Source organism: Crinia signifera, chromosome 5, assembly GCF_055691185.1.
Source record: "Crinia signifera chromosome 5, ASM5569118v1, whole genome shotgun sequence".
In the NCBI taxonomy this organism is placed as follows: Eukaryota; Metazoa; Chordata; class Amphibia; order Anura; family Myobatrachidae; genus Crinia; species Crinia signifera.
The window spans coordinates 143682142-143970499 of NC_139221.1; the positions used below are offsets into that span (position 1 = coordinate 143682142).

At 40.9% G+C, this 288358-nt stretch overlaps 1 pseudogene; it reads left to right on the forward strand.

The window, feature by feature from the left end:
- Positions 1-250572: 250572 nt before the first annotated feature.
- LOC146006022 (5S ribosomal RNA) lies at positions 250573-250690 on the forward strand (annotated as a pseudogene).
- The last annotated feature ends 37668 nt before the right edge of the window (positions 250691-288358 follow it).

Here is a 288358-nt window from a genome sequence, read left to right on the forward strand (position 1 = left end):
GCAAACATAATTGTAGAGCTAAGAAAAATAACTCTAATCTGTTAACAAGTAGTCCTTTAGGTAATACTTGATTACGTTAATAAGTAAGCACCAAATATTGTCACAAATATCGTAGTCTAATTAAATGCACATGTTGGGTAGGTGTTTACCTTCACAACCTTGGTGGCCTTTCAACTATAAGTTGTCCTTCATTGGTAATCTCTAACCTTTTACTTATATTTACTTTCCAACTGTAATATTTACAATGCATAATAATGATTATTGCCCTAATTACTCCTATTCTTTTGATTAACTGCACTAGGTCAAGAAGATCAAGTTGATCTAACTATAACGGATTCTACTGTGAAGAGCTCATGCGATTTAGAGGATTTGAGCAAAGTTGTGGCAAAAGTTCAAAGTGGTCAAGACGAATTTAGAGAAATGCTCAGCGAAAGATTAATGTCAATGGATGACACTATGAAAGTATTAGGGCAAACACTGGGAAACTTTGTCCACCAAACAGATCTGGAAACACATTTCAAAACAATTAGTAAGGAACACATGCTAACAACACAAATCCACAATAATATTTATGTGGAATTAACCAAATTAAGTCACAATTGTGGCGCCATACATGCAGCACTTGAAATGCTATTACACATTCAACAAGAGGCAGCCAACGCACAAAAGCAACTTGCAGAATCCTTAAAACACATCTATAATCCAAACACCACTGATACCGATGCAAATGTGTCACCCATCCGAACGTCTGAAAATCTGTTATTTCCTGCTACACTACGCAGACCATTCACTCCACCAATGAGAAGGTATACAGTTGCAGAAAGACATGAAGGGCCAAAAAAAAGCGTCCCAACTTATGCAGCAAATCAATCACATACAGGTCTTCAAACAATGGAAGTGAATTTGGAGAATGCAGACCAGGATCGAGATGAAGATGAAGTTCTTGATTAGTAAGTTATCTTGACACATATTTAATTTCAATAATTGGTCTACATTCTACATTGGCAAAGGTGGATAAATTACCTACAATATATGTATTGGGCTTTACAGAGTTCAGCATAGTGATAACGGACATACTGTATGAAGCTCAAACATTTCCCCCCTAGAAAATGTATGTACATAAAAAATGTGTTTCAAACACATCTATGCATTCCATTACTCATTATATCATGTCTTATTTAACTGGCCAGCAATTAAAGGGCAATAGCATTAAAAACAGCAGGAAACTGGGCATATAATACACCTTATCTAACCATTACATATGACATTTTTTATAATCTAACGATTTTGGAAAGATGGCCACATGTGCTAACAGCAACTACATTGTTGCCTTAAACCACAACTCTACAACTCGAAATGTAAAAAAAGAAAGTGTTACTTACCAAATTACATGTATATACAAAGTTAGGAGTATGTTCAAATAGATATATATATCTCTCTATATATATATATATATATATATATATAGATACAACATTTCAAATTCATTCACATAAGCCAAAAGATCCAAATCCAATTTCAATTTGCAAACCCATTCAAAACAGGAACTGAAAATAGAAGGATACTTTTGTTACACATTGTAATTGGTTATGTTATCTAGGGGTTTTTTGGCCTTATTGCACTAATATTGTTGTGGCATAACTTCAGCTTGTATGGTCCATGGAATTATGTACTATTTAATTCATGACATTTAATTATTTCCAATTTCAACCAGGCAGAAATCATCTGGCAACAATGGAGATGTAATACTTCCTTCGACATTTTGTTCATTTTTGACGTTTGTGAAAGTTCCCACTTCTAGTCGATGGAAAAGAGAAATCGGTTTTGTTCATCATTAAGAAACATGTTTAGCAAACTCAAACACATTGTCAAAGTTGAAAGGAATCAATGTTGTGTCATGAGGTTTGCAAATGACACTTAAAAATAAGTTAGTATAGCAATTGGCACGTTATGTGCATGCGTTATGAATAAGCCTGTATGGCTTTGAAGATTCAGATTACTTTATTCTTAATAGATGTGATTTAAACATCCACTGTCAACACAATTGCATCCAATGCAATTGAGGCATTGGACCCATTTTGACAACAGGCAACAATGGTAAAATGTATTATGATAACAAACACCATGACATTGGACTACTATAGCAATACAAATGTTGATTAATAGAAAGTAGTGCAGAGCGTAACAAAACACCAAGGTTGATTAGTTAACAACTTCATTGCTGAGAAACTGTGGGAGGCCACAGCTTCGTGGCCTTGACATGTTTTGACCTCTGACGGGCCATACGCTCCTCACTGCTTTACATTGATCTGCATACGTCATTGTAGTTTTTGGCCTAGAGAATGATCTTTGTAACAGAAGTAAATGTTATTTTCAAGAGTTCCTGTCAACAATACCAATGATCACTATAGAATGTCAGCCTCAATCACATTACATGCAATTGGGTGTACAGGAGATTTGCCAATGCTGGTTCAGGGCAAATTTTTTATTTATAACTGAGATTGTATGAGCAAATACGGAGTAATATGTTTATGCTGATATACTTTGACAATTGTCTTGCTAACATTATCTTGGCATATCTTTCTAAACAATGTCATTGCACTAATAAACAATATTACTTGAACATTTTTCATTTTGTCCAAAAAATAAAAACACATGTGTTAAAATGATACAAAAATTCCCAACATTGTGTTTATTAGTACTTCATACTAGTTAAACTTACCTGTATTTTCAGTACCGCAGTTCCTATGAAACAAAGTTCTTGCCAGTTGATGTTGTGTTATAGTTCACTTTGTGTCCCAAAGAAGGAGTCCAGAGTGTGGGCAAAAAACAAAACAAAACCTTTACATTAGACTGATTACACCCTTACCAAAAACTAACCATTACAGTCACATATATATTTGTGGTTACAACATAATGTTGGGAAAAACTACACCAGGGGCCACAAATTGTATAGCCTACCATACTTACCACACAACATTGGAGTAGGGGAACTGTCCTTAATCACAAAATTAACACGATTGGACACATCATAAATACACACATAGAGAAGACCAACCTGAAAAACACAACAAACAACAAAAATACACGTTAATATTTAAAAATAGGCATATTCACACATAAATACGTTCTCCACACTGACAGAGAAACACTTACCCTGTGCTTAGGCCGGATATTGGTTTTGGCATAAACTTGCCATGTAATAAATTACAGGATCAACTTAATAAAATATTATGGTAAACATCAGAACTTCATAACTCATATACAACTCCTTTTGCATTAATTTCATGCAAAAGAGAAGGGAATCCAAATAGACTCTGTAAATACATGCAAAATATAACTATCAATATTACGTATTTGTAGCAATACCAAGATATGTTTGTGGTGCAAAAGTTACTTACAAGAGAAAAAGGTCCGGATGACATGGCTTCTACTTTCAACTCGTTCATCCATGCCCACAGGTAATGTAGAGAAAATGTCCCCATGCAGATTAATATCTGCATCTATATTTACCGGAAAATGGTTTGCCACACAAATATTATGCAATATACAGCAAGCATTAAATATGCTGCAAACCTTTTCCGGTGAATATAAAAGGGCCCCGCCGGAGATATCTAAACATCTAAAGCGGCTTTTAAGTGCACCAAAGGTTCGCTCAATTACACGCCTTGATGCTATATGGGCCGCCTGGTATTTCTTCTCTGCAACACTTATGGGATTAGGCAAGGGGGTCAGCAACCAGGACTTATTTGGGTATCCCGCATCACCTTTAAAGGGACAAATTACAACTCTCAAAATCTTTAATTGCTTTTAGGACTTTATCCTAGCAATATGGATATGGAAACACACTTACCTAACAGCCAGCCATCTGTAAAATTGCCGCTTTCAAAATCCTGGAATATAGATGACTGACTCAGGATGAAGGAGTCGTGGGTCGACCCAGGAAAACCCACTACAAAATCCATTATTTTCATGTCACTATCACAAACCACCTGCACATTCAAGGAATGGAAGTGTTTTCGGTTACGAAAACATTCTTCCGATTCCCTGGGTGGCGTGATGTGTATATGTGTGCAGTCAATCGCTCCCAGAACATTGGGGAACTGCCATTTTTGGAAAAAGCCAAATTTTAACTCTCGCCATTCACTGTCTGTAGCAGGAAAATTGATGTACTGGGTCGTTAATTTACGGAAGCATTTAAGGACCTGTGTTATACTCCTTGACAGAGTGGCCTGTGAAAAACCGCAGGTCTGAGACAAAGTGGGCTGGAATGTACCCGAAGCCAAAAAATGCAATGTACCCAGCAATTTCTGTAGGCCAGAAATTGCATGGTTTGACCGTACCCGAGGCTCCAGGTCTGCTTCCATCTGCTGATACAGTGAATAGATTGCCCCAGAGGATAAGCGATAGTTTGCTATCACTTCAGCCTCTGACAGAGAGTCCAGTTCACGCCTAATTCTATATTGGCGTGGACGTGGAATTGACACCCGCACAGACTCACCCAATGCAGCCAATCTCTGAGTATTAGATGTTGCAGAGGAATCCTGGTTTCCATGTCCCCTAACCCTTGCCTGCAAAAGCCTCACCAGCAAAGTGAGTATTACATCAGAGAAGGGCTCCATTCTTGTAGTCTATGTTGAAAAAATAAGGTATGTGACAAAACCGCAAATTGACCTACAAAAAAACGCTTCCAAAACAGCAGACTGCTTATGCTGTGTGCTCCCTACAGTCTCAGAACAGAGGAGTGAGAGCTGTGAGGTAAGCATGATGGATTGTGGGTTAAATAAGCAGGTGCAGGTGCAAAGTATCCAAGCATGCTGGGAACTTAATCAACACCATGTAGATGGATCCACATAGCATTCATAAGGATCATTCACAGGAGATTAACATCATAAAGCACCAAAACACAGCAAAAGACATATAACACTTATCACTAGATTGTAATATACTGTGGAGTTTGAGTTAGGGCATATAGACATTACAATGAGATTTCTGTAATTCGAATGCACTCTGCATTATTTACATCAAACAGTCCTTCTTCATAGAAATGGAAGGTCAGCTTTCACTACATTGCTAACATTCCAAACAAGATTGTCAGTAATCAGCCAGCAAGAATAAAGTTAGGACCCCTTCCTAAAATGATTTGAGACACTCTTAACAAGTAGTTAACAAAATAGATAACAATAGTAGTCTATTACATATAGGTATATATCACTAATGTGTTATAGGGAACAAAATTAATACATAATATTAAAATCACGCCACATAAGCCTGGCGAGACTTCCAAGACGAGAACTGTTGAAAATGTCGTCGAGAAAACCAAACACAGAAAAGATTGCATAGGTTACGAGAAAAGTCGAGGAAAATGTGTGGACAAAATGCTCGATAATGCGAGCTTTTGTGCCCTCGACAGTCGAACAGATCGAAAAAATAAGAAAAACGGGACAGTAAAAAAAACGAGATAAAATGCAGATTGAATTATCGAGGACGAGAAACCTAACGTTGCTTGGCGAGAAAACATAGAAACTCGCGATTTCACACAACTCGACAGACATTGAATACCCCCCTAAGTATCACATTGCATGCCATCATACAGTTTTCCACAAAATATAAATAGTATGTTATGTAGATTACTAATGTATCAAAAATACACTGCATTAGTTCCCTGGATATTTGCTGACATTACTGTACTGTACATGCAGCTGCTGCAGTGTGCTACTCAAAAGAGACTAGAGGTATTGAAGTATCTACAAAAATATCTCCACTTTTTTAGCAATAAATCCCCAGGACCGGACGGATTTACAGGAGAGAATTTCAAAGTCCAGAAGCCTCACACCATTCTTATTCACACATTCCTTTGCAGAGGGATTAACAAAGACCACATTCCATTCCCCAGTTTCAACAAAAAATCATACCATACTACTCCCAAAACCAGATAGAGACCAAGAGCTAATGTCTGCATAAATTTGATTAATCAGGATTTTAAATTATTATCGAAAATTATGGCAAACCATCTCCAATCCATATTACCAGCTATCCAGACCACACCAACTTAGATTCATCCATAAAAAAATATTCAGTGTAGGTATTCAAATATATTTAAAGAAATTACTTCTCTCAATTCACTCTATTCTTATATTTTACTTACTCTAAATCAATGATTATTAGGAGAACGTAGGCCTGCCATTGGTTTCTGGACAGTGACCACGCAAGGATGCCGCCTGTCACCATTACTATTTAATATTGCTCTTTATCATATTTAAGAATGATGCAATCGTAGATTATCTTTTGCGGTACAACAATGGGCATCCATGAGGTAAAGATAATGGTGATTGTAGATGACATATTACTATATGTTTTGTCTCCAGGAACCATATGGTTACCTATACTACACAAATTAAGGGAATATGGTATAGTCCCAGGATTTGTCATTTATCAGGACAAATCAAGAAATTTTGCTGGGTTTTACGGAAACTCCCTTCCTGGTCAATGGCTCACAGGTTTAATTGGGTCTTCAGCTCTCTGAAATTTATTGAGAATATTTCTTCCAAATAAAATCCATGACCTATACAGACTCAATGAAATATATTCAATTCACCAGGGGGGAAAAACAGCAAAGATTGGCCTTTCAGTATAAAATCATTGGAATTTTCACCCATGATTTAGCAAAAACCATGTGAATTTGCCGCAAGTTTACCGATACATGCAGTTTTTTCCAATGTTGGATTTTTCCTCAAGGTGAAAAATCGGCACTGGGATTGAATATTACAATCTTAATCCACCCAAAAAATGGGAGAAAAGTTTTTTCCGGGAGAAAATATCCGCAGGGATTGAATATGGGCAAATATATCTAATGGGATAAAATATGCATTGAGGGGATTGGGAAATTGTACCTACCTAATATTGTCATATCTAGGTCTTACTCATTTATTAAATATTATTAAATTTCTAAAGTTCTTTTATCCACTTCAAATGCTCCTGGTTTTAACTATATGTGGCTGATGAAAAGGATATATATATATATATACTATCCTTAGAAAATGTATCTGGCAGATCAAGAGACCACTGTTCACTTTTCTAAAAGTGCGCTAGCACTACAGCCATTGGTGGATGGAACATCACAAACCTAAAAGTGTACAGTGATAACAGAATATTACGCTACAGCCAAGAATAGATCCACAGAGCAGACCATTATATAATATTGGATCTTGACCAATCTTTATAGCCGGAAAACATCTATGACTTTCTTACATAAATATAGACAGGAAATTCCTGCTACTGTATTCCAGAATCCACTGTTGATGACTTCTTGGTCAGTTTAACATTATATTGGCCATAATAGGGCTCTCAAAAGTCAATGGTCACCATTCATTGTTTCAACACTACATTTCCAACCCTGAGTAGCCCTTTCTCTCCTGGCAATCCTAAGATAAATTCCATGCTAGGGCATTTATAGCCATAAAGACTAAGAGGGGTATTCAAACCCCCATCGCTATTTCCGACAGGGAGAATAGTGGCTCGTGCCTATTCGATGCTGTCTTTCCCGACAGCATGGTTAACAAGACAGCATTCAAGAGACATCTCGGCAGATTGAGCCTGACTTTATAAGCTGTCAGGCCCATCATGCGGAGAAGGGCCATGGATTGTCGAGCTCACGGCCAGCTCTCAATGATCCATGGCTGTTTCTCGCAGCCATGCCCCCTTTTCACCAATCAGCAGGCGGGGTATTGAATCCCATCTGCCGATTTGCTGTTGAGCAAAATGCAAGCAGGTCACGATCACGGCAGTCAGGACAGATTTACAGTTGTGATCAGGGATTGCATAATATCCTAGATCTTTTCTTTCAGTACAGACACCAGAAGAAAAACACAAAATTCTGCCTTCACACACTCTTGCCCCATATCAAGCTTAAAATTATGCCAATTTTGTAATCATGCAGTTTGCCTCTCGAGATTGGTCAAATCCTTTGGATGTAGTGTCTGGATACAGATTTTTTCCCCATATAAACATGGACAGTCTAATGAAAACTTTTTTCCTACTGTATACAAACAATGTCTTTATCAAAGTACATTTAGATGTTTTACAATATTTTCGAGAATATTTACCTTTCTCCACACCATAGATTTCTGATGTGAATATCCCACTCCGGATCATGTCTAAAATGCAATAGTCCAGATGCTACATACATGCATTGTATGTGGGACTGCCCATTTATATAATATTTTTGAAAGCAGGTTCTAAAGTTTGCAGTGACCTACCTTCTTAATTATTTACCCCTAAGTGCAGTGTGGTTTTTACAGTAGGTTTACTACCTCCACAGTCTAGATGATACAGTAGTAAAAATCTAATGCTAATAATATCAGCGGTAGTTCTGAATTCACTTCTACAGCAATAGATTTCTAAAGAACCTCTCATTATTTTGTGCTAAATTGTGTCATGTATTTCACATGGATTGGTTGGAATCTTTTCTTCACAAGGAAGAATGCATGAAGAAATGTTTATTTTTTTTTATTTTTTTTATTTAGGAGTAGGCACTAGGGAAGTGGGGGGGGGGGGGGGGGATGCGAGAAAAGAAGTAGGGAGGGCGGTTCCGAGGCTGGGAAATAGGCTTAGGATTAGGGAGTGTGGGGGTATGGGTAGGGAGGGTAGGGTAGGGTGGGAATAAGGAAGGGGGGAAAGTTAGGGTTAAAGAGGGTATGCGGGGTATGCTTAGAAGGGCACTGGGATTGAGGGTGGGAATGGAGGGGGAAGAAACCGAGAAGCAATTATCAATAGAATACAACAGGAAGATATAAATGCACTTTTGAATGATAAATGATAAAAGAAAAAAATAAAAGAATGATCACTTTCGTTATTAAGTAGTATTAAGACTGTATAATCCAAGGTGAAGTGAAGGGGTAGATGGAGGAGAAAGAGAAAAAGGAGAGAAGAATGGTTTCCGAACATGTTCTATAAAGTTATCGAAAATGTATATGCGACAGGAGAAGGAATAAATAATGGCTAATAGACAAAGGGAAAAAAAAGAAAAAGAAATAGGGGTATAATGATATCAGTACTGGACGCGTAGTGTTGTGTGTGTGTCTGATTTTATTGTGAAGCGCAGGATACAGAAATATTGTATGGATAAGAATTAAAATTTGGGGGAGCGGATACAGTAAATCATATCTGTTGAAAAAACGGTTAATATCCATCGTTACTCTTTGGGCTCACGGCTACTTCTGTATCAAATGTATGCGTAATTGTATGAATTGTATGTCTGCCTTGTACGTAAATGTTTATCTTTTGCAAAATTTAATAAAAAAAATATAGAAGTTAAAAAAAGAAATGTTTTGATATCTGGGAAGGTTTTTTGATTTATTGTCAGGGGACTTAAAAGCTCAAATAGACAAATGTCTTCATACCACTCAATGTTATGAGACATAGTTGCTACTGGGAAATGCACCAATTAAGTCACCCATATGTTTTTATTAATCAGAACCTTATACCAAAGAAATAATGACACAGACAACTGTATAGATTGGAATAATTGAGGTCACAGCCAGAGTTTATTGTAATCAAAATAGCTGAAATGTAAATGATTGGTCACGATGGCCAAGAAGCATCGCTCCTCGTCAGTAGCCCATTACTCATCTCAATGATAATTAAATAATTGGGCGCGGAGTCTCCACACCCTGCATAACATTACTGAGGAGCTCCATTTCCCTGTAATTGCCAAATTAATGAACCCTCCGTAATATAGCGACCTGGTCCTCCCCTAAGGTAGTGACCGACTCACCTCTCTCAAAGGGGAAATGCTGGTCAATCTCTGTCATGCTAAATTTTAGCCTCCAAGGAGCCATGCTCTCCACCTGCTGCGCCTCGCCTTGCAGGGTCCTAAACCTTTGCAACTTCTCCACAACACATTCAACTAAACTTCAAAATTCGGGTTGGTGGGTGGGATCCAAAACTTGGCAAGAGGAAGTAGTCACCTCAGCCAAGACCTCTATATGGTGATAGAGCCCTCCCCCAAATACACCCCCATTGTTCTAACTTATTTGACTGGCACTACCATTAACTAATCCAAAACCTACCCAGCTAAACCAACATCTATCACTGTTCTTCCTGCAAAAAACAGGGTGCTTATGACATCTTAAGCTTAAGGTAAGCTTTTGATTCTATTATTTTACCTTTGCATAGTCCTGGGATATAGCATCTTATTCTGGTTGACACACAAAGTGGCAAATTTTCCAGATTTGTATGTCATGTATGCACTGCAGGCATGAACGCCCACCCTCCTTGCATGCTGTCCCCGCATGCATGTGATGTTAGGTTTTTTTAATAGTAGGGGAGACAATAAATTCTTGATGGAAGAGGGGACAGTGTATAATGAAAGGGTGAGATTGAGGAGGTGGGCAAGAAGGGAACAGGTAGAAGGAGTGAGGTAGCGGAGGAGGTGGGAGGAGATAGCGTCAATTTGATGAAGGATGAGGAACAGATAAGGGAGGTGTGGTGTGAAGTTCTGATGTACAGTATGGAGTAAATTGTGGATGTGACGTAAAGGAGGAGAGGAGGGGAGATGAGTTGTGGGTGGTCAGAGGAGGTAGTTAACACTGACAAAGAGGCACCAGGGGTTCTGCAACTGGGAAGAGATGAGGATCTTAAAGTATTACTGTTTAGTGAATTAAAGGACAGTACTGGAGGATGAGAGCATACGTTTGAAAAGGAGAAAGCCAGATTACAGTGTACTTATTGCTTGTCAGTACTGGAGCATTTTTGCAGACATCTGGTGCATTAGGTGTGCCAGGGTTGATATGTTGATCTGTGAGGGTGAAAAGTAGCTTTGTGGAACAACACAGTCAAGAGCATAGGATGCATTATATAGGCAAGTGGCTTGTTCTGGACATAAGAGAGAGAATAAGAGAAGGAAGAACAGGGTGGATAGAGAAGTGGTGTTAACAGCCTCATATGTTACCTTTTGATTTTAGCCTTAGGTGGAAGAGTGTTGGTCAGAGAAGAAAAGGGGGGCTTGGAAAAATCATAAATATCAGCTTCAATTTACATGGAAGGGTGTAGAAATCCACTGGGAGAGACTAAGTGAAGATATGAGGTTAAGGAGTTTAGAGGCAAGGAATTTTGTGGGGAGATCAATAAGATATTAAAATAGAGTAATGGAGGGAATGTTAGAAGAGAGGAAGCCAGGAAGGAAAGTTGTCAAGGATTTTATAGGGAATGCCAGGGAGACAGTACATGAGAGCTACTTGAAGATGAATAGGTTAGAAGAGGTGTATACTGTAGCGTCGACCTTAAATGTAGAGAATGTACTTTACATATCACAATATACGGTATGGCACAAAAGCCATAGGTAAAGTTTGTGAGGATTTTACTGTTATATTTAAACATCAATAATTCTTGTTTTTAAATTGTATGCATACTGAACGAATATTTTTTTTATGATGTATGTTGATATTTTTTAACTAGAATCATACTAGGATTAATTAGAACATTTTTAACTCTGGACTTACTGCTTAATGAATTTTCCTGTGCAAGTCCAGTGGCTGTGCAGCATATTAAGTATCCCAGGTATTTACCATGGAGGTTCACCAGCAGATATCTCAATACAGATGTATCCTCATACTGGGCCTTATTTTGGTTCATTCTTTCTGACAAAATCCTTCTTAGATGGACAAAACCATGTGCACTGCAGGGGGGCAGATGTAACATGTGCAGAGAGAATTAGATTTGGGTGAGTAATTTTGTTTCTGTACAGGGTAAATACTGACTGCTTTATTTTTACACTGCAATATAGATCTCACTTTGAAGTAAAACCCCTCCCAAATCTAATTCTCTCTGCACATGTTACATCTGCCCCACCTGCAGTGCACATGGTTTTGCCCCTCTAAGAAGGATTTTGTCAGAAAGAATGAACCAAAATAAGGCCCATATTCTTGCTACTGTCATGTCAAACAGACCCTCATAGATTATGGTTAGTTCTCCCCTTGGAGAAGATGCCCGCATCCCCCCCCCCCCCCCCGCTTGAGCTGCCGGTCCTTTTGCATGCAATATATTGCATGCAATCTCAGGCAAGCCTCAGAAGCAATCAAAGAGATTGATGGAGTGACTCGCAGGCTCTGGTGCGGTACACATTGGACTGCGCTTCGCATCTTATCTTCTGTACTGTAATTAACCTGCAATTTGGGCCCTTTTCCTATAATTGATCTCTGCAATCACAGGATGAGAGCCCAGACTGAATGGTTTTTATCTGAAAATTTTATGTTGCAAGGAAACAACAGGAGACTGTGCTGATTAATGTGATACACGTGTATATCTCTGTGCAATTGAGTCTGCATCTGTATAAAAAAGTTATGGATTTTTCCATGGTGAGTTTGTAAACAGACTGAGTTGCATGCAGATGAAAAAATATGCCCGATGCCAGCAAAGATTCATGGGACCTGGCACTTCACTCAAGCCAAGTAATAGATTAGTAATAATGGTAGATGATACATCGATATCTACCACGGCCTCTGTATCTGTCAAAGCTGCTCCCACGGCATTCTATGGTGCTGTTATACAGTTGGGTTTACCAAGCTCTTCCTGCAGATTATTTCATAGACAGAACCAGAGAATCATGACCATCACTCTTCCACTGTTACATGAGCTGGTCAATTGTTGCACATACAATGCAGTATCACAACCAGGAAGATTGATAGTGTAAGCTATCACTTTGCTTTCAGATCTTCATGCATTTCACTGTGATTTATTGTGATTCAACGGTAATATTTGTGATTCACCGTGTAATCATACTAATATATTTTGTGTTAATGACTTGTAATTATTTACCCCTTACCCTGACGCACATATATTTTAAGTGTATATTATTAAAAGTTATGTATTAATCTAATCCTTGTATACTAATTTAAGAGTGCCCCAAAAACCTACACTGTTCTTCCTTTTTGTCCTCTCTTTGGACAACCCCTTCTCAATCAGCTTCACCGCTGAACCTTTTGGGAGCACCACCAACCCAGCACCACTGTCAATTACAGCCACTATTGGTCTAATGTTGGTACACCAGGGGCGAAATGTAATAGGGTGCGATTTTTAGACTAAAAAAAAATCGCACCAAATCGCACCTTTAAAAATCGCATTTTTTGCCGCGAATTCGCATATGTAATGAGATGCGAATTAGCGGCAAAAAATGCGATTTGCCGCGATTTCGGGCGATTTTTAGTCATGAAAATGTGCGCATTTTCAGTCATGAAAATGTGCGCATTTTCATAAATGCGATTTTGTGCAAAGAAAAAAAAAGTTTAAAAAAAAACGGCGTGGGGTCCCCCCTCCTAAGCATAACCAGCCCCGGGCTCATTGAGCTGGACCTGGTTCCAAAAATACGGGGGGACAAAAAGCATAGGGGTCCCCCGTATTTCTGAAACCAGCCCCAGACTCTTGGACCGGTCCTGGTTCCAAAAATACGGGGGACAAAAAATCTGGGGGTCCCCCGTATTTTGAAACCAGCACCGGGCTCCAACAGCCCACGGTGTCATGCCACAGCCGGGGGACACTTTTTATACAAGGTCCCCCGGCCAAAACATGAGCACCGTGGCTGGTCAGCCTTGGACGGGGTACCTGGAGGAGTGGGGACCCCCCCAATAAAGGGGTCCCCCCCCCAGGCTTCACCCGTCCAGGGCTGAAGCCCGGGGCTGTCACCGGCGTCCGTGGCCAGTGGACGCCGGCCTGATAGGGTTAAATCCATCATACATATCATTACATTGCTTTATACCGGAGAACTACAAGTGCCAGCAGACCTCCCCCGCATGCTGGGACTTGGAGAACCACAGGTCCCAGCATGCGGGGCATTAATGGGCCCGCTGGGACTTGTAGTCCACCTGTAAAAAGAATGTTTATAAAAAACACACACACAGAGAAGTACAAGTTTATTACACACACACACACCTCACTTTTACACCAGCGTTACTTACCATTCCTGGATCCAGCGCTGGTCTGGCTGCTTTACAGCTGGCTCCCCCCGCACTGACAGGCAGCGGGGAGAACCGGCTTTCTCCGTTGCCTGTCACCGGCTTTCTCCGTAGCTTCTGTAGCGCTGTCCGAGTGCTACAGAGGCTGAGAGCGCGATTGGCTGAGCTATGCGTCTCCATGGAGATGCATAGCTCAGCCAATCAGGACTGAGCTATGCATCTCCATGGAGACGTATCGGCCAATCGCGCTCTCAGCCTCTGTAGCACTTGGACAGCGCTACAGAAGCTACGGAGAAAGCCGGTGACAGGCAACGGAGAAAGCCGGTTCTCCCCGCTGCCTGTCAGTGCGGGGGGAGCCGGCTGTAAAGCAGCCAGACCAGCGCTGGATCCAGGAATGGTAAGTAACGCTGGTGTAAAAGTGAGGTGTGTGTGTGTGTAATAAACTTGTACTTCTCTGTGTGTGTGTTTTTTATAAACATTCTTTTTACAGGTGGACTACAAGTCCCAGCGGGCCCATTAATGCCCCGCATGCTGGGACCTGTGGTTCTCCAAGTCCCAGCATGCGGGGGAGGTCTGCTGGCACTTGTAGTTCTCCGGTATAAAGCAATGTAATGATATGTATGATGGATTTAACCCTATCAGGCCGGCGTCCACTGGCCACGGACGCCGGTGACAGCCCCGGGCTTCAGCCCTGGACGGGTGAAGCCTGGGGGGGGGACCCCTTTATTGGGGGGGTCCCCACTCCTCCAGGTACCCCGTCCAAGGCTGACCAGCCACGGTGCTCATGTTTTGGCCGGGGGACCTTGTATAAAAAGTGTCCCCCAGCTGTGGCATGACACCGTGGGCTGTTGGAGCCCGGTGCTGGTTTCAAAATACGGGGGACCCCCAGATTTTTTGTCCCCCGTATTTTTGGAACCAGGACCGGTCCAAGAGTCCGGGGCTGGTTTCAGAAATACGGGGGACCCCTATGCTTTTTGTCCCCCCGCATTTTTGGAACCAGGTCCGGCTCAATGAGCCCGGGGCTGGTTATGCTTAGGAGGGGGGACCCTACGCCGTTTTTTTTTATAAAAACACTTTTTCACATTTTTATTAACAGGACCATGCACAGATCTCAATGATCTGTGCATGGTTCTGTCAAATTCGCCTGTCAGAACCTGGTCTATTTTTTTTGCGATTTTTGGTAACATTTACCAAAAATCACACCCTATTACATTTGCGAGTTGTATACTTTATAATGGGAAAACATCTGGATGCGAATTGAAATGTGACTAAAAATCGCACTTCTAAAAGTGCGATTTCGCGGTAAAAATTGCGATTTTTTACCGCGATTTTCAACCTATTAAATGTGCGATTTTCGGAAAATGTGCGATTTCGGCCGTTTTTGACCAAAAATCGCACATGTCTAAAAAATCGCACCCTATTACATTTCGCCCCAGGGGCGAAATGTAATAGGGTGCGATTTTTAGACTAAAAAAAAATCGCACCAAATCGCACCTTTAAAAATCGCATTTTTTGCCGCGAATTCGCATATGTAATGAGATGCGAATTAGCGGCAAAAAATGCGATTTGCCGCGATTTCGGGCGATTTTTAGTCATGAAAATGTGCGCATTTTCAGTCATGAAAATGTGCGCATTTTCATAAATGCGATTTTGTGCAAAAAAAAGAAAGTTAAAAAAAAAACGGCGTGGGGTCCCCCCTCCTAAGCATAACCAGCCCCGGGCTCATTGAGCCGGACCTGGTTCCAAAAATACGGGGGGACAAAAAGCATAGGGGTCCCCCGTATTTCTGAAACCAGCCCCGGACTCTTGGACCGGTCCTGGTTCCAAAAATACGGGGGACAAAAAATCTGGGGGTCCCCCGTATTTTGAAACCAGCACCGGGCTCCAACAGCCCGCGGTGTCATGCCACAGCCGGGGGACACTTTTTATACAAGGTCCCCCGGCCAAAACATGAGCACCGTGGCTGGTCAGCCTTGGACGGGGTACCTGGAGGAGTGGGGACCCCCCCAATAAAGGGGTCCCCCCCCAGGCTTCACCCGTCCAGGGCTGAAGCCCGGGGCTGTCACCGGCGTCCGTGGCCAGTGGACGCCGGCCTGATAGGGTTAAATCCATCATACATATCATTACATTGCTTTTTACTGGCGAACTACAAGTGCCAGCAGACCTCCCCCGCATGCTGGGACTTGGAGAACCACAAGTCCCAGCATGCGGGGCATTAATGGGCCCGCTGGGACTTGTAGTCCACCTGTAAAAAGAATGTTTATAAAAAACACACACACAGAGAAGTACAAGTTTATTACACACACACACCTCACTTTTACACCAGCATACTTACCATTCCTGGATCCAGCGCTGGTCTGGCTGCTTCACAGCCGGCTCCCCCCGCACTGACAGGCAGCGGGGAGAACCGGCTGTCTCCGTTGCTTCTAACAGCTTCTGTAGCGCTGTCCGAGTGCTACAGAGGCTGAGAGCGTGATTGGCTGAGCTACAGTATGCGTCTCCATGGAGACGCATAGCTCAGTCCTGATTGGCTGAGCTATGCGTCTCCATGGAGACGCATACTGTAGCTCAGCCAATCACGCTCTCAGCCTCTGTAGCACTCGGACAGCGCTACAGAAGCTGTTAGAAGCAACGGAGACAGCAGGTTCTCCCAGCTGCCTGTCAGTGCGGGGGGAGCCGGCTGTGAAGCAGCCAGACCAGCGCTGGATCCAGGAATGGTAAGTATGCTGGTGTAAAAGTGAGGTGTGTGTGTGTAATAAACTTGTACTTCTCTGTGTGTGTGTTTTTTATAAACATTCTTTTTACAGGTGGACTACAAGTCCCAGCGGGCCCATTAATGCCCCGCATGCTGGGACTTGTGGTTCTCCAAGTCCCAGCATGCGGGGGAGGTCTGCTGGCACTTGTAGTTCGCCAGTAAAAAGCAATGTAATGATATGTATGATGGATTTAACCCTATCAGGCCGGCGTCCACTGGCCACGGACGCCGGTGACAGCCCCGGGCTTCAGCCCTGGACGGGTGAAGCCTGGGGGGGGACCCCTTTATTGGGGGGGTCCCCACTCCTCCAGGTACCCCGTCCAAGGCTGACCAGCCACGGTGCTCATGTTTTGGCCGGGGGACCTTGTATAAAAAGTGTCCCCCGGCTGTGGCATGACACCGCGGGCTGTTGGAGCCCGGTGCTGGTTTCAAAATACGGGGGACCCCCAGATTTTTTGTCCCCCGTATTTTTGGAACCAGGACCGGTCCAAGAGTCCGGGGCTGGTTTCAGAAATACGGGGGACCCCTATGCTTTTTGTCCCCCCGTATTTTTGGAACCAGGTCCGGCTCAATGAGCCCGGGGCTGGTTATGCTTAGGAGGGGGGACCCCACGCCGTTTTTTTTTTATAAAAACACTTTTACACATTTTTATTAACAGAACCATGCACAGATCTCAATGATCTGTGCATGGTTCTGTCAAATTCGCCTGTCAGAACCTGGTCTATTTTTTTTGCGATTTTTGGTAACATTTACCAAAAATCGCACCCTATTACATTTGCGAGTTGTATACTTTATAATGGGAAAACATCTGGATGCGAATTGAAATGTGACTAAAAATCGCACTTCTAAAAGTGCGATTTCGCGGTAAAAAGTGCGATTTTTTACCGCGATTTTCAACCTATTAAATGTGCGATTTTCGGAAAATGTGCGATTTCGGCCGTTTTTGACCAAAAATCGCACATGTCTAAAAAATCACACCCTATTACATTTCGCCCCACGTATCTTTCTATATGTTTCTTCTACAATTTTTTCAATAATACATGTGTTTGCTTGTGACGATCCACCCCTTTCATTTGAAGATCTTCATGCAGTCAGGCTCTTACCAGAGCCAATGTCCTGGTTATGGTATGAGTAAATTTGCATGAAAATATTAATTTTAATATCGTGATTTTAAGCAAAAATATTCATCACATATGCATTAACAATGCAAATTGATATAAATATGGTGCTCTTTCACATTACTATTACAATGCATGAAATCCACTATATTAGTGATATTTGACCAATATATCAGCTGTAAGACCTGCATCATAAATCCAGAATCTGTTTGACCTGACTTACTGTAGTTATTCCTGGACACTTAAAGATACTGTAATACATTATCGATTGGATAAACCTTGCTTATTAAATTCTACACACATGTTGGCAATTTCATTGTTAGGACTAACCAAGTGTGGCAGATATATTAAAGCAGTGGTTCCCAACCCTGGTCCTCAAGTACCCCAACAGTGCATGTTTTGCAGGTCTCCACACAGAATCACAAGTGCTAAAATTAGCTCCACCTGTGATCTTTTCAAATGTGCCTGAATAATGAGTGCACCTGCCGGGTGACCTGGAAAACGTGCACTGTTGGGGGTACTTGAGGACCAGGGTTGGGAACCACTGTATTAAAGGATTAAGCACTCTCACTTTTTTTACTTTACTTATAGCAGGTCAATTTTTAGAGATCCCCTTTACTAAGGGCATACATACTGCAGTCGATGAATGTTTCTCCATAGTATTCTGCTTCTGGCTCATTTTATTCTAATGAAGTTAACAGAAATGGTGGACAACCCTTATTTCAAGCTACTATCAATCTACAGTAAATTGTCTGCACCTTCTAAGCTGAACATCTCAATCTAGTGTAACCTTGCTCAGCAAAACACGGAGCAGGACAGGCTTGGCTTATATAAGCTGGTTTATTAATTAAATGGTCAGTGAAGGGTGTCTGCATTTTAAACCTTCCTGCAGTACTACGGGAATATTTTAAATAACTTCAAGTAATGACTCCACCACTACTAACACATATCTTCCTCCCAGTGAAGCAGGACAGCCTTCAGGGGGGCTGCAGGGACTCCATTCCCAGGTCCAGACCGAAAGGGAGCCCAGGACTACAGTTTAAATAGTATAATTTGTCACAAAGTTCACATTTCCATTGTAGCAATGTAGAGGTTGAGTAGTGGGAGAAGTGCTGCAGGCACAGGTTCAAAAAAGAGAAGGGGAGCCTGCCTTTCTTGTTAGTCCAGGGATTAGTCTCCACATATTCTGATGGCAGCCCTGCAGAGAAGTCATATCATAACTGATATGCACTCTGAATTCCCTTCTTATATCCTGCAGGCATACTGTATGCTGCACAATATTACCACTGGAAGCAAAAGAGACCTGTCTTTGAGTATTATTGTGCTCTTCTCCTCATATCAAGTCATGAAGATGATATCGGCCATATCCTAGTTACTATGGCAAATCTGGCCATTGAGACTACAAATGCCATCTCTTTTTTTATATAAATGATTTTTATTTGTAATGATATCTTATACTTCACTACAGTTCCTTATGATTGCTGAATCTAGAAACATGGTAATGGGTGGTCCCAGATTCAACTACTCCAGAAGTAGGGACCCTTGCGCGGAAACACCATGTGGCAAAAAGGGCATGTGACCTCACAAAAAGAGGGTGTGGCTTAGAAGGGATGAAACATTTTTTTCTCAAAATAATTTTTTTACTGTCAGAGCATTCAAACTGTGGAACTCTCTTCCTGGAGAGGTGGTGTCGGCAGACACAATAAATAAGTTTAAATTAAGGTTGGACAAACATTTATTTTATAAAAACATCCAAGGGTACTAATAAGAATCATATTCTGTCTTTATAAATGACTCGCACTCTGTCTTTTACAAGGGATAAGCTATTAAAACCCAGGTTGAACTCGATGGACACAAGTCTTTATTCATCCTTATCTACTATGTAACCAGGGGTGCTGGAACGTTTTTAGGTTGGGGGGGGCAAGATATAATCTCATTTTGGCGCCCCCTAAATTGCTATATGTTACCCCCTGATAGCAGCAGCCATCCATGTGGGCGGGCGGCAGGGGCTGGCTGGCAACTTTCAGCCTGGGGGGCAAGCCAAGTAATCGGCCCACCACCGCCACCACTCCCTCTCATGTACCCCCCCCCCCCCCCAAAAAAAAAAAAATAGTGGCCGGAAGCCTCCTCCAGTATCACAGAGGCAGTGACGCGATGCGGGTGAATTCATGACCCCGCCTCCCCACCCCCCATGAATCTAACTTGCCTAGTTACTAGAAAATAATGTCTAATTGGATGCAGTACCTTTAACAACAGGTGTACAATATAACTGTTATTACATACTATCCCCCCTCCAATACATTAGCAGATGAATCCCAACAAATGTTTACATCCCCAGTAGTTACACACAGTGCACATTTATTTGATCTAATGGGCACACTGTCAGATCATACACAAATTAAATATAATGCTGTGCTTGGCTCTCTTACCAGACACAGGACAGTCCCCTGGATTCCTACCCCGAGTCCACTTCAACCACACAGACTGCTGCGGCTCCCACCCACTTTCCTGCGCCACAGCTGCCAGCGCACAGGACCTCTGCCGTCCGGCTCTTCCATGTGACGTCAGACGCACGGGCAGGCGTCGTCATGATCATCCACTTGCCCGTGCTTCACTGCCCACTCTGTCTGAGACTGCAGGTGGGGTGGGGGACTCCCGGCAGGTACGCGCACGGGATGCTGCTTCCAGAGCATCCTAAGCACCTGACCCCCGCCCGCCATGATTCTTCTTGCTCGGTGCCGGCGGGCGGGAGGCTGCGATTAATCAGTAATATAGGCGGACGGGTGGGAGGCTGAATCAAGCTTAATCAGCCCACCGCCCGCCCGCCTATATTACTGATTAATCAGACGCCCGCCCGCCGGCGCCGAGCAGGAATCCGATAGCGCCGCCTCAGTAATTTTTGGGGGGGGGGGGGGCAAGCTGCCCCCTCGCCCCCCCCGTTCCGGCGCCACTGTATGTAACTACAGTATCTAACTATGTAACATTCCAGCAAGCCACCCCTTTGTATTTTCACTTCTGTGCAGGCATGCCCAGTGCTCTGTGAGATGACAGTGTCACCCTTGTGTGCAGGAATGTGTTTTACTGTGGCTCATGGTCAGAGAGTGGGTGGGTGGGTGTGTGACCTGCGTGGTGATCACTAGTCATAACACCACCCATGTCACACTCGTACAGAGCAGCAGGACACACACAGCTGCTGTGCTGCCCACAAAAACAAAGCCGCTATAGTGGATGCACCCACCACATGACATCATCACGCCAGGTTACACACATAACAATTTTCATTGGGAAAATGGCAGGGGAGGTGGAGCTAATCATTCTGGTTAGGCTAAGCTATTATGTTCCTGACTGGGTTGACATTAATTAACAGAAAATGACAGGGCCGTTTCTAGGCAATTTGGCTCCTAATGCAACAGTTAAAACTGTTGGCCCTTTCCAGATAACTTGGCACTGAATAATTTGAGCACACCGCAGACGCACATGAAAAAAATGGTCTAGCATGTAAAAAGGCATGCTATAGCTAGGAAAAACATTACCTTACATCCCACTATTACAATCATCATGTACAAACATTGCTTAACACAGGTTGCTGTCCTCCCATGCTTAAATTGGCTGGCTGAAGGCAAACAAACAAACTGATCCATTAGGCCACACATATCACCCCTACCCCCAAGCCTAAACAGTGGCAGGCTAAGTAAATCAATGCACATTGTTTAACCATAATACCTATTACACATTATGCCACACACCATAATGTCCATTACACATAAGGCCACACACCACAATACCCATTACACACAAGGCCATACACTGTAATGCCCATTGCACATTATACCACACACTGTAATGTCCATTACATATTAATTTACATGCCAATTACACATTATAATATGGGTGAGAAAGGTGTTGGCATGGTGGTGTCCTAGACTCCTTCTTATGGCAGCCTTAAACTTTGTCACTTTGTCACTTTAAGGCAGGAGTGTCCAAACTTTTTGCGACGAGGGCCAGATTTGGTGAAGTGTAAATGTGTGGGGCCGACCATTCAGCCTGACATTCTTTGAATCATTAATCACAACAGAATGATCCCCCACTCTGCCCCCATTCACTCTATGTCCCCCAGCCTGCCCCTTCACTGTATTTCCCCCAGCCTGCCCCATTCACTCTATGTCCCCCATCCTGCCCCCTTCTCTTAATGTCCATCAGTGCCTCCATTCATTGTATGTCCCCAAGCCTGACCCTCCTTCACTGTATGACTCCCATTCACTATGTACCCCACTCTGCCCCCATTCCCTGTATGTCCCCCAGCCTGCTCGTGCTCCCCCTTCTCTGAATGGCCATCACTGCCTCCATTCACTGTATGTCCCCCAGCCTGACCCTCCTTCACTGTATGTCCCCCACTCTGCCCCCTCCCTTCTCTTTATGTTTCCCAGCCCCTTGTGTGAGCCAGAGGAAGGAGAGGCAAAGCAGGCACTGCAAGGACAGGTGATGCTTGGGCTCCTGCTGCTGCCATCCTCTGCTCTGCATGTTACGGGAGCAAGCTTCCCCCTTGCTGCCCCCATTCCCAAACACTGCTGTCACTGTGATTGTGGAGTAGGGTGATACACGATTGCAGCAGCAGGGGTAGGATGCCAAACACATCTGAATGAGGCGGCCGGCACCTCCTCACTGCAGCAGACAGAAAGATAAAGGCGCGCTTGCCGGGGCCCCACCTTTAGTGTCCTGTGCTGTGCTTCCCACATCTATAGCTTTGCCCGCTTCCAGCTGGAGGCTGTGGGACGCTTGAAATGACAGCACAGGCCGCAATTGGCCCCCGGGCCTGACTTTGGACATGGACCTTTAAGGTCTCACTGCCTGGCAGTGACTGAGGACCTCTCTTTGGACCTACCCAGTGCTAAACTATTTGGAGCCTGGGCAGGGTGCACGTCCGAACTGCATCCCTGCCATTTACCATCCTTGCCAGCTCCGAATACCCTAATAGCCCACTCTACACATTATAATATGTCTGCCTACGCATTTTGAGATTACAATCTCTTTATAAAGAGATTGTGTTCTCGAAACGCATAGGAAGGAGGACTTGCTATTTTTAAACTCTCCATTTGCTGGAAGAACTTGGACCCGCGACGCACCCTTGGAAATAAGGTGGGATACCCCCCATTTTTTTTGAGGCTCAACCTGCAGAACCGGTCTGCATCTCTGAGCTTAGGACCCCACCAAAATTTTCAGGGAGTGCTAACCGACCCTCCGACAGCAAAGGAGATTTTTATCTTACAACATATTTTATGTTAAGAGAAAGAATTTTTTTATGCTGGAAATAAAAGTATTTTTTTAAAGGAAAGAAACCATGATGTGATTTCCCCTTCGATGACAATCGTGAGTACCGGTACGCCATTTAAAGATACCTAGATAGGAATGCTACAATTTGATTATGTATAAGTCTAGGTGCGTCGAAAGATAAAGAATCAAAAAGCAGATGCATTCCATATTTAAAAAGATAAGTAGCCAATCAAAATTGTCTGGTGACCAAGCAATTCAGATGTGTAGGTAACCCTCTAGGTTAGCAGGGTTTGTCGCATAGGTGCTTCAGGTGTATCAATAATCCTTTTGGGTAAAAGCTTAATATAAGCATATTAGATTTAACAGAATAAAAATACATGTGTTTAATACTTTAATGTAATATTAACAAAAAACTTTCTATTCACAAAGTTAAATAAAATGTATAAATTGGTAGATATATGGCATCTTAAGATACTTATATAAAAAAATACTTGATTTCTACTTGCAATTCCTATCTATAACAGTCAATTTGTCTCATAAACAAAATCAACAGAGGCCATGGCTCATCTGGATAAGAGCACAGCACCAACACAAGGACAGCCAGAATCAGATTGCCGATTTGATACTACCTCTGTACATTTTTTCATCAGATATTTTAATATTTCTAACTTTGGTTTTATATACTTTACAGTAATACATTTCTTTATATTCAAATTCTTTTCCTTTTAATTAACTCATTATGACCCAATATGGTTGTTCATTTTCTGATTCTTCAAACTACAAATTTTCACAAAGAGAGATACATTTATACACCCCATTCCAATATTTTGATAATACTGTGTTGTTTGACCGATTTCTATTACTCTTACTTTATATCCAAAGTTAGAACTTTTATCATGGTCCATATGTTTAGCTATGGTTCTAAAGAATCTAGCCAATCATAAATAAGAATTATTAATTTCCACCTGAAAATTTGCAATGAGAAATATATAAACATAAAGTGGAAGGTGGGGGATATGTGAGGAATGGGGAAAATTAATGATATATAGCTATAAATAGTGATATACAGTTATTATTACATTTGGGCTTTATATAAAGGAAAAACTGAGGAGGGAAGGAAGAAGGGAAAGAAAGAGGTATGTGAAAAACAACAAATACTGAAAAATTACTTATTTACATATTATTTAATTCTATTGATTCATTCAGACCAGCAGGGAACAAAATGTTTAATGTATAGATCCAATATGCTTCTCGTCTACACAAGGTATTGAGCGGTCGCCCCCTCAGCTTGTGGGGTTCACCATCTCAATTACCTGTATGTGCAAAACATCAGGCTTCCCCTTGTGTTGAACTTAACATGCCTTGAAAGACTATGGGTGACATTTAATAGAATGCGATTTTGGATTTTTGGCAATAATTAGGCAACAAAATGGCTTTATCGCATTTTTTGCTGATATCGCCAATTTAATAGTGTGAACTATGTTCCAAAAATCGCACATTTTGTGCGATAATTCGTACTCACTTGGCGGTAAAAATTCACATTTTTATCGCATACAGATGTTTTCCTATTCTAAAGTATTTAATGGCATGCGCAAACGGAATTTGCACGTTTAAGGTGTCTAAAAATCGCACATGTTTCAGACCAGGTTCTGATGGGCGAATATGTCAGAGATATGCACAGATCATTGCGATCTGTGCATGGTTCTGGTGTAAAACAAAGAGTTAAAACAATTGTTTTTCTTTTTTAAATGATGTGGGGTCCCCCCCCCCCCGAGCAAAACCACTCCTGGGCTCAAAGAGCCAGTCCTGGTTTCATAAAATCACGGGACAAAACAAATAGGGGTCCCCAGAAATTTATAAAACCAGCACCAGGCTCAAGGGCCGGTCCTGGTTTAAAAAATACAGGGTACAAAATGAGTAGGGGTCCCCCATATTTCAAGAACCAGAACCGGGTCCAGCCAGCCAGCAGGGTAATGCCACAGCCGGGTGGAGACAGTCTCCCGGGCAAAGCATTCAACTCTCTGGCCGGTCAGCATGGGCAGGGGTCCTGGGGAAGTGGGGATCACCCCAAAGAAGGGGTCATCTCCCTCCTGAACTTACCTACCCATGCTGAAGCCCGGGGCTGTCCTCGATGCCCCTGGGTGGTGGGCATTGAGCTGATTAAAAAAAATAAACCATTGTGTATTGCTGTGGCACTACAAGTCCCAGCAAGCCAGAACCGCATGCAGGGACTTGGAGAACCACAAGTCCCAGCATGTGGGGCAATAAAGGGCCGGCTAGGACTAGTAGTGTCCCAGCAGTACAAATAGTTAAAAAAACACACAGACACACTTACAGTATAACTTTAGTACACACGGAGCCCCTACATTCCAACTCACCTGACTTGATAGACGATTGGTCCCCTTCTCCAGTACAATCCATATTGGGGTACCTGTGGAGATAAAACATACTCACCGGACGTCTTCAGGGCTTCTCCGGGACCCCTGCACCGCTGTTACCAAACTCCGGTGTTCTGTTTACTTCTGGGGCTCCGCCCCTGACTGGCCAATCATGGTACGGCATTGGGAAATGTTTTGGCCAGGGGGACTTGTATAAAAAGTCCCCCCCCCCCAGCAGTGGCAATACCCTGCTGACTGGTTGGGCCCGGTGCTGGTTCTTGAAATACGGGGGACCCCTACTCATTTTTGTCCCCCATATTTTGGGAACCAGGACCGGCCCTTGAGCCTGGTGCTGGTTTTATAAAATCCTATTTGTTTTGCCCCGTGATTTTATGAAACCAGGACCGGCTCTTTGAGCCCGGGGCTGGTTATGCTCAGGAGGGGGAGGGGGGCCTAACCCGTTTTGTTTTTTTTACACAAAAATCACACGTCTGAAAATTCGCACTATATTGCACTTTATCACGCTTTTTTGCCGTGAATTTGCATCTCATTAAATATGCGGATTACAAGGGAAAATTTAGATTTTAAAAAGTCAGATGTGCGGCGATATGGTGCAATTTTGAAAAGTGACATACAATGGCGATAGCAATCATATGCATTCATTTTCAGAATCCGAATACATAAATTCGTATTCATATTCTTAGTAAATTAGTACATATCCCCCATTATCTATTATCTTCTAGAAGGTGCAAAATAAATAAGAAGTAGATTCTGATCGGTTGCCCATAGCAACATCTCAAGTGAAATAGAACTCCCATCGTATTAAATTTCCCCCAATGAATTTACCCAAGGTGTAATATATACATAGATAAAATTGGCAAAATTATCTTATTTAAAGATTTCTTTATTGGAAAGACTGTGGAACTTTGATGCTGCGAAGATACTGCACATTTATTTTATTTCTGATGACTCATCAGAGCTTGACTTTTGATTATGGAAGTTGCTATTTATATATTGGATTGCCTATATGAGTTTTACATATATTTTTAGTTGCCCTGGAGAACACCCGTAAAGGATCTTGTGCTTCTCAATACTTACCATTGTTCAGTTTTACATAAAGCTAGAAGTATGGATATGCAATTAAGGGGTTAAAATAATCATTGTCTGCATGCTCTGAAAGGAAGTCCATGCACCTATGCAAACTTGTACAACACTGCCAATTGCACCTTCTTGCATCTCGAATGGTACTGTGGGGTGAGAAGAGAGAATGATGTAATATAGATCCATTACAATGTTTATGAAAGTACAGCTCTTGTAGACCTGGAGAAAGACCCATACAGTGTAAGACTGCTAAGAGAGAGGGTATTTTATAACTGCTACAAGGCAGGTACTGTGCAAATACACATGATGAAGGATGATAACATGTTGTAAACCAGGCATTTGCTGCCAAATCAGTGGCATAGAAAACTCAAGTGTGTGTCTCCATAGTGATAGAAATATGTTATGTTTCTGAGCTCTTTTTTTTATGAGTAATGTAAACCCTCGTTGCCATCCCTCTGCATCAGCCTTTATGTCACTAGCCTCAATGGAAATTCTCTAGTCACACTGAGAATTCATAATGGGCAATCTGAATAACAGGAGTACTAAAGGAACACTAGCCAATTTTGCAATAAAGAAGAATGGAAAACAAAAGTAATACATTTTGAAACAATGCTAAGGCTGTAACAGGCTTAGCTTACTTTTAATAGCTTTTTTGTAATTAGTTATATAAGTACAGTAAATATGACTATTTTATTGCAGGATGCAACGCACATCACCTGAAGAACTTGTATATTTAGGCCAATTTTCTAACATAATTTAGAACTGTATTATTTTTATGTGGAATTTCCATTACAGCAATTGATGAACTGGAGCCTTTGTTGCACACTTCCCTTATTATTGCAGCAGTTTATTACAATAAAATGATATAAAATGCTATTATAAAGGAGGATGTAATCTGAAAGAAACAGCATTTTCTTCTATGAAAACAATCAAAATGTTGGCATAAAAATAAATCAATAGAATTGTGCAACTAAAATTCTTATAAAGTTAGTAATCCTCGTGTGTACTTTACAGTTGTAATGTAAGTTATTTGTTTGCACCTGAGATAATGTGTGGTTTGTATTGTGTCTAAACAATAAAGCTTGTTTTACCTATAACAAACCACTTTGCTTAGGGAAATGCTTGTAAACTTGTTCCTCCAGACTTTCCATTGGGGAATTTACAATGAATCTTTAAAAGATTGCTTTCTTTATTTTGTAATATTCAATGTAGTTACCAATCACAATTTCAGAGTATTTACACATGAAAATACCTGAAAACATTTATTTATTAAAATTGCATTTGGCCCTGATATATAATAGACATTTAGCATGATGTTTTACCTACATAATAAAATACAAGCACTGAAAGTAAGTGCCTTATTGGTTGGTTGCAGCAATAACTCAGTAAACATTTTTAATAAATAAAATGATAGTAAAATAGATGACTGCAGAAACAATAATATGTGGGATGCAGTTATAATCCCAGCTGCCAGAATCCTGGTACAGGAATACTGATTGACTTCAGAACACCAGCACCAGAACCCCTACATGGACTACTATGCCAATGCCAGAACCTCAACAGCCAGCATCCTGAACAGTATTCTTCGTCTAAAGCTGTGTACACACGGGGGCGATAGGGGCTGAAATAGCTGGAAATATGGTCGCTGGTGACCGTATTGCCAGTGATGGGAGTGTGCCCCGGCGATAAATCGCCGGGTGCGCGCTCCCGTTTTCAGCCCCATTCTAATCGCTCGTCGCAGGAGCTTGCTCCTGCGACCAGCTGATTACCACTGCGGCTCCCCCAGCAGAGGTTCCTTTTCATCAGCGACCATCTCTGGTCGCTGATAAAAAGGAGACACTGAGCAATATATTGCTCAGCAATGTATTGCTAGCAATATATTGCTGAGCAATGAATCTCCCCCTTGTGTACGGGGCTTTACAGTGTTAGGTTGAAGGGAGGGGTGTGAGCTTTAGGCACTAGGGGGTACTTAGGGTAAGGGTTGGGTTGAGTTTTTTTTTTCTGAGTAGTGTGATCAATTTAAAGATGATTATTTGCATACTGTAAGTGGAGCAGTTGTAAAACAATATAATTGTGATAGGAGTATATGTACTTAAGGTCAACCTGAAATCAATCAAAATTTACCAAGATCAACCTCTAATAAATTGTCTCCATAGATGTGTTCAGAACTGGTGTGGTGTGGATGAGGTACGGACAACTTTAGACCAGACCATTTCCATCGGTCCTACCCCTGGACGTCCTTCTCTGATCCGGAAGAGAGAGCTGTTTTTGGGTCAAAAGTTTTGAAGTTTTCCGTCCCTCTCCATACTGGCTTTTTATCAGTTTTTGGATTTTGGAGTTTTTATATACCATGTTTTAATAAACCATTCAACACTTGGAAATCTCTGACGTTTGGTGTTGGCTTCGAATCCTGGGACGTATTAAAGAAACCCTTATATGAACATAGGGCATTGGTGCCAGGTCAGTACGGTTTTTTCTAATTCATTGAGTGTGAATAGAGGAGCTGACAGAAGGTTTTGTAGCCATAAAAGATACCATGATGTGCATATAGGGAATAAATATCAGGTCAGTTATACTGGTTTACCACCTCTCTATCTCTACTATAAGACAGAAGGATCTGGTCTGAGGAGCGTTCTGAAAGAAACCTTGTTTTGCATATAGGGACCAACACCAAGGTCAGTGTGGTCCCATGAGCAACACACCCCAGAGGCAAATCCTGAATTTATGGGAGAATAATAACTAGAAGAATAGACCAGCACTGGGAAGCTACTCTATATTTTCTGCTTGCTTGTATCTATAGGAGTGGTGCTCCTGGCTAGCGACCCAGCAGCGGTCTTATTGTAGCGCTGTTAAATCGAGAAAAAATTCTTGTGGGGGTTATTCAGACCTGATCACATGGCTGCTACCTTGCAGAGCCCTGTAATCAGGTATATGCCACCCAGCCAGTGTGTGCAGTCTGTACATAGCCCAGAACGTACTACATGGCTGTGATATAAACAAGCTGTTCGGGGATGGAGCTGACTTCCACTCCCAGTAAATGTCCAGTTACTACCCATAAAACACTGTCATTCTATCAAACAGAGGATGGATTTTCAAATGCGGACTATGAGCTATACATATGCACAGTCTATTATCACCCTGCCTGCAAATTTGCAGCCGTGCAATCTGGTCCGAATAACCCCCATATATTGCAGGTGCCATTTCAGATTTTATTTATTTATTTATTAACAGTTTCTTATATAGCGCACACATATTCCGCAGTGCTTTACAGAGACTATTTGACCATTCACATCAGTTCCTGCCCAATTGTGGAGCTAATAATCTATATTCCCTACCACATATACACAAACACACAGACATTCTAGGGTTAATTTTGTTGAGAGCCAATTAACCTACCAGTATATTTTTGGATTGTGGGAGAAAACCAGAGTACCTGGAGGAAACCCACGCAAGTACGGGGAGAATATACAAACTCCGCACAGTTAGGGCCATACTGGTAATTGAACCCATGATCTCAGTGCTGTGAGGCAGCAATGCTAACCATTACACCATCAATACTGCTTTTAATTACGATTTATTGTTTTGATATATGCATACAATGCAAATACAAATGTGGTCACACGTAGAATATAGGCAAGCCACATATCATTTAAAATAGCAGAAGCTACATTGTCAATAAGATGCATTTTCTTAGACAAGGTTGTATGCTAAGACGCTCATTGCTACCATGTTACGCCATTGCATGGCAGGAGTGGTTTAACATGGAAGGAGGCTAGATGTACAGTATGTGGACACATCTGTATGTGTTGGAACTATTGCTCAGACTCTCACTTTGGCCTACAGTATCACCACCTTTAAGTTTCAATATTCCACTCAGAGGCAATGTCTGAAGAATGTCATTTATTATTTAGTAAAGTAATCATGAATATATGTGATAATTGATATGACAATGTAATATGCAATATGAAGTAATATGCTGTGATATGTTAAATTTAAGAAGAAGATGCAATTACCAGATGCATATAGAAAATAGCAAGGCAGCATTTGCAGTACATTTAAAATGAAGTACGCAAACACGGCATTATATTTTCAAAGGGTTTGCTACAGTGCAACTAAACAGGATTATGCAAGATATGTCCAAGTTGGGAATGGCAATGGCTGCTTACAGCTTATTTTGCCCAGCAGGGCTGCCACTACAAATTGTGGGGCCCGGGACTGATTTCTAGTCTGAGCCCCAACCCCCACCCCTCTTTTATTGCCATGGCTAGCTCTGCATACACACACACATACATATATATATATATATATATATATATATATATATATATATATAGAGAGAGAGAGAGAGAGAGAGAGAGAGAGATAAAGAGAGAGAGAGAGTTTAAATGAGTCGGAGGAGGGAGTTAGCGCTCCCCCGCTTCGGCTGACAAGATGTTAATACATCTTGTCGGCAGAGGCAGAACTCTGGGAGGCAATGGAGTCATCTGCCGCCGGGCTCCTGCTCTCAAGGGGGCACCTCACCACCACTTCCAGTTTAAATCCATTAATTAAAAGCCATCAAAATTGCTTCTGTGGCTGAGTTCTGAAATATATATGTGTTCTCCCTCTCTTTCTGTATATACATACAGTATATAATATATATTTCATAACAGACTATATATATTTTGAATAATGTTGTGTGTGTGGGGGGGCACCAATATTCATCTTGCCTCCGGGCAACTGGGACAAACTTACGCCACTGCTTGTCGGTCTTCCCTCCTGCTTCGCCTCGCTAATGAGGTGAAGCAGGAAGTATTATAGCGGCACCATAAGTGCCGCTATAATACATCTGCCCCTCTGTTTGGTATAGTGTGTATTTTGGCTCAATCCATGTGGCACAGTGTGAATTTTGATTGATAGTGCACCACTCATATCCTTTTTTTCCCTACAGTGTGAATTTTGCCTTCATCTGTGTGGCATAACGTGAATTTTGACGCAATCCGTGTGCCATAGTGTGAATTTTGACTCATTCCATGTGACATAATGTGTACGAGGCAAGTACAGTATAACGGGGTTACTAGTGTGTTGCATGATTTGTATAAGGGGTATACGGTGCGGTAAACTTAGGTGACCACATAAAAGGCGCTGAAATGTTGTCAACCCAGTTTCGGCTTTCAGTATTTTTTTTATAACTGGGGTGCCGTCTCCCCGCAAGTATCTTAGGACATCGGCATCCTGCGGGTGCCCCTTAGGAGGGCACCCGCCAATATATCTTCCTGCATTTTTCCTATGCTAGCCCCCTGTTTTTCCAGGCATATATAATTAGTTGAAAGTATTTACACAAATAAAGACACAGCCATGAGCAGACCACCCAACCAGAACACTGGTCACGCCCCCCAGATTATTAGGTGTTGGCCACAACCCTTATTATTGCGCATAATAGGCCCTTGATAATTTTCAGCTCCAGGCCCATTTAGAACTTAATCTGGCACTGCTTCTGACGTCTCCTTGGTAATGTCAGACAGCCCTCTGGGGTGTCTACCATACAACAAATCAAACTGAGAAAACCCTGTAGAGGACTGAGGAATTTCTCTGATGGCCATCAACAAGTAGGGCAACAAACAATCCCAGTTTTTCCCATCTCTGTCAATAACCTTTTTAACGTTTTATTAAATCTTTCCACCAACCCATCAGTTTGGGATGGTAGAGAGATGTCCTGAGGTGGGTGAGCTTAAACAATTTGCACAATTCTTTCATGACCCATGACATAAATGGAGTACCTGGTCAGTCAAAATTTATTTTGGTATTCCTACTCTACTGAAAGCCTGCACCAGTTCCCTAGCTACCGCCTTTGTGGTGATAGTGCATAAAGGGACAGCCTCAGGATATCCAATGGCATAGTCCATTATTACCAGGATATACTGATGGCCCCGAGCAGACTTTAACAAGGGCCCCATGAGATCCATGGCTATTCTGTCGAACGGGACCTCTATAATAGGCATGGGAACTAGTGGGCTCCTGACATGTCTAGGGGCATGATTCAGGACAGGAAGAACAATATTCAGACACTTCTTTATAAACCCATGGCCAAAATAACCTTTGTAAAACTCTTTGGTCTTTTCTGCCCCTAAATGTCCTGCTGTAACGTGACTATGAGCTAAATCTAGTACCGTTCTCCTATAAGGCTGGGGAACTACCAGCTGTTCCACCACATAGTCACCCTTTTTGACAATGTGGTACAAGAGCTCATTACAAATGGCCATGTGGGGATACGTAACCCTGTCATCTGGTACTACGGGTTCCCCATTAACAATCTTAACATTCTCTCTAGCCTTTATTAAGGTAGGATCCTTTAACTGTTCAGACGCAAACAGATCCTTCTTTACCTTCAGGTCAGGCACGCTTTCAGTTCTAACTACTACGTCTCCGTTCCCAGCAGGAGGGTGCTCACTGGACTCCCCATCTGTCCCCCCCCCAGCAAACTAGCAAAAGCTAAAGGTTTAGAAGGTTCAGAGGACACACATACATCCACAACATCACCGGTATTAATTACTGGCTTTTTACTTCTCCCATCTGTGGCTAAACGTGATTCCCACAGTTTCCAAAAATGAGGAAAATCTTTCCCTATTATGGCCTCATGCACCAAGAGGGGACCAGTCCTACTTTAACAATTGCTGACCCACAACAAGTTTATATTTGTACTTCAGCAGTGGCATAATGTTGGGTATCCCCATGTATGCAAGTAACCCCAATAGGTATTTGCGGGACCTTTAAGGGATTCACTAACCCAGCTTTCACAAGGGTAACTAAACTTCCTGAATCTAGCAAGGCCTCTACCTGGTTACCCTCTAAGAGCACATTTGTTTTTCCAGTTTAGGTGAAGGTACCACAGTACAGGCTAACCTAACAAAGAAAGACATTCTGCGACCATCAATGGCCGCATCACATTGCATGGGTTCCTGTGTGACTGAACAATTGGCAATAATATGACCAGGCATACCACACCTGAAACATTTATTCACACGACTATCAACCCGTTTGGGCAGCATAGACCTTTCTAGTCCCATTGGCCTGTCTCCAGGGCCACTGTTTACAGTCTCTCCAGCCTTGCTTTCTCTTAACCGGTCAGCAACATTTTCCCATGGAACAGTCTTACCAGTCTTTACTGAAGGGCGCTGTCGAGGAACTGTGGATTGCTGGGTGGTCATCAGTAATTCCTCGGCCGCCAGATACTTCTCTATCATGTCCACTAACCGGTCAGCAGTATCTGGATTTTCATGGCTCACCCACTTGTGCAGGACCATGGCAAAGTTCTCAAATAGCGGTCCATGGCGACTCTTTCAACCATTTGGGGACCAGTTAATGTCTCTGGCTGTAACCATTTTTTAGATAGCTGAATAAGGTCGTGCATCTGGGAGCGAGGAGGCTTCCCCAGGGCATATACCCAGCGGTGCACCCATTGGGCTTGTACGGACAGTGTGACTCCAAGGCGGGTCAGGATCTCAGTTTTCAATTTGACATAGTTCCGAGCATCAGCAAGGCTTAAATCAAAGTATGCTTTTTGGGGCTCACCCGAAAGAAAAGGTGCTAGCAGACTGGCCCACTGTGCTTTTGGCCAGTTCTTACACTTGGCAGTCCATTCAAACTTGGTCAGATAGGCCTCCACATCATCAGTCTGTTATTTTCTGCAGGAAGTGACTGACCTGTATAGAACTAGAGCTGGCCGGAGCATTGACGGCCACATTCCCAGTCCGTGTTGCAAAGCACTGCACCACTTCAGCTAAGGCCTCTCTATCCTGACGATGTTGCCTACAAAGTTTGTCCATTGCCACCTACTACAGCCTCCTATTTTCCTCGATTGGCACCTGCTGCAGCCTGGTGGCCTCCTGCTGCTGTCTCCTACTTTCCTTGATTGCCACCTGCTGGGCCGCTATAGCTTGCAGCAAGGCTTTAAGCAGTTCCTCCATGTTGACAGATTTTTCCGACGGCTTTGTAGCTGCTTTCACCCAGGACATATATCAAATACTCAGTTTTCAGCAACTTCACACTGGGCTGTATCTACATAAACCACAGTTTTCTGCAGGCCTCATAAAGCTGCTGCTCTCTCTTCTGCACAGAACAGGTTGCTTGCATCCTCCACCAAGTTGTAACACTGTAGGGGAACTGGATGCCTTTTCCTGGGGTAGAAGGCTGCAAGCAGCAGCTGAAAAAACACATACTGTAAGTCCAGTCTTTGGGGTGCAACTGGCTGCAACCAGTTTTATTTAGCAGAAAATAAAAATAAACTACAAAAAGAAAATAGACTGGAAAACAGGTACTTGTGTATCTGCTGGGGTGCCTGTATGTGTTGCTTTAACCAGCAGCAACCAAAAAGGGACTGTCAGTCCCTATATGGAAACACGTATATACAAAGTAAAGGTTGCACTGAATTGATGACAGAAAAAAGATTTAAAAATATAGTGTACATTTATTCATACATATAATGCAATAAAATGAATTTATATTTATAAAATAATAATAATTGTGATAAAAAAAAGAATTGAGAAAGCTGCGTCCAGTTTTTGATAACGTCACCTTAGTTTGAGTCCACAGTCCAACTATTTGGGCATAAAGCAAAGAGTTCACTTCTGGGTGGGTTTTGTGGTATCCCTCTAGAATGCTTTCTCCAAATTGGTGGTGGGGGTGGCATTCCTCCCAACCACTGGAATACCTAAAGCAGTGTAGGGTCCACTTGATCTCTGAGGCAGGTCTTTTAAAGAGGTGGCTTTCCTCAAATGTGCTGTGCCATGCCTGGATGGGGATGTTGGGCCAGGAAGGCTGTTGATGTCCCATCCCAATATTGATTTTTACTGTGTCATCCTTAAAAACTGTGTTTTATTAATTTCATATTACTGGCCAGTGTGTACTTTTTAGCTTAAAAGAATTGAGAGCTTGCATAAGCTTGAAAGAATATAAGCACCCTGTTTTATTGAGAACTTTCTGGAAGATAGCTGTGTAGTGGGGTCAGGTTAAGTTACTGGTCAGAGTAGTATGTTAATCTTGCACTTGTCCAATAGCTGTGATTTATAGGGAGGGATCCATAGGGAGGGATAAGCAGCAGCCTGAGGTGATCACTTCCTCTGAACTGTTTTCCAGTGGATCAGGAAGCAGGCTTGTATCACCTCAGTATCATTTGTCTCTTTATTCTATCTTCCTCACATCTTTATTCCTTATTTATTTCATTTATTTCTGTCACATTCACATTCTATTTCACCACTTCCATTTTTTCTCCTGCTTTTCAAGCTTTTCATATCTGTCACTGTGTCCATCCTTGGTTTCTTATATCATGCCCCATCCCCGGCGCTCAGCTCCCCCGCCCCGTCGCTTGGCTGAGGCGGCCAGACCGTTGCAGGTGGCATCCACTTCTCCAGCAGTTAGGGGTGCCCCCCCCCACCCTCGCGTGCAGCCTGCAGCTGGTGTCGCGAGACTGTTACCAGAACTCCCGGCGTATTGAGCTGGCTGAGGAGGGGAGTGGTGGTTTCCCAAGTTCCGCCTATGATGGCAGGTGTGCAGGCAGAGGCGTTGTGGTCAGTGACATGGAGGTCATAAGAAGCCCCGCCCCTCCCAACCAGGCAGCCATTTTGGGGCAAGCTACAGGCATAGCACAGCCCCCCCCATACCTCCCACAGCTTTAGGAGCTGGGGGGTCACGCATGTTCAATTGCAAGGGGGTTTGGTGACCTATGCACAGGCAGCAGGTGTTATTGGGCCCAGTTTATTCACTGCACTCTTCTGGTAGTTCTACTCCACCAACTCCGGGGGGCAGCATTGTGGGGCAGGTTAGGGTTTCTGACAGGGCTAATGTTCCTGTGCTTCAGCCCCCTTCTTTACAATTGCTACAGCAGCCTGGGCCTTTGCAGGTCCCTTTAGGTTGGTCTCCATATTTTAACATTCAGTTTAACCCCCAGTTTTTTTCAGGCTCAGCAGCAGGGTTTTTCACCTGATTTTTATGGTAATTTTGGTCAGCAGGCAGGTGTTTCACCTCCTGCTTTAGGTCATTTCATGCAACAGGGTGCAGTTGCAGTTAATCCTGCTGTTCAGCCAGCAATCATTAGCCAGCCTTCATTACCTATGGGTCCCCTCTTCTGTGCGCCCTCCTACCCCGCCCCCCAGGCCCACTTCCTTCAGCAGAGGGTAGGTCAGTTCAGGGAGAACTTCCAGTAATTCAGGAGGAGAGTAACATGCATCTTCACAGTTTACAGGCTTCTGTTCAAAGTGTCTTGGCTGAAGTTTCAACGGTGAAGGAGGATTTATCGGATCAAAAAAACGTGGTGGGCGCACCATGCAACGCAGAACATCCATCCACGTCTGGTCAACTGGCAACGCCGTCCGTTTTGGGATTAGGTGAGAACATTTTAAGTTTAACAGCAGGTGCACAAAATTTTTCTACTGAATCTTCTTCAGATTCATCTAGTTCAGGAGGTAAACCACGTAAACGTATGCATTATTTTGCGCAGCAAGTCAAAGGGAAAAAGAAGAGCATTAGGCATTCTAGTAGTGTAGTGAGCTCACTGCCAGATGCCACAATTCATTGTGCGAATACAGCTATATTAAGGGAAGTTAGGTCAAAGGCGAGGGAAAGGATTAGGACGGGTAAATTTGTGGATATGTTTGTTATCACAAATGAGGCTTAGAAGGCAATGGATAGGGCTAAGACTGCAGGGCCCATTGCAGAGGAGGCCCGGAGGAAATATCAAAATTGGCTTTCTGGTACTGTATATATGTATTTACAGCCTGCTGCCTTGAAATGAGAGTATTTGAACGTTCTAAAATATTTTCATATGGTCCATAACATGTACGTGTCAGGTAGGCAAAATGTTTGGAGGCAGTATGATGGTTTTCCGTAAGAAGTACGATGGGAAAAAAGTTTTTAACATCGGGTTTATGGATGTGGAGGTTTGGTTGGAGGTAACACATCAATCGAAGTTACCTGTGGAATCTCAACCACTTAGGAGACAGCCCTTTCAGGCTACAGCTGGGCCAGCCCCCAGGAGTAGAGGAAAGTGCTGTGCGTTCAATAATGCACAATGCCAGAGGGGTACTACTTGCAAATACAAACATGTCTGCATGGTCTGTGGGGGAGGGCTTCCAGCAAAGGATTGCAATCGTCCCGCAAGTCTGGCAGTTGGAAGAGGGGAGGTTAGACCTGCGGTTAGGCAAGGCGGAATCCCCAGTTAAATTGGAAGAATTAGATTGGTGGCTTGACCATAATCCTCTTAGGGACAAAGCTGTATTTTTAAAGAAAGGTTTTTGTGAGGGTTTCAGGTTACCGGTTATCCGTCTGGTTGATGTATTGGCTAGAAGAAATTTGAAGTCTGCTAAGGATTTCCCAGAGGTTGTTGGGGTAAGAAAGCGAGGTTAGGTTAGGTCGTATTTGTGGCGCTTTTGAGCAGTCTCCACTGCCTGAATTTTGTGTGTCCCCTTTAGGTGTGATGCCTAAGAAAGAGACGGAAAGTTTAGGATCATTTAGCACTTATTCTACCCTAAAGGGGGGTTGGTGAATGATGCCTTAGTAGATTGTAGTGTGAAGTACCAGTTGTTTGAGGAGGTGTTGGATTTAGTTCGGACTTTCAGTAAAGGTGCTTTGTTAGCAAAGGTGGACATTGAATCTACTTTTAGAATTCTGCCCTTGAACCCTAAATAATTTAAGTTTATGGGTTTTAAGTTAGAGGGAGATTTTTTTTATCATGTAACCATTTACTCCAAGCTGCTGAATATCCTCTCAATGAGCCAGTGCCTTCAGTGCGAGTCCCTTGATGCCGGATCGATAATCTGCCACATTTGAACCGGACATTGAATCCCTTGCAGACTTGAAAAAGGGGCTAATCTCCTGAATCTATCCCATTGAAAACCTTAGCGGGCATCTGCTATGCCATTCTCTACTCCCGGAACATGCTTCGCTATGAATAAGATATTCCTATGCAAGCACAACAAAATCAAATGTCTAATCAAACGCATTGTTCTACTGCATGAATTTCTCTGATTATTGATAGCCTGTACTACACCAAAATTATTTCACCAGAAAACAATCCCACAACCCTGCAACTTGCCAGACCATAATTTGACTGCAACCACAATAGGAATTAACTCTAGCAATAAAATGCTCTTAGTCAAACCTGCTACCACCCAGCAGCATAGGTATTACAGAGTTTGCTAAAATGTGTAATGGGCATTACGTTGTGCGGTATAATGTTTAATACCATGCCCCCTTTTTGTGATGCCACGCCTCCTTTCCATGTGACCACATCCCCTTTTGCAGTGCAATGGTCCCACCACGTGGGTAGTTGAGTCTGAGACCACCCATTACCATATTTCTAGATTCGCCAGTGTCTACTAAGTGAATAAGACAACCTAAACCCTTTGAATGCCAATTTTGCTGTGACAGATGTGCAAAAAATCAATTTGGACAATTTGGGAATTCTAAACTCTTAGCATCTCATTTTCTCACTTTTGTATTATCATTTGAACTCATTCAACAAACTCAAGGTACAGTAGTTCAACAATTCTTGGTGGTCACCAACTATTGCCAAAAAACTTGATATTAGGTTAGATGATCAGAGACTTCACCCATGTACCTCTATTTAGAAAATAAAATTATTCCTGACTAACCCGCTCAGGTTTTCAATGGGATAGATTCAGGAGATTAGCCCCTTTTTCAAGTCTGCAAGGGATTCAATGTCCGGTTCAAATGTGGCAGATTATCGATCCGGCATCAAGGGACTCGCACTGAAGGTACTGGCTCATTGAGAGGATATTCAGCAGCTTGGAGTATATGGTTGTCTTTCTCGTCAGGTGAAGGTATAAGTAAGTCACAGGAGGAAGCGATTTTGCAATATATTTGGTCAGCACATCAGAAAGGTAGGTCAAAGGCGTTGATGGCGGCAGCTTTAGCTGGGATTTCTTACCACTCTAGGGTGAATGGTATTAGGGACCTAACCAAGTCATTTTTAGTGAGTAAGGCATTGAAAGGTTGGCTAGGGAGCAACCATCATTTGCGGATTCCTGTAGGCCAATGGATTTGAAGCTGGTAGGTCATTTGGTCAAAGCGGTGTCTGGGAAAGCTATTAGAAGTTTTGAGGCTGAGCTGTTTAGTTTAGCTTTTGTATTAGCATATTTCGGAGCATTGAGGGTTAGTGAACTAACTGCCATGAACAGGACAGGATGGATAGTAATTCTGGTATTTCCATAAAAACATTGTTATAAAGCAGGAGTTAGATTTGATAAAAATACAAAAATCTAAAACAGACCAGGAGGGTAGGGGTAGATGGATTTCTTTGCACTCAAATGCCAAATATGTAATGGGCATTACGGTTTGTTATATAGTATGTAATGGGGATCATGATGTGTGGCACAATGTGTAATGGGCATTACTTGTGTGTGGACATGTGTAATTGGCACTATGGTGTGTAGCTTTATGTCTAATAGGTATTACAGAGTTTGCTAAAATGTGTAATGGGCATTACGTTGTGCGGTATAATGTTTAATACCATGCCCCCTTTTTGTGATGCCACGCCTCCTTTCCATGTGACCACATCCCCTTTTGCAGTGCAATGGTCCCACCACGTGGGTAGTTGAGTCTGAGACCACCCATTACCATATTTCTAGATTCGCCAGTGTCTACTAAGTGAATAAGACAACCTAAACCCTTTGAATGCCAATTTTGCTGTGACAGATATGCAAAATATCAATTTGGACAATTTGGGAATTCTAAACTCTTAGCATCTCATTTTCTCACTTTTGTATTATCATTTGGACTCATTCAACAAACTCAAGGTACAGTAGTTCAACAATTCTTGGTGGTCACCAACTATTGCCAAAAAACTTGATATTAGGTTAGATGATCAGAGACTTCACCCATGTACCTCTATTTAGAAAATAAAATTATTCCTACCTAGAGAAATTATGCTACTGAGGACAAGGGTCTTCTAACTAGAGAGCTTGCAATAGAGCAATGGTAGTATATTCTTGAGGGAGCCCAGTTCCCAGTTACCAACATATCTGTCCAACATGGATTGTATTAAAGCAGGACTGCTGCATACAGTAGATCTACTGTTTGGAGATTTCCCACAAAAGCCCAATACATTCATTGTTAAAACACTGCCTTCTTTTAATGTGTCCTTCCTGAAAAATATCAAATCTGTTCACTAAAAACCTAACCTAGGGAAAGAGGAAAGTATTTGTATAACACACCAGAAGTCTCCATTTACATAAATATACAATTCTAAATTATTACAAGTGGCATACTGTATAATGTAATACATTAATTCCATAACAATGTTTCTGGCATTAGTGCATACTATTCTACGATAAGCTGGGATAAATATGTATAATTTGTGTAAACTCTTTTTGAAGGAAATGTTAAGCAAGGAAAGAGACCATGTGCAATCACATTATAAGCAGAAAGATTACATTTAATTATATATGCCCCCCCCCCACCCTCGCGTGCAGCCTGCAGCTGGTGTCGCGAGACTGTTACCAGAACTCCCGGCGTATTGAGCTGGCTGAGGAGGGGAGTGGTGGTTTCCCAAGTTCCGCCTATGATGGCAGGTGTGCAGGCAGAGGCGTTGTGGTCAGTGACATGGAGGTCATAAGAAGCCCCGCCCCTCCCAACCAGGCAGCCATTTTGGGGCAAGCTACAGGCATAGCACAGCCCCCCCCCATACCTCCCACAGCTTTAGGAGCTGGGGGGTCACGCATGTTCAATTGCAAGGGGGTTTGGTGACCTATGCACAGGCAGCAGGTGTTATTGGGCCCAGTTTATTCACTGCACTCTTCTGGTAGTTCTACTCCACCAACTCCGGGGGGCAGCATTGTGGGGCAGGTTAGGGTTTCTGACAGGGCTAATGTTCCTGTGCTTCAGCCCCCTTCTTTACAATTGCTACAGCAGCCTGGGCCTTTGCAGGCCCCTTTAGGTTGGTCTCCATATTTTAACATTCAGTTTAACCCCCAGTTTTTTTCAGGCTCAGCAGCAGGGTTTTTCACCTGATTTTTATGGTAATTTTGGTCAGCAGGCAGGTGTTTCACCTCCTGCTTTAGGTCATTTCATGCAACAGGGTGCAGTTGCAGTTAATCCTGCTGTTCAGCCAGCAATCATTAGCCAGCCTTCATTACCTATGGGTCCCCTCTTCTGTGCGCCCTCCTACCCCGCCCCCCAGGCCCACTTCCTTCAGCAGAGGGTAGGTCAGTTCAGGGAGAACTTCCAGTAATTCAGGAGGAGAGTAACATGCATCTTCACAGTTTACAGGCTTCTGTTCAAAGTGTCTTGGCTGAAGTTTCAACGGTGAAGGAGGATTTATCGGATCAAAAAAACGTGGTGGGCGCACCATGCAACGCAGAACATCCATCCACGTCTGGTCAACTGGCAACGCCGTCCGTTTTGGGATTAGGTGAGAACATTTTAAGTTTAACAGCAGGTGCACAAAATTTTTCTACTGAATCTTCTTCAGATTCATCTAGTTCAGGAGGTAAACCACGTAAACGTATGCATTATTTTGCGCAGCAAGTCAAAGGGAAAAAGAAGAGCATTAGGCATTCTAGTAGTGTAGTGAGCTCACTGCCAGATGCCACAATTCATTGTGCGAATACAGCTATATTAAGGGAAGTTAGGTCAAAGGCGAGGGAAAGGATTAGGACGGGTAAATTTGTGGATATGTTTGTTATCACAAATGAGGCTTAGAAGGCAATGGATAGGGCTAAGACTGCAGGGCCCATTGCAGAGGAGGCCCGGAGGAAATATCAAAATTGGCTTTCTGGTATATATGTATTTACAGCCTGCTGCCTTGAAATGAGAGTATTTGAACGTTCTAAAATATTTTCATATGGTCCATAACATGTACGTGTCAGGTAGGCAAAATGTTTGGAGGCAGTATGATGGTTTTCCGTAAGAAGTACGATGGGAAAAAAGTTTTTAACATCGGGTTTATGGATGTGGAGGTTTGGTTGGAGGTAACACATCAATCGAAGTTACCTGTGGAATCTCAACCACTTAGGAGACAGCCCTTTCAGGCTACAGCTGGGCCAGCCCCCAGGAGTAGAGGAAAGTGCTGTGCGTTCAATAATGCACAATGCCAGAGGGGTACTACTTGCAAATACAAACATGTCTGCATGGTCTGTGGGGGAGGGCTTCCAGCAAAGGATTGCAATCGTCCCGCAAGTCTGGCAGTTGGAAGAGGGGAGGTTAGACCTGCGGTTAGGCAAGGCGGAATCCCCAGTTAAATTGGAAGAATTAGATTGGTGGCTTGACCATAATCCTCTTAGGGACAAAGCTGTATTTTTAAAGAAAGGTTTTTGTGAGGGTTTCAGGTTACCGGTTATCCGTCTGGTTGATGTATTGGCTAGAAGAAATTTGAAGTCTGCTAAGGATTTCCCAGAGGTTGTTGGGGTAAGAAAGCGAGGTTAGGTTAGGTCGTATTTGTGGCGCTTTTGAGCAGTCTCCACTGCCTGAATTTTGTGTGTCCCCTTTAGGTGTGATGCCTAAGAAAGAGACGGAAAGTTTAGGATCATTTAGCACTTATTCTACCCTAAAGGGGGGTTGGTGAATGATGCCTTAGTAGATTGTAGTGTGAAGTACCAGTTGTTTGAGGAGGTGTTGGATTTAGTTCGGACTTTCAGTAAAGGTGCTTTGTTAGCAAAGGTGGACATTGAATCTACTTTTAGAATTCTGCCCTTGAACCCTAAATAATTTAAGTTTATGGGTTTTAAGTTAGAGGGAGATTTTTTTTATCATGTAACCATTTACTCCAAGCTGCTGAATATCCTCTCAATGAGCCAGTGCCTTCAGTGCGAGTCCCTTGATGCCGGATCGATAATCTGCCACATTTGAACCGGACATTGAATCCCTTGCAGACTTGAAAAAGGGGCTAATCTCCTGAATCTATCCCATTGAAAACCTTAGCGGGCATCTGCTATGCCATTCTCTACTCCCGGAACATGCTTCGCTATGAATAAGATATTCCTATGCAAGCACAACAAAATCAAATGTCTAATCAAACGCATTGTTCTACTGCATGAATTTCTCTGATTATTGATAGCCTGTACTACACCAAAATTATTTCACCAGAAAACAATCCCACAACCCTGCAACTTGCCAGACCATAATTTGACTGCAACCACAATAGGAATTAACTCTAGCAATAAAATGCTCTTAGTCAAACCTGCTACCACCCAGCAGCATAGGTATTACAGAGTTTGCTAAAATGTGTAATGGGCATTACGTTGTGCGGTATAATGTTTAATACCATGCCCCCTTTTTGTGATGCCACGCCTCCTTTCCATGTGACCACATCCCCTTTTGCAGTGCAATGGTCCCACCACGTGGGTAGTTGAGTCTGAGACCACCCATTACCATATTTCTAGATTCGCCAGTGTCTACTAAGTGAATAAGACAACCTAAACCCTTTGAATGCCAATTTTGCTGTGACAGATGTGCAAAAAATCAATTTGGACAATTTGGGAATTCTAAACTCTTAGCATCTCATTTTCTCACTTTTGTATTATCATTTGAACTCATTCAACAAACTCAAGGTACAGTAGTTCAACAATTCTTGGTGGTCACCAACTATTGCCAAAAAACTTGATATTAGGTTAGATGATCAGAGACTTCACCCATGTACCTCTATTTAGAAAATAAAATTATTCCTGACTAACCCGCTCAGGTTTTCAATGGGATAGATTCAGGAGATTAGCCCCTTTTTCAAGTCTGCAAGGGATTCAATGTCCGGTTCAAATGTGGCAGATTATCGATCCGGCATCAAGGGACTCGCACTGAAGGTACTGGCTCATTGAGAGGATATTCAGCAGCTTGGAGTATATGGTTGTCTTTCTCGTCAGGTGAAGGTATAAGTAAGTCACAGGAGGAAGCGATTTTGCAATATATTTGGTCAGCACATCAGAAAGGTAGGTCAAAGGCGTTGATGGCGGCAGCTTTAGCTGGGATTTCTTACCACTCTAGGGTGAATGGTATTAGGGACCTAACCAAGTCATTTTTAGTGAGTAAGGCATTGAAAGGTTGGCTAGGGAGCAACCATCATTTGCGGATTCCTGTAGGCCAATGGATTTGAAGCTGGTAGGTCATTTGGTCAAAGCGGTGTCTGGGAAAGCTATTAGAAGTTTTGAGGCTGAGCTGTTTAGTTTAGCTTTTGTATTAGCATATTTCGGAGCATTGAGGGTTAGTGAACTAACTGCCATGAACAGGACAGGATGGATAGTAATTCTGGTATTTCCATAAAAACATTGTTATAAAGCAGGAGTTAGATTTGATAAAAATACAAAAATCTAAAACAGACCAGGAGGGTAGGGGTAGATGGATTTCTTTGCACTCAAATGCCAAATATGTAATGGGCATTACGGTTTGTTATATAGTATGTAATGGGGATCATGATGTGTGGCACAATGTGTAATGGGCATTACTTGTGTGTGGACATGTGTAATTGGCACTATGGTGTGTAGCTTTATGTCTAATAGGTATTACAGAGTTTGCTAAAATGTGTAATGGGCATTACGTTGTGCGGTATAATGTTTAATACCATGCCCCCTTTTTGTGATGCCACGCCTCCTTTCCATGTGACCACATCCCCTTTTGCAGTGCAATGGTCCCACCACGTGGGTAGTTGAGTCTGAGACCACCCATTACCATATTTCTAGATTCGCCAGTGTCTACTAAGTGAATAAGACAACCTAAACCCTTTGAATGCCAATTTTGCTGTGACAGATATGCAAAATATCAATTTGGACAATTTGGGAATTCTAAACTCTTAGCATCTCATTTTCTCACTTTTGTATTATCATTTGGACTCATTCAACAAACTCAAGGTACAGTAGTTCAACAATTCTTGGTGGTCACCAACTATTGCCAAAAAACTTGATATTAGGTTAGATGATCAGAGACTTCACCCATGTACCTCTATTTAGAAAATAAAATTATTCCTACCTAGAGAAATTATGCTACTGAGGACAAGGGTCTTCTAACTAGAGAGCTTGCAATAGAGCAATGGTAGTATATTCTTGAGGGAGCCCAGTTCCCAGTTACCAACATATCTGTCCAACATGGATTGTATTAAAGCAGGACTGCTGCATACAGTAGATCTACTGTTTGGAGATTTCCCACAAAAGCCCAATACATTCATTGTTAAAACACTGCCTTCTTTTAATGTGTCCTTCCTGAAAAATATCAAATCTGTTCACTAAAAACCTAACCTAGGGAAAGAGGAAAGTATTTGTATAACACACCAGAAGTCTCCATTTACATAAATATACAATTCTAAATTATTACAAGTGGCATACTGTATAATGTAATACATTAATTCCATAACAATGTTTCTGGCATTAGTGCATACTATTCTACGATAAGCTGGGATAAATATGTATAATTTGTGTAAACTCTTTTTGAAGGAAATGTTAAGCAAGGAAAGAGACCATGTGCAATCACATTATAAGCAGAAAGATTACATTTAATTATATATGCCCCCCCCCCCACCCTCGCGTGCAGCCTGCAGCTGGTGTCGCGAGACTGTTACCAGAACTCCCGGCGTATTGAGCTGGCTGAGGAGGGGAGTGGTGGTTTCCCAAGTTCCGCCTATGATGGCAGGTGTGCAGGCAGAGGCGTTGTGGTCAGTGACATGGAGGTCATAAGAAGCCCCGCCCCTCCCAACCAGGCAGCCATTTTGGGGCAAGCTACAGGCATAGCACAGCCCCCCCCCATACCTCCCACAGCTTTAGGAGCTGGGGGGTCACGCATGTTCAATTGCAAGGGGGTTTGGTGACCTATGCACAGGCAGCAGGTGTTATTGGGCCCAGTTTATTCACTGCACTCTTCTGGTAGTTCTACTCCACCAACTCCGGGGGGCAGCATTGTGGGGCAGGTTAGGGTTTCTGACAGGGCTAATGTTCCTGTGCTTCAGCCCCCTTCTTTACAATTGCTACAGCAGCCTGGGCCTTTGCAGGCCCCTTTAGGTTGGTCTCCATATTTTAACATTCAGTTTAACCCCCAGTTTTTTTCAGGCTCAGCAGCAGGGTTTTTCACCTAATTTTTATGGTAATTTTGGTCAGCAGGCAGGTGTTTCACCTCCTGCTTTAGGTCATTTCATGCAACAGGGTGCAGTTGCAGTTAATCCTGCTGTTCAGCCAGCAATCATTAGCCAGCCTTCATTACCTATGGGTCCCCTCTTCTGTGCGCCCTCCTACCCCGCCCCCCAGGCCCACTTCCTTCAGCAGAGGGTAGGTCAGTTCAGGGAGAACTTCCAGTAATTCAGGAGGAGAGTAACATGCATCTTCACAGTTTACAGGCTTCTGTTCAAAGTGTCTTGGCTGAAGTTTCAACGGTGAAGGAGGATTTATCGGATCAAAAAAACGTGGTGGGCGCACCATGCAACGCAGAACATCCATCCACGTCTGGTCAACTGGCAACGCCGTCCGTTTTGGGATTAGGTGAGAACATTTTAAGTTTAACAGCAGGTGCACAAAATTTTTCTACTGAATCTTCTTCAGATTCATCTAGTTCAGGAGGTAAACCACGTAAACGTATGCATTATTTTGCGCAGCAAGTCAAAGGGAAAAAGAAGAGCATTAGGCATTCTAGTAGTGTAGTGAGCTCACTGCCAGATGCCACAATTCATTGTGCGAATACAGCTATATTAAGGGAAGTTAGGTCAAAGGCGAGGGAAAGGATTAGGACGGGTAAATTTGTGGATATGTTTGTTATCACAAATGAGGCTTAGAAGGCAATGGATAGGGCTAAGACTGCAGGGCCCATTGCAGAGGAGGCCCGGAGGAAATATCAAAATTGGCTTTCTGGTATATATGTATTTACAGCCTGCTGCCTTGAAATGAGAGTATTTGAACGTTCTAAAATATTTTCATATGGTCCATAACATGTACGTGTCAGGTAGGCAAAATGTTTGGAGGCAGTATGATGGTTTTCCGTAAGAAGTACGATGGGAAAAAAGTTTTTAACATCGGGTTTATGGATGTGGAGGTTTGGTTGGAGGTAACACATCAATCGAAGTTACCTGTGGAATCTCAACCACTTAGGAGACAGCCCTTTCAGGCTACAGCTGGGCCAGCCCCCAGGAGTAGAGGAAAGTGCTGTGCGTTCAATAATGCACAATGCCAGAGGGGTACTACTTGCAAATACAAACATGTCTGCATGGTCTGTGGGGGAGGGCTTCCAGCAAAGGATTGCAATCGTCCCGCAAGTCTGGCAGTTGGAAGAGGGGAGGTTAGACCTGCGGTTAGGCAAGGCGGAATCCCCAGTTAAATTGGAAGAATTAGATTGGTGGCTTGACCATAATCCTCTTAGGGACAAAGCTGTATTTTTAAAGAAAGGTTTTTGTGAGGGTTTCAGGTTACCGGTTATCCGTCTGGTTGATGTATTGGCTAGAAGAAATTTGAAGTCTGCTAAGGATTTCCCAGAGGTTGTTGGGGTAAGAAAGCGAGGTTAGGTTAGGTCGTATTTGTGGCGCTTTTGAGCAGTCTCCACTGCCTGAATTTTGTGTGTCCCCTTTAGGTGTGATGCCTAAGAAAGAGACGGAAAGTTTAGGATCATTTAGCACTTATTCTACCCTAAAGGGGGGTTGGTGAATGATGCCTTAGTAGATTGTAGTGTGAAGTACCAGTTGTTTGAGGAGGTGTTGGATTTAGTTCGGACTTTCAGTAAAGGTGCTTTGTTAGCAAAGGTGGACATTGAATCTACTTTTAGAATTCTGCCCTTGAACCCTAAATAATTTAAGTTTATGGGTTTTAAGTTAGAGGGAGATTTTTTTTATCATGTAACCATTTACTCCAAGCTGCTGAATATCCTCTCAATGAGCCAGTGCCTTCAGTGCGAGTCCCTTGATGCCGGATCGATAATCTGCCACATTTGAACCGGACATTGAATCCCTTGCAGACTTGAAAAAGGGGCTAATCTCCTGAATCTATCCCATTGAAAACCTTAGCGGGCATCTGCTATGCCATTCTCTACTCCCGGAACATGCTTCGCTATGAATAAGATATTCCTATGCAAGCACAACAAAATCAAATGTCTAATCAAACGCATTGTTCTACTGCATGAATTTCTCTGATTATTGATAGCCTGTACTACACCAAAATTATTTCACCAGAAAACAATCCCACAACCCTGCAACTTGCCAGACCATAATTTGACTGCAACCACAATAGGAATTAACTCTAGCAATAAAATGCTCTTAGTCAAACCTGCTACCACCCAGCAGCATAGGTATTACAGAGTTTGCTAAAATGTGTAATGGGCATTACGTTGTGCGGTATAATGTTTAATACCATGCCCCCTTTTTGTGATGCCACGCCTCCTTTCCATGTGACCACATCCCCTTTTGCAGTGCAATGGTCCCACCACGTGGGTAGTTGAGTCTGAGACCACCCATTACCATATTTCTAGATTCGCCAGTGTCTACTAAGTGAATAAGACAACCTAAACCCTTTGAATGCCAATTTTGCTGTGACAGATGTGCAAAAAATCAATTTGGACAATTTGGGAATTCTAAACTCTTAGCATCTCATTTTCTCACTTTTGTATTATCATTTGAACTCATTCAACAAACTCAAGGTACAGTAGTTCAACAATTCTTGGTGGTCACCAACTATTGCCAAAAAACTTGATATTAGGTTAGATGATCAGAGACTTCACCCATGTACCTCTATTTAGAAAATAAAATTATTCCTGACTAACCCGCTCAGGTTTTCAATGGGATAGATTCAGGAGATTAGCCCCTTTTTCAAGTCTGCAAGGGATTCAATGTCCGGTTCAAATGTGGCAGATTATCGATCCGGCATCAAGGGACTCGCACTGAAGGTACTGGCTCATTGAGAGGATATTCAGCAGCTTGGAGTATATGGTTGTCTTTCTCGTCAGGTGAAGGTATAAGTAAGTCACAGGAGGAAGCGATTTTGCAATATATTTGGTCAGCACATCAGAAAGGTAGGTCAAAGGCGTTGATGGCGGCAGCTTTAGCTGGGATTTCTTACCACTCTAGGGTGAATGGTATTAGGGACCTAACCAAGTCATTTTTAGTGAGTAAGGCATTGAAAGGTTGGCTAGGGAGCAACCATCATTTGCGGATTCCTGTAGGCCAATGGATTTGAAGCTGGTAGGTCATTTGGTCAAAGCGGTGTCTGGGAAAGCTATTAGAAGTTTTGAGGCTGAGCTGTTTAGTTTAGCTTTTGTATTAGCATATTTCGGAGCATTGAGGGTTAGTGAACTAACTGCCATGAACAGGACAGGATGGATAGTAATTCTGGTATTTCCATAAAAACATTGTTATAAAGCAGGAGTTAGATTTGATAAAAATACAAAAATCTAAAACAGACCAGGAGGGTAGGGGTAGATGGATTTCTTTGCACTCAAATGCCAAATATGTAATGGGCATTACGGTTTGTTATATAGTATGTAATGGGGATCATGATGTGTGGCACAATGTGTAATGGGCATTACTTGTGTGTGGACATGTGTAATTGGCACTATGGTGTGTAGCTTTATGTCTAATAGGTATTACAGAGTTTGCTAAAATGTGTAATGGGCATTACGTTGTGCGGTATAATGTTTAATACCATGCCCCCTTTTTGTGATGCCACGCCTCCTTTCCATGTGACCACATCCCCTTTTGCAGTGCAATGGTCCCACCACGTGGGTAGTTGAGTCTGAGACCACCCATTACCATATTTCTAGATTCGCCAGTGTCTACTAAGTGAATAAGACAACCTAAACCCTTTGAATGCCAATTTTGCTGTGACAGATATGCAAAATATCAATTTGGACAATTTGGGAATTCTAAACTCTTAGCATCTCATTTTCTCACTTTTGTATTATCATTTGGACTCATTCAACAAACTCAAGGTACAGTAGTTCAACAATTCTTGGTGGTCACCAACTATTGCCAAAAAACTTGATATTAGGTTAGATGATCAGAGACTTCACCCATGTACCTCTATTTAGAAAATAAAATTATTCCTACCTAGAGAAATTATGCTACTGAGGACAAGGGTCTTCTAACTAGAGAGCTTGCAATAGAGCAATGGTAGTATATTCTTGAGGGAGCCCAGTTCCCAGTTACCAACATATCTGTCCAACATGGATTGTATTAAAGCAGGACTGCTGCATACAGTAGATCTACTGTTTGGAGATTTCCCACAAAAGCCCAATACATTCATTGTTAAAACACTGCCTTCTTTTAATGTGTCCTTCCTGAAAAATATCAAATCTGTTCACTAAAAACCTAACCTAGGGAAAGAGGAAAGTATTTGTATAACACACCAGAAGTCTCCATTTACATAAATATACAATTCTAAATTATTACAAGTGGCATACTGTATAATGTAATACATTAATTCCATAACAATGTTTCTGGCATTAGTGCATACTATTCTACGATAAGCTGGGATAAATATGTATAATTTGTGTAAACTCTTTTTGAAGGAAATGTTAAGCAAGGAAAGAGACCATGTGCAATCACATTATAAGCAGAAAGATTACATTTAATTATATATGCAATTGAAACAGTTATCGTGTAAGCCGCACTGCATAATGCAAAATAGGATAAGCATATTGCAAACCGTTTTTGATGTAATGATCCTCTGAAATATTTTCTGTATTTATGCTATCTTGTCCTCATTTGCATTCATTTAATAAGGAAAAGGCAGTTCTTTCCACACTTGTCAAGTATCCAGTGTTATCAAGAACAAAAAAAGGGAAACGTGGCAGAGTGATTAATGATCACGATTAACTTCCTGCAGATTGTAGTTTTATGCCCCTGTGATTCTCCTGTCATTATCCAGCCCAGGAAACAGCATTCCTTCAGACAGACATGCAGCTTTATAACACAAATCCTCAAGCTTATTATTATTTAATTAAGAGAAGCTGATACCATAAAGTATTCTAATAGCAAGGCATACAACAGTTCAAGAGATTGATTTTGAACTATAAAGTAATGCCGAAAGTGGCTCTACAGTATATCATATGTAATGTTTTGCTTGTCTAATTCTCACAATATGACATATTTCATAACTCCTAGTAATTTTGACATGTTTTTAATAGTGTACAAACAATAAAATAATAAAGATACATCTCCTCCATTAATAACTTTCAGTTATAGGACAATTTAACAGCATTATATATTTGCTATTGCAGTTTGTTAAATACAGTAGGCTAGGCTGGTCAGTAGATTTATGGATACTTATGTAAAATAAACCAAACGTATTCAACTGGAGAGCATATAAAATAAAAATATCAGATCACCTAAAAAAACTCCCCTGGTAATAGTATAAGCTATGGTGGAAAGGTTACATTATACTGAAGCAGTCATGCTCCTAAAATGAAACATTTTTGGAGTGTAATAGCTTTGGTGTCACTCCCACCAGATCAAAGTGTTAATGCCCCATACTGTACATCAGCATTCTGCAATACATGAATTGAAGATTTAGCAATTTCTCAATCTTGCAATCTGCACCTACAGTATGGTGATGATCAGTCTTTTTGTGCAAACATTTTGACAATCATATAGTTCTTTCACTGCTGTCAATAACTGCTACAAGGGTTACAATTAGGTGGTGTATGGGCATTTTCAGATTTAAAAATCCAATGTGAAGATCAAAAAAAATCTGCAAATCAATAGCAAAAATCTGCAGTTTATGTGCACAGCATTTAAGATTGGAAATTAATGCTATTTAAACATACTGTATGACATTTTTTATACACAATTATAACCACAGAACATGTTTGTGTAATATCCCTGTATTGCTAAAAAAGGATTGACATACGTTATATAAAAACCTTCACTTTTTTGCAAATAAGGTTTTATTAAAGAGTTTACTGACATACATAGCAATACACCTCCAGAAAGAATAAGGCAAGCAAAGAACATGTATACAGGTGTCAGCAGAAAATGTTACAGTGAAAGTAAACAATCTTAAAGCGAAGTCAGGCAGTACACATCTCTTCAAATATAGTGGATGTATTAATTAATAATAATTCCAATAACCCATAAAAATTGGACTTACCTAATAAAAGGTAGATAAATAAAGTTGCAAGATATGAGGGAAGAAAAAGTAAGAAACAAAGGGCCTTATTCTGGTGACTCTTTGGAAATGCGCGTTCGGAAATGACAGAATGCAACGCACAGCGGACATTGCAAGAACACACGCCCACAGGTCGTCCGCATCCGTTTGTGGGGACTTTCTAAGAAGAGGGAGTGTCTTCAGACTGCATTCACACATCCTTGTGCGGTCGGATCTCACAGAGTTTGCACGGTCCCTACTGCGTCCGAACGGACAAGAAGATGGTCGTATGCACCGAGTCGGTGTATTTGCGCAACCCTCAGTAATCTATTCGGAAATCATGCTTCAGCAACATGACACACTCCAATTAGGCTACCTCGTAACATATATATTATTTTTAAATCTAAGCAATTACTTCCTAATTGACACTTAAGCACACTACGTGCACTTTAGATTAACCCTTACATCATGTTAAGTTTGATTACTTCATTGTTGCCCCTTTACCTGTGTTTTATGTATGCATACTATATATTAATTGCAAGGCAAATGCAATCAATCCAAATGTTCAAATTGTGATTAACACATAATAAATATATTCACGTATTTTGTATTGGCCCATTTAGCCAGCAATGGGTCCAATTGAACCTGTGAAAAGTGTTTAATTAATCACTAATGACTAGAGGAGTGGATTGTAGTGTGCTCAGCTGCGAGTGTTTAAGGCGTGGGCGTACTAATTGGGTGATCCGAATGCCTAGTGCATGAACCAGTGCCCTCCGAGGAGTGAAAGCTGCTTGTTTTCACTGAAGATTTCTGCCGTGTTGGTTCGCTTGCGCTCGGTGTCCGGTCCGAATGCATGCCTACCAATGTTTGTACACTCCCACGTCTACGCCCAGATTTACGCCCAGTTTAGCCCACTTTGAAACCGCGCCCTTTTACACGCCCACATGACGCCCATATTATGCCCATATTTCCAGAGGGAGTTCGGTGGACATTTGTAGACGGTGTTGCTGAGAACGAGTGCGAAGACACTGCGTTACACATGCACATTGTGTTGCTTACGCATGCGCAGGTAGCTAAAAATCGCCATCCAAATGAATTCGGAACGGACCGCACCAACCAGAATAATGCCCAGAGAGAGAAAGGACAGAGAAAAAGACAGAGATGAAGCGTTAATCTACCCCCTAGAAGAGAGTCAAATAAAATGTGCTAAAAAAAGAAAAAAATAGGATGCACAGAGAAGGGAACCCTTCACTTTTTAACCAAAGAGTTGCAATGTTCCAGGTGGTGGTGAAAGCTATCTTTTGTGTTTTAGTGCGGAGTTAATATCTGCCGTAATCATATATTGATCAAAGCATGCACCCCACTTACTGCGGACCACCGTCAACCTCCATAAGACTTGTGTTTTCTGTATCAAATATTTGTCGATGAGGAAAAGACATTGTGAAAAATGTCTACAATCTCAGCACCAAACTCTAACTCCCAATCCCCAACAAATTTAGGTTTAGAGGAGAATCTGTGTTCAAGTAGAAGTTTGTAAATTGCAGACAGAAGATGACACAAGTAAGGTTGGGAGAGGCACACATTTTCAAATGCAGTAGCAGATCGTCTGCTTTCCATAGGAGAGTGCAAGCTCTTAAGGAAATGATCCAAATTTCTTTATTGCGTAAGTCCCATTTGGATGGTATCTCAGTGAAGCTCAATATGCCCGATGATTTAAACAATTCATTGATTCTTAGAACACAATTGTGTGGCCAGACCTAAAGGACTGTGACGAATTACCTGGTGGAAACAAGGGATTTACAAATAGTGGCATAGGCGGGGAAATTAAATAAGGGGCTGGGAATGAAGGCGACGCCAACCTGAAAACGTGGAGCCCGCAAGTTGATGTCATATAGAAGGGATGTTGCAAACCCAAGGTGAGCTAGAAGTTAAAATATGGAGTGAGGCCAATTTAATATCTACCCACTGTTTTCTATTGAATTCACGGATCCAATCAACAATTCTCATAAGGTGCACAGCATGATAGTATGATAGGAAAGGTGAGAGCTGAGTCCCCCCAGAGCTGAGCTGAGTCCCCCAGATGTTTTCTTCTGTATAGAATGTCTGTCAGCCCCCGAGAGCGGGGGTTGCGGCGGCGGGGGTCCGGTGCACGGAGGGTGCACGCGGCGCTTCCGCCCTGCGCCGCCGGTCCCCCACTGGTGGCGTCCACCCGGCAGGGGGACGCAGGTTCTGTTAGCTCCCAGGAGCGGGGGTCGCGGCGACGGAAGGCCGGTGCTCGGAGCATGCACACGGCACTTCCGCCCTGCACTGCCAAGCCCCCACTGACGACTTCCGCCCGGCAGGGTGATGCAGGCTTTGGGTCCCGGCGTTCCCCTGCAGCCGCAGGGAGGTTGCTAGGCAACAGGGGGCGCCGCGGAAGTCACGCTCGGCCACCAGATTCCACGCCGGAGCTGGGGGCGGGATTGAACAGCGGCGCCTGCTGATTGGCAGGTCTATCCCTCTTAAGGGATTCACACCAGCAAGATGGCGCCGGTTATAGATCTGCATGCTATTTCTGGTCCTGAGCCTGGTTCCTGTCGTCAGCCTGTTTTGCTGTCTGCGTCACCACTCGGTTCATCTGTCATTGCCTTCTTCGGTCCCCTCCTTAGGGTCACGTAAGTGCTCCACCTGGAGCCTGTCCTTTATCATCTTTATAATTGTTGTTACCCCAGCAGTTCGCTGTTATCTTCTTTTGTCTTTTGGGCAGCATTGCCTAATGTTTCAGTTGAATGGCGGTAGGTGCCCGTTTTCGTTTTAGGTCCGTTTTTGGGGTTCGCTGGTTGGTTCCCCAGTTTGGCGGTTGTTGGAGACCCCCAGTAGCTCTGTCGGATTGTGTCTGCGACTGGGTCGCATTCCCGTCGTGGCCTGGTGCCGGCAGTTAGGGTGTCTTTTCAGTTAGGCCCTTTTAGTTCAGACTATCCTCTTGGTTTTCCTCTGACGATCGCAAGCTCTTTGTCACCTCCCAAGACCTGGTTGCATCGGGGCTGGAGCGGGCTTAACACGCTCCTTCGGACGCGGTGACTACAGGTGAACACTAGCTTCCGCATGAGTTTGCCATCTGTCAGAGGTTGCCAACAGAGTCAGCGTAGGGTTTCGCTGTGGCCGTCCTAAACAGCGGTCACAGCTGCGGGCTCACGCCTGATTTGCTCTACCGTACCATTCCGCATAACAATGTCATGTTTGAACCTAGGTTTATGTCCTGCCCAAAAAAAACCCTCTAATTGTCATTTCCAGGATGTGGTATGGCAATAGGTAGAGTCTGCAGAAGGTACAAGACTCTGGGTAAAACATTCATCTGAATGACTCCTATCCTACCCAACCATGACATTGTCTTCCCACCCCAATGAAGACAGAGTGAGTAGAGGGAGGAAATTAGAATGGTAAATCTGACTAATATTTCAGTTAAGTGGGATGCCATTTAAAGGGGGAGATAGCCTGAAGGACCTGCAAACTGGTTGGATCTAATGTGAAGTTCAAAGCTATCGACTTATCCAAGTTAACCTTTAAAAATAGTCCTGAAACTACAGATTTCCACTAGAAAGTTTGATACAGAAGTCAAGGGATTAGAGATCATTGCAAGAACATTGTCAGCGAACAGAGCTAATTTGAATTCCTCGCCACCCACATACATCCCCTGTATATTCACATTCTGATGAATGGCCCTCGCCAGGACCCCCATGCACAGAACAAATATCAGTGGTGACAAAGGACAGCCCTGGCGCAAGCCATTCATGATCTGAAAGTGACAACTCTCAATTAACCCACACACAATCCAATGGGCTAAAGTATAACACTTGAATTCTTTGAAAACCTACTGCATCCAGGCCCATATGCTCCAGTAAACCAACTACAAAAAAATCACAATCCAACCTGTCAAATGCCTTTTCTGCATCCGTAGACAATAGAATGGAGGGAGATTTACATTGAGATGCTTGATAAATCAGATCAAGGATTTTAGTGGTGCTGTCCCTAGCCCCACAGCCAGGTAAAAAGCCTACTTGGTCCGTATGTATCAGAGTTGGGAGAAGTGTCTTTAACTGATTCTCTATCAACTATGCAAAAAGTTTTATGTCGACATTGAACAGGGAGATCAGTCTGGAGCTGGAGCACAGGTCCGGATCTTTCTCCTCTCTAGGAATAATGGATATATGTGCGAGAAGAGAACGAGGTCTAATCAGAAACCTGATTAAAAGCCTTAAGCATTAAGTGGGACAGAAATTCACGGAACATTTTATAGTATAGAATATGAAAACCATCGGGGCCTGGGCACTTACCATTCAGGGTAGATTTAATTGCTGTGTCCAGTTCAACAGAGGTGAGGGGAGCTTCCAAGGCAAGGGCTGCATCTCCCAACAAAATAATTTCATTTAGGTAGGCAGCTTTATATAGCTTATGAGAAGCAGGAGATTCTGCCCCGTTTGGGTCGCAAAGGTAATATATAGTTGTGAATAGTGCAGCTGAAATGCCTCAGCTATATATTTGGTAGTGTGGCAAGGGATTCCCTTGTGTGATTTTATTTGTGTTATGAATGAGGCTGCCCATTGGGATCACACGCAATGCTCTGGCCAATAGTTTCCCAGGTTTAGTAGCCCAGAGAATGTATCTCCTATCACATTTTTGGTCTTCCATTTTAGGTTTACTGAACAAAAAACACATTAAGGTCCTGTTGAGCCTTTAAGAGGGATCAGAGAGCTTCTTCTGATGATTTGTGAATTAGTTCAAGCTTGTGGATTTTTTTTAATAAGAGCATCTCTAGCCACTGTGCGCTGTTTTTTTCATGAGGGCACCCAACTGGATAAGTTTGGCTCTCAAAACGCATTTGTGCACCTCCCAAATCATTACCAATGATACCTCCACATTGTCATTATTTTGAATATAGCCAGGTATTGTCAGCCTAACCTGCTGTTGACACAATGGGTCCTGTAATAGCGATTCATTTAACCTCCAAATGTACTGGGAGGAAGGCAACAGCTTAAAACACAATTTCAAGGAAATTGTGGAATGATCTGACCAAGTAATATTACTTATGGTAGAGGCTTTTGCAAAATGAAGGAATCCATGCAAAATAAATAAGTAATCAAGCCTGCAATAAGAGTTGTGATGGTGTGAATACAAAGTGTAATCACATGGAGAGGGATGGTGGACACGCTAAGCGTCAATAAGTTGAATATTATGAAAGATTTTTCATACTCTTCTGTGCAACTTACTAGAATATCTGGGTGAAGGATAAGAGGAATCAAGGCATGGGTCTATAGATCAATTTAGGTCTCTGTCAAAGACCAAGACCCCAGTATATGAGATTGGGCCAGATTGAAAATGTTATAAAAAAATGATGGTTGAGCCTTATTAGGGGCATACATATTTATGAAGGTGAAAGCAGTGTCAGAGATTTTACAATTCAAACCTACAGCCCTGCTTGGCAACAAGTGATAACATTGCAAATAGGATCGCCACACCCAACGTTTTACCTTTATTGTTGTTAGAGACATAGCCTGTGGGGAAAACTTTATTCACAAGGGAGGGCACAGAGCCCTCTTTAAAGCACATTTCTTGCAGAAAGGCAACATCAGCCCATTCAACTTTTAATTCTTGTAAGACCTGCAACCTCCTCTCAGGGATATTGAGTTTCTTAACCTTGATTGAAACTACATTGATAACAGTCACGTCAAAAACACAAAGGGGGATTCAAGCACAATAATAGGATAGCTAAGTTTATAAAAGGGGCAAAAATACATACAACAGCCTGTTTTATCAAAATCAGCAGGGGACTAGCAGAAAGAAAAGAAAGAAAGAAAGTAGGAAAAGTCTTAGAGCAAACAGGCATATTAGAGAAACACACAATGTAAAGAAACAAGAGTACAGCACTGCTCTCAGGCATAATATCAGTGATAGTTCTAATCCTATCAGTAGACCTTAGAACAAACATTGCGGTGCATGTGGAGCATCAGAGGAGGTTCAGATCCATCCACCAACATAATATGTACCTGAGGTATAGAAACTAAACAATACCTCGAAGCATAACCTAAAAATCAGCTAAAGAGATCAATGGTCTGAAGAAAAAAAAATACATAAAGTTCATATTGAAAAAAAAAATTAACATTATTAAAACATTAATAAAGCAGTAACAACTCTACCCAAAGAGCAACCAAAAAAGTACCATACAGTAAGTGTAAACAGAAAAATTATCAACCCCAAAATCTGAAACCATATTAATCAGTTCCATTGAAGGAAAGGAATGCCACTGGTAATGTGCCACATACTGTACAAGGCATTGAGTAAATGAGGGAATCCATGATAATTGGCTAGATCAAATTCTTAAGGCCCCTCAAGTCAGTAGCATATGATGTGAGTTCAACAATCAAGTTCAGGGCAATTAGAGTTGTAACCAGTCAATGAAGGCATACTCACATGAACATATGGAAGTGGACAACAGTCATAGAAAAGCACAGGTCATGGGGCTTGAGTATCAGGGCTTTGAGTTAAGTGGAGAAGATGTTGAGGAGGAGTTGGTGCAATTGCGTTTCTGAGATGATTAAGGGTGGCTAAGAACTTAAAAGGGTGGTTCAGCCTGTGGGGCCTGAGAGGGGGATAGCCGTGAACGCAGGGAATGCCAATCAGGAATCTTGACCAAGCCAAGTGCCATAACAGAACAAAGGAAGAAACATCTTCAGGCTCATGGATGGTGGCAGATTTTCCACCATTAGTGGCAGTGAGGCTAAATGGAAACCCCCATCTGCACTTTGTTCAGAGCATCCATCAAAGGCCACAACTGGTGCATGGATTGTAAAGTATGCCACGCGAGATACTGGAAGATCTGAATGGGTTGACCATTAAATTCTATAACATCTGATTTTCTGAGTCGTCGCAATATTTCATCCTTTTTTTGAAATTATTGGAAGTGACAGATAATATTTTGTGGACAATTGAACTGAAGGTCTCTAGGCCTCAGTGCTCTATGCGCTCTGTTGAAGACAATGGAATAAGGGTAATTTTCCAATATGTCATTGAAGATTTTATTGAGGACATCAGGCAAAGCGTGTTGGAGGATATCCTCTGGAATGCCTCTCACCCTTAAATTATTTTGATACCCCCTGTTATCTACTGTATATAATCCAGGTGATCATGCAGATTATGAATTTCTTCTGCATCAAGTTTAATCATGTTCTCCAGGGATTGGTGGAAAGCATTCGTTTTCTCCTTATTAATTTCCAATGTATCTATACGAGAACCCAGTTGTGGCAAGTCACACTGTGTTGAAACCTCGGAGTAAATCGCCTCCCTCAACTTTGTTTCCAGAGAAGAAAAAATCTGTTTTAGTAGGGATGTATGATTTTGTGTTCAGCAATTGCAATAGAGTAAGAATTTCCTACATGTCATGCATGTCATCTGTGATCACGGTTGGTGGGTCAGCAGATGACTCCAAAGCCCCAAAGTGAGCTGGGGAGGTGAGCATTGAAGGTAGACATATCCAGACCCTGGGGATGGTTAAGATATCTTTGCAGGACAGAGCCAGAGGCCGCATCACTTGAGAAGGCCATGTTCATACCACTCGCACTTCTCCCACAAACCATGAAAAAGCTGTGCAGGTCTCAAGGGTGATAATAATGTTGTCAGGGCTTTAGCACATACGGTGTGCAGGAGGGCACTAAGGAGTTATTCAGAGATTGGGAAAGGTATTAATGGCACGACAAGAAGCCTAAATTGTCTATATCTGTCTTAGTAAAAGTGTTTCATCATGTAATGGTACGTAGTTCGCAGAAGGTCCAGGGTAGAGCTAAAAGACAGAGTAATGTTTTAGAAGTGTCAGGGGTTATCAGCCGCTACTCCTCAAGGAGGCCCTACATAGCCACAGCGTGTCATTGTAATAGAGTGCAAGCTGTAGGATGAGGGATTGCAGGGTGAGGGAGTGTGCCAGTGTGAGAACACAGGCCATAAGGTGAGGTATTGCATCAATGGGAATGTGACAGTCTAAGTGGCAATCAACCACAAAGTCTGCTAAGGGGCGCAGCTGTGCTCAATCATGCAAATACCAGTACAACTATAAAAGTTCATATAAACTTTTGAACATATGAACTTTTATAGTTGTACTGGTATTTGCATGATTGAGCACAGCTGCGCCCCTTAGCAGACTTTGTGGTTGATTGTCACTTAGACTGTCACATTCCCATTTTTGCATCCTAGAGGAACACACCCTCTCAGTAGGGGCTGCAGCACTGCCCAATCATTTAAGGGACTGTGCTATTACACATTGAAGTCTAATTTCTGAATATCATAGTGGAGTGCATTTATTGCCAGCGCTTTTGAGTGACTATTGTCACAATTGTCTAGCTTTTTCAGGTATTGCATCAGTGTGACATGATGCAGACCGCAGGGTGAGGGAGTGCATCAGTGTGATAGAGTGCAGGGCGAGGGATTGCGTCAGTGGGACATAATGCAAACCGCAGGGTGAGCCAGTCTGTCAGTGTGATAGAACACAGGCTGCAGGGTGAGGGAGTAGGTCAGTGTGACATAAGCAGGTCATAGGGTAAGGGAGTGCATCAGTGTGATAGAGTGCAGGGTGAGGGATTGCGTCAGTGTGACATAATGCAGGCTGCAGGGTGAGAGAGTCCATCAGTGTGGTAAAGCACAGGCCGCAGGGTGAGGGAATGTGTCAGTGTGACATAATGCAGGCCGCAGGGTGAGGTAGTCCATCAGTGTGCCTTAATACAGGCCGTGGGGTGAAGGATTTCATCAGGGTGATAGAGTGCAGGTCGCAGGGTAAGGGAGTGCATCAATGTGATGGAGCCCAGTCTGCAGGATGAGGGAATGTGTCAATGTGATAGAGTCCAGTCCGTGGGGTGAGGGAGGGCATCCGTGTGATAGAGTGAGGCCACGATTTCTGTTGCCAGCCCTGGGAGCAACCCCTATATCCTCCATGTTGCATTTCAGGGACCAGCAGGATCTCTAAGATCTCTGAACTAATTACTACCATTTTCAAAGCTGATTGTTAATGCCCCTTGGTGTGCTGTGAAAAACATGTTTTGTGTGTCTGTCACTTCAGTATTTATTCAATACACTTACAGTTCACTTGCTTTTATACCTGTATACACAGAAGCATTTTTCTTATTTTATAAATGAGGTTTATCCATCTGTAATGATAATTACAGATGTTGCACATGTAATTTGCAAAATATACAAGTGCAGCTGTCACATGAAACATATTTTTGAAGCAATTAGCATCAGCAAGGGATCAATAAAATCACCCACAGTCTGTGTATTTATATATTTCTTCATAATAAACAAGGGGAAAAAATGGACATGTAACACAAATTCTGTTTGCCCAACAAAAAAGTATGTGATTTTAAGAAGTGAAGACTTGTTTGACTACTACAAAAATAGAGAATAACCAAAGTATGATTCCAGTTTATATGTCTAGAGAAACTGTATATACCTCATTGTCTTTAATGTGGTCAAATAATAGCATAGGGCATGGGTCCTTAAACTGCGGCCCTCCAGATGTTGTGAAACTACACATCCCAGCATGCCTTGCCACAGTTTTGCTATAAGGGAGTGTTAAAACTGTGGCAAGGCATGCTGGGATTTGTAGTTTCACAACATCTGGAGGGCCGCAGTTTGAGGACCCATGGCATAGGGCAGGGCTGGGCAATTGCGGCCCTCCAGATGTTGATGAACTACACATCCCAGGATGCTTTGCATTAGTTTTGCTATGAGGCCATGCTGAACCTGATGCAAGGCATGCTGGGATGTGTAGTTCATCAACATCTGGAGGGCCGCAATTGCCCAGCCCTGGCATAGGGTGTGGTGGTGCCATTGTTATATGTTGTCTCTCCCAATGTTACCATGATTTTAATAAGGGATACTGTTTTTGACAATAACCAATCTTAGGAATAAAAATGTAATTGGTGTTGCTTATTTGTATTGACAGTTGTTCCATCTCTACTGCAATGGATGGTAATCACACTTTACAGTTGATTCAAGAGGGATGATGCTATGCCTCCAGTTTTGCCATCCACAACTATAATATTTAGTAACAACATTTAGACCTGACCAATGAAAGGTGCAAGAAATCCATTTAAAACAGGATTCTCTTCTCCATATGAGTAAGAGTAGTGCAAATTCAAGACACATGCTTACAACACTCCCATGACATGCCCGCAAAACCAAAGACCTTAGTGAGAGTGCATTATTACTGCCCAATTACCACACTATAATGCTTAATTCACAGAAAGAGAGATCCAGTAAAAGATCTGTACAGTACAGTAAAGCACAGGGATATGCAAAAATATGTAAATTTGCATTTCAAAAAGATCCATCTACTGGCACACCACTATTTATTTCCCCCGCTGGTCCACCCGGCTGCCCGAGAATGAACCTACACCCACCCCCATCCCCGCCGCTGGTCCACCCTGGCGGTCCACTCCACCAATCCTCTCCCAGCCACTGATCCACCCCCCGCCACTCAGAGAAGTTCGAGGCCACTCAGGAGTGCTCAGGCATTTGTGTGTTCCGAACACACGAATGCCTGAGCACCTGAGCTCACCCCAGCCCCCCCATGCTGTCCTGAAATTTCCTGATAGGCTGGTCCTACTTAGTGGGGTAGGCTGGCACTCCCAGCTGTAACTGTGTCATAAAATGTATATATATATATATATATATATATATATATATATATATGGAAAAGAAGGGGGGCGAGAAACAGCGCTCTCTAGTGTGATATCTGGGTCTCCAAGTTTTTGGTGAATAAATAATTATGCGTACCGTGAGGAAAGTAATAAAGTGCTCATCAATATGTGATGTTTAGGAACTCCTGTCCTTGGGATTACCAGGATATTTGCCTGGAAAACGATTCAGCCTTTCAGCAATATTGTCCCATGGGTTCATACAGGGTCCAAGACCATCAGTGCCACGTGATAGGTGTAAATATAAGGAAGAAACTCCAATTATAATTTAAAAGGAGTTTATTTTTTAAAAGTGAACAAAGTGAACATAAAACAAGAAAAATAGCTTACATGAAGGTACTGTAGTAGAACACAGACCGCTCTCAACGCGTTTCGTCGCTTACTGCCTGTCAAAACGGCTGGACTTCATCAGGAGAGTATAATAACCTATGCCAAAGAAGGTATATTTATAGTATGGCTAATTGTGGATCGCAAACAGCGGTGAAACTTCCGGGTTTGGAATTACGCAGTACTGCGCATGCGCGAGATTCTTATAATCTCGCGCAGCTTCCTTGCTAGTACTTGCAGTCATATAGACATTCTCTAAAAATAAAGAATGATCTTGTGTATCCCTGCGCACCCCTTGCTGCCTGGGTTATACTTCCCGGTGTCTTCCCGTAAGGCACCAAAAGAGCTAATTTGTAGAGAAAAAGGTGGAAGTGAACCTTTGGCGCACTGGCTGTTTTTAAGACTTTTCCTTCATCCAATAATGAACCAATAGATGTGGAATAAAGATTTAATTCATAGGCATGATATAATAACAAGGAAAGACAATACTGAGAATGGTATTAAGTTCTCTCACCCTTCAGGGGGGGTGGAGCCAGGATGGTGTAACAGAGTGTTCCAAAGATGAGGTGCACCCTGTAGGCTCCACTCACTTAATATTAAGTCCACATGGGATAAAAATACATCAAGAAAAACACATCAAAAAATACATCAATAAAAGGATAAAAGATGGAATGATAGGAATCCTTCTCACCCAGATGGAGAGGTGGAGCCTGGGATGGTAAATAACAGGGTGTCCAAGGAAAAGCTCACCCTGTTGGCTCCACAAGCTGACAACTGGGCAGAGGTCCTCTAAGGTAAATCTGCAATCCTCCTGGGGCCAACGCGTTTCGAGTCTTAGGAGACTCTTTTTCAAGGCTGAAGGATTGCTGTCTCTGTCTTCTATTTGTAAGGAAAAAGGCGGGAAACCGAGAGGGCGGGGAGTGGGCGTGTCCTCCAACGTCCTCCCCGGAAGGCAGATGTTCATCTGTACAGTACGTCCGGACTCCGGCGTCACTTCCGGTCCCGCTACCGGAAAGTGCGCGACTGATCCCCGGAAGACAAGTGTCCATCTGTACAGTTCGTCCGGACTCCAGCGTCACTTCCGGTCCCGCTACCGGAAGTGCGCGGCTGATACGAGAACGTGATGCCGGCTGATTCTAGAAGGCGCAGAATGTTTACTGTCGGGTGGGTAGATGGATAGTATTCTCCCACGTCTCGGCAGGGAGACATCTCGTGCACAGGAAGTGATGGTTCGTCAGTGATTCCTTCTTACATCAGCGGCCATTTTGGAAATGGGAAAGGAATGTATGTTGACAGGTCTAGCGCCATTTTGGAAAAGGGCTTGTTTGCTTGTGTGGCGGTGGCCATCTTAGATGTGGTCACCTCGGAATAAGACAAAATGAAATGATTAGAAGGGCAATCTGGTAGTAATTCCTAAATCCATTGCAATTAATAAGGAGTAAATTTAAAAAAGGAAATCTTTAAAAATAGCATAGAGAAATAGCAAAATATGTGGGAAAAGTTTCATTCTTCACTAAAATTCATAAACTTAGTGAAACTTTCTACATAAGGACCTTTAAGATGTGCAGGGAAGAATTTTGACTTTCCCCTGAAATTGGTCGTATTCTGGGGTTGCTGTTCCTCTTTGTCATGAAAGAATTTTTTCAAAGTGAGTTTCCTCACGTATTTTTGCACATCTATAAAGGATTGGAAATGATCCATTTGCCCTGTGGGGGCAAATTTAAGGCCTCTTTGTAGGACTGATTCTTCTTCCTTTGTCAGAACCCTAGAGCTGAGATTGAAAATATGACATGGTTGTTCTGGGACAGCATCTTTATCTGTTCCAATGGGGGGTTTCAACTTTTTTGTTTTTTTCTTCTTGATTTTATTCTTTTTGTGTCCCGCCCTCGTTCCCCTTTCGGTTTTCTTATGTTTTAGTATGTTCTCCTCCAGGGGCCTCTCTCCCCTAAAAAAGAAGAGGAAGAAAAGGGGGGGTAGGGTCCATTTAGTGGAACACGAGTGGGTTCCCTGTAATTATCATAGGGGTTCCTTCTTTCTCTTTCTCTATATGGTTCTCTTCTTTGTATGGGTGGGTGGTCATATAGTCTTGATCTTCCGAAATTATCCTGAGGTCGTCTCTGTGTTCTGTTGAAGTTTCGTTGTGGTCTTGATCTTTGATCCATCTGTGGTCTTCGATGTCTTCTTTCTTCTTCTTCTCTCCATTCAAGGATGTTTTCATATCTCTTTTCATTGCCATTTTCATTGTTTTTTCTTCTTCATACTCTTGTTGATGAATACTGCCAACTTTTTTCTCATTTTTTTCTCATTTTTTCTTATATCCTCTCCTGCTATGGAAGCTTATTACCTAATTTTATGAATTTTAATGAAGAATGAAACTTTTCCCACATATTTTGCTATTTCTCTATGCTATTTTTAAAGATATCCGTTTTTAAATTTACTCCTTATTAATTGCAATGGATTTAGGAATTACTACCAGATTGCCCTTCTAATCATTTCATTTTGTCTTATTCCGAGGTGACCACATCTAAGATGGCCACCGCCACACAAGCAAACAAGCCCTTTTCCAAAATGGCGCTAGACCTGTCAACATACATTCCTTTCCCATTTCCAAAATGGCCGCTGATGTAAGAAGGAATCACTGACGAACCATCACTTCCTGTGCACGAGATGTCTCCCTGCCGAGACGTGGGAGAATACTATCCATCTACCCACCCGACAGTAAACATTCTGCGCCTTCTAGAATCAGCCGGCATCACGTTCTCGTATCAGCCGCGCACTTCCGGTAGCGGGACCGGAAGTGACGCTGGAGTCCGGACGAACTGTACAGATGGACACTTGTCTTCCGGGGATCAGTCGCGCACTTTCCGGTAGCGGGACCGGAAGTGACGCCGGAGTCCGGACGTACTGTACAGATGAACATCTGCCTTCCGGGGAGGACGTTGGAGGACACGCCCACTCCCCGCCCTCTCGGTTTCCCGCCTTTTTCCTTACAAATAGAAGACAGAGACAGCAATCCTTCAGCCTTGAAAAAGAGTCTCCTAAGACTCGAAACGCGTTGGCCCCAGGAGGATTGCAGATTTACCTTAGAGGACCTCTGCCCAGTTGTCAGCTTGTGGAGCCAACAGGGTGAGCTTTTCCTTGGACACCCTGTTATTTACCATCCCAGGCTCCACCTCTCCATCTGGGTGAGAAGGATTTCTATCATTCCATCTTTTATCCTTTTATTGATGTATTTTTTGATGTGTTTTTCTTGATGTATTTTTATCCCATGTGGACTTAATATTAAGTGAGTGGAGCCTACAGGGTGCACCTCATCTTTGGAACACTCTGTTACACCATCCTGGCTCCACCCCCCCTGAAGGGTGAGAGAACTTAATACCATTCTCAGTACTGTCTTTCCTTGTTATTATATCATGCCTATGAATTAAATCTTTATTCCACATCTATTGGTTCATTATTGGATGAAGGAAAATTCTTAAAAACAGCCAGTGCGCCAAAGGTTCACTTCCACCTTTTTCTCTACATATAGACATTCTCGTATGAACGCAGTATCACGGCTATGGGAGTTACCTGCGCATGTGCGAGGTTCCCACTAGCCCGTAGTACCGCGGTAGTGGAGATGGGTGACGTAGGTGCAAGACTTCTCTAGATCTCGCGAATCTACTCATCGTCTTATCTGGGATTGAGTTTTTTCTTCATTAGTGTGTGTTGGTACGCATACGTAATCAGTTATCCCTATGCGAATTCTGCACTTGCGCAATGATTATGGCTGTCATTCCTCAATGAACAGCCAACAATACTAGATTCACGTAGCGCTCAAACTTATACCTAATACTGTATGGGATAAATCATACCCATTATCCTCTATTAGATACAATGTTGATTTAACAACTTGACACTCTCTTTTAACGTCTATATAAGTTGCATATTATAAATATTGAAAAAGTTTTAGCCAATAGGATTAGTGATTAATATATATACAATAAAATACAGTAAAAACATACCTACATATAATCGTAGGGAAATAACAGTTTTTAGAGATATAATAGAATAGAGTAAGTGAATTCCACAGCAATATTCATGTGTATATATATGCAAATACACATGTGGAGAATGAGATATTATAGAGCATTATTAAAAATTAGAAGGAAGATACATATCAAAAACGGGGGGGGGGGGGGGGGGGGTTGCATATCAAAAAAAGAAGAAGAAGAGAGAGGGGGGGGGGGTAAAAACTTATGCATATACACTGTGGTGATTGTTAAAAGGTATAAGGGGGATTGGATAAAATTCTACAGAAAAGCTGTTAATTCGAATGCCTCATTTAACCGATATATATATATATATATATATATATATATATATATATATATATATATATATATATATATATATATATATATGTAGTGGGGTAGTACTGGCACTCCAAGCTGAAACGCAATAGCAACAGCATCACTGACCACACAGATTTGGAGATAAAATGTTCAATAGATACATGAGTGCAACACTCAACTAATTAGCAAATAAACAACAGTACAGTGTCTTGATGGTGTCTTGATATCACCATCAAGACACTGTACTGTCATTTACAGTATTTGCTTTCTAAGTCGAGTGCCACACCCACACATCTATATATATCTCAGTGGATTAATGTGTTAGCAGAAAGATCGAGTGGCGGCTTTCCCAGTTGTGCATGTGTAGTGTTTCAAATTGTAATTTTAAGTAATAATTTTTGCCAATCCATTTAAATCACATGTCTTCAACCTGTGGCCCTCCAGATGTTGTAGAACTACATGTCCCAGCATGCCCTGACAGTTTTGGCATGCTCTCATAGGAAAAAATGTGGCAATGCATGTTGGAACATGTAGTTTACAACATCTGGAGGGCCACAGGTTGAAGACCCATGATTTAAATAGTAACCGTGGATCCATTTAGTTAGCACCAGTTATAGCTTTGTAGCAAACATTCAACCCTTTTGAGTGACAACATCTCTGTGAAAGGTGTTCAAAATATCTGCTAAAAGTTCCAGTGTCGCTAATTTTTTTTTGTATAAATTCAAATATTTCCTATACAACATTACAGGTCATTATCATAAATAAAAACATTCGCTTGCCAATTTTCACACCAATTTTAACAAATTCACTTGGCACTCAAAGGGGTAATCTAGGCGATTTAAAGGATTAATCAGGGTTATTTTACCTAGAAATAAAATAAATCATTTTTATATTATATTTTTATGTTATCATATCATTTTTACTATTCTTATATGTTATTTGAGCTAAAAGTACAAATAATGCTCTATTTTGTAGTAACACTGTGTTTTTGCTTTGTATGGTGTGACAGATTGCAATGATAGAATAATGAGCATGCATTTATTATTTTTCACATCTGCTGAGTTTGCTTTTCAGACAAAATGTACAGAACCAGTGGGGCATCCACTTTAAAAGAGAAACTGACTATGTTGTATTCAATTTTCTCTGCACTTTCTAAACTTTGTCTAATGACCCATCTAAGGTATTGACATCATATTTAATAGAGTGGCAGTGAAATGACACTATGCCAAATAGGATAAGCCAGACTACAAGGGATTTAAACTCTAGTGTTATGTATTTTGATTTCAATCTTTTTACAAGTTGAATTGCTTTCTGTTTCTCGCTCTTTCTCTCTCTCTCTCTCATTGCAGTTCTTTAATGCCTCTGTGAGTACGTCTCTCTATGCTGTGCAGTTATAGAATGGTGGCTGTATTCAAGTATTTCACTGAAATTATTGTCAGGAAAAACAATAATGTAAATCCAGTATATACAGTTAAATAGCTTTTATCAAGTCACCCTTAAAATAATCTTGAAGTGTAACAGCTGTGATGAAATAGCACTTTTGTTGTCAAAACATGAATCTCTTAAAAATGTTTGTTCTCTAGGGAAGAAAAAAAAACATATCAAGTACTGAACGCATTTTAATATGTTCATTAAAATACAATAATATAAACAGCAGAGAATAATACAAATGATTGTAAAAATGTATCCAAAAATTGTGTATTGCACTTAAAGCATAAACATATCTAGGCCTAAATGAAATGTTTATACTTGATATTTTTCTTTATATTCCATATAATATTTAAGTAGAAATGAAGTAGAAATTATAATATGAAATAAAATGTATTTCTAATGAAATCAAATTTACGTTGAATATAGTATTTGTTGAAATAAATATTGTGGAAGTGGCAATTTGTAGACTCTTTTTGGTCTGATATTGCATCCTAATATATGCCTTTTGAAATCTAATGTTTGGATCATGCATTCTGTTATAAAACAATGTACAGTCTCAACACTTGAAAATAGCCTATTTAGGTGTACATGAAAGGCAGATAATGTATGGTTTATCTTCCTCATTTGCTTATATATTCCCATATTATAATCATCATCATTTCTGTCTGTCTGTCCTCAAATGCAAAAATTAATTCCCAGAATCATTAGCATGTGTGGCCATGGGTACTTGGTTTTGAGGGGTTGGTGATATTGAGATAAGTATGCTTCTGATAAGAAAGGTTTTGGGGGTTGGTGATATTGAGATAAGTATGCTTCTGATAAGAAATGTTTCCTTTCATCAGTGCATTATTATGTTTTTTAACACATTCGGAATTTGTCATTTGTACAAAAAGAGACAGTGGATATAAACAATTATATACAGTGCTAGTAAGCCTGCTTGAAGCAAATGCTTTGAAAGCAAGTAGATGTAGTTTCACTTGCAGCCAACAGATGGCAGTGTAAGCCCGCTCAAAGTAAATGCTTCCAAAGCAAGTAGATGTAGTTTCACTTGCAGCCAACAGATGGCAGTGTAAGCCTACTCAAAGCAAATGCTTCCAAAGCTAGTAGATGTAGTTTCACTCACTGCCAACAGATGGCACTGTTTCAGCACTGCACGGACACTAGACAGGGCCCTCTTCCCTCCTGTCCTCATAGCACCCTTCTTGCATTTCAATTACAGCTCTCTTACCTACAATCTATAACTGCATCTCTTCTCACTCACGTCCCTATATCTCAGCTGTATGCTGTACTAAGATTTGTGCTGCTAAATGTTAATTGTGCTCTGTTTTTGATCTTGTCACTGTTATGTATAGTTCTGTTCACCCTGTACTGTTCTAATGTGTTCTATATGTATGGCGCTGCGTACCACTTGTGGCGCCTTATAACTAAAAATATAATAATTATATATATATATATATATATATATATATATATGGTACTTGTGACTTATCTGGGCGCCTGATTTTCTTCATCGCACCTAAAAATCGCGTCAAATCGCATCGCATACAATCAGATTGCATGCGATGCGATTTGCCGCGATTTGCCGCGATTTTAATATGTGAAGGCACCCAGATGCCTGTTTCATATGTGAAATGGCCCCCCAGACACCATTTTTAATTGTATACCCACCCTGATGGCTAAATGCCCCCCATTGTTAACGCCACCCCACTATCAACGCCAACCCGAAGCGTGGCGAGCGCAGCGAGCCTGCGAGGGGCGGCGGTACGCGTCCTCCGACCTTTTCATACCCCCACTATCCACGTCGGCGTGGAGTTGATTTTATATAGTGTGGCGAGCGCAGCGAGCCACCAAGCCCGAAGCGTGGCGAGTGGACGCGGATACCTGTGAAGCCCGCGAGGGGACGCGTATAGCTGTGAAGGTATCCACGTCGGCTCGCTGCGCTCGCCACACTATATAAAATCAACTCCACGCCGACGTGGATAGTGGGGGTATGTAAAGGTCGGAGGATGCGTACCGCCACCGATCGCGGGCTCGCTGCGCTCGCCACGCTTCGAGTTGGCGTTGATAGTGGGGTGGCTTTAACAATGGGGGTCATTTAGCCATCAGGGTGGGTATACAATTAAAAATGGGGTCTGGGGGGCCATTTCACATATGAAACAGGCATCTGGGTGCCTGTACATATTAAAATCGCATCAAATCGCATCGCATGCAATACAATAGCATACAATGCAACGCGATTTTCTCTTCAAGGGAATTTCAAGGGAAATTGCATCAAATCTCATCAAATCGCATCAAATCGCATGCTTAGGGTACTGGCATACAATTTCAACATCGGGCGCCCAGATAAGTCACAAGTACCATATATATATATATGTATAGAGAGAGATTGGGTTAGATGCACTGAACTTCAAAAGTGATAAAATGGGGAGTGTTAAACAACCAACCAATCAGCTCCTGCCAGACACAGTCTGTGACATGGCAGGTAGGAGCTGATTGGATGGCTGTTTATCACTCTCCATTTTTTCACTTTTGAAGCTTAGTGCATCAAGTACTCACAAGTACATGATTTTAAGCATTACTCACTACATAAGCACACCAGTATGCTGGTGTTTTTGCCAGTTTTTACATGTTAAACAATTGCAACTTACTGTACACTATAGATAAAGGCAAACACATGAATATAAAGTGAAAATGTACAGTACTTACCAAGTAGCCAACCCTCTGGCATGGTGTGCTGCTGGAATTAGTCCCAGAGGCCAAAGTGACCCCGGATATAGGCATCATTGCAGTTCCCAGGGTAGCCTGCAACCACACTAAGGGCCAGATGTATCAAGCTTCAAAAAATTATAAAATGGAGAGTGGTAAACAAACAGCCAATCAGCTCCCAATCGCCATGTTACAGGCTGGGTTTGAAAAATGACAGGTAGGGGCTGATTAGCTGGTGGTTTATCACTCTCCACTTTATCACTTTTTGAACCCTCACGTGTGGTGTCCGAATCTTAATGTGGGTGCAGTCTATGGCTCCCAGCACATTTGGGAATGTTGAGAGCCCATAGAATGCCACCTTCAGGTCCTGCCACTCGGACTCAGAACGTGAGAATGTGATATACTGTATGTTCGCCATAGCTTCTTCAAGGCATATACTGTAAGTCCTCAGAAAAATGCTTAGATAAAGTGGCTTGTGAAACTCCCAACAACCATAAGCTCACAGACTGAGTGGTGCCTGGAGGGCATACTTTCATTTTTGCAGTCCATACACCACATAGTTAGCAGCTCCAAAAGGCTAAAAATCATTTATCACCTGCTCATATAATTTCAAGAGGTTTGTGCGGTTCAGCCAAAACATCCCCACTACCTCTTGATTTGAGAGGGAGTCCAGGTACCGTACACTCTCATACAGTACCTACGTGAAGCACAAAGTGGTCTGGGGACCTGGATCTAGTGTGCAGCCTGCTCCCTCCTCCTGTACAGCTCCTCCAAATGCTCCAAAATTTTCATTGCTCAAACCCTCACAGGTGCCCTTAATGATGTTTGGGTATATGTAGGGATGTTTTTGATTATAGTAGGGGATCATTGAGATATGGCCGGAAGCTCAACAATCCACAGCCATTCTTGGTAGAATGGGTCCGACTGCTTCAAAGTCGGGACCCTTCTGTTGAGATGCCTGTTCAATGCTGTTGGGAAAGATTTAATAAGCACCCTATGATATTTTTCCCATCATAAATAGCAGCAGGGGATTGAATATGCCACCAATATATGTAAGCTAAACTCTCTGCCCTATCGCTGCCTCTGTCTAAATGTATTATTAATTTATTTATTTATTTATTTATTATTTAATTATTAACAGTTTCTTATATAAAGCAGCAAATTCAGTTACACTTTACAACTGGAAACCGCAGTGATAAAACAAAACTGCAGTTGCTGTGAGGAAATGTTAATGCATCCCAGAAATGGGAACATTTGCATATCTGGTAGCCCCCTGTCTGCATAGCCTAGCTGCGAATGCAGGATCAGGGATGCCATGTTTTAGCTCACAGCAGCTGTGTGTGATGCCAAACAGCTCCCATGACCTGTCCCCAAAACAATCACGCTCGTATTGTTTGGACCGCACCAACTAACTCTGTATTTCCACTCCGTCACTGCCTCCCTCTGACACTCAGACTTGGGCTGCATTTTTTCATGATATGACCACAGTTTGAGAATTTAGGTAATGTGCAGTTGTGCAACAAAATCAGCAATAATTGTTTCTTGCACAATATCATATCAACCAGAATTAGTCCCCATTTGTCTTATTTGACTTACTTTATGTATACAATATGTTCTGCATTGTTGCAGAGCATTGTAGAATGTTCTGCATTAACATTAGAAATAATAATAAAAATGTTCTACTGAAAAGCAATATTTTATTGAAATCAGTTCCTAAAGATATGTATATTATCAAAATACATGTGATACAGTACTTAATAAAAACTAATTATGAAATTAATCTAATAATATAAATTATGATAACGTTTTAAAATGTAAAGATTAATATATTCAGCTCCTTTGAACATGTTACCTGAAAATGATTACATTCTTAACATGTTGAACATTTCTGATGTGTTAGCTTATGAAATACTTTCAATGATTATACAAAGTATAAAGAAAATCTTTTAAGCTACATTTTATTAAATTTAAGTTGCAGTGACTGGTTTAATTGTGCTTGTAAAAACTTACTTTAGGGCCACTTCAATTTTATTAATATAAATATACACAAAGCCAGATATGCGGTACTTGAGCTTATTTAATCAAACAAATTTATTGATGAAGCATGCATCTCTTCTGAATTCCAAATATCTTGCAATGTTACAATATTGTACCTTTCCTCCACACTCATTACTGTTTCCTTAACATAGATGAGGACTTTTTTGTGCTGCATTTTTTTTTCATCAGCTTAGTTTTTTATGCTTCTGCTGCTGGCCATCACTTATACCCCTTTTACACCAAATTTCCTGGATCCAAGCTGGTATTTGGAACACGGTTCCAATCTGTGTCAGATCCAGGATTTTTCCCATTTACACTGCGGTGCTGACCCGCAGTGTAAATGGGGGTAGTGCTTGGAGACAGTGGTGTAACTATGGAGGGTGCAGGGGGTGCAACTGCTATGGGGCCTGAGCTTTTGGGGGCCCAAGGGCTAAGCAGGCATCCCCTGCACCCATTAGACCTTTAGCTGGTGCCTTGGCAGCCGCAGTGCTGCCGTCCCGTCCCTATCTTCTCTTAATCCCCACTGCGGCTCCCCGTGCTAAGTTCATCTCCCCCCTCTGCAGCATCTTTGGTATTGCCAATGAAGGGGGAGGAGCTGGTCTGGCTAAACCAGCCTCTGCTCTCCCCCCTCTCTCTATGACTCTGCCGGGGCTCAACGTCACTATCTGGTGACCAGCCCAGGTGCGACAAAGGTGCTAGTGCCGGCACTGCCGGGGCGAAAGCGGGGGTGACAGCGAGACCCGGGCTGCCTGCCTGACATCTGCGCCACTGAGGGGACCCACTGATGTGGACACACTGTGCTGCTGAGGAGATCTGGCGCCGATATGGAGGTCCTGTAACAAGACACTTTATACTGTGGAAGGGCAAGCGAAGGGGGGGGGGGGGGGCACAGGATGCCTGGTCTGGTGGGGTGAATGAAGATTTTCCCTCACTCTCTCCTCTCTTTTTTCCTCGGTCTTGCACTTTCTCCCTCCCCAGCCACCTGTCTCACCCCCCTCTCTCTTACTTTCCCTACCCCTCTTTATCCCCATCAACCCCCCTTGTCTCCCCCCCTCACTCATCCTCCTCTTGTCTCATTTCTCTCACTCTCTCTCCCCCTGCCCCACTCCCTCTCCTCTTTCTTTCTCTCCACTGTTCTTTCCCCATCAATCTGCCCCTATTCTCTTTCTCCTCCCAAGCTACAGTATCTTTATTGCCTTTTACCTCTCTCTCTCTCCTCCCCATTCTGTAGCTCTACCCAACACTGCCTCTACCAGACTCTCTCCCTCCTTCCCTCCCTGACATTCTCTCACTCCTGCTCATACCTGTCCATTTCTCGCTTGCTCCTCTCCCTCTTTCTCCTCACATTTTTTCTCTTTTCCTGACCCTATCTGACATTTTTCCCCAGCATTGTTTTTGTCTCTTAGCGGCAAGAGGGGGGGGAGGCAAAATTTTGCTATGGGGCCCAAAGAGTTCTACTTACGCCTCTGCTTGGAGGTGACATCATCTCCAAGCGCCAGGACCAAAGATCACCCCTTCGGGACTGCCATTCACCGCAGCATGGGCAAGCCCAGTACCAAGGTAAGCTGCTGGGCTGTTCTCAGCCTCCGTGCACCATTAGCACCCTCATCCATGAGGTGAATGGATGGCACACAGGCATCCATTCACCTCATTCCTGCCTCTGCTGCTGACTGCAGGATGCTGCGTTCAGGAGGTTGGGCTCCCCCATTGCTGTAAACGGCAGCCGGGTCAGATAATGCGGATCCCAGATATTTGCTTCGGTGCAAAAGTGGTATTACAGAGCATCTGCCACCCACATAGTTACACTCACTTGAAGTATAAACCACCACAGGCACTACCTCTTCGAGTGATCTTCATTTTATCGTGTGCAGTCAGTTGTTTATTGTCAGCTATTGGTTTCTGTGTCCAAGTTCCAGATCCTCTGATTAGAAATCATCCGCGAGATTTTCATCTTTGTTTCCTTTTGTCTATTATTCATCTAATATGATCACAACCTCCACTCTCCTTCTGCAGAGTGCTGTACATCTCAACACTTCTACTGCAGTGGTCAGCATACTGTTCCACTGCAGGTGCATCTACACACTGCCCTTGCAGTGCCAAGGATTGTAGGTTCTAGTTCTGATGTTGCATTTTCCTTCTCATAGAAGTTCTGATATCTCTCAGGTGTCTCCCTTAGTTAATTCAGTGAACCATAACTTGCAGCCTCTGTGTGGCAGGAATGTCATACTGCATTGAAACAGTTCATAGTGCTCACCAGAGGTGTCAAGCCCCTTAACTAGTAGGGGGCTTATTTACTAGTTTCTAAAAATGAAAAGGAGTGATGTTACCTATAGCAATCAATCAGATTATGTCTGTCTATCATTTCTCTATTATATCCAGCGGCGTAGCTAGGGCGGAGCGGGCGGAGCACAAGCTCCGGGCACAGGGATATCACAAGGCGCCGGAGCCGTGCACTCTGCCGCCGGCTCCTCCGCCCTGCTCGCCCGCTCCCCCACCCTGCTCGCCCGCTCCCCCAGCTCACCCCGCCGGTGCCGCACTCACTGTCGGTCTCTGCCTGTCTCGGCGAGCAGAGCAGGGGCCGGACGCACTCGCAGGGCTGTCAGAGCAGAGTGTAATTTCCTGGCTTGGCTTCGTTCTAATCTATTACACTGACACAGGCCGCTGGGCTGCCTGTAGGGGGAGCTCCGACGCACAGCTCCTCCGGCAGCACTCTGTCTGCACTGGCCGGGTGAGGCAGCGTTTGACACACTAAAGGTATGTGTTGATGCTGGATTGAGGGGGGCTGTATCTACAGTATAATAAATAATACTGGACTGGCCCAGTGAGCCCTCTCCATGACTTTCTGTCTGGGGGCTCTGGAAGCCAGGATATATATGTGCTGTAATAAATTATGCTGGTTTTCATTTGTATGTGAAGCAGGTGGGTGTGTTACTTATGTGTATGTATACTGTGCCTGTATGTGTATGTATACTGTGCATGTGTGTGTATGTATACTGTGCATGTGTGTGTATGTATACTGTGCATGTGTGTGTATGTATACACTGTGCATGTGTGTGTATGTATACTGTGCATGTGTGTGTATGTATACTGTGCATGTGTGTCAGAGCCGGCCTTAGGCATAGGCCAACTAGGCAATTGCCTAGGGCATTTGGAATGCCTAGGGGCATCAGCAGCTTCTGCTAATTAAAATGATATGCAGCATGCCTATTTTGTGTGTGTGAGTGAGGCTGTTAGCGGCTGTGCGAGTCCTGTCTGTGGGTGGGTTGGTTGTGCAATAGTGTTCGGCATATGTGTAAGGGGCATTATGTGTGTCATGTATAAATGCATTAATAATGTGTGACATATGTGTAATGGGCATAATGTGTGTCATGTGTATAAGGGCATTAATAATGTGTGACATATGTGTAAGGGGCATTATGTGTGTCATTATGTGTGTGAAGGGCATTAATAAAGGTTGGCATAATGTGTAAGGGGCATTATGGTTATAAGGACATTAATAAGATGTGTCATGTGTAAGGGGCATTACTGTGTGGTATTATCAGGGGTGCCGAGAAAAAGGTAGGGGGTACAAATTACCCAGGCCAAAGTCTGATGGAAGGGCCCAGTGGGGGCCCCGGGCCCTGTCCCCTTAAGTGACAGCAGCAGCTGCAGCTCTACTCCTCTGCCCAGCACACCCTGCTTTATGCTGGGTTGCAGTGTGGCCATGGAGGTGCTTAAAATACAATATTTTCTCAGGATTTTTTTCTAATGGTATAATGTGAATAATATGAGGAGTAATGTACATAAGGTAAAGTGGTACTACTGTGTGATGTAATGTGAATAAGGGACACCATCGCATGATATAATGTGAATAAAGTTGCACTACTGTGTGGCATAATTTGAATTGGGGGTACTATTGTATGGCCATGCCCCTTCCCAGCAAGAACACACCCCTGTTTGGGCTCCGCACCGAATGGGTGCGCTGTTTCTATTTAAAATATTGCGGGTAGGAGCACCAAAATGATGACTGCTATGATGAGGGTTGATGATCTTGGGAAAGGGGAGCAGGGTCAGAGACGGAACTAGTGGCGGTGCTAGGGGGCACCAGTCAAAATCTTGCCTAGGGCGTAATTTAGGCTAGGGCCGGCTCTGATGTGTGTGTATGTATACCTTGTCTGTGTGACAACTATGTGTATACCATTTGTGTGTTTTTGTCAGCATTGTTTGTATACATTGTGTGTTCTTAGCTGTTTGTATGTATACTAATATGTGTGTGTGTGTGTCAGCTGTCTGTATGTATTATATATGTGTGTCACCTTATCTATGTGCTTGTGTGTTATCGGCTATGTGTATGTATAATATGTGTGTATATGTGTATGTATGCTAGGTGTGTTTGTGTGTGTCAGCTATGTGTATGTATACTATATGTGTTTGTGTGTGTCAGCTATGTGTATGTATACTATGTGTGTGGCTGTAAATTGGTTATATACAAGGACCAGTGCAGCATAAGTTGCGGTCATATCTGAATAGGGTAAACTAGGCAACATGCTGCGATATAATTTTAGAATTACTTTAATGCATTTTTGATGAGAGTGTGGACAGATACCCCCTCACGAAAATCCATGCGTTTGCCCCTGTTGCCTGCAGTGGCCACTCCAAAGATGGCCACCGCCTTGCAGGACACAGACACTAGAGGTGAACATGACCTCTAGTGTCTGTCAGAGGAGCTCAGCACATCCAGAGCCAGCGCTGCTCGGCTGGAGCACTGATTAAAGGAACTTCAACTGTCTATCAATAGTTCCCTTGCACTATGGGGGAAGCAGAAACTCCATCCTCCTGCTGCCGCAATATGGAGGAAGCACTTCCTCCAAGTCCTATTACTGCGCAGGGGCCAGGTCTCCCTTGTATGTATTTCAAGCCGGGCAGCGCGAGACAGACCCTCTCGGGGATCCCTTTGCCCTGTCCCTGAATTCTCAAGCCTCTTTGACACCCTGCAACTCCCCCCACAGATTGGCGAGTACCCAAGGATCGCTGTACCCCCCCCCTCCTTTTTATGTGAACTTCTGTACACTACAATCTGTGTGTGACCCTCTCTACCGCAACTCTTCCCTGGTGTTTGACCCCCCCTGTACCCCTACCCAATGTCTGTGGCATTACAGTGTTTGGTATAATGTGTAATGACATTATGGCGTGAGGCATAATATGTAATGAGCATTACAGTGTGTGGCATTATGTGTAATGGGCGTTACAGTTTGTTATAGAGTATGTAATGGGCATAATGTGTTCATGTGTGGCCTTACGTGTAATTGGCATTAGGGCATGTGGCTTTATGTGTAATGGGTATTACAAAGTTTGCAAAAATGTGCAATGGGCATTAGTGTGGTATAGTGTTAGGCCGCGCCCCCTTTTTGCTGTGCAAGAGCCCCGCCTACTACAAATCAGGGGGGGGCCGAAACATGCCCTTGCTCCGGGCACCGTGGGACCTAGCTACACCACTGATTATATCCTATAAAATGATAGACAGGATGTGATTGGTTGGTATGGGCAACATTACCCTTTTTCATTTTTAGAAGCTTTAGTAAACTTACATAGATTCAAACAAAAAAAAAATATTGGGTTTAATACCACTCAAATTTTCTGTGTCATGATATATCTTTAGATAAAGTTAAAAAAATAGGGTCAGATATAGTCCAGTTAGAGTAGAGAGAGGGGAGAAAAAGTAGTAAATTACACATGATAAATTGAGTACGCAAAAAGAGTGTAAAACAAAACAGACCACAGCCAATAGTTACTTCGGATCCGGCATTAACTGTCTTGAAAGACAAGACCATTATGCATTCCTATACAAAGGGGAAGAGTCTTAGAGATTATTTGGTCAAAAATGATGTGACTTTTCCGATTGTTAACAGTTCCATGTTTTGAGGTAAACCGAAAATGGGCTGTTATAAATGCAGTGGCTGCACTACGTGCAGTTTCATGATTCAATGTGAGTCGTTCTGTCATCCCTTTTCAGGGAAAAAATTAAAAATCAGACATAAGATGAGCTGCAGAACTAAATTTGTCATATATTTGATAAGTTGCCCCTGCGGCCGCCACTATGTCGGTAAGACTGACAAGACATTTAAAGAAATGGCTGCAGCGCATCGCTCAGTTATTAAATCAGCCATAGCGACTGGACAGAGTGAACAATCTGTGGCCCAGCATTTTTTTTTTGCCAAGGCCAGGCATAATCTCACCACTCTCAGGTACCGCATAATCGACCATGTCCCCCACATAAAACGGGGAGGAGACAGGTCCCTTTGACTTCTCAGATTGGAGAGTCGGTAGATTTTTACCCTGGATACAAATTTACAAAAAAAAAAAAAGGTGTGTCGCTGGGTGATGCACCTGAAGAATGATTCATTTAAAATGTAACCTTTATTAGTTATATTGTTAAAAAATGTAGCGAAGTATTAGACAAACAAATCACACAACATAAAGCAATTTAAAAGGGATAATATACCCCAACTCTGTATTCTTCACTTTCTGATCTCCCACTAATATCAGTAAGGTGTTTTATTGTGTCATGCACCCACTGGTATATGTAATAATAATTGTTAGTGACAGGTGTGGGAGCAGACTCAGCTGTCAGCCTGGCCGTATATATATCCAATGTAGGAATTATACCCTTATCAGTGGGGTATTGGATATTTTAATAATCAGCAAATATAACAATGGCGGGTAGTGGGTGGGTGCGCAGTTCAAACCTGTGCCCGATGCGGTATCAGGCTTCTGACGTGATCTCTCACTTCACAGTCAGTTCGCCTTACCGCTACTTCCTAGGTGCACACGGTTCCTGCTGCATGACAGACTGGGCTGAGGCGCATGAGATGAGCACCAGCAGTCTCAAATCTGTCACAAGGATCAGTGTATCTCGGTGTGAATTACAGTTTTACAAATATTTACACATTGGTATGTGGGGAGGGGAATAGGGGAGTCACAACAAATGCAAGCAAAATTTTGCTGAGCAATATATCTCCCCCGTGTGTAAGGGCTGAACATATGGCAAATGTTATTTTTGAAATCGTGTTAAAATAACATGAGCACAAGGGTATTGATACATGAATTTAATGTGTGAACAGATTTTATGTTTATCTACAGAGTCTAAATTTACTTTCAACTCAGAATCATAAGATTTATTTGAAACAATGCTGCAATATGTCCAGTCTAATAAACTTAGAAATTCAAAGTTATTTTGCAGAATATTTTGCAGCTGTAATTCACCTCTTCGTTGTATCCATAGAAAATTGCTTCCATACATCATTTTCTTATTAGAGGATGCAGGTTTTACTCCAGGCTGTGTCAACTGAGAAATACAGAGTACACTGTGTTATACTTTGTATTTACCTTGTAAGTTTATTGTAACAACTATAGTCACTTGATAAAATAAAGCCTTAACATTTATTTTCTTCTAATAAAATACTGTAGGTTGCATCCTGCAGTACAGTAGGTTACATAACAACTGTAAGTTGTATTACCTTTTATTTAAAATTGTAATCATGCAGTTAATGTATTTTATCGGTGAGGACATGATTTGTGAACATCACCAGCCGTCCTTATCACTGCCTAAGATAATTACCTAAATACAGAAATGTAAAAAAAGAAAATGAGTGCAGTTATAGTAAAACACTATATCATTATGGGGGTCATTTAAAATTATGCATTTGCATTACAAACATATTTAGTAAAATAATAAAGTCTAAAACAAAAAGTTATATTTATATGTGTATGTTGAGTTAGATAGCTGTAAAAAAAATACAATTGAACATTTTTGCAAGGCATCGCCTAGCCAGAAAGTTGGATGCCCACTGCAGGATATGCAGTCCAGTCAGATGGATTGAACTGGCATATTGCCTATACAGTGTGTATGTACTACAGATGTTGCTGGGCTCATCTACCTTGCCCATTGCGGTCTGATCGCAAAGCAATTCTCTCTGTAGCATGTCCCAGCATGTTGCAACTTTGCTAGTGTGACATTTTGTATTGCTGAAAAGTGTAATGCTTACGTTCATCCACCAGATGCCCCTTTTTAAAATCACCATTGGAAGTGAAGGCAGCCTATAAATAGCAATGACGCTTCACATACTATAGAGAAACTATTCCGGGCACTCTACTATACTATTCATTAGTGGAGCATTCGCCACTCAGCTGCGAAGCAGTGCTTTTGCAATAATACGGCTTGTACGCCATTACGGGACATTTCTCATGGAAGTATTTCAGGAAAAACAACATACAGCTCCCATGGTAACATACAATATTGCCAGGTTTAATGTGCTGCACATCAAACCTGGCAATGTCGCTATCAATACCATGCATGGTAGTGAAGGATGGAACAATTATCATTCCACCCTTCATTAAAATCGCTCCAGTGTGTACACGCAGTCAATACTGGAGGGGATTTTTTCCGCTGGAACAGAGCTCTGTCGCTGCAGTGTGTAATTCAATTTAACAAGCATATATTCTTCATATATTCACAAAACCTTATTTACTCTTTAACAATATTTTCCTAAACTGTACTTACACATAAATAAAAAATATAAATACAATACGAATGACTTTCACTTTAAAAATCAAATCTATTCTGCAATAGTCTAAGTTCAAATTTAAATAAAGGAATGGCTGGCCATGGCTTGACATAAGAACCGTGGTTATGATTTTAGTGATCTGAACTGCAGGGATAACTAAAGATAATCATCCTATCAAAAATAATTAAATAAAGATGCTGATAGTCATCATCATCATCATCATCATCATCATCATCATCATCTTTATTTAATCAGGGTTCTGCCTGATTAAATAAAGATGTACTAGACATAAAAGGTGCATAGGAAAAATAATAAATATCTTATCTTGTAACAAGGATGCGATGCGCGCTCAAGCGGGCATCTCATTGCACAGTACAAAATGATGTGCTGCACATACTTTTTGTACTGCTCTCGCATCACATCACACGCAAATTGCATGGGTTGTGATGTGATGCAATCCAGGCCATAACGGGTGCGATCATCGCACCGTGTATGGGCACCTTGACCCTTCCTCTGAGAAACCTGGCCCTGACCCCAGCGACATGGGCAATTAACTCCATTTATCCAGCATCCTGGATTTTATCACTGGGATGATAGAGATGCACAGGGCTGTGCATCTCTATCTCTATGCCCCTCCACATGGAGCGATATAGGGGCATTTTCTGAACAATGCAGTGAGTTCGCTCAGAAAATGGCCGGATATTGCGACATGTGTAGACCTTATTAGTGTACTCAGCTTATCCTTGCCTTACTAGCCTTGTTTTATCTCTTGAGTTAGGAGATGTGAGTCAATTATATGCAATATAGGGATGCATATTTGGTGCTCATGGCCAATACTGAATAACACATTATTTTTTTGTTCAACTCTAAATGAGTTTACTACTTCATTCATGGACTGATACATTTGGATGATATTTTCTCCTCATTACGTATCACTACATTAAAACACCCAGATAAGTGTATTTAATGTATTTACACCATTTGAAGAAAAACAATAGGAAGCATGAGAGCAACGAAAATTAGCTTAGGTAAGTAAGATTGCAAAACCAAAAGAAATTAAGGTACTGCGCTAATTAAAAGTTTAGGCACCACAGATGAATGCACTCACACGGACACTTTTATTATTTGTCATTAATATATTATATATTTATTTGTAAGCAGTATAAAGAAAAATACTTTAGGCGGCCACCAAAAAAATAAATAAATACATAAATAAATAAATATATAGTATACAACAGTACAGTGCTAAAATAAATCAATATAATATAAACATTTATATACTTAAAAATGAGCCATAAAATACAGCATTATGTGATTTCTTTAAGAATAAAAGGCACCCAGTCCAGTATTCAGAAACCACTGGATTTTAGTTGTAATTTGAATTTGCCGTCACAACAAATAAGAAATATAAAGGTACAAATAAGAAATATAATTTGTCTGTAAAATACCAGAACCTACCAAATCAGCAATGGATATCTATACCAGGTTGAACTAGATGGACGCAAGTCTTTTTTCAGCCTTACCTACTATGTAACTATGTAACAATATTTCCAAACGGTCCATTTATTTTGTTCAGTCACAACCACAGTGACACCAAATTGAGATCCCCACCAGGGAGAGTCTTTTAATTAAATTACCATTTCACGGTTGGACAAATTTTGCATAAGAGTGATGTTCTATGCTCGTGGTCAGTGCATCACTCACCTGCGCCTTCCGTGCACCAGTGGTCCGGCCAATGATGTGGGATAGAGTGTCCCTCCTGGTGGGAGGAGGGTAGGAAGCAGCCCCGTAGGTGGTCTGGCTGGCCCGTCTCTCACCCACCCTGTCAGAGGAAATGTTGGGACACAGTGGCTGGCGCCTCTCTCACTTGCGCTGCTGCATGCTCTCTCTCTCACCTAGGTAAGTAAGATATTATCAGACACAGGGAAAATATATGAACAAGCCAAACAGAACATTAACAGTTTGTGGAAACAGCTTGTTGGTTGTTTTCCTTTACACCTCTGTCCCTTTAACTGTTGTCATAATCTTTAATAACATCATACTTATACAATAAGAAGTGAATTTGGAAGTAAAAATGTTCTAACACATGTTTAAACATAAGGATATTATCCCATGAGAAGGTTACAGTTAGAATACTTAAAAAAAAACAACTGAGTCTAATTTAGATGTGATGTAAATGATACACCTCTGTGCAAAAGGAATGTCTGTACAATACACATGTGCTTTTACAAATATATTTAGTATAAGTTCTGATCTTAGGGGACATACAACAATAAATATAGTATATACAGTAGATGCAAATACAGTATAATTTGCAATACACACACTTTGCACCTGTCAGGTGGACATTGAATTTACATTCTCTATTAGTATGCATTTGTAATATACATTCATGGAAGAAAAAAAACGGAAAATAAAATTGCATGCTACAGTTTTCAAGTTGTATAAATCTCAAGACGGAGGTCTGTGCCAGAAGCATACAATATGTGCCAGGTTTAAGCAACTCATATATCAGATACACTTCGATAAATGTTTAGGATACTGAAATATTGATTCCCAATTTAATAAATCAAAAAATATACAACTTACAGTTGTTATAACTCTCTGATGTGTATAAAATTAAATATTAATAAAAGTTGCTCACATAATTATTTAATACATGAATGTGCAATAAAGAAACACCTGTTAGCTTCAGTGGCATATTAAAAAGCTCTAAATTATTCTATTAAACTTCCTTTCCAACTCTATAATGATTTCTATGTCTATTTATAGAATATATTTATTTATATTGCTTTCATTCATTGTTAATATTCACTAACCCAATACTTTGAAATCGTAGCATATTCTGTAATGTTGAGTGATTTGTTTCCCCCTTACTCAATATCCTGAATAATAATGACATACCCCCAAGTGCTACAACTTTTGCGGGAAAGTCTTGTCTTTTTGGGTCTGTCCCTCATCCCACCCAGGGACAGGGGGCATAGCGATCAGCTTACAAAGTACTGGCCATGCTCCCATAGTGATGTATAATGAGAACATGCCCCATCAAAATAGGACCCCCCCCCCTTTAACACTGTGCAAGCGTCCCAATCTACTATACCTCAATGTTGGGAGGTATGTAATCATTCATTTGGAAAAAGTCACAAAACTCTCAGAAATTTTAAGCATACAGAAAGTCAAAATAACAGTAAATAATTAGATATATAGGGATAAATGTAGCAGCCTGTAACTTGCAGCTGAGATTCCAGCAGGTCTGTCTGATATTTTGTGGTAATAAATTAAAAAGAGTTAGAAAATGTATGGAGATAGAGCCTTGACAGATCAGAAACAGCTAACACAGTAGTATTGAAGCTTATAGAATATGTATCAGGTGAGTACACTTACACTATGGTGAGTGTTCTGGCACCTATAGATCTGCAAGCACTAGCTTCCCAAAACAGTTAAGGTATTCATGTGTTTCAGGTATTTCTAGTGCACCTAAGCTGTTCTAACTTATAGGCTTATAGCCATACTTGCCTACCTGACCCTCTCCATGAGGGAGAAAATGCTCTGTTCCTGGACTTCCCTGGTAATGTATGATTGCCATTACCTGAGGTGAAACACCTTTACCTAGCTCCCCACAGATGATGGCAATCATACATTCCCAGGGAAGTCTAGAAACAGAGCATTTTCTCCCTCATGAAGAGGGTCAGGTAGGCAAGCATGCTTATAGCATAGGGCCATGATGTGACCTAGCGGTGTGATGTGACCTAGCGGGCCTTTTTCAGGCGTGTACCGTCCTGGTTGACATTAAGACAGGGGTATACCAAGCTGCAGATTTTCCTCAAATATTTTCACCTGGCCAGCAATTCAATAGTGATGGTTTCAGATTTTCAGAAAGGACTATTTATCATCCCTGATTTTGCCACTAGCAGCCACGTCTGTGAGGACTTACCTAAGCAACAATTTTGGGGTAGCAGAATTTTATTGTAATTATTAATAAAATTAAAAAATTTTTGTAATTGTTAATTAAAAATATATTAAACCTGAAAGATTATGGGGTAGATTTATGATGCAGTGATAAGGGAGGATAAGTGATAAAGAGCCTGATACTTTATCACTGGCCAATCAGCTTCTCACTGTTAAGTTACAGGCTGGGTTTCAATAGCAGCTGATTGGCCGGTGGTAAATTTCCAGGCACTGTATCACTTCTCCTCCCTTATCACTGCTTCATAAATCTACCCCTATGACAGTATTGAATTTCATATCAATAGCACTGCACATGCTAAACTAATAATATGATGCAATGCCTGGCACAATTGTTTTGTAAACATGTACCACACCAATTAGTTGATGCTGAACAAAATGTCATACAGTACAATATTGCCAACTCTTCATTGGCTCCATTACATAAATACAGTTTTCTGAATCAATAATAGGTGACATTTTTATGTCCTTCAACTTCATTATCACTTCAAAAGATTTTCTGCTCAAGAATACTTTGAGCTTAGTGAAAAGGTGAAAATTGCCCAACACATCCCACCTAAAACTGTAACAAGTCCCATTCAATGTTCATTATGCATGTTAAGTTGTCATTTATCTAACTTTTCACACCACTTTCTAACATCACCATACACATGCTTTAAATAACAATAACTTTTGTCAGTTCTCACTTTCTGCACATTCATGAAACAAATAATACTCCTAATTTTAAAGTCAGATAGATTTTGTATCAAAGGATCCATTTTAGCGTGAACATCCAAAACTACCCTAACAGCATGGGACTCACATAGCACTTTGAAAAAAGGATAGGGTCGCCACCTGACCATGAATTGGGATGGGTGAATGACCATCAGAATTGTGCAAATGTGTGTTATTTCCTTGGTTACTCTCGTAACACTCTATTCACAAAAAAGTGCAAATCAATATCCAATAATATAGCACAAAAAACAAGACTAAATTGAACTTGATAAAGAAATAAATATATTGTTAAAACTCAATTAACTTTTTTAAACATGCTACATACCTTAAAAAGTTTTTGAAAATGTAAATTGAGACTGACAATAAGAGATCACTTTTAACAATACTAATATTTTTTGCTGTATTATACAGTTTGTGCATGCTATTCATTTACTGTTTTCATTTAACTGAAATTAAAACAATATATATAGAAATTCAGAGTTATTAACAACAAAATACTATTAACAAATGTTTAAAATTTTACAATCTATTACAGTATGTTTCTACTCCAGTCCCCAAGCATACCTTTATCAATCTATGTTTTCTTAATTTCTTTAATCAAGCACAGGCTTTGTTAGTCTACAGTATATTGTTGAATCCATAATTCTCTAATTTGTTTCCACAGATAGAAATATTAAAAACATGACCAGGTGGAGCACTTGAGGATTGTAGTTTTTAACCACGGTTTCAAAAAAAATAAAAACTTTGTTCAGTAAGATAACCTTAGGTCCAGCTATAAATGATAACAGCACAGCTGGGTGAAATGTGGAACCAGAGAAAGGGATGGGCATTAGGAGAAACTTCCTCCCCTGTCCTATACGTAGGTGAGGGACAAAATGAATACTTCTTGGTGCTTAAAATAATAAACATTTACAATTAAGTAATTATTACCAACAATATGGGCAATATATTGAGGGACATATGCATGCATAAGTTTCTACAATAAAAAAGTAATAGTCAATCTACTTATTGGGTATGGGTCATAGGGTCCACAGTGATAACTTTGACATTTCCCAATGGTTTTGTAACCTCCCCGCACCCCCCTAACCCTTCCAGTTTCCCTGAAGTGGAGATGGGCAGGGTTCCCGTCCCCTGCTGCTGTAAAACTGGGAGATGCGTATGGGTGAGACGCTCACACACTCCAGTCAGATGGTGTGCCTCCATCGGTGATCGCCAGCAGGGACATTCCCATGCACTAAACAAGACGCGATCCATCTGTATGTCTCATGTCCATTAGCTCCAACAAGAGCCAGTAGTTGATGGAAACATTGAGTGGAGCATAGAAGGATGTCTATCAATGCATAATTATCTTATATTGTTTTTCTTTTGTAGCAGTAGATAAAGCTTGAATGTGCTCTCAGAAAATTGTGCTGCCAGTCTAAGTGTGAAAGTGAGACACACAGCTCTTTCTCCCACCTTTTAACCCAAGGTGGTATAGGAAAAATTTGAGTTCATAATAGTAGTTAGTAAAAGTTACTGTACATAATGTATGGATGGGGTATTTAAGAGAAAAACTAAGTTTTCAAATAGCGTATTGCCTTTTTGGGTAAATCTATCCTACCTTTTGAAGAGAGAAAGTAGCATAATTGTAGGAATTTCCAGAAATCAGATTGGAGGATCATGCCCTATTCCCATTCTTTACGTTTGCTCTAGGTCAAGCAATAATGAAGATGCAGAAAGGTTAAAGTATATTATGAAAAGTAGATTAATGATAAAAAACACAAAAAATCTCATAATCTAGTGAATCAACACTGATTTCAGGTTATACAAGTCACCGATTCCTTTCCTTCTCTACTTGATGTGACCTTGTTACTTCTGGGATCATCCTCATGCATTTTATAATAAGCCTTCATAAAGTGCATAATTAGATCTTATATCCTCATCAATGTGCCACTTTGTCAACTTCTCTCAGCTTCCATTAGTTGATTTATTTCTTGGTATGAATATAATTCTAGACATGTAGAACCTTCTCTCATATTGACTTTGTTATCTTAACATTGCAACATTGAGAATTAAGTCAGCACTATTTTGGCACAAATAATTAGCTACTGTAGTCTAAAAGCCACAATATACAATATAGGGCCAGTGGCATATTTAAATATATACCCTTTTGGAGTCCAGTGTTGGCAGCAGAACTGTGGAAATTGCTGCAAATAATTTCTGCCGCTATATTATTCCAGAGATCTGCACATGCGCACTATGGTTTGAGCACTCTAATGCACAGACATTACAACTTTTCACTACTGCCAGCAGAGAGGAGGGGGCCCTGCTGGAGGAGCCTACATATGACCTCCTCCTCTAAAATACTGCTGTAGAGAGCTAGAGGATTCTGGGAACATAAGTGACTTAAAATATATGCACTTCTGACCAGCTGGGCATCCAGATGCTCTGTATGGTGCTTCTACTACTGCAGAACCTTCTACACTGGGATTACTCTCTCTCTGTTAGCTACCTTTGGCGTGCATCGGTTGAGTATGGGAGCTAGGTGACTGCTTGTCTGTTCCCTGCAGGATGTGGCCTACCCCCTGGTCTGAGGCCGGGACTTGGATTTCGGGCCCATGTGGCCAGAGATGCCGGTGGGCTTCCCTTCCACCATCGCTGGCTCACTTTCCTTCTTCCCCATCCCCACATTTGGAGAGGTCGTCTTCTCTTTCCTCGGCTGCCACAATCTCGCCCGCTGGAGTGAGGAGGACGCTGTGCTGGGCTCCATCATGGTTGCCAGAGATAGTGTGTGGAGGCTGTCATCTTGACTGAAGAGAACCGCCAGTGCAGTCTGTAGGATATGGCCTTGCATCCCCCCGCAGAGGATCCCAGGAGCAACCCTGAGATGCCTAGTTCTGGGTAGGCAGTCCAACAACGGGTACCCACCACACTTCTCTCCTCTACTTGCTCTGCATATAGGGGCCCTGGCACCATGTCCCCTGCACCTCTGTCTTTGACACCCTGATGTCTGCTGTGGCCAGCAAGTAAGAAAGAGGAGTCTATGCTTATATCTATAAACTCCAGGGACCTTGAAACTCCAAGGACCCCTTAATCCATATTAATCCTAAAAAGGTGCATCTCCCCTGCCGTGTCTGGCATCCTGCAGATGGTTTCGGCCCGTGTGTGTAAATACAGGTGCCTGATGGTGGGGCATTGGCAGTTCCATGGTCGATGCTCCCCTGCTACCTGTGCAAGATGGCTAGGACTTCTCCTAGGCAGATTGGATCTGGGGTAGGTCCCAGCCTTGTGCTTACCTGGCTCAGTCATTCGTGCAGCTTGCCTTCTACCCCCAACCCACTCTTGCCTTGTGTGAAACTGTACTCTCAGCCCACCTGACCAGATGCTGTTGACCTATGAGCATTACCTACACTTGAACTGCCTTTAAATGTAATATGCTTACACTCTAATTAGCCCAGGTGTATTATTTGCTTCATGATCCACTGAATAGGACATATCTATTTCCCCCAATGACCCGACTTGTCCACAATTTCCTATTTCCTATTTTAAGCCTTCCAGGACAGCTGACTCAAAAATACTACCCTCTACTCCTTCTAGGAGAGGTGCTTCTGGTGCAGACCCTGACACTGAAGCTGCAGCAGCCCCCTATACTAAGGCCAACATTGCAGCTATCCTCGCCAAGATAAAAGGCTTTCTCCAGGCCATACATAATGGAACGCTCTTTCTGGTGTTCAGTCTGATGTTTCTAGTCTTGCAGCCCAAGTAGACGCATTGGAGAGGAAGCAGGAGGAAATACAGTAATACATTTTCAACAAATTTCTGAACAGGACAACACTCAACTGAATCGTGATTTCGTATTACTGGCCGATAAGCAAGAGGATCTGAAAAGAGGACACAGGGAATAATCTTAGGATCCGTAATATCCCAAAATCTGTAGAGGCCAACCTCTTGTGTTTGTTTTGCTCACTTGCCCCTTCTATCCCTAAAAATATGTTTCTACTGGATAGAGCTCAAAGAGCACTCAAACCCCGCTCATAACCTAGTAACGCTACAAAGGATGTGATCCTCCGTTTACATTATTTTAACTCAAAAGACCAGGTCTACTCTCATGTTCGCTGCTCCTCGAATATCCCCCTATCTCCCCTTGCCTTGGCCAAATTATGCGAATTGAAGGACATTACTAACATACTCCGAGAACATATGATCCGCTACCGATGGGGTTTCCCCTTTAGCTTACAGATGAGAACAGAAGGAAAAAAACTTTTAGCATGATCCCCAGATGAGGCTCTCCACCTGCTCACCTAATTATATTTGTGTCTCCTCAACCCTATGCACAGCTGGATCTACCAACTACCCAAATTGCCCCCATTCACCAAAGATCCCCGATGAAGGAATGGCAAACAGTCGCCCCTGCCAAACTCCCCATACAGTGACCTGAGCTCTCATTGGGCTCCTTAAGTCTTCATCTATCCACTTAATGTGGGTCAGTATTTGCTCCCAGTAAAGTAAACCGGACCAATCTTACACTATTTCCAGCCTATTATTATAATATATTTTAATACCTTGAGGGTATATAGTAAGGGTTGTGCAGGGCTGCGAGGGTTCTAGGGACCAGAGGTCCTAACCTGAGCCTCTGGGATGTTTGTTACAAAGCTACATGGCACAATTGGTAGCCCATCTTATACCCTGTGTATTGCTACAAAGTAAGGCTATTTCTACATGTTTGTACTGATAGAACCACTCCTGCTGCAAGGGGACACTCATGCCCCCTGTTCCAACAAAGCCCTCTGCCACCCTCCACTGCCCGCTGCAGCTCACCCGATGCCCCCAGCAACTGACCCCAACTCCCCTGATCCCTGACCATCTCCCTGAAGTGGAGACGTTATGGAAATCGCTCCGGGCCGCTGTGTTAACAGGGACGTTCATACATTTGAGATGCTTGCATGTCCACATCAGATGGAGCACCTCTCCACCGGCAATCACCAGCTAAGGGCGATTCCAAGCGCTGGCTGAGAGGTACTCCATCTGTATATGTTTTTATTGAATTCAATATTTCACAGATGACCTATGCATAGTATTAAGTTCTGTTATAATGTTTAGGATCAGAGGAGGCCCTTGGGTTTTGGGGCCTAGGCGTACTACTAAGACCTGTGTTATTGTCTATGGCCAGGTGTTGCCTCTGGTTCTATGGATCGATGTGCACTATTTTCACAGATGTTTCAAAGCACTGCTGTATTGTTAGCACTTTTGTCTTTTCGAATACAGTATATTGCCTTTTAGAAGTGTTTCCTAATCACTATATATGTCACTCTTAGACACTTATGGTAATTTTTATTTCGTATAATGCTCAGTAATTATGGTTTGAAATTGTTGAGCCCTCATTGCTTTATTTTTTCACAGTTAATATACTTAAAATGTGTTTTTTTCTTTCTTTCCTGTTAAGTTTCCCCCCTCTCTCCACTTACACCTGACATTATATCCTTCAATATTCACAGATATTGGACTAATTGAACCAATTACACTATCATAATGTCCTATCTCCCTTAATTTTGCCCTGCTTAAACCCAGGGCTTTGTTCTTCCTTACCTCAGTTCATAACTTAATTTTTTTGCTTGCGTCTGCATAGCTGCACACCCCCATATGGTCAGTATGACTGTTTTCGGATGCCCCTGGGCATTAGGCCATTTTCTTTTTTTTTGTGGTTCCGACAAAGTGAGTGGGACCATTTACAGCTCATACCATTTCCTCTACTTCTGTTTCTATTTTCTTATTCTCCCTTCTTTTTTTCATGAGGCCGAAGTATGTTTTTTTGTCTTCCTTATAGCACTCACACTAACTCTATATGGCTACCAAAATGTTGTCTTTTAATGTTAAAGGTCTGAATTCCCCTCACTGTCACACCTTGCACTCTCTCAAAGCTGGCATTTTTTTTTTACAGGAGACACATTTTTCAGGACCCTTTGCTTAAATTAAAGTTTTTCCCCTTAACATACCATGAATGTGACCCATCCCATAAAAAGATAGGTGTTGCAATACTGTTTGCGAATTACATTACATTACATTACATCAAGTGACTTTTGGTACCTCTACTATCTTTCAACTAGATGGCATTCTATTTACATTTGTTTATGCACCAAATACAGGTCAGCCTCAATTCTTTTATACTGTCAGCATACTCCTCAACATAGACGAGGCAGGACTGTAGTTGCGGGGGAATTTAATACCACCCTTGACTTACATTTAGATAGATCCAAGCGAGTTCTTGCTACTTTAACCAATATAGCTCAAGCTAACTTTGATGCTCTGCAGTCTTTATTATCTCAACACCTTTTGTTTGATGCTTGGTGGGTGAAAGAACCCACAGTTAAGATTTCACCTGTTATTCTCCTGTTCATGATATATACACTAGATTAGATATGGTGTTTTTAAGTCAGGGCTTGACAAAACCCGGGCGCCAGGATGCCATAGCGACCAGATTCTGCTTCCTGGCAACCAGATTTTTTTGCCAAGAGAGAGGAAGCACAATCTGGTCATGGGGCAGCGTTGCCCAACCCCCCTCTCCCCCCAACAAAGCAGCAGCGTGGCCAGTGTTGCCTGACCCCCCTCCTCTCTCATTTCAGAGCTGGGGCAGGGCACCCCCCTCTCCTAACAGTGCAGCGGTGGCGCATTCCACCAGCAGCAACAGCCAGGGAGAAGGAGATGGTATGCAGTGGCCAGGGAGCCAATCAACTGACAGTAGCTGAGCAGCGGCTGGTGCTGCACGGGCAGCATTGCCCGACCCCCCCAACAGAGCAGCAGCACGGGTAGCATTGCCTGACCCCCCCTCCTCTCTCCTAACAGAGCTGTGGCAGGGCATTCCTCTCTCCTAACAGAGCGGTGGCGCATTCCACCAGCAGTGGCCAGGAAGAAGGAGGTGCTGAGCAGCAGCCAGGGAGCCAAGAAACTGACAGTAGCTGAGCAGCAGCTGGTGCTGTGCAGGCAGTATTGCCTGACCCCCCCCAACAGAGCAGCAGCAGCATAGGAAGCATTGCCCAACCCCCTCTCTCCTTCCTAACAGAGCAGTAGCAGTGCAGGCAGTGGCAGTTGGCACCAGGGAGCAGGGGATAATGAGACACAAGAATTTGCCAGGGAGCCAAGCAACTGAGAGTACCCGAGCAGCAGCTGGTGCTGGTGAGAAGACTTGCCTCACCATCCATGATCTCACTCCCTCTTGCCCCTTATCAGCACTCCTCCAGCACTGCACCTCTCCCTCTCTATTGGCCTCCTGTTGCCTAACCTCTTAAGTAACCCTTGGTCACCTTACCCCCCCATCACCTCACTCCTTTGGCCAACCAAGCACCTCACCCTCTCTATTGGTTCCCCTGTTGCCTCACCCACTTTCCCTCCATCACCTTACTCATTCGCTCCCTGGCATCTCAACATGTATCCCCTCACCCCCTCTCTCCCCCTGCTGCTTTTTTTGTTGGTGAGATATAGTGCCCATACATGGTACATTTTGTGCAGCACATTCTTTCTGAACTAGATTGCATCTAGTTCAAAACGCATTCTGTTTTAGCACATCACATTCATTTAGGACTAAATGTGATGCAATCTAAATAAAATGTATGGTGTACATCACACTGTGTATCGGCAACCTTAAGCCTGTCTGGCTCCTACACTTTTGTCCTGGCTCCTAGATTATTTTATTTTTTGTTTTAAGCACTGACCCTGTGCAATTAATCCTGGATGTTAAGATTCATCCTAGCACTTGGTCAGACCAATGTCCATCTACAGTAGACCTGGAATCCTCTTACCCCCAATTTACATATTTGTTTAATTTGCATTTTCCAAATATTTGTTGAGCATTTTATTGGGATCATCACAAGAATCACTTGCCACAAATTTTGGAACGTCAAGGGATCTTATGTGATCAGCAGGATTGAAAAAATTCAGAGACACTATTTTATCATTTATTCATGTTTTACTATTTCATGTTTAATGTTTTGTAAGTGTGTACACTATTTTCACCATTTACATTTTTTGGCCCACTAGAACATTGATTCCAACCCCATTTTTTGCATGGAGAAAATATCAGCCTACTTCCGTGAGACTTCCCATACATTTTTATCTTTATGGAGTGCCTGATTTTTGTTTAATGATAATGAGGAAAGAAGGTACCACCAGTGTTGCTACAGCTGCTGTCGGGAGGGTGTAAGACTCCCAAATGGGTATGAATACAAAAGAAAAGGTGTGATACAGTGCTAGGGTTAATCTGAAAATAATTTATTTTCTAAATTAACATAATTTTTTTTAATAAAACAATCATATACAGTACAGTACATTATATATGAGAATTCTCATAGGATAAAAAATAGATGATAAAAAACAGTGGTGGAGTCCTGTGGAACAGGAATTTTCAAAGTCCCGGAGATTTCCCAGTGGTGGATTCCCAGATATCAAACAATGGTGAGACGGCAAAGGGTTGCAGTCCTTAAGGTATATCAGATACCAGGCTCAGTGGTTGCAAGTTGTGGAATCCAAAAGATGGTATAAAACTGGTCCGGATATGCTGTGGTGAGGATTCCAAGATGTTGGATGGAAAAGGGTGAGAGATGGATTGTTCTCCAATGGTGTACTGGAACAAAAAGCAATGGCTTGTGCAGTGGCTCAACGCATTTCGGCATGTTCACATGCCTTCATCAGGAGCTGGAGTGTTTGGTAGGACCAGGGTTATCCTTTATATACCCTGGGGTTGATTATGAGACTAATCTCAGGTGTGCTGGAACTTCATTGGTAATACTCATAGTAAGCACATAATTAAAATCTCATTGTATATAATACATCTATATAATATGAGTGCACAGAAGGACTTAAATGTATTGATAATTACTAACCTAAATATCCAAAAAACTCACAATAAAGCCTGGGCGGAAGTGACTTTGCGCCTAAGGCATAGTGGGTCGGAAGGTGTCATTTTCCGCCAACTAAAGTTGTAGTTAGGATTAGATGGGCGGAGATGATGTTGCACCCACGACCTGGTTGGGCGGAAGCAATTATGTTGCACCTAGTGATGCCAGTATGTATAGATAGGCGGAAGTGACGTCCCGCACGGAACAGGGAACAAAGGCAGAACCCCTATGCTCTCCCCTGCATACATTGGATGGCGGAAGTTAATCTCTGTTATACATATGGTTGGCAGATTGTAATACCCCATGCATTGTCCTTTATTTAAACAGTATATCCAGAAAGAGTACCATTTATACAGAATAATCACATTTAGGAGGAATGAATAAAAAATAAAAAAATGTTCTTATTTGGTTCCTAGTCATCACATTGTCCTACTTATTTTTACCCTATAGGTGTCTCCTTTTATCCATTAAGGATTATAAATATAAGGTGGGTATATTTTTCTGTGGTATTTTTTATATTGATATATGACCATCGTTTATATTTGTTTGATATTGATCATTATACACTGTGTTTGAGTTTTCTATGTGTATACAGTATGTGAAAATTATAAGTAAAGATGTTGGGGAAAAAGCACAGCTGTATGGGTGTTTGCAGTATGTGTGCACATTTACTGATATAAAATACAGTATATACAGTATTACTTTTATAGACTGTGTATTTGCAAATGGTTTAGGAAAACATTACTGGGAATACAACTCATTATTTAAAAAAAAAGTTTATCTGATAACACTTTATGTCATCTAATTTAAAAACAATAGTTTAAAGTGAAAATGAATTATTTTTTTTTACAAATGTTTCAATTTGAATACATTTTTTTATTAGAATATTTTCATTTTGAAGATTCATTTTAAAGTAAGTTGTATGTAGCTATATTTGGAAAATGTATGTCTTGAAATATATCTGGAGTATAATATTTAGTAGACTCCAACAGTTTAACAATGTACAACATCTAAAAATAGCCTGCAACATTTTTGTAATGTGATTTTGGACCTTTGTAACCTAAGCAGTAATAACTTGCCGTGTTTGATATAGAAATCTGTCAGTATTACTGGCTACTGTATTCATTTACATGCTAATGCTTCTCATGTGCATAAATAAGTTCCAGTTTCAGCGAAAGTCTACTTTCTAAATTGTTAAAGTTGTTACTTTATTGTTCAAAGAAAATGTGCTCATTTTTACATAATAAATATTCTGTCTTTCATGGTTATTTATAAACAAGCCTTTCCTTTCATAACAATGGTAGTTTGACCTCCAATGAGAAAACATAAGATTTCTAAGCAAATGTTTTGAGAACATTTTATTTTGAAATGATAATATATTGTGTGGTATACTACTGTAATTTTTACAACATTTGATAGAACATTATAAATAATAGCTAGAAATGAAAATAAAATCAATTTTAAAATCAGTAGGCAAAAATCTGTTCCATGGTCTCAGATTATATTAACTTCCACTTCCCAAGAAGTCATTTCAATTGTATTGTACACTAAAGTCAGTAAAATTATATTACAAAAATAAAAATACAAATTGGTGGAGTTGAGGTGCAATTTAGAGTCATTCACATATATTAAAGCAAAATGGAAGAAGAAGAAGCAGGTCATTTGCAACAATTGGCATAAAGGCTCTTGAAGGAGAATGCTGGATTTTAATATTGAGATAAAAATAAAAATTTTGAGTACTGATGGCAGATAATGTGTATATTTATTCTTCTATTTTACTCTCACTTCTCAAAATAAATATGTGTTTTCCTGCTACATAGTGTGAATAATTCATTTCTATAATCAATGTGATCAAGCACCTTAAAAGCTGTGGTGGAGGTACTCCATCAGACTACACTTACCCTGTCCACCTAATAACAATACATTTGAAGAGTTTGTGGTTAAAGGTGAAATACACAATTTTCTTGTGACAGGTGCTTTGTTCTGTTCATCTAAATAAATAATTTTCATCTACAGTGTATATATGTTCTGTGAGTTTGTTCCAGGTATTTACAATTCTTTCAATAAATAACTCAATATTACTCACATAAATTCCACACAGATGACAATATAATGAATGTTCTCCCTCTCTAAGAAAATATAGTAACACGATTACAGAAAGTTGGTAAAGAGTAGAGGTGAGAGAATCGATTTGAGAAATTCTAAACTAAAGAAGTTGCAGTGGAATTTTAAACACATTGGGGTAAATTTACTAATATGGGATTTCTATTAAAGATAGGATGTTGCCCATAGCAACCAATCAGATTCTACTTATTTAGACATTTCTAGAAGATAATAGAGAGAATCTGATTGGTTGCTGTACACAACATCCCATCTTCAATAAAACTCCCATCTTAATAAATTTACCCTAATGAGTATTGAGGTTCAACAGAACATTTTTCAGTGGAAAAAAGTTTCACTGATTCATTCTACAAATGTATTTTTTGCTGTATTTGTACAAGCCCATTATAAAATGTAAACTTAAATTTAAAAGAGATGATGCTGCCCATACCAATAAGATTCTGTCTATCATATTCTATGATTAGTTGCTAACATTGCCTCTTTTAATTTTAAGAAGCTTTAGTAAATTCCCCTTTAGCAGTCCAGGTATTAGTGATTTTAAAAAGATAATATAATTTAAAAGAGGATCAGGAAACGCCCCAACCCTCTCTGGAAGATATAGACTCCTTTTTGCGCAAAATCAAACTTCCCATGTAAAACCATCAACACCGAGAGAACTTGAATACCCCATGGAGGTTACAAGAAGTAATGGAAGCAATTAAGACATTGAAGGTACATAAAGCTCCTGGGCTGGACAGCTTTATAAATAATTTCTTTTTAGAATTTCAAAAGGAGATTGCCCCAATTCTGCTGCAGGTATTCCAAGAGGGGAGACAAACGGGAACATTCCCAGAAGAAATGCTCAAGGTGCGAATAGTAATGATAGGAAAGGAAGGAAAGGATTTAATATCTCCACAAAATTATAGACCAATCGCCTTGCTAAATAGCGATATAAAAATATATGCTAAAATGATAGTAAACAGGTTGACCCCAGTTTTGAGAGAATTAATTGGAGCAGAGCAGACTGGTTTTATTATAAATAGACAAGGTCCAGATAACATCCGTAGAGCAATCCATATATTGGAACAGGCAACTCAAAGAGAGTTTCCACTTGTGGTTCTATCGTTAGATGGCGAAAAAAGCCTTTGATCGGCTCCATTGGAGATTTATGGAAAAAGTTCTTAAAAATTTGGGTATAGAGGGAAGTTTCCTAGAAGCCATAATGGCTCTGTATTCAACTCCTTCAGCGCATGTGTTCTGTAATGGCTTCATCTCTACTAAAATCCCCATCTCAAATGGAACAAGACAGGGGTGTCCCCTGTCTCCTATCATATACGTCCTGGTGATAGAACCACTTGCGGAGCTCATTAGACAAACAGAAGAAATGAATGAACTGATTGCAAATAAAACGCAGCATAAAATTCTACTCTATGCGGATGATGTACTACTCTTTCTGTCAAAACCAAAAGACTCCCTCCCAGAGATATTACATATAATAAACAGATTTGTAGAAGTATCATACTATAAAATAAATGAAAGCAAGTCGGAAGCCCTTCCGATATGCATCGGTCTACCAGAATTGACAGCCTTAAAAGCAGAGGACTAATTCAGATGGAAGGAGAATGCACTGCAATATCTGGGTATACAACTGGTCTCAAATGAGGCAAACCTGATAGATTTTAACTATGGCCCTCTGTCACATCACTTAAACAGGAAAGTTAATGAGTGGACGAAATCGGAAGCGATTCTGATGGGCAGAATAGCAGTAGTTAAAAATTTTCTTCTCCCGAAAATTTTATATCTTTTCCGGGTCATCCCAAGATCACTCCTCAAATATTGGCTACAGAGATTTTGTTCAGTACTAAACAGATATATCTGGGGTAACAAGCGCCCAAAAATAGCGAAAATATATCTAATGTTCCCAAAAAATAGAGGTGGGCTGGATTTTCCTAACCTGGAATTATATCAAGCAGCCACAATGATAGACTTGATAAAACAATGAAGTGGTCCCTCTAAAAATAAATGGGGGTTGGAAACTGAGGATAATTACGTAGGAGACATCCCCCTGAGTGACATAATATTGCTTCCTCCCCAAATCGGAGAGAAAAGTCAGATCCAATTAAAATCAACAAAGGCGGTTCTTAAAGTGTGGTACAAATTCTTAGACGAACAGGGACTATTGGGCACACCAATAGGACATCTGACACTAGGAGCTATAACGAAGATAATACCAGATTTAAACCTAGATAGATGGAGAGATAGAGAAATAAAAACACTAGCAGACCTCTATAAGGATAAACAATTGATGTAATTCGAACAGATGAAAAGGAAATACGGGATTGCAAATACTGAATTTCATAAGTATCTGCAGATTAGACTCTGGTTGCAATCCGACATTTTTGTCACTAGGGAAATGAAAGGTTGCCAAAAGAAATGTTGAACCATCTTTCAGGGTCGAGTAGGAAGGGAGGGATAACATTCTGGTATAAGAGATTGGCACAAGGGAAGGTAGAGGCGAAAACCAGATGGCAAGAGAAATGGGAACAGGAGCTGAATTTCTCCCTTGAGATACCGCTATTTAGAATGGTGCAAAATATGTCTAAATCTGCGATCAACATTGAGAGATATTTAAAAATCTTCTATCAGATCTATTACACACCAAAAAAAGATCAATATAATCTTTCTGGACCAACCAGATGTATGCTGGAGATGCCAAGAAGAAAAAGGGGATATAAAACATATCTTTTGGGGTTGTAAAAAATTGGAAGGATTTTGGCTGGAAGTGGAAGATTTCCTCTCCCGAAGCTTGGATATCAGAATCCAACTTACAGCACAGATGGTGCTACTACATATAGGGCCTTATTTTGGTTCATTCTTTCTGACAAAATCCTTCTTAGATGGGCAAAACCATGTGCACTGCAGGGGGGCAGGTGTTACTTGTGCAGAGAGAATTAGATTTGGGTGAGTCATTTTGTTTCTGTGCAGGGAAATTACTGGCTGCATTATTTTTACACTGCAATATAGATCTCACTTTGAAGTAAAACCCAACCCAAATCTAATTCTCTCTGCACAAGTTACATCTGGCCCACCTGCAGTGCACATGGTTTTGCCCATCTAAGAAGGATTTTGTCAGAAAGAATGAATCAAAATAAGGCCCATACGAGTTCACTCTTTCAGACAAAATCCTTCTTAGATGGACAAAACCATGTGCACTGCAGGGGGGCAGATGTAACTTGTGCAGATCTAATTAGATTTGGGTGGGGTTTTACTTCAAAGTGAGATCTATATTGCAGTGTTAAAATAAAGCAGCCAGTATTTACCCGGCAAAGAATCACCAAAAAATTACCAAATCTATTTCTATCTGCACATGTTACATCTGCCCCCCTGCAGTGCACATGGTTTTGTCCATCTAAGAAGGATTTTGTCAGAAAGAGTGAACTCGAATAAGGCCCATAGTCCCTTCCGGTGTGAACAACCCAAAGAGATCTTTTAAACCAAATACTCAGTGCTATAAGAACAGTGACGGCCCAACTTTGGAAACAAGAGCAGACTCCAATACTCCAGAAAGTGGTAAATAAGGTAAATTATAATCACAAGATGGAAACTCTAGATAAAAATGAGAACTCCAGGATAGTTAAACTATAGAGAGATTGGGAGATATTCTGAGAAAGGCTCATGGGCCAGTATATATATAAAGAGGCTGGGGAGATAGAAGAGAGGGGGAAGAGATCTCCTAAAAGAAAGGCCCATGGCTCTCCCGCCCTCTCCATCAGAAATAAATAATTATAGGATATTTCTAGGGAAGATAACATGTCTTGTCATTTTATGGGGAATGTGAGGGTTGTAATGTATCTTTTTTGTTTATGTCATTTTTGTATGTCATGGTTTGTGTCTATGTACTTATTGTTTTTGAGGGGAATACGTGTACCCTCGGATATGTCATGTGAAAAATGTATTTGATATAATAAAGAATATAAAAAAAAAAAAGATAATATGTGGAGTGCTTTAAGAAAACTAGTAGATGGGTATCACAACTGGGTATCACACTAATATACAAATAATATTTTATTATGTAAAATATTTATTAAAAATCATATATGCTTAATGCCTAGGCAATATTTAGCATAAATCATTGATTAAATTTCTTTGAAATAATTTCTAAAAGTTTACAGATTTGGGAAAGGAAATGTAATTCAAGATATACTTATAGCAGTCCTGCTTGTTCCTTATTATGCTTCCTTGATGGAAATGTGAAATCCCCAATTGTAGCATCCTGAGTTAGAGGTACTGGATGAATAGGGTGTCCATGAATGGACTGGGGGTGAATGGTCAAGGTGGAAGCTGATCAACTGGGTATATTAATGTGATTCCCAGTGGATGTACTAGTTTTCTTAAAGTGCTCCACATATTATCTTTTTTAATTTATGCTTTGTTTTTAGGGGATTGGCCTCCCCCTCCGTGTGAGAAGCTTGTCAAAGCACCCCATTTTATTGGCGCCCACTTTCACTCACCCACGGGAATCTTTTTTCCACAGGTATTAGTAATATCTATGCACTGGTGGCTTGATTAGTAGCTCTGTTATTTTGATGTAAAAAATTGTGCTGAAGTCTGGATATTACAAATACATGTACTGTTTGAGTACATTGAGGACCATGGTTTCAAATATTAAGAAGTCAATCAGAAATACCCTGTGCAATGACTAATAATTGAATAGGACTTAGCACTTTATCTATCATGAAATGCAGTTTGCAATTAGTTAAATGCCCTACATAAAGACATGGGAATGATCTCTTTTATTATTGGATAGTGTCTATAACAATGCTGAATGGTTCTTCTATTGTGACTTTAGCTTGAATAGAAATGGTTCAGACTCAGAGAAATTAGACACAACTGAATTTAGGGTTTCTGCATAAGGCCTAGTAATGGCTTAAATCTTTGTGCCAAAATCAGACATTGTAATGAGACAAAATGCCATTTTCATGGAAATCTCAGATCTCACATGTTTTCAATAACATTCTACAATTATAAAGCACAAATGAATATGCTGCCCTACAGTATATAAAAAAACATGCAAAGAACTAAAATACATTAATTACAATTTAATATTGAGATAAATTAGGTTAAAAACAATTATGCTCAATTTTTTTTGATGACATCTAAGGGCACTGTGAGGACTCTCATCTGACATTTCACACTTCTGAATATAGGCAATGGATCATTGTTAAACTTGAACTTAAAGATGATAATAGAGACAATGCCAATAGAGGTATGTGTTATTAGTTGATTTACCAAAGAGGGAGGGAATTCACCTGCTTGGCATGTTCCACTCTGCCTCTTGAACCCGCTTTGACTGGCACTTGCAGGGATTCTGTGCATGTGCCTGCCAGTCAATAATATTAAGGTATGGAAGCCATAGGCCTCTTACTTCAGGGCTCCCCCAGCATATAAATGACCACTTAATGGTCTGGATATTTAAACACCAGTTTTGTAACAATGGACAATAAACAGGACTCAGTCGCTACTTTGTGAACATTATACACACTATCATCCTTAGTTTGGTCGATTTCCAAGTCTGGCAGTAGGAATTTCAAGAAGTATTAATTAGTGGGACAAGGGGGTATAAGTATTGGTTTGGGGAGGGTACAGTTTATGCCTAGATCAAAGGATATAATAGAAGAATTGAATTGTGTTGGCTGAAACAGGGGACAAGTAGTCTCAACCTGGTGGGCAGCACCGAGGTTATGGGGATGAAGAAAGTAAGGGGGTGACTGCTCTAATAAACAAGGTATAACATGTTGCTAATAGCAATATCGAAATATTTAATAAACAAAATAAAACACATAAACTGTACAGTAAAAATATACCAATATTGGCTTAAAAAGTGACGTGACTGATTTGAAAGTCCATACGGTACCGTATTTATGAACCAGCTGATTTGGTTGTGGTTCTTTTTCCGTTTTTGATCTTGCCTCACTGTTGTATAATAGTATTGGTGGCTCCAAGTGATCCCATGGGCTGCCTCGGTGGAGGATGCAAAGTCTACTGCAGTTCTATAGCCCAATAGATAGTAGGGGTTACCTCTTGGTTGTTGATCCCAGGAAAGTTTGAGTCCAGCAATCAGATGTTCTTCAGAGGCTAAACGGTTATTCAGCAAAGTGTGGAATGGTTCAAATGGATCTGGTAAGTCAGCCCCAGGTGGTTCACCTGGGGCTGACTGTCTCTATGGTGGTACTGACAACGTCTCTATGGTGGTACTGACAATGACAGGGTTGCTCTGGCATGTGCCAATAGTGGGTGAGGTTGGGCAGTTCCTGTCATATTTCTATTTCAATCATTCTCACTTGTAGCATCATTCTCTTTCATCACGGGCTTCTCCCTGGCCAACTACTCTTCTATTTGGCCACTTCCCCTTAATGTTCCCCAGCAGAATCAATCACCCTATGCCAAGGGGATTTGTCAAAACAGGTGTAAAAATTGCCATGCAAACATTTTTATTCATCATAATGATCTGTAATGTTTACCTTTTATAGGAAATATAATCTTTTTTATACAAGATTTTTTATTTGAATTGATATAACAAATGTGAGAGGCACTGGCATTTTTAGCTGATATTTTGCACATTTCTCACAGAGATGTTGGAACTCAAAGGGTTACCACACATATTTTAAAATATTGTCATACCTGGGATTGAAACCCATCATGTCTCACATTGCAGTCAGATACCTAACATATGCCCACAATTTCATTGATGTGCTCTTGACATTTCCCAAAAACTTAAGTTGGGAACACACTGTACAATATTTGTTAATGATATGCACATTTTTTTTTAACAAAAAACAAAGTTATTGTTAAATTATATCATTGTGCATATCATTCAGTGTGTACACACTATAACACTGCATGTTCCCGACAATTGTTAACAATAACCCCTATTGTCTGAACATGCAGCAAAATCTTACAATATTGACTGTATGTTCGGGGGTGCTGGGGGTGTGTGGGGGGGTCCTGATGACAGAAGACTGTAAGCATACAGAGATCAAGATCTATTTACTGGTGCTTGTCAATGAAAGATTACAGATAAAAGCATTAGAACAAAAAAAGTCGTACTATCAATGTCAAATAAATGTGGATTAAAACATTGTACAATCAATTTAAACATAGAGTCGTCATATCTTTTTTTCTTAAATACTGAAAGAAACAGTGTACTGGCTTGAAAACACTCAAAATGAATTAGAATCCAGTATATTACACATATGTAAGATCACCCTTAGTGGTATGTGGTATAGGGATAATACACTTTGCAGTCAGTAGGAGGCGTTAGAACTTTATTCTGAAGCTGTTATTTGTAAACTTTGATTGGCAAGTGCCAAAAAAAGAGACCTTAATCTCTGTAATGTATCACTTTTACCAAGCTCAACAAACTGTACACTATGCATATGGGTAGAGTTAGACTATTATTGGATCTAAAGTTAGTTTACACTACTTTATCAAATAACCTTCACTAATTTGTCCCCATTGTCTTCTTTTTGTTAAAATGATATGTTGAGATATTTTTGCTGTTGTTTAAGTATGATTTATTTTCAGCAAATGCATTTTTTCATGCTCAAATGTGACTTTGTGCTCACAAATGAATTCTCCACAGACACTGTTTATTTGTTTTATTTCTTTAAACTCACACATTGGCTGTAGTCCTTCCTAAATCCCTTTTCATAAATATTGGCAGACCTTCAGGGCTTAAACATGACAGCCAGGTGTAAAATTACTGTTCTGCATCAGAAATAAAACATAGAAGGTCTTTTTCTCTGCACTTGTTTTGTGAACTCATGCAGTACAGCTTACAATATGTTTCATTTACAAATTTTGTAGCAAGTTTTCCAGACTTAGCCGAGGTTAGAGGGTGTTCCAGTCTAATGTGCTTTAGAAAGAAATCACTACCCTACCAATTGCTACCACTATATTCATGAAAAAAAAACCCATTAATAATTCATACTGTATACAGAAATATAAAATAATATAAAATATTTACATATTGATAACTATACAGGAGTAATAAGTGCTTAGGCATTTATTATTTATTTATTCACAGTTTCTTATATAGCGCATACATATTCCACAGCACTTTACAGAAAATATTTGAACATTCACATCATTCCCTGCCCTAGTGGGGCTTACAATCTATATTCCCTACCACATGCACATGCACATACACACATTCATACTAGGGTTAATTTTGTTGGAAGCCAATGAACCTACCAGAATATTTTTGGATTGTGGGAGGAAATCAGCTTATCTGGAGTAAACCCATGCAAGTACGGGGAGAATATACAAACTCTGCAGAGTTAGGACCATGGTGGGAATCTACCCATGACCTCAGTGCTGTGAGGCAGTAATGCTAACCATTACACCATCCGTACTGCCCGCTTTAATATGTTAAACCTTTTTGCAAAACTTTGTACTTAGGCTAAAACCTAAAAGGTTTTTAAATGTAATGTTCTATTAAAGATGCATTTGGCTACAATGATTAAATAAAAGGCATCTACAGCAGATTATAACTTTAGAAAAAATGGGTACTAATTTATATATGATATTAATATAATGAAAGAGATGTTATACTTTAAATAAAAATATTTAAGACGACTTCATTTTAATGTGCATATTACTTTGGTAATGTAGTCAAATCTTAGAAAGTCAACACTTAGATGGTTAAAGCATAGACACCAAAATGTATTAGCATTAGCAGCAAACCTCGCCGGTTGGGGGTATGAGAATTCCCTGAAACATAGAATAGGGCGAGCGGCTGGTGAGGGGGTTTATTGCCATAAAAAATACCCTCGCCAACCGCATTGAATACATGCCAATGGCAGGTCAAAATGATGATAGTTAAATATAGTCACAGTAAAAATTCTGATAGATAAAACATGAATAATCATAAGGTCAACAACGAAAATGTAGATCTTAATGCCAAAAGTCATGATGTTAATAGTCACAATACTGATTGCAATCAGCTTACACATTCTAACAGCAATACACCTGAGAGAATAGAGCACTAGCACACAGTTTGATTTAAATAATCATACAATACCTATACTGATTTCAATTGATATTATGGTTCTAAGTTTTGAATGTTTTTATCTTTCTTATTTTCTCTTATCACCGATCATCAAAGATAACAATCTACCTCTTTGTAGTGTGGCCATTCCGTGAGATGCTACTAATTCAAAGTTTTCGTACAGTAGTTATTCAAAGTATTCAAAGTTATCGTGCTTAACAAATTACAAAAGTAAATGGAGTAAAAGTGTACTTTGATAAGTATATGTAATATATTTTCATATTAATATGTTTTTGTAATGAAAATATTTAATACATTGAATAACATATCCATTGTATTTTTTTTTCATGATAGAAGTCAATTTCATGACTATGAAATATTTTGTCACTGAACTATTTTATGGCTCTTAACATTGATATAATCTCTCCATCTTTTTTTCTTTTTTTCTTATTCATCATCATCTTCTATAACAATTTATATTCATCTTATAATACACGTATGTTTTTTCTTACCGTATATACTCGAGTATAAGTTGACCCGAATATAAGCCGAGGCACCTAATTTCACAACAAAAAAACTGGGAAAACTTATTGACTCAAGTGGGACCATCACTCGAGTATAAGCCGACAGGGGGCTTTTTCAGCATAAAATTTTTTCTGAAAAAGTAGGCTCATACTCGAGTATATATGGTACTTTTGATTTTTCTTTTTGTGTTATGTTGTTGAGTATTTTAGTAATTCAGTATGTGAGCTACCTAAGTGTTCTCTTCTTTTATGTGTTTAATGTTTTTTTTTTCCATACACAGAGTATATAACAGTTTTATAGTATTTACACAAAGCTATACAAAAAATATAAAACTTGTATAAAAAAATGGTGTAGCAACCTATGTAGACATATGTTTTCATCTGAAATCACATTGATATTGTTTTCCTTCACTTACTTTGTCGAATCTCCTCCCTTACTGATGGTATGACCAATTTATTCAAATAGAGTTTCTCCAAGCCATATTACTAAACTCCAGTATTCACCACCATTACCATGATTCTGGCTCCTTACTCAACAAAATGCACACTGAAATATCCCCTATGTGTTGGAGAAATTGTATTGAAGGATGGAACATTTCTTCATACAGTATGTTGTGGAGATTCTTAAAACTAGTTGCTCTCTGGAAGGAGTTCTAGGTGCTCTGGCTAGCTCCACCTTAGGTATTCCAGTCTCTTTAGCCCCAATATACATTAGTCTTCTTTCTGTATGTGCCCCAGTGGCATATTTTAATCAAAATAAACTATTTGTTCATATAGTTCTGGCAGCTACATGTGTTATTGCATCAGCATGGAAATCAACTGAGGCACCTACTATGAGTGAGATTATAGCTAAAATATAGCAAATCCATGCTAAGGAATATAGCACTAGCATAATGAGGGTCGCCCCTAAAAAGTTTATAAATGTATGAAAGCCATGGGCCTCTTACTTCAGGGCTTCCCCAGCATTTACATGACTACTTTATGGTTTAGGTATTTGAAACAGAGGTCTTAACCTACTAAACTGCCTTGCCATTGATTTAATTAGTTTGTTCCCCTTAAATACCTTTCTCTCATTACTTCTTTGTCTCTTTCCCTTATTTCTTCTCTTTTTCCTTTGTCCTTTGCTTTTGTCTTTTTCATTTTAATATCTTTTCAATAGAGGAGCCTTTATAACTTGCATATTTTATTTTTCTTCAGGACTATTCATTGTTTAAAAGGCCAACAAAATTCTGGCATGTATTAAGAGGGGAATGGAAACTAGGGGCTCAAGGGTAATTATGCCACTATATAAAGCATTGGTGAGACCTCACCTAGAGTACGGAGTACAGTTCTGGGCCCCACACTATAAAAAGGACATCATAGAATTAGAAAAAGTCCAAAGGCGAGCAACAAAGCTTATTAGGGGAATGGAGAATTTAAGCTACGGGGAGAGATTAAGCAATTTGGGACTATTTACATTAGAAAAGAGACGTTTAAGGGGGGACATGCTCAACATGTACAAGTATATCAAGGGCCAATATAAGGAACTGTCACACACCCTATTTTCTACTAGAAAGGAATCTAGGACGCGAGGGCATGAGTATAGATTAGAAGAAAAAAGATTTCATTCAGCTAGTAGAAAGAATTTCTTAACGGTCAGAACAGTCAAACTCTGGAACTCTCTTCCCAGAGAGGTGGTAACGGCTGGCTCATTAAATGCGTTCAAGGCAAAGTTGGACAAACATTTACTGGAGAAAAACATCCATGGGTACAAATAAGAAATATAATTTGTCTGTAAAATACCAGAACCTACCAAATCAGCAATGGATATCTATACCAGGTTGAACTAGATGGACGCAAGTCTTTTTTCAGCCTTACCTACTATGTAACTATGTAACTATGTTTACCTTATGCGGGCAATTTCTTTATCTTATGATATGGTGCAATACTGCTATTAAACCTCTTCATATGTCATCTTCATAATGTCTCTAATCTTACTAATAATTATGTTTTAAAGAGAATTTAGCCCTTTATGATGAGCAAAGATATTCCATCCAATGTGATTGATAGGGATACCAATCAGGCAAAGTCTGTGTCCACTAAACCCACTTCAATTTATGGTGCTCACCATACTGTACATACTGTAGGTAATATAACCGCTTCTGGGCTATAATCATATTCTGTTAATTGTTAAACATAGTTGACCTCTTATCCTGTAGATTATAGCCAATACAATGAACATTTTGGCCATACTCCTCTGTGCATGCTGTTACCTGCAAACATGCAGTATTGCCCTAAAATTATCTTAAAAAGTGTGCCGGACTTGACTTGAAAATGAAATTTGGATTAATCTAAAGTTGAAAAGTTTCACATTTTTTCCTCCACTTTCTTTTTGAAAAGTTGTTAGACATTTTTTGGGAAGAAGCAGAGGACAAATGTAGGGTTTTTTATGTGAGATAGCTCTTTTTTCAGGTTAGGGTCTGTTGACTGGGCACGATTGTACATAATTATATTTCTAAAAACAAATTCCTGTAGTTGTTTTTATGACGTAGTACTTATTCGTATATGGCTTCCGAGTTTACAACCAGCCCAAACACTGCTGAACACGAAGTCTGCACAGATCAATCAATTCTGTGCAGTGCTTCTTTGTTTGAAATTAAAAGGAAGTCTTGAACATAAAAAAATAATAATGAAAGTCCCTCCTCCTAAACATAATAAAACCCATTCTCTTTGAACCAGTCCTGGACTAAATCTATATGGGACAATTTGCAGAGGGTCCCCTTTATTTAAAGAAAATAAAGGCAGAAGAGGACATAAGGGTTCCCCCATATTTTGGGACCATCAATGGGATCCAGTAGTCAATGAGGTAATGCCACAGCCACGGAACACAGTTATGCTGGCCATTAGCATTAACTCCCCAACTACTCAGCCCTGTGCTATCACCCCTGAGTTTACAGCATTGAAGTGTAAAAACAAATATTATTGTACTAATGTATGACAACCTTTCCACTTTTTGTGTTGTTGGAAAATATTAAGTAGATTAAAAGGGTCCCCCAATGTAGTTCTGAGTGAAGATGGCAGCCACATTAGAAATGAATGTCAAATTCCTTAGCATTTCAGAGTAGGACTGTTTATCAAGAAAATCTGATTTTATAGAGGAAATGGAAGGGCTGTCTGATAATAAGATACTTTGTGCTTAGCCATCAGTCCATCCACACTGGTGTCATAGATTGGCTCCAACTACCTTCTCCCTGTCTTCATCCAAATCTGCAGCCATAAGCATTATCCCTCAGTTACATTATATCTCTAAAATCAGTTGCTAACAAAGCTTTGCCTTAGCGAAGTCTTCCACATGTTCCAAGAACTGTCTGGACACAGGTGACCGGAAGTTACGAGCGGCCAGAGTGGATGATAAGAAAGAGGATGTGTTTTAGGAAGCACTTTTGGGAAATGGAATGAAACCAATGGAGCAGTCTGGATGACAGGACAGGGAGGGCTATATCATGAAGAGAGGATGTTGAATGTAAGGAATTGAGGAAGGATAAAGTAGACAGGTGAGGAGAAATCCAGATGAGTACATGAAGTACAGAAAATATACAAAACTAGTGGTCTGGACTGAAGCATCAATTTTTGACACACATTGCTGATTACTAGGGAGGACACATTTTTAGTGTTAAAGAGTTAATAATAATAACTCCATAAATGTCTCTGAAACTCACATGCCATTAGAACAATCCACTTGCTCATCCTGATCCCTGTCTTCCAGTTATGTGATCAAAAGACAAGCAGACTGCAACAAATTACAGGAGGTGATGTGTAGCAATAGTATCTTGGTCTCAGATGCAGCAGCTCTAGATAAAAAAGTTGTAGATAGTGTGATCAATGTTAAAACTGTATTGTGAAGCCGACAAAAATAAACACACTAACTGTATTTTGGAATTCATACAATAATTAAGATGACAAACACCCCAAAATAGGCTAATGCTGGCAGATAGCAATGGTTAACTGGTACAGAGTTATAAGCTTTATTGCTGGTACGATGTATTCACTGCACAAGTTTGGCCCCACTAGTATTGAATATTGATTGCTGTAATTTCTTAAAAGTTACTTCTTTAGTATTTCTTTGTTGCACTTAATAATAAGTCTGAGCAGTTCATGGTATATATTCAATTGATGCCGGATCCATTCCGAAGTTCTTTTGCCAGAATGGATCTGGCATCCATTATTCAATGCAGCAGCCAAATCCTATGTCAGATTTGGCTGCTGACTGGCATGGCCAGCGCAGGGACTGGGTGAGCGCGGCATTGGGAGGCTCAGGAGCCGGTATGCGGGGTAGGTACGGGAGTTGGCAGGTGTGTATGGGAGGGTTCGGGCGGCGGTGGGAGGGTGTAGGCCGTGGTGGACAGGACGACGGCGCCATGTAAACTGCTGCTGCTTATCCAGTGCAGTCCTCCCTGCCTCAATCCGGCATCTTTTTATGTCGGATTAAGATTGGAGGAAACACAGCAAACAACCTTGGTGTTTTGGCTGTGTTTCCGTCAAAAGCAGGTGGATTAGTGGCTATGCATCTGCTTTTTGGCAGGTCAAAATGAGATAGAAGATGTGGTGTCAATTGGATGAAAGTGGAGGTGCCTTGGGGGTGGGGTGGGGGTTGGTGACAGTAAACTGGCAGGAATTATCAGGAAGGGGTAGAGTGCATTTTTACATCTAAAAATACGTTCATTTCTAAATAAGAGTACCTGTGTTTGAAGACCATCTCTACTTTAATATATTGTCCAAATATGGCCCCTATCATATACTACATAACTTATGCATTAGAATTTGTTACATACAGTGATTTTTTGGGAGGAGACAGCCCCCTTTAATGTGATGTCTTTCCACAATTATTTTATTCATCCAATTGCAGTCAATAAAAATTGTATTGTACACCTCAATTGTCTTTCAACATATGGAACTCAGAAGTAGATAAGAAACCATTTTATTCTGAATTGTTACAGTACAGAGGAATGCTGAGCCTTCAAAGCATAGCACAGACAAATAAAAATAAAAATATCACTAAGCATTTATTTATTATTCAGTCTGTGCAGTGTTACCAATCACTTTAGCAATCCCATAACTTTGATGTAGGGCTCAGTTCTTTCTTTATCCTTTACATGTAGATGCGTCGGATGTCATCAGAGAGAGCAATATGCCATATGTTATGTTAAAGACGCATTCATAATTTCCCAGATGATGTGTTGTATTCAGGACAATATGTGCTGGTATGTAAATTCAAGTCAAGTGTCTGTGAGCTGAAAATGTTTGCACTGCCAAATCATGCTTAAGTGGCAATCATGAAAATGTGAACAGCTTTTAAAAAAATGTTCTTTGCTGTTTCATTATGCACTGAATAGGCAATTTCATTTACATGAAATAGGTAGTGATGGTATTAAGGCCACAAATAGAGTAGCTCTAGGGCAACATAAAATTATTGTCTATTGAAATATGCTGTTTGCCCTTCCTTTAATCTAAAGTAATCATTCTACTCCAAAAATTGGCTTTCTGACTTGATTATGAATGTACCACATAAGATAGTATTTGTATTGTTTTTAAAAGGAAGAAAATGCTCATGGTTATAGATAACAGAAGCAACAGAACAATCAAAGTAGGCATAATATATAAGACATTTGATTCTTTAAGTGAAAAACTCCAGTGCCTGTGTTGTGAGGGAAATCAGGATCCTGTCTTAGGAGTAGTAAATGCCAGCACCCTGCGCGGTGGAGCTAATAGGATTTTGCGGCTGCTGCAGCTTCAGCTTGAGCAAAAAGGAGAGAATATGCTGCTGCAGTTCCAGGGCTGTCCAGCCAGTGAGACTGTGCTCTGTAGGTGTTTGTAAGGTAAGAGTGAGTGGTGAGTGTGTATCTTGCATGTAAAATTATGTGTGTGTTTTGCTAGTCAACAAATTTTACGGGAGATAAGATTAAGACTGTGTGGTGGGGGAATAAGGCGGCAGGGTTTAGGGTTAGGCACTAGCCTGGAGGGTCAGGATTAAGGGAAGGGTTAGGAAGTTCACCAGTGTGATAGAACTCAGGCCGCAGGGTGAGGGAGGGCAGTTTGCAGAGTGAGGAATTGTGTCAGTGTGATACAGTGCAGGCCACAGGTTGCATCTGTGTGATAGAGCACAGGCCGCACAGTGAGGTAGTACATTAATGTTATAGAGTCCAGGCTGCAGGGTGAGTGAGCATGTCAGTTTTATAGAAGCCAAGTTTCAGGGTGAGGGAGGGCATCGGTCTGATAGAGCGCAGTTTGCAGAGTGAGGAATTGTGTCAGTGTGATACAGTGCAGGCCACAGGTTGCACAGGTTGCACAGTGAGGTAGTACATTAATGTTATAGAGTCCAGGCTGCAGGGTGAGTGAGCATGTCAGTTTTATAGAAGCCAAGTTTCAGGGTGAGGGATTGTGTCACTGGAGTGCATCAGTGTGATAGAGCACAGGATGCTGAGTGTGAAATTGTGTCAGTGTTAAAGAGTGCAGGCCATGTGGTAAGGGTGTACATCAGTGTTATGGGAGCCAGGTCGCAGAATGAGGTAGTACATCAGTATTATAAAGCGCAGGCTGCAGGGTGAGGGATTGTGTCAGTTTTATAGAAGACAGGTTGCAGGGTGAGGGAGTGTGTCAGTGTTATAGTGCCAAGACCACGGGCTGAGGGATCGCATCAGGGAGATAGAGCATAGGCCAAGGGTGAGGGACAGCATCAGTGTGATAGAGCGCAGGCCGCACATCAGTGTGATGGAGTCCAGGCCACCAGTGAGGGAGTTCATCAGTGTAATAGAGTACAGGCCACAGGATAAGGCAGCATGTACTGTGGGAATTGTGTGTGTAAGCAGTTTAAGAAGTATGGGCCTTATTCTGGTTCACTCTTAGAGGCAAATTCCTTCTCAAATGGACAAAACCATGTGCACTGCAGGTGGGGCAGATATAACATGTGCAGATAGAATTTGATTTGGGTGGAGTTTTTCTTTAAAGTGAGATAGTCAGTATTTTCTCTTCACAGAAACAAAATAACAACCAAATCTAATTCTGTCTGCACATGTTATATCTGCCCCACCTGCAGTGCACATGGTTTTGTCCATTTGAGAAGGAATTTGCCTCTAAGAGTGAACCAGAATAAGGCAATATGTGCTTAATCCTGCTGTTGGTTTTAAAAATTCAAGGAAACCCCTACATGTTTTGTCACATGAATTTTTAATCCAGCGCTGGCTCTTTAAGCCCGAGGCTGGTTACGGCCGTGGGAGAGGAGAGACCCCACGCTGTATTTTCAAATGATTTATTTATTTTTCCTATTTTTTTACACTGCAGCCTGTACGGATATGACTGATTACAAATCCGTAAATATGGCAGATCTGTATCTAACTAGCTATAAACCCGATCTTTTTTCTATTTGTATACATTTGATAGAAAATGTAAAGGTACTGTACATGTACTGTATGTCATTATTTATTTATTTTGTTAACAAATTCTGATTAAAAACGGTTGTCATTACCCTTTGAGTGCCAAGTGAATTTGTCAAAATAGGTGTGAAAATTGCCAAGCAAACATTTTTTTATCCATTGTAATAATATGTAATGTTTACCTTATATAGGTAATATAATCCTTTTTTACACAACATTTTTCATTTGAATTTATGTAACAAATGTGTGCGGCACTGGTGTTTTCAGTAGATATTTTGGACATCTCTCACAGAGAGGCACTCAAAGGGTTAATACCTTAGTGCTTACAGACTGTTGAGTTTATTTTATGTAGCTAAAATATTGGCTTAATAAAAAACTGTACAGAATATCATTGTACTGTAGAAAAAAAAAACTGCAAGAAAGGTGATAAGTAACAGCTATATTACAATATAATAATGTACTGAATATATCAATACCCATTTTAAAAGGAACATTACATGCTAAATCTCCTGGGAAATTTTCAAAAGAGCAGAAGGGCACAGCAAAGTAGAGAAGTAAAAATGCAGGACAGTTCTCTCTCAATTTGCATGGTCATGTTCAACTCAGGCCATAGTTGATTGTTATTGTACAGTATACAGGGAAAATGTTGATTATGTTGTATTCTTTTTCATCATATAAAACACCCTATTTTATATATATATAAAAACTCCATACTACAAGGTGCAGATAGGATTAAGACTCCTGCTGTTTCCTACAGCAAAGGTAATTCATACTGCTGTACTACATGAGTGTATCTGATTGGCATGTGAAGTTATAAAGGTTCCCAGTGGGTGGAGCTTTCAATGCTGGGTAGCAGCGGGCTAAAAATGGACCAGTTTGGTCTTAGCTACTGATCAAAGAAGCCATGTTTGGAAAACAAATGTGTATAAGTCATTCTTTGTAAAGCAGACCTTTACAAAGTGGTGTCAGAAATTTGAAAGTTGTGTTAAATGTGTGCTTCTTCTAATGGATGTGGCTTGGCTTAGCATGGAGTAGGCAGCTTAGCATTGTAGCTCCCTATAAATATCCTCAATTTATCCTGCTCTGCTTGTACCAGAGGCTGAATAAGATCATACCTTACGTGGGAACCCCCTATGCACACCCTGTGCTCCTTTGGAGTGCTGCGGGAAACCAGATGACCATGGCTGCAGAGGGACGTGGAGAGTGGCCTTAGCGTGCTCAGAGCCACAAGCTGCACTGATTCCCTGGTGACAGTCTCGGCTCACTAATCCGCTGGACACAGACTATCCTTACCCCTGCCGGGAGCTGCAGCAGATGTTGAGGCAGCCGCGGAGACACAGATGGGAGCTGGAGATAGCGCACTGCTGCAGGCATCTCAGATCAGCTTTGACACGTGTCTGCCAAGCCCTACTGTACACTGGTGTTCCTTGCTGGTTGCAGATGGACCGCAGGGGCCACTAAATATTTCATACTGTGGGTTATCATCTGCCTGGGACTATGTTAGAAAAAAAAAAGCATACCATGAACCAAGAGGCTAAGTGTGGTGTTATACCCGCCACCATCTTGCCTTTGCTGTCTGCCTGTAGTGTGAGTGTGACATATTATATTAGTGATGGCTGGCTCTTTGCACCAAATACTTGAAGCCATTAATGGCTTCACACAGAGGATTCTTGCTGCACTTGGAGGAGTGAATATTGTTTCTTTAAATCTTGCATCCGTGATTCATGTGTCGTCTACATCATTAAACTTTTTGTATCTACCTTGTCAAATAGAGGTATCTCCTACTACCTTTGCTACTGCTTCATCTCCTGTCATTGAGTACTCTCTGGAGGTCTGTTCTGCGGCTCTGGAGGCAGAAATGGAGCTACAAAAATCCTTATTTACATACTGCCTATATCTATCTCCATATTTCTGGAAGGATGGGATATTCCTAGAACTCTTGTCCCTGTCTATGACTAGAAGCATGTCTTACCCTATATTCCCACTGATTGCGTGAGACTTATTCCTGAGCCAGGGCTTTCCAATGAGCCCAGCCCCGTGTCACTAGCCCCTCCGGGAACCAGAGATATCGCTTGTCAAAGCTGTAACGTTTTTCCCCATAGGATAATATGGGACCCGTTAATTCCGACCCCCACCCGGATCTGATGGCTGCCAGTTTCCCCCCTGGCATCACAGAAGCTTGTTGTTGATCTTATTCAATTCCAAATTGCTTCAATTCCAAAAGGCTGGTCCATATCGGTCAATCGGTTCCAGAGATATTGTGGGTAAACCGATTTTTTTATTTTTAAGTGTAATTTCATGGCTGTTCATGTTCTTTGAGGGCAAATTACCCTGGAACAAAACGTTCCAGTTTCACTGGACCAAAATTATTCAAAGCCCACTCAAAAGTTCTTCAATATGATACTTGTCTCATGTAAATGGGTCAGTTGGTTCCGAAGATATAGCCGGTTAAATGAGATAACTGGTTAAAGGGGGAGGGGTGGTTTTCTCTCCCCCTCACACCAGAAAATGCAGGGATTAGGCTGGTGTAAAATGGGCCAACCAGGGAATGCATTTTCTGGTGTGAGGGGTATTATTTCAAATAGCCGGGACCTGCAGTGCTCTGAATACAGCCAGGCACTGCCACTGTCAGTGGCTATTACTTCTGCCTGGTGGTGGCTGTCCCCCATTTACCATGAGCATGTATTCCCCCTTGGCAATGAGCATGTAATCCCACATGGCAACGAGCATGGAACCTCTGACAATGAGCATAGAACCCCTGGCAATGAGCATGTAGATAAGCAGCACTTATGTAGCATAATTTTTAATAGGCATTATGGTGTTTGGCATAATACATAATGGACATGATGGTGTGTAACTTAACGTGTAATGGACATTATGGTGTAAATGTTTAATGCGCGCCTTTGGCGGACAATGTCCCTGTTTATGAAGCGTATTGTGAATTCTGGCTCAATCCGTGTGAAATTATGTGAATTTTGGCTCAAACCATGTGGCATTATGTGAATTTTGGCTCAATCCATGAAGCATTATGTGAATTTTGGCTCAATCCATGTAGCATTATGTGAATTTTGGCTCAATCCATGTGGCATTATGTGAATTTTGACTCAATCGTGTGGCATTATGTTAATTTTGGCTCAATACGTGTGTTATTATGTGAATTTTGGCTCAATCCGTGTGGCATTATGTGAATTTTGGCTCATTTCTTGTGGCATTATGTGAATTTTGGCTCAATCCGTGTGGCATTATGTGAATTTTTGCTCAATCCATGTGGCATTATGTGAATTTTTGCTCAATCCATGTGGAATTATGTGAATTTTGGCTCAATCTGTGTGGCATTATGTGAATTTTGGCTCAATCCGTGTGGCATTATGTGAATTTTGACTCAATCCGTGTGGCATTTTATGAATTTTGGCTCGATCCATGTGGCAATATGTGAATTTTGGCTCATTCCATTTGGCATCATGTGTAGTGGGCAAGTATAATGGGGTCTAGTATTTTGTTTCATAATGTGTAGAAGTTGTATATGGTGTGGTAAACTACACTCAAGGACACGCCCCCTGTTGAGTGGCCACACCCCCTTTTCCGGAGCCTTCAGTGCGCTCACAACTACATCCTTCACTTTTGTCGCCATGGTGGGCCTGCGTACTTTAAATGCCAGGGCCTATTTTTACTCCCATTCCCACCCTCTCTCTGCCGCTCTCTTAGCAGGTACACTGGCACCACTAACACCGCCCTTCCCCCACCCAAACCCTCTTTTATCCTGGTGCCCCCCCCCCATGTCATTTTATCCTGGATCCGCCCCTGACCTTATGTCACTAAAAAATAGATCTACATTAAAGATACAACCACACTACTTAATCATCTGGGTGAATTTAAAGATTTGCAGGACAACTTTTAACTGTTAACTTTTCTGCCAAAAATTCCCAGTGGGTGGGCACTGCATTTGTAGTTATGCCACTGGCCACATGCACCTAAAAACATATTCAAAATTCGCCCTTACCTTACTCAAGACACTGCAAAAACTCTAATCCATGCTCTCATCATCTCACGCATTGATTATTGCAATAGTCTCCTTATTGGCCTTCCCCAATACAGACTCTCACCACTACAGTCCATCATGAATGCAGCTGTGAGGCTAATCTTCCTAGCCAGACGTTCATTGTCTGCAAAGCTACTCTGTCAGTCACTTCACTGGTTACCTGTATTCTACCATATTCAATATTTTACTTACACACAAAGCCATAAACCAAACTACACCAACATACATATCTTCTCTTATCTCAAAATATCTTCCAACACGACCTCTACTCTCCTCCCAAGATCTGTGTCTCTCATCCACACTCATTACTCGCTCCCATTCCCAACTGCATGACTTTCTTCTGGCTGCACCCACTCTGTGGAATGCCCTCCCAAGCGCAATAAGACTCTCCTCCAGTCTCCAAACCTATAAGCTTTACCTGAAAACTCATCTCTTCAGGCAAGCTTATTAAATTCCAGAACCAGTCACAGAACCTTGCATTCTGGTAGAATCAATGCAATAAAGAATACAGTATCTATCCTTATGTATCAATGCCTAGTTCCCTATAGATTGTAAATGTGCGAGCAGGGCCCTCCTACCTTTTGACTGACTGTAAATACCCTGTTTGTTGTATCACTGTCTCCTTTTGTAAAGCGCAATGGAATATGCTGCGCTATATAAGAAACTGTTAATAAATAAATGCACTCGTTGTGTATATAAAGTAAGACCTGCCTCTATCTTAGTTATCTGTGTGTTCACTTTGTTACCTGATATTATGCCTGTTTGCCTGATGGATTAAATCATGTATTTTTTTTTTTTTTTATGTGCTGTGCTTCCCTTTGGGGTATTGGAGTCTTTCTTTGTATTTATCTATTGAAAAGCATGGAAGCTCTCACCAAATTTCGATCGCAAGTCTTTACTCCATTACATCAGGGGCATTATGCAGAAGCAGGTACGGTCAACATTTTGGTCCTTTCAAAGACCTTTTTCAAGACCCATACTCCATCATGCTGTGGATGGAGTTGGGGTTTTGAAAAAGGTCTCTGTGGGGACCAAAACGTGATATGCATGTCACTGGAGACATTTCAATTAAGTGAAATATTTTTAATGCATCCATATCCTTCTACATACCTTTTGGGCTGATTATACTCTCCTGAGAGATACCACCATCTGTCCACATCATATATGCATGAAACTCCAATGGTGATGGGTGTATGACACCATTACATGCTGCCATCCCATGTAAATAAAGCACTCATGAAGCATAACCATCATAACCTGTTTACCAATGCTATCTAAAATGACAATTTTAATGAATTTACAATACATTAAATTACAAATTGCAGCATTTATATCAATAAAATAGTATCATAAAGTAATGTGTAAATAAAGTTATACCATAAATAGTGGCTCAAAAAATAAGGTTAAAATTGCAAAATAAGATATCACCCTGTTATACAAATAATATTATATACTATAAAGAATAAAGTAATGTAATGGTGTAATATATTTACATGCACTAATAAGACTACATTACAGGTCAAGGATATTTAAAAGAAACATTTGGTACTTATGTAATGTCTGGGCTCCCGTTTTTCTTACGAGACCGCGTCCGCTCGCCACGCTTCGGGCACGGTGGCTCGCTGCGCTCGCCACACTATATAAAATCAACTCCATGCATAGTTGGATAGTAGGCGTATGAAAAAATGGGGTGCATTTAACATGGGAGCCCAGATAATACATAAGTACCAAACATTTTAACTCCAGTGTTTCATTTAAACCCATCAGCATCCAATGTATCTAATTTGATATCCATCTACATTCTACTTAAAACATCATTACTTTAATAGAAAAAAGAATATGATCAATTAATTTTTATTTAATTTATTCCACTCCATGACCAGCATGACTGCATTGTCTGGCCACTAGTTGGTCACTGTGGCCAGTTTCCAAGGCACTCCTAATACTGTAGCTGATCGATGGAGTGCCATGTGTTTCTTACACTGACAGTTTTCTCAAGTAATACAAGCCACAAGGGCAAATAAATACATAAATGAAAAATATGGTTGTACAAATAAGAGGAAAATGAATTGTTTATTTTTTACTTAAGTAGAGATGATAATCAATATAACCCACTATTAAGGCTATACAAATAACACATTCAAAACACTTTAAACAACCAGGATTAAGGTATAAAAAGTGTTAGGTTTAAGGTATGGATGGGGCCAGCTATGATGCAAAGCATGATGGGAAAATGATGCATACGGTATAGCCATAACATTAAAGTGCATCATGACGTATAGTCCTAGAGAAGTGTTCTATAAAAAGCATAATGGGTATTGCCCCACAGTGGCTGTCAAGTCTTGGCTGGCAAACAAATGTAAATATAGTAGTCTATAACTGTTAACACTAAAGCATATATACTGTACTTTAAAAATAAGTATAGCTTCAGTCTAAAAAAAGATTAAAGATAATTACAAACAGCATAGACAAAAATAGGTTGCCCGGAAATCCCCCTCCTCTTGGCAAGTGCCTTAAATTATGAAAACAATAGCACTGGTATATAATATGATCAACAGAGCTGCCACAAAATCATGCAGTTTAAGGGACAGAGCAGAGCTGCTGGTCATGCCTAGTGTACCAGCTTATTCTACCACATTTAGTGTATGTGTGGATCTAAGCCTTCAAACATCGCAATGGACCAGAGAGTATCTGCCAGGAGGAAGAGACAGGAGCCTTACCATGAAGTGGGAGATTGTGAGTATAGAAAGTGCAGTACTGGTTCTATTACTTTTATGTATTTATTTCCTATAATATGTTTAAACATTTTCTGACCACATATCTTATTTAAATGTTTGAAACAGCCTATACTATAGACCAGGCATATCCACTATTACTATATTACACTGCAATATAGATCTCACTTTGAAGTAACACCTCACCCAAATCTAATTCTCTCTGCCCATGTTACATCTGCCCCAAATACAGTGCACATGGTTTTGTCCATTTGAGAAGGAATTTGCCATTGCGAGTGAACCAGAATAAGGGCCCCAGTGTTTACAAATACCAATTTTCAGGGCTGTTACTACTACCCCAGACTCCTGTACTTACTCCAATGCATTGCAGAGTGGGAGATTTTGGATAACATTTGGAAACCACCCTCTAAAAATCCTGCGGTTGCCACTGAACAGCAACAACATTTGGTAAATTTTAAGTGCACAAAAATGTTTAAGTTTTAGTCACAGGTATTTCTATACTTTAGTAGACATTTGTAACTTTATAATTTGTATATTTTGCTAATTTTTATCTTGATTGTGCAAATCAGAGATCATTTGGAATATGACTGTTAGAGTATTAGTGGGAATTAATTGAAAAAAATATATACTTAAAGTGACACAATGTGGTTGGCAGTTCTTTTTAGTTATCTTTAGTTAACAATTATCTTATTTTTTTATTTATTTGACGCATTAAATGTAAATTAGGCTTGTTTATCTATGTGTAAATACTTATTCTATTAAGGTTACAACATTTCTGTGTCTGTAAATGTCAAACACAGAACATTTTCAAAACTTGATGCAAAGGGACAGAGCAGAGCTGGCCCACTCAGGGTTAAAAAAAACTAAACGCAAGCTTATTTCTATACAGTATGTGTGTAAATTAAAAAAGATAAAACCGCATCTAATCTAAAAGTAGTAACATGATAAGTTTATGAATGCCGTTAACTATATACCTGCTTTCCTCCTAAAAAATGTCAGAGTGGTCTGGAGCACTCGGTGCTGGCTGACTGCTCGATCCATCATTCGATGGTCGGCCATCATCGGAGGATGGGGGAGGTTCCCACAGATGGAGGAGGTGTTCACATTAAACATCCCCTCGCAGACCGTTCTCTCGGCGTCTTACCGCATTCAGACGGTGTGAGTGATCCGTACAGTAGGCGGGGTTAAGAACACTCGGTTCCTGTCCGAAATACGCATCCGTCCGAATTAACTAGAATAAGGGCCCTTGTGCCACACATCATGATGCCCATTACATACTATATAACAAACCATAATACATATTTGACACATAAGTGCAACTTACCTACATGCTCATTGCTAGGGGTTTTTGCTTGATGCCAGTGGCTTCAAGCTCGATGCCAAGGGGGCTTCATGCTCGTTGCCAAGTGGGATTGGACCATACTTGGTCACTGCCCACTTCTCCTGGGTCGTCAGGGCCAGGTATGTCCTGCTGGTGGAGTGGCTGACTCCCATGTTCCCTTGCTGCCTGTGTGCTGCCACACCTGGCTTATGCTGGGTAAGGTGCCGCCAACATCGGTCCCTTCGTGTGGGTGTGCCCAGAGGTACAGGTTGGATGCACTGCCTCTTTAATGCTGCCCTGAACGATCACCTCCCAGCTGCCGCCGTACACTGTCAGCGGCTCTTCTACGCTAGACTGCAAGCCAATAGGAGCTCATGGTACGGGAGAGCAATCTTTAGAAACTCTCTGTGAGGCGGTGATTAACTGGGCAGCTCCCAACAGGGATAGGTGCATGGGGTCAGGAGGCGCTGCGGATTGTTGCGCCGTCCTCTCTCCTCACAACTTGGAAACACTCTATACTGGGCTTGCTGGCTTCCCTCAGTCAAAGCCGTGCTGACACTAACATCACAGGGCACGCTGATAACTGACACAGCGAGCAAGGGGAACAGGGACCCAGGGTCATCTTAAAAGCAGTATGGGCCCGCTGAGCAAAGTAGTGCAGTGGGAGCCCCTAAATACATCTACAGTATCACACAGCCTTGATTTTTTTAAGAAAGTAAGCCTTACTGAGGCCATTAATTTGCTGCTGGCACTGGAGCTGCTGGGGAGGAATGAGAGGAATGGGGGGAGAGAGGTGAGCTAGGGAGACAGGGATGGGGAGGGCAAGAGAGGGGTGCTGGAGAGACAGGGATAGGGAGATAGAGGGGACTGGGAAAAATGGGAGGGAGGGGATAGAGGCAAGGTTGAGGGTGGAGAGTGGAGACAGGGAGTAGGAGAGAGGTGAGGTGCTGGGGAGAGAGGGATGGGAAGAGAGAGGGGGGCTGCAGAGACAGGGAGGGCAAGATAAGGGGATTGGAGAGGGAGGGGGAGTTAAGAAGACAGGGTGGTTAAAAGAGAGTAGTGCTGGGTAGAGAAAGGGGGGTGAGATAAAAGGAAATTGAGAACAGGGTTGATTATGCAAGGCACCCAGTAATTACTTGTACAGTTCCTAACACTCCACTCCTCCCTCTGTTCACCAGCAGCTGCGGTTATCATGTTCCCAATCTCTGGCACTTCTAGGTGTTCCGACCCCTGGCACCAGCTGAGCCACAGCTCCATGTTCTTCAATGCCAGTCCTCCCCCTGAGCAGCAGCTCCAGATCCCAATGCTGAGCATCAATGAGTGGCAGCTCCAGGGCTTCCAATCCCTCATCTTAGGCCTCCCACATTGACATGTGCTGACAGGTCAGGTGGGGAGGAAATAGGAAGAGACCGTTGAGGGGGGGGGGGATTCACCAGACGGCGGCCCCACTCCCAGTAAAGCTATGCAGGCCATGGGCGGTGCAGTGCAGGGTGATGTCATCCCGCACTGTGCAGCCACCCAAACTGAGCACGGCACCCCACTGCCCAGCAGAGGCAGCTTGTCAATCATAAGATGCCGGCTGTCTCCACCGCCGGGTCAGTCATCGGCAGCGGATGACACTGACTAACCGGCATCAACTTTCCAGGCCAGCAGCATTCACCATTGTCAGGTGCCAGGCCCCACCCACCTTTAAAAGTGGGAGGAGCTTTGAATCAATGGGGCCCACCAGGGAATCTCCTGGTGCCCGGCAGGCCAGTCCGAGCCTGCATGCGCTCCCGTGGGTATAAAAAGTATGTGCTGCACATACTTTTTGTACTGCTTTTCGGATTGCATCGCATCACATGCACATTGCATGCAAAACGCATGCCGTACGATGCGATGCAATCTAGCCCATAACCCATGCGATTCTCGCAGCGTGTATGGGCACCTTTACAGTATTCTTAAAGAGAAAAGAAAAGTGCTATTAGTATAATTAATATTTCTATAAACATTTGTCAACTGAACCACTAATAATCAAACAAATAAAAACAATAAGCAGTATAAAACCAGACTTAGGTAAATCAATAAAAATATGAATCAGACACAATTATATACTGAATAAAAAAAAAATCTAGAAATAAATAACAATGTCCCCGAATTTTGGTTCAATCTGAGTGACATTATGTAAAGTTTGACTCAACCGTGTGGCAAAACGTGAATTTTTTTCTCATTCTGGGTGGCATTAACTTTGGCTTAATATGTGTTGCATATAGTGAATTTTTGCTCTTTAAGTGTGGCATGATGTGAATTTTGGCTCAGTCCGGGTACAGGATGTGAATTGTGTCTCAGTTCAGGTACCAGGATGTGAATTGTGGCTAAGTCCGGGTACCAGGATGTGAACTGTGGCTCAGTCCGGGTACCAGGATGTGAATTTTGGCTCAGTCCAGGTGGCATGATGTGAATTTTGGCACTTTCATTTTGGCATAAAGGTGCTTATACACAGCGGGATCCTGTTTTGCAAGGCGATGGGTGGTCCCCCCAAAAAGTATGTGCTGCACATTATTTTCAACTAGATCGCATTCCGTCTATTTCAAAACTCACTGCTTTAGCACATTGCATACATTTTTAACTAGATGTGATGCGATCTACAGTAGTTCAGAACACACAGAACACATTGCTCGTTTATGGGCACCTTTTTGTGAAATTTTGCTCCATCCGGGTTGTATAATGTGATTTTTGGCTCATTCCAGTTGAATTTTGGCTCATTGTGTGTCACATACGGTTAATTTTGTTTCATTCTGTGTGGCATAATGTTTAAGGGGCAAGTATAAGGGGGTCTACTATTGTGTTGCATAATGTATATAAGAGGTATATGGCATGGCACACTACACTCTAGGACACACCCCTTTTAAGTGACCACACCCCATTTCTCTGGAGCGCCTTCAGCGAGCACATAGCACGGACCTTCACTTTTCCATACCCCCATTTTAAAATTTCCACTTTGACCATTGTTTACTAATGAAAATTGCAAGTTTGTGAGATACTCTGATAAGAATTACCTATAAGGTAGCTATAGTGGTAAATATATGAAAAATTGTAGGCAGGGTACTCATAAAAACACTTTGGGTTTGTAGATTAGCTTAATATCAAGATAGGTGGCAAAGCCTAATTTAATATATGTTTATACACATAGGCAGTCCAATTCCAATACATCTTTCCACCTCAGAAACAATATAATACCACATGGAGTATTATATGGTTGCTCAAAGGTATTCAGCTCTTAGTTTAGATATATTTAAGTAAGGAGCCATTAACATGTGTCTCCTTACTGGTTAATTCTAGACCCAATTTATGGTAACGGTGGTGTGGGGTGCGGTACCCCTGGACTGGCTGAGCTGGGTGGCTTCTATTAACACAGCACTATATTTTTCTCACTAACACTATCTCTTTAATACTTTACATTTAATTTTTTTCTCTCTCACTTTCTATATATAAATTCGGCCTTTTATCGCCACTCTGGGCTTTCTAGCTTATGCTGTTTTTTGTGGGTGCCGCACCCTGCACCTAGATATAGCACTAGGGACCCCCAATATACAGAGAAGCCTTGACGTTGGCTTGGGGGTATATCATACATTTGCGCAAATATATGTAACCAACAGCTCTGAATTCTATTGTTATGTAGTTTTCAAGACTACAAGCATTTAGTGAAGGTGGAAGTAGAGTACTAGTGTAGTGGGAATGTTGTGTAATGGACACAGTGCTACTTATTGCCTAGCAGTGGTTCCCAACCCTGGTCCTCAAGTACCCCCAACAGTGCATGTTTTCCAGATCTCCTAACAGAATCACAAGTGACATAATTAGCTCCACCTGTGGATCTTTTAAAATTTGTCTGAATAATGAGTGCACCTGCTGGGTGACCTGGAAAACATGCACTGTTGGGGGTACTTGAGGACCAGGATTTGGAACCACTGGTCTAGAGCAATAAGATAAACTACCATTATAGTGGGAGTGTATCAGTGTATTTTTGTTATACAGTGTTTTTGGTTTCATAGAATATTGGAATGTTGCATAATTTTAATCAGTGGAAGCAACTTGTGCATTCTTTTCACACTGTTTATAAGTGAATAAAACACATAATGTAAAAAGCTACAATCAAAGATGCTCAGCACTACAAAGTTACACAGAGATCAAATGTTATGTGTATTGCAAATTGCAGAACACGAGAAAAAAATGATATAACATGTAGATAAAAAATGGTACTGAGTCACATTTGACAGAGTAATACTATTACATTTTTATAAGATTTTTGTAACTACTGTAGGATTTGTGAAAACCTTTCATGCCCCAGAAAGCTCCCTTTTAATTTGAAGGAGAAACTGATGCACTGATCACAAAATTAATCACAAATGTATAATTAATATTCATTTATCTAAACTTTAATTCAGTGACTTCTTCAGTGATATCTTAGACTTACTCTTGAAGCTTAACACTTTTAAATATTGCTTTGTTCCTTGAAGAAATATGAATGTCAAAAAGGATGTCTTGGTAAATGGTAAAATAGAAGTATGTGGGTATTACTTATTATGTCATCATCAAGCAAGATATTCAGACTTCAATACCTTCAAAATGTTGTCCTGGTAACAAAACAATGCTTAAACAATGGCTACTAAATGCTCAAAGTTAAAAAAGAGTATTACAAAAAATATATTTTTTAAATTATTACCATCAACATTATTATTATTATCATGATCATCACCATTATGCATCATGATTGTGTTTAGATTAAAACACACAAAATCTAAATTAAGAAATCCAAAGTACAAGGAAATTATTTCTGAGAATATTGACTTGTAGAAAATGTAAATTCACAATGTACTTTTTTCTCTCTTCACCTTGACCAAATTAAATGTCGACTTTAACTGCTTTTGTGTCTTTCATTGTTAATCAATGATGCTCAAAATCATGGCACATAATCTACTTAGTCATTGAAAAAAATATAAAATTTAACTAACAGCCTTTTAAAAGGAAATAATGTCAAACCATTAAAGAAAGCCCAACTGAAAGATAAAGAAGAGAGTGAGCATTACAATGTGTGCTAAACATTCAATTTAAATTTGAAAGAGAACATACAATATACTGTATGACCTATTTCTCCTAAGATTTTTGTCTTTCAGAAATAAACTATACATTTTAAGGGGATTAAAATTCTAACATAAAAAGTAGATTTTTAACAGAGTTTTTAAACAGTACTTTCAAATTAAAATTATATTTCAACTTGATAAATGATACAGTAAATCACTTACAGAGTAAGCCTTCAAAATACCAGGCCTTACATCATGGATTATTTTTTGGTGTTGGTTGTTATGCATGTGCTTTTATGCCATTTCCATAAACCTCAATGGTCAAATTCTGAGTTGGATACAGATGCCGGTGTGATTTATTCCATAGCCATGTCTGCATCTTATGATAATGACATAAATAATGTTCACAAAAGTGAGATGACCAATTACAGCATCTAGGCAAAGTGCATTTTCCTGTCTGTGACTCTTTAGATGTACCATCAGAGTACCATTGGTCACACCATCAAATTTTACACTAACCATATGGTACAGTAAATGCAGTTTCTCTATCTGAACATGTGTTCGAAGTTCTGTGTCTTTGGATGCTGATGCTTTCAGTGATATGCACAAGACATGTCTGCTTGGCTTTCACCGAAACGTGTTACATTGCAGGAATCCAGTCCATGCAGGGCTTCGTTTTCAGCATTTTTTTATGTTGCAAAGTTGCCTACCTACTTGGTATGAAGAGGACGTGATCTACACTGGAGGACCATGGTGAGTATGGATTCCTTCCACAGGTACCCAGATGAATTATCTTCAGGACAAGAGGACAGAGGATACCTACCAATGATTCAAGTTAAGTATGTATCAGTATGTATGCCCTTAGTATGTAATTAACTTTTACTTTACTAGTGTGTGTATTTTTATTTAACTATTTGTACTGTTGTGGCCCTTTTATTCCCCACATGCTTAGACTTGTGGTTCTCTAAGTCCCTGCATGCAGTGAAGGCTTGCTAGGACTCCTATTTCCACAACCATATACAATAGTTTTTTTTTTCTATTTTTACACTGCCATCAGCTGGAGGGGGGAAATTTTGGAGGGGGGAACCCTTCACGGGGAGTGTCCCCACTTCCTCAGGATCCCTGCCCAGGCTGACCGGTAAGGGCGTTAATGATTTGGCCAGGGAAACTTGTATAAAAAGTCTCCCCCGGCTGTGGCATTACCCTGCTGGCTGGTTGGTCCTGGTGCTGGTCCATAAAACACAGGGGACCCCTACTTGTTTTGTCGCCTGTTTCTTGTTAACCAGGACCGGCCCTTGGCCTGGTGTTGGATGTAAAAAATACAGGGAACCCCTATTTAATTTGTTCTTAGATTTTTTTTGAAAACTTCTATAAAAAAAACAAAAAATCAATACATACTGTTTAAGAATAATTTGGTTTGTTTGTAAACTAGTTCTCAAGGTAATGCTGCTCAAGCTTGCATAGCTAAAGTCCATACTGAAGTATCGAAAAATTACAGTATTAGACCACATAGCAATAATTCTACAAATATTGAATACATCATTTTTTGAGTTGTAAACAATTGTCTGACTGAATGAAGCAAATCATTGATGAAATTGTATATTGTATAAATAGCATTTTTAGTCTATTTTCCAAATGATTTGCTAATATATAAAACCCAATACACATTACAAATCAGACTAGTGCAACCTTGTGTGACTGTGCTTGTTAACAATAACAAAATTAACACACATGTCAACTGTTCTGTTTAGTCAAGAAATCAAATACTACTGTATAATTTTTCTGAATAGATATGGAAATTGTAATTAGTTTTCTTTGCTTATGCTATAGAATTTAAACCTCTTTAAATGTTATAATTTTCAAAAATAAATCATTAACAAATGACTGCTGAAGGAAAAGTGAACAAATATCTGAAAGTATGCTACTGTAAGAGCTTTGACAATGAGACGCTATATGAAGTTTGGGTTGGGTGCTTACGGTCAGTGTGTTCGGCAGCGCGGCATGCTTGGCGGCTCCAAGTGGCGTTCTCAGCTTGCCCCTATTCTTCCAATGCGTATAGAAGCTTTTAGGCTTCTTTATCAAGAATGAACATATTAATATTGTCACTGGATTCATGTAAACAACAACTTCTCCAACCACATATGAATCATCCCCACTGTCACACGGTACTGTAAAACTACAGTAATATTTACTAAAGTGTGGGTTTATAGAACAAATTAAATGCCTCTTATTTATCTAGAATGTTCTAGAAGATAATAACTGATTGGTTGCTGTGGGCAACATCTCCACTTCTATAAACCCCCACTTTAGTAAATAGACCCCTCATAGTTCCTGTACTGATAAAACATTTTAATATATTCATAGTACAGATATGTTCTCTTGATCCTGACCTGGGTTGTGACACACTTATCATTGTATAGTTGTTAACTGCTAACATTGTGCACTGGAGAGATTCATGCATATATATTTTGCTCTACGACAAGAAACTCTGAACTGAATAGAATTGACTTGAGTACGTATAATAAAGAAGCTAATAAAGCACCTTAAATTTTTCTTGTATAGTTTGCAATTTTATTTCTTCAATAGAAATATATATGAAAAATAGACATAGCAAAGACTTATCAAATAAGGACAATCTAATGTGATATTACAATACAGGTTCATTCAATAAATATAATTAAAAGTTGAGATTGCATTAAATGCTACAGCAAAGAAATTAAAAATGTCATGCTACATAAATAATTTCCTTCCAGTCAAGATGATTGCTTTTTAAAAATAATTGTGACATTTTTGCCTTGGTTTTGTTGAAACTAGTTAAAATTAATTTATAGGATGCATCATTACATGGAGCTGCAATTTCAATTTATGTGGAAAACTAATATTTTGTAAAACACAAATTTATGTTCAATCAAACAATTAAACCTGTCTTCCAAACATTGTCTAGTTGAAAAATCATAATAATAAATGATGTGCTCATTAAAATAGTGAATCTGGCACATACAGTAGCTGTTGATCTCAATCTTTAGAGTAAGAATATGCAGTTATCTATTTCTGGCAGGCCCTTCATTTGCCACAAAATAAAACGTATCCACTTTAAAAAGAATAATAGCTTTAGGGTCTGTTTCTGGCTCAAATGCACATTTTATTACAATCGCATGTGTTGTATATTGCAAATACAACTTTATTGAGAGTCACACAAATCTTGTCCTTCCCTGTGGCCACTAAATGGCAATTTCAAAAAGAAATCTGGATGATAATAATGGAAATGCTTGCAACAGATTGGGATGGGGCTATAGGGAGATTGATGTGTGGGGTACTGTATGTAGCCATAATAAGAGCCAGAACAGGGGAGGGCAGGTGGTGACTCACCACCACAACATTTCAGAGGTGCCAGGCAATGTACGGTTTCAAACACTCTATGGTTAACATTGGCAGTGTCAGGACAGAGATGATTCCCTTTCTGCTTACTTCTTGCCTTATAATATGTATCAGGTTAATGTCGTCCTTCTTCCATGTAATATGATCCTACTCTCTTGTCCCTCAGCTCTCCTTGCATTCTTTCCCTCGCTCTTTCATCCCTGAAAATGTATTGTGTAATGTTTCATGCACTGCCTCAGCGAGGGCAGTAGCTATGAGTAACTCATCTCTTTGTCTTCTATAATAATATTTAATAATAATTTGATTGGATTGTGAATTTGCACAACAGCATTCAGGCCTTAATAACAACCTGTGTCGGATAAGTCTGAGAGAATTTCAGTATAATTCAATTTTGGGTACATATATAAACATACTGTACCTCCCAGCATTTCCCATTCCTGCAAATTGCTATGTTCAAATATTCTCTGTAAAGCACTATGGAATATGCACCAAAAAATCATGAAAATCTCATGTCAAACTAGTAACTGTCGAATCCATGCATGTCGATCTAACACTTACATTTAGCTTTCGGTACTACATACTACATTCCTTCTGAAGAAACCGCCATCGGTTTGCAGCAGAGAAATGCGTCAAGGAACTTTTCTGGGCACCCACTACCCTGGCTCCCACTTGATACACCCTTTCACCACCCCGAGAGACCACACAGAAGTGCCTACTATGTCCAGCACACAGCCACACATCACTTAACAACAAGCGCCTGCAGTTTCCGGAGCTGGACACGGAGGACCTGTTCACCATATACAGGTCAGTGAGGCTTGCTCCCTGCAGTACTACCAGCAGAGGCTCGCGTCATACAGCTAGAGCCTGAGTGGGTAGAAGCGAGCACACTTGCAATTATCTCCAAGGCTATTGCAGGTATTTTGCCATCTATATCTTAAGGAGACACCGCTGACTAAAAACGTAAATAGCGCAATAATCTCTTGGGTGTTTCAAAATTTGACCACTTTCCAAACTAACAGTGAATCCTGTCACTTATATCCTAAAAGGCAATAGAAGGACAATTATTCCTTTCACCAACCCTAATTTCCCATACTTTGATGCATACAGAGATTTTTTTTTCATTGACTTTTATTGACAACAGAAGGTCTGGTCCAGACCTATTAATTTTAAGTAGTCAAGTGACCCTGAGCAGGGTAGAAGTATTGTAAATTGTGTCACTGATAATTGTTGTGTGATTTTTGCCCTCTAATTTATTTTTTCTTTATATTTGGCATGTCAATTATACATGTCCATTGTCTATTATTTAAATATTTTAGATAATAAATTGATATAATTTTTTGCAGATGTGTGGCGCTCTCTTGTATCTTGATTTAGTGAAGCGCATATGCACATAAACCTACTTTCTACTGATTACCCACTATCTTTATTGGCAATTTCCAGAATTGCCTCTGGGAGCAGCCGAAATATATATACATATTTTAAATTAACATATATCAGTGTATATACTTATATATGCACTGTCTAGTGGAGCAATTGCTTAATTATCACACCTGATTGTTTTCTTTCCAGCTTTCAGTACTGTAGTTCTAAATGCTGTTGACAATCTTTAGTCATCTAATTAGCTGAGTTCGACCAAAAGTGGTCGACCATGTGATTGCCGATACACTATACTATAACACACTACAAGCCATTTTGTTGTCCTGTGTATATATTATTATTATTATTATTTTATTTATAAGGCACCACAAGTGTTTCGCAGTGCCATACAAAGGAACAATACAGGGAGAAAAAACTTGTCATAACATTGAATAAATAACAAAAAAGTACAAATAAAGAGCGCCACAGTTCAATACACATTACAGCTTTTATATAAATAGTGAGGACTCAATAAACATACTATAAGAGGCTTGAGGCCAATGATGGAGATGAGTATGCAGATGAAGATGGTCACTGAGTGTTTGAGTATAGGAGAGCTGTGAGTGAAATATGACGAGAAGTGGGCTTTGACAACAGGAGGGAAGAGGGCGCTGCTCAGAGGAGCTTACAATCTAGTAGGAAGGGGAGACAGACAGATTACAAGAGGTGCAAGCAAGTGGGTGATGGCTAGATAGCAGGATATAAACAGGCAAGGGGTCGGAGAACCAGCTAGTTCACGCAGTGGAAGGATACGCTTTGATGAAAAGGTGAGTTTTAAGTGCCTGTTTGAAGCTTTGCAAGGTCGGGGAGAGTCTAATGGAGCGAGGGAGTGCGTTCCACTGAAGGGGTGCAGAACGGGCAAAGTCCTGTACTCTAGCATGGGAAGCAGTGATCAGGGTGGAGGAGAGATGACAGTCATCAGCCGACCGTAGAGGGCGGGAGGGTGTATGAATGGAGATGAGGTTAGAGATATATGGAATTAGAGATGGCCATGTATGTGAGTGTGAGGTGTTTGAAGAGGATTCTGTAGGGTATTGGTAGCCAGTGCAGATTTTGTTGAAGGGGATTGGCAGAATTAGAGTGGCAGGAGAGGAAGATAAGCCTGGCTGCAGAATTGAGGACAGATTGGAGAGGAGCCAGTTGGGATCGTGTAGGTGTGCAGGCAGTTGAGGCCTTTTTGGTTGATAATCCTCAGTATGGGGGACCACCAGTGCATTTATTCTTGAAAATGTTGACATTAATCTTAACCAAGAATAATTTCCTATTTGAAGGGAGATTTTTTTTCTTTAAATAGCTGGATGTCAGCAGTGGCCCCTGCATATGCAAATGTATTCATGCATCAAATAGAACAACAGATGTTTTACCTCAATGGCGGTTTAAGACCAGAAGTCATCATGTACAAATGCTTTATTGATGATCTATTGATCATTTGGCGAGGTAATAAGTAATGTTTGAGTGATCTCTTAGAGGCACACAATTGTTCTTCCAGTGTGGTGAAGTTCACATTTAATATTGATGATACAACAGCACAGTTTCTGGATGTGCACATTGAGATACATGACAAATAGTTCAAAATGTCCTTGTACACTAAAAAAACAGACAGGAATACCATCCTCCGCAATGAGAGTTTTCACCCTGCTCCATTGCGTGGGGGTCTTCCATATTCGCATTTACTGAGGGTGAAAAGAATCACCTCAGAGCCTGATACATTGGAAACGGCTTAGGATTTCATTGTCTCTAAATTCGAACAGAGGGGTTACCCGCTAATAGAACTGCTGGCAGTAAAAAACAAGGTATCAAACATTCCCCGACAGGATCTTCTTGAGTATAAGGACCCTTCACCTCAGTCTAACAAAGTAATTCCGTGGGTCAATAGATTTACCACATGGTCTAAAAAGAATACACAGAGAGTAAAACAATGATGGCCTCTCATTGCCACAGACCAGGATTTACCATTGTTAAGGGACTCCCAAATACTATACGATAATAATACAATACTATGCGAGGGGTAGGAGTATTAAAGATTTGTTGGTTAAACTTGACATTACGGGGTGGAATCGCACTCCTAGTCAACATTTTCTTAGTAGAAAAAATGGATGTTACTAGTGTTTGGGTTGCACCACATGCCGTGCTATGACTATAGGGGCCACCTTTAACCATCGTCATTCAGGGAAAAAGATCCCCATTAAATATCCATTGACTTTCACTTCAACTCATGTCATGTCATTGAGATGTCTATGTGGCCTGTCCTATGTAGGGAAGATCCAACACACTTTTAAAGAGCGGATGGCCCTGCATAGGTCAGGCATACATATAGCTTTAAATCAGGGGGGCGCGGACCAACTGGTTCCACGTCATTGCTTAAAAATGGGTCATAACATGACCAGTATTAAATCCTTTATAATATATCATGTACCAGGTAACTTGAGAGGGGGTGATAGAAATAGGAGGTTGCTTCAGAAGGAGAGCAGGTGGATCTATACCCTGAACACAGTGGCCCCTAAGGGCCTCAATGAAAACTTAGATCTACAATGCTTCTTGTGATGCATTTCTAGAAAGGGATTTGCTTCAACTGATTTTAGTAACAAAGTTATATTGTTGTGTCCTTAGGCATAGTCATTTGAGCTTTAAGATTTCTTTACCAAAAGTAAGATGCTGCATACAGTATATATAGAGTATTTATTTATTTTTTGTGGAAGCAGCTAAAATTATTTATTTGAACAGTCTGCTTTATACAATGATAGACGCCTGTTTTTAAGTACATATTTCTATTAAGTGTGATTTTTTAATTATGTGTTTACTCTTGTCTCCTGGTTGTCTAGGGGACCTGTATCTCCACTGAAACAGAAGGACTCCAGGCTGTGTGGTCGGGTGGGTCACATGACCGCAGAACCTGGAAGCGGCCAGCTGATGTGCAATACCTGGAACTATGGCTATGGAGGTCGGCACTAGAGGGTGAATGGCGGCATGTGAACACGGCACACATTTCTTGGTGTATCCAGTGAGTGGAGGCGGGTCACTGAGTTGGGCGGGTTATGTACAGTTGTATTTTGTATATATATATATATATATATATATATATATATGTTCAAATAGAAACACAAGAGGAGCGCTCCATAGTGTAAAACCAAAGTGATTTAATAGAACATTTAAAATTCTCCGGTACAGGCAATATAGACTCGTACCAATAAAAGAACAGCAGTGGACTGGTTACCACATGGTGTAAAATTACAAGCTAGGCAAGCTCCTACCACCATCCAGGGCTGCTGCAGATCAGCACGGACTCTCACCGCACACTCCACGGAGGACACGGTGCACCGAAGCGTCTGTCAGGAACAGAAGCGGCAGGGGGATCCTGGCTAGGAAGGAGCACGTCATCACCAAGCCCCGTGGGCTGTCCCCCTCCAGGATGAGGTTTCTTCTCCCTTCTTTAGCCTGATGCTGTTTTTTGACCACACACTAGTAAGTGTATTACCTTATTTGATGATGTATTATTGTATATATTTTTGCATAAATTGTATATTATATATACGTTTTACTATTCTTGTAGGCTCCTTGATAAAGGTCCTTGTGTACAGACCGAAACGTTGGGGCAATGCTTTGGATTAAAATTAAAAATTGATGATTTAGCTGACCCTTTGGACTGCTTCTTATATTTGTGAACAGCAACACAGTGGATTAGTGTTGCTAGTGGAGAGTGCCCCACATCTCCCATCTACGGATAGGAGAACCAGAATATATATATATATATATATATATATATATATATATATATAAATATAAAAAATAGATAGACGACCCGGCACTGTGTAAGATGAGGGATACTTGATCCGGTGCCCCCACTTCCAAACAAGGATAGGTAGAAGACGGCGATTGTGTGGCACTCTGGATACCTTCTTTCATAAAAAACAGCAGACACTGTAGTCAGTTTCAACGTTTCATTTCTTTATAGAAAGATATTGACGAAATTTCTATAAAGAAATGAAACGTTGAAACTGACTACAGTGTCTGCTGTTTTTTATGAAAGAAGGTATCCAGAGTGCCACACAATCGCCGTCTTATATATATATATATATATATATATATATATATATATATATATATATATATATATATATAGGTTAGTTTAAGGGGTAAACGGAGGTGATGGTTTATACTATTAAAGTTCATGTGACTAAGGTCTTGAAAGGATATGGCCAAAATATATGTTTTTTCTGACATTTAAAGTGTCATTAACATGATGGAATAGCCTTACAAATAATATGTAATCATTCATATGTCCTCGCAGGCTAAAATATTTACAGATTACATTCTTCGAAAACAACAATAATCACGTGACCGGCAGACCGGCAAAACATATACAATGTGTCACTGACGAAGTCCCGTAGGATGAAACGCGTTTGGGCGGAGCTGAGATGACGCAAGCCGTGACGCGGTGAAGTGGTGACGCGGCGAGGTCCAAGAGCCAGGCTGCAGTACAGTGCGTTTGCCATTTGGAAAACATCACTTGGCGATATACCTGATCTTATGCGCAATTGTGTTATTTTGTTATAACACCTGTACCTTTGTGAGTGTTATTGTTTTATCAGTAAAGAATCATTGTTTTAAAACTTAAATACTACACTATGGTGCGCCTCCTTTTCTTCTTTTTTTACATGCTTTACAGTTTGGGCTAACTGGAAGGGCCCTAAATAGGAGTGCAGCACAAGCCTTATAAGTATTGCCTGGACACTATTTCCTACAGAAGATCAGCGCTATAAATAAGGATATCATATCATACAATAATTAAACAAATATAATTGTATGAAAAATTGAAATACAATTTTAACACTTTGAATTTATGGCCAACCATGTGGCCAGAATGTTATCATTATGCTGCAATTATGATGGGCCAATTTTTTATTTTTTATTGCAACTCCACTATCCCATTGTTATTCTGGCAATGATTGGCTGTAGAAGGTGTCGTCTTTATAGTAAAATTTCAGAGAAAAAAGGCTGTATAAAATGTATGGCAAGTATGATATTGCATGCTGTTAATGCATATGTTAGTAAACGCTGTGTATGATGCATAGGAGGAAGGAAACTGCTCAGATTAAACAAATTATGATAGAAATTATTCTTCTTTCATATAACTCTAATTAAAGTTCAGAATTAGGAAAATAAAGTGTCTGGAAACATGCAGAAACAGCACCTAAAATGATAAAGCCATTGTAAATTATAACTGCAAAATACATTTTATTTATGCTGAATTTGTGAATGATGTATAACATGATATCCATTGCAATGTTCACAGGGCTGAACCTAAATTATATATTTTTATTGAAGTGAAAGATTAGTGTTAATATACGGTAGTCATTAATGAGCATACATCTGTGCTGGCAAACTATTCAATGCGCAATGCTAGAATTTAACAAAGATTTTTTTTTTTTTTTGCTTACATTAATATGTATCTATTTCCAGGTGGTTATGCTGCAAAAATATTGCAGATAAATTGGCACAATAAAGTACTGATAATGTTATTGCTTAATTAGCATAAACATTCTGAATTATGCATACTTCTTAATTATAATACAAATCCCGAAACTATGATTCATAACTCAGATTTATTACATTTACACATCATATTATAAAAAAATGTAAGGTATACAGTGATGATATTTATATTTCATCTTAATCCTTCGAGCATATTATAAAACATGACACATTTTAAGATGTAAGTATGTAACATTACACTGCTGACATTTTGATTGTGTCTAGAAACCTCCAAGCATATTTAACCCACATTGATTGTTTATATAACTTAGCTACTAGTCATGTAACCTTGGTAAAATAAATAGTTTAATAATAAAAAAAAATGTGTTTCCTTATTTACTGAAGATCATCAATGGAAATTTGCTGAATATAAATTAAATACATTGATGGCGAGGTTAGAATTAAAGTGGCATCAGAGATACAAAAATGGTGCTGTGGCCTTTGCCGCCACCCAGATTGCAATGAACTGTGGGGGTAAAATGGGTGTTTTGCAATTGAAGAGGTACCACTATACAGTATGTGCTGATTCTGTATGAGGGGTATGAATTATACTGCAGAGTAGTGGAGCCCCATTGACAAAGAGGGTGCCGGAGGATTGGGAAGCCTGTCTGGGATTTGCCCTGGGACTCATCACATGTGCAATTTGAACTGCCACGCCACTTCCACTTGCTCCGGTAATTCTTGAAGTGCTATTATATAGGACATCCACTACATTTCATTATATATGTATATACACAATACATGTTAGATTGAAGTTTTTTATTAAATCGATGTAAACCTGATTTGGGCTGTCTATGCTGTGTATAACCACATTAGCCACAACATATTATTTTAATGTGTATGTCATTTAATGTGATTAAACTGTACTTCGCCATAACATTTTTTTTCATTTCATCTATATGCCATAACATTTTAATGCTGTGAAAGAAAAGGAACCACTTCATCTAAGCAATAAGTACCTGAGAAGTTATGTATTTAATTTCTGTTTGCATTCAACAGTAATTAGTTCAACAGTCGATAGGTCTACCACTATTGGTTGAAAGTCAGTAGGTCAACACATAAAAAGGTTGATGTGCATTAGGTTGACCTGGTCAAAAGGTCAACACAAGCAATAGGTCAACAAGAAAAATGTAGACATGGGTTTTTAATGTTTTTTGAGTGTCTTGGAAACCATATAAGTGTGTAATGTGCAATAAATACAATATAAAGACTAAAGACATATAATGAGATTACGTCCTTCATGAATATTGTTGTGAAGAAGTCAATAAAGTGAAGTTTGATGTGTCAATAAAGTTTCGTACATTCAGAGATCCTCTTAATAAATGACGATAGTGGGTGGAGTGTTCCTCCAAACAGGTGACGTTGTGCAAAGATAAAATAGAGATGTGTTGTACTGTGGCAATAAAATGGCAGCCCCTAGACAGCTTACGGTAAAAAGCCTGGGACAATCCGTGTATCACGTATTCGTACCTCACTCACCTCGAGGAATATGTAAGAAAGTCCATCAAGGTATATTTAAATATGTTATTACAGAAAAACAGGGCATTCCCAGACTCACTCAGATAGATTCATGTATCTGTTTCTTAAGTTAATCTGTCGACCTTGATGTATGAGGGTCCTTTATGGAATATTTTCTTCAAAACCGGTAGTACTGTATGTATGTAAGAAAATAATAATGTGCACAATATGTAGTATTGTAACAGTACAATTACACCTTCAATGATTCCAGATAGAAAATTATAGCCATCCTTATGTGACCAATTCACACCTCACTCACCCTCAGGGTGTGTAAGATAGCTCATTAGGTATCTTTACATATTTCAGTACAGATGACCAGAGTGTACCCAAACTCATTCGAATAGATATGTATTAATTTGTGTAATGGTTTCATTATTGGTTAAATGCCTGTAAACTCACCTAGGATGTTTATCATAGTCAATACACCACTATTGTACATATGGTAAAAGTGAGGTACACTCACTTTTAGGGTGCTCCCACTTACTTAAAGTGGGTCCCCGTCAAACTAATTTTTGGTTGACTGAAACCCTAAAGATTTATGATACTACACCCAGACCATAATTCTTATTTATTTACATGGTTGACATCATGAATCTGTTTGGATAAGAGACTTCCTAGTTTTTGATTGTATATTTGAATTTGGTGGAAAGTTATATAATTTAGTTGTTGATAAATATAGAGGCAATATGCATCTCTGTTGGAATGATTCTGATTTGGGTGAAATATTAGTATGATTTTTGTATGTCCAAACTCAAATCTAAATTACAGTGCAAGAAAAAAAGCATGTAAAAACTAGAGATGAGCGGGTTTGGATCCTAGAGATGCGAACCCCCCCCGAACTTACCTGATCCGAGGAGTTCACCAGTTCCCGCCATATTTCAGAGTCCAAATCTAGGCTAAAACGTCATCATCCTGCGTCGGATTCTTGGGAGACCTGGGGATATATAGTTCCCGGTGGTCGGTGCCATTTTCAAACAGGCTGGTGACTTCAGAAAGGCATGTATGTGTCCGTGAGGGGGAAACCTGCTGGGGGGGTGATTAATGCATAGAGGGGGCTGCTAGTGCTACAGAGGTGGCTGCATTATTTTTTTTATTACTGCTGCCAGTGCCCAGTCCAGGGGTGCTGCATCAGTCCAGGGGTGCCCGCATGTGTACTGTATCCACCCTGGGGTGCCCACATGTGTGCTGTATCAGTCCAGGGGTGCCTGCATGTGTACTTTATCCATCCAGGGGTGCCCACATGTGTGCTGTATTTGTCCAGGGGTGCCCACATGTGTGCTGTTTCAGTCCAGGGGTGCCTGCTTGTGTACTTTATCCATCCAGGGGTGCCCACATGTGTGCTGTATTTGTCCAGGGGTGCCCACATGTGTGCTGTATCAGTCCAGGGGTGCCTGCATGTGTACTTTATCCATCCAGGGGTGCCCATATGTGTGCTGTATTTGTCCAGGGGTGCCCACATGTGTGCTGTATCAGTCCAGGGGTGCCTGTATGTGTACTGTATCCATCCAGGGGGGCACACATGTGTTCTGTATTTGTCCAGGGGTGCCCACATGTGTGCTGTATCAGTCCAGGGGTGCCCACATGTGTACTGTATCCATCCACGGGTGCACACACGTGTGCTGTATTTGTCCAGGGGTGCCCACCTGTGTGTTGTATCAGTCCAGGGGTGCCCGAATGTGTACTGTATCCATCCAGGGGTGCCCACATGTGTGCTGTATCAGTCCAGGGGTGCCCGCATGTGTTCTTTATCCATCCAGGGGTGCCCACATGTGTGCTGTATTTGTCCAGGGGTGCCCACATGTGTGCTGTATCAGTCTAGGGGTGCCCGCATGTGTACTGTATTCATCCAGGGGTGCCCACATGTGTACTGTATCAGTCCAGGGGTGCCCGCATCTGTACTTTATCTATCCAGGGGTGCCCACATGTGTGCTATATTTGTCCAGGGGTGCCCACATGTGTGCTGTATCAGTCCAGGGGTGCTTGCATGTGTGCCATATAATTCCATGGGTGCCCCTATGTGTCCTGTATCAGTCCTGGGGTGCCCTCATGTGTGCCGTGTAATTGCAGAGGTGCCCCCATGTGTCCCGTATCAGACCAGGGGAGCTGCCCTTTGTTTTAATGAAAATAAAAATAAGTTATTTTTTATTTTTATGCAAGGGCTGTTAAATGCGCTGTAGTCCAGGGGTGAGCCAAGAGTGTTGTATAATTAATGGGGTGTTGCTAAGTCTGCAGTATAATTACAGTAATTTATAATTAAAAGAATACACATTTTTATTTTTACTGCAGGAATTTGTCTGCCGTATAATTCCATGCCTGCCGGCATGTGTGCCGTATCAGTCAAGGGGTGCTGGCATCTGTGTCGTATAATTCCATGTGTGCTGTATCAGGTCAGGGATGCCCGCATATGTGATGCATAATTCCTGGGGTGAGCCAAGTGTGTCATATAATTCCTGGGTTGCTGCAAAGTCTGCTGTATAATTCATGGGGTGCTGCTAAGTGTGCCATCACAGCCCAGGCATGATGCTAAGTGTGCCTTATCAGTCCTGGGGTGAGCCAAGTGTGCTGTATAATTTATGGGGTGCTGCTAAGTATGCTGTATCAATCCAGGTGTGCTGACATTTTTTTATTAAAATAGTAACTCTTTTTACTGCAGGAGTGTCACTATGTGTGCCATTAAATTCCCTGTGTGCTTTGTCAGTCTAGGGGTTCCGCAATCTGTGCCATACAATACCATGTGTGCCATCATGTGTGCTGTATCAAGTAAGGGGTGCCACCATCTGTACCGTATAATTCCTGGGGTAAGCCAAGTCTGCCGTATAATTCATGGGGTGCTGTGGGGTGAGGCAGGTGAGGCACAGCCTTTCCTGTCATACTCACGTATATGCCAGAGTCTTGAACTTATAAAGTATGTCAAAAATACAAATAATCTATAAAAAAAATCTTATTTTTATTATTCTAATTTATAGTAAAAACTGTGGAGTAAAAAGTCTATGGCAGGTGAGGCAGTGCCTCACCTGGCTACCTTTTCTGCACATCTCTTATAAAAACTCAGCGAATCTCCAGCAGTGTATACTGCTTCACATGTGTATAATGCCGGCATGTACCCCATGGCTCATATATTGTGTGCAAATCTGGATCTGGTACTTTCCAGGAACTCCTCAGCCATTTACCTCACCGCACGTCCCTGTGTATTTGTGAGTCTATATTACTTTGTCTTCATCTCCAGTTAAAGCAGTTATATAATACTGCTTATAGTCAGTGTCATGTGTGCATTATATTTTCAACTCCTTTGCTACCATGTGATTTTGCAACTAAAATGTTGGGATTGGTCCATAGCTGTTATCTTGCAGCCATTATTTAAATTGTATGGGTTGGGAATGTGAATTTGACAATTTAGATATTAGCACATTGGGAATACTATGACAAATCTGTAATGTCAACATGTTAACAATACAAATGTACATGTATTTTCTATGCATATCCAACATTAGAGCTAACTTCTACTAAAGGTGGGTACACATACAAAGATTTATCTGCCCAATCAGTCTGGTGGGAACAAATGCTGGAAAACTGACAAGAACAAATTCTTGGAAAAATTTGTTGTATCACATTGATTTAAACGGTTTTTCTGACTGACCTTTGTCAGTTTTCCAGCATTTGGAGCAAATTTTTGATTGTCATTGGTTTCAATCAGATAGCTTGACAGATAAATCTATAGATGTGTTTCCTGCATAAGCCTATAAACAGAAATTCCCAGAACTGGATTCATGGGGGCCCAGGGCACTTGAAACTGTCATGTCACATGGCACATGTCCTAGACTGTGCATATTATATAGTTAGGTGTGCTGCTACTGCTTTTGTTATTTAGCTGTTGCTAAGCAACATGGACTGGGTTTTGTGAGCTGTAGCACACCTGCCCAGATTATCTCATTTGCTGGTTCCCTTCATTATTAATTCTGACCAGCTGATTCTAGCTAGTTATACTTCCTGTTTAGTCCTCAGTGAAGGGAGCATGTGCTGTGTAGCCCTGTGAGTTCTGTTTCCAGCCTGAGTTCCTAACCGTGTGTAACTCCTGTCTCATGCAGCCTATCCAGCCTGTGACCCTGGTCCCCTGCTGTCCACCACTGGCCCTGACGCTGGGGTTCCTGTCCGAGTCCTGCTTCTTGGTCCCTACTGCTGGTTCCCACCAGACCCTGTCTGAACAAGAGATAAGTGCTCCTTACCATCCTTAGCATTTTCTCTGTTGTCTATTATGCTGTGTATATCTGCTTGGAGTTATATTGTTTCTCTAGCACACAATCAGGTTATATTTTGCACTGCATAGGTAGTTTTCTCTTATTATTATTAATATCTTCTTATAATGTTGCATTTATGGGTCTAGCTCTAAAAGTATTGTGTACATGTTTAACACCTTCATGCATTGTTGCATTTAGGTAGGACATGGGTCATTTGTTTGTATACTGTATGTTAGATTGCTGGAGGATTCCCTCCAGTGGAAGACAGCGGTGCAACATTTTGTTTTGTGTCCCAGTTTTACGAGGTTCAGTTAGTTTTCCTCTTATCTGCTCTGGAGGTGTTGGGAACCTTGTCTCCCTGCAAGGCCTGGTGGCACCGAAGTTGGGTCGGACCTAATTTTACCCTTCAAATGTGGCTATTATGGAGAAAATGTGCTTAGCATGTGAATTTAAATCATTTGTTTCTTGCTTAATACTGTGAAGAGATCACCTTAATTTAAATCTAAAATTACATAATCAATGGCTTTAAAAGAACAGTAATCTAATTTTGCCATGCAACATGTTATAAAATATCTTGGTACACTTGGTACATTGTTTTTTATTTACCATATTTTTGTGTGTTCAAGTATTTTTTTTTTTTTTTTGCTGTTGATTTGAATTTCCAATGTATTTGGCTCCACAACCACATTTCAGCATATAAATCACACATGATGATTTTTTCAAATAATTTTACCCTTAATCTCCCAAATTCTCCTCTCCTTACTCACATATCTGTACATTTTGCATTTATTCCAAGCAAAAAAATAATGACTTGTACCATGCCAGTGTTTTTCAATAACTATAGGCAAAGTACTTGGTGTTAAAACATTTCCAAAGTTCTAACTCTTCTAAACACTACATGTGTTGCTAGAGGTTAAATCAATTTTTTTGTGCTTTTTTTCCTGAATCTATTAATCACGGCTTTATGATACTGTTTTTCAGAAAGATGAACCACTATAAATAGCTGCTTGTTTATTGAATTTAGAGTCTTCAAAACAATTACATCTAATCCATATAAATTGCAAAAATGGTATATACAGTAATTCACCCTTTTTTTAAATTACATCTATTAGAATGGATATAGTTATTACTATATCACTATTAATGAATTTATGGTATACAGTCAGAGTCAGCGCTACATGCTCAGTGGATCCTGAAAAGCAGGGAGGCGCTGGGCTGAAAAGGTGCTCTTCCTGCTTTGCAACACTGCTGCTGTTGGCTGTCCAGCTCCTGCTATGTCAGTCAAACTGAACATAGCATAAAAAAAAAATTCACAGTGGTTTGCTGCCATGAGTTGATTACTCCAAAGGGGGCTCCCGGCCGTCAGCAGAGCAGGTCGGCGTCTTTTCAGTACCAAGAAGCACGCACTGTGTCCCGGGTACACAACTTTAATTTCCATGGTAACCAGCAACCCTGGTGAAGCCGCGCCTCTGGGAGGTGCTGGGTCATCTCTGCTGTTGCACTTTGATGACATCACCGGACCCCGAATGAAGGCCAGGCTGGGTGATGGGTGCACTAAACTGTAAGTTTTGTTCACTATATATATATATGTCTGTCCTGTCACATGTTCTTAAGTGTTGATGAAAAGGCTGAAGCCCTGAAACGTTGGCTATAGACGCTTGCATTGCCTCTCTTTTTGTTGTGAGTGACATCTGTCCTGGGATACTATATATATCCACATGAGTCCGTATACTGAAACCGATGCCAGCTGAAGACCAAAGCTAGGTCCAATACAAATACTCACGCTGCCAAAGCAGCAACAGCAGCACCTGGATAAGAAATCAATGAACGCAGGGACTCAGCAATGTTTCGATTTATTCAAATCGTCATCAGGCTTGAAGCCTGATGACAGTTTGAATAAATCGAAATGTTGCTGAGTGAGTATTTGTATTGGACCTAGCTTTGGTCTTCAGCTGGCACCGGTTTCAGTATACGGACTCATGTGGATGTGTCTAGCCATTGGAAATTGTGTATATATATATATATATATATATATATATATATATATATATACAAAGGATGATGAAAGCCGGCACTCCCAATCAACGCTGGCAAAGTGCCCCGGGTGCCCTCCAAACAATTTGTAGAGTAGGAAAAACAGGCGTCACTCCAGGAATTTTGTTGTTGTTTTTATATATATATATATATATATATATATATATATATATATATATATATATATATAGAGAGAGAGAGTAGGAAAAACAGGCGTCACTCCAGGGGTCTTTCAAATGGATGATTTTATAGGTCAAGCAAGAAAATAACTACATGCTCATCGCTGCCGAAGCAGTCGACGTTTCAATGTCACACAGACACTTTTTTCAAGACCACATTGTGTCTTGAAAAAAGTGTCTGTGTGACATTGAAACGTCGACTGCTTCGGCAGCGATGAGCATGTAGTTATTTTCTTGCTTGACCTATAAAATCATCCATTTGAAAGACCCCTGGAGTGACGCCTGTTTTTCCTACTCTATATATATATATATATATATATATATATATATATATATATATATATATATATAAACAACAACAAAATTCCTGGAATTTGCGCTATCAATAAGTGGTCGCCAAAGACACTTTGCTCCCTACTAGCGGAGCTACCTCTACCCAATACTACCACAATAGTGTCAGGCGCCCTGTATTACAATGATTATTTCTGTCTTTCGATACGCACAATACTATTCCATAAGAACCATACATATATTTACGTGTATAAAAATGCTATTTATTAAAACATGAATTGCTTAAAATCAGGTTCTTCTTATCATAGGAGTACACTCTTTGTTTTTACAGATGAAACCCAACGCGTTTCGTCTTTTAACAAGACTTCATCAGGGGGACAGACATTTACACAGTAATCTCTGTTCAAAAGGATGACTACTTTTAAAGTAGTGTCTTCTTTTTGGATCTTTCTGGTACATCTGGATTAGAGTAGATCTTATATAGGGATATACTTTGTTCCTGTAATAGGGTGCTAGATGTTTGGCTTAATTAGTGTGGTCCACCTTTTCATCTAGTCGAGACATATGGCGGAATGGACGTGACCCTGTTTATTTGTGTCGCTTCCTAATAGACTTATAGACCATTCATGGGGTGTTTTCCTGTAGCCCAGATGTAAGAGTGGAGTGGAGTGGGTCTTAAGCACTCTTTTTTATATATACTCCAATGGAATTTATACTTATAGTTGACCATATAGTATGCCTATGGACCTGAGCAGGAAATATTGTAGTTCCTGGTCTGGTGATGCTAGTGTCCTCCTCAGTGTCCAAAGTGCATATATATATATATATATATATATATATATATATATATATATATATATATATATATATATATATATATATATATATACTTATAAATAAAATTATAATAATAATAATAATACACAATTACCAATGGCTAGGCACATCCACATGAGTCCGTATACTGAAACCGGTGCCAGCTGAAGACCAAAGCTAGGTCCAATACAAATACTCACGCTGCCAAAGCAGCAACAGCAGCACTTGGATAAGAAATCAATGAACGCAGGGACTCAGCAATGTTTCGATTTATTCAAATCGTCATCAGGCTTGAAGCCTGATGACAATTTGAATATATCGAAATGTTGCTGAGTCCCTGCGTTCATTGATTTCTTATCCAAGTGCTGCTGTTGCTGCTTTGGCAGCGTGAGTATTTGTATTGGACCTAGCTTTGGTCTTCAGCTGGCACCGGTTTCAGTATACAGACTCATGTGGATGTGCCTAGCTATTGGAAATTGTGTATATATATATATATATATATATATATATATATATATATACACACATATTTATAGTGACTCAAAAGTTGCAGTACACCCCTTTGTTTCCTGCACAGTTTTTAAGACAAAAGCGTGTATTGCAATTTTTGAATAATATATATATATATATATATATATATATATATATATATTTGCCTCTTTAATAGGGCCACCCCCTTTCTGAAGTGCCCTGTGCCCCTGTACCCTTTTTCGGACCCTAGTAGCAGCCATGGCTATTTATTTTCCTCCTAATTTCCTGTGTAATTACCGGATTCCCCAAAATCTCCTGTGGACATAAGTGTAAGGGGTATTATTACTGTGGAAATTATGTGTGGCACTACTACTGTGGGCATTATGTGTATAAGCACCCTAGTGTTGTAATGTGAATAAGGTAAAAAAGGGGGGGTGTGTGCAATGTGTGGGGAACGGAATCACCACAAATTACACTGTGCTTCTGGCGCTGTTCTTGAGGCAATAAGTAAAAAATTAAATAATAAATCAATTGGGATGGCTACTGCTGCTGCATATGGTTTATGTGAATTAGCTAGAATTCACAGGGATGGAGAGAAAAAAATATAGTGTTTTAAACCACCTTGCGCTGCTAGTAAACCAATTTAGCACTAACAATACCACTGGACAGAATGACACTGGACACACTGCTGAAAATGTAGAAAATTTTATATATAAGACAAAAAAGAATAATAAAACAATTCATACATGTGAATTAATAACAGTAATTAATACAATACGATAAAATACCTAAATGGCCATTAGGGTTTACGTTTGCAAACTATATGATACTCCGTGATGGGTTAAAAAATAATAATGGTAGTCACTGGGGGTAACCAGAATGATGAGGGGATGGAAAGGAGAAATGATGCAAATGGATAAGCAGCACAGTTAGTAGATGAATGAGAAGCACATGCAGGGTTAATGAAGCTGATAGACCAGCCTGCAGTTTCATCTAATCGGGTACGAGCTGATACCAACAGAAGCTCCCCGACGCCTCCCACTACCATACCAACGGAGGGTGAGATAATACCTACTGCTTACAGTGCCTCATTCTGGGCACTGGTCTATCAGCTTCATTAACCCTGCATGTGCTTCTCATTCATCTACTAACTGTGCTGCTTATCCATTTGCATCATTTCTCCTTTCCATCCCCTCATCATTCTGGTTACCCCCAGTGACTACCATTATTATTTTTTAACCCATCACGGAGTATCATATAGTTTGCAAACGTAAACCCTAATGGCCATTTAGGTATTTTATCGTATTGTATTAATTACTGTTATTAATTCACATGTATGAATTGTTTTATTATTCTTTTTTGTCTTATATATAAAATTTTCTACATTTTCAGCAGTGTGTCCAGTGTCATTCTGTCCAGTGGTATTGTTAGTGCTAAATTGGTTTACTAGCAGCGCAAGGTGGTTTAAAACACTATATAATGTGAATAAGGTACACTACTATTTAGTGCAATATGAATCATGGGCACTTCATGCTGTGTAATGTGAATAAGATTGTGCTATTGTGTGGCCTAATTTGAATTAGGGGTACTGTTGTGTAGCTACGCCTCTTCCTTTTGAGACCACACCCCTTTTTGTGGGTGCAAATTTATAATGTGCAGGTAGGCACCGAACACCCTAGACCCTGTATACAGTAGGTATCTATTTTTTGTCCTTCAGTCCAACAACTTGTATTCAGCATCCAATCTAAAAATTCTATTTTTTTCTTTTTGAAAATAGAATGTGAAGCACGGGTTATATATATTTCAATTTAAAGATGACAGAACTATTAAATACTTCCTTGCCGTCTTGCCAAATAACTACAATATTAACTTTATTTTTTTTTCAAATGATAATATGTGCAAACGGATTGTTACTATCTATAAAATCTGCTTCCCATGTGCCCAGGTATAAATTAGCAAAACGTGGCAAATGCGGTGTACCCATCAGTGATCCATGCAGCTGATTAAAAAATATACCATTTGCTTGCCTTGCTTGAGCTATGTGCCTCGCTCTGCTACTGCTGCCCTCGGCACACTTTACAGTTCCCAATCAGAGTCCACATGGATGGTTAAGTTTGAAAAAATTGCGTTGTCCTATTCATGAGTAGACCATTGTTATGTAATTTAACCTTTTGTAATTGTCAACCTGGTGCATGTCAACCTTTGAGAGTGGCTTTGAATGTTTAAGTAAACATTGTCGATCTCTCATCTGTATACCCATCCAGTTAAATAATAGTTTTCACATAGACAATGGGAACAGTTTCTTTCTGCACTGTTTATTCAATATTTGTATTTATTGATTACTGTGAATGTGTACTTGCATAATATATAAGATATATTAGCTCCACATTATTGCATTCAATATTTGTAAAACTGAAAATGTCAAACTACTGTATTTTCTAAAATGTTGACATCAAAATATTGTAATACTTATTATAGAAGCATTATTTGATTTAAAAAGCTTCACCGCCATTCTTTTCAGTTAACAAAGTAGAAAAACAATGTCATACTGTATCTACCTTTGACCTTGATTAAATCACTTTATCTTGAGGCAGTAAAATAAGATTGAGAATTTAAATAAAATGAACCATACTTGCCTCCAAAATAGTTTTGAATCGATGGCTGAATTGCATGCAATAAATGCATATTTGAAGTCAACAGAAAACATAGATTCCATCTTTTTCAGAAATACAGTAAATGCCATTCAACATCATACATTTTTGAGGTTTAGTTGCTCATCATAATTGTTTTTGAGATACTGTCATTTTTACATGAGACATCTTTCATAACACAAATAATGTATATACATAACAAGTATCTTTTATTTAATGGGAAGTGGGCTTAGCGCTTTTTGCCATCATTCATATGCAATATTTGCTGTCAACAGAAATATTTTTACATTTGGTTTCACTTACAGATCACATGGAAAGATTTCTGTAAATTGAAAATTTATGTTTTTGTAAACAGAATCACCATCTCCCAAGATGAACACACAGTAAATACAGTCATCTAGAATATAAGTTTTACAAGTTCAAAACTATCTTTATTAATATGTGATGGTAGGAAATAGATGCAAAAACAAAACATAAATACAAATTATTTGCCTGAACAGCTATAACGAAAGAAGGAAATAGCTTTATAACTAACAGTGAGCCTTGTGTCTAGGTAACAATATACGAACAAACATACTGATTATTCACTCACTTTGTGTTGGTGGCAAACTGTGTTAGTAAATCCAGGGCTTCCCGGTCATTCTAAATAACACAATCAATAAAAGTAAAATCTTACAGTCAATACAGTTAAAAATAAGAGCTTGACTTTTCCTCCAGCTGAGAATGTTTTTGATCTTAGAACATACCTTGCAAATAACCACCACAGAGGTGAAGTTATCAAATGTATGGATGGGTAGGTATTACTCTATGTAAAAATGAAAACAACGTACTACTTATAGATTAAAATTATTAAAATATTAACAAACAATCAAATATACAATTGCTTCAAAAAAACCTGACGAAAACTGTACCCACCTCAAAAAAGTTTCAGAGGTGGAAATCTTGTGATATTCAAACAATGCATTTTCAGGATACCACACTTTCTTCTTTATGCACTTAACATAAAATTAGCTAAAAAAAAATTCTAACTATGTCACCAAAATAAAAAGAAAACCTTTATTAAAAACTCTAGGATTACATATTTGTCTTATGATTTGCAATATATATTATATAAATATAATTTGTGGATAAAGTTTACTATGTCTGCACATTTGTAACCTATATTTATTTGTAAAACCAACATGGCAATAAAACTAGTATATATTTTGAATTATAGTAAAACATATATTTCTTTAGTATTTTAATTCTTTCGAATATGTCTCTGATATTCAAAGTTACATAGTAACTATGTTGTTCATAGCAAAAAAAATTAAGCATTGTATATTTGGTATTTATTTCACACTTTTTATCCAGTACCCTCTTCATTCATACAATATATGTGTAATTCATTCATACAATATTTGTGTAATTTAGTTTGCCCCAATACATCCAAGACAGACCAGAAAGTGTCTACTCCTGGTTTTTGCATTAAAAATAATAGTATCTTTAACCACTTGCCTGGTGGGATAATATCAGATGTGACCATGCAAAGCTGCTCTTTCTATGACATGTTGCATCTGATGCAAGCACTCAGAAATGCACACTGATTCTGCCAGAAAATAATATCCAGCAGCCTCCAATCACAGAGGGATCTCCTAGTCCCTCTGCAAAAATCAGGCAGCCTACTGGTACCAATGTTCCCTCTAATTTTACGAATGCTGTGTGCGGCAAAAGATTTTGGCTGTGCAACTTTGGAAGGAAATTTTTATTTTTGTGCTTCACTTCTATATATAACTGGAAAACAACGTGATATTAAACATTCAAAACATTTAAACATTCAAAACACAGCACACAATGTAGTTATTGGGTGAAACACACATTATTTTAGTCCACAACTGCAAAAAGGGGACCACTGCTGCTTTGTGCGCTCTGTTGTAATGTCTGTGCGCATGCTTGGCGAGTTGTGTGCGCGCGCACACGCGCGCAGCTTAGAGGGAACACTGACTGGTACCCAGCAAGTCAATGCACTCTTTTAGTATAAGTACAGAAAGGAGCAGCTGGAATATATATGCAAAACGAAAATCATAATTCTGTGCTTAGGGGTATACCTGATGGCTACAGAAAGGAGTATCTTTGGGGACATGTAAACATAGCAGAACACTGGCCCCAGTGAAATCCCTAATCTGTAGTTTAATATATTAGAAAAAAATATATTTGTTGATAGTGACATTAATATGAAAGATAATATGTATAATTTTATTATGGTCATCCCATATTGATCAAGAATATAGATGCAGGGTCTCTGACCAAATAGATTAAAAGTGTATTCAGTTCAATCTGATGCATAGTACGCGATATTGTTATGATTATAATATCTTGATAAAAGGGCTAACACCCTTTAAAAAGATTATTTTTGTGTTATGATATTAGGATGTACAGAGCATGTTGCGATATTTTTCCAGCATGTCGGACCCTGTGGAATGGTATAATATATATATATTTCAACAACTTGAGGCAGCACTCTGGAGAATTTGCAGGGATTGTGTGTTTATTACATGTTGAAGCCTGAAACGTGTAGAAATTCCAAGTACTAAACACAAGTTTTCTGCAAAGTCTCCAGTGCTATGTTCTGTGTTAAAACCAGTGGATGGCACCGAAGCAGATCTGCATGCATATACGTAAGGAGTGCCAGGTCTCACCAGTTATATTTATATACCGTAACATCCCAGATTACAGTCACCAGCTCCACAGCAGAAAAAGACAAAAGCACCTCTGAAGATGCCATGTCCAAGTCTGTGTGAGGATGTACCTGGTGGCATTTTAGAAGCAATAAGAACAGACCAGCAAAATCAACCAGAAAGATATATATGTATATGTCTACTGTACCTGCCTATCCATATGCATTTGAGTCCACTGCTGATGGTCGAGCTTATTCTTGAAATATGGCTCTATTTGGTACGAAGATGTACTAATAATAAGCACTGAAGGTGCTGAGTTTATCACCTTGGATAAAATGTATGCACACACACTCATGTACTATATATATATATATATATATATATATATATATATATATATATATATATATATATATATATAGAGAGAGAGAGAGAGAGAGAGAGAGAGAACAGACTCTTGTTTATGTTACTGTGTCTGGGCTGCCTGACTTACAAGATCCCCTGTTGCTTGGGGGAAAAAAAGAATTTGGATAGCTGTTGTAAGATGGCACCTTTGTTTTGACCTTAGTGAGTAGATCAATATAGCCATGTAGTAATTTGTAAAACAAGCGGAGTAAAGTCCAAAAATTATAAACATTTGTAAAAAAGTCTCTTATTCCACACAATGATAGTGGCAGTTCCAGACTATTAAAAGGTTCATTGGTGAATTTCAATATTTCAGAATTGCAAACAAATGTTCCCAACGAGTTTCGTCCCTACATGGGACTTCATCAGGGGGTCGCTACAAACATATAACAATATACTTTAAAAATACATTTACAACAGGATGTACATTTATTTTAACAACATTGACAATTAAATCTTTAGGACTTCACTTTGAAATATTCATAACAATGATTTATTGGGCTTGGTCCTCATGGTTCATTGACTGACTAAAAGAGGAGTTTGAGGGAGTGGGGGTGAGAACAGGTGAAGAGAAACAGGGTACAGAATACTGATTTAAACTAACTTATATGTATCGGGTTACATACCAGATAACACAACAATAATTTCCAATGGTTTTTGTAAGCGGAGTGTATCCACAATAGGGTTGTTTTATTTAGGTCCTTAAAAAATTCTGAGGTACCTAGTGGTTTTTGGGGGGAGGAAGAGATTCCCCATTATAGGTTTGAGTTTATGTTATTATTACTTATGGCATAAAATGTAGATATTTCTATTAAATTTTTCAATTACTTACATTGTCACTTTAAATCATTTCATTCAGTTGTTGAGTCAGTGTAGGGGCCTCTTAATTTTCGTTCACATCTACACGTAAACAAGGGGTATTTGTTTCGTTTCACTGCGGCAGTTACGTAGTTTACGTAGTGCTGTATTGAGAATACCAATACAGCACTAGGCTGCCTACGTAAACTACGTAAGTGCTTCTGAAGCCTTGATACTACACAATGGTTAATATCCCCACTATCCACATCATACCCCCAGTATCCACTTCGGCATGGAGTTGACTTTAAAAAGTGTGGTGAGCACAGCGAGCCACCAAGCCTGAAGCGTGGTGAGCGGATATGCGGCCCCTCGCGGGGCTCACTGCGATCGCCACGCTTCGGGCTCAGTGGCTCGCTGCGCTCGCCATACTTTTTAACATCAACTCCACACCGATGTGGATAGTGGGGATATAACGTGGATAGTGGGGGAAAGGTGTGTATTGTCCTTCAGTCTCCCTCCTTCTGCACTGGCAGCGGACAATGTATGCAATTAGCGTAGTGCCGCAAAAAGACCAGGGAAACCATGTGATGCTCCCCCAGTGGCAATACGCTGAATTACATACATTGCTGGCACCGGGGAGTGACTGCCGAAGGAGGGGGACTGAAAGCTGCCGCCGGGGAGTGACCGTTGCCCGCGGGGATAGCTGACTGGAGGATGGTAAGTTTAAAACAAAGCACCCACCACCCTGCTCCCTCTGCCACCCACCACCCTGCTCCCCCTGCTCCCAGTGTAGTTTCACGGTGGCGGCTACGCTGACAACATAGCTTAGGCTACGTTGAAAACATAGGGAAGACCTTCCGCCGTGAAACTAAACAAGTACCAAACAAGTTAAAGGGATTAATGTAGACAGAGGGCTAGTATGTGTCCCCCTTCAGAAGCCATACTTTTTATATATTTAGGTTCATACCTTTATAGGATTCAAGAATTGTTGAAAGTTCCATGCTTTAAAAGAAAAAAAAATGGAAGGTTTTTCTAAATTCAGAGAGTATTCCTGATTGATAACACTGTCTATACAAATGAATAAAAAGTTACAGGGAGGGTGTCACCCAGAATATATCATGCCTTATCATAGGGTGGAAATGTGGGAAGATATACAGTACATACCAATGCTGAATTAAAAAATAGATATACTCAGTACAGAGTCAGGGATTGTTCGGGATACAATCTGTTTAATAGAAAAAGTTTTCTTTTAGACCAAAATAATTATTGAATCTGGTAACTTTAATTATCTATATTTAGCTAATATTCTCATGTATCTTATATTTGAGAGAGTTCCCATATACTGTATTTATTAATTACATGGTGGGTTTGAAGGTGCACCCAAAATTGAAGTCAATTGTTTCTTAGGAGAGAGTTACTCCATGACTCCTTAGATTTACCTACATGGTTAATCAAATAAACAATTTTGCTGAATAAGGGTGTATACACCTAAAATAAAATATAACCAACATATGTGACACAACTTTTCCCTTAAGAGCATATTCGAATAAATGCAGAGTTTGGCATAATAGATGTATTCCCCATATGGAGATGACTTACCCTTCTGGAGGTGTGCACTGGTAGAAGACTCTGTAAGAGTAAGGCTGCCGTGTCCTATGGCTCAGGTTTATATAGGGTTAATGGATGACATCACTTCCTCTTAATTAATATATGAATTAGGTTGTATTTGTCTTAAAAATTTTATTTCCCTGTCAGTGGTGTTTTGATAATCCATATTTGGTGGCCTTTAATGTTTATTAAATTATTTAGACGGGACTAAGACTATTCTTGGGAACCGGATTTCCCAGCCTGCTTTGCGGCTGTCAGTCCGGTTCCCAGACCGTTTTTATGTCATATATAGTTATTTAATAGTCCCCATTGCATTGGTGGTGTAGTGGAGAAGTTGGGTATCAGTGCAGACTAATCCAATCCCCCCTCTGTGGCTTTAGATCGTTTTTGACACACTTCTGGGTTGCCTTCCTGCGCAACTGGAAGTGCGTTCCAACGGCCGGAAGTGCCGCTATCCGGCACTGTCCAGGGTTTACTAGGTGCCTTATGTGCTGCTCAGAACCTTTGATTTGGTTCCTAGCTGAGAATAAAGTTATTCTTGCATACTCCACTTAGGTTTATTATTAGTGATTATTATAAGTGTGTGTGAGGCTGAAATAATTCACTATTAAGTTAATGTGGGCTAATATATCAGTTATTTAGAGAATTGGCGCAAAATAAATGTTTAATTTTGTGGTATATCGGTATATTTATTTTTATTTATCTTTTCTTAGTGGATGAAATTAATATTAATTTTTTGATTATATTTAATTATGATAATATTTAAAATGAAAAGGATATTGTGACTCCCCTATTAGTCAGTGTTATATTCATGTGTAAATTAATTAATTTGATGTGCTATAGTTATATTGATGTCCTATTTATGGTGTATTGGTTCATATTGAACTAGAGACAGTATCTATTCTATAGTACTATTTATTAGTTTATGTCTAATGTTTTGGAGTGAAAACCTTAAGGTTCCTATTGTGTGTGCTCATTTAATAATTTGTATATTTTTAATCCCTGAGTTAGCAGGTGACAAAAAGTGACAATCTGGATATGATTGTGAGGTTTATTAATATCTGGATGCCAGTTATCTCATTTTAATACTTATAATAGGGGGTGTCCAATCTCTATTGAATTGTTTACTCGGGATAACTTAAATACAATGATATCTATACCCTGTATCCCAAACTAAACATTTATCATTGCAATAACATGCCATTATACAGTCTAAATCAGGATGGAGAAGTCTCAGACAATTTGGTTACATTATCAGAGTTAATTAGTTAGATGGTATATCCCATAGAATTTGTTAGGACCCTGATACGGCCAGTCTGGAGTGCTAACCAGAATAAACCGGGAGCCAGGAGGCCAAGAGCATCTCCAAGTAACAGGTGGCCACCTGTATTTATTATACAAGAGTACTAAATGCTGCTGTGTCTACATATTTCAAACAAGGAAGTGGTAACTATAATTCTTATATTCATATGCTGGCATTAGCCTAAAGCTGCAACCACTACAGCCTTAGCAGGCTGAACTAACAACTAACAGCTATTGCTTTGTGCTTACTAGTAAACTTCCAAGCCTGCTGCATAACCTGCTTCATATTTATCATATAACAAATTGATACAATATGTCATTATTTATGGGACTATTTTGAACAATAAGTGATACCACAACCCTTAGGCGGTTTCCTATCTGCTTTAATAATAATATTCCTTTCGGATGATCTGCCTTGTTTAATTGTTACATTGTTGTATTGTATGTATTTTGATTTGTATTTATGATTATAACAATTTTTATCTTAGGATTGACTACTAAATTATTTTGTGCTACTCTAGCACAGTGCCTGTGTTTTTTTTTACTTATTTTTGTGTGACTAAGTACCCACATTTCACGGCAGCTCTGAATAGTAAAAGTTAGCTGGATCCACACACATAGGGCCTATATAGTGCACCGCCATCCACCTCTGTTTTTCCTTGCTTTTATGTCAGGATAATCAAAGGTGCCGCTGATCATACAACCTTACTTCAGCTACTGCTACCTGTTCTGGATCCTTCATGTTACTCTCATGCAGAGAAATGCTGTCTCTGCCATGATAGATAGATAGATTACGAAATGCGTAGGTTGCGGTCTGCATGGCGCAATTATACCGTGACTTGTAAAGATGGAATCAAGACCCGTGTTATGAATCTAGGCTTTGCATAACAGGAGAGAGGTCTCATGAGTGATACACTTAAGGACTACCATTGCAAATTTGCCAGTGTGTCTATGTTTTGAATCTTGTGGTAACCAGCCTACACCTAACGGATGCTTTGGTAAGGTTACCTACAAGAATTCATTTTACCTTTGTGATGTTTTTAATGTATTAAATTTGACTGCATTATTGTGTTTTGAAAGATGTTTTGGAGCTCACGGGATTCAGGAATTACTGAGGGGAGTAGCAGTCTAAAAAAAGTGCTTCACATAACACTGTGGATCGGTTTTAAGTACTACTAATTGTAGAACTTATTTTGCAGGTGTCAGCACACTACATTATCACTTGTAATATATATATTTATATGTATGTAATCAAGAATAACCAAGAATAAATAAATACATATTTAATAATAAAAGAGCCTTTTGATTAAATCTTAGAGACAAAATGTGTAGTTTGTTGCCTAGCATGATGATGACTTGATTGTGTTGATGGTGACTTGAATGCAGTAGGAATATTACATGTATACTGCTTATAAATTTGATGCTGTTTTTAGTGTCATACTGTACAGTATGAAACCTTATTACAATCACAAAATTAAAAATGTGAATTAGAATAAGGTTTCATACTGAATGACAATGAATGTCTGTTCTCTTATGCAAGATTGTAACCAATGTATTTATTCTTGACAATTACAGTTTTACCCCTGATGAAGTCTCTGTGAGATGAAACGCATTAGTTACTTGTTCAACAGCAATTCTGTTCTACTGAATGTGAAGAATCTTTTGAAAATTTAAAGGACTTTTAATAAATAGCCTCAGTTGTTATTTTACATATGTTTTTCTGAACAGACCTATATGTGTCACAAAGTAGTGACCATCTTATTGGCCCCTGTCCTTCATTGTTGTTGTGCATCTGTTCTTGTTTGATTCCCACCAGCGGGGAATTTGTAGAACAAAAGGCAGCCTAGCCTATTTACCTATTATTACAACATCCATACACACATATATACATACAAACATACATACAGTATTTAATTGCAATAATCCTGTCACTCAGGAAGACAAGTGGGTCTTATCATTTACACAGATAAATAAATACAATTAAATTGCCTTCTTTCCCACTATTCTTGACCTATAGTGGGAAATGCAGCTGGGGAAGAGGCACCTTGTCTATAGATAGATTTTATACTTTTTGTTGCAAATAAATACCTAGTTTGTTTAAGAATTAGTTTAAACATCTGCCTAACTTGATTAACAATTTAAGTTAATTGAATTTTTTTTTTACAATTTCATTTTCCTTGATAATACTTTTCTGTATGGATGCTTTTCATAGAAATAGCAGTTTTATATGCACAATAAGTACAATCAATCACAATTTTATACTAACAAATTTCATTACATAAAAAAATAATATTTTCTGCTCTAAATAAAACTAAGCTTGAATGTAGCTGATTGAATTTCAAAATCAGAACACATGCAAGATGTTAAATACTTTTTATTTGAAGCACAGAAAAGCTTTTAATTACTTTTACTTATTTCTACATGTCAATATGTGAGAGTGACTTGTTTTCCAAATAGATATCTAGCCTATTTCTTTTATATTTACAAATACTGCTCCACTATATTTAGGCTCAACAGATGTCATAGATTGTTTTTGAATGGTTAATACATTTTGCAAATTTTAGCTAAATTTTAAAAGCAAGGAATAAGTATTCTGCATAATTCATGTAATGCCAATTTATTGACAGGATCACCCTTTGTACATCCTGGACATGTTAAATAGCTTTAGAAATTGCAAATGCACTGGCAGACCATGACATATATTGTATGTGTAAACTAAATATAATGGTACCTTTGGACTTTAATGAGGGTTTTGAGATACACTGTTAATTTCAGTTTGTACTGCTTTGCAAATCTTTTGCAAGGAGGGTTGTCATTCAAAATGGGGTATGTCCTTAAGAGGACAGTTGTAGTGAGCTCTTCCTCACCATATAATTAGCCCTTACTTACTTTCCTCAGCCCTGCATCACCTTCCTCAACCCCTCTGTCCCTCTGCCCCTTCATATGCACCTCACCACCTTATTTAGACCCCTCATAATTTTATTTTAGTTGTTTTACCCATACAACTGCCCCTTATCACTGTCATTATCCAATATCATCTTCCTCAGTCTATCAATCATTCCTCTGTCTTTCCCCACTATCCTCATCCCTCTTTTATTTCCTCAGTCCCTGAGCACATTTTTTGCCCCTCACTCTCCTGAACCTGCATTACCTTCATCAGCCATCATTCATTTTCTGAGCTATCTTGTCAACTGCCTCATCTACTCTGCATATTCCTCTGCCACTCATCACTGTAGCCTTCTTTTTCTTCCTCAGACCCCCTATCACTGTCCTCAACCCTCATTACTTTCTTCAAACCACTTATCATTATCCTTAGCAACTCATCACCATCCTAAGCCCACATAACATTCTTCTGCACACAATTACCATCCTCAACCCTCTTCACCCATCATTACCTCCACCATCCTCATTGTCACCTTCCTCATTACCCTTGTTGCTGTCCAGATGTCCATCATAAATCATATAAATCTTCAAAAGATCAAATATCACTTTACATGGATATACGCAAATATATACAAAACATACAAATTAGAGGAAATATCTTCTTTGAAGCCATGCACTCTGAAAGCCAGTAATCAGATAACCAAACAGATTATCCAAGTAATCTTAATGAACAAGAGGAGTCCTATAGATGGGATTTAGTGAAGTTCTAAAGAGACTAATTTACTACGATTCAATGGGATTACAAAGACTATCCATTGATTTATAATCCTGGAGCATCAACCAAATTCAAAAGGAGGGACATATTGAGATGAACAGATCCTATTGACAGAGAGACCTTCAGTGGTGGATATACAGTGCATCCACAAAGTATTCACAGCGCTTCTCTTTTTCCACATTATGTTTATATTGTAGCCTTATTCCAAAATGGAATAAATTCATTTTTTCCCCTCAAAATTCTACACACCATACCCCATAATGACAACATGGAATAAGTATTTTGGATATTTATGCAAAATTTATAAAAAAAAAAAACCTCTAACAAAACATGTACATAAGCATTCACAGCTTTTGCTCAATACTTTGTTGATGCACTTTTGTCAGCAATTACAGCCTCAAGTTTTTTTGAATATGATGCCAAAAGATTGGCATACCTACAGTATCTTTGGGCAGTTTTGCCCATTCCTCCTTGCAGCACCTCTCAAGATCCATCAGTTGGATTAGAAGTGTTGATGCACAGCCATTTTCTGATCTCTCCAGAGATGTTCAATAATATTCAGGTCTGGGCTTTGACTGGACCACTCAAAGTCAGTCACAAAATTGTCATGAAGCCACTCCTTTGATATCTTGACTGTGTGCTTAGGGTCATTATACTGCTGAAATATGAACAGTCACCTCAGTCTGAGGTCAAGAGCACTCTGGAGCAGGTTTTCATCCAGGATGTCTCTGTACATTGCTGTATTCATCTTTCCATCTACCTTGACTAGTTAATTTTTAATGGGTACATCATTGTACACTGGCCCGACTATCTTTTTTATACTGGAGTGCATATTAATTTGTAATGCCTTTAAATTTGACAATAAATGGTTTGTCCAACTACTACTAGCATGCACAATGGGGTCCTGCTTAGCCCCATCATCCACAAATATTTTGATATTTGATATAGAAATTCATTTATTCTTACCATGGCTTAAAGTGGTCCTTGAGAGGTGGTGGAACTTATTTCCACTGCCATTGCCCCCACCCCATAATGGCAGAGCCAGGGCTTTAAGCCCTCTTGCAAACTATAGACATATTCTCGACCTTCCATACTGTATCTTATAAAAGGACAGTGGCCTCAAAAGGAAAGGGTGTGGTTACACAATAGTACCTTTAATTCAAATTCCACCATACAATATTATATTCACATTACACTGCATGTAGTGCCCCTAATTCATGTCCATTATTCACTTTATGACACGCAGTAGTAATCCTTATTCATATTAAGCTTATACAGATAATGGCCACAGTAGTAGTGCCCCATATACAGATAATGGCCACAGTAGTAGTGCCCTTTATACAAATAAATGCCTCTGTCACTCCACCCAGGGCCGTTTCTAGACAATTTAGCTCACAGGGCGAGGAAATAAAAATGCGCCCCCCCCCTCCGGTCCAAATACACAATACAGGACTGAAGAAATTGCGCGCGCCGCAGGCGCGTTGAAAATAGGGGGCGTGGCTTAATTTTAAAAGGGGGGTGTGGCTTAATATAAGGGCGTGGTCTCGCAGGAAAACAATTACCTTACATCACACTTTTGCATCCTGCATGACCAGACATTGGTTACCGCAGGAATTGTCATTGTCCTCCCGCACTTAAGTTGGCCGGCTGAAGGCCACACAGTGACCTAGTACGCCTCACAGATCAAGGCCAAACAATGACAGGCTACTTAAATCATTATACACTATTTATCCGTGATGACAATTACACATTACGCCGCACACCGTGATGACAATTACATATTACGCCGCACACCGTGATGACAATTACACATTATGTCGCACACCGTGATGCCCATTAGACCCCACACTGTGATGGCAATTACACAATAATCCCCACACCGTAATGCCCATTACACATTATGCCCCACGCGCCGCTGACGCACAACTGATGCCGTTTAATAATATGCCCCCACAGTGCCAGATATGCCCCCACAGTGCCACAAATATATGCCCCCACAGTGCCACAAATATATGCCCCCACAGTGCCACATATATATGCCCCCACAGTGCCACCACAGTGCCACAGATAGATGCCCCCACAGTGCCAAATATGCCCCCACAGTGCCACAGATATATGCCCCCACAGTGCCAGATATGCCCCCACAGCACCACACATGGCCCCACAGTGCCAGATATGCCCCCATAGTGCCACACTTATGCCCCCACAGTGCCACAGATATATGCCTCCACAGTGCCAAATATGCCCCCACAGTGCCAAATATGCCCCCACAGTGCCACAAATATATGCCCCCACAGCGCCACACATGGCCCCACAGCACCACACATGCCCCCACAGCGCCACACTTATGCCCCCACAGCGCCACACTTATGCCCCCACAGTGCCACACTTATGCCCCCACAGTGCCACACTTATGCCCCCACAGTGCCACACTTATGCCCCCACAGTGCCACAGATATATGCCCCCACAGATATGTGTCGCTGCACTTACTTAGGCTGGGTGCCCACTTTTCCTGATCAGGAGGTTAGGATCCAGATGGGCTGCAAACACAGCAGGGGGATGGGCACATGTGGGGAGCACACTGGATGCTGGGGAAAAGTATAGCCCCACCGGTACCTGGGGTGCTGTGGGGTGCCAGGTAGGGTCCATTTCGTCAGTGGCAGGGAGTGTACGGGAGTCTATCTGGGGTGGCAAATACAGGAGATACCTGGCGTCTGGATCAAGTTGTGGGCTCCTGCCCGTCACGATAGGGTCCCCTGGTGTCCACCCGGCTGGCTGTTGTGTCCCTCTTCTGCAGGGGGGAGGGAGGGCACTAGTGCGGGCACTGCAGCTGCAGCGTTGCCGCACTCAGTTGCACCGCTCCACTCCCGCTGTGTCTCACGCTGCTCCCTCGCTGCCGGCTCCTTGTAGCCCTAGGCTGCCTGTCTTCTGCGCTGGACAGTCTCTCCAGGCCCCCCGCCGACGGCTTCTATAGTTGCGCTGTCGCCCGATGACAGCGTCAGCTGTGTTGCTCGGCAGTGGTCAGGCTCCGCCCTGGACGCGCCGCTGGGCACTTACTCTGCTCCACGCTCCTTCTCCTCACCACGCTGCTTCACTGCACTCCTCTTCTTCCTGGATCACGCGCGCCCAGGCTGTTACACAGAGGCGGACAAGCCGTGTGGCGCCCCGGGCTGCTGCATGGCTTGTCCGCCTCTAGAAACGGCCCTGACTCCACCATCTCACCACCACTTCCTCCAGTAGCTCCATTCACTATGTCCTTCACCTAGGTCCTATGTCCCTACATCCCCCTCTCACCTTGTCTTCAGTTTGCACAAAGCCTGCTCCTCTTAGTGGCTCTTATTCATGTACTCAAACACAAATGGGTGGTTGTGGAAGCAAACATCCTTTTATCACAGTTTTTCTAAATTTTTATTGAGATTTCTGAAATGATTGTATATATTAAAGATTAACTTTTAGTAGGTTCATTATTAAAATATAACAGCTACCCTCTGGTGGCTGTGACACATACATACAAAACAAGAAAAAAGAAAAAATATATTGAATACAGAATAATCCTGTAAACAGAAGATCTGTGATGATAATTACTCTGGTTATTTGGGCATATGGTACTTAACAATTCTCGATTGATTACAGAGTCAGATTTCTATGGTTTTATTCACAGAGATATAATTAAAGATATTTAAGCTGATCTCACTTGTATCGTGTTGATTTTTGTATATATATATATGAGTGCGATAAAATACACTTCATAATTTTCGCTTCCGGTTGCATGCGGGCAGCAGCATGATCACCGCTGCTCCGCACTCTGAATCACATACCCGCTATCTGAGCTGCACTCCAGCCCCCAAACCAGCCTCCAGCCTACCCTGAGATGCCGCTCCCCACCATGGAGAAGTATCTCTCCCTGCCGGGCACCCAGAAGCTGCTCCAGCAGCGCAATGAAAAACACCCAGCCGAATCAAAGATGGCGCCCGATACAGCCTCAGCGCCTCTCAACCCAGCGCAGAAGCTCTCTGAGTCACAGGTACTGCAGCACACTCAGAACCCTGAGCTCCCAATCACATACAATGATATTGTAGCTGCTATAAATGCCACAATTACACCTCTGCTAACCAAAGCTGTGGCTAACATTACACAGCAACTGCAGCACCTCACAGCCAGAGTGTCAGACAATGGAAACAAGATAGGAGTGGTGTGCCATGGCATGTACCTAGCCCAGCGTGACATCATTAGACTTCAGAAAGACAACATGCAGTTATGGAACAAGCTTTATGAGATGGAGAACTGCTCGATACGTAATAATGTCAGAGTGATAGGTCTGCCAGAATCACTTAAAGGGCCAGAAATATCCACCTTTGTTAGTACCACCTTACCTGCACTTTTGGGCATTGCCACAGTTTGTAAAGACCTCATCATTGAAAGAGTACATCACGTTGTCCCCCCCACCAAGTAATAATGAAACCCACCCCATGGCAGTGTTATTCTACTGCATGAACTATTTGCACAAAGTGGCTTTTTGGAAATCATCCCGTAAAATACAAACTCTAGTCTGGGAGGGTCACAAACTCAGACTGTTCCAAGACTTCTCTGTTGAACTTTCCAGACAGTGCAAAGCCTTCTCACCAATATGCACTGCACTAGTGGCCGACAGAATCAAATTTGCTCTAATTTACCCTGCACATCTGCGTATTTTCACTGGAGACACGCAATATGATTCCAACACACCTAGAAATGCCCAAGCCTTTTTAAGTGAAAAAAGAGACACAACCCCTCCTGATATTTCTGACCCCCCGGCTTGATTGAACCCCACACCAAATCCTGGAGAGTAGTTCAAAACATTCTTGCTTAATTGCAAGCTGTTATCAATACTGTGTTTAACCAAAATACCTAAACAAGTATTCCAGCTCCTCATGATGAAGCTCTGTTTCTGGTTATATATGCTGGTTTACTGGTTTCTAATGGTCCTTACCGACCAATTCTTCTCAGTGTTATGCTCCCCCTCCTTTTGATCTCCTGGCTATATTTTCTATACCCTAATCCACAACACAGAATAATAGGTAGCTGGTCCAGATAAAATATCAATATTGATTCTGAGTGCACCTATAATGCTCAGAATCTTTACTACATTCTTTATGGCCATAATAAGGCCACTTAAGGTTCACAGTGATTTATTTTATTATTATGCGGTTGTCCAGTTTAGTTTAAAAAACTTTAGTGCATTGATCGTACCACCTAAGAATGTTATTGTGCCCCCCAGGTTATACTGTTGTATGTCTTTCCCCTCCACCCTGTGTTTCCTCTGTCTTCCCACCCACAGATGTTGCCACACAACCCTTACCTCGTGGCTTACAATGGGTATGAAAAATAACTTTTAACAGGAATCGCATGAATGAACTGAAATTTTGCTTATTCAATGTCAGAGGCTTCCACTCACCTGCCAAACATTGCAAAGTTATGCTATACCTACACAAGGAAGGCTTAAACATGGTATGTATCCAAGAAAAACATTTACTACCCCCTGATCTCCTGAAACTGCAAATGTCTAATTGGAAAATAGTTGCGGCAGCACCGTATAATAGCAGAGCGAGATAAATAGCCATCTTAATTCTGAAACATATCCCTGTAGAAGTTATATCCACCCAAATTGATCAAGAAGGCCGATATCTAGTAGTATCCTTATCTACAGTATATACAATAAACCTCTAGTCCTGTGCTCCATATACAGTATGCAACAAATGTATACAAACTAATGTTTGTAATGTATACAAACATTTTTTTAGATTTTTTTATTACCACATAGGACCTCTCCTATGATCTTGTGTGGTGATTTTAACCTGACATCTCACCCCACACTAGACAGGTCCTCAACATCCACTTTATTATCACATAGGACCTCTCCTATGATCTTGTGTGGTGATTTCAACCTGACATCTCACCCCACACTAGACAGGTCCTCAACATCCACCCAACCCAGACATAACCCCAAAATAGGCATTCCTTTCCTACTCAAATCTTTAGGCCTAATAGAAACTTGGAGAGCCCTATACCCAACCCAAAAAGAATCAGCTGCTTATGGCACATTCTCTAGGATAGATTACTTTTGTGTTTTCACATGTCTCTTCCCCCAAGTTACCAATGCTGATATCCACCCAATTCTCCTATCAAATCATGCCATCATACATATTTCACTACTTATCTCAAAAGAATCATCCACATATAAATCATGGAGGTTCCCGACTCACTTAGACCAATCGACCTCCTTTATAACACTATTAAACTCCAAATGGTCAGAATTGAATATACATAACAAAGAAACATAAGCTACGAACCCTCCAATATACTGGATGTCAGCCAAAGCAGTCTTAAGAGGAGACATAATTAGATATGAATCCCAACTTAAACGCAGACATTATCGCTCTTATCTCCTACTTCAGGAATCCCTCTCCGAAGACTACTCTACTTACCTCACACACCCGACCCAATCCAACAAACTAAAGTACCCCCAAGCAAAAACATTAGTAGATGAATCTCTTCAATCCATGACTAACAAACTACAGTTTATCTCTAATTACTGATTTCACAAATTTGGAAACAAAATGAGTAAATTACTTACTAATATTCTTAATTCTTCTAGGGCCCCTATGCTTGTACACCCACTCTAATACCCAGATGGTTCCCTAACCAATTCAAATGCCCAAATCTCATAATTAATGTCTTCCTTCCACTCTTCTATATAGTCCTCACAGAACTCTCCCTCAGATACATCACCATTATTAACAACCCCCTTACCCTCACAAACTAATCATCCCATATGGTTGCACCTCACTTACCCACAGATGCTCACAGATCTTTCTGCCTCCCTCATCAACCTCATCATGCTAAAAGAAGTAATCAGAGTAATTAAATCCTTGAAACCTTCAAAAGTCCCAGACCCAGACGGGTTCTCTGGAGACTTCTATCAAATGTTTTCAGAAAAAGTAGCCCCAGTCCTGATTTCAGTATTTAATTACATACTATACAACAAAACAATACCCCACCACTTTAACTCTGCCATCATAAAAGTACTCCCAAAGCCCGGAATGATTACAAGCTCCTTACCAAAATCCTAGCAGACAAATTGAACCCAATCCTCCCACTTATAAATCACCCAGATCAAACTAGATTCATTTCAGGTAGACACTCCATCCATAATGTAAGAAAAGTCCTAGCCGCTACCCAATCCCTCTATTCTATTGAACCCACAGACACCCCAAGTATTATCCTATCTATAGATGCCAAAAAGGCTTTCGATCTAGTCCTCTGGCCAAATCTATTTACCTCCATGTCTAAATTTGCGATTCCCAGCATATTTATTGAGTTCATAAAAACTATCTATGCTAATTCATCATCACAGATATCATGTAATAGATTCCTCTCACCTCCTTTCCCCATACAAAGAGGCACCCATCAAGGTTGCCCTCTGTCCCCTCTCCTCTTTGCCATTGCCATAGAGCCTCTAGCCATAGCTCTCAGAAATTCTACAGCCTTTACTGGGATCTATATAAACCATATAGATTTAAAACCCGCCCTTTTTGCCGATGACATGCTACTGTTTATATCCAATCCCTTAGTATTTATCCCCACTATTATGGAAATTATAGAATCCTATGGACCCATCTCGGGATACAAAATCAATGTCACCAAATCTGAAATCCTTACCATAACAGTACTCGCCAGTGAAGTTCAATCACACTCAACCCTATCCCAATTTCAAATCCAACAATCACATATATAATATTTCGGCATAGCCATAACTAGAAATCCTCAATCTTTATAATAGACCAATTAGAAGGCTGGTCTAAACTACCACTGTCTCTTTTAGGTAGAGCTTCAGTTTTAAAAAGTGTCATCTTCCCCAAAATTTTCTATTGCCTCCAATTAATCCCATGTACCAGTATCCTACCTAACTCTGATGCAATTCTCCTAAATTAACTTATGTCAAAATTTCTATCAGGAGGCAAGAGACCGAGGTTGGCAATCTCTAAACTGATGCAAAACACCTCAGAAGGAGGCCTTCAAGTACCTAATTTTCAATATTATTCTTGGGCAATTCATTTTAGATTTATAAAAGCTTGGCTGCAAGGTACTTCCATATTCACAGATCTAACCATAGATTCTGCTTTTTTTCACCCCCTCTCCCCAAATGCTCTACTTCACACACCCATACACCTAATCCCTCCACAAATTGTGAACCATATTCTCTTTAGAGGCACCTATATTGCCTGGATTATTATAATCAAAAAACTAAACTGAGATCACACAACAACTCCGTATATAACCCTTTGGGGCAACCCTAAGTTCACACCCTCCACAAACAACTCAACCTTTCAAGAATGGAAACGCAAAGGTTTGGATTTAGCAACAAAACTCTTTGACCCTGGGGGCTCCATCATACCCTTTTCTATATTGAAAAACACATACAACATCCCAAAGACACAATTCTGCATGTACCTTCAGGCTAGGCACTATGTCACACCTTTAATCCCATCCATTCTTAACCACACGAACCGGACCCTTTGAACACACATTTGCTATCTTAGAAGTATGCAAATTCAAAATAAGATATATTTATGATGCTCTGCTTACAACTATAGACACCCCATCCCCCACATCTTTAATACTAAAATGGAAAGAAGATATCCGTGGGGTAAACGGAAAAGACACCCTTTTTTCTCATTTCACTCAGACTATGAAATCACTACAGTCGGCCTATTTACAGGAAGTACATTTTAAAACCATTCATAGAATTTATGTAGTCCAAACATATGACTCCTGACTACACAGGAGAATGTCTAAAATGCAGGATGAGCAATGTAAAAAAAATTTCATTGCTTTTGGACCTGTTCAAAAAATGATTCTGGAGAAAAGTCTTGGTCTACAGTATATCAATTCCTTGTACTCCTCCACTTTCACCCTAGACCCCTTCGCCTGTCTTTGTATTAACTTCATGAATTGGCAAATTCCACCCCTCGCTCTGCTGCTGTACCCCTCATCACAATCATCCTCACAATGGCAAAACAACTCATATTAACCCACTGGAAAGTCAGGACAGTGCCGACATTGGATGAGCTAAAGAGTAGACTCTTCCAAATACTCCTGTTTGACAAACGTACCATCCTGCTCGCCCCCTCTATGTCCTCAGACAAACTTCAAGCAAAATGGGGCATATTCCTTCAATAGTTTCCTACTTGACCCTCTCCGTCAGGGAGAAAATGCTCTGCTCCTGGACTTCCCTGGTAATGTAGGATTGCCATCACCTGTGGTGAATAACCTTTCTTATCAATTAACTAGATCACCACAGTTGATGGTAATCATACATTACCAGGGAAGTCCAGGAATAGAGCTGGCGATAGAATTATACCTAGAGAATGCCACTGCAAAGAGGAATTGCATGCAATAAGTGGCATGTTTATGTTTCCATTGCACTCCTGAGACACTTCAAAAGCCTGAGTCTTGTCAATATGTGCCACGTGCTTGCACCTCTTGTAATCTGTCTGTCTCCCCTTCCTTCTAGATTGTCATGTCACTCACAGCTCTCCTATACTCCAACACTCAGTGACCATCTTTGTCCGCATACTCATCTCCATCATTGGCATCTAGTTGTATGTTGATTGAGTCCTCACTACTTATATCCAAGCTGTAATGTGTATTGAACTGTGGCGCTCTTTATTTGTACTGTATTCTTGTTATTTATTCAATGTTATGCCAAGCTTTGTCTCCCTGTATTGTTCCTTTGTACGGCGCTGCAAAACACTTGTGGCGCCTTATAAATAAAATTATAATAATAATAATAACTTGCCGAGGCTTAGATGCCTATCATATTTTTTGCAAAACATATGTAACTAAGATCTCTGAATTACCTTCTATTATGTTGTTTATTCAAATCTTATGTCTAATGTCCTTTGGTGTGCTGGGGGTTAAACCCCTCCCTTTCAGGACCTGAGCATTTCTAATATGATCGAACAACTCTCACACTGTTTCTAGTCAATATGTAGCTGCACCAACTGCTTCGATCTTGGTGCTTTAAAATGTATTTAAAACACATGTTTACTTATTGAGAAAAACAAAACACAAAACAAAACAAAAAAACAGGTGAAATGCAGGCTTGAGTTGACCACAGAACATGTATAACTCATGAGTGTCCTAGTTCAAAGGGGCGGGTAGTATAACTCCTAACATCTGAGGTACCTGAAATGGGACCTTGTGTGCTCACCAAATTTTTGGGGTGTGGCCTATACGTGCACAACTCCCACGAGGCCCCCATTTTTACTCTGTGAGCCACTGGCCATGCCCCTAGCACTTCTTTCTCCAGGAATAGATGCTGTGCACGTGCTCACAGCATCTATTCACTACAGAGCAAGGCCACGAAAATCATGACAGTTGGGAGGTATGGAGTTAGTATGTCCACTTATAGGAAAACTCCAACAAACTGAACAAACGTGAACTCCAGAAACGTTAATATGAGCAACTTGTGAGATACTGTATATATTTGAACTCTCTCCAAACACTAGTTTGCTAAAAAGAAATGTATTATTCCTTTATTGTTTACATTGTCAAATAATATTGTATGCTATTGTCATCATTCCATGTATGTATATTTTATATACAGTAGTTCTACACCATAAAAAATATTTTCCTTGCTGTATTGTTGCAGTTTGTCTACAGAGACCTTGCTGACACTTTCACATGTTACTAAATTCATGAAAAGTATATTCAATAGTTAAAATACTGTAAATGTATATAGTAACATTCCTATCATATCATTGCATTCTCAATGCCTATTTTTAGGGGGTATTTATCAATGTCCAGATGAAGATAAAATTATAAGAGAAACTGTAAAGTACTAGCCAATCAGCTTTTGTCTTATATTTTTCATGCTCTGGATGACAAATGACAGGAGCTTATTTGTTCATACTTTACTGTATATCTCACAATATATTTTCAAGCTGTGATAAATATCTAAAAGTTAAATCAGGTCACTTCCAATTGTATTGATAAAAATGCAATAGATGTAAAGTGCATAAAGAACACATAAAATACATCAGTAAAATGCATCTGTTTCTTAAAGTATATTCATTTTCATGTTTTGCCCATTTTCCTAGGTGAATATCTGTGACCGAGCATGGGATATTTACTAAGCCTAAATTTGCTTACATTTAATCCTAATAGACATTTTTTAATGAGTTGCTGATAAGAGCTATTATGTTTGGTTTTGTGATAAACTTATTTTGTTTCATTTTGGAAGTCAGATAGAGTGCACAAAGGGGTTTATTTACTAAGTAGAGGCTTGTAAAAGTCATCACATTCAGGTGTGTTTAACCCCAAAACCTAGAAGGCATAGGAAGATTGAGACTTTAGAGTGGCCCCCTTACATACCAACATCGCCAGCCTGATATATTTTACAACTCAGCTCCTGAAGAGGGTGTATGCTTCACCGAAACGCATTGAGCCTTTACTAAATACTACATTCTGGACCGGAAAACTAGGAGAAAATCCACCTTAGGACCATCAGTGTACTGCCACTATTGCTAGGAGGCCTTGCTAATAACACGGTTACACCAAGACAGACTTTCACACATGCAAAGGACTATTCCTACTCCAGCTAGGCAATTCTCGAGAATCATCTCAAAAGGTTAATATACCAACCACCTATCTTATTCCATCCATGAGAATTATTACCTGACTTTTTGCAGCGCTTTTTGTTATATGATGTTCAGCACGCCATCCACTTTCCTTATCACAGATTTATATGCCCAATATGGTCTCGTATTAATATATACATGCACATGTCATCATTGTTGTTTAACATTTATTTTGTATTTATTCTTTTCATCTAATTTAGAATTTATATATTGTGTTTAGAATGAAATATTTTTTATTCAATTCATTGTACTGCTTATTGAAGCTGAGCGCTGTCCACACCCCTTCTATTTTCTTGATCATTGTATTTATTGAGGGACGTTACATACCCCTCATGGACAGCAGCTTAGTGACAGTGCCACAGTGCCACCTGTTGCACCTGATACCTTTTACCCCTAAAACACCCAGGTATGGGTTATAGAGTTGACACAATGAAGGTTGACCACTAAAGATCGATGGATGCAATAGGTTGGCATGGCTAAGGTCAAAAGGGTTGGAAGGTCTACACAATCATTAGGTTGACAATGGGAAGGTTGACAGTAAAAAGGTCGACATCAGTTTTCACTTACTGTATGTTGTCCAGAAATTCGACATAAGGCGACATGGACAAATCATCAGTATACCACTGTGCTTGGCACACCAATACTTTGTCCCAATAGGCTCTTGTAGATGGTAGGGTGTGAAATAGCGCTCTTCGGCACAAGTTGTTGCAAAAGTTTTTAAAAATCTCATGTTGCCGTTTTGACTGTTAACCTTCCTATTGTCCACTTAATGCTTGTTTCGACCTTCCAACCCTGTAGACCTGGGGTAGCCAACCCTAGTCCTCGAGAGCTACCAACAGTGCATGTTTTGCAGGTCTCCTCACAGAATCACAAGTGAGCTAATTAGCTCCACCTGTGGATCTTTTAAAATGTGTCAGTGATTAATGAGTGCAGCTGTGCAGCAGCTAGGTTGTCTGGAAAATGTGAACTGTTGGTAGCTCTCGAGGGCTAGGATTGGCTACCACTGCTGTAGACCTATCTCATGTGTCGACCTTTAGTGTTCGACGTAATGTATGTCAACCTTCAGAGTGTCGACCTAGCGACCATATTCCTCAAACCCGCACCTCCAGTCTTTCACACTCTCCCAGCCACAGGTAGCCCCATGGGTGCATTGGCCCATCGGGGAATCATTGCTGTTACCAATAGACTCCTGCTAGAAAGGCAAGGCTTTTTAACCCCTTCCTGACGCAGTATGTTTTTGCCTTCCTGACAGAGCCCTTTTTTTTCAAATCTGACATGTTTCACTTAAGTGGGGATAACTTTTTTTTGCTTTTACTTATCCCAGTGATTTTGAGATTGTTTTCTCGTGACACATTGTACTTCAAGTTAGTGGTAAATTTGGGTCGATACAGTCTGTGTTTTTTTGTGAAAAATACCAAAATGTCGTAAAAAAATGGAAAATTTAGCAATTTTCAAAATGTTAAATTTTCTGCTTGTGAGACAAATAATCATACCACTCAAAATAGTTAATAACTAACATAGACCATATGTCTACTTTATGTTTCCATCATTATTTCAGCCTCCTTTTAATTTTTTTGGACACTAGGAGGCTTAAAATATGAATAGCAAATTCTCAAATTTTCAAGAAAATTTCAAACACTGATTTTTTTAGGGACCAGTTCAGTTCTGATGTGACTTTGAGGGACTTGTATGTGAGACACCCCCATAAATGATGCCATTTCAAAAACTGCACCCCTCACAGTATTCAAAACAGCATTTTGGAAGTTTGTTAACCCTTTAGGTGTTTCACAGGAATTAAAACAAAGTGTAGGTGAAATTTCAAAATTTTTTTTTTTTTGCAGATTTGCAATTTTAATACATTTTTCTAAGGAACACAGTAGATTTTACTAGAGAAATGTGACTAAAAATGTATTCCCCCAATTCTTTTGTTTTCATAAATATCCTATATGTGGTCCTAGTGTGCACGTTGACCAAACCACAGGCTTCATAATAGAAGGAGCACCTACTTGATTTTGGAGCCTCCTTTTTATGAGATTATTTTTTAGGCACCATGTAGGTTTCTAGGCACCATAAGATGCTAAAAGTTAGGAACCCCCCCATAAGTGACCCCATTTTGCAAACTACACCCCTCAGGGAATTCATCTAGGGGTATAGTGTACATTTCAAACCCCCAGGGGTTTCACCAATTGTGGTACAACTGGGCTGTGAAAATGAAAAATTACATTTTTTACACAAAAATGCAGTTCTGGCTCAAAATTTTTCATTTTCACAAGGAATGAAGGAGACAAAGCACCCCAAAATCTTTGCCCCAATTTCTCCCGAGTACGGCAATGCCTCACATGTGACCAAAAAATACCATTTGGGTGCATGGCAGGACTCAGAAGGGAAGGAGTGATTTTTGGATTTTGCAGCTCAGATTCTGGTGGAATGTTGGTGGGTGCTATGTCGCATTAGCAAGACCCCCGAAGCACCAATACAGTGGAACCCCCCCACAAGTGACCCCATTTTGCAAACTACACCCCTCAGGGAATTCATCTAGGGGTATAGTGTACATTTCAAACCCCCAGGGGTTTCACCAATTTTGATACAACTGGGCTGTGCAAATGAAAAATTACATTTTTTACACAAAAATGCAGTTCTGGCTCAAAATTTTTCATTTTCACAAGGAATGAAGGAGACAAAGCACCCCAAAATCTTTGCCCCAATTTCTCCCGAGTACGGCAATGCCTCACATGTGACCAAAAAATACCATTTGGGTGCATGGCAGGACTCAGAAGGGAAGGAGTGATTTTTGGATTTTGCAGCTCAGATTCTGGTGGAATGTTGGTGGGTGCTATGTCGCATTAGCAAGACCCCCGAAGCACCAATACAGTGGAACCCCCCCACAAGTGACCCCATTTTGCAAACGAAACCCCTCAGGGAATTCATCTAGGGGTATAGTGTACATTTCAAACCCCCAGGGGTTTCACCAATTTTGATACAACTGGGCTGTGCAAATGAAAAATTACATTTTTTTACACAAAAATGCAGTTCTGGCTCAAATTTTTTTATTTTCACAAGGAATGAAGGAGACAAAGCACCCCAAAATCTGTGCCCCAATTTCTCCCGAGTACGGCAATGCCTCATGTGTGACCAAAAAATGGCAGGACTCAGAAGGGAAGGAGTGATATTTGGATTTTGCAGCACAGATTCTGGTGGAATGTTGGTGGATGCTATGTCGCATTAGCAAGACCCCCAAAGCACCAATACAGTGAAACCGCCCCACAAGTGACCCCATTTTGCAAACTACACCCCTCAGGGAATTCATCTAGGGGTATAGTGTACATTTCAAACCCCCAGGGGTTTCACCAATTTTGATACAACTGGGCTGTGCAAATGAAAAATTACATTTTTTTACACAAAAAAGCAGTTCTGGCTCAAAATTTTTCATTTTCATAAGGTATGAAGGAGAAAAAGCACCCCAAAATCTGTGCCCCAATTTCTCCCGAGTATGGCAATGCCTCATATGTGACCAAAAAATACCAGTTGGGTGCATGGCAGGACTCAGAAGGGAAGGAGTGATTTTTGGATTTTGCAGCTCAGATTCTGGTGGAATGAATGGTGGGTGCTATGTGGCATTAGCAAGACCCCCAAAGCACGGTGAAATGATGAACCTTATAATCCATAGATGTGTGGTATATTTTAAAACACTCCTTTATACATAGGCCGGGTTTGTCGGGGCAAGTTTCACAGTGGAAAATAGTATCCTTTCTTATTCCCTTTTTATAGCAAACTTTGCACCTTTTTTGTGTCCTGCCCTTTCTTGCAGTGGAGGGGATTTCGTTAGGAAAATGCTGCCCTGGTACAATACGGGGGCCAGTACTAGAAGTACTGGGGCCCTCTGCCTGCTGGTTCCCAAATATTAGGCCCTTTATGACTTCCTCTTGAAAGTGCATAAATGTCCCCCTCTGGCTGGTAGAACGGAATAGCACGTAAGCGTTATACAGTGCCATCTGGATGATATACACGGCCAGCTTCTTGTACCAGATTTTTGTTTTCCGCAGGGGACTGTACGGCTTCAGTACCTGATCTGAAAGATCCACTCCGCCCATGTACTTATTGTAATCTAGGATACAATTAGGTTTTGAGGTGTGGGTACTGGTACCTCGTACAGGGATGGAGGTGGTACTGTCTCCATGAATTGTTGTCAGTATAAGGACATCCCTCTTGTCTTTATATTTGACCAACAACATATTTTCGGTGGATTGTGCCCTGCTTTCACCCCTTCTCAGTACTTGGGCAATGTGTGTTTTTGGGAGGCCTCTTTGGTTCTTGCGCACAGTACCGCAAGCTGCTGTACCTCTTGAACCAAGGGCCTTAAACAGGGGGATGCTAGTGTAAAAGTTATCCACATAGAGGTGATAACCTTTATCCAGGAAGGGGTGCACTAAATCCCAGACAATTTTTCCACTAACACCTACGAGGGAGGGGGGGCATTCTGGCGGTTCAATTCTTGAATCCTTCCCTTCATATACCCTAAACCTGTGGGTGTACCCTGAGGTGCTTTCACACAGTTTATACATTTTTATGCCATACCTTGCCCTCTTACTGGGAAGGTACTGGCGGAATTTAACCCTTCCTTTAAAATGTATAAGGGACTCGTCGATACAAATAAATTTTTCAGGGATGTACATCTCTGCAAATTTGGCACTGAAATGATCAATGACCAGCCTGACTTTGAATAGCCGGTCAAAGGTGGGATCATCTCTGGGTGGGCACTGTGCATTATCGGTGTAATGTAAAAATTTAAGGATTGTCTCAAAACGAGTCCGAGTCATGGCCATACGGTAAAATGGGGTGCTGTACAGAACATCTGTACTCCAATATTGCCTAATTTCTGGCTTTTTTACTATGCCCATATGTAACACCAGACCCCAAAACGTCATCATCTCTACTGCATCTACAGGGGTCCACCTACCAAATGATGACGTGGGGTTTTGAGCAATAAACTGCTGGGCATATAAATTATTTTGGTCCACCATTAAATTTATAAAATCATCAGAGAAAAATAATTTGAAAAAGTCAATTTCTCTGAGACCTGTTGAATCAAATTGGATTCCTGGGATGGCCAAAAACTCAGGAACCTGGGGCTCAAAATTGTCTGGTGGTGGGGTCCATACGGGATCAATCATTTGGGGAGGGGTCTCAGCTGCTCTACGGGGGCGTCTTTGAGGGGGTCCCTCATCACTAGAGGAGGAAGAGGAGCTTAAGACGAATCCTTCAAATTCACCGCTTGCATCACTGGCTGTGTCAGAGTCAGAGGCAAGCATGGCATATGCCTCCTCCGCTGAATACATTCTTCTGGATGACTGGGATGACATTTGGGATGACATTTGGGATGCCATTTGGGATGCCATTTTTATTTTTGTGTTTCTGTAAGTGTAATGTTTCAACACGTGTATAGTGTAGGGGGGGTACAAACTTTATTTCAACACGGGGGGTATGTAGTGTGTAGTGTGTATGTAGTGCAGAAAAAAAAATACTTTATACAGGAATTTGATCCCAATAAAAAAAAAAAAAATTGAAGGGGTTTAAAAAAAAAAAAAAGGTCCTGCGCCAAAAATTGAGCACAGATGTTGGTCAGTAACGTCCGTCACTGAACAGCGCTCAAAGGCAACAGGACACCCACAAAAGCAACGTGGGTGTAAAAACAATTTAAAAAAAAAAATACCACAGCACTCTCCAAAAAAAAAACAATTTAAAAAAACTGCAGAAAAAAAATTATATCAACCCTGTGCCAAAAATGCTGTTCAGTGATGTACGTCACTGATCAGCGGCCACAGGACACCCACAAAAGCAACGTGGGTGTAATAAACCACAGCACTCTCCAAAAAAAAAAAAACAATAAAAAAAAACTGCAGAAAAAAAATTATATCAACCCTGTGCCAAAAATGCTGTTCAGTGATGTACGTCACTGATCAGCGGCCACAGGACACCCACAAAAGCAACGTGGGTGTAATAAACCACAGCACTCTCCAAAAAAAAAACAATTTAAAAAAACTGCAGAAAAAAAATTATATCAACCCTGTGCCAAAAATGCTGTTCAGTGATGTACGTCACTGATCAGCGGCCACAGGACACCCACAAAAGCACCCACAAAAGCAACGTGGGTGTAAAAACAAAACCCCACTGCACTCTCCAAAAAAAAAAAAAAACTGCAGATCAGTGATGCAGTGATGCAACACTGATTAGCAGTGAGGGGCAGCAGGCAGACAACTGTGGGTGCAACCTGACAGGGTATATATAAAAAAAAAACCTGGACCCCAAAAAGTTGCTGATCAGTTAATTAATTTAAACTGATCAGCACAAAAGGGGGGGCAGCAGGGGGGTCAGCAGTCAGTTGCACAGGCAGCACAACCTTTGGTGCAACTGACAGGTATATATATAAAAAAAAACCCCAAAAAGTTGCTGATCAGCACAGATATACTGATCAGCACAAAAGGGGTGCAGCAGACACAAAATATAGCACTCTCTATCACTCTCTATCACTCTCTGTCACTCTCTCTCACTATCTGTGACTCTATGACACTGCAGCAGCAGCACACAGGAAGTCACAAGATCCAGGAAGCATCCAGCTGCTGGCAGCAGGCTACCAGCGGTGATCAGCGGTGATCAGGTAAGTATCAGGCAAGGTTCAGGTATGTATAGCACGACAGAGTGGCCGGTGACCGCTCTGCACGCAATTCCAGACCGGAATGGCGTCTGCAGCGCATTCACCGTTAGTTTAAATGACCCGCCTTGGCTGTGATTGGTCCGTCGGTCCGACGGACCAATCACAGCCTTGGGGGCAGGTGGGGTGAGGTGGGGTGAGGTGTGGTCATCACCGGTGACCCCCTCATGCCCCCTCACACCCGGCGGTGATTGACACCTGTGTTAACGAGCGTCTGATTCGCCGGTAACACAGGAAAACGCTGCGACTGGCTGTTCACATTGAACAGCCAATCACAGCGAACGCCGACGGGGGGAGGCATCGCCACCCCCCCTGGGCATGCAGGGACATGTCTGCTGTCAGGGACAGCAGACATGTTTAAACTGTCACCGCGTCTATAGATGCGGGGACAGTTTAAAGTCATGACGTATATATACGTCATGTGTCGGGAAGTACATCCCGGCCATGACGTATATATACGTCAAATGTCGGGAAGGGGTTAAACATGAAGGGAAGCAGCCAATTTTTACAAGCAGCTGCACAGAAAATAAATGCCAGACATTTAACATCCATTGCAAATGATATGTTGATTACATGCTTATGGCACAATATACAGCATTCTGTCAAATCTGTGTGTAGCTTTAAGTCACTTTTCTGCAGTGAAAATGCTGATGTCTTCTTTACAATACAGTAATTGCATGTTTGGTCAGCCTTGCAGCATTGTAAGTGTAACAAAACATGGTCTTTTGTATACCACAAATTAAAATTCCCTTTGTTGTATTTACAAACAATGAATCATACCATGCTGGGATTCCCCAGATGGATTGAACAGTTGTAATCCACAGGATTTGGGCAAAATAATCTTGTGAAATGAATTCCACCAAAATCCAGAGTAGTGTACAAAACAAAACAATAGAGCATCTGAATTCGCAGAAATATGTGGCTTTACAAGTTATTCTGTATTTAAGACAAAACAAACAGCATGATCATACAGTATATTAACAAAAGTGACTATAATAAACAGAATGCGTGAAAGTACTCATTGTATAATCATTGTATTGTATGCATTAGCACTTTCATATCACAGCATTATTAATCACCCATGTATCAATTCTAAATATTCTATCTTGTGCTCTTCAGAAAAATACAGCATATACTGTATTGTAGTTTTTTCTACCAGTAAATCAACTTTTTACGAAATTTACCCTACTCAGTGTACATGTTGAGACTTTGGGGGAATTTGGTAACAAAAATGATTGAAAAAAAATCGTATTTTCATACAAAAATATGATTTTTTGGGGCGTATACGTATTTTTGGCATTTACTATGCCAAAAATACGAATTTTCTTATTCATATTGATAGGATATTCGTATTTGTATTTACAAATACGAATGAAAACACCATCGATAGAATACGCCAGGAATCACCATTCAAAAGAATAATGGTTCCTGATTTACTAAGCCGCTAATTAGTGTAAAACGGCCGCGAATATACAGCAGGAAAATACACTTTATTTTCCTGTTGTATTTGGCTTTAGCCTGCACGGATCAATCAGATCCGTGCAGGCTTCAGTGTAAAAAATAGAGAAATAAATAAATTAAAAAAATAACAGCGTGCGTTCCCCCCCCCCCCCCCCCACAGCTGGTCCAGGTCTGGGGCTGGTTCCAAAAATATGGGGGACAAAATGACTAGGAGTCCCCCGTATTTTAAGAATCAGCCCCAGGCCAAACCAGCCAGCAGGGTAATGTCACAGCCGGGGGACACTTATTATATAAGGTCCGGCAGCCAAAACATCACCCTACTGACCAGTCATCCTGGTCAGGGGCCCTGGTGGAGTGGGAACCCCCCAATAAATGGCACCCCCCCCTCCAGGACTTACCTGACCTGGCTGAAGCCTGGTGCTGTCCCCGGTGACCCTGTGCAGTGGTCACCAGGCTGATTTCAGTGTAAAAGAAAGATAAAACTAATGTTTAATATTGTGAAACTATGAGTCCCAGCAAGCCTCCCCCGCAAGCTGGGACTTGGAGAACCACAAGTCCCAGCATGCGGGACATTAAAGGGCCCGCTGGCACTTGTAGTTCCACAGTAATAAAAATAGTCAAATAAACACACTGACACACACAATAAAAATAAAACTTTAATACATTCAAAGCCCATACATACTGATACTTACCTATCTTGTGCCCGTAGGTAGGTCCCTGGGTCTTGGTCCGGTGTCCTGGTCCTGGTCCATGTCGGCGTTCGGCTCCATGTCGGCAGCATCTGTGTCGGCGTCCGGGTCCAAAGAAATCCATGGGGGACCAGTGGAAGGAAATCCAACTCACCCAGGTCCTCCTGCGAAGATCTGTCCTCTTGATCCAACGTAGTCCTGGTCTTCTCTCACATGCCGGCGATTCCGGTAGCTCCCCGCATCGGACTGAGGTGAGGCGCAGAGATGTTTCATCTTCCGCGTCTCTCCTCTGAATGATTCTATTGGCCGCCTAGTGGCCACTCAGGAGCCGACTTTTCTCATATTTGTCAGGGTTTCCTGATTTTTTATTACCGGAACGGCTCTTTCAGCCTGGTGCTGGTTATGGCTGTGGGGGGACGGGACCCCACGCTGTTTATTTATTTATTTTATTTTTTAAATTTTTAAATCTGACTGATCCGTGCAGACTGCCTGTACGAATTCGTATTAGCGGCCGTACAGATGGAGCTGGGCTCCCTCTTGCTGGCGAATCGCCAGAACGTCACCGCTGGCGATCCGCCAGCAGCCCGGCGTCCATCTGACTGAGACGCGCGCGTGTCTCACGTGCACGCGCGTCTCAGTTTCCAGACGGCGGGGCAACGGGAACCCTGTCCGTCTCCGCTTCAAGGAGACGGACAGGGTTAGGGGGGTGTGGGGAGGTGGTGGGGACCCCAGGTGATCGCCGACAAGCCGGCGGGGACCCAGGGGAAGCCGTCAGAAGGGGACACGCGCGCACGAGATGCTTTCGCATATACAGATGGCGGGTGGCGGGGGATGGCGGCTGGCGTCGCCATCGCCATCCCCTGCAAAGAAGAGACACGCTCCATCTGTATATACGGCCGCTCATACGAATTAATATGACATTGGAGGGTTACAAAGCAGTCGTATCTGACTACAAATACAATTTTTTGTGTTCGTATTCTTAGTAAATTTCCCCCTTCAAGTTCATACCTGTAAGTGTACGAAGCAGCAGCAATCAGACTATACAGTAACTAAGAGCTGAAGAATAAGAGTGGCATAAGACAAACACTTTTAGCCCTAATGCTTTTTCAGATGGTCTAGTATTAAAAGTTCAATGACTGCAGTGAGACATGATCACTGTGAAAAGGGACACACAGCATCTTGTGAAGAACAGTCACTTTTACATTAGGGCATCTGATGGGAGCATTTAAGCATTTAACTAGTGCTCTTGAGCACCAAGAGTGCCTGTCTGATATGACTGACAGGGAAGAGTTGTAACATGCATTCAACAGACATGCATATCACAGCAAACATAAAGTATTTTGCCGGAACCATCTTGGTCCTATATCTGCTATTAAATACAAGTAAATAAAATATTGTGAGATTGCAATGAAAAATGGTTTTAATAAGAGTGCACAGTTTGACTACTGATTGATACTTCATAAACTTACTTTTTCAATAGTCAAAATTACTTGGCTAAATGTACATTATGTTGTATATATTCATCATCAATTAAGACAATAAAGAATACAGTTTTTTGGGGGAGATGTGCTAAGCCTAGGGCAGTGATACAGATTAGAGAGATGAAGTACCAGCCAAACATCTTTTAACTACCATATTACAGGATGTGTTCTGAAAAAGGACAGTTAGGGCTTATTGGTTGAGGGTTTGTCTCTCCACTATATCTGTCCAAGTGTATGATAAAAAACACCACGTGATAGGTCAACACAATTGAGTTTACTACAGTAAATTGTTATGGGTGGCACCTAGGTGGTGCTGTTGCTCTTGCCCACCAGTCCTTAAATCCTCCTGCAGGCTAAGGCTTCACCTATAGCAGACACTTTTCCCCAGCAAATTAGGTCCACCAGGTACTGGGGTGCCGCCAGGTCTTAAGTTAGACAATGCTGGGACATAGGAGGAAGGACCAAACACACAGGACAAATAAGACATTTTAGCACACTACTGGTTGTAACTAGCATGGGGCCACTGTGACATGTGTACACACTAGTGCCACAGCACCGGAGATGGAATTACAAAGCACTAGGCAGTGAAATGCAATGGCAAAGTCACAGGTAGCATCACTGTGCCAATGCAGGTTGAAAAACAGAATAACAGGACTGGACTGTAGGGACAGCAACAGTTACAGGCAAACAAACAGACTGTTCCAGACTGCAGAGCAGTACCGGCTACAGACATACAATAAAAAACAAGCAGGCAAATGGACAGGATCCACATGTTGATTAGTCGTTAATAGCGACACCAGAATATACACGTGGACATCCAGAAGCTCAGTAAGAGTGGGTGCATACAAGACATGGGTTCATCCAAATAGACAAAAACAGAAGCTCAATCAGAGTTGGGACATGCAGGACACAGGCACATCCAAAAGGTCACACACTGCAGCTCTTTCAGAGCAGGTACACCAGAGGAAACCAGGGCATCTACAGAGACACAAAGAGGAGCTTTACATAGGACCCAACACGTTGCGGGTGCTAAAAAGATGGGTCCGATCTGACAGATTGAACCTGCAGCAGGATGTCAAACTTATTTGATTTGGCCCGATCATTCGGGATCGGGTGAAACAGGCCCAAATTAGATAAGTGTTTGGGCACCTTTAGGTTTGAATAGATGGTTGAATATCCTAGCAGTTTAGTAGATGAGTATCCTAGCAGTTGCAGGTTAAAAAGTGCACTATGCAAAAATGTAAGTGAAACATCAAGGTTCATTGGGTATTGGGATGGCTCACGGACAATATCAAGGTCAACAGTCAATGGGGTAAATTTACTAAGATAGGAATAAGACTTCACATGTGATGTTGCTATGGGCAACCAATCAGATTCTGTCTGCTATCTTCTAGAGGGTGCTAAATAAATAAGAAGTAGATTCTGATTGGTTTCCCATAGCAATATCCCATGTGAAGTCTTATTCCCTTAGTAAATTTCCCCCAATGGGTTAACATTAATAAGGTCAACATAGCCCAGGTCAAAATGGACAAAAGGTTGACCCGAGCAACATGACAATGGTTGATGCATGAACATGTTGGCATTGGTGCTTCTGACTTTTTCATGCTTTACTATCCATATGGACTCTAATTGGGAACGGTAACGTTTGCCGATCGCAGTGGTAGCAGAGCCATGCATTACAATATTGGATGGTTTATTTACTCAGGCGTCAACATTGATAGCTAAACGTGAAAAACATATGGACCTTTTGGTGTTGACCTATTGTCTGTCAAACTAGACATTGTCTGGGAGCTGAGCCACATCGAGTTGCTTTTCAAACTGCTTGTTTTGTTAAACTTTTTTCCTGTTATTTGCAGCTAGTCAAGATACTTGAGGAACATCGGCTGTGTCTGTTTTACATGCAGCCCATTTGTGTATGAGAAGCATTTTATTACATTGGCCCTGATTCAGTATGCCCTGCAGCATTCATGTGGAAATTTCTATAATATTGCTCTACAAATTAAATCTTATTTGTCCTTACCTTATAAAAGTAGCCATGCTGTACTTTTTCCAATCCAGACCAATTATGTGTGCAAAATTTTGTTACAGGAAAAATGCTGCCATCCTGATCCACAGTCAGAGAGGCTGTGTCCATTGTCCAGGGACTGTGTCCAGGGTGACGGGCTGTGTCCAGTGTCCAGGGGTAGTGTCCAGTGTGACGGCTGTGTCCAGTGTACAGGAGCTGTGTCCAGGGGCGGTGTCCAGAGGCTCTGTCCATTGTCCAGGGGCTGTGTCCAGGGGCTGTGTCCAGGGTGACAGGCTGTGTCCAGTGTCCAGGGGCAGTGTCCAGGGGCAGTGTCCAGTGTGACGGTTGTGTCTAGTGTATAGGAGCTGTGTCCAGGGGCGGTGTCCAGAGGCTGTGTCCATTGTCCAGGGGCTGTGTCTAGGGGCTGTGTCCAGGGTGACGGGCTGTGTCCAGTGTCCAGGGGCAGTGTCCAGGGGCAGTGTCCAGTGTGGCAGCTGTGTCCAGTGTACAGGAGCTGTGTCCAGGGGCGGTGTCCAGGGGTTGTTTCCAGGGGCTGTGTACAGGGTGATGGGCTGTGTCCAGGGGCAGTGTCCAGGGGCTGTGTCCAGTGTGACAGGCTGTGTCCAGTGTAAAGTAAGAAAAATAAATAAAAGTAATAAATAAAATAAAAACACATTTTGGAGGATGATGGAGGAGGAAATAGTGGGAGATCAGCAGCCTGATAGAAGTGCTAAAGCTGCTACCACCAGTCATGACAAGGCCGATGGTCAAAGGCCTAGAGGCCATGTGAAATCAAAGCAGAAATTTCATTTTACAATGGTCCATAAAAAATCCAAACAGGTAAAGTTACCTACAGAGAAGCATAAAATTGGCAATATGCCATTCACCACATGCAGTGGGAAGGAAAGGCTAAGGCCTTGGCCTTTGTTTCTGACTGATGGTACAGCATCTCAGAATGATGGTAGCCCTTCTGGTAGTACAATCAAACAAAGTAAACTTGTTAAGAAGACAAAGGTGAGTTCACAAATGTCACAAATCCCAGAGGAGAGTCGAAGTGTGTCCGCGGATGCCATATGTGAGCCGGACCTTTCAAATACTGTATAGGAAGAGAAGGTTCATTCCACCATTTGTGTGTCCTTTGCAAGTGTGTGGAAGAGCATCTCCAGTCAAGATGCTGACCTGGTTATTGAGGATGCTTCTGAGGATGTGGGTTCTGTTGGCGTACCTGGCACACAGAAGGATGTGGATGATGACGATGTTGAGGATGATTTTGTTTGTTTCAAGGCACCGATGGAGACAGTTGTTGTCCGGGGTATGAAAAAGCCCATTCTCATGCCAGGGCAAAAGACAAAAAAATCCACATCATATGTATGGAATGATTTCTACCCAAATCCGGACAACAACTGTCAAGCAGTGTGTAGCGTTTGCAAAGCTATTGTAAGTAGAGGTAGGGCTGTGCAGACCTCACTTTTACATCACTTGCAGCGCATCCATCAGAAATTTTTGTCAAAAGAAACTGTGAACAAACATATAGCAGCTTGCCCAGCATCACCGTCCTGCTCCCCTGTCTCTGTTAGATCCAAGGGCCTGCAATCTCCTCAAACACCTGCATCATCAACATCTTCAGCGATTATCGGATTTGGAAGTAGTCCTGCACCCAATGTCATGAGCCTGACTGAATCCTCTCCTATCCTAGATTCCTTAGAAGCATCCTTAAGAGCTACACCTGTTGCTTCTGCTGCTGCTGCTTCCAGGAAGGGGTCCAGGAATGGTAGTCCTGATCAGTTAACCAAGCAACTGACTGTAAAACAATCCTTTGCAAGGGGGATGAAGTATGCCAGCAGTCACCCCGTTGCACAGCGTATTACTGACGCCTTAACAACTATGTTGGTATTAGACGTGCGTCCAGTGTCCGCAATTAATTCTGTGGGTTTTACCCAGTTGCTTGAGGTCCTGTGTCCCCGGTACCGAATTCCATCTAGGTTCCACTTCTCCAGGAAGGCAATACCCAGACTGTACACAGACATTAAAAAAAGCATTGTTAGTGTCCTAAAAAATGCCACTGTACCGACTGTCCACTTAACCACGGATATGTGGACAAGCGGAACAGGGCAAACTAAAGACTACATGACTGTGACTGCCCACTAGGTAGATGTATTGCCTTCAGCAGCAGCACCAACAGCAGCAGCAGCAACATCATTTCCCATTATCATTCAGAGGCAGACTACTCTGTTTTCACCGGTTTCAGTAAAAGGCATACAGCTGAAAACCTCCTAGAAAAACTACAGTAAGTCATTGCGCAATGGCTTACCCCATGGACTCTCCTCGGGATTTGTGGTATCCGACAATGCCACCAATATTGTGAGTGCATTATATCTGGGCAAATTCCAACATGTCCCATGTTTTGCTCACACAATAAATTCGGTGGTGCAACATTTCTTGAAAAATGACAGGGGTGTTCAAGAGATGTTGGCAGTTGTCCAGAAAATTTGTGGACATTTTTTTACCATTCTGCAAGTGCGTGCAGGAGATAGAAACACTTGCAAGAAATGCTAAATTTGCCCTGCCATCAGCTGAAGCAAGAGGTGGTCATGAGGTGGAATTCCACCCTCTATATGCTTCAGCGGATGGAGGAGCAGCAAAAGGCCATCCAAAGGTACACCTTGACCTATGACATAGGGAGAGGAACGGGAATGCACCTGAGACAAGCTCAGTGGAGAATAATTTCTGTGCTGTGCAAGATCCTAAATCCCTTTGAGGTTGCTACATGCAAAGTTAGTTTTGACACTGCCAGCTTGAGTCAGGTCATTCCCTTGATAGGCCTTTTGCAAAAGCAGTTGGAGAAATTGAAGGAGGAGTTGAAGCAGAGTGAATCTGCTTAATATGTAGGACTAGTAGATCACGCCCTTAATTCACTTTGCAAGGATCTAAGGGTCGTCGATTTCTTAAAATCAGATCATTATATTTTGGTGACAATACTGGATCCTAGGTTTAAGTCTTACATTGTGTCTTTGTTACCAATGGGCACAAATCTGCAGAGGTGCAAAGACCTCTTGGTCCAAAAATTGTCAGCTGAAGCAGAACGTGGCAGGCACGCAACTCCTCCTTCAGTTTCTACCACTGGGGTTGTGAGGAAAGAACTAAATTTTCCTAAGAGACCTACTGCTATTCAGTCCGGAAATATATTTGACATCTGGTCCGGACTGAAGGAGCTTCCTACCATTATGGACATATCTACTGCTACTGCCTATGATGCTATCACAATTGAAAGAATGGTGGATGATTACTTTGCCGATAGCATCGATATAGTTATGTCAGACTGTCCATTCTATTATTGGTAAGAAAAAAAGGCAATGTGGTGGCCTTTGCACAAACTGGCTTTGCTTTATTTAAGTTGCCCACCCTCCAGTGTATATTCTGAGAGAGTCTTCAGCGCAGCTAGTAACCTTGTTAGTGATCAGCGTAGGAGGTTACTTCCACAAAACGTGGAGAAGATGATGTTCATAAAAATGAATTTCAAATTCCACCAACTGGACCTCCTTCACCAGCACTTACGTCCTAATACACACAGTCCTCCTGTATTGGTTGATTCCAGCGACGACAAATTAATTGTGTGTGAAGAAGAGGATGAGGGTGAGGAATCGAATGCTGAAGATGACATCTTGTAAAACCAGTTTGTGCACTGTCCATTGCCAGCTTGTTTTGTGGAGGCCCAAACAAACCAATCGTTTCAGCCACATGTGACAGTTCCTGCCGCTGAAGTCCCTGTCACTGAAACCATTGGTTTGTTAAACTGTGCATGTCCTGTATACAACATAAGGGTGGGTGGGAGGGCCCAAGGACAATTTCATCTTGCACCTCTTTGTATTCTTTGCTCTTTGGAGCATTTCTCTTTTTTTGGGGTAGTTTATTAAACTGCCACCCTGTTTGCCCCTGCAGTGCCGCTCTGCTTCCAAGATGTGGTTGGAAGTGTAAGGTCCACATGTATGTGATTCCCACTGCTGTCGCTTAGCTTAGTCATCCAGCTACCTCGGTATAACCTTTTGGCCCAACTACAGTAAATGAAAACAATTTTGTGAGCTGTGAAGTGATCAAAATTGACTAGAAATGTGGAAACTAATGTTTAGCATTTTTTCATAAAAATCCAGATCCAAAACCAAAACCCGCAAGGGTGGTTTTGCCCAAACCAATCCAGATCCAAAACACGAAGGGAGGTCCAGATCCAAAACCAAAACCCGCACATCTCTACTATTGTCCTTCTACACTGTAAGTTGTCTGTCCACTCCTCAACATCGATTGCCATTATAGATTGTTGATTATCGGTACCATTGATCTCCATCATTTATCGCTAGTTCCGGTTTCACCGATAAATAGCACTGATCACCAGCATCGGTTGCCAACATTGATTGCCAACATTGACTGCCAACATCGACTGCCAACATCAGTACCATCAATCTCCACCATTGATCGATTGCTCCAGTTCCACTGTCCCCAAAATCAATTGCCAGCATAGGTAACATCGATTGTTTATTATCGATTGCATCATCTTATTATATATTTCGTTGCTGCAGTTGTACACCAGTTTCTCATTGCAAGTACCATCTTTATTCCCAGACATCTCTTTGAGTGTTATAACTGATATCAACCACCATCGGTGCTCTGCAATGGTAACCATCATCATCATCAGGTGTATCTACTCAGTGTCTGTGGTAAGGGTATGTAAGATGTCTAGTGTCTCTCAGCAATACTTACCTGCACAATCTCCTCATACTGTATACTCAAATTTTAATCAGCCATCGATGGTGACCATTGGACAACAGTGACAACATCTGTTCTTCAGTTTCAACTGATTCCTCGACTCTACTCGGTCATTACCGAGTCATAGACTTTTAGATATTACTGATTATTATCCTGCTGGATCTAAGACCCTTAACAGCCGTTACAGTTATTCATCTGTCTACTGGTTCTTCACAAGAGGTTTCCCACACATTCCTAAGGGAACCTAACTTCCAATTCCATTCCAGCTGACAAACCACAGTCGACAGGGGGATCATGTGACTCAGAGGAAATAAGAACAAAGGCCACTCCCACAGGTACCCTGCTCTATGCCTGTCACAAACCTACCTCTGCATCACTCATAATAAGGCTCTAAAACCAGGCCCTGAGATTATAGACATATTTATTTTTTATGTTTATAGATCACATTGTGATTTTTGTAACGTTGTAATGTAGCTATTACAGATAATGTAATAATACCTAATCAATACTAATCTAAAGTTCTCCATGCGTTGATTCCTCTGCAGATGTCCACCTTACACCACTAACTTTTATTCTTTGGCATTAAGGTATATTTGCACAAATTAACAACCCTAGGAGGTCAAAAATATGCATACAGTTATCCCCAAACTGCTGGAATTTGCTGCTGTATACATTAAATCAAGTTTATGAAATCATTGGATATATTTTTTTATACCAATGGAAGATGGAAACAGCTGCTAGAAGCTTTAACCCTTTTCAAATAAATACAAATGAGCAGATAATATTTCTACGTTCGCACAATGGCACTGCAAATTCATCTTACTAGAGAAATGTATTAAGAAGCTAAGCAGTTCATTGATGCAATAATCGATAAACAGAACTGAGCAGCTGTAGTCCATAAAGCCTCATCCATGAAATGTTATCTGTTTTGACATCACAACAAACATAATGATGCATTGCATGAATGCATAAATCAATACAAGAAAAATATTGTAATTACTACTGCTGATCATAAAGGATGAATCAGGATCTAACTACTGTGTTAGAGGAATGTAGTTACACTATAGTCATGGACATTGGTATCTTACACAGTAACACACTTCCCATATGTAGGGGCATTGAAATAGGGTCTGAGTATGGGGTATGGATCAGAAGGTCGACAGACTGAAAGTAGACATGCATTGGGTCGACCACTGGAGGTGAACATGCATCACGGTCGACACACCTGAAGGTCGACATGGGCTAGGTCGACAGTCAAAAGGTCGACATGGGGATTTTCATGTTTTTTCCCCCCAAATATAAACATGGACACTAAAATCTACACTCGCCATGCTTCGGGCACCATGCATTGCTACGCTCAGCACACTATTCTATTGTCCCACCACGCCCTAGTGGATGGAAGGGCATGAAATACCGCCTGTTGGCACATGTCAGGTAAAAAAAACATTAAAAACCCCATGTTGACCTTTTGACTGTTGACCTAGCCCATGTCAATCTAATGCAGGTGCCGACCTAGTGACCTGTTGACATAAGCCCATGTCGACCTTCAGGTGTGTCGATGCTGATGCATGTTGACCTTCAGAAGTTGACCCAATGCAAGTCGACCTTCCCCTTGTCTACCTAGTGACTGCATACCCTGAGTATGCCATTTGATATTTTTTAAAGCAGCAATAATTTATAAGGTAAATCCAAGTTGGTTTTGCCTTACAAATGATTACTGCTTTAAAATTATCCAAGATCTTCCAGGCTCCCACACTTTCGGCAAATTTGGACCCTATGACATATGCCCCCTAGTATCAGATATTGGGCAAGATGCACTAAGCTTTAAAAGTGATAAGATGGAGAGTGATAAAGAGCCAGCCAATCAGCTCCTCCTTGCCATGTCACAGACTGTGTTTGAAAAATGTCAGGAAGGAACTGATTGGTTGGTTGTTTATTCTACCCCTTCTCCTCTTCTCCCTCTACACCACCTCTCTGGGCACCCTCATCAGCTCCTATGGTTTTCATACCACCTTTATGCTGATGATACCCTAATCTATCTCTCCTTCCCCTGACTTATCCCCATCACTCCTGTCCAAGGTCTCCGAATGCCTCACGGCCATCTCAGCCTGGATGAACCAACGCTTCCTGAAACTAAACATGGATGGCTAAAACTGAACTTCTAATCTTCCATCCTCCGAACATCCCCTCTTCTCCTAATATCTTCATTAGCATTGGTGAAACCGAGATCACCTCCACCGACCAAACGCGCTGCCTCGTTGTCATCATTGACTCCTCCCTCTCTTTCACCCCCCAAATTCGTGCTCTCTCACAGTCTTGCCGCTTTCACCTACGCAACATCTCACGCATCAGACCATTCCTCTCCACTGACGCGACCAAAATTCTCATTCACTCTCTTGTCATCTCCCGCCTTGACTACTGCAACATCCTTCTCTCTGGGCTACCTCTCACCCGCCTCGCACCTCTACAATCCATTCTTAACGCTGCTGCTAGGCTCATCTTCCTCTCCCGCCGCTCTACCTCCGCCTCCCCCCTCTGTCTATCTCTTCACTGGCTCCCCATTCCTTTCCGAGTTCTCTTTAAACTCCTCACCACCACCTACAAGGCTCTCTCCTCCTCCACAGCTCCCTACCTCTCTTCACTGATCTCTATCCACACTCCCTCCCGTCCTCTTCGCTCCATCGCTGACCGCCGACTGACCTCTCACCTAATCACCTCCTCCCACTCCCATGTCCAAGACTTCTCTCGCGCTGCCCCCCTGCACTGGAACAACCTCCCGCCACCCATCAGGCTATCTGATTCCCTTACCTCCTTCAAGCGCTCCCTCAAAACCCACTTTTTTCGACTAGCCTATCCCTCCTCCTAACCTCTTTTGATCCTCCTATCCTGCCTCCGTTCCCCTCCGTTCCTACTTATCCTATTGTATTTTGTTCGTCCACCCACCTATTTTTAATATGTTAACTCTTATAAGTAGGGTCCTCCTTCCTTACGTACTCACCCTACCTCATTACCTCACCTGTGCTCCTGTCCTGTTCTTCCCTTCCTCTACTTCATCTTCAGTCTCCTCGACAATTTCCACACCTACTTCTGAACTGATGCTGATTTTAGTTCTACCAGCTATACCCCTATTTATACTGTATTTTTCAACACACCCTGTACGTCACCTTGTAATTTGTTTTTTTTGTTTGCTATGTACGGCGCTGCGGACACTTTGCGGCGCCTTATAAATAAACGTACTACTACTACTACTACCCCTTTCAGACATACTCCAAAATCCCAGGTTTTTGCACATGAACACGCATCAGCCCAGGATTTTAGTATGTCTGAAAGGGTCAACCCGGGTGTTAAAACCCAGGTCTTCAACCTTCTTTTTACCTGGCTTGAGGAACCGAGATTTATGACCTGGTTTGACCCTTTCAGACATAAGAAAAACCCAAGTTTTTCAGCAAATTACCGGGTAGAACTGCTTCACCAGGTAATTTGCTGCTATAAGTGTGACTCGAAACTGCACCCAGGAAAATGAATCAGCAGTCAAAATGCCAGGTAATTCCCGGGTTGCATGTATGAAAGGGGTATCACTCTCCATTTTATCACTTTTGAAGCTTAGTGCATCTGGTCCATTATCAGCAATCATGTTTTTTTAGAGACATACAAACAATACAATAGTAATTAATTTTCTACATTTCTGAAAATGTACACACATTAAATTGTCATCTACTGTAAATAGATTTGGAAGCAATTTGTATCATGATTTATTCACTATGAATAACATTGGTTAATAAATTCAGTGGTGCTTACACCTAATATATAGGTTAAATTTACTAGAAGGTCTAAGATTGAAAAGTGACTACAGTATGTTCCCCATAGTAACGAACATATTCGTGCTGTCAATTTTCTACTGCAACCTATAAAATGATATCATCTGATTGGTTGCTATTGGCAACATCCCCATTCCTTCATATGTGTGCTAAGCAACCTCTCAGTCACTGCTTAGTAATGTTCATCACTTTTCCAAGATACTTCTGATTTACAGTAGTGCATCTTAATTGAAACAGCACCTCTGTGAATATACTGTTTGTAACACATAAGCCATACAGTGGCGTAACTATAGCTCCGCAACCCCCGCGGTGGCGGGGAGGCGCAGAGAAAGTTTGGGCGCCGGGGGTCTGCGGGGCTATAGTTACCCGCTGCTGTCTGCGGTACCTGCCTGCTGTGCCGTCACAGTTCCATCTCTCCTAGCGCTGGCTTCTGCTTCTATAATGAAAACGGACACCTAGAAAATGGCTGCCTCCATACTGCAGACAGTTTTCTGTCTGTAGTATGGGGGCAGCCATTTTCTAAGAGTCACTTTTCATTATTAGCAGCAGGAGCCAGTGCTGGGACTCGGAGAGACGGAACCGTGACGGCACGGCAGGCAGGTACCGCAGACAGCAGCGGGTGGGCAGGTATGGGCATGGGGGGGGGGACGCAGAGGGGAGGGGGAGGGGGAATGGGGGGGGAATTTTTGTGGCGGGGGGCGCATAATAAGTAGTTACGCCACTGAAGCCATAGGAGATTTTAATATCGGCCTAGTAGATAAGAAATGTATACAGCAGTGAATCAGGGCCTGAGAACATTTCTAAGATTATAGACATATTTATTTTTAAGATTGTGATTGTTGTAACTTTGTAACATGTCTATTACAGACAATCTAATTGTACATACTCCTTACTAATCTAAAGTTCTCCATACTGTACGTCAACTACTCTGCAGATACCAAAAATCAAGGTACATTTGCACAAACTAACAACCTTAGGAGGTCAAAAATATGCATATTTCTTTGTAATATCATACTTGCTTACTCTCTTCTGAGAGTTACGAGAGAGAGGTGTGAGTGGCTTTGTCAAGCTGCAGTACAGTGGTGGGGAGTGTCAATCCCCAAGATAAATGTGGAAAAAAAAAAGGGGGGGGGGGGGGTTTGACTGCGCTGATATCCAATATTTAACAAGATTAATACATTTTGAGTACCACTATATTGTTTTTTTTTTTTTTCGTTTTTTTATTATGATTCTAAACAATATAAACTTCACAACATTATAGGTCAGATATTGGCCATTCAAAAACCTTAAAAATAAGGATTTAAAATTTAAAATATTGACTGAACTGGTGAATATTGTAAGTCCATACGGTACCATATTTTTGGAGAAACTGATTGGGTTTTAGAGCTCTGTATGTGCGTATCTGGTGTCCTTATACTTAGATATCCTCATTTGGTATTGTTGAGACTGGGACATAAGCAGTAGGGCCCCTCTGGCAATTCCTTGTTCCTCTTATGTAGATATGCCAGGCATGAATTGGGGGTTGCCTCTGGGTGATGGTGTGGCCCAGGATGGTGTCCACAATGAATCAGGGGTTGCCTCTGGGTGATGGTGTGGCCCAGGATAGTGTCCACAGTGGTGTAGATAGTCAGAGGATAGGATAGGAACACTCTGCAGTGTTTCAGTACTTTCTTTGTATTCAGTCAGTCTGATAAACCACCAACGCGTTTCCCTCCACTAGGGAGCTCACCCACTCCACGAGGAACTCATTGTTCTGGCCCTGGTTTTAATTTGTAATGTAGGAGTTACATCAGTCTTATAAACCACCAACGCGTTTCACTCCACTAGGGAGCTCACCCACTCCACGAGGATCTCATTGTTCTGGCCCTGGTTTTAATTTGTAATGTAGGAGTTACATCTTCTGAGAGGGAGGGTTCTGGGTTCTCCAAATTCCTGTGTGTGATAGCATACCTCCCAACTGTCCAGCATACTACGGGAACGTCCCGGTTTTTGGGGACATTCCCACGTCCTGCCCAGGAATGTCCCCCCTGTAATCCAGTGAAGAGAGGCTTTGTGCATTCCCACAGCAGAGAGGCTGGGGGCTGGCCAACAGCTTACAGAGCTGCTGGTCAGGCCCCAAGAGTTGCGAAAACAGGGGCATGGCCCTATTTTGGGCATGCACAGCTGTCCCTACTTGCTGGTAAGAAAAGTTGGGAGGTATGCAATGGTGTGGAGGAGACAGATAAAATGTAGTGATCACTTAACTTGCAAATGATGAAGTATTCCAACTGTGAACCAGCGGAATAACAGAATGGTATAAACATTGTATAGAGAATGAATAGATGTGAAAAGGTCATAAACAATTTGGGTTAAATGTACTAAAGCTTGTAAAACTTAAAAGAGGTAATTTTGCCCATAGCAACTAATTAGATTCTGTCTATCATTTCTCTATTGGAACCCTAAAATTGATAGACAGAAACTGTTTGGTTGCTATGGGCAACATCATCTCTTTTCATTTTTTAGAAAATTTACCTCTTACTGTAACTGTCTGATGCATACTGCAGTTGGTTATAAATACAGAGCAATTTACACTAACAAAAGGGACACAAAATGAGCATATATTTGCCCTTATGTCTAATGGTGTGTACACACGATCAGATGTGCCTTCCGATTCAATGTTCGATTCGATGTTTAGTTCGATTTTTACTTTTCCCCTTTTTTTTATTTTTTTCTCTACTCCTGTCAGATCTGCTTTAAGATTTTCACTTTTTACCATAAGACTTACTATGTGATTTACTATGTGATTTACTATCAGATCGGACATCGGATCTGAAGGACATCGCAAGGCGCATACTATGCATGCGATCTCCTTCAGATTTCCACTAAAAAGACTTGCCTGCCCTCTCTATTTACGATCCGATTTCAGAGGACACGGGAGCGCGCATCGCCCTCAAATCGGAGCCTGAAGCCCTAAAAAACATACAACCTACATCCGATTTATATCCGATTCTGATCCGATGTTGACTATATCGTCAACATCGGAAACAAAACCGGACCGTGTGTACACACTATTAGTTTATGCATAGCAGGATGTGTGCAGTTTGGCAGTAGAAGCATATACAGCTCTAGGTAAGACTTAAGGTGCCCATACACTGCCTGTGATATCTCGCAGCAGTGTACGGACACCCAACAGGATGCGAGCCGAAGGGAAGGTCCGTTGTGATGGATAGCATGCATCCCTGCTTCCCGCACGGGACCGCACATCAGACCCAACAGCATGTCAAGGAGGGACGATTTGGTCCGATTTAACGGGCCGATTGGTCGCAATCGGCCGAAATCGGACCAAATTGCCTCAGTGTATGGGAAGCTTTACATTACATATGCATTTACCTGAAAGTTTCTGAGCATTTTGTGAGCTTAATAGATATGCATTTTTTATGAAGTATTCATAAACTTCTGAAAACCTTTCTAATCCATCAGAAATAAGTGTATATTTCATGAAAAATAATGTGTTACATGTAACTGCATTTGTGTTGTACAGAAATCGGCTTGTACATGCAACTTAGCAAACATGACCTTAGTACTGTATTCTTACTTCTCTAGGAGCAAGTGGGTAGAATCACACAATTCGTCATCGTCCCTTATACATGTGCCTGCTTTCTGGTCATGTACAGAACATTTTAATGCAAAATATCACACATTCACACACACACACTGGCATAGATTTTTTGCCAGTCCCTTAATCTCTAGATATTAAAAATTAATAAAGATCACTTTGCAAGTATTATAAAGTAACCATCATTTATTATTCTCCATTAATATAGAGATATAATTACCAGGATTATATAAATAATTCACAATCTTAGATAAATAGAGTCGCTTTACCAGTTTTGAACTTGTGCGTAATAGTTATTTTTACTGAATAAAATATATTTAAGTAGCAAAAAGTATCTGTGCATAATTTGGCGTGGGATAGTGACTTAAATTGTTATGTAGTGCTCAAAGTCGTTAGTAATTAGTAGTACCAGATATGTTTGACATACTGTAGTAACACACTAAAGTGACAACAGCAATGGAATAGGTGCCTAGTATCATGTAGGCCACTTTCTAGCCCAGAGAAGTGGACACTAGACATGGCATCAATTCTACAAATGAACAGAAGAACTCTAGAGGGATTTTGACACATGCCTTCTTGATAACATCACATAGCGCTGCACCATTGTCCCATAAATGCTCAATTGGGTTAATGTCAGAAAAATGTGGTGGCCACACCATTCATCAAAGCTCTCCACAATGCTCCTCAAAAAAAATCAGGACCACTTGGTAATGATGACACAGTGCAATATCCTGAGTGAATATTCCATCAATGGGCGGTATTCAATGAGAATACCTGCGAGGTGCAGCGAATCCTTTTTTGGATTCGCTGCACATTCGCCACGTTCCGGAGCCTCACCGGCTCCGGTATTCAACGAGTCAGGGGCAGCGAGCCCCTGACCAGCGAATATGAGCTCCTGCGGCGCATGCCACAGGGAGCATGAGGACGGTGGCAGGCAGAGAGATGAAAGTCTCTCTGCCTGCCCCAGAACGTTTGTGGGGGGGAGGTGGGCTCCCCGGGTGCCAGGCAGCACAGGCTGCCCCCCCCCCGGGGGTGCCAGCAGGGGACCTATATTCACTACACCCGATCGTAACGATCGGGTGCAGTGAATATATGAATATGTAATGAGCGGCTCGGCTCCGGCGCCCCCTGCTGGCTGCTGTGTAAAAAAATAAATAAAAATAATTAAATATATATTCATGTGCTTACAGCACATGAATAAAAGTAGCATGCCCCTCCTCAGAATAAAATTCCTGATTTTTTGACACCAAATGTAAAAAACAAAACACTTTATTTTAAAAGTTCACATTCCACTTCTCCATCAAAAGATAGCGATTGCTACTCGGTGAATCATGGCGAAAAAAACCTTCAAATGTATTCGCCATGTGGTCATTGAATAGGGTGATTCACCGTTTAAGTCCAAAATTCGCCAAACAGCACAAATTCGCCATAAAAACATGGCGAATCAGGCTCATTGAATACCGCCCAATGTGGGGGGTACATAAAGTCCAAGAAGAGCTGTAAAATAGTGATCAATGATGTGTTAAGGCATACAAGCAGACCCAACCCATGGCACATGAGCACATGTGGCTAAATAAAAATGTAAGGGTAAATAGAAAAGCAAGAGCATGCATTCAATTGTTTCACTCTGATGGGAAAAAAATCAGATCTTCTAAATTGGAAAAAGAAAAACAAATTGCAATAGAATGAAGGACACCACAAAGTTTTTTTTAAGAATATCAATGGCAAAAGGTTGACACACACACACACACACACACATATATATATATATATATATATATATATATATAAATCACACTCACCCAATCCAGGTAGCAGGCAGAAGGAGTAAGAAAGGACCAGCACTCGTTTAGTAATGAAGAAAAGTGATTTTACAATCACTTTTCTTCATTGCTAAACAAGTGCTGGTCCTTTCTTACTCCTTCTTCCTGCTACGTGGATTGGGTGAGTGGGATTTATGTTAACCCTCTATGGACCCTGCACCAACCGGATTCCACACAGTGAGTGCCTTCCTGCCCTGTTTGATATATATATATTAAAGACCATCTTCTGAGACCGAATATGAAACCAGCAAAAGCAGATCAAGACCGGTGGCTCACCAAAAAGAACGGGTGCTACAAATGCCTTGGTTGTGCAACCTGCCGGGCACTCATTACTGGCACATTTTTTTGCCATCCACATAATGGCACTAAAATATATTTGAAACATCGCCTGTATTGCCAACTTGACCATGTGGTCTACTATCTGATCTGCCCATGTGGCTTAGTATATGTGGGAAAAACCATTCGAACCCTACGCGAAAGGATTAATCAACACAGGTCCTCGATCCGGTTGGCCTACTCTACAGGCTCTACTGATAAGCCTGTGGCAGCTCATTTTCTGAAAGAAAAACATCAACTGTCCACTTTGAGATATATGGCCATAGACTGGATTCCTCCCCCTCAACGCGGGGGTGATCGGGGACTTATGCTTCTGAAAAAAGAGGCCCAGTGGATCCATCGTTTGGACACTGTATGGCCCCGGGGCCTAAATGAGAAGACTCATTTGAACATCTTCCTGTGAGGGTATATACTCAGTGGATGACAATTTCTCTCGGTGACAGTAGTAGATCAGTAGTCACTGTTAGAAAAGATGTAATATAATACTGTAACTACACATGGCAGATAATAGATTCGATAATTATGGATTTCTGGTACCTATTTACTTGTTTGCAATAATAACAGTATAGCAAATATGTTCTAAATACTGAACCTAAGAGCGATATCAATGGGACCTAATTGATACCTGTTTTTAATAAGATATTTGGGTGTCAGGGTGCCGCGCCTTGGGCTGCTTTCTAGCCAGATGTGTGACACCCTGGACCCCACTTGTAGTTTTTAATGTGTGTATATGTTGTCTGTCCTGTTTTGATACATTCCAAGGTTGTGACATTCTGTAAACCAGAGGTAGAGAGTGAACCTATCCAGTCGCCTATAAAATTAATTTTTTTATAGACTTTATATACTTGTTTAAGTATTTTTTTGTAAATACGCCATTTGTCGATTTTTTTGAGATGCTGTCCCCCCTACCATTCAGCGCTAATACCAGTGATGTAATATGTTCTATCATGATAATACTGATAAAGAGGTTGTTCTCTAAAGTGAAATTTGATTTCCCTGTAATTAATGTGCGTTCCAAGTTACCCAAGATGGCTGTGCGTTTCACTGCTAAGATCGTGCAATGCTAGGTTTGCCCCGTGTAGTCTAAATACGGGACACAGGATCAGTAGGAACTGTAGTTCCCTGCAGCCATAAGCCGGGGACACGTATTGATAGAACACAGCTGTAACGCTGGTGCGCGTCACACAAGGATGACGCGCCAGGTAGCGCGAAATTCTCCTTCCGGCTTGTGCGTTCCAGGGCGGTGGAACGCACGCCGGAAAATATTGCTATGAAGCGCGCTACAGCAACCAGCTTAAGGTAAATAACAAAAGAGTTTATTTCAACTAATACGATGTAGTTATGGCTGGTGAGGTAGTGGTGGACAGTATCAGAAAGTGTATAAGCATTAGTTAATTGATTAATTGGCGACGGGGAGGCACTTCCGGCCTCTGGTATGTATTTATATTGTGTTGATTCCTATGGTGAATTGTACTTCTGGGGCTGTGACCCATCCACCATTGTCTTGACAAAGGGCCCGCCGTGGCTCGAAACGTCGACATCCTGCTTTGAAAATCTGGTGATGTATTAAACTTTTATTGGCATTGAGATTGGAAGACTGGTGAGTGCTCTTTATACTGGACTTTATATTTGGCTGTACCCCTGGGACTACAAGCCTAAGTTGGCACCCCAGCTGTTGCTATTGGAGATTTGTGTGTGCTGGCCCTACAAAAACATATATATATATATATATATATATATATATATATATATACATCCAAGTATCCCCGCAGGGAAAGAACGGCACTCAGGATACAGACAGCTTGGTAACGTAGCTTATATTAAAGCATAGAGGACGTTTCGGGGTATGAGCCCCTTCATCAGCTCTTACCTACAGCAATTGAACATACATAAAGTGCACAAATATATACTCACAAACAGACATCCCCCGGCAGACAGGACACGCCGCCCGTCCTCCTCCGCTCTGGCCGGAACATCGCGCAGCTTCCTGCTTCCGCCCAATGACACGCAGCTAGTTGCCAAGCAACTTCAAGCTTGCGTGTCATCTATGCAGGAAACGAAGGCAGCACAAATCCCTGACACCAGGCGGACGGGGATAGCGCAGCGAATCCTGCTCGCCGGACAAAATACAAAAAAGAAAAAAGATGTAATTGGCTCCACAATGATTCGCAGCATAGCATCATAGCAGATAACTAACCTTAGCCAGCTGAGTCCGGAACAAAGAAGTGCCTCACGGGCTCATCATACCAAGGGTTTAGAAATACCGCAGTTAGCCTGCTGCAGCACTGTGGGCGCTTTAATACACCTTAAACATAAAGAAATATTAACAAGTGATTATTAACAATAAAATGTAAAAATACATGATACTGACTCACTAAGGCAGGGGCAAACAAAATTGCCGCAACAAGGCGCAATCCATCGCAAGCCAAGAAGTTGCCGTGATCAATTTATCTAAATGCCTGCTCACATCTGATGAACTGAAGGTCCTTAATAAAGGCCTGACATATGTTCCAACTAATAGCTATGATCCTTTTTCATGGAGATGTGATCATCATAAACTTATGCGCAAAATCCGTCTCAAAGAACATTTTCAATTGCACCCTGATTCTGGTACCCCAGGACCTCTGGACGGTTTTCTTCAATCAAAATCCAAATCCACGTTTGATCCGGTCTCATCCAATGCCTCGATAAGGACTTTTGGGAGACTGTTAGATCAATCAGTTTCCAAGTTTATGATGGCCCCTGCTAAAGTTAATAAAAATCTTACCCCTGCTGAATCTACGGCCCTCTCTAACCTGTCCAAGTATGACGATATTACTATCAGGCCCGCTGATAAAGGCGGAGCCATAATCGTACAAGATTTGGCAGATTACAGAAAAGAGCTGTACAGTCAGCTGTCTGATCAAGATGTGTATATTAAATTACCGGGTAATCCTACTGCATCCTATCAAAATGAGTTAAAAAATCTACTCAAGGATGCGGTATCTGAGGGTAAAATATCAGCTAAGGTCTCTAAATCTATTTATTGTGAGTGGCCGGTGGTGCCGGTGTTATATTCCTTACCAAAGGTGCACAAAAATGCCGAAGTACCACCTGGGCGGCCTATAATTGCTGCACACGACTCGTTATACCAACCAGTCGCTCAGCTTCTTGATGCATTATTACAACCTCTTCTTGTAAAGAAGAGTTCTTTTCTCAAGGATACTACCAGTTTCCTCCAACTGTTAGGCCACATTGACACTGTGCCAACTGGCACACTGATGGTCTGTCTGGATGTGTGTAGCCTCTACACCTCTATCCCACATGATGGGGGTGTAGAGGCTATGCGCCATTTTATTGGTGAATTTTTGGATCCGACATTGTTGGATCATGATTTGTTTTTACGGTTACTTACACTGACCCTTAAAAGAAACTTTTTTCTGTTTGATGGTGCTTATTTTTTGCAACAGCGCGGGTGTGCCATGGGGTCTGCTGTGGCCCCTTCCTTCGCTAATGTCTTTATGTTTGGGGAGGAGGAGCGTTTGTTTTTGAACAGGCCTCAAATTAATCGACACCTTTTGCTGTACACCCGTTACATAGATGACATCTTCATGCTATGGACGGGTGGACATGCATTACTGGCCGATTTATTGACTGACATTAATTCTGGCAGTTCTACCATTAAATTCACTGCATCCAGTAGTGATACTCTTGCACACTTTCTTGATGTAGCCGTTACAATTGAGGAGGGTAAAATCTCTACGGATGTGTTCTTTAAGGATGTCAACAGGAACACATTCCTGATGGCTTCTAGCCATCATCCCCCGGCTCTCAAGCGTGGGCTTCCACGCTCACAGATGATGCGCATTGCCAGAATTATGAGTGATGCCAGCAGCATCGAAAAACGCCTCGATGATTTAATCGATAAATTTGTCCAAAGGGGCTATGATCGCAGCCTCTTGGTCAAACAGAAAATTGAAGTCCTGAACATACCACGCCCTCAACTTTTGGCCCCCACTAAACGCCAGTCAACGTCATTGCTTCCTTGGTCCAGTGTATTTTCCACCAGCAGTCCAGTCATTCGGCATGCCACAAATGCCTTATGGCCGATTGTAAAGACAGATGCTGATTTGCCGGGATTAGCTAATCTTAGACCGCTGGCAGCATTTAAGCGTGGAGCCAATTTAAAAGACCGATTGATGAGAACTGACATCACTGGAATGGGGATTCCTAAACCAGTTAATACCTATGTCAAACCCCCTGGTTGCTATAGCTGTTATTCATGTGCTACATGCAAACATATGGTTGTTTGCCGTCAATTTAAGCATCCTCATTCAGATGTTATGTTTGATATCCGATCTGTCTTTACATGTAAGACGTCCCACGTGGTGTATGTGATTGTATGCCCGTGTGGACTGTATTACATTGGACAGACTACCCGCCCCTTTCGCGATCGCATGGCTATGCATCGCTGTGACATCGGCCTATCCAATGCAGGCAGACAAATTGATAGACCGATACCCAGACACTTTAAATCACTTGGTCATCCCATCACCTCCCTTAAGTACTTTATTATAGATCATGTAAAGGAAAGTATGAGGGGTGGTAATAGGGCAAAAAAAATTGTTGACCTTAGAATCCAAATGGATTTTCAGACTGGGTACCACACGTCCCAATGGACTAAATGATAAATTAAATTGGAACAGTCTCATGTAAATTATTACCTTGTTTCATTCCCAGTTTTTTCTTATGTATATCCACTTTTTGTATTTAGTGAGTCAGTATCATGTATTTTTACATTTTATTGTTAATAATCACTTGTTAATATTTCTTTATGTTTAAGGTGTATTAAAGCGCCCACAGTGCTGCAGCAGGCTAACTGCGGTATTTCTAAACCCTTGGTATGATGAGCCCGTGAGGCACTTCTTTGTTCCGGACTCAGCTGGCTAAGGTTAGTTATCTGCTATGATGCTATGCTGCGAATCATTGTGGAGCCAATTACATCTTTTTTCTTTTTTGTATTTTGTCCGGCGAGCAGGATTCGCTGCGCTATCCCCGTCCGCCTGGTGTCAGGGATTTGTGCTGCCTTCGTTTCCTGCATAGATGACACGCAAGCTTGAAGTTGCTTGGCAACTAGCTGCGTGTCATTGGGCGGAAGCAGGAAGCTGCGCGATGTTCCGGCCAGAGCGGAGGAGGACGGGCGGCGTGTCCTGTCTGCCGGGGGATGTCTGTTTGTGAGTATATATTTGTGCACTTTATGTATGTTCAATTGCTGTAGGTAAGAGCTGATGAAGGGGCTCATACCCCGAAACGTCCTCTATGCTTTAATATAAGCTACGTTACCAAGCTGTCTGTCTCCTGAGTGCCGTTCTTTCCCTGCGGGGATACTTGGATGTATGTGTATTATTCTCTGGCACCTGGAGCAAGTTGTCTTTGTTGGGATTCGAGTGCCGGCAGATTTGGAGACAGGTCAGCATAGACGTCCTCACAGCGCAAGAGTCAGGACGTCGATGCTGACCTGTCTTGAGAAAGGCCACCTGGTGGCCGAAACGTAGACCTACAATTGTCTGATTGGTACTGTACCTAAAATAAATTCTTCATAACTCTGGTGAGTGCCCGTATTGGATTATCCTACCTTGCTATAAATTGAGACACATTGTGTCGCCTTAAAGGAGCACCCCCTGTATTTCACATTGTTGGCTGGGAGTGCGGAACTACAAAAATATATATATATATATATATATATATTAAACAGACCCTTGTGTCGCACCACAGGTAATTAAAGTACTAGTGTGGGAGCAGCCTTACTCACAAATCCCCTGTCGGATGGGGGATAGGGGGGAAAGTATGGAGTACAATTGTGAGTTGGCACCCCTCTTTTTGATCAACACAATTAGATCAATCAAGCCATATAATTTCAAATGTTTATTAAAAAGTATTTTTCCACACAGTGGTAGCAGTTATTCCAGATCTTTATAAATTTAATTGAGACTACTCAGACCCTTGGAAACAGCAGAAGATAACCAACGCGTTTTGCCCCTTAACGGGACTTCATCGGGGGTTAACGGATCACAAGAATAGGTTAAAGGTACTTTTCACAAGAAGAAACAATTTGTAACAGGATGGTTAATGGGTCCTTGCATACATGAAGTACCTATTCTTTTATTATCTATGTTAGAAGTTCGGCTGAACGGAGAAAAATCTTCTTCCAGACAATATCGCTAAAGATTATTCTTTCTGACGACAAATTTGCAGGTAAGATCTCTCTAAGCGGGTATACCTATAAAAGGTCAAAATGATGATGATATCACCAATTGGTCTGGGAAGACCCAATGTGTTATATATAAGAACCCATGCTAAATTCCTGGTGGATCCATCTTAATTGAATTAAAAAGCGATAAATTCAGTACAGAATCGGGGATTATTCTAGAGGCGATTGTCATTCAGACATAACCAGTGACCATATCACACCTACTTAATTCAATTAAGCTGGATCCACCAGGAATTTAGCACAGGTTCACGTTGGGTTTCTTCTGTTGTTTCCAAGTGTCTGAGACGTCTCAATGAAATTTATAAAGATCTGGAATAACTGCTACCACTGTGTGGAAAAAGACTTTTTAATAAACACTTGAAATTGTATGGACTTTTTACTGTATGCTAAAGTGAAATTACCTAAGGCTTGATTGATTTAATTGTGGTGATAAAAAAATAGTTGTACTCCACATATATAGATGTTTGAATGTGTATCAGGCCCCTAAATGGGCTTAGATGCAACGCACGGCACTGCAAGGACTTTCACCAATGAGGTGAAAAATACTGGTTTATTACAACGTTTCAAGGCTCTAGGCCCCTTCGTCAGGTACAACAGTGAACAAGGAAATAAGTGGAACACATACCTGTATAAATATATTTGCAGGGAGATCCTCCCGGCGGGACGCTGGTCAGCGCGTTCCTTCTGTGCAGGTCGCAGAGGGTGACATCAGCTGCACGCCGGCGGCAGTGAGCCGTCAGCTGGGAGCCGGGCTCTATGTTGCCTAGCAACAAAGGTACGCCTGGCCCGGTGCACTCCACTATAAACAGAGGGGAATAGCGTGATCAGCATAAAGTGCATAATGTGCTCACAGAAAACAATAATGTGCAGTGCTCATACAAAATACTTATGTGAAGTGTTGAAACATTGTTATAAGTGGCTTAAAAGCATGAGTGAACATTTACACTAAAAATGCAGATGCAAAAGGAGTTAAAAATCACTAGGAAGATATTGGTATGGAACCCATTAACACACTGTAGTAATAAAGTAACTGTACTTTTGTGCTAATATTTAAGGATTTAAATGCTAGAATTGCCGTCCCTGTGATTACCCATGGACTATAGGGCTGGGTCCACTAACATGTATATGGGGACCTGAATGGAGTAAATAAGAATAAGAATAAGTGCCAATAATAGCCATCCTTATTAACCATAGTTGTGGATAGAGCAATATTATAATATTAATACAATAATATAATAATATAATGTTATAGAAGTGAGCTCCACTGGATCATTTCATTGAGTCCATTGGGTTTCATAGTATTCAATTTCAATATCCAAAACGCCTCAAGGTGCAGTAGTGCTTGGTCACGGTCTCCTCCTCGGTTCCTCTCCAGGACGTGGTCGATTATGATGTATTTTAATGTAGAGAATTCATGGGTCTTTTCCTTGAAGTGGATGGCTACTGGCTGATCACTAGGTTTTCCCTCCAAAGCAGCTTTAATGGTAGACCGGTGCATTGCCATCCTTTCTTTAAGTTGTCTACTGGTTTTGCCTATGTAGTACTGGCCACATGGGGAAATGATGGCATACAATACATATCTGGTACTACATGTGACAGCATGATGAATGTGGTACAGTACGTTTGCCCTGTTTGGGGATGTTGTAACGTAGTGCTTTGTATAATAAATAAATTAAATTCCAGGGTCAGGTAGCATTCACCCGATGATTCTAATAGAGCTGAGAACAGAAATAGCTAGGCCATTATACTTAAATTTCTAAGATTCATTTTTAGCAGGCTCAGAACCTAGGGACTGATGAATAGCAGATGTAGTGCCATTATTTAAAAAGGGAAGTAATCCACATATAGGAAATTCTAGACCTACATTTTAAGAAATGAAATTAAAATATAATACCTACAGTATAATTCTGACATCCATATTGGGGAAATTACTGAAGAGTATATTAGAGGATAGCATTAAGGAGTACTTTATGTACAATAAGATTATGATTGGGAACCAGCATGAAATTGTTAGGGATAGGTAAATTCAAGCCAACTTAAATAGCTTATATGGGGAAGTGAGGAAATTTTACTAGGGCTACCCAGTAAATGTGGTCTACTTAGATTTTGCTAAAGTTTTTGATACAGGGCCTCTCATGAGGTTTATATTCAAAATATGTTAGCTGGGTCTAGGAAACAACATTTGTAGATGGATCAACTTTGGCTGGAGAATAGGGAACAGAGATGATTGGTAAATTGGACCTTTTCAAATTGGGCTAAAGTTCAATTTTTTGTACCTCAAGGTTCTGTGCTGGGGCCACTTCTATATATCCTATAAATTTGCTGTACTTTAACAATAGTAAGGAATAAAAAGCCTTACAAACTATGCATAAAAAACTTCCATGATTTAAACTATTTTCTGAACAACAGAATTTGTAAATATAATTTTGTTTAGAAGCAAATGGTCGATTGTCATTTGGGGGAAAATTTACTAAAGGAAATTTGTAAAAAATAGGTATATTTGTATCCAGAAATACACTTATTTTTGACATTTACTATCCCGAAAATACGGCAATTCGTATTCGTATTGATAGCACATCAATACCAATATGAATTGCCGTATTTTCGGGATAGTAAATGTCAAAAATGTGTGTATTTCTGGATACAAATACACCTATTTTTTTACAAATTTTCTTTAGTAAATTTCCCCCCCTGATCTCATCTATTACAAGATTATTTTACTCTAACTAGCAAGATCTGCTAGATGATCTTCCACATAATTGTATAAGTATGTGTATGCCAGCTTTAGTAATATTAATTGAAGCTGCATCTTGCTTTCTATAAATAATATGTGAAGCATAAGAGCAGCTGTTTGTCTACATTAAGTCATATTTTAATACATGGATCCCAAATTATGTTAGAAATTAGAATGCAGTGTTAAAATCCCAATCACACAAAAGCATTTCCAACTTCAGTCTTTGAAATCTGCCTACAGCTCTTGTATAGAGACTCTTTCTCTGTAAGATGATTATTGACTCAGCAAAAAAAAGCCAATCACGTGTTTGTGGTTAAATAAATGCTACAGTTGCTTTAGGGCTGGCATTGGGAGACCCCATTATACAGTACACAAACATATTCTCTGAATCTTAATATTCCTAAGTGGTGATGATGTGATACTTTATTATATAAAGAAAATTTTCATTGACAATGATGGGAAAGACTGAATTTGTCTATTTATTTGGGAATTAGTTTGTTTTCCTTAGCTTCTCTTAAGGCATTGTTCCTCAGTGTTTACATTATTCAGGCATATTTTTTACTATTTTGTTTCATATTAGTGTCCTAAAATGAGCATAATAAGAGTCTAATTGTGTCTGTTGATTGTAATATGTTTCATTGTAGTAAATGGATAATTAACCCCTTCACGACATTTGACGTATATATACGTCATGGCCGGGAAGTACTTCCCGACACATGACGTATATATACGTCATGACTTTAAACTGTCACTGCGTCTCGAGACGCAGTGACAGAGGGACGATGTCTGCTGTCCCTGACAGCAGACATGTCCCTGCATGCCCAGGGGGGGCTGCGATGTCGCCCCCCCGTCGGCGATCGCTGTGATTGGCTGTTCAGTGTGAACAGCCATTCACAGCGTTTTCCTGTGTTACCAGCGAATCAGACGCTTGGTAACACAGGTGTCAATCACCGCCGGGCGTCAGGGGGCATGAGGGGGTCATCGGTGACGATGACACCTCACCCCACCCTCACCCCACCTGCCCCCAAGGCTGTGATTGGTCCGTGGGACCCACGGACCAATCACAGCCAAGGCGCGACATTTAAACTAACGGTGACTGCGCTGCAGACGCCATTCCGGTCTGGAATAGCGTGCAGAACGGTCACCGTGCCTGTCTGCCGTGAATACCGACCTGATCCTTGCTAATACTTACCTGATCCTTGCAAATACCTTACCTGATCACCTGCTCACTGCTTGTAGCGTGCTGGACGCTTCCTGGATCTGACTTCCTGAGACTTCCTGCTGCTGCTGCAGTGTGATAGAGAGATAGAGAGATAGAGAGAGAGAGATAGAGAGAGATAGAGAGATAGTGACAGAGAGAGCTATATTTTGTGTCTGCTACCCCCCCTTTTTGGGGGTGCAGGGGTTTTTTATATATAAATAACTGTCGCTGCTGCTGCAGTGTCATAGTGATAGATAGTGATAGATAGTGAGAGATAGTGATAGATAGTAATAGATAGTGAGAGATAGAGAGATTTGTGTCTGCTACCCCCCTTTTTTGGGGGTGCAGGTTTTTTTTTTATATATATATAACTGTCAGTGCTGCTGCTGCAGTGTCATAGTGATAGATAGTGATAGATAGTGATAGATAGAGAGATAGAGAGAGATAGTGACAGAGAGTGTATATTTTGTGTCTGCTACCCCCCCTTTTTGGGGGTGCAGTTTTTTTTTATACATATAACTGTCAGTGCTGCTGCTGCAGTGTGATAGATAGTGATAGATAGTGATAGATAGTGAGAGATAGAGAGAGATAGTGACAGAGAGTGATAGAGAGTGTATATTTTGTGTCTGCTACCCCCGCCTTTTGTGCTGATCACTATATCTGAGGTGATCAGCAACTTTTTGGGGGTGCAGAGGTTTTTTTTTTTTATATATACCTGTCAGTTGCTGCCAGTTGCACCAAACGTTGTGCACCTGCTGCCCCTCACTGGTAATCAGTGTCGCATCACTGATCACCTTTTTTTTTTTTTTGTGAGTGCTGTGGGGTCTTTTTTTAATTTTTTTTTTACACACACTGTGATTTTGTGGGTGTCCTGTGGCCACTGTGCGCTGATCAGTGACGTACATCACTGATCAGCTTTTTCGGCACAGGGTTGATCTATTTTTTTTTTTTTTGATCAAATTCCTGTTGCCTTTGAGCGCTGTTCAGTGACAGACGTTACTGACCAACATCTGTGCTCAATTTTTGGTGCAGGACCTTTTTTTTTTTTTTTTAACCCCTTCATTTTTTTTTTTTTTAACCCCTTCAATTTTTTTTTTTTGTATAAAGTATTTTTTTTGTTCTGCACTACATACACACAACACACTACATACCCCCCGGGTTGAAATAAAGTTTGTACCCCCCCCTACACTATACACGTGTTGAAACATTTCACTACCAGTAACACAAAAATAAAAATGGCATCCCAAATGTCCTCCCAAATGTCCTCCCAAATGTCATCCCAGTCATCCAGAAGAATGTATTCAGTGGAGGAGGCATATGCCATGCTTGCCTCTGATTCTGACACAGCCAGTGAGGCAAGCGGGGAATTTGAAGGATTCGTCTTAAGCTCCTCTTCCTCCTCTGGTGATGAGGGACCCCCTCAAAGACGCCCCCGTAGAGCAGCTGAGACCCCCCCCCCAATAATTGATCTCGTATGGACCCCACCACCAGACAATTTTGAGCCCCAGGTTCCTGAGTTTTTGGCCATGCCAGGAATCCAATTTGATTCCACAGGTCTCAGAGAAATTGACTTTTTCAAATTATTTTTCTCTGATGATTTTATAAATTTAATGGTGGACCAAACTAATTTATATGCCCAGCAGTTTATTGCTCAAAACCCCACGTCATCATTTGCTAGGTGGACCCCTGTAGATGCAGTAGAGATGATGACGTTTTGGGGTCTGGTGTTTCATATGGGCATAGTAAAAAAGCCACAAATTAGGCAATATTGGAGTACAGATGTTCTGTACAGCACCCCATTTTACCGTATGGCCATGACTCGGACTCGTTTTGAGGCAATCCATAAATTTATACATTACACCGATAATGCACAGTGCCCACCCAGAGATGATCCCACTTTTGACCGGCTATTCAAAGTCAGGCCGGTCATTGATCATTTCAGTGCCAAATTTGCAGAGCTATACATCCCTGAAAAATTTATTTGTATTGACGAGTCCCTTATACATTTTAAAGGAAGGGTTAAATTCCGCCAGTACCTTCCCAGTAAGAGGGCAAGGTATGGCATAAAAATGTATAAGCTGTGTGAAAGCACCACAGGGTACACCCACAAGTTTAGGGTATATGAAGGGAAGGATTCAAGAATTGAACCGCCAGAATGCCCCCCCTCCCTCGTAGGTGTTAGTGGCAAAATTGTCTGGGATTTAATGCACCCCTTCCTGGATAAGGGTTATCACCTCTATGTGGATAACTTTTACACCAGCATCCCCCTGTTTAAGGCCCTTGGTTCAAGAGGTACAGCAGCTTGCGGTACTGTGCGCAAGAACCAAAGAGGCCTCCCCAAAACGCACATTGCCCAAGTAATGAGAAGGGGTGAAAGCAGGGGAATATGCACCGAAAATATGTTGTTGGTCAAATATAAGGACAAGAGGGATGTCCTTATACTGACAACAATTCATGGAGACAGTACCACCTCCATCCCTGTACGAGGTACCAGTACCCACACCTCAAAACCAAATTGTATCCTAGATTACAATAAGTACATGGGCGGAGTGGATCTTTCAGATCAGGTACTGAAGCCGTACAGTGCCCTGCGGAAAACAAATATCTGGTACAAGAAGCTGGCCGTGTATATCATCCAGATGGCACTGTATAACGCTTACGTGCTATTCCGTTCTACCGGCCAGAGGGGGACATTTATGCACTTTCAAGAGGAAGTCATAAAGGGCCTAATATTTGGGAACCAGCAGGCAGAGGGCCCCAGTACTTCTAGTACTGGGCCCCGTATTGTACCAGGGCAGCATTTTCCCAACGAAATCCCCTCCACTGCAAGAAAGGGCAGGACACAAAAAAGGTGCAAAGTTTGCTATAAAAAGGGAATAAGAAAGGAAACTATTTTCCACTGTGAAACTTGCCCCGACAAACCCGGCCTATGTATAAAGGAGTGTTTCAAAATATACCACACATCGATGGATTATTAGGTTCATCATTTCACCGTGCATCGGGGGTCTTGCTAATGCCACATAGCACCCACCATTCATTCCACCAGAATCTGAGCTGCAAAATCCAAAAATCACTCCTTCCCTTCTGAGTCCTGCCATGCACCCAACTGGTATTTTTTGGTCACATGTGAGGCATTGCCGTACTCTGGAGAAATGGGGGCACAGATTTTGGGGTGCTTTGTCTCCTTCATTCCTTGTGAAAATGAAACATTTTGAGCCAGAAGTACATTTTTGTGTAAAAAAATGTAATTTTTCATTTTCACAGCCCAGTTGTACCAAAATTGGTGAAACCCCTGGGGGTTTGAAATGTACACTATACCCCTAGATGAATTCCCTGAGGGGTGTAGTTTGCAAAATGGGGTGACTTGTGGGGGGGTTCCACTGTATTGGTAATGCAACATAGCACCCACCATTCATTCCACCAAAATCTGTGCTGCCAAATCCAAAAATCACTCCTTCCCTTCTGAGTCCTGCCATGCGCCCAACTGGTATTTTTTGGTCACATGTGAGGCATTGCCGTACTCGGGAGAAATTGGGGCACAGACTTTGGGGTGCTTTGTCTCCTTCATTCCTTGTGAAAATGAAAAATTTTGAGCCAGAACTGCATTTTTGTGTAAAAAAAATGTAATTTTTCATTTTCACAGCCCAGTTGTACCAAAATTGGTGAAACCCCTGGGGGTTTGAAATGTACACTATACCCCTAGATGAATTCCCTGAGGGGTGTAGTTTGCAAAATGGGGTGACTTGTGGGGGGGTTCCACTGTATTGGTAATGCAACATAGCACCCACCATTCATTCCACCAAAATCTGTGCTGCCAAATCCAAAAATCACTCCTTCCCTTCTGAGTCCTGCCATGCGCCCAACTGGTATTTTTTGGTCACATGTGAGGCATTGCCGTACTCGGGAGAAATTGGGGCACAGATTTTGGGGTGCTTTTTCTCCTTCATACCTTCTGAAAATGAAAAATTTTGAGCCAGAACTGCATTTTTGTGTAAAAAAATGTAATTTTTCATTTTCACTGCCCACTTGTATCAAAATTGGTGAAACCCCTGGGGGTTTGAAATGTACACTATACCCCTAGATGAATTCCCTGAGGGGTGTACTTTGCAAAATGGGGTGACTTGTGGGGGGGTTCCACTGTATTGGTGCTTGGGGGGTCTTGCTAATGCGACATAGCACCCACCAAAATTCCACCAGAATCTGAGCTGCAAAATCCAAAAATCACTCCTTCCCTTCTGAGTCCTGCCATGCACCCAACTGGTATTTTTTGGTCACATGTGAGGCATTGCCGTACTCGGGAGAAATTGGGGCACAGATTTTGGGGTGCTTTTTCTCCTTCATACCTTCTGAAAATGAAAAATTTTGAGCCAGAACTGCATTTTTGTGTAAAAAAATGTAATTTTTCATTTTCACTGCCCACTTGTATCAAAATTGGTGAAACCCCTGGGGGTTTGAAATGTACACTATACCCCTAGATGAATTCCCTGAGGGGTGTACTTTGCAAAATAGGGTGACTTGTGGGGGGGTTCCACTGTATTGGTGCTTGGGGGGTCTTGCTAATGCGACATAGCACCCACCAAAATTCCACCAGAATCTGAGCTGCAAAATCCAAAAATCACTCCTTCCCTTCTGAGTCCTGCCATGCACCCAACTGGTATTTTTTGGTCACATGTGAGGCATTGCCGTACTCGGGAGAAATTGGGGCACAGATTTTGGGGTGCTTTTTCTCCTTCATACCTTCTGAAAATGAAAAATTTTGAGCCAGAACTGCATTTTTGTGTAAAAAAATGTAATTTTTCATTTTCACTGCCCACTTGTATCAAAATTGGTGAAACCCCTGGGGGTTTGAAATGTACACTATACCCCTAGATGAATTCCCTGAGGGGTGTACTTTGCAAAATGGGGTGACTTGTGGGGGGGTTCCACTGTATTGGTGCTTGGGGGGTCTTGCTAATGCGACATAGCACCCACCAAAATTCCACCAGAATCTGAGCTGCAAAATCCAAAAATCACTCCTTCCCTTCTGAGTCCTGCCATGCACCCAACTGGTATTTTTTGGTCACATGTGAGGCATTGCCGTCCTCGGGAGAAATTGGGGCACAGATTTTGGGGTGCTTTTTCTCCTTCATACCTTCTGAAAATGAAAAATTTTGAGCCAGAACTGCATTTTTGTGTAAAAAAATGTAATTTTTCATTTTCACTGCCCACTTGTATCAAAATTGGTGAAACCCCTGGGGGTTTGAAATGTACACTATACCCCTAGATGAATTCCCTGAGGGGTGTACTTTGCAAAATGGGGTGACTTGTGGGGGGGTTCCACTGTATTGGTGCTTGGGGGGTCTTGCTAATGCGACATAGCACCCACCAAAATTCCACCAGAATCTGAGCTGCAAAATCCAAAAATCACTCCTTCCCTTCTGAGTCCTGCCATGCACCCAACTGGTATTTTTTGGTCACATGTGAGGCATTGCCGTCCTCGGGAGAAATTGGGGCACAGATTTTGGGGTGCTTTTTCTCCTTCATACCTTCTGAAAATGAAAAATTTTGAGCCAGAACTGCATTTTTGTGTAAAAAAATGTAATTTTTCATTTTCACTGCCCACTTGTATCAAAATTGGTGAAACCCCTGGGGGTTTGAAATGTACACTATACCCCTAGATGAATTCCCTGAGGGGTGTACTTTGCAAAATGGGGTGACTTGTGGGGGGGTTCCACTGTATTGGTGCTTGGGGGGTCTTGCTAATGCGACATAGCACCCACCAAAATTCCACCAGAATCTGAGCTGCAAAATCCAAAAATCACTCCTTCCCTTCTGAGTCCTGCCATGCACCCAACTGGTATTTTTTGGTCACATGTGAGGCATTGCCGTCCTCGGGAGAAATTGGGGCACAGATTTTGGGGTGCTTTTTCTCCTTCATACCTTCTGAAAATGAAAAATTTTGAGCCAGAACTGCATTTTTGTGTAAAAAAATGTAATTTTTCATTTTCACTGCCCACTTGTATCAAAATTGGTGAAACCCCTGGGGGTTTGAAATGTACACTATACCCCTAGATGAATTCCCTGAGGGGTGTACTTTGCAAAATGGGGTGACTTGTGGGGGGGTTCCACTGTATTGGTGCTTGGGGGGTCTTGCTAATGCGACATAGCACCCACCAAAATTCCACCAGAATCTGAGCTGCAAAATCCAAAAATCACTCCTTCCCTTCTGAGTCCTGCCATGCGCCCAACTGGTATTTTTTGGTCACATGTGAGGCATTGCCATACTCGGGAGAAATTGGGGCACAGACTTTGGGGTGCTTTGTCTCCTTCATTCCTTGTGAAAATGAAAAATCTTGAGCCAGAAGTGCATGTTTGTGTAAAAAAATGTAATTTTTCATTTTCACAGCCCAGTTGTACCAAAATTGGTGAAACCCCTGGGGGTTTGAAATGTACACTATACCCCTAGATGAATTCCCTGAGGGGTGTACTTTGCTAAATGGGGTGACTTGTGGGGGGGTTCCACTGTATTGGTGCAACATAGCACCCACCATTCATTCCACCAAAATCTGTGCTGCAAAATCCAAAAAACACTCCTTCCCTTCTGAGTCCTGCCATGCACCCAACTGGTATTTTTTGGTCACATGTGAGGCATTGCCGTACTCGGGAGAAATTGGGGCACAGATTTTGGGGTGCTTTTTCTCCTTCATACCTTCTGAAAATGAAAAATTTTGAGCCAGAACTGCATTTTTGTGTAAAAAAATGTAATTTTTCATTTTCACTGCCCACTTGTATCAAAATTGGTGAAACCCCTGGGGGTTTGAAATGTACACTATACCCCTAGATGAATTCCCTGAGGGGTGTACTTTGCAAAATGGGGTGACTTGTGGGGGGGTTCCACTGTATTGGTGCTTGGGGGGTCTTGCTAATGCGACATAGCACCCACCAAAATTCCACCAGAATCTGAGCTGCAAAATCCAAAAATCACTCCTTCCCTTCTGAGTCCTGCCATGCACCCAACTGGTATTTTTTGGTCACATGTGAGGCATTGCCGTCCTCGGGAGAAATTGGGGCACAGATTTTGGGGTGCTTTTTCTCCTTCATACCTTCTGAAAATGAAAAATTTTGAGCCAGAACTGCATTTTTGTGTAAAAAAATGTAATTTTTCATTTTCACTGCCCACTTGTATCAAAATTGGTGAAACCCCTGGGGGTTTGAAATGTACACTATACCCCTAGATGAATTCCCTGAGGGGTGTACTTTGCAAAATGGGGTGACTTGTGGGGGGGTTCCACTGTATTGGTGCTTGGGGGGTCTTGCTAATGCGACATAGCACCCACCAAAATTCCACCAGAATCTGAGCTGCAAAATCCAAAAATCACTCCTTCCCTTCTGAGTCCTGCCATGCGCCCAACTGGTATTTTTTGGTCACATGTGAGGCATTGCCATACTCGGGAGAAATTGGGGCACAGACTTTGGGGTGCTTTGTCTCCTTCATTCCTTGTGAAAATGAAAAATCTTGAGCCAGAAGTGCATGTTTGTGTAAAAAAATGTAATTTTTCATTTTCACAGCCCAGTTGTACCAAAATTGGTGAAACCCCTGGGGGTTTGAAATGTACACTATACCCCTAGATGAATTCCCTGAGGGGTGTACTTTGCTAAATGGGGTGACTTGTGGGGGGGTACCACTGTATTGGTGCAACATAGCACCCACCATTCATTCCACCAAAATCTGTGCTGCAAAATCCAAAAAACACTCCTTCCCTTCTGAGTCCTGCCATGCACCCAACTGGTATTTTTTGGTCACATGTGAGGCATTGCCGTACTCGGGAGAAATTGGGGCACAGATTTTGGGGTGCTTTTTCTTTTTCATACCTTGTGAAAATGAAAAATTTTGAGCCAGAACTGCATGTTTGTGTAAAAAAATGTAATTTTCCATTTTCACATCCCAGTTGTACCAAAATTGGTGAAACCCCTGGGGGTTTGAAATGTACACTCTACCCCTAGATGAATTCCCTGAGGGGTGTAGATTGCAAAATGGGGTGACTTGTGGGGGAGGTTCCTAACTTTTAGCACTTATGGTGCCTAGAAACCTACATGGTGCCTAAAAAAAAATCTCATAAAAAGGAGGCTCCAAAATCAAGTAGGTGCTCCTTCTATTATGAAGCCTGTGGTTTGGTCAAAGTGCACACTAGGGCCACATATAGGATATTTTTGAAAACAAAAGAATTGGGGGAATCAATTTTTAGTCACATTTCTCTAGTAAAATCTACTGTATTCGTTAGAAAAATGTATTAAAATTGAAACTCTGCAAAAAAAAAGAAATTTTGAAATTTCACCTACACTTTGTTTTAATTCCTGTGAAACACCTAAAGGGTTAACAAACTTCCAAAATGCTGTTTTGAATACTGTGAGGGGTGCAGTTTTTGAAATGGCATCATTTATGGGGGTGTCTCACATACAAGTCCCTCAAAGTCACATCAGAACTGAACTGATCCCTAAAAAAATCAGTGTTTGAAATTTTCTTGAAAATTTGAGAATTTGCTATTCATATTGTAAGCCTCCTAGTGTCCAAAAAAATTAAAAGGAAGTTGAAATAATGATGGAAACATAAAGTAGACATATGGTCTATGTTAGTTATTAACTATTTTGAGTGGTATGATTATTTGTCTCACAAGCAGAAAATTTAACATTTTGCAAATTGCTAAATTTTCCATTTTTTCACGATATTTTGGTATTTTTCACAAAAAAACACAGACTGTATCGACCCAAATTTACCACTAACTTGAAGTACAATGTGTCACGAGAAAACAATCTCAAAATCACTGGGATAAGTAAAAGCAAAAAAAAGTTATCCCCACTTAAGTGAGACATGTCAGATTTGAAAAAAAGGGCTCTGTCATGAAGGCACAAACTGGCTCTGTCATGAAGGGGTTAACATTAATTCTAAATTAAAAACTGTTCTTATTTTCTAAATTCCTACAAGTTCATGGGTAACAGTCTTCACTAATGACTTTTACTTAATAACAGAATGGTAAAAAGTCACAGAGGATTTTCTCCATATGTTGAAAAATTACAGAAGTCCCTGAAGAAATCTACAGGGTAGACAATTAGAATACAAAGCATGAGTAAGAAAGAGAATACTCAGAAATAATACAAAGCCTCTGAGTTATTGTTTTCTTAAAGTAAGAAATATACAAACACTAAAAAAAATTAAGGTTACTGTATTTAGAGTTCTTTGTGTCTCACACATTGCTGTTTATTACCAGTTTTATTTAACTATTATATGAAAGTTCAGTACACCTTTAATATACATTATTTATAGCACAAATATCTTTGAAAATAAGTTGAAATAAAATGTACAAAATGCAAATCAAACCAGTACAAAATAACATGTATGTCAAAATGTAAATAAGTACCACCATATTAGTAACAGAGGCTTTAACAAGAAAAATACTAAAAATAAGAAGGGTTGTGATTGCAATCAATATTAAAAATGCCAGTCCTTTGCTTGTTCAAGAGAAAACTCTGATATGGCCACAAATGTAAGTTTGAAATTGTTTTAATTGGATAAGGTCTGTGTCATCATCCGGATTTCTTTCTTGGGTAAATATGGTTAGAAATGTGCAACTCATATACAGTGTGTTAAATCTGCTACAGCATCCAACTAACCAGGGACGTGCAGTGAGGTAAATGGCTGACAAGTCCATGGCTAGTACCAGAGCCAAATTTGCTCACAATACAGTATACTGATTCCGCCAGTTCTTAGGTTGGACAAGGCCGCTTACAGAAGTTTGAGATGCTGCAAGAAAGGGAGAAAATATGGGCACACACAGCCTCCCTGTACATGGGTAAAGGACCAGTGGGTGCAACAATGCACAGCTGTTACCTGGGAAAGAAACTAACCCAAAAAAACTAAAGATGCAACAATGCACAGGTGGAAAATACAAAATGACACAAGATCCCAGCACCAAGGGAAAAGTGCAACAATGCAGAGGGTGTTAAAAAAACAAATATAAAGACCAAACTTTGGAGGATAATGCCAGCCTGACTTATCTGACAAGATGTTGCTGTAGACACGGCCAGGAAGACTCTGCGGCTGGAAACAGGGACCCTGAACTAGACTTAAGCCAGGAACTAGTAACACACCAACAGGTGATACTAGCTGACTGGACTCCATTAAAAGAGAAGAAAGGAGGGCACTAAGTGTCCTAGAGAGGTGCCTAGGGAGGAGCTGAAGTACGTAGCTGCAGTTTAGTTAATTTGGGTTGTCAGACCCAAATGAAGAAATGGCTACAAGAAAAGGGGTGGTAAGACCACGGTGTATTTAAACACATGCCACAGGTGTAACAGTTTCTTAAGATATATAAAAATAAATTAATAAAGTACATTAAACTACTGGGAACACAAAGGAAAGCATCATAGGAATGGACAGTGGACATTACTCCATCTGGATCCTTGGGTGACTATATCTGTGCACTTACATATGGTACCAAAATACCTTACAGCAACTATACATATGTCTTAATATCTTTTATTAAATTATTTTAATATATCTTAATACATTTTTTTTTCCATCAATACATTTTTATTGTGACAGATTTTTAATACGGGGAACAGAAAAGAAAAAGGGGACATTTGGGGGGGGGGGGGAGGGAAGGGGGAATCGGGTAACAAGCATATTCATTATACAGTGTGTTTCGCTACGCAGAGCGAATAATATATGTAAAACCTAAATATGACATAAACAAAAGAAAACAAGCAGACAGAAATATCTTCTGGTAACATTATCAAATGAAAGCAGAGCATTTAGCTAACTAGTCACAAATCCCCGGCATATCATTTTCCTGTAGGGGGGATATTAACTGGTAGGGTGAGTTAGCCCGGCATGTTAGGTTATTCTGAGCTCTCTGGGGTTTCATTTAGGTTAAGCTGACATGGATCCACCGGGTGGGAAGGGGGGAAATGTGCAGCACCTTCGCCTTCTGCTATGTATGTGTGCCACGGGAGCCAACGCATATGGGGGGAGGTGGGTGAGGGGACAAATGGGACGAAGTTAGTTTCCATAAGGAAATGATGATTCGTCTTCATAACTACCTGGAGAAGGGGTGGAGGGGAGGGTTGTTTCCAGTGTTGGGCCAGATTGGCTCGGGCAGCTATAAGGATGTGACCTAGGACATATCTATCTCTAGGGGGGACAGTCTGTGGGTAAACGTGAAACAGGGCGAGGGATGGGTCCGGAGTTAATGTCATCTTCAACACTGTAGAGATCAAGTTGAAGACCTCAAAACAATACTGATGGATTACTGGGCAGGTCCAGAAAATGTGGTAGATGTTGCCAATGCATCCGCATAGCCTCCAACATTTATTAGAGCAGGATGGCCAGAAGGTGTGCAGACGATCTGGGGTTAAATATAATCTATTAATTAGTTTGATGTGCATTTCCGTATGATTTAAGCATTGGGACATTGCATAGGAAGTATGAAAGATTTGGCGCCATTGCAGGGGAGAGAAGGTCACGCCTAGGTCTGATTCCCATTTCTCATGGGGGGATGTTTTGGAGAAAACAGAGGGGGTTACCAAGGCTCTATACCAAAAGGAGATGTCGCCTTTAGTTCCTGTCATAAAAGGTCTGGATAGAAGTGTCTGAGATGTAGCATCTGGGGGGGTATAGGAAGGGAAGAGGGCCTTCCACCAGTGTGCTACTTGTAGGTAGTGGTGGTGTTCGGAGGGGGGAATGGAATATTGGCGTTGTAGGGTGGAGAATGGTAACAAGGAGTGGGATTCTAACAAGTCTCCTAGGGTGTTGATGCCCAGGGTTTTCCATGAGTTTAGATTGAGGTTTGGGATTAATTTGGCTACTGTCGTAATGGAAATGGTGGGTATGACGTTCGTCGAGCCAGATAGATTGACTAGTAGTCCATCCCATGCTCGCAGAGAGGCTTTGGTGGATGGGAGTAGTGGTAGATGGATAGGTCTGGCTTGTTTTGGAATTCTGATTAGATCTGCAAGAGGGATTTGAGGGGTCTTGGCTTGTTCAATGGACACCCATCCTGTGGCGGAAACGGTGTCCGTGTAACATTTAAGCGGGGCTAGGAGGCACGCTGTATGGTAACTAGCTAGGTCGGGAAGGTCCAGGCCGCCAAATGCCCTAGGTAAGGACATTTTGGAGCGGGCAATTGCTGGGGGTTTTGTCGACCACACATACTTTAACAGAATGGACGTGCCAAGTCGTAGGAATTTTTTAGGAATTGTGTATGGTATAGTGCGAAACAAGTACATTAGTTTAGGGAGTAGTGTCATTTTAAAGGCAGCCATACGTCCCATCCAGGAAATATCGTAGGATACCCAGGATTTAGTTAGGGTAGACAACATTTCAAGGAGGGGGGTGAGGTTGACATTAAAGACATTGGAGGTGTTCGCAGGGATGTGAATGCCCAGGTACTTTATCGCTTCAGTTTGCCAGTTGTATTTGTAGAGTGATTTTAAATGGGGTAGATGTCTTGAGAGGTTAATCGGGAGAGCGTCTGTCTTAGTAGTATTTAGCTTATAGTATGATGCTGCGCTATAGGAGTCTAAGATCCTGTGGAGGTATGGGAGAGTTCTAACAGGGTTGGTCACGAAAAGCAGAACATCGTCGGCGAAAAGACTTAACTTATGACAATGTGGGCCTATCTGCAGACCGGGGAAATTGTGGTCATTGCGTATAGTGATGGCTAGGGGTTCTATTGAAAGAGCAAAAATCAAGGGAGAAAGGGGGCAACCCTGTCTGGTGCCATTCGTGATATTAAAGGGATCCGACAAGAATCCGTTGCTGAGCACCCGGGCCGTGGGATAACTATAGAGTGTCAGGATCGAATTGAGAATTCGGTCTCTGAAGCCAAAGCGTGTGAGCACTTCTTGCATATATTTCCAATTCAGCCTATCGAAAGCTTTTTCAGCATCAAGGGATAGGAGAAGGAGATCTTGCTTTTCAGTGAGAGAGTCGATCAGGTTGAATACTCTCCTTGTATTGTCAGAGGCCTGTCTTCCCGGGACAACGCCTGTCTGGTCCGGGTGCACCAGCAACGGTAGATACTGATTAATGCGGAGGGCCATTAGTTTGGCAAATAATTTAATATCACAATTTAACAGTGCTATAGGGCGATAATTCTGGCAGAAAGCCGGGTCCTTCCCTGGTTTGGGGATGGTCACTATATGGGCTTCTAGTAGTTCCTTTGGGGAGGAGCCTAGGGAGGATAGTTCATTAAAGAGGTTTGTTAAAAGTGGGGTTAGCGGGTCTTTGAATGTGATATAAAAGTCAGTTGTGAAGCCGTCTGGGCCTGGCGCTTTGTTGCGGGGGAGGGATCTTATGACAGATTGGATCTCTGATTCAGACCATGGGGCGTTGAGGGCTTCTAGTTGTTCCGGCTTTAAGGATGGGAGCTGTATATTGTCTAGGAAGGAAGATATTGTGATGTTGGTGGGTTGTGGTGTGGAGGTATCGGAGGAGAGATTATAGAGCTGAGAGTAGTACTTAGCAAACTGGTTAGCGATGTCCTTGGGGTTTAAGAGTTTCTCTTTGGTAGGGGTAATGATTTGTCTGATTCTGTTTTTGGCTTGTTGAGCTCGCAGTTTGCGGGCAAGCATTCTGCCCGATCTATTACTAGACAGATAATATTTATGGCGCATTCTGTTCAGGGCTAGTTGTGTACGAGCTAAGAGGATTTTTTGGATTTGATTACGGATGTTTGATATTTCCAATTTCAAGGCTCTAGATGGGGCTGTTTTATTTTGGGTTTCTAGCTTCGATAGTTTGGTCTCTAAATCTTGTTGGGCCTTAATGGAACTGCGTTTGAGATATGAGCCAGCCTGTATAGCTGCTCCTCTCGTAACTGCCTTAAGGGCACACCAATGGTTGGTGATAGACGTTTCCTGTGGGGAATTGTTAGAGAGATAAGAATTGATAGCATTTAAAATTGTTGCTTTGGCCGTAGGGTCTTTTAACAGGTGGGGGAAGAGACGCCAAGGCCTCGGGGGGGAAGTTGATGGGTTGGGGCGCCACTTCCATGTGACGGGAGCATGATCAGACCATGTGATCGGGAGGATATCAACATCTATGGTGTGCTGTAAGGACCACTTATCGCTGAGGATATAATCTATTCTGGAATAGGAGTTATGTACCGAAGAGTGAAATGTGTAGTCGCGGCCAGTCGGGTTTTTAGTCCTCCAAATGTCGTGTAAATCAAACTCTAATAGAAGGTTGCGGAAAGCTAGGGATGGGCCAGACGTCTGGGAGGGACGGGATGTGGGTTGTTGGGATTTGTCTATCCTGGGATCTAGAACTAGGTTGAAATCTCCTAAAAGTATCAGAGAGCCTCTGTATGATTTCCGGATAAAGAGAAATAGTTTACGTAAGAATGGGATTTGGTTGGTGTTTGGTGCATACAGGGATACTATGGTAGTGGGTTTGTCCTCTAACAGACCTGTCAATATCAGGAATCTACCGTTTTTGTCCGAGTTTTGGGATTGTAGGACAAAGGAGGTGTGCTTATTGAACAGAATGGCAACTCCGTTACGTTTGAAAGGGCCATTTGCATAATAACCGGTTGGGTAGTTCACATCTTTGAACATCGGGGGGTTAGTGGAATTGAAATGGGTCTCCTGTACCGCTACCACATCTGCTCTCTGCTTATGAAAATAGGAGAGAGCTAGTCTTCTTTTATTAGGGGAGTTTAACCCCTTAACATTCAAAGATAGAAATTTAGGCATTGTGGAGTTAGGAGGGGATGCTGGGAGGATTTAGGTCTTAACCCTGGAGAGACATTTTGCCATAGCGTTGCTGTTGTTACTTTTGCCGTCACCCTATTGGAGAGGTCGGCTGGGGAGGGGGGACACGGGGGGAGGGGAGGTACAGGTGGAGAAGGGTAAGCATAGGGAGAGGTAAAACAAAAGGGTCCGGTATATTGGACCCGCATGACTACTGCAGGGGATAAAGGGTCGTGCAGTAGTGTGAGAGAGGTTTGGGGGTGGCAAGGCTCGTAGAACGTAAGCCGCCACTCACTTTTAACTCACAGAAACTATCCTATTATAGGGAAAGTCTAGTAACTTGAAAATACAACATTCTAAACCTATAACACCTCTGGGTTCAGAAAATTTGAACCGGAGGGAAACATAGAATTTACAGCAAACAACAATTGCTAACCGGGTAAGTCGAGTGCCAAGAGTCCTGCATTATGAGGGATACAAACAAATATGATACTTAACGTTTGGGTCCCATCCCGGTGGAGGGGAGAACAGGAACTCGGGCCTCGGAGAACTGCAGTCTAATTGGTTTTGACACGAGGCAGGGCGTTGGTATTCAGGTAGCCGACCATTCTTGTTGTAGAGCCCGTGGGCGTCTCGGCTCTGGAGGTTTTGTGACTGATATGTCCCAGTCCATTAGAAGTTTCACTCCTGCGTCCAATGTTGATACGGAGTATGAGGTGTCTTCATGGTATATAATTAGTTTAACCGGGAATCCCCAGCGGTACCTGATTTCGTGGGATCTGAGAGCAGCGGTGATAGGTGCGAATGCCCTTCTATTGGCGATGGTTGCCGGAGAAAAGTCCTGGAAGATTTGCAGCCCGCCTAGAGTGCCTGAGTTTTTGGATTCCCGGGCAGCTCTAAGTATGCGTTCCTTGACCGTGAAGAAATGGACTCGCAGGAGGGTATCTTTGGGTAGATCTGCGGAGACCGTTCTTGGTCTAGGGAGGCGGTGTATGCGGTCAATCAGGAACTCTTTGGGGTCTGTTGTGGGTAGCAGTTTACAGAACAAGGTGGTAGCGTAATCTTCCAGCTCTGAATTAGCCACCGAATCGGGGATACCTCTAATTTTGATATTGTTGCGTCTAGACCTGTCCTCCAGATCCGCTAGTTTAGATTGGAACTGGGCTATGTCTTGTTGTTGGCGGTCATAGGAGGATATCAGATCATTGTGTGAGGCAACTATTTCCTCCATTTTGCGTTCTAGTTGATCGGTTCTGTCCCCCATAGCCACCAGCTCTGTCTTGACTTCGCGGATAGCCGATTTTAGGTCTCGGGACATCTCGGCTTGAAATGCAGTGAAGACTTGGCACAAGGATTTCACCGTTACTGGCGCTTCTGACTCAGTGTCCACCCCAGCCATCTCGATGGGGGAGGGGTATTCTGTCTGCTTTCCCAGAGCAAGGGGGGGCTGTTTCAGGGGGCTAGTGGAGGCTGGAGGGGGTTGTGAGGATTTCCTGGAGGGGAGGGAGATTTTGGATGGCACTGCATCCTTGGGTTTCTTGGCCGGCATGGTTATGGATGGGATCTTCTACTAGACAGATAGAAGACGCACTGACTCAGGTACCGGGGAAGGAGTATAGGATTGTTATAGCATTTATGCAGCCCTGTTTACATCTGTAGTGAGTGGCAGCTAAGGAGATGCAGTTTTCACATGTTTATTCTTATTCTTAAGCTCCTGGGGGGTTAGACAGTGTGTTTCTTTAGATGTGAAATCCCGTTTTGTGCAGGCCCAAATCTGTGAGTGGCAGGGAGCTGTTACCTCTGGGGATGGTAGTCAGTTGTGATTTGCCCAGTTAGAGGACAGCTGCAACACAGTGGGCACAGATGTTGGTCAGCAGAGGGTACTTGGCACTATAATAACAATAGCTGGGCTGTAACTGCCCCCACCCCTGGTGGACAAAGCCAGGGGGGCAGCTGGGGGGGATGCCACAGATGTAGGTGCTGTGGAGAGGTTTTATTAGGGACAGGCCGTCTTGTGTGGTTTTTATGCTGCGCAGCAGCTTCCAAGATGGCGCCGGCAGGACAGTGGGGGCAGGTGAGGCCTCCAAACAGGGTCTTGTAGGGAGCTATTGCTTAGGCTCTATTTGTGGGGTCTCCAGCGGGCTGGTTACTGTCTGGCTTCCTCTCCCGGCTGTGCTATCTGTCACTCACTGCCTCCTCCGTCCTCCGGCTGTAGCTCCGGTCCCGTCAGCCGCTCGTGAACTCAGTCGGCGGCGGGCGTCTGGTGGGAGCTCTGGGAAGGCAGCAGGCTTGTGGGGAATCGCCGCTGCCGCGCTGTCCTCGGTCCCCTTCTTCTTATCGGCGGGCGTCACGGGTATCGGGCACCCCTCCGGTCGTAGCGACGCCTCCTGCTGGAAATTTAGGTCCCGGCTCCGGCCTTCCGACTAGGCCGCAACCCGCGGGAGCGCTTAAAAGCACTCCCCGGCTCCGCGGTAGGGATCGGAAGCCGGCCGGACACAAGGGGGACTGGGTCTAGGGTATAAGAAGGTTTGGGATGGGGTATAAAGCGGTTGGGGACAAGTTGTAAGGGTGGTATAGCGGGAGCTCTGCAAAAGCGTGGCTGCTCAGGACGCTTGCCAAGCCACACCCCTCTTAATACATTTTTACCATTACACTGTTACACCTGTTGCATGTCTTTAGATACAGCGCAGTCTTACCAACCCTTTTCTTGTAGCCTGGGCTCTACTAAGGGCTTTAACCAGAGTCAGCCAAATGCAGAAGCCAGGCTTTATTCAAAAAGCCTGCCACCACAATGTGTGATGTCAGCCCCTCTGTCCAGAACCTGCACACCAGCCGCCCACACTCGCTGGAAGCTCGGGGCATTGCTAGGCAATGCTACTGGCGGCTGTGGCTGACAGGCAAAAGAAGATGGCCGCCGACCACCTCTGCCCCCAAGACTCCAGGCACCTTCGCCACCACCGGAGCTCAGGGAAGCAGCCTGGAGGCGACAGATGCCACATCGCTGCCTGACACAAGGTATGGAAAAAGGATATTGGTGTGCTTTATGAAAGGGACAACTACTTTGAGTCTTGGAGGTCCTGGCCTTAGTGCGCTCAAAGCTCTGCTTGGCGGCCATGGCTAACTGGCTTCGAGCAGTGCTTTGAACGTACTGAGACTGGAACTTGGTGACTACAAAATGTATCTTTTATGCTTTACTTATTTTGCACTTCTACGTTCTTTCTTGAAAGTAATTCTTATAATCGTAGCTGCATGCATATCAAAAGGATGAACTGATTTATTTGGACATTTCTTTTGCATTTGGACATGTTTGTATGTATTTATACACTCTCTCCCTGAAGATGACCTGAATTAGGTCGATACGCATTGGAGATATTGTATCCGTACTTCACACACTCCAAATATCTTTAGCATCAAGTCTCCTCCCAGCTGGGAGTAGAGCCCATGGAACAGACAGAGTGGGCGACGCCGGGTGACGGGATCTCACGATACCGAACCCCCCCCCCAAAAAAGAAACATAGAATTTGACGGCAGATAAGAACTTGACCCATCTAGTCTGCTCCTTTTTCAAACATGTTACCCCAAACCATATTTGATCCTTATTTTTTTTTTGTAAGGATATCAATATGCCTATCCCAAGCATGTTTAAATTGTTCTACTATATTTGTCTCTACCACCTCTGATGGGAGGCTATTCCACTTATCCACTACTCTTTCTGTGAAGTAATTCTTCCTCAAATTTCCCCTGAATCTTCCTCCCTCTAGTTTCAGTGCATGTCCACGTGTTCTGTTGCTCCTCTTCCTGTAAAGATTGTCTCCAACCTGTACCTTGTTAAAACCCTTGATATATTTGAAAGTTTCTATCATGTCCCCCCATTCCCTTCTCTGCTCTAAAGTATAGATATTAAGATCTTTTAGCCTTTCCTGGTATGTTTTGTGATGTAGGCCATGCACCATTTTGTTTGCCCTTCTTTAATGCAGCACTCTAGATGAGGTTGTACTAATGACCTATACCATGGCATTATTACTTCTTTCCTTCTACTGATGATACCTCTACCTATGCAACCACGCATCTGACTTGCCTTCTTTGGTGCTTTGTTACATTGTCTCATCTCCGTGTCTCCGTCAGCACTTTGGAGCTGCGCCTGGTGTGCAGCTGCCACATCAGCCAAGCATCAGCTAAAGCAAAGGTGCTGACATTGCCGAGGGATGCACGGAGGACCGGAGAAGGTCCGCACCACCCATACAGGTTAGAGGTGGAATATATATGCATATTAAACAGGTTGCTGTAGTAATAGCTACGTACATTTCAACAGCTTTAACTTCATAAAATGGATTTCAAATATCCCTTACTCCCAATTTGTTAGGGTTCGAAGAAATTGTCATACGTTGGAGGAATTTGATGAACAATCTGCTTCTTATGGTAGCAGGTTTGAAGAGAAAGAGCACATTTCAATTTAAATATTTTATAATGACAGTCCATAAAGATTCTGTTAATGGAGCAGTCTGGTGGAAGGGGACTTTAACCAGCCTCCTTGTAAAATATGGGCATATGCTTTATATTAAAAACACCACTTATTATTTATTTCAATATGATGTCATTGTAGATTGTTCTGTTAGTTCTTTTCCTATTTTCACAAATTTACCAGAATTTTTTGGATTTATATTATACTTTTTTTGTTTATTTGTATTAAATTGTTATATTTGTATGTAAATTCAATTCAGTATTGCTTTTACAAAAATATTGTATTAAGGATAATTGTAAAACCTGCATCTAATGATGTGGAGGAGATCCAGCTGGCGCAATGGGTATATAAGACACACTATGCAGTTTGGTAATCAACCCCAGATGTGTAAAAATGCATTGGGAGTGGCTTCCAGTAAAGATGCAGAGGCGATTGGCCTTCTTCAGGAGTCTTCAGTGACGGGTGTAAGGCCGGTCCCGGTTTCAATTGGTCTCCCTGGTGATTGTTTTGGAGGTTCTTCTAATGCTGGCAAGCTATTTATCCAAAACTTACATGTATGTGAGCTTTTTATTCAGTTCATTTTTGTTTAACTTTAGCTCATCGTGCAGTTCTCCTATCTTTTCATGTAATCTTGAGACATGTAGCCTGTGGTAGTCCTGCCATGGTACGAGATGCACTACATGTTCCATGGGATTCACTCAATTATTACAATTTAAGACTGTGCACAATCGTACTTTGTATGGGGGAGAGAGAGAGAGATTTTTTTTGCCTATGTGTTTGCAATTTAGGGCATCTTTGGGAGATTTTGGGGGTTATTCAGGTTGATTTGCAAGGCTGCGAATTCGCAGTCTTGCGAGTCCACCAAACCCCGCCCGGCGAACGGACGTCCCCCCGCCACCCCAGCAAAGTGCGGCTTCGCCCGCACAGCAGCGAATGGAAGTTTTGCATAAACATCCATTCGCTTTGCTGGGGTGACCATCGAAAGATGTTTAGCGTGCACGCTTATATAAGTGACTTTTGAGTTACTTAGTTTAGCATGCACGCTGGCGTGATATGGGCGGGCAGCTGACATCCGGTGATGTCAGCTACCCGGCCCACACACCCGCGTCACTGCCTCAATACCATGAGAACGCCCAGCGTTCTCATGGAAACGCCCATGGAACGCTGGGCGTTCCCATATGGTAATGGGGCAGCCCGGCGCTCCCCGCCCATCTCCGCCCCCCCCTCGCTGCCATGGGTGCGTGCACCCGGCGACCCGAAAGGTTGCCATGGGTTCACGCACCATGCGCCTGCATATGCGCAGAAACACGCCTGCGCATGCGCAGACGCACAACATCGGTACTGCGTGCGAATGCGCGCAGTACCAATTAAATCTGAATAAGGCCCTTTGTGTATGCAAAATGTACCAACAGCTGCATTTCTGGATGGCAAATGGGAATCAATGGTGATTTTGCATAAAGGAGAAGTTTTGCATTGGCATGTTAGTGTCATATAGTTGTGACCTATCTGAGTTGACTATGCAAAGTTCACATCTTTTTCAATTAAATCTTTTGCACTAAGCATAGATACCAATTTAGAATACATGCAGATGACTGTGTTGGATTTGTGGTCCCTGGATGAGTCAGGAACTGTGTGCAATTCGGAATCAAACCCTATATATTTTTGCAAAGCATTTAACAAAAATGTTAGAAATATGACAGAAAACATAGAACTAGCTATCTGCAAGGCTGTTTCTACTTTAGGCAGCTGCCTAGGGCACTGGAATGTTAATGAAAAAGACTTCCTTGTACTTAATTCAGGTGGCGACTGAGAATCTTCTGAAATGATACTTTTACTTGAGGGGCTGAAAAGTGGGTATAGAAGGCAGTGTGGGATTAGAGAGAGGGCAGTAAATTGAAGTTTTGCTTAGAGCAGGCATGTCCTAACTGTGGCCCTCCAGCTTGCCTTGCCATAGTTTTAGCATTCCTTAACAGCAAAACTGTGGCAAGGCATGATGGGACTTGTAGTTTCACAACAGCTGGAGGGCCATAGTTTGGACATGCCTGGCTTAGAGTGTCAAGAAGCCATAAATTGGGAACACATTAGACTTGCAAACAATGCAATGTAATCAACGACTTCCCTTGAGAACCTGGACAAATGATATAGTGCATAAACACTGGGCAATCTTGCAAAATATACCATCAGTGGCCACTACCAGGAGTATGCTGTTGTTAACAATATTACAAATCTTGCTGCATGTTCAAAAGAACTAAAGAAGTAAAAAATGACCAGCATGAACATACATCGGCATTGTGATAGAGTGTGAACACTGGATGATTTAAATGATTTGTCCTTCCAGACCCATTGGAATTAGCCATATTGTTAACAGAGTCGTTTTTCTATCCATTTATCTGCAACAAGCCTGGCCATTGTGAGGTTCGCCAGCTGTTGTTAAGCTACAAGTCACAGCATGCCGTGCCACAGTATGGCTATTTGGGGATGCTAAACTATGCAAGGGCATGCTGGGATGTTTATTTTCACAACAGCTTCAGAGCCAGAGTTTGATTAGGTCCAATCTACAGTATCTAATATCTAACATGTAAAGTCAGATAGCAGGAAAAATACAGATAGCCTGCAATAAATGTTATTCTACTAGTCATAATATTCTAAGAAAGTTTTAAAGGAATGACAGTTCCATCAATGGTGTGATTTTTTAAAGCAATTTACTAATAGGTAACATTAAGTGGTGTATTCAATGCTGGGAAATATTTCCAATAGTCAGAAACTTTGTCGGATCTGTATTGTCGGAAATAGATGCTAAATTGTGAAATTACAGATGGAGCTGCTCTTGTTAGATGGGGACCTGGCGCGACTATCGCCATGTGACAGGGTTGCCATCCGCCAGAAATGGGGTGCGCGTGCCCCATTCAAAGAAGTCCCATCGGCACGGTTACCTGCTCATACAGCTTTTCTCAGCCCTGCACCCCTCTCAACCCTGTACTGATGCACCTTCAGCCTGGACAAGCCTGTTCAACCAATGGGACACGCGAGCAAGTGAGACACTTGTGCATCCCCGTTGCCCATTCGCCATCCACCAACTCCATCTGAAACTGTGATATGGCCAGTTGGCGGACTGGATGAGAGCAGCTCCATCTGCAGGTTGCATATTCGCCGATCCTTTTCTGACCTTTGAAATGTTTCCAAAAGTCAGAAGATGGGAAATTACATATAGTAGGTCGAATGGAATATAAATTCAACCTATTCTTGTCAAAAAAGGGCGATATACCCAGGGGCGGAGGGTGGGTGGTTACATTGCGCCTGGCGGTGTGTGAGGGCTCGCGCCCGTGCGCGCACTCGCTCCACCGGGAGGGGGGGGTGTTGATGCTGCCGCCCGGCGCTCACCTGCTGCGTTTCTCCAGGGGGGATTTTGCTCCACGGGGGATGGTGCGAGGTGCCAGATGATGCGGCGCGGCCATCGCCGCCTCATCGCTGCTTTGGGGGGTAAAGCGACGGCGGCCTGGTGCTCACCTGCTGCGTTGCTCCAGGGGGGGGGGGGGGATTCAGTTGGCATTGAAAAGGGCAATATTGTAAATATAACAACTATTCTTCAATTAGGTAAATGAACAAGAAATAACAATTTCAAGTTACTTTATTAATAAGTGAATATGCTATATACAGTGGACAAATGTGTATGTATATAAACTATGTACGATAATAATCAGATAACCGCGTGGTTTTTTTTTTATTACCCAAATGTTCAGAATTATTGCATTAAGTCTACAACTGAAGTAAACCATTGACCTTTTATAGATGTAACACTATTAAATGCATCATAAAATATGTTTTCTCCCTGCATAAGATAATTGTGTTGCAAGAGAGTCAAAGAGGTCTGGGGTTTGGGATTAGCAATGCCCTAGTCTTTTTGTGAACATTATTTTAAGGTAATTAATCTTGTACTAAGCTTGTCTGGCAGATGTTCTGGAGCACAAGATTACAGCTATCACATGCATCATAACAGCAAACGTACTTGTCTATCTTGTCCAACATTGCAATCACATAGCTATTTGCTAGAAAAGTGAACATTGTTATAAGTTACATACCGTACTTATTTTTACAAAGGAAAATAATGTATTTTAGAGTTCAAATCAATAGTCTATACATAGCATAAAACATATTGCAGATTATAATTTATTATGCTATTGATTGGCATTGTATTACTACTTTTTTAATTTTAGTGTTTTCATTCTGCAACTACTTTGTGGTTGAGTTTTAAATTACTTATTTAAACATATATAATCTCAAGTAATCAGGCTCATTGACAGGAGGGTCAATAGGGACACCTGTACCAGGCCCTGATGTTGTTATGGGCCCCAATGTCCTAGAAAGTAGTCACTGTTGCTGCAGCAGTGTCGTGGCTGCTGCTGCTAGCCTGAATAGATGTTTAAATAGATTGCACCAGCCGCTGCTGACAGTAGTGGAAAATAAGTATTATCTGCCATTTGAATCTCTCGTAGGCCCGGCGACAGGGGGGGGGGGTGTCTATGGGGACACCAGTACTGGGCCCCGAGGATCAGAGGGGACCCAAGGCTTTGATGGCAGTATTACTAAACATGGCTGCAGCAGTATGAAAAGTCAGATTGCACTGGCTGGCTGACTTGCGCGACACAGCACAGTTACTAGGATAGGCAAGAAACACAATTAACAGAAAAAAACAAAATCGGGCGCAAGACTAATAAATAAAACCTGTATAGGTGTGCACAATTATGAACCAATGGAAGCTACAAAAAAAAGGTTAAATGGACAATTAATTGCTACCAATAGCAATCTGGAGTGTTGCTGATTTGGCCAAAATGAAAACAAAGATATATTGTATATATGTGCAATTGATGATAATTCACACATATATTTCTTATGAGAGAACGCTACTCAATTGGATACAATAAAAAGTATTTATTTAAGGTTATGTCATTAAATTATACATTTATACACAACCAATCAATAACAATAAAATACATAAATGGTTAAAACATAATTCTCACTCCCGGTGTATTGATTATTGCCTTAACCTGATTGTTCAAATCACAAAGAACAAAGTGTCCGGTGTTTGAATTGAATATAATTTGCAAAGAATAGTAGTGACACCTAATTCAGATATAATATTCCCCTTTGGATCCGTTCCAAAACAATTTGACAAATATATATCCACTTGGAGCGATGATCAAACAGGCGTGATGTCACCCGGCTCAGGTATTGATCAAAACCTTTAGTGGTAATTTTTAGTCATAACTATAAAGCTACAAAGGGACACGGTAGAGGTATGAGAGGAGCTCAGCTGCAGGCTGCCGCTGCCAAATGACACGCCGTTGATGGTATGTTGAGCAGGGAGTGAGCTGTCCGTCTCTATTCTGTGCACGCCTTCCTCGTGGACTCGCCAGATGGAGCGGTGGATGTATTAGAAGATGGTAGTCATTACAATTGAAGTTTTCAGCACAGACACCAATAAGGTTTAGTTGTAGAATCAGGATTAAGGTTCTCACAAGTTTGTTGTGGCGTCTATCCAATCCACCTAAGAGCAGGCATGCTGAAAAGTTTATTGTTGGTCTGAGCAGGATTAACACACACACAAACAGCTGAAAGCTACAGTACCTGCATCCTGATTTCTCTCCACTATATGCTATCATGCTGCCTCAAGCATTGTGTACAGGTGCATAATGGGGCATAACTAGAAATCTGTGGGCCCCATAGCAAAAGTTTTGGAAGAAACCTTCCCCCCCCCCCCCCCACACACAATTGTCACGAGAGAGAGAGATGGGGAGGGAGGGTGTGAGGGTTAGACAGGCAAGTAGGTAGGGTGTGAGGGATAGACAGTGCATTAGAAATTGCAAAAGGGCAGGGTACTTGTGGAGTATCACGGCTCCCACGACCTGCATCGTATGCAGATCGTATGCTAAAAATCGCATCGCATCGCATCGCATGTAGCATACGATGTCATACGATGCGATGCGATGTTTTACCGATTTTTGACTATTTTAGCTCAAAAATCGTATGCCATCGCATAACATCGTATGCCATATGTAGTGGCATACGATGTCATACGATGCGATACGATGTTTTACCGATTTTTGAGCAAAAATGGTGAAAAATCGGTAAAACATCGGATAACATCGTATGCCATATGTAGTGGCATACGATGTCATATGATGCGATACGATGTTTTACCGATTTTTGAGCAAAAATGGTGAAAAATCGGTAAAACATCGCATGGCATCGTATGCCATCGATACGATGTTTTACCGATTTTTGAGCCATTTTAGCTCAAAAATCGTATGCGATCGCATCGGATGCCATACGATGGCATCCGATGCGATGCAATGGCACCCGATTTTGCACTGAAATGCATCAGAATGCATTGAAATGTGTATTAAAGTAGTGAAATGCCCCCAAATGCCATTTTTCATAGTGCACCACCCCCACTATTAACGTCAACCCGAAGCGTGGCGAGCGCAGCGAGCCCGCGAGGGGCGGCGGTACGCGTCCTACGACCTTTTCATACCCCCACTATCCACGTCGGCGTGGAGTTGAGAATAGAATAGTGTGGCGAGCGCAGCGAGCCACCGAGCCCGAAGCGTGGCGAGCGCAGCGAGCCCCGCGAGGGGACGCGGATACCTTCACAGCTATACGCGTCTCCTCGCGGGCTTTACAGGTATCCGCGTCCCCTCGCGGGGCTCGCTGCGCTCGCCACGCTTCGGGCTCGGTGGCTCGCTGCGCTCGCCACACTATTCTATTCTCAACTCCACGCCGACGTGGATAGTGGGGGTATGAAAAGGTCGTAGGACGCGTACCGCCGCCCCTCGCGGGCTCGCTGCGCTCGCCACGCTTCGGGTTGACGTTGATAGTGGGGGTGGTGCACTATGAAAAATGGCATTTGGCGGCATTTCACTACTTTAATACACATTTCAATGCATTCTGATGCATTTCAGTGCAAAATCGGGTGCCATCGCATCGGATGCCATCGTATGGCATCCGATGCGATCGCATACGATTTTTGAGCTAAAATGGCTCAAAAATCGGTAAAACATCGTATCGATGGCATACGATGCCATGCGATGTTTTACCGATTTTTCACAATTTTTGCTCAAAAATCGGTAAAACATCGTATCGCATCGTATGACATCGTATGCCACTACATATGGCATACGATGTTATCCGATGTTTTACCGATTTTTGACCATTTTTGCTCAAAAATCGGTAAAACATCGTATCGCATCGTATGACATCGTATGCCACTACATATGGCATACGATGCCATGCGATGGCATACGATTTTTGAGCAAAAATGCTCAAAAATCGGTAAAACATCGCATCGCATCGTATGCCATCGTATGCCACTACATATGGCATGCGATGCCATACGATGGGAGCCGTGATACTCCACAAGTACCAAGGGCAGAGAGCAGGGGATATAGCTGGGGTATGGGAGAGGGGGCACAGTAGAGAAAAAAGGAGATCAGGAGAGAGCAAAAAAGTAGACAGAGACTATGAAAGAGACAGATGGATAGAAAAAGATGAAAGGTGAGAGAAAAAGGTTAAAAAAAGACAGGGTGAAATAAAAGATGAAGGATGAGGGAGGGGGGTGAGAAATGGGGGTGGGGAGAAAAAAAAGCGAGAGAGGTAACACAGAAAGGGTGTGAGGCAGGGGGGAGAGAGATGTAGGGGAGGCAAGGAGTGATGATATAAAGCAGGTGTTTAAAAGGGATCACGTTTAAACACCTGTGTACATCTGGCACTGGTCTCACCCTCACCCTTACCGGCGGTGGCCTGGGTCTCCCTCTCACCAGCAGCAGCCATCGGTCTCCCTCTCACCAGCAGCAGATGCAGGTCTCTCTCTGAGCAGCGGCACCGTGTTTCTAAGCAACCAGTGCACGGTGCAGGCAGTGGCGTCTTGTGCGGCGCCTGGTACCCTACTCCCACTGAAGGGGAACACAAGACACTGGCACAGCCATTGCCTGCTGCAACCCACGCTGTACTATTTAAAAGACAAAAAAACTGTAAAAAAATTAAGAGGGTGCAGGGGCCCCATAGCAGTTGCATCCACTGTACCCTCTGTAGTTTACGCCACTACTGTGCCATATGCTGCTGCACACACTGTACACATGTACATATAAGATGAAACTGTGCTCTACAATGTCATTCTGGAAAATAAAGATTTTTAAAGTATGTGTAGGCATATATATATATATATATATATATATATATATATATATATATATATATATATATATATATATATATATATATATATGGAAAAAGATTTGGTTCGGACTAGGATAGCGACTTGTTTGCACGTTTTAAGTAAACATGGGACAATGATTGTAATAAAGGTGAACAATTTATTTAACACAGAGAGATGAGATAAAAAATACAGGGGATATAAAAATATATAAAAAGACAAAAAAATATATATATATATATATATATATAAAAGGATGACAATATATTTTATGTGTAATAAAAGATGGGAGAGATAAAGTTGGTCAGTAAAGCAGACTGGCCAGACTAAAAACCAATATACTATGTATGTTACTAACTATAAGCTAAAAGCAGGATCACTAAAAGTTTAAATAGCAGAGTATTTAGTAGAAAAAAAATGAAGAATAAAGAAATAAGACAAATCAGCTTAACTTGGAGCAGTGCGGTGAGGAGCAGGTGACCGAAGTTTATCCCAACATGTTTCGTCCAACAGGACTTCGTCAGGGGTAAGGGACTGAATGACTGAGGCTGTATTTATGACAGGGATAGAGACAATGGTGCCGCCCCCCTCGTTAGCAATGCTTAATTGGACCAGGTGTAAGTTAAGCACAAAACAATAATTAAAGATATGTGGTACATGCTAATAGAGGCATCTAGTGGCCCACTTATACATTTCTAAAAACGAGCTGTACAAAGTCATAAAACTTGATAATATGGTTTGGAGTGTGTCAGCTCCGTTTAGAAGGAGCGTGACATCACATCCGCCCCACTTCCGCCACACATCCGGCGTCAGTATAGCGCTACTGCGCATGTGCGCCTAGTTCTTACGGCGTTATGACGATTCTTCAGTTTGTAACATATGGGTCCTTGTGCGCATGCGCGTTCGGACTCGACCCTCCGTTTCTGCGCATGTGCGCTAAGTCTCTGGTGCTCTGTGTCCTTCTGTGTTGTTCATAGGAGACATTTTCGTGCAACAGCACTGCGGGGGTATTTCTGGTGCTGACAGTGTGGCTTGAAGTTAACTCATTCACAGCAGGCTTAGTTTGAAGACTCCCATATTTTGGGATTGTGGTAGCCCATGCGCAGGGGGTTCAGTTTATTCTGCAAATGATTCTCAGAAATGTGAGAATCAGCAATAGTGGGCGAAATAAAATAAAATTAGAAACATAATATTTTCAGGTAATTAATATGTATATATGCATCATCCCGTTTATACCACCAACCATCCAGGCAAACCTCCGATCGCCAGCACGGGAAATGCCAGTCAGCATTTTTTTATCCCCAGGCCCCAGCACAAAGATGAAAGAGAAACTATCACAGAGGGTTACAGAGAAAGCAACACACGCACCCCCCCTAAAAAGACAACTAGAAGAAGAGGATGCAGAGGAGGGAGGAAATCGAAACTCACAGAAAAGAAGGAACCTACAATAAAGTCCACCAGTGATAATGGCGTCTTCAATCTGTCACAACGTCTACTGACTGAATCGGAACTCTCATTACTCAGCAAAGGTCTTTCGTTTGCCCCCACAAAGGCTCTCAATAAATTTGACACTTTCATTGACCTAAACAAATTCGTCAGACATCTCACTCTGAAAAGACACTTCTTGAGGAAAGATGATGAAACATCCAACTATCCAACCAACACTTCCAAATCTGGACTGAAGAACAAGTCAAAATTCTACCCGATCGAATCCAAGGGACAATATATCGGCACTGTTAAACCAGATATTTATCTGGTAAGATTAGATATGATAAATAACCCAAACCAAATTTATTTACTTTATTACCTTTAAATATAACAGCAACGCTGAAATAATTGCACACCCACACAACCTTGTTATAAAAGGTATGACAATGCTTTACTTAAAGAATAGCTTCATTACAGATATTTGCAAATGCAGACTAACACAAGAAACATAAAATTGATTAGCTAATACTTAAACAGTAATTCTAAATCAAATCAAAATGGACACCTTTCAAGGACAGTGATCAGCCATGATTAAACCTCCTTCATAGTTACCTCCAGCCCCCCCGTGCTTGCTGGTTCTTCCTCAACTGCCTTCCCCCTCCTTCTGTAACTCTGATATTTAAACCTTTATCACATTAATTAATTAATTACTCATAAGCATTGAGTCTTATTGGAAAGCTCTGCTTTCAATCATGATGTCATAATTAACCCAACACCCAACTTCAGTGGCCTTGTGGGTCTACGCATGTGTGGCCTTGTTCCAATCTTATTCAGTTTGTGGAGACTAGATTCCTGTCCTTGCTACATTATACTGTCAACATCACATTCTTAAGCTTCTAAAACCAAAAACAATATTCTATAAGAAATCACTTTTACAGCTCTGTTCTGAATGATCAGCCATTTTAATAATATTATTATGCAAGTCATGCCTAACAAAATGGCTGCTGCTTCTAACATACAGTATTATAACTGTTTAGCGCAAAGGGAAGGCCTCATACGCAGTGAATAGTACAGTGTGCAACAAGCTAAAGTCATCTGCAGCAATAATAGCGGCAGTCAGGAAAACAGAATATAATAAAAGCATAGATTTATTGATTAGTTGATTTTCTGTATTATCAGTCCATCCTCAACTTTTTTCATATCTCCGAAAAAAAGTTCATATCTCTCGTACTGTGCATCATTTGTTTCTCTCTTAATACATCGGAAAACCTGCTTGAAGCATTTCACTAGTATACAGAAAAATCAATAATATTATCTTGGCAAAAACATCAAACTTCTTAAAGCATATATAACATTGACTTATGCGAACCAGTTATTGGGGTTCAACCAAATAAACCAACTGTAGGGAATCACATCACTCACACCTGTTCAATAAACTAAATTTTAACCCAAATAATTTAATTCAACTTTCCTTTTAACGTCATCATCCGTTTAGTATTTGTGATGCTTGTACCATATTTTAATTATATTCACAAATTCAAATACAATTTTATAAACTTGGGATAATGTAAATAAGTGTGTTTCTTTAATATACCATGTGTTACTTTCAAATCTTCATATTGAATCAACACTGTATTAATTAGTAAAAGTAAAATTTTATTACAATAGATCTTGTTTGTAACCATTTAGAAACCTTATAATCCTTGTGGTAATGTCCATGGCTTATGAGACGGTATGTTTGAGAAAACATCATAAGAAACAATTCAATGAGTACCCCTTTTTTTTTTTCTAGATGTTATACTAGCACACCCAACTCTGTCACATAACTACATGTTTTGTTGTACTCCAAAATATCTCCTGTTATTACACTCTTTACCAATTTTAAACCTAGGGAGAGTCAGTAACCTTATAAGATTCACTTGTGTAAATCCTACATAGAAAATTAAGTGTTGTTTGATTTGACTGCAAATATAAGTAGCTATTAACCCAACATTACCGGAGTGATACCGTAGATGACAATATAACCAACAATCAGTTTACCTTATTGTTATTTTTATCAGCTCATGATGAGCGTCTTAAAGAAGAAATGTCAGTTTGCATATAGATATTATGTTTGCACCATTGTTACCATCCTTACTTAGAATGCCTATTCTTTACTGATACCTTACTAGATGTATTCTATCAATGGTTCTGGTTTGGATGTTCTTAGTTACTTTTATGTTATTACTCATATATTTATTTTAAACCTTCTAATTAGTTTAACATATTGGCTATCAGTATTTTATTACCATCCTCTGATGCATACCGAAACCTGGGAGCATCAGTAGTATGATGTATATGTGTGTCTGTTAGGATTATTACTATACTTGTGGGATTAAAATTAAAAGCAGAAGTAGAATACACCACCATGACTCTAGTAATACCTCTTTGATAACTATACACACTGTCCTTGCCAGCAACCAATCCCTGGTAACCCTCATTCACTTTAAAAAAAAATGAAAACTTAAAAAAACAAAAAAATGACTTCTTCAGTTAGTTAGTGTATGGGAAACTTGGTCACTCATGGGGATCATTGCTTTACACCTTGTCCACAACCCGCAGGGACACCACTAAGGGTATCCCCCGATTCCGTGGACCTCTTCTTGCCCACAACCCGCAGGGACACCACTAAGGATGCCCCCCGATTCCGTGGACCTTGTCTTGGTCTGTGTGGGGGCCCTGGACAGGCCCATCATCAAATAAGTTTATTAAGTTAGAATCACAGTCACAATATTTATCTGCATCAGTTTATTTTTCTTTCAACTGATATCACCACCAGGTCGGAAACCTTCTTGCAGTGAGACGCATTAATTCAATTGGTTTGTTTCACAGGGACGGGTCTTGCCTTTGATCTACGAGACTTTTAATTGTAAGAATTTTCTCACCATTGCATAGTCTCCAGGCTGGACCTTATAACAACATCCCTTCATAAGCTTGTTTGCTTTTCTGGTAAAGTATTTAGATGATGTGAGAATTAGAGTGACAAGTCTGCTGCTGGATGTTGAATAGGGATTGATGGTCTCCCAAAAAAATGTATATATCAATTAAAATAATGATCTTATAAGGGGACAGGTTCAGTGGCTGCTGAAGAGTAGTGTGAATGTCATACAAAACCGAAGACAAAACTTCAAGTCAACTCATGGTAATTTCCACACCCACCCTAAATAATGTGTTCTCAATGTGCATTTGTTAACATGTTCAATTTTGACTAAAACCTTTTAGTGTGTGGTGAGTGCAACCACATTTTCATACCCATATATTGACTTATTCCTTAGAATACCTTTCCTGCCAAAATATGTACCTCTATGATTTTTTTTTTTTTTTTTTTTTTTTAATACCATATACCTTATGTGATAACATATCTGAACACAAACTTCTAAAAAATATTTCTTTGCTGTAAAGGATGCTGTACATGGGACAGCTGGGATGTTCCTTAGAATCAAGATAACATATCAGATACCATTTAAATATAATGACAATTTTGTATGCATGTAAATTCAATAAATTTATTTTTAACCTTAGGAATGGACCAGTGGTAGGAGAAATGTTTGATGGTTCTATAGGAATAATTTTCCTGAGTTCATTCTTCTGCAGATGCGTTTGGGCCTCTGCATAAGATGAAATCAACATACATGCCCTCTCTCTCCTTACATGGGTCATCCCATGGGCAGCTTCCGCATATGCCAGAAGGAGGGGTTTGGGGAGCTACTGATCTGCCCCCACCATCTTTACATAGGCCATTAGCCTTTTGACTGCATCCATTCATCATCCATTGGCACATTCCTGTTGATGCTTTATGAGCTTCTGCTAAAAAAACATTAAATTGTATAGTGATGTGATTCACAACAGTGGCAATCTTATTTTTGTTACCAAGTGCAACAAGATCACTTTATAACACGTGAGCTTGACACTTAACAACTAATGCCTTTGCAGGGAGTTGCACAGCCTCAACGAGCTCCTTTACTTGCTGTGATATTAGCGTATTATATCATAGCGAAATCACGATGGAAAATGATACCGCATATCCCGTATATGGCCATCCTGAGTCTCCTTGTTGGTGACAACTACAATCTTTGTAGATGGTAGTGGCGTGTCAGAGATATCAGGTCTAATTGGATAAATTTTGCTTTAAATATTCCTCACAATCATGTTCTAAATCCTGCATCTCATCCATCCTCTGGGACTCCCGGGTCCCACCAGGTAGCAGAGTAGCAGGATTTAGCGTACCACACCTGACAATAGTCAGGTCATGTGGCGCTGGGAGCAAAAGTTCCCAACGAGAGAACCATGCACTGGAAATGTGTCTTGTCCGTGAAGAGTTCATAAGAAAAGATGTAGCATTAGAGACACATAGTGTGCGGTGTTCTGTAATTTCTATACAAAGGCTGCAGCAGCCGCCACAGTCCTTAAACATGTTGGTAAAGCAGATGCCACTTGGTCAAGTGTGCAACTGTAGCACCTGATGGGTCTATGTGAACCCCCATGTATATGTGTTCAAACTCCCAAGGCCGCTGCTTGTTGTTCATTACAGTAAAGACAGGTATATGATAAATCTAATATATCCAGTGCTGTGGTTTCTGTCAGTTTGTGTATCAGAGCCTCAAATGAAGCAATTATGTCAGTATTTTGTACTTTGTCAGCTCTGTGTCAGTTAGATTTAGTAGTAGTAATAGAAAAGGTGTCAGTAAGAGAGTCCTGTAAAGAATTTAAACACATCATTAGATCATAAACATATTGAATCAGCATTGTGGTAGCAATCATGCAACTCATTGTGGGACATAGTGGGGCTGTCCATAAAACTTTGGCTTAATTAAGTCCACGTATATTGGACTGTGCTGTAAATAAATGTATTAAGTCCTGACTATCTGCTATTTGATAGTAAGAGATATGCAGATCATAAATCAATGATTAGATGACTGTAATACTTCCATAACTGTAAAGTGAATTGATTTACACTAAAAAAATAATAAGAATAATTGCATTGGGTAGATAACCTGCAATAACAGAGTGTTGCAAATACTATGGGTATTAAATAGTATGCGTTGTTGTAAAATCTGGAAAAAAAAACTATTTCTTGTGGTCCATAGATGTTTAGAAACTTGTGAAATGATTAGTAATGAAAAACTCATCAAAATCCTCTAACCCCGTGAGGGTCCTCATATCGGTTAGTGCCTTCTGACAGCAGTCTCTCATGGATTCCTGTTAATAATACACAATTTCTTCCAAACCACTCTGAGAAAAAAATAATCATTAAATCATTACAAATATTTGAGAGAATATCATGATTAGTCGTGCAGCAAATGCGATTTACTAGTAGCAGAACCCAGTAGTGCTGCACCTAATTGTGACCTCCATTCCTTATTTGTGGGCTCATATGCATGACCAATGGATCTAGTAAAGTGGCAACATGCAATCAGATAAATCAGTAAGCATAAAAATGCAACTCAATATGCATCTTATAATAATCCCTATAAAATCTGTATTTATCTGTGATAAATCTGTATTTTTCAATAAGGGCTTTGATAAATCTGATATATCTGATAGTAATAATAATAATAATAATAATAATAATAATAATTTTTTTAAAACACTTGCTTTTTCTGTGCAAAATGAAATGCATCAATTTGTAAATTAATCTTTTCTCTGGAATGGTCACACCTCTATTGGCTGGGATTTTTATTTAAATAAAACAAGCAAAAGCAATAGCATTATTAAGCTCAGACATCATATTAGCATTTGTCATTTGGAAAAAAGAAATGGCAGTTTTTAAACAGATGTTGACAAAACAACATTATCACATGAGGGAAGCAAAGGGGAGGGGGCTGGAGGTCATCCTTGGGTATGGCTGATCACTGTCCCATACAGAACATTGCAATAACTTTAATCTATTCATTGTGCTTTTTCAAAAGGGTAAACAATATCTTCAATTCTAAAATCTTTCATGTCCTTGTTATGGAAAACAGTTCTGTGACACTCCTTGGATATTTCACATTATTTAGGAATAAAACTTTACTCTCTTATCAATCTCATTAACCATTTCCTGCCTTTAATCTCCTACAGAGTTATTTCTGATGTTACTCTCACCTCATAACTGAAAAAAACTTCTTCCCTTCTGCTTTTTCAAAAATAAACAAAAAATTTCAAAATTATTCTTTTTTTTTCCCCATTTTTTTCTTTTTCTCCCTAAGGCTCTAAAAGACATATCACCTCTCCTCACTTCTCACTGAACAGAATTAACCCCTCAGTGGGACAGTACAATCTTTCCAAACATATGTGGGTTAGTGGGATATACTATCTCAATTCTTGAAGCTTTCACCACCTGTCACCAGACCATTGCGCGTTCACTCTCATCAAATAATCATTACCTCACAGGTGCATCATCATCGCCAATTCCAACTAACTATGACCAGCATAGTATTTTCTATTCCTTCTCACTTGCTCACACTAGTCACATACTCAGAGAACTTTCTGTGATCCCATACAAATGCTTAAAAAGGTGTTACCTCTTTCAAAGACAAAAATGTAAATAAAATAAATGAAAAATTTCCCAAAAAACCTAACCTAGCGTTATGTGTCGCCCAATGTTATCACACCTACGCTGCGTTATGTGTCGCCCAATGTTATCACACCTACGCTTTCCACGCTGCGTTATGTGTCACCCAATGTTATCACACCTACGCTTCCACGTGTCCCACCCCCACCCTGTCTTCTTTTATTATGTTTCCCCATATATTCTACCTTGTACGTAGGTGGCAGATACCCCCTGTAAATCTCGCTACCGGTCAGCACTCTTCACAGGAAAAAATCAACTCATCAAATCAGAAAAAAATTATATGCAATATGTCATTCTTTGTTACCATATCTGCACATTGTCTAAGTGATCATTACACGATTAGATCACTATCTCCCCTTGTTATTTAGCTAACTGTGGCCACAGTATTAACCCCTTAAGATACTCTATCAATTTAGTACCCTCCCCCTTTCAAAACAAACAAAATTATATTAACACAAATCAAAAACAAAACAAAAATTGGCTTAAAGAAAACCCCACAGCCTTGAGTCAGTTATCACTGATTACCTTCCATTCATAAGAATAAAAATAAACCCAGGATTTATCTGCGCATTACTCAAGGTATATCTGATTCAATATATGTATCCAGATCAAACAAATAGGCAACAGAAATTGCCAACAGAAAACATGGTCTAATATATCAATATGAACCTTTAAGAATAGATGTTATATTGGACTTATATCTCATCGATATATATCACTTTTCTTATCCAAAATGTATTACTCATTAAATGAAAAAAAACATTGAATTCACATGATCATTTCCTGTTTCTTCACCTAACATGGACAACTCCTTATCTCGCATTACATCAACTGAATCCATCACTTTAGAGTTTCCAACTCACAGCTGCTTTGTTTAATAAACCAAAAAAAATTAAATCAAAAACCCATAGCAGAAAAACATCAGTCCTACATTACGGACTTCATCTCCGCAAGACAGGAGACCAAAAAAACTTTACAATGAGATAAACTCGATCTTACTTTCTTTGTTATAAACAATATTCCAATTAACTTTATTTATTCTGGTGGTAAAAATGAACTGTTACTTGGCTTACAATATTAGCGTCTACTCCTTTAAACTCTGTATTTTAACGGACCTCTGTCTATGGATATAAAGAAATTAGCTCAAACTGTTATTGTAATCCGACTGCTTGCTAGCTCTAACAATGCAGCGTATATTTAATTATTTATTAACATTTTCTTATATAAACCATATACAGTAGACAATCCGGAGGTTTCCAAACAATACAGATTATGGATAAATCATGCATTCCATTTCTTCCACATGTTGCTGGCCAGTCAACCAGAAAGAGACGTAAATGCACAATCTCCTCTACCTATCTCTAATCACCAAATTATAAGCACGGGAAAACCTACAACAAATATATGCAACTTCTTTAAAATTTATAGATTGGACAAACAAAGAAACTCTAATTATCAAAACAACCGCTACAGATTAGTTACTTCAGCAATATCCTCAGCAGACAATATACATCAAACAATCCAACCGCGGTCAAAAAATAAAAACAAACAAAAAAAAAAAAATACTGTCATTTAAAGAATATTTTTTTTTTTTTTTAAAGTAGAAAATTTATTGCCAGCATAACCTTTATACCAATATGCTTGCTATAGTCTGCATGCTTTGCAAATAAACTAAAGAAATACTCTTTCTGACCCAAGCAATGTTGTTTACAACTTCTTGCCAAGTTTCTCGCTGCTCTCCTTATCTATTCTCTGACACAGAGAAGAAATGGGCGATGCGGGGGGGTTTAGAAAGCTGACAGTCTGCAAAATACAGCGTTGTCTTTCCATGCCTTAAATTACGATCTATTTGTTTTATAATTAAAGAGCGAATTTGCCAAGTAATATGGATTACCACACTTTAACAGATGTTGAGAAAGAATGGGTACAAAAATGCACCGACTTTACAATTTTTTCTACACATTTTTTTTTTTATTTATTTATTTTTTTAAATAGCAAATTTTTTTTTTTTTTCAAACTTTGATTTTCTCAACTGATAAAATGTGAAAACCAACATCATTGAATCTCGCTGGGGCCTCCAACTGTTAAACCAGATATTTATCTGGTAAGATTAGATATGATAAATAACCCAAACCAAATTTATTTACTTTATTACCTTTAAATATAACAGCAACGCTGAAATAATTGCACACCCACACAACCTTGTTATAAAAGGTATGACAATGCTTTACTTAAAGAATAGCTTCATTACAGATATTTGCAAATGCAGACTAACACAAGAAACATAAAATTGATTAGCTAATACTTAAACAGTAATTCTAAATCAAATCAAAATGGACACCTTTCAAGGACAGTGATCAGCCATGATTAAACCTCCTTCATAGTTACCTCCAGCCCCCCCGTGCTTGCTGGTTCTTCCTCAACTGCCTTCCCCCTCCTTCTGTAACTCTGATATTTAAACCTTTATCACATTAATTAATTAATTACTCATAAGCATTGAGTCTTATTGGAAAGCTCTGCTTTCAATCATGATGTCATAATTAACCCAACACCCAACTTCAGTGGCCTTGTGGGTCTACGCATGTGTGGCCTTGTTCCAATCTTATTCAGTTTGTGGAGACTAGATTCCTGTCCTTGCTACATTATACTGTCAACATCACATTCTTAAGCTTCTAAAACCAAAAAGAAAATTCTATAAGAAATCACTTTTACAGCTCTGTTCTGAATGATCAGCCATTTTAATAATATTATTATGCAAGTCATGCCTAACAAAATGGCTGCTGCTTCTAACATACAGTATTATAACTGTTTAGCGCAAAGGGAAGGCCTCATACGCAGTGAATAGTACAGTGTGCAACAAGCTAAAGTCATCTGCAGCAATAATAGCGGCAGTCAGGAAAACAGAATATAATAAAAGCATAGATTTATTGATTAGTTGATTTTCTGTATTATCAGGCACTTTCTACGAACTGGTGAAACAAGAATTGTGTGGAAATGAGGCACTACAACTAATTGACAAGAATCTCACGCGAAAAGAAAAAGAAGCTTTGGAAACATTACAAAAGGACGAAAGCATTGTCATCAAGGCAGCAGACAAGGGGGAGGCATTGTGATCATGGACAGAACTGCATACATATTGGAAGCTGAACGTCTTCTAAGTGACAGTATATCTTATACCAAACTCCAGAAAGATCCAAAGGAAAATTATATCGACGAACTAAGACCCTTACTATTACAAGGACTAAGGGATAATGTTCTCACTAAAGAAGAACTCCAATACTTACTACATATGAATCCAACCACTCCTGTCTTTTACTTTCTTCCGAAAGTGCATAAATTCAAGGACAACCCACCCGGGAGACCCATAGTGGTAGGGATCGAGTCCCTAACTTCCCATCTATCGGAATACGCGGATGTCTTTCTACGACCACATGTGAACAGCCTACCATCTTATCTGAAGGACACCACATCAGTCCTGAACCTCATGGAGGAATTTACGTGGAAGGAAGGTTACATGTGGGCAACCATAGATGTACAATCTCTTTATACATGTATCCAACACCGTGTGGGAATTAAGGCATGCAATGAGTTCCTTGAAGAAGATGACTCTCTCTCCACAACACACAGGAAATTTATCTGTGATATTATGAATTTTATCTTAAAACACAATTATTTTAAATTTCTTAATCATTTTTACCTACAAATTTGCGGGACTGCTATGGGCACAATATTTGCCCCAAGTTTTGCAAACTTGCTAATGGGATACTGGGAGAGAAGATTCATTTACAATGATCATCCTTTTAAACAGAACCTCATCATATTTAAACGATATATAGATGACATTTTAATTGTCTGGGATGGCTCCAAACAGAGATTTTATGAGTTTTTAAAATATATCAGAGAGAACGATCTTAATTTGGTTTTTACTTCAAACATAAATGACAAAGAAATTGAATTTCTGGACCTAGTACTAAAAGGGGCATCCAACAATGTAATAACCAAAAACTTCATAAAAAAGGTCGATACCAATAGCTACGTACATTACGAGAGTGGACATCTACAAAGATGGAAGAATAACATCCCCTACTCCCAATACCATAGAATCACCCGCAACTGCAAAAAGGAAGAGGACAGAGATTCACAACTTGAAGTCATCTCAAACCGATTCAAGTAGAAGAAATACCCGACTCACATCTTGGAGAAGGCTAACAAGAGAGCAAAAGCACTAGACAGGAAGAAACTTCTTGAACATAAGCCTAAAGAGAACAGAGAACCGGATGTCAAATTCATCACAACATACAATCACCATGAAGGAGTAATCAAGGAGGCATTAAACAAGCACTGGAACATCTTACGGTTGGATCCCATCCTGAAAGAATCCTTACCAGCAAAACCACAAATTGTGTATCGGAAGCAAAAAAATCTGAAAGACCTTTTAGCACCTAGCATGTTGAGAAAGAGAACCCAGCCGACAGGGAGGCCTACCAAAATGCACTGGCAGCTACAAATGTGGTCACTGTAATATCTGCAAATATCTTCACCCAAATAGAAAGAACTTTTTCAATAAGGACAAAACCAAAGAATTCAAGACTAAACATTTTATTAACTGCAACACAACATCAGTTGTATACATGCTGGAATGTCCATGTGAACGACGCTACATAGGTAAAACCAAGAGGGTTGTAAGGAACATAAAAAACAAAGTACAGACACATGCTGTTTCACAACACTTCAGTTTACACCATGACTCGGACCCGGAAAAATTGACATTCAGAGGCATTGAACTCGTTTCCCTCGGAGAGAGAGGAGGTGATCTATCAAATCTTCTTTCACGTAGAGAGATGTATTGGATTTATTAACTGAACACCCTGCATCCAGAGGTCTTCAACGAGAGCTACGAGATAGCACCCTTCATACACTGAAAAGAAGATGAGACCCCTGAGCGGTCAGTGATCTGTAACAAGGTTCCCGATGAATAGTACCGGAATGGGTAACCATCTGGGAAGTCCAGGCATGGTACCCTCGTATATATATATAAAAACCACCCTTCTTTTTCACCCTCACTGCCACCCCCAGAGTCTCCTTCCACTGCTCCATATTACCATCCCAATATAACTATACTTAATTAGTGTGTCGTAGTGACCTGATTGCATAGGTGGTAACATTACACATGCACGGATCTCCTACCAACCACAATACAGCCATACCACACTGGGACGCCCAACCACATCCGAACTTGGAAGCTAAGCAGTGCTGGGCCTGATTAGTACTGGGTAGGGGGACCTCCCAGGAATATCGGGTGCTGTAATATAACATCTTTGGCGAGTTTTCTGTATGCACTGTACCCACCATTGTAATTACACACAATTAATAAATAAACTATGTTTTTACCCCATCACATTCATTCCATGTTTCATTTTTCTTCTTCTTATGTATTTTCGTAAATACGAGACTCAACACCATTGTGCATGTGCCCCAAGGGTGTCTTTTCCTCTAATACCGTTAATTAACTAAATAAATAGAGGGTTTCTTATATATTATTCTGATGTATCCCTAATTTGCATATATACATATTAATTACCTGAAAATATTATGTTTCTAATTTTATTTTATTTCGCCCACTATTGCTGATTCTCACATTTCTGAGAATCATTTGCAGAATAAACTGAACCCCCTGCGCATGGGCTACCACAATCCCAAAATATGGGAGTCTTCAAACTAAGCCTGCTGTGAATGAGTTAACTTCAAGCCACACTGTCAGCACCAGAAATACCCCTGCAGTGCTGTTGCACGAAAATGTCTCCTATGAACAACACAGAAGGACACAGAGCACCAGAGACTTAGCGCACATGCGCAGAAACGGAGGGTCGAGTCCGAACGCGCATGCGCACAAGGACCCATATGATACAAACTGAAGAACTAGGCGCACATGCGCAGTAGCGCTATACTGACGCCGGATGTGTGGCGGAAGTGGGGCGGATGTGATGTCACGCTCCTTCTAAACGGAGCTGACACACTCCAAACCATATTATCAAGTTTTATGACTTTGTACAGCTCGTTTTTAGAAATGTATAAGTGGGGCCACTAGATGCCTCTATTAGCATGTACCACATATCTTTAATTATTGTTTTGTGCTTAACTTACACCTGGTCCAATTAAGCATTGCTAACGAGGGGGGCGGCACCATTGTCTCTATCCCTGTCATAAATACAGCCTCAGTCATTCAGTCCCTTACCCCTGACGAAGTCCTGTTGGACGAAACATGTTGGGATAAACTTCGGTCACCTGCTCCTCACCACACTGCTCCAAGTTAAGCTGATTTGTCTTATTTCTTGATTCTTCATTTTTTTTCTACTAAATACTCTAATGCTATTTAAACTTTTAGTGATCCTGCTTTTAGCTTATAGTTAGTAACATACATAGTATATTGGTTTTTAGTCTGGCCAGTCTGCTTTACTGACCAACTTTATCTCTCCCATCTTTTATTACACATTAAATATATTGTCATCCTTATATATATATATATATATATATATATATATATATATATATATATATATATTTTGACTTTTTATATATTTTTATATCCCCTGTATTTTTTATCTCATCTCTCTGTGTTAAATAAATTGTTCACCTTTATTACAATCATTGTCCCATGTTTACTTAAAACGTGCAAACAAGTCGCTATCCTAGTCCGAACCAAATCTTTTTCCAAAACTACCCTATGAACAGCACACCACTGTTCCTGGACTAAGCTGACACCCAGTATACTTAAAGGGGATTGCATTGTATGGGACCTGACGTCCGTGGAGGATCACCTGTTTTAAAAAAAATTTCTGGCGCACATCTCACTCAAATCTACTTTGTCTATATATATATATATATATATATATATATATATATATATATATATATATATATATATATATAGTTCATGTGACTCTGAAACATTGCCATATGTTGGCAGCAAGTGAAACTACATCCAGCTTGTGAGCTGGCTTTTGGGGCTGTGTGACACGATTCTTGTCCCACCTGGCTTTCAGCTTGCCTGTGTACATGGAGGAGAAGGTTACTGGCGTGTCGTCCATTGAGGATGCTCGGCGTGGTGCGTGGTCCCAGCATCGAGATTGAGGAAAAGCTGCATGCTGACAGTGCCGTGGAGTGGTAGATATAAAATCTTGTGGTAGTTCAGCCCACACCAGAGGAATTACCTGGTAAGAGTACCAACCTCCGGGTCTTTGTGTGTGGAAATTTGCTTATAAAGTAATAAAAAAAGTATTACACTATGAGGCGCCCCTTTTGTCCTTCTACAGTTTCAGATATATATATATATATATATATATATATATTTAAAATTCCGCACTCCCGGCCAACATTGGGAAATGTATGGGGTGCTCCTTTAAGGCAACACAGTATGTCCCAAATATAGAGCAGGGTAGGATATGGTTAATCCAATAAGGGCACTCACCAAAGTCTCATCATGAAAGATTTATTCTTGGTACATTACCAGTCAAAAAAGTGTAGGTCTACGTTTCAGCCACCAGGTGGCCTTTCTCAAGACAGGTCAGCAGTAGACGTCTTCACAGCACAAGAGTCACTATCCTGACTCTTGTGCTGTGAAGACGTCTAATATTGTCTAATATTGTCCCTACTCACAGCTTGTAAAGTTGGGAGTTATGGCAATACTTTGTTACAGTTGAGGTCAAGCACATGGGGAGTTTTGTACTGGGCTCCAAGATTTCTGTTTCCGGCCCTGACAGTGGGGGTAAGACACTCCTAGAACCCCCGTAGGGTCCCATGGGCCCTAATAGTGCTCCAGGGGCCCAGCATTTTCCAGGGTGCACCCAGCATTTTTGTGAGTATGCCCAGGAAATGGCATGTGAAGGCCCCCTGCCCACCTCCTGCATGCCACCCCCTAGTGCGAGAAACTCAGAGACTATGCAAGTCCCCAAGGGCACCCGCAGAGAAGACCTGCACATAATAGCTTATAAACATGCACAAATCTTCACCATCAAACTCCATGTACGTACGAACGTATGAGGGAATTCACAAAGCAGAATGACCCCCAAAGTGGGTCAGGGAAGCAAGATATCCAACATAACTCTGGAATGCCTGGAACAATTTACACCAAACTTGGTACACGTATGACTTACAATATGGGGTAAGACACCCCTAGCACCTCTGTGAGGATCCCGGGGGCACAAAAAGGGCTCTAACCTCTACAAAAAGTGGGTCAGGGAAGCAAGATATGACAAAGTTGCATATAATAGAGGGGGTAGAGGACATTGACCGGGTCCAGATTAGGTTCACAACCTCTAACACCCACAATGCCGACAAAGTGTTGTGGTGGGTCAAAAATAGGTTCAGCCACTACAAAGTGGGTCAGGGATGCAAGGGAGCCCATCACAGACAGATGTATGCCGGTCACACCATGGGTATCACGAGCAGCTAAGCTTAAAACAAAAGAAGGATAAAGTTCAAGGAATGCTGATGCACAATCAAACCTGAGCAATGTTCCATACCACTGATAATACAGATATAAAAATCTGAAACATTAACATTATCACTCTTATTTTAGAAATATGCAGTACACAGCTTATTTAGTAAATACAGTCAACTATGTTTGAAGGTAAATTCTAATTTCTAAACAATTTACCTGATTCTGTACTCTTATTTACTGCTTTGCCACATACTCATTTTTTTTTATTCTAAGAATTCTACTCATTATCTACAAAAATGAATTGAAAGTCTTCTATCGGAATACAGTATGTTGTCCATATTCCATTGTTTTAAATCCTAGTTCTAGAGCAGTGTTTGTTTTGTACTGTTGTGGTTTCCTGCAATAATTCATAGCATAAGATTGATATGGCAAAGCTTTGAGGTGTGAAGAAGTGTTCACAAACTTTATCATGACTTCATTGCAGGTGTTTTATTTTTCATCTGGAAAATCAATATTCCTAAATAGCATGCTACAGCAATGTACTTGAACTTTCCTGCATGATTTCTCCAGCATCTGCTGGGGAAGCCAAAGTACAACTATTTGTATTGCTGATATAGTAGTGTTTATTTTTATATTTTAATGAAAATATATATTTTTAAACTCACACACTAAAAAAATGTGTTTAGTTGTAATATAGAAATGTGCAGTTAGGTTGAACAGATGTTTACAAATATGCTTACATGACTTATATAGTACAGTAAGGCCCTCATTTTGATTCATTCAGTCCCAGGCAAATTTGCAATGGGGAGAAATGTTTTGTGCGCATGTGCATGGCTTCTGTGCGTGCACCATTGGTGACTTGCATAGTTACCGTGGCGTTCACAGGGGGGCGGGATAAAGATGAGCATGCGAATACCCTGCTTTTCCTGAGCATACCCAGAAAAAACAGTGGGTGTACCCAGGAAAATGCTGGGTGTCCCTATGTGAACGCAGCTGGGAATCTGCATTCTGTGGAATGGTGGCTGATGTCATAGGACTACAGCCGCCCACCCCATTTTCAGACCTGGACACCGCAAGTTTAGGTCAGACCGACTTAGATTTGCAAACAGGGTAAATAATGTTTATGTTACCCTGTGAATGGATGTATATGCAAAAATCCATTCACAAAGCGATGGGGATCTTTGGAACATGGCAGGGGGCATGCATTCACATGCCCCCCTAGTGTTAGAAGGCTGGCTAAGCAGCCAATTTTCACTGCTTAGTGAATAATCAAACTCATCCCTAAATGCATATACTGTAGGGACAAAAGTAGAAAAAAGAAATATCGGTACTTATGTATTATCTGGGCTCCCACGTTAAATGCACCCCATTTTTTCATACCCCTACTATCCAAATCCGCATGGAGTTGATTTTATATAGTGTGGCGAGCGCAGCGAGCCACCGTGCCCGAAGCATGGCGAGCGGACACAGTCTCATAAGAAAAACGGGAGCCCAGATATTACATAAGTACCGAAATATCTGTTATACAGATGGAGCCGTGTGGTATCATGTTAGGTTTAGGTGGCGGGATATGGGGGTCAGGGTTAGGCACTAACAAGGAGAATTAGTTTCAGGCTGGGGGAGGGATGGTTAGCTGGGAAGGGGGAATTTACTTACCTGAACTTTATCAGGATTTCCTCCTTCAGGATATCAGCATTGGCAGAGCCGGCCCTAGGCATAGGCAAACTAGGCAAATGTCTAGGGCATTTGGAATGCCTAGGGGCACCAGCAGCTTCTGCTGATTAAATGATATGCAGCATGCCTATATTCTGTCTGTGAGTGAGGCTGTATCTGCATATGAAATAGTGTATTCATGGAAATCACTGTAACATAGCATTCCGTATGCAGGTACAGCCACAGTCGCACACAGAATATAGGCATGCCGCATATCATTTTAATCATCGGAAGTTCCTTGTGTGTACTGGTCACATAACAATGCAAATAACACAAATTTTCAGCAAAAAAGGCACCCAACGTTAGCAGAACCGGCCAGGAGCTGCATGGCCTATTGAGGCAGGATGTATGAGGAAACGTCTGTATCCAAGCAGAAGCAGAGGTCACAGTGTTAGCGGCTGTGCGATTGCTGTCTGCGGGTGGGTTGGTTGTTCAATAGTTTTCGGCATATGTGTAAGGGGCATTATGTGTGTCATGTATAAATGCATTAATAATGTGCGACATGGATGAAAATGGCATAGAAATACTACCATATCAACAGCTAAGTGAAAAATACAGTGACATATTGATACCTATGTTTGTATATTTCCAATTGAGAAGCTATTCGGCAAGTGCCCTAGCTAAAATACCAACGCTGGAGAAGGTGGGAAGACTAGGCGTAATGATAAAAAGCATAAGGGATAAAACAAATAAAACCTCATTAATCTATCCATTAGGAAACAAATATCCTTAGAAGGACCAAAAGCCGAATTTGGGAAATGGTCGGAAGACCTTCCAGACACGTCCCCACAAATAATATTGAAAGCTTTTGTACGCTTGAATAAAATTCTGGTTTCAGCTACATACGCAGAGATGCAATATAAATTACTGCATCGGGCTAATTACTTTCCCAAACGTAGATGGCAGATGGGAATAGCATCAGATGCAGCCTGCTTCAAATGCAAGACATTAGAAGCTGATATACTGCATTGTATGTGGCAATGTCCAGAAGTTAACGCTTTCTGGCAAGAAACTAGCAGACATATATTGATTAAATATGATATAAACATCTTGCTCACACCAAAGTGGGCCTTATGGAATATATATACCCAGACAAGAGTAACGGGATTATCACATGGGCAGAGAGTATTCTTGGTAAAAATATTAGCCGCGGCACGCAAAACAATTTTATCTCAATGGGTGACAAGCAACACTCTAAGTGTGAATTTATTAGAACCGCGTATCGCACACTTATTCCAAATTGACTGGCTAGAAATGACCCTAAATAAGGAGAAGAAAGTAGAGGAAATCTTCTCGATATGGATGCCGCACATTAAGTCCCTATCCACCATAGTAAAAGTTTCCCTAAGACAAGCCATAAATTTAACGGACTGGTATAACTCAGAAACGATACGTCTAGGAGCACAACCCTTTTAAGGGACTAATAGAGGAGAAAAAAGCGGGAGACCAGAGACATGAATAGAGCAGGGAGTATCGAGAAAGTATAAAACCAAAATGGTATCCTAAGATTTACAAAGGAAATACTATAACATAGGTAGCAGGCACAATCTGGTAATATATATTAAACCTCTTAAAGTAGTCACAAAAATAAGAGCAAAATGAGGGTTGAAACGAACTAGAAATAATAAATAGCGAGCCACACTAGCACTCTGCACTTTGTTATAAAGAAAACGGCACTGAGACACCTAATAAAAATAAAACACTAAGACACCTTTTATGCACACAAACTTAACTAAGCTATTTGGTATAGTTAGGCCTTCCTAGAAATCAAAAGTCATTCTAAAAAATTTAATAAGGTACAATCAAACCACAAGACCTAATAATAAGGAGAACCTGAGTCCTACCATAAAAACCAGGCTGAATCTAGAGGGTATAGGGAAAGGGAAGTCAAAATGAGGGAAAATGTAAGAAGAATCCATATTGGTATACATTAGATTAACTAACTAGGGAGGGGGGGGGGGGGAGGGAGGAATGTATCTATGATGTACTGTATGAATGTTTTTTTATAAAGCATGGAAATACCTTGAAAAGAAATCAATAACATGTATGAAATTTGAAAAATTAATAAAGAATATTTAAAAAAATAATAATAATGTGTGACATATGTGTAACAGGCATTATTTGTGTCATGTGTATAAGGGCATCAATAATGTTCAACATATGTGTAATGGGCATTATGTGTGTCATGTGTATAAGGGCATTAATAATGTGCAACATATGTGTAACAGGCATTATGTGTGTCATGTGTATAATGGCATTAATAATGTTCAACATATGTGTAATGAGCATTATGTGTGTCATGTATAAATGCATTAATAATGTGCGGCATATGTGAAACAGGCATTATGTGTGTCATGTGTATAAGGGCATTAATAATGTGCAACATTTGTGTAAAGGGCATTATGTGTGTCATTATGTGTATGAAGGGCATTAATAAAGGTTGGCATAATGTGTAAGGGGCAAACAAACAAAATTTGCAAAGGGGCAATCAAACAAAATTTGCAAAGGAGCAATCAAAGTAGCTAAAAGAGATTATGAAGAGCGCATAGCCACTGAAAGTAAAACTAACCCCAAGAAGTTTTTCAAATACATAAATAGTAAACGTATAATTAAGGAAAACATAGGCCCACTAACCGATATCAATGGAAAAAGTTTTACGGAGGACAAGGGAAAAGCAGAACTGTTAAATGAGTTTTTCTCATCAGTGTTTACTAAGGGAGAGTAGACTGTGGAACGTACACATACCACAAATGGGATGAACAAGCCGGACCTCAATATTGAATTCTCTACCGAGGAAATAATATTGAGGCTCAGCAAAATCAAAACAAATAAAATCACCTGGGCCAGATAGGATTCATCCTAGGGTACTAATGGAATTAAGGGTGGAATTAGCTTCCCCTCTACATTATATCTTTGATAATTCACTATCGTCATGAAAGGTACCAAAAGACTGGAGAATAGCAGAGGTAGTGCCATTATTCAAAAAAGGAAAAAAGGAGGATCAAGCTAATTACAGACCTGTTAGTTTAACATCAATAGTGGGTAAACTATTTGAAGGATTTTTAAGAGATGGTATCCAGGAATATTTAGACCTTCATAGTTTACTCAGTAATAACCACCATGGGTTCGTGAAAATTCGTTCATGCCAAACTAATCTACTTGGTTTCTATGAAGAGGTTAGCAAAAACCTTGATAATGGAAACTCTGTAGATGTGATTTTCCTAGATTTTGCTAAAGCCTTCGACACAGTACCACACAAGAGGTTGATAAATAAAATGGAGGACATGGGATTAGGTGCAAATATCTGTAGATGGGTAGGGAACTGGCTGTGTAATAGAGAACAAAGAGTGGTCGTGAACAGTGCCGTATCTAATATGATACCAGTACTAATGGGAGTGCCACAGGGTTCGGTTCTTGGGCCCATTTTATTTAACATTTTTATTAATGATATTGGGATGGGGTTACTCAGCAATGTATCCATCTTTGCAGACGATACAAAACTGAGCAGAGATTAAATCATCAGAAGATGTCACCACGCTTCAAAATGATCTTGACACTCTAGATGAGTGGGCAAAAAAGTGGAAAATGAGGTTCAATGTGAACAAATGCTATCATGCACCTTGGGAGACATAACCAATGTGCTAGTTATAACCTAAGCGGGGATGAATTGGGTAAATCAGTACTCGAAAAGGATCTACAATGTAATATAGCAACAAAAAAGGCCAACAAAATTCTCGCATGTATTAAAAGGGGCATGGAAACTAGGGACCACACCTCGAATACGCAGTGCAGTTTTGGGCTCCGCACTATAAAAGGACATCATAGAATTAGAAAAAATCCAAAGAAGAGCAACAAAGCTTATTAGGGGAATGGAGAATTTAAGCTATGAGGAAAGATTAAACAATTTGGGACTATTTACACTGGAGAAAAGACGTTTAAGGGGGATATGCTCAACATGTATAAATAAATTAGGGGCCAATATAAGGAACTGTCAAACACCCTTTTTTCTACCAGAAAGGAATCTAGGACACGAGGGCACGAGTTTAGATTAGAAGAAAAAATATTTTGTTCATCTATAAGAAAAAAAATTCTTTACAGTCAGAGCAGTCTAACTTTGGAACTCTCTTCCTGGAGAAGTGGTGTCGGCAGACAGTTCTTTAATAAAATATATATATATATAAAAAAAAAAATTGGTTGGATAAATATTTATTGGTACGCATAAGTAACATAATCTGTCTTTTAAATATCAGAACATACAGTACAACAAGGGATAAGCTACTTTAAACATAGGTTGAACTAGATGGACGCAAGTCTTTATTCAGCCTCACCTACTATGTAACTATGTAACTATATATGTTTATAAGGACATTAATAATGGGTGTCATTTGTAAGGGGCATTACTGTGTAGTATTATCAGGGGTGCCGAGAGAAATGGGTAGGGGGTACAAATTACCCAGGCCAAAGTCTGATGGAAGGGCCCAGTGGGGCCCCCGGGCCCCCTCCCCTTAATTGACAGCAGCAGCTGCAGCTCCTCTCCTCTGCCCAGCACACATTGCTTTGTGCTGGGTTGCAGTGTGGCCATGGGGGTGCTTAAAATACAATATTTTCTCTGGATTTTTTTCTAAGGGTATAATGTGAATAATGTGAGGAGTAAGGTAAAGTGGTACTACTGCTGTGTGATGTAACGCGAATAAGGGACACCATTGCATGATACTGTATAATGTGAAAAAAGTTGCACTACTGTGTGGCATAATTTGAATTGGGGGTACTATTGTGTGGCCATGCCCCTTCCCAGCAAGAACACACCCCTGTTTGGGCTGTGCACCGAATGTGTGCACTGTTTCTTTTTAAATTATTGTGGGTAGGAGCACCAAACAGATGACTCCTATGATGAGGGTTGATGGTGCTGGGAAAGGGGAGCAGGGTCAGAGGCGGAACTAGTGGCAGTGCTAGGGGCTACCAGCCAAAATCTTGCCTAGGGCGTCATTTAGGCTAGGGCCGGCTCTGAGTGTTGGTATTATAACCACCAGACATCTGTCTGTATTGTGTTTTTACTTTATTATGGACTACTTCTGAACATAAAAGTACCCAAACTCTTCAGTATCTAATATTAAACTGTAGGTACATTTTTAAATCAGATAATTAATCAAAACAACTGAAAAAAGTGACATTACAGTATATTAGTCAATACAAAAGATTGTTGGAAGTTTAGACCATTTTACTCAATGTTTTCAAAAACTTAATTTTTGTTTCAAATAAGTCTCTTTGACATAATATTTGAGAAAATAAATAATCTTAGAAGAAAGTACACAAATATGTCATAATTTTTATATTAACCCCCCCCCCCCCCAAAAAAAAAACACTAATTTATTTTTGTATATAACCTTTTAATAAATGTGATTGGAAGTTATCCAAACCTCATTCTCTGCAGCTGCTATGCATTCTGTAGCTACTTGTGATGCCTTTACAGATGTGGGATGAATGCCTTTGTGTAGAGGTACAGTAATTGGGGTAGTTTGTAGTATTGTACAACCAGAACTGTTGTCATTATGATTTAAAAAGAGTAAACACAGTTGTTTGACAATAAGTGGCTTCACCCAACCTATAACCATGAGTGAAAGAAAAGTTTGTGGGTTCAATTCATATTATCTGACAAATGGCCAGAAAATCACAAACTCTGCTAGGGTATGTAAACGTATGAGCACAACTGCAGATGTTTGTTTGGTAAGGTTTGCCTTAAGCATATGGAGTTAACTTTGATGGAGCTCATCAGTTCAGAGGTATTTTTGTCAACTCACATTTTTATTGATTTTGTGAGTGTCACTGGCCTGGTTTCCCATTTTGGGCCTGATTCAGGTTCACTTGCATAAGCAAATTATCTCTCTAATGGACAAAACCATGTGCACTACAGGTTGGGCAGATGTAAAGTGTGCAGAGATCGTTAGATTTGGGTTTTATTTTGTTTCAATGGAGAGTAAATACTGGCTGCTTTATTTTTACTGTACACTGCAATATATGTAGATACTGTATCAGTTTGAAGTACAAACCTTACCCAAATCTAACTCTCTCTGCACATGTTAGATCTGCCCCACCTGCTGTGTGCATGGTTTTGTCCATTAGAGAGAGAATTTGCTTTTGCAAGTGAACCAGATCAGACCCTTTGTGTACAGTACGTGACTTGGTTTTTAATCATTCAAAATCAGTGGATTGTTAAGTTCCCAAATGGACCAAAACATCTTGGGTGAAATATAATAGGATAAGATATTCAGAAAGTGAGATATTTGGTGATAAATTTCCAGTTTTTTTAAAGCGGCAATCATTTACACTGCTAAATAAAACTGGGTTTGCAGTGTAAATGATTGCTGCTTTAACAAAACTGGAGATTTCTCACCAAATATCTCACTTTCTGAATTTCTCATCTTATTACATTCCCCCCCCCCTTTGTTTGAGAGGCAGGTGAAGTGGACTGAAGGGGGATTCTGGATTCTCATATATGGTGGTGTTACCAATGGGGTAGTAATGCAGGATGAAAGATTATTCCATTCCAAGCTCTCCCTCTTTTTTATTGTTTTTCTTGTTTGGCCTCCTCTGGAAGTAAAGAAGAGTTGCGTGTTTGTAAAATCTTGTCATATTTGTTCATTTGTTTTGTGAAATAGTTTGTATTATGTTGTATATTTACTGAAGAATGGAATTATCCCATTTATCAAAGCTTGCATCTGCTATGCAATCCTAAACATTAACATTGCATCTAGCATTGCATTGCATAAGGCAATCATGTCAGATGAATGTTGCACCCACAGGGACAAGGCCATAAAAGGAGTAATGTGATGTGATGTGCTGATTGTGTATGCACTGTCATTGGGACTGCCATGCCTAGGGGCCATTTTCATTGGAGGATTCCTGGGAAACCCTGGCAGAACTACATCCAATAGAGTGTAGTATATAGGATAAAATGGGCTACAGCACTCTGATTGATTTGCATTCCAAATATTGGTAACTTGGCCAGCATTGCATCCCCCATAGAAACCTGTGATGGATGCCACTGCTAGCAACAATGGAGCAATTGCAGAAAATATTGGAGATACCTGCTGCGAACCATCCATCTTATATTGCAGGGATACCAAATATTTATGGATATACCTTAAATATGTGTTTTTGTTTTTTTGCAAACATAGTCATGAATATTGTTGGATAAAGGGACTAACACAAAAAACAGTTGCGTTATTGCCCACTGCAGCAGAAAAGATTCTGTATATCATTTATGTGTTGCATGTTGGGAAATGTTAAACTGAAACTTATTGGTTGTTTTAGACATTGTGCCATTGCTTGCATTTCATGGCTGTGTGTGTGTGTGTGAATATTTCTCCTCCATGGAAATTATACTGACCAGCAAATACAATTTGGTATATTACACTTCACCAAACACACATAAATTAGTAAAATAAATTGACAGTAATTGCTTCATCCTCATCATGGGATGAGCAGATTCAGAGACAGAGGTGGTTGAATACTTCTTCAGACTATAAATGTTTATCTAATAAAAAAAAACTTTTACACACAATACATAACAATAAGAACAACTCACCAACTCGAAAACATAACCTTTCCACATGCCTCTAACTAATTCCAATAAGGTTCAGATGGCTTGGTTCATATTTATATTGATGTGTCTGGATATTGGGCCTCATTCTAGTTCACTCTTTCTGACAAAATCCTTCTTAGATGGACAAAACCATGTACACTGCAGGTGGGGCAGATGTAACATGTGCAGAGAGAATTAGATTTGGATGGGGTTTTACTTCAAAGTGAGATCTAAATTGCAGTGTAAAAATAAAGCAGACAGTATTTACCCTGCACAGAAACAAAATAACTCAACCAAATCTAATTCTCTTTGCACATTTTACATCTGCCCCCACTTCCACCCTGTCTAAGTCACAGTTGTGAAAGAATTAAACTTTATCATATTTGCACAAACTGGAAAACTCAATCGATGGTTCATGAATTGCAACACGATTTGCAACTGGATAGCTAATCGCGATCCATTTGTGATTCTCTTGCCAATTTTGCAAGAGCATATTCTTTTAGACTAAGGGCGGTATTCAATGAGACAAATGGCGATGTGCAGCGAATCCTTTTCAGGATTCGCTGCACATACACCACTGCCCGCCATGTTCTGGAGCCTCGCCGGCTCCGGTATTCAACGAGTCAGGGGCTCACTGCCCCTGACTTGCGAATTTGTGCTCCTGCGGCGATGCCGCAGGGAGCCTGAGGATGGTGGCAGGCAGGGAGATGGAAGTCTCCCTGCCTGCCCCAGAACGTTTGTGGGGGGGAGGTGGGCTCCCCGGGTGCCAGGCAGCACAGGCTACCCCCCGGGGGTGCCAGCAGGGGACCGGGTATATTCACTACACCCGATCATGCATATGTAATGATCGGGTGAAGTGAATATACTGTATGAATATCTAATGAGCGGCTCGGCTCCGGCCCCCTGCTGGCTGGTCTGTGTAAAAAAATATATATTTTTTTTAAATTAAATATATATTCATGTGCTTACAGCATGCCCCTGCTCAGAATAAAATTCCTGATTTTTTTACACCAATTGTTAAAAAAAAACACTTTAATAAAAAAGTTCACATTCCATTTCACCATAAAAAGATAGCGATTGCTACTCGGTGAATCATGGCGAAAAAAACCTTCAAATGTATTCGCCATCTGGTCATTGAATAGGGTGATTCACCGTTTTAGTCAAAAATTCGCCATAAAAACATGGCGAATCAGGCTCATTGAATACCGCCCTAAGTGGCAGCTTTCTCCTTGCAGTGCCTGCGACTACTCAGATTTAATATCAGGGTTGAATCAGGCGCATGATGCCAAACAATAGAACATAAAATTGGCCGTTATTAACCAAAGCTGATCTTAGTTAAACTTGGCGTAAACTGGAATCTTTATACATTTACCCCCTTTGTGTTATACCTAGGTAAGTAGCATTATGTAAGGTGAGTATAATCTTTTTTACCCAGTTGTTGTTTAGATATCTGTGCTGGTGTTTGTTCTTGGAATCATCTTCTTCAACTATAAATACTTGCAAGTACAGGTTGAGTATCCCGTATCCAAAATGCTCGGGACCAGGAGAATTTTGGATAACGGATTATTCCGTATTTCGGAATATTTTAATATTTCAATTATGTATTTTGAAGTATCTTGCATTTATGCTGTATAAACACATAATATACACACAAATATATTTTATTACCACATAAAATACACACAAATATATTTTAATTGTTCAAAAAACAAGGTTTCAAAACGTGAAACAAAATGTGTGTACTATCTCAGCACTGAATTTGAATGCCAAGCAATCATTGTCTTGCACATATATAGTGCCAGTTACATATCATGTCCCCAGTGATGCTGTTACAAATGTCCCCAGTGAGTTTTTAGCAAAAAAAAATTTTTTTTTCACTTTCTGGAATGTCCGTATTTCGGAATAATTCGGATAACGGATATTCGGATACGGGATACTCGACCTGTACTGTATTAGTTTTGTAAGTACTTAAACGTATGCTTATTCAAAATATCAAATAATAATAATAATAATAATAATATATCAACACAGAAATGAAAATGACTCCGTTCCATTGATGCCTGTAAAGGTGGTGCACAGATGGTGATGTAGGATTATTCCAATCTTAGTGTGGAGTAATATAAATCCCTGCCTGTTGTAACTGCATTTGGATATGAATAACTCTTGTAGGGTTAGATATCTTACTTCCATTTTACTCTGGAGTGACAGCTTGATGATGTCCTTTCACAATTCTCAAGTGTTAATCCGCTATACTGTACTTCAATATAGTCTGATACGTTCTAGGAAGTTAAAATAATTAGTCTTTAAGTATCACAGTTTAAGATTATTGTAGTTACTTCTGAGGGGACTATTATACATCCAACCACTATTCATACCTCCCAAAATGACCCATTCAATGAGAGACACAATTCTCTGCTCCGGGACTCCCTCTTAATGTACAGTATGTTACATAGTTACATAGTTACATAGTAGATAAGGCTGAATAAAGACTTGCGTCCATCTAGTTCAACCTACGTTTTAATAGCTTATCCCTTGTAAAAGACAGAATATGGTTCTTATTAGTACCCCTGGATATTTGTATCCAATAAATGCTTGTCCAACCTTATTTTGAACGTATTTATTGTATCTGCCAACACCACCTCTCCAGGAAGAGAGTTCCAAAGTTTGACTGCTCTGACCGTAAAGAAATTTTTTCTTTTGAGGGAACGAAATTTTCTTTCCTCTAATCTAAATTCGTGCCCTTGTGTCCTAGTTTCCTTTCTTGCAGTAAAAAGAGTGCTTGAGAGTTCCTTATATTGGCCCGTGATATATTTGTACATGTTGAGCATGTCCCCCCTTAAACGTCTCTTCTCAAGTGTAAATAGTCCTAGCTTGCTTAATCTCTCCTCATAGCTTAAATTCTCCATTCCCCTGATAAGCTTTGTTGCTCTTCTTTGGGTTTTTTCCAATTCCATGATGTCTTTTTTATAGTGTGGGGCCCAGAACTGTACTCCATATTCAAGATGCGGTCTAACCAATGCCTTGTACAGTGGCATAATTACTTTTGAGTCCCTAGTTTCCATGCCCCTTTTAATACATGCTAGAATTCTGTTGGCCTTTTTTGTTGCAATGTGACATTGAACACTGCACCCCAGCTTATTATCTATATGGACTCCTAGATCCTTTTCAAGTGCTGAAGTACCTAATGCCTCCCCGCTTAGGTTGTAACTTGCACACTGGTTACGTCTCCCGAGATGCATAACCTTGCATTTATCCACATTGAACCTCATCTTCCACTTTTTAGCCCACTCATCTAGTTTGTTAAGATCATTTTGAAGTATGTTCACATCCTCTGTTGATTCAATAACTCTACTCAGTTTTGTGTCATCAGCAAAGATGGATACATCGCTGAGGATCCCCATCCCTATATCGTTAATATAAATGTTAAACAAGATGGGCCCCAGTACCGAACCCTGTGGCACTCCACTTAGTACTGGTATCATAGTTGATACTGCACTGTTCACAACCACTCTTTGTTCTCTATTACACAGCCAGTTCCCTACCCATCTACAGATATTTGCACCTAGTCCCAGGTCCACCATTTTATTTATCAACCTCTTGTGTGGTACTTTATCAAAAGCTTTTGCAAAATCAAGGAAGACCACATCTACAGCGCTTCCATTATCAAGGTTTTTGCTGACATCCTCATAGAAGCCCAGTAAATTTGTCTGGCAGGAACGATTTTTCACAAACCCATGTTGGTTAATACTAAGTAAACTATGAAGGTCTAAGTATTCCAGGATACCATCCCTTAAAATGCCTTCAAATATTTTACCCACTATTGATGTTAAACTCACAGGCCTGTAATTTGCAGGGTCATCCCTTTTACCTTTTTTAAATATTGGCACTACCTCTACTATTCTCCAGTCTTTTGGTACCATACCTGTTGATAGTGAATTTTCAAAAATGCAATATAGAGGGGTCGCAAGTTCCTCCCTTAACTCCATTAGTACCCTAGGATGTATACCATCTGGTCCTGGTGATTTGTTAGTTTTTATTTTGCTGAGCCTCAAAATTATATCCTCTGTCGAGAGATCCATATTGAGGTCCGGTTTGTTTGTCCCAGTTGAGGTATCTGTGCTTTCCACTAACTGCTCTCCCCTAGTAAATACTGATGAGAAGAACTTATTTAACACTTCCGCTTTTTCATTATCTTCTGCAAAATTTTTACCGTTGATATCTGTTAGTGGGCCTATGTTCTCTTTAATTACTCGCTTGCTGTTTATGTACTTGAAAAACTTCTTGGGGTTAGTTTTGCTTTCTGTGGCTATACGCTCTTCGTTTTCCCTTTTAGCTACTTTGATTACTTCTTTACAAGTTTTGTTTGTTTCTTTATACTTGATGAACGTCTCCTCATTTACGTTATTTTTATAGAACTTAAACGCTTTTGTTTTATTGTTGATCGCTGTCCTTACTTTTTTGTCCAACCATGTTGGCTTTTTGTGTGCCATCACCTGTGTTCAACAGGTTAATTGATAAGAAATGTGTTTCACTACAGGTGATGGCAATCATACATTAAGAGGGAAGTCCAGAGGCAGATCATTCTGTCCCTCCTGGAGAGGGACATGTTGGCAGGTATGCACTATCTACTGCTGTGAAGTGAGTGGGTCCTGAATTATACTCACAAAGAACTATTATACAGTAACTCATTTTTTATATATAATCTGGTTAAGATGTAAAGTATGTATTTTCCATATAGATCTATTGAATTTAAAGACTCTAGACACTATTTTTCTTTATTACTTAACTGTTAAGTAATACACTAGTAAGATTTATCTTCAGATCTGGCTGGTTGGAACAAAAATATGGTTATGGATGAGTGACAGTTTGTCAGTTTTCTAGCATTTCCAAGCAGATGGTCAACTGTCATCCATAACCATGTTTTTGTTCCAACCAGAGAGATCTGAAGATAAATCTGCATGTGTATGGCCCCCTTTAGTGTTAGTGTGTATTAGAGTTACAATCCTGTTTAGTAATATCATCATGTTATCATTTGTGAATTGACTTTTCATTATTTCTTCTCAGCAACACTCACATTGACCAATTTCTACTCCAATCGTATGCATGGCATATTGCATGGGTAATTTGAGAAGTTAAATATTGGGTCTGATTCTGTTTCACTTACAATAGCAAATTCACTCTCTAAAGGACAAAACCATGTGCACTGCAGGTGGGGCAGATTTAGCATGTGCAAAGTGAGTTATATTTGGTTGGGGTTTGTACTTCAAAATTAAATCTATATTGCAGTGCAAAAATAAAGCAGACAGTATTTACTCTGGACAGAAACAAAATAACATCCAAATCTTAAGCCCCGTACACACGGGGGAGATATATTGCTCAGCCATATATAGCTGAGCAATATATGGCTGGGCAATATATTGCTCAGAAAGAACAAGGGGGACTGCACAGCGCTCGGAGGGTGGAGACCCCTAGCGGCCCGCACTCCTTGGGGAAAAGTCTCGGTACATACACCAACCCCAGGATTGACGTGAAGGGATCTAGATACCTTAACACCATCACCCATCGGGGAGACAACAGGCATTGCCTCACCGCGGGACAGCTTGCAATCATCTAGTCAAAGATCGCCTTCCCGTCACTCTCATCTTCAACACCCAGCCAACAGTTATTGCTCCCAGTTTCAACACCAACACCCAGCCCACAGTTATTGCCCCCTGTTTCCACCAGCAGAACACCCAGCCCACAGTTTTAGCTCCCAGTATTTGACAATACACCGAACCAACCACAAAAAAACCCTGAGCGCCAGCACTCCACCCTTCTATTTTTGCCAATATATTGCTCAGTTTGTCCTTTTCACCAGCGACCAGAGATGGTCGCTGATGAAAAAGAAACTGCCGGGGGGAGCCCGGCAGTGGAAATCAGCTGGTTGCAGGAGCATGTTCCTGCGACCAGCGATCACTACAGGGGTAAAAAACGGGAGCGCGCACCCGGCGATATATCGCCGTTGCACACTCCCATCGCGGGGAATATGGTTGCCTAGCGACCATATTTCCCACGATATTACACAAAATAGCCCCCGTGTGTACGCACCTTAACTCTCTCTATACATGTTACATCTGCCCCACCTGCAGTGCACATGGTTTTGTCCATTAGAGAGTGAATTTGCTTTTACAAGTGAACCAGAATCAGGACCATTGTCTCTTCTATATTAAGTTTTATTTGTCTGCCATATTGTTTTGCAATACTTGTTTGTATAAGTTAATTTCTTGCTTGGACTTTCAATGGGAATGTATTGGTAGGAGTTTGTAATCATTCTATTTACATGGCACATCTTATTATGTAAAGATCATTGCTATGCTGTTAAGCTTTGGCTCTTATTACTGACATACAAGTGTTATCATAATCAGAATATTAGTGTTGTACAGATGTTGAAAAGAAGGGAAATATACTTCAAACCAACACTACCACAGATGGACTTCATTAATGCATTTGTTATGCTGCAACATCTACTCTGCCCCTCATGTATATAATCTGTGTTTTTGTACTATGTAATCACCAGCTACAAATTTGAAACTGCATTTCTCCCCCATGCAGACCCTTGTAAGTCTTTGATGTAATGACTTTGCTTGTAATTGGTGTCTTTTGTTTGCATGTTGTTCAGTGAATCTTAGTTTATTGGTGCATGATGTCTGCTGTTTATTCAAACACACTGCTAATTATCTTCTTTGCCCATTTGTGGTCAGGTGTTGTCTGTATTACAGACTTATTATATCTTTAGATTTAGTGAGGTGCAGCTGTGTTGTAAATGATAAAGTGTGATTTCTGAAAAAGCAAAAAACATTAAACAACCTCACGAAACAGGTGATTTCAACTTTAAACTTGACAGTTTATGTCTGAACATGGCTACAGATGCATAACATAATGCTTAAAGCTATGTAAGCAAATGTTAGGCATTTAGGAGACAAAATTACAATGCTAATTGAGATACTGACAAGGGATGATTTAGGTATTGAAGCTATAAAATGGTACAATGACTACAGTATGTTGACTGGGACATAGTTAAAACAAGGCTATAATATATTTTGGAAGAACAACGTGGGAAGAACCAGAGAAGAAGTAGCCATGTAGCCATATATATATATATATATATATATATATATATATATATATATATATATATATTAAAAAAAAAACAACAACAACACAAATACTACTTTAAACAAAATACTGTATTGTTAAAATACATATGCTCAAATGCTGTTTGGGTGACAATTTTCATGGAGGCAAAGGATACTATTTGCATTGGATTGATCTATTGTATAGACCACCAGGACAGGAACCTATTACTGGATATCATTAACATGGTTTTAAAAAGAGAGGTCATAATTGGGAATGACTTTAATCTACAGTACCTGATGTAAATTGGGAGGGTCTTTGGTAAGTGGAAAATGTCTAAATTCCTTACAGGGAACATTTCTCAAGCAATTGGTGAGGGAGCTTACTTTGTGAAGATGCAAAATTAGATTTAAAACTCATAAATGGTGACAATATATCAGAAATACAGATGTGTTCAGTAGATGTATGTGAACCCATCTGTATTTCTGATATATTGTCACCATTTATTAAATCTAAATTTTGCATCTTCACAAGTAAGCTTCCTCACCTGGATCCACAATACATAGGAGGAAATTGACTATAGAAAAAATATGCCTGAATTTGGCGTATTCGTAGGCAGTTGTATGCAAATACGACTAACTACATGTATTTTTGGCAAATTATTCATGGCACATTCGTATTCATATTTATGAATATTAATGTATACGCCACGGACAGAATACGAATAGGAATCACCATTCATTCAAATGGTGATTCCTAATTTACTAAGCAGACATATCTAAAATATGCCTCCTAATTGCCGCAAGAATACGCCTGGAAAATCCAACTCATTTATATAGAAGCCAATAATGAGCGTCACTCCGGGTCTCTGTGAAAAAATTTTTTTTGTGTGTTTAATATCTAAGGTGTTTCAGGGCTCCTCCCATCTTCAGGACACGTTAGTACAATCATATGTGCTCAAACAATGTTTAAATAGATACTTACTGACCAGGGGACCCATCACGCTGCTCTGTACTCTGTCTGGGCCACTGGTAACAGCTTCTGGTATCTACCCTGAAGTGACATCTAGGAACTCCGGCTGAGGAAGGGGGTGCTTGCTGGGAAACAAAGTTTTCTTTCAACATTTTGTGCAGATCACATAACAATATATATATATATATATACATATATATATATATATATATATATATATATTTTTATTATTATTATTATTATTATTATTATTATATATTATTATTATGTTACAAAAGACCTGCACAAACGATCTGCTTGCTAGGTTGCGTTTATTCAGAGCCTAGCAGCCCTGCCAAATGCACCCCCACCCCGCCAATGCAATCCCCAAGCATGCGCACACACAAATTCTTCGATGGTTACTTAATATCAAATGATTTTCTTCTGCACACAGTCACAAAGAAGCCCATGACTTACTTTCCAGCTGCATTTGACATCAGCCAGCCACCCTGAGCAGACAGGGGAAAGACATTTCTCTGGGCGCGCCCAATATTTTTGTGGGCATGCCCAGAACGCCCTCTACCTGTCAATCTGGCAGCACGTGCCTCGGTGAATTAAAATTTAACTGAACACACTTGCTGCAGTGGTCTGCACATGCACAATAGTGCCTATATGCATGCATGGACCCCCACCATCAATAGAGGACCCAAATTTCCTGCTCTACAAGCAGGTCTGAATCTGACCCAATATCTGATGATTTTGCTTCACACTGCAGCTACTTTATAATTTATTAGACAAGGAATAGACCAATGTACTTAGGCTCCTCTACTGGGTATTATTCCGGGACTTTTTCACATTCATCCAACCGGCTTTGGCCTAACAGGACACCATCTCACTGCAGCTTTACCATATTTCTGGTAAATATGCCTATTTGGATTAAGATATATCTAGTTGCTTAAAAAATCCCAATTTATTTGCAATTTTTTATATATTTGTATATGTGTTTTTTTGTTTATTTGTGTGTAATAAATAAAAAAAATTTAATTGATCAGAATCATTCAACAACCCCAGCACTGTATATATGTCTTTATCCCTAAGATATAGGACACAGATGGAAGCACCGCGCTAATTTTTATGTATAAAAAAATAGTACCATTGGCTGATACACAATTACCAATATATACAAGATTATTTTATTAAATAAACCATGCTAATAAATAAACATATAATAATGATGTATATATAGTTATGAGGTGGCCACCTAGCAGTTTCTAAAAATGACATTAATCGTATATATATATATCAATTTCATATATTACATGCAAAAAAATAAATATATAAATGAACAATATAATGTGCCCTGTGCACAAAAATGTCAGTCCACCGGGACTATGTGTTACTTGCCAGCAGTGGCGGTTTTTACCTATGGGCTGCAGGGCTGCAGCCCCCCAGGTAAAATCTGCCACTGTAGTGAAGCCAGATGCAGATGCTGAAGGCAGCAGCGGTGAAAAATTGTATTTTAAGGACAGGGATTTGGCAGGAGGCCAGTTCTTGTTCCTTTGGGCAGTCGGCCCAAGAAATTTTATTTAAAGCAGTTCTGACCTCGCCACCATAGATAGTTAAAGTTAATTTTTATAGTTAGATCAAATAGGCCGCCCTCTTTCAGAAAATAAAAAGACGACCCCATTCACCCCAATTCAGTTGTCCGAGTCGTTATTTTAGATAAGATGATTTGTGTGGTGCATGAATGCATTTGGACATGAAAGACTTAAGTAAAATCCATTTTCCATCCACACTGATCTGTTTCAAACTTGCTGGATATGGAGAGAGGGAACTGGGAATACAAAGATTGGAGCAGATAGTGAGTGGGGGTGGGGTGGAAAGTTCATGAGCTAAAACTGTCACAGCTAAAAGTGAAAGTAAAAACTGCCACAGATCAAAGTGAAAGTACATTGCAGAAGTCATAATTTTGATGAGCTTTTAACTACAGTAGGTGAGAATAATTGCAGCAGTGGTAGCAATAGTGCGCAATTATGAATCAGGCCCAATGTGACATAAGATCTCTGGTTTATCAATAAGTATATATATAAAGTGTCTTCTACATATGGTTTTAATCACTTTCCTTATTAGTCTGTTTTTTATTAAATATTTTGATAATCCCCGATAGGCTCTACAGTAATTTCCATAACATCTTACCCTAAAATCTCTTGACTACAGTATGTCCCGATTTCACATTAATAACCATTATTCATCACTTGAATTATTAGGATCTTTATTATCTAGCCTTCAAACCACCTTCATATGAGCTATTAAAACTACTTATTAGAGGTGGCATTTTTATTTCACTCTAACACATTAAGCATGGTGACCATGCTTTGTTCTTTATGTCAAAAAGATGCTACCAAACACAGTATTTCTGTTCTCATGTAATCACAGTCACAGCAATCAGAAAACGAGATATGACTCACACATCACTCCAAGAATTCATCAGCTGCAGGGAGGGAAACAGTATAATGTAATCCTCTGTATGAGGCCTTATTCTTCTTTTAATTCATGTCCTGTAAAATATCTGATCGTGACTACAGCATTGTTGTATAAATGAAAGTTTTGGTTTAAATGATATTACGCTTATGACATGCAATGGTGAGTTTTCCTACAGCAGATATACTAACATTGTAATAAAAACAAAATTAGATGACCAATTACTGTAAATATAAATAAATAAGATCTGTACACTGTTCATTTCTCAATGTGTATTGATGATGCTACAGTGTTACATCACTAATATGTTCTTCAGTTACTCGTGTACTAGCACGGCGCCCACGATAATTAGTCGCCCGACTTTTGATCGCATCGCATGCCATACACCCAATGGCATGCGATGCGATGCGATTTTGCCCCATATATGATGTTAAATTGTGTAAGCACCCTAATGGGTGCTTTTAAGCACCCTAATGGGTGCTTACAATGTTAAATGCACCCCCACGCCACCTCCAAGTATAAACGTGAACCCGAAGCGTGGCGAGCGGCGGCAGTACGTGTCCTACGACCTTTTAATACCCCCACTATCCACGTCGGCGTGGAGTTGATTTTATAAAGTGTGGCGAGCGTCGCGAGTGCAGCGAGCCCCGCGAGGGGACGCGTATACCTGTGAAATTCTGCGCATCCCCTCGCAGGGATCGCTGTGCTCGCCACGCTGCGGGCTCGGTGGCTCACTTTATAAAATCAACTCCAAGCCGACGTGGATAGTGGGGGTATTAAAAGGTCATAGGATGCGATATGGTCTGCGATGCGATGAGCGCCGTGATAGTACACGGTTCGTTCTTTGTTTTGTTTAAGTACAACAAGTAAACTTCTGATTCCTAAAACAATCAGTCTTTTTATTGTTTTCAATTAAAATCTAAAATTTGCTAATTGTATATGTCTGTGTGGCAGTTAGCTTACTTGAAATTAGGAATCCACAATTCTACTGTCAATTTTTAATTTGTATTAATAAAAATATTTATCTTTTTGAGGAGATCATTGGTGAAGACTATGAGAATATAGAAACATATCTGTGAGTATATTCTGGAAAAAAGCATTTAAAAGAGGCCTCCACACTGGGTTAATAGACAAATGCTGGGTTAATAGACAAATCTCTTTATTACATCTATGGAGATACATTAGCAACCAGCATGTACAGTTTTGAAACAGGTCATTTCCCCTAAGCCCACAGATCGCAAGAGTTCCTTACGATTTGTGACATTCTGTAAATGCCAGCTATCTAATGGCAAAGAGATGAACTTATTATAATAGTAATTTATCATCAACTAACACTCATTTGAGAATGGTGTTTCTCTTTTTTGGTTACTAACCAGACTACAGTACAAGCTGTAAATCATTTTTTTTTTATTATACAGCATATTCATACCTGCAATTTAACTCCTGCAAAATAAATATGTTCTTCAGAATCAGCTGGGCACTTGAACTCCAGGTAGAGTTGGGGAAATTGGCTCTAAATAGAGTTTATCACATTTGATCACGAAAACTTCCTGCGTTTTTTATTATTTACGACTCCGAGTGCCGCTATTTCCTTGCTGTATATTCGGGACCTCTGAGTCCATATCTGAGGGCACCGGGGCACGGTAAACTACCGGAGAGGAGTGCTGTCCTTCTGCAACTAGTCTATATATATATATATATATATATATATATACATATATAGAGACAGGTAGTTAGCCTGGCACTCGTGTAGATATCCAGGGGTATTGCTGTGGTGCCTTCCCAGGTAACAAACAAGATTGCTCCGATATAGAGATTTGAAGAAGGCGGCACTCTCCAGACTGGTTTCAGTAGTTTAAAATAGCCTTTATTCCAACGGCGTTTCGGGTGTTAGCGAGACTGGGTGTTTACTGGGCTCACAGTAAATGCAGCACCACCAAAATTCCTCCTGTTTGTGAGGAATACCAAATATATCCCCAGTGTTAACCCTGATGAAGTCGTTTTGACCAAACGCGTCGATTACCCATCTCATCAGCGACTGATATTTCCAGATACGCGCTCTGCAATGCAATAACATAGCACCACACAGTAGGGCTACTTTAATAACATAGTAATGGGGGAGCTGGAGGAAGACTCTGAGCTGCTGCAGGCGGATGGTAGGCAGGCGGCAATGTATATTTTCTCTCCCCCTGCTCCATTTGACACACCGCATGGAGCAGGGGATGTATGCTCCGGAAGGTGCCGGGAAGGGAGCCGGACCGTGATTTTTGTGTGTGGAGAAGGGGGGGAGGAGAGGGGGGAGCTGGGCGGCGGCGGTAGAATGCTCCATAGTGAGCAGGGGGGGGAGCAGGGGGAGGCAGCAGGGCAGTCCAGGCTGAAAGTGGATAACCGGTACTTATATGTTTGTTGGGCGCACAATTAGCATATGTATGTTACTGTAGGGAAATTGCATCACATCTGATGTTTTGCATGCGATGCAATTTTTCCATAGGGTTGTATGAATTTACTGTACAATATCGGGTGCCATGGCATACTATAAAATATCGGATCTGATATTGGATCCGATATCGGATCCAATTGTATAGGGTTTTATGCCATATAATGTACTATCCATGTATTATATGACATATAATGTGATGGACGCACCCCTCCACTATCCACGCCATCCTGAAGCATGGCAAGCGCAGCGGAACGCGTCCGCCCAACCTTTTCATATCCCCACTATCCACATCGGCGTGGAGTTCATTTTATACAGTGTGGCGAGTGCAGCGAACGCAGCGAGCCACCGTTCCCGAAGCACGGCGAGCGCAGCGTGCCCCGCGAGGGGACGTGTATTACGTTACATGTATTTTGCATCCCATCGTGGGGCTCACCACGCTTCAGGCTCACCACACTATATAAAATCAACTCCACGCCAAAACATCAGATGCAAAACATTGGATGTGATGCGATGTGATTATCGGATGCCATGGCACCCGGTATTGTAAAGTAAATTCACTAACATACAACCCTGTGGAAAAATCGCATCGCATCCGATGTTTCACATGCAAAACATTGGATGCGATGCGATTATCGGATGCCATGGCACCCGTTATTGTACAGTAAATTCACTAACATACAACCCTATGGAAAAATCGCACCGCATCCGATGTTTCACATGCAAAACATCGGATGCGATGCGATTATCGGATGCCATGGCACCTGATATTGTACAGTAAATTCACTAACATACAACCCTATGGAAAAATCTTATCGCATCCGATGTTTCACATGCAAAACATCGGATACAAAACATTGGATGCAATGCGATTATCGGATGCCATGGCACCCGATATTGTATACCCGGCCAATGCCCCCAGCATATAATACCTGCTGCACAGCGCAATAGTAACCCGCCTCCCCAGCTCCGGGAGCACTTCCCTTCCCCACAAAAAGCACTTTTCAGTTTTGAATGTCCCAGTACTACTGGCAGTGCAGTGAATAAATTAGCTGACGTCACTCATCTTACACTCGTACCTCCGGCACAGCGCTGATCTTACTAATCTCTGTCATTAGAAAGGTGTCAGTGTAAATAATCACACAGCACCCCCCACCCCTCCATCCCAACCCCCAAGTATAACATAAACACCACTAATTACACTTACACAAAAGAATTGCAGTTTGTGAGCAGGCATCGGCCATCTTGGTACACAAAAGTGTCTGTCTGTACTCCCCCTGCTGGTGGCTTCTGCCGCTGCGCAACAAGTTGAAAACCTCTATCTCTATAATGGGGCATGTTTCACTAAATACATAAAAAACTGTAACTATCCCAAAAACCTAAACCCCAAAAGGTACTACACTGGGACAATATCTACCTAATAAAACTAACCCCAAGTCTCAATTGTTCCTCTACCCTGAGTTATGCCTTCCCAAACAAACCCTCAAAGACTAACATGGGTGACAAGTTGCCATTTCTGAAGTGGCAGAAAAAAACTGACAGTTGGAAGTTTAGTTCGCTCCCAATTGCTCATATTTGGCATGCAGCACCGGCTGACGATTCTACGTGTATGTGCCGAATTTCAGCTCAGTACGTCCAGTCACTTTTGAGGTGTAGTCCCTCAAACACCATGACCCCATCCGAAAAGTTCCCTATGGGAAAAATCCGTTTGACGGATTCAGCCTTAATATAAGGGCACGACCGTGCCCTTATTATATATATATATATATATATATATATATATATATATATAGTGTATCCACGTGGGACCGGCACTCGGCGGGCTTTGAATCAAAGGCAAATACCCATACTTGCTTTGCAACGTTTCGAACTTTAATTAAGTTCTTCCTCAGGCAGCGTACAGACCTGTCTGTACGCTGCCTGAGGAAGAACTTAATTAAAGTTAGCAAGTATGGGTATTTGCCTTTGATTCAAAGCCCGCCGAGTGCCGGTCCCACGTGGATACACTGTATGCTACAACCCTGACAGGGCACCCCGGCATGAGAAACCTGATGTAAGAGAGTTCCTGCAACTCGGAACTATATATATATATATATATATATATATATATATATATATATATATATATATATATATAAGCGTTAAGGACTGGCTCTCCATTTAAAATATGAAACTAAATGTAACTGGGTGCCCTCCTCTGAATGACAGTTAACAAGTGTAATCCATGAGGCAGCACTCCCCGGACTTTAGAACAAACCACCAGTAAACAGGATTTAGATTGTTAAACATTTCAATCACCAGCAGGTAATATTCGTCAGGAAAAAAATACATAAGGAAATACGATACATTTATACTTACATCACGCTGCAGCACACCTCCTGCCGTACCCGTCACTTCCGGATACCCACATGATGATGTGGCACATCACATGGGCGTGCCTAGTCATGACGCAGCTGTAGGAGCATCGAGTTGCTAGGATACCGGCCTGACTCAGTGCATTATGTAGGCGCATCTAGTCAAAGCAGCATTGTGAATGCAAACATTGCTAAGTTACTGACAAGATGCAGAGTAAGTGAATAATAGATGCAAATGCTGCTGCTAGGACTGCATATTAACCAGGCCTGGAGGAAAGCTAATAATCTATACTGAAATAAATAATCTGTAGCAAATAGGTTAGTACAGTCCTTAACATTAATACAGCACAGAGAGAGAAACATTTAGAGTAACATTACACATCAGACTGAGGACTATCAGTATCCCTATCCATAAAATAGCTATGGGAGTTTAAGGGTATTTAACGCACAAGGTCCCAATGGCATAGATAGTACACAAGATCAGACTACTGAATCTTAGATCACAAAGAGCACAACACAATTGCCTCATGTACCACAGACAACATATCTAAGAACACATAGTCTGTAGTTAATAATGTAAGTCAAAGGAGAGAAATGGGCAAAAACACATATACTAAAGCTAGATAAGAGGAGGAGAGCGTCATCATTGTAAGAGCTAAAGGAAACAACTGAAAAAAAACTTTCGTTAAGGCCAGCAGGTGCCACAGTATAGAACCGGTGAATCCACCTGGCCTACAATTTGAGCAGTTTATTTTGATGATCACCGTCTCTCACTGAGTGTGGCACATGATTGAATGGCTTATAACTTAAGGAGGCTAATGTGTGGTGTTCCTCTCTAAAATGGCTTGCGATGTTGAGTTACAAGCTCCTTCAAGCTGCAAATGATTTTGCCAATGTACACTAAACTACAAGTACTGTTTCATGTGAATTTTTTGCCCTGAATGAGGATGAACTATATAGTATCCTGTTTCCATGTATCGACACGTTGTACAGTTAAGACATTTGTAGACTCCAGGTTTTCTTCTCAGGAAATTATCAGTCTGGATGGTTTTTGGAATGGCTACAGGTATATCTTTTCTGACCAGCCAGTCTTTATTTTTTCATCCTCATCTATGAAAATTCAGGAGTTCTACTGTGTGTAGACCTGGCAAAGTTTTGTCTGTTTTGATTAGAGGCCATAACTCTCTTGAAGTGTCCATAATAGCTTAACTGCCTGGCGAGAATGTGGTAACCAAAGGAAACACAGTGCATTTCCGTTTGGAAAGACACTGTTCTCATGGATGTTGCAGTGCTTTATCCATGGCTATTTTTAGATCATGGGGACTATACCCTCTCTTGAGGAGAAATATTGGGCCTTATTCTAGTTCACTCTTAGAGGCAAATTTCTTCTCAGATGGATAAAACCATGTGCACTGCAGGGGGGCAGATGTAACAGGAGCAGATATAATTCGATATGAGTGAGTTATTTTGTATCTGTGCAGGGAAAATACTGACTGCTTTATTTTTACACTGCAATATAGATCTCACTTTGAAGAAAAACCCCACCCAAATCTAACTCTCTCTGCATGTTATATCTACACCACCTGCAGTGCACATGGTTTTTTTTTTCCATTTGAGAAGGAATTTGCCTCTAAGAATGAACTAGAATAAGGCCCATTATCTGTTATCACCCATGTAACTATTTCAATACATGGGACTTGACATATGGGAATATCATTCAACCTGCTTGCTGGAAATTCCTGCTCCTCTCCAAGAGACCAGTGGGCCCTTCAGCGGTACACGCATGATTATCACCTCTTCTTGTGAGTGGTTAAATGTAGGGGACATTCCCCACTTTATATACCCCATCTACTTCCATATATTAATAAGATATAGAAACAGAGAATAAGAGTGTTTTATCAGTATCACACGATGATATGTGTGTTTTCTCTTTTCTTACATATTGATTGAAAAATATACCTGAACCCAGGGAGGAGAAAGGAATCACCACATTTAACCGTGGAAGTAATGTTAAAATCCATCTTCAATCCAACGTGAAATATCCACTGTAGCGCCCCAAGATCGTGCACAGTAATTTAGCCTCTACCAGCTTTTCCAGAGTACGGTTCCATATTCTACCCCTGTGCACAAACGCAGGGCAGCTTTCTTACGCAGTACATATCACACATTTTTTATTTACAGAACTTCCAGCTTATCTGGTACAGATACTGTGTAGGCATATATAACATTGTCTTAGTTCTTAGGCCGAACTTCTTTTAAAACAACAATCATTTACAATGCAAACTACTGTATGCCTTGAAAATGATTGCTGCTTTAAAATAAAAGAAGTCAGAGATGTGGCTGGCATCTCACATCTCCAGTAAATTCGGAAGCTAATACATTTGCACCTGTCTCTATTGCAATGCATATAAGATTTATAATTTATAATTGAATTAAATAGTACACTACACTGCTTGATGTGGCTCAGTGGAAGCATACCTCTCACACCACATGTGATTCGGTTTCTTGGTGTATGAGGCTGCATCTTTTTGTGCTACTGTACACTTCATAATTGAGTTTATATAAGTTTAGTTTGTAGCATCATTGTTGCAAACTTGAAAAAACTTACAGTTTACTTCTAATATGTAGAAAACTATTTACATAAAAATGTAGGTTAATGATAGAATGTGCAGTGCAAAAAAATAATAGCTTTATAATTACAAATAAATGGATATGTTTGCACATTATGACATTGAAGGATTGAAGTATAATATTCTAAAACTAAGATCATTTTTTAGAGTTTGCTACTGCAAACAATATTTTCCCTTGAGGGTCCTCTTATTTGTTTTTAATGTATCTCTTAAGTTTTCTATATCCTTGCAGAGGATATTATTTTCTTTCAAGACTTTTGAACGCTCATCGTCTGGAGTATCATTACTAACTATACTAAATCTTCAAAGGTATAAACTGATCAATTTGAACTTTTGTAGATACTCTTTGCCCTGAAGTTTAAATTAACCCTTTTTGTTTAGATTTTGACCAGTGGTGATCACAAAGTTTTTTTTTTATTTCAATAAAAAAAACCTGTAAAACATAGCATATTTGGCTTAACCCATTGTTCACAGTGTCTTGATGCTGATTATGTAACTCAAGTGTAACTTGCACCCTGTAAAAACATACATCTTGTCAAGCTGGCCAAGGTTAGCAAAGATAGGGTTAGCGTAAATCTTACATACTGTACTTGACAATTGAATAAATCAGAGATATTAATCTAGTATTGTCAGGAGGTGTGGTGCTGCAGTAAATTATAAAAATACAATCTGTAATTCATGCACAACACAGAAGTGTAATTAATAACTAATAAATATGCATTTACCAGATCATATTAAGGTAGTAAAACAAATACAACTAGAGAATATTCGTTATTGCTAAGTTCACATGAACACACATATCACAGCGATGTGATGCTAAGCTTTCACTGACATCTGATGTGACCAATCAGAGTTGATGATCTACCAGCAGCAGACAAAGGGCCGTATTTTGGTTCACTCCTTCTTGCAAATTCCTTCTTAGATGGACCAAACCATGTGCACTGCAGGTGGGGCAGATGTAACTTGTACAGAGAGATTTAGATTTGGGTGGGGTTTTACTTCAAAGTTACATCTATTTTGCACAGTACAAATAAAGCAGTCAGTATTTTCCCTGCATAGAAACAAAATAACTCACCCAAATCTAATTCTATCTGCACGTTAAATCTGCCCCCCTGCAGTGCACATGGTTTTGTCCATCTAAGAAGGAAATTGTCAGAAAGAGTGAATCAGAATAAGGCCCAAAGATTCAAAGGAACTTCTCGGCCAATATGCACACTGGCTAATAGCACTAGTCCGATAGCCAAGGACTGTGTGTGTGCAGGTGCAACACTCAACCACTGATAGTTAAACATTGTTGTATTCCTATCAATTAATCAAACCATCAATCATCAATGTTACAGACTTTAATGGCTATCACTTGATTAAAGATCATGGAATACTGCACATGCATTGTGGCCAATGAGGATTCAGTTGCAAAATGATTGACCGGAAGAGAACATTTGGTAGACTGTATGCTAAAATAAGTTGTGTTGTGATTGTTTTGGAGGCATGTCCCAAGGTGCAATTGTGATCCCATATGCAAAAAAAGTATGGCACAAGCATTGCAACTCCTCCTGCAGTCATTCGGCATGATTATGGAGGCACTCACTGAACACATGTTTCTCACATCTGCAGAAGTGGCTACTACACTTGCACTGCCTTGCAGCTCTTCAGAGAAAAGAATCGCTGCTGCATCTGTGATATGACTACATCTGAATCAGGTCCATTGTTCCCTAAACATTTCTGTTATAATGGTTTACTGTTTCAGGTTTTCTTTTATGTAAATACAATATGGTTTTATACATTATTAATAGACGTTCTTGACATATTTTACTCATCGAAAAACTAATATTTTCATTTTCTTAAAAAAAAAACATTAGCCATTAAAGTGGCAAAAAAAAATTACATGACATTTTGTTTTCATTTTGTGAATAGTGTAAATTTTACTGTAATAATGCAAATCGATTGCAGCAGTAAACACTAAAAGATCTTAATATGCATACTTTGTAGCAGAGAAGGGAAAGGGGGGACATGATAGAAACTTTCAAATATATCAAGGGTTTTAACAAGTTACAGGTGGGAGACATTCTTCACAGGAAGAGGAGCAACAGAACACGAGGACATGCACTGAAACTAGAGGGAGGAAGATTCAGGGGAAATTTTAGGAAGAATTACTTCACAGAAAGAGTAGTAGATAAGTGGAATAGGCTACCATCAGAGGTGGTAGAGGCAAATACAGTAGTACAATTTAAACATGCTTGGGATAGGCATATTGATATCCTTACAAAAAAATAAGGATCAAACATGGTTTGAGGTAACATGTTTAAAAGAGGGGCAGACTAGATGGGCCAAGTGGTTCTTATCTGCCGTCAAATTCTATGTTACTCGCTCAGAATGAACAGAAAGCTCCTGAAAAACAGGTAGCACACTCGGCCTCCCGGAAAAGTGGTTAAGTCTCCCAAAACTGCTGGCATCCCTTACCTATGGCAACATGCAGCTTTCCATCATAGGTTGAATTGCAGGGGCAAGACGCAAATCAGTGCTAATTGTGTCATCATATTAGGGTGAGATTCAAATTCCATTGAAGAAAGTATGGAGATGGTTTAGGTAAAAGAAGGAGGGGCACATAAGGGAAGAGGGCCCTGCTCGTGAAAGGTTACATTCTACATTCCTATAGTCTCTTTTGCCCCACAGTGGAAAACATTGTCAGGATGGTGGCATGACTGGCTCCTACTGTGCATTTTTAGCTCTAGACAAATCATACACATAGGCAAACGCAGGGGAAGGGGGGTGGGGGGTTCTGGTTACATAGAAAACCCCCTCCATGCCTTAAATTATGACAACAGGAATGTTATATAATATGATCAACAGAGCTGCCACCACATCAGTGTAAAGGACAAAGCAGAACTGCTGCACATGCCCTGTGGGGGCAGCATCTTCTACCAAGTTTGCTGTGTGTGTGTGTGTGTGTGTGTGTGTGTGTGTGTGGATCTTAGCCCTCAAACATTGCAATAGACCAGAAAGTAACTGCCAGGAGGAACAGACAGGAGCCTTAACATGAGGTGGGAGAATGTGAGCTTAGGAAGTGCAGTACTGGTTCTATTATGTCTGTGTATTTATTTATTATGGCATGTTTAAAAGATTCCTGACCACCTATCTTATTTAAATGTTTGAAGCAGTCTATACCAGTGGTTCCCAAATTGTGTGCCGTGGCAACCTGGGGTGCCTCGGGACACTTGCAGGGGTTCCATTGGTTGGTGGTCCAGGACCAATTGAAATTATTTATGATCAATTATATATGGACAGAACCACTGGTGGTGGCTGCCAATCATAAAATATGTGTGCAATCAGAAGAAAATCCTGCCCTTTACCACATAACTGAACCTAAGAAGCACATATAAACACAATCTACTTAAATATATATATATATATATATATATATATATATATATATATATATATATATATATATATATATATATATATATATATATATATATATTGGGGCCTAGGTGTGCCATGGAAAAATTCTTATACTCTAGGGTGCCGTGATTTGAAAAAGATTTGGAACCCCTGGCCTATACTATAGACCAATGGTCTCCAACCTGTAGCTCGCAAGCTACCAGTAGCTCACGGTCATAGTTTGGGTAGCTCGCCTGCCTACAGGACTACTGTCAGCTGGGATTAAGTGCCTGAAATCAGGACCTTAATCCGGGAGCAACCACAAGGCAGGAAAAGAGAACCCGGAAGCCACCGGCAGCTGCAGAGGGATCCGGTGTCATTGTCCCATAGCATACTGGAGGCTGCTCCTGGGACCCACAAAGATGCACACCATCGGCAGCCACTGGTGGGAGACATCAGAACAGCTGACACTCCCACAGAGATAAGTGGGAAGGTAGTTGGGGGTCACAGCGAGTTGGAGAGGGGATCCATTGGAAGTTGGACAGACAGGTACGGGGACCACGCAGGAAATTAGGAAATTAGAAACATTTTTAGTAGCTCTTCAAGCAGTTTCATTTTTCTAGAGTAGCTCACACCCCAAATAAGGTTGGCGACCACTGCTATAGACTATCTGTACTGTTAAATATTATTACTGTGTTCCATACTGTATCCAGTGTAATACCAGACTAATTTTCAGGGCTGTTGCCGCTCCCCCTGACTACCATACTTACTTCAATGTGCTGCAGAATGGGAGACTATGGATTACATTTGGAAAGCCCCTCTAAAATCCTGTGTTTGCCACTGATACACATTTATTATATATGTGGTAGGGCTACAGATACGTACAGATCAGCATCATCAGTTCATATAATGCATTGGTTTGGTGGTCTGCATGCCCCTTTCAAACTTGCCCTTAACTTCTTTCCATGTAATTTGTCCCAGTCAGCATGAATATGTAAACGTTTGTGGTTTGCATACAGGACAAAAATATGCAAATGGCATTGCAGAACAACTCTAGATGAGCACCAATTTGTTAATTATTTTTTGGATTTAAGAAGTTACAGTGTTTTGCAGTTTTACATTGAATGATAGAGGGGGGGGCCATTCAATAAAATCAAAAGCCTTTTCTGCATCCAGGGAAACTATAGCAGGATGTCTAGTGCTGCGATGACTCTCCTCACGTTTATCGCAGGGTGCCTGCTGGAAATAAACCTGGCTTGGTCGCTGTGGATTATGTGGGGTAGGATCAATTTAAGCCTATCAGCAAGAATTTTTGCCAGCAATTTATAATCTAGATTAGGAGTGAAATAGGACGGTAAGAGCCTGGGAAGGAAAGGTCATGGTCTGGTTTTAGGACTGCGGAATTAAAGTGCATGGGGGATGAGTGGTTGCAGAGAGCAGGGAATTAAAGACTGCAACTAGCACTGGGCCTATCTTGGGGAGTTTGTAGAAGTTACCATTGTAGCCATCAGGGCCTGGGGCTTTGAGTGGTTTCATGGATTTGATTGCTGAAGTGACATCATCTAAACTGTTGGGGGAGAGCAAAGTGGATGACATTTAAGGTGGTACAGATGGGTAATCTAGTTTGTCCCACACTCCAGGTTGTGTAAATTGAGGGAAGGGGGTAGTACCATTTGGGGGGGAGGGAGGAGAAGTAGAGGTCTTTGTTAAAAAGATGCATGATCTCAGCTATGCATTTATTAAAGTGGGCAAGTTTTCCGTCAGATGTACGTAAAGGATGGACAACCACAGCTTTTTGTATGCCTTGGAGGAGATTGGTGAGAAGTCAACCTGTTTTATTACCAAAATGGTGGAATTTATGGTTTACTGTAAATAAGTAACTGTCCCCCATTTCGGAAAGATATTCCTTAAAATGTGTTTTGGCTTCTAGGTAAGTATGTTTAGTTTTAAACATAGAGGGTAAGGTTTTAAAAGATTAGAAAGCCTCAGTCAGTGAGGATTGCAGGAGTAGGTATCTCTTGGAGAACTCCCTGTTGGAGGCTGAGGTTAAAGACATAAAGCTGCCCCTAACCACGGATTTAGCAGTCATCAAAAATAGGATGGGGTCCGACCAGGCAGTTTTGGAGTTGGTAGAGGAGAAATCTTCCCATGCAGCCTCCAAAATGCAGTGAAATTTATTGGATTTACCAAATCTTGAGGTGAACTTCCAGAGTTTAGAGGAGCCAGGTTCCTCTGAGAATGAAATAGTCGAGGTGACCACAGCATGGTCAGAGAGAAAAATAGGGGAAATATGTAAGGAAGATACCAGAGGGAAGAGGGTGTGTGTGAGAGGAAAAGATAATCAATGCAGGAGAGAGAGCCATGTTCAGCAGAGAGGCATGTATAATCTCTGTCAGTAGGGTGGGAAGCTCACCATACATCAACCACTCCCAGGACCTTTGTTGAAAAGGGGTACACCTAACTTGGGGAGTTTTATAGAGCCCAGGGAATGGTACGATTTGTCTAGCAAGGCCGAGGCAATGAGGTTGAAATCTCCCCCAATAATAAGGTCAGTATTAGCATAGGGCATGAGAAGAGCTACTCAATTTTGGAAAAAAAAATTTTGAATACGGAGTTGGGGCATAGACATTAACTAGTGTGGCATGTTTACCAAATATTGTAGCGCAGGCCAAAATGTACATGCCTCCTTCATCAGAAACCACCTTTGTTACCTCCAGTGGGGGGTCATCCTGTATAAGTATATGAGAATAGTGACACCATGAGCCTTAGAGTCGTATGAGGTAGAGGCATCTACAGACCAACCGAGCATCTGGAGTTTCATAGTCTCTGGGGATGTTAGGTGGGTTTCCTGTAAGAAGACCAAGTCAGTTTTAGATTTGTTAAGGTACAATAATATATTCCTCTGCTTGGCTGAGGAATGTATACCGCCCACATTCCAAGTACCAGTACAAAGATCAGGCATCATACAGTATACCAATGGAAGATGCGTAACACCCTATGAGACTCATTCCTATGTCTCCACATTGGGGAGTGGAGCAGTGACTTTGCATACCATCTGGAGTTTGAGCATCCAGTTAGGGAGGGGGAGAAGGTAGGAGGGAAATGAAAGTTGGGGAACAGAGAGAAAGAATATAACACCAGTAAAGGGCCCAAAAATGCTAGCAAGTTAGAGTCAGACTTCCTAGGAAACACATCAATTATGAAAGCAATGAGAAAGTATCCTGTGAGTGCTGTACCCGCATTGTGTGTGTGTGTGTGTGGGGGGGGGGGGGGTGATTATAAACAGTCAGAAACTTTTTAACGGCAATAGAAATCACAGCAGTAATAATATAGTATAGTGATGAATATATAAACATCAGTGCTGATTATGCTCGTATCCTCCACTGACTCATCTTAGGTAGGGGGGGAAGGACAAACTGGGGGAGAAAGGGAGGTATTTTAAATAAGACAATAAATGCTATAAATAGTATAAATCGAACTAGTAAGTCAAACTGTCATTTTAGGACTCAATATGGAAAGAGTAAATATATAGAAATCACTTGTTAATGAGAAAACCGATTAGTGAGAGCAACATGGCATATATGAATTACGATAGATTGAATAGTGAAGAGGAGGTGTATTAACAACTCAGCCAAAAATTTAGTAAGCAATGTCCGTGATATCAGAAATAGCCCGGTCTTGCAGCTCTTGGAAATAGGCAGAGGCATCAGCTGGCGAGGTGAATTATTTGAAGTGAGATCCGTCATATATACAGAGTTTCGCTGGGTATAATAGGCCAAAATTTCTGCCTTCGGTAGCCAGCTTGGAGCAAAGGGGTGTGAAGGCTTTTCTAGCCCTGGAAAGTTCAGCGGAGAAGTCCTGGAAAATATAAAGCTTATGACTCTCCCAAGATAGAGA